Raw genomic sequence first — 286,137 nt, 5'->3', positions numbered from 1 at the left:
TTTAGGCTGGGCGCGGTGACTTACACCTGTAATCCCAGCACTTTGGAAGGCTGAGACAGGCAGATCACCTGAGGTCAGAAGTTCGAGACCAGCCTGCCCAACATGGTGAAACCCCATCTCTTCTAAAAATACAAAAATTAGCTGGGCGTGGTGGCACACACCCGTAATCCCAGCTACTCAGGAGGCTGAGGCAGGAGAATCTCTTGAACCCAGGAAGCGGAGGTTGTGGTGAGCTGAGATTGCTCCACTGCACTCCAGCCTGGGCCACAGAGTGAGACTCCATCTCAAAAAAACAAAACAAAACAAAAACCAAAAAAAACCATATATATATAATTTTTTAAATATAAAAGATAAAAATTAACATAATGAAAATAAAATAAAATAACCAAAAAAAGATGGGATAAATCAAAATTTCCATTTGCTAAAAAAAAAAAAAAAAAAAAAGCCAGGCATGCTGGCTCACGCCTATAATCCCAGCACTTTGGGAGGCCAAGGCAGGTGGATCATGAGGTCGGGAGTTCAAGACCAGCCTGACCAATATGATGAAACCCCATCTCTACTAAAAGTACAAAAATTAGCTGGGTGTGGTGGTGCGTGCCTGTAATCCCAGCTACTCAGTAGGCTGAGGCAGGAGAATTGCTTGGACCCTGGAGGCAGAGGTTGCAGTGAGCTGAGATCGTGCCATTGCACTCCAGCCTGGGCAACAGAGTGAGAGCAAGACTCCGTCTCAAAAAAAAAAAGAAAATATATTTGGTCTTTGTTTCTGCTTCCTGGCACAGAGCTCCTGAAACTCTTGTGATGGGGGATTGGAGTGTCTTTTGTTGTTCACAATGAGCTTCTTTCAACCATACCTGAGTTTATACTAACGAGATGCCTCTTGCTGGTGGGAGGTGGTGTTGATAGCTTCACCGTGGAAGCTAGTTGCCAACCCTTGATTACAGGGTTTCGCCCTCACCTCCCACCTCCAACCTCCAGGGAGGGGAGAAGGCCTGGAGATCTAATTCCCAACCACCAACGGCCAACGATTTAATCAACCATGCCCATGTAATGAAACCTCCATAAAACCCCTAAACGACAGGGCTCAGAGAACTTTTGGGTTGGTGAACACATTGAAGTGCTGGGCGGATGGTGCCCTGGAGAGGGCAGGGAAGCTCCACCCTCATGAATATGGGTTTCTGCTTGGAATGGTCAAATGTTTAGGAATTAAATAGTGGCGGTGATTGCATGACTTTGTGAACACACTAAAAACCACTGAACTGTACACTTAAAAAAATTTTTTTAAAGGCAAGGGGAAAGAGTATGACACAGTTCTATATGAAAGATTATCCCCCCACTCTCCACATAGAGCAATCTCTTGTGAAGAAGGCACTGTACTGACAGACAGTAGAAATTATAGCTTCCAGTTTACTGACAGTGACTTCCAAGTAAGAGTGGCTATTTTCAGGCTATTGCCTTTGCTTAGCGCAACACAAAAATCAAGTATTTCTGTCTTAATCACATAGCAAATCCTTTCCAATTCCCAACGGCCACTTTCCTCTTCGTCTTACATCACTGGTTGCAGGAAATCATTTGTTATTTTAGACTTAAAAATATATATATATAAGAGATGGCTGGGCATGATAGCTCACACCTGTAATCCTAACATTTTGGGAGGCCAAGGTGGGCAGATTGCTTCAACCCAGATGTTCAAGATGAGCCTGGCCAACATGGTGAAACCCCATCTCTACGAAAAATACAAAAACTAGCCAGGTTGGCCGGGTGCGGTGGCTCACGCCTGTAATCCCAGCACTTTGGGAGGCCAAGGTGGGCAGATCACAAGGTCAGGAGATCGAGACCATCCTGGCTAACACAGTGAAACCCCGTCTCTACTAAAAATACAAAAATTAGCCGGGTGTGGTGGCGTGCGCCCGTAGTCCCAGCTGCTGGGGGGCCTGAGGCGGGAGAATGGTATGAACCTGGGAGGCAGAGCTTGCAGTGAGCTGAGATCACACCACTGCGCTCCAGCCTGGGTGACAGAGCAAGACTCCATCTCAAAAAAAACACAACTAGCCAGGCGTAGTGGCATGAGCCTGTAGTCCCAGCTACTTGGGAGGCTGAGGCAGGAGGATTGCATGAACCTGGGAGGTCAAGGCTGCAGTGAGCCAAGATGGTGTGGGGAGGGGGAGGAAGAGAGTGATCTCATGGAACTGGGAAGAATGAAACAGGAAAGGAGGAAAAGTCATCATAAAGGCATCTTCTCAAATTGTTCACTGTGGGCAACTGGCACTCTATGTCTCTGGGGCCTTCTGGGGAGCCATGCAGAATGAGCTCAGAATGATCCACCTGAGGTAAGGAAGGACTGGTTCCTGCCCCCACTGGTCAAGGTTTGCCCCACGGACCTGCTTGCATGGGTGAGTGGTGGGTTTCACAGGCATTCCCCAACTCAGTCTTCAAGTTCTGGGACAGAACGCAAGAATGATGCTCAAGAAATGTCCATCAACGATAGACTGGATTAAGAAAATGTGGCACATATACACCATGGAATACTATGCAGCCATAAAAAAGGATGAGTTCATGTCCTTTGTAGGGACATGGATGAAGCTGGAAACCATCATTCTCAGCAAACTATCGCAAGGACAAAAAACCAAACACCGCATGTTCTCACTCATAGGTGGGAATTGAACAATGAGAACACATGGACACAGGAAGAGGAACATCACACACCGGGGCCTGTTGTGGGGTGGGGGGAGGGGGGAGGGATAGCATTAGGAGACATACCTAATGTAAATGATGAGTTAATGGGTGCAGCACACCAACATGGCACATGTATACATATGTAACAAACCTGCACATTGTGCACATGTACCCTAGAACTTAAATAAAAAAAAAAAAAAAAAAGAAAGAAAAGTTGGTGGCCAGCCAGGTGCAGTGGCTCATGCCTGTAATCCCAGCACTTTGGGAGGCCGAGGCGGGTGGATCACCTGAGGTCAGGAGTTCGAGACCAGCCTGACCAACATGGTGCAACTGTGTCTACTAAAAATACAAAACTTAGCCTGGCATGGTGGCGGGCGCCTGTAGTCCCAGCTACTCAGGAGGCTGAGGCAGGAGAATTGCTTGAACCTGGGAGGCAGAGGTTGCAATGAGCCAAGATTGAGCCACTGCACTCCAACCTGGGCAACAGAGAGAGACTCCGTCTCAAAAAAAAAAAAAAAAAAAAGAAAAGTCAGTTGCCTCAACAATGGCTGGAGTGAAAGGTTAATTTTAATAACTTTGATGGTTTAAAAATTTTTAATAATTTAAGAAACATTATAGACAATGAATGCTAAGAGATGAATGAAAGAAGGAATCACTCTAGGCTGAGGAGGTAGGGCATCATAAATGAGGTGAAACTTAGATTTGCAATATTAACCTAGCTCTATGTAGTAGTTGCCCAGTTTAATTCTCATATTTATTTAAATATATGTTGCTTATGCACTGCTTACAATTTTTGTAATTACCACTTTTCCTTCCATAACAAGGAAACTAAAAACATGTAAATATAAAAGAAATTAACCCAGGAAAGGACAGTCTCTTCAACAAATGGTGCTGGGGAAACTGGATACCTACAAGAAGAGAATGAAGTTGAACTCTTACCTTACTGCATTTACAAAAATTAGCTCAAAATAGATCAAAGACCTAAAACTGTAAAGGTAAGCACTGCACTACAACTCTTAGAAACTCTTGGAAGAATTAGCGTAACATTTTTATGACATTGGGTTTGGTAATGATTTCTTGCATATGACACCAAAAGCACAGGAAAGAAAACAAAAAGCAGGGCCGGGCGTGGTGGCTCACGCCTGTAATTCCAGCACTTTGGGAGGCCGAGGAGGGTGGATCACGAGGTCAGGAGTTCGAGACCAGCCTGGCCAACATAGTGAAACCCCATCTCTACTAAAAATACAAAAAAATTAGCCAGGCATGGTGGTGGGTGCCTGTAATCCCAGCTACTCGGGAGGCTGAGGCAGAAGAATCGCTTGAACCTGGGAGGTGGAGGTTGCAGTGAGCCGAGATGGTGGCACTGCACTCCAGCCGGGTGACAGTGCGAGACTCCATCTCAAAAAAAAAAAAAAAAAGACAAATTGGACTTCATCAAAATTGGAAACTTTATGCATCAAAGTATGCTATCAACAGAGTGGAAAGGCAACCCATAGAATGGGGGAAAATATTTGCAAGCCATATACCTGATAAGGGAATAATGGAAATAATATCCAGAATATGTAAAGAACTCCTACAACTTAACAGCAAAAAAAAAAAAAAAAAAAAAAACCCACACACAGAAAACAAAAAACCTCGTTCAAAAATGAGCAATGAACAGCTATTTCTACATAAAAATGTCTATCATAAAGAAAATATACAGCTGGCTAATAAACACATAAAAGATGCTCAACATCACTAGTCAATAGAGAAATGCAAATTTAAAACACAATGAAATACCACTTTATAATCATTAGGATGGCTATTTTTTTTAAAAAAACACAACACAAAATCAAAAGCTGGTAAAGATGTATAGAAACTAGAACACTTGTGCATTGCTGGTAAGAATGTAAAATGGTGCAGCTGCTATGGAAAGCTGTTTGGCAGTTCCTTAAAAGATTAAACATAGAATTACTATTTCATCCAGCAGTTTTACTACTAGGTATATACCCCCAAAGAATCGAAAACAGGGACTGAAACAGATACCTATACACCATGTTCATAGCAGCATTTCATCCACAATGTATAGCAGCAGTCAAAAGTTAAAAACAACCCAAATGTCCATCAATAGGTGAATGGATAAACAAAATGTGATAAACATTTATAATAGAATATGATTCAGCCTTAAAAAGGAATGAAGCTTTGATACATGCTACATGAATAAACCTTGAAAACATTATGCTAAGCGAAATAAGCCAGCAATATATTTCACAAAGGACAAATATCGCATGGTTCCACTTATCTGAGGTAGAATAGGCAAATTCATAGAGAGGGAAAGGAAATGAGAGGTTACCAGGGCTGGGGGTTACTCTTTAATGGGTACAGAGTTTCTATTGAGGGTCATGATAAAGTTTTGGACGGAGATATTGGTAATGGCTGCATAACACTGTGAATGTACTTAGTGCCACTAACTTGTATACTTAAAAATGGTTAAAACGGGCCAGGTGTGGTGGCTCATGCCTGTAATCCCAGCACTTTGGGAGGCCGAAGTGGGCATATCACTTGAGGCCAGGAGTTCGAGACCAGCCTGGCCAAAATGATAAAACCCCATCTCTGCCAGAAAATACAAAAATTAGCCAGGCATGATGGCGCATGCCTCTGGAATCCTAGCTACTTTGGTGACTGAGGCAGGAGAATCACTTGAACCCAGGAGGCGGAGGTTGCAGTGTGTTGAGATCCTGCTACTGCACTCCAGCCTGGGCAACAGAACGAGACTCTGTCTCAAAAAACAAAAAACAAAACAAAATAAAAATGGTTAAAATATCCAGGCATTATGGTATACATCTGTAATCCCAGCTACTCAGTAGGCTGAGGCAGGAGGATTGGTTGAGCCCAGGAGTTTGAGTTCAGCCTGGGCAACATAGTAAGACCCTATCTGTAATAAAAAACAAAAACAAAAATAAAACCTTTTTTTAAAGGTAAATGTTGATATGTATGTTTTGCTACAATAAGGAAGGAAGGAGGGAAGGAAGGACAGAAGGAGGAGAGGGAAGAAAGAAAGGGAGGAAAGAAGAAAGGAAGGAACGAAAGAAGGAGGGAGAGAGGGAAGAAAAGGAAAGAAGGAAGGAGGGAGAGAGGGAGGGAAGGAAAAAAGGAGGTAAGGAAGGAAAACAGTACTTAAAATACTCCAAAAGGACCTCTTCAGCAGCATCCAGGGCAGCCTGTATCATCTTAATTGTATTAAGGCAATGTTTAAGGGCCTTTGGAAAAGGAAACAAGGTGGATTTATGAGCGGGACAGGTAATTGTGATGTGTGCATTACATAGGGCATTTCTAGCTTGGGCACCTGGTAGTCACAATGCCTTGAGAAAGTGGTTTCAGGTTGACAGTTGGCTGGGGTTACTCTGAAATCAAACCCCTACAAGGTTTAGCTTTCCTCTTGGTTTGTCTGTTTGGCTCCTCTTTCACTGTTGTGAGCCAAGGCCGAGGCCAGATCACCATCTGGCAGCCAAGGATGCAAGAGGGACTTGGATCATGATCACAGCATCTCTTCAGCTCCTGTCCCAGGCTACTAGAGTCCACACACTGATCCATGCCTGTTGTCATCTTTGCTTTCTTGTTTTTGTTGTTGTTTTTGAGAGGGAGTCTCTCTCTGTCTCCCAGGCTGGAGTACAGTGGCATGATCTCAGCTCACTGCAACCTCCACCCACCAGGTTCAAGCGATTCTCCTCCCTCAGCCTTCCAAGTAGCTGGGATTACAGGCATGCACCACCACGCCTGGCTAATTTTTTTATATTTTTAGTAGAGACGGGGTTTCACCATGTTGGCCAGGCTGGTCTTGAACTCCTGACCTCAAATGATTCATCCACCTCGGCCTCCCAAAGTGCTGGGATTTCAGGTGTGAGCCACCGTGCCCGGCCCGTGTTTGCTTTCCAAACTCTAGTCTTGGAGCACTTTGAGGCATTTTTCTCCAGAGGCGCTGAATGGGGTTTCAAGAATTGTTTTCTGGGTTCTTCCTGTTTAGCACCTGCTATTGTGATTACACTCACAACAAAGTCACAACAAATGGTTTTTCCTTCCAGTTTATTTTGGCTGTGGCATGCAACTACCTTCAGTTAGTTCGCAGCCCTGAGTGAACCCAAGGGCTTGCTCCATGCTGTTCCTCATTCTTCCTCACTCAGAGCACCCCTGCAGGACCCAAGAAGTGCCTGTCCCCTCAGACACCACATATCAACGCTTGTCGCTTATGGCAGGCACGCCTGCACTTGGCACTATTTCCCCTGAGAACTTCCTGCTTGTTCTTTTTCTTCTTTTTCATGGTTCTTCAAGGCTGTGTCTTTCTCTGGTTGCATACTTTGGGGAAAAATTGCCATCTCTCTTTCCAAGGCTTACAACTGGGCAAGATCTCAGATTTATTACCATTTTTGGAGAATTATATACCCACAAGCAAGTTTGAGAAAGGCTCTCTTAAAAATGTCCCCTTGCCAAAATTTAATTTTGAAGTCTGTCCTCATGAAGCGTTTTTAAAAATTGAGATGAAAAAACACATAACATTTACCATCTTAACCATTTTTAAGTGGCTCATGCCTGTAATCCCAGCACTTTAGGAGGCCGAGGCGGGCGAATCACCTGAGGTCAGGATTTCGAGACCAGCCTGGCCAACATGGTGAAACCCCATCGCTACTAAAAATACAACAATTAGCCGGGTGTGGTGGCAATCCCAGCTACTCGGGAGACTGAGGCAGGAGAATCGCTTGAACCAGTGAGCCGAGATCATGCCATTGCACTCCAGCCTTAGGGACAGGAGCGAGACTTCGTCTCAAAAAACAAAAAACAAACAAACAAAAAAAGAATCTTAGTGGTAGCAAAATTGAGAATTGCTTGGGATTCCCACTCCCTCTTCCTCTTTGCAGCCATCACATTCCATTTCACCTTCCTCCTACGCATTTTTCCAGCTCCAGCCTCCTACTGACCAATTGCTAGGAACTGTCCAAGTAGGCACATTTCAAATGCAAATACAGTGCATTCTCTGAACATAACACAGGAATGCAAACCTGTAAACCTCATGGTGAGAAAATAGTCCCTCCCATCCCCTTTACATGAAGCCATCACGTGTCCCAGAGGAAGGAAACTGTACCTGCAGGAGTGTAACAGAATCGTCAAGAGCACATGGAATCGGTCTTGATTCTGTAACAGAGTGAATGAAGACTGTGATGACATATATAAAAATCACACATTTTCCAAGCTAGAACTTAAAAACAAAAAGGTTAGAGCATCCTCGTATACTTAACTGACAATCATCTTTAATTACTGTGACTAAATGAGAGTCCTGCCACTATCCCATCTGTGTGAGCTGAACCTCTTCCCAGACGTGTTAGTCCTGCTACGCTTACGCTGTGGGCTGGAGGATTCCGAAGAGTTTACCCCACCCAAACCTGTGAGGATGGCGTTCTCTCTATCAAATAGGTATGGTCTGAGTTCCAGGCCATTTATTTGTATTCTTCTTCTTATTATTATTATTTTAGAGACCTGGTCTCATTCTATTGCCCAGGCTGGAGGGCAAAGGCATGATTATACCTCACTTGCAGCCTTGATCTCCTGGGCTCCAGTGATCCTCCTGCCTCAGCCTCCCATGTAGCTGGGACTACAGGCATGCACCACCACACCTGGCTAATTTATTTTATTTTTTGTAGAGAAAGGGGGTCTCACTATGTCACTCAGGCTGGTTTTGAACTCTTGGCCTCAAGCGATCCTCCCACCTCGGCCTCTCAAAGCGCTGGGATTACAGGATGTGCCACCATGCCCGACTATTTGCATTCTTAGTGTGTGCATGGTTCAAGGTTGTATTGGATACTAGATTCCTCCCCTGGCTTCCCAGCATAACAGTATATCTTTGAAAAGTGGCCGTGCTTCTGAGAATACTCAGAATGCAAGGAGAGGAGCGGGAACTGATCCCCAAGTTCAGAGCCCCATCTTTAGTTGCTGTGCCAACAATGGAAGTATTATTCTCATCCCTCCCTTAGCAGGACCCATTGTTCTCTGGTTACAACAGAAGTGAGATAAACAGCAGCTGCAAGGACCAGGCCCTTCCTCCCTCCAGGCCCAGGCACTGAACGTGAGAAGCCTGGCATTATTCGCACAGAGGCTTCTGACAGTTCTTGAAGGACAGAGTTGATGAGGATGGGGGCATGAGATTCACTTTTTACAGACAAAATGTCGTCTGTAAGGATAACAGGAGAAGGCGGAGATGTTGCAACAACTCTTTTCCCTAATCATTTCCTGTATTCCGGCATATCAAATAACTAGAGAAACAACATGATATGTGACATAGTGAGACCCCATTCTGTAAAAAAATAAAATAAAAATTTTATATTATATATATGTGTTTGCATTTGCCAAGTCTTTGAGTCAATTTTCAGGTTTTTTCCATTTTTTTCTTGTCTTGATTTTTGTGGTTCTTCCATGTGCCTTGAGCCTTCAGATTCCCTACGATATACAGCCGATTCTCATTTTCCATAAGGTTACTGTGAATACTGAAACATTGCTCCTAGGGGCAACACAGGGTGAGGTTCCTGTGAGCCTCTGATCACATTTTTCTTTTTTTTCCTTTATTTTTTGAGACGGAGTCTCGCTCTGTCGCCCAGGCTGGAGTGCAGTGGCGTGATCTCGGCTCACTGCAAGCTCTGCCTCCTGGGTTCATGCCATTCTCCTGCCTCAGCCTCCCGAGTAGCTGGGACTACAGGCGCCCGCCACCGCGCCCGGCTAATTTTTGTATTTTTAGTAGAGACGGGGTTTCACCGCATTAGCCAGGATGGTCTCAATCTCCTGACCTCGTGATCTGCCTGCCTCAGCCTCCCAAAGTGCTGGGATTACAGGCATGAGCCACCGTGCCCGGCCTCTGATCATATTTTTCATCAACCAATCAATTATGTGTGTTTGTGTTTAAAGATACTTATTATATATTGTTGATTCATTAACATTAGATCTATGGCCAACAGCACTGTCACTCACGCCTGAATGAAGCTCATTTAACACACATATTTTCTCCGTAAGGCATATTACAGCTTTCTTGCACTTAGGAACAGTAGACAGCACTTCAGCACTATGCTTGGGGACTATTTTTTAAAGAGCAAAATCACCAAAAAAAGCACAAAAATGTCAAAACATAACATTACATGTACTGCAAATAGGAAGGACACTGCATTACCGTGGAGAGCTAAAACAAGAAGGCAGGGCCTGGCTTTGTTTGATTGCGGCAGGAATGTGCATCACCGTGGTTTGAGTGACTCAAACTTTTCACTTCTCTACACATGTCTGTGAACGACTGAAGGTACTGCAAGGATGGATTTGGGGGTTCCAAATAAATTTCAGAGAGTAGCAAATTCCCAATATGAAATCCAGGAATAACGAGGATTGATTGTAACCATGCACATTCAAGAATGAAAATATTTTGTGGGTGAAATCTTGCAGTGGAATCAGAAGTCAAGAACACATGGTTCTGTCAACTCTCAGAACATGGGGAACTCTATTCTAAGGGCACTTGGGGATGTGTTGGCCTTCCCATACGAGAGTGACACTGTCACGTTCCCTGACTCCACTGCCAGTAGAACATGAACTGGGAAGTGCGTTTTCCATTCCTGGAGACTATTAGCTCTAAGGTAGTTAATCTCAAGGTGTGGTTCTGGATGGACTGACACCTTCTTAGAAATGTAAAGTGTCTGGTTCCACTCCGGACCTACAGGACCAGAAACTCAGAGGTGGGGTCTTCTGTGTTTTAAAAGGCCAGGAGATTCTGCTGCGTGCTCAAGTTAGAGAACAGTGCTCTAAGCCACCCAACTCATCCGGCCCCTCTAGTGGCTAACGGCCTGTAGGATGCCTGATTGATTTTCCTTTGGTGTGGAAAGAGCCAGGCCTTGATAGATGAATCCCACTTCTGCCTTTTATAATGGAGAGAACTTGTTACTTAAATACTCTGACCCTCCAGTTTCCTTATGTATAAAAATGTGGAGATTAAAAGAAACCATGAAGGAGAAAGTGTCTAGTTCACAAAAGGACCTCAGTAAATGTCAGCATTCTTTGTCTTCCTCTCTTTTATTATTCCTTCCTGAATAAGACATGAAGGGTGAAGAAAAAAATCCTAGAGAGAGAGTTTTCTTTCCTTAGCAGAGAGCTCAGGTTTTTATCTCAGAGGAAACAATCATCATTTCTCATTTTCATCATTGTCTCTCTCTCCCCCTTCTCACTCCCTTTCTCTCTCTGCAAGGAAAGCTGGTACTCTGGTCTCAATGTAGCTACAGGAGGAAAAGCACACTAAAGTCATTCAAAAAGAATGCAGAATATTTGAGAGTTCTTACACTTTAATATACAATTAAAAGCAAGTCCTCTGAACTCATTACCTTCTGCCTATTTTCCTTCTACCTTCACATAGCAACTTTTTTTTTTTTTTTTTTTTTTGAGACGGAGTCTCACTGTGTCACCCAGGCTGGAGCGCAGTAGCGTGATCTCGGCTCACTGCAACCTCTGCCTCCTGGATTCAAGTGATTCTTCTGCCTCAGCCTCCTGAGCAGCTGGGATTACAGGCGCCCACCTCCATGCCCAGCTAATTTTTATATTTTTAGTAGAGACGGAGTTTCACCATGTTGGTCAGGCTGGTCTTGAAATCCTGACCTCAGGTGATCCACCCACCTTGGCCTCCCAAAGTGCTAGGATTACAGGTGTGAGCCACCACTCCCAGCCCACATAGCAACATTTTTAAAAAAAATCATTGTTTAAATTATCGAAATGGGGCCTCACTCTGTCACCCAGGCTGGAGTGCAGTCCCATAACCAGAGCTCACTGCAGCCTCAAATTCCTGGGCTCCAGCAGTCTTCCCGCCTGAGCCTCCCACGTAGCTAGGACTACAGACATGTGTCACCACACCTGGCTTATTTATTTATTTATTTATTTATTTGAGACAGGGTCTTGCTCTGTCACCCAGGCTGAAGTGCAGTGGTACAATCATAGCTCACTGTAGCCTCGAACTCCTAGGCTCAAGCAATCCTGCCTTCTCAGCCTCCCAAGTATCTGGGACTACAGACATGGGCCACCATGCCTGGCTAACTTTTTTATTTTTTGTAGAGACAGTCTCACCAGCCCAGGCTGGTCTGAAACTCCTGGCCTCAAGTGATCCTCCCTCCTTAGCCTCCCAAAGTGCTGGGATTATAGGCGTGAGGCACTAGGTGCCCATCCCACATAGCAACTTCTGTGCTCTTTTAGCCTGAGGAACTAAGAATTCCTTTCAGTTGGCTTACTAGGGCCTTAAAGACTTAATTTGAAAAATGGGTGAGTACAGTATACTACCACCCATTCCTCCAGCTCTCCCTGGTTGTTGCTGAGGGAGAATTCAGGTCTCAATTTACCAGCCCTTTATCTTGAGCCATGCAGTCAATTAAAATCAAAATTGAGGCCAGGGAGTTGTGTTCAGAGATTGTAATTCTGCGTACTGGAAGGATCTTTTCCTTGACATGGACTATTCCGGCTCCTCCCTATGTTTGTAGTTCTTTGGCTGCATGCACTAACTGTCTTCCTGACTTTCTCTGCTGGAGTCAACCTTGCAGACCTGCTATTACTACCAGTGTGTAAAGTTGTGTTAGAAATGCTTGTTCCCTGGTGCTGTAAAGAAATAGCACTTAACATAAATTTAATTTTCTCAGCAAGGCCATTTTCACTTTCTGCAGAAAGGGTACACTCGCCAGCAGTTTTGCCACGAGAGTACACTGAACAAAGGAGACAGGGTCATTTATAACCTGATGCGTCCACCCTACTGCTGTGTCGGTTTCCATTGGCTGGAACAGGACCTCACATTCTGTATTTGTCCCAATTGGCTAGCAACTTAGAACTTTTTAAGAGAGGCAAAGGCAGAAGAGAACAAAGGAAGGAGGAAGTAACTTGTGGAATGCTGAGAAAGGTAAAAACACCTTCAAATAAGGAAGAAGAACAGGCTATGACCTAATGCCTGCTTGGACCAGTAGAAGCATGGCAGGGCAAATATTTAGGCTAAATTGTGGGAGCTAAGAACATAAAGTACATTGATTTCTTTATTATGGCTAGAGATATTTAAGAATATTAACACAGGTCTTTGAATAAATTTTGCTTCTAAGAGAAGTTACTATTTATTCCTAATTAGATGGGGAGGAAAGTCTTTGAAGAGGAACCTCTACTTTGCTTTTTACAATTGTTTCTTCTCATCTCAACTAGTTTCCCCTGAGGATTGGTAATGTCCAGTAGTGGCTAACCAACATTTACAAAGAGGAAGAGAGGGCTGTAACTTTGGAATTTTAATGGTAAAAACCAAAGGGATTTTAATGGTAAAAACCAATTGCCCTGTTCTAAGCCAGGGAAATTCCTTAACACAGGTTTCAAGATACCTCACCAGCTTTCCCCAGCCTTCCTCTCGCTCCAGCCCACCTTAATTTTTTTTATACTTCAGCTTAGACTGCTTCAGCTAGACAAACCTGATTGCCATTTCCTTTCCCATGCAACTTCCTTCTCTGAAAAATAGAGCTGGAGGAAGTTGAGACGCAGAAAAGAGAAACAAGTTACGCACACCACATTTTGGTCCGGGTTTCTTTCTCCAGCATCACACTTCTACTCCTACTTGAAAAAAGAAAAATAGCTCAGAGGGGTCTCTAGTCACCCTCCCCACAACCACCTATATCCCCCAAACCCCACCTCCATGCCCCGGGTGCAATTGTTTAAAGGCATTTTGTTCTTTATTTTCTTCCCTGTAGTTTCCTGACTAGCTGCCTCACCCATCATCTTCATGTTCCTGGGATGTGTGATACAAATAACAATGTATAGCCAATCAATATCTTAGGTTATTTTTATGTAAATTCTTGGTAAATAGTTTAGGAACTGCCTTTTTCTTTTCCTTTAAAAGAAGGAAAAGGCTACTACCACTTGTACCTGTTAGAAGAAATAAAGTTCCAGAAAAAGAAAAGAAAAAAGAAAAACCCACTTGTAGGCAGGTGCAGTGACTCCCACCTGTATTCCCAGCACTTTGGGAGGCTGAGGGGGGGTGGACCACTTGAGCCTAGGAGTTCGAGACCAGCCTGGGCGACATGGTAAAAGCCCCATCTCTATCAAAAATACAAAACTTAGCCAGTCTCATAACCCAGTCAATAAATAAATAACTAGATTAAAAAAAAACACAACTGCTGCTACTGGGAGGATAGATTCAGGGCAACTTGAATCTATGCTTCTGGGTTGCAGTCTTCAAACTTGGCCCAGGTAAACTCTCCACTCAGAATGTATTTTCCTTTAGGTCGATATAGCTGGCGTAAGTCAGCAGGATTCAGAGTGAATCCCCCACAGCAACCACCCATTGTTTTTCTCTGAAGGCAGTGGTTGGTACTAGCACAAACCCATTGCGTTCTCCATCTTCAGAAGTCTCATTGGTGTTGCGGGTGAGTTCTCCTGAATCCAGACTCCCGTTTCTTTGGTGGAGGTCTAGACTTTGAGCGGTTTCTCCTTGACTCTCTCTGAATGAGGGTTCTGTCTCTGACTTTCCTGTTTAAGTCAGGAGATCAGGATATTTTTCTGGCAACTCACAGGTCTGGAGTTAGCAGTTTGCTTTCATTTTCGGCCAAGACATTGTTACATCATGACCTTTCATTTTGGAAATCAAACTTTTATGCATGACCAACCTCTCTTAGATTCCCTTTTTCTAATATATGAGAGTGGATTCTTCACTCCAAAGATAAAAGGCACTCGCTCCCTCCAGCCCGTTAGGGCACCCTAAACAATTAGCGACTTGCTGGGGGTATTGGGACTTTCGTGCCTTAAAAGGTTTCCTCTCTCAGGAGAACATCCATAATCTCTCTCACTCTGCCAACAAGTGCACATAAAGGCTGGCCACTTAGCACTCGTGAGGACTTTGTGACCCTATGGGGATCAACGTTTCTGAGACACATAAAAACGTGGACACAACTCAGTAGTGACACACTAAGGAGTCACACTCACAAGCAGCACATTTTGACCCAAAACACAGCCCAGAACTTGGCTGTGAGTGATTCAGGCCTCTAAATTATGGGTAACAAACCTATTCAAGTCTGAAAACTCTCTAACGACGCAGCCTCCCTTGGAAACATCGGCTGATTTTCTGTATAACACTTACGGAGCTTTGTCTTGCAGACATTTGAACAAATGGGCCCACAGGACTTCAGATGGCCCTAAATTACAATAGCCAAAACGGAGGTCCTTTGATAGATCAGGAAAAAAAAAAAAAAAAGCTGTTTTAGAACCAAACAGAATGGGAGACCTACTTTCTACTTGTCCTGGCTGAAATCTGATAAAAGATTTGAAAAGATTTTTTTAAAGAGCTCTATGGTTAGAAATCAGCTTAATTAAAAGCTGATATTCAGGGCATAATTTTTATTGACAAAAAGGGCCTTTCTGCTTTTTCTCCCTGGGATCCCGTTTCTGGGAATTCTTTTTCAGTCAACTGAAACTCCTTTTGAAAAAAAAAAATGTTTAAACTCTCCGTTTGCTTCCTTTCTTGTTGGCATGATTTTGCTGAGAAAAACGTAAAACTTCATTGGTCTTTCAGAAAATTTAAAATCTTTCCAAATTATCCCCGCTAGGCCTTGTTCTTCCATTTCCTTCCACTTCCGCTCCTCCTTTCTTTGACCATCTTTGATACCACGTGAAGAAATCTAGAGACTTCTAGCGGAGACTTCTGAGACCTCTTGAGGAACACAGGAAAAGGCACCCCCCACACACGCACACACACACGCACACAGGCACGCGCACACATACGCATGCGCAGTCACGTGCACATGCACGCACATGAATATGCGCACACACGCACACACGCACATGCGCACACACACGCACGCGCACACTCACCCGTGCGCACACGCACACAGACACGGACACACACGCAAGCACACACGCACACATGCACGCACACGCACCTGCACACATGCATACATGTGCACACACATGCACACGCACACACACATGCTCTATTTTGTGGTCTTCTCTTTTGTGGAGTCCTGAGAATTGTGGACATACTTTTCTCAGGTCTAAAGCTCTGCTCTCTTTTGCATTGAGTTTCCTGGTCTCTGGCTTTTGGAGTACAAAAGGATTACTTTGTATTGAGAGAGAATTTGACATTTGTGTGTGCAATGGTTGGCAAGTGACTGGCAAAAGCTGCAGTTTTAGAAGTAGCTGACAGCAAATGCAGCGAATGGTTATTACTGCAGGGGGCTACTTGTTTCGTTATGTGTTTAGATAAGAAAGGTGAAGTTCGAATGCTTGGAGGTTATGAAAACATTCTCCAACAAGGGATAAGACCTCCTGTGGGGGATGGGCTGACCACAGAATGGGCTGATGTTGCAAGGAGCACTGTGGAAACATTGTGTGGCCCTGGACCCATGGCATTCTTTCCTCTTTTGGGGACCTGCGATTCAAAGTAAAAGTGGGATTCTTGATTTTTAAAGATCTAGATCACCTTCCCAGCTGTGCCTGCTTTTCACGTGTTTAATTATTAGGCCCTGAGAACCGCAAATACTTTCTTGGCCCTATTTGTTAATGGGCTCCACCCTAAGCTCAGTAATCCAGTTAAGAAATGGAAAACTAAATTTAAAAATCCACCTATCCAACTAGATTAGTCTTCAAAATACAACTTTCTGGCATTTGGCTGGCTACTTTGAAAAGGTTTTGGTTCGGGACAGGCAAGCCCCAAAATCGGGGCTTAGCCCGGGAGGGTTCCCAGCTTTGCCCAGGAAAGAACTCAGCAACTTTTATTGAAGTGGCCGTGTACAGCAGCAGGAGAAGGACTGCTCCTGTGGAGCAGGGCTGCCCCAGAGTAGCCCAGAGTAGCAGAGTAGCAGCTCAGAGGTGGTTCTGCTCTCATCTTTATACCCACTTTTAATTATATGCAAATTAAGGGGTGGTTTATGTAGAACTTTCTAAGATGAGGGGAGTAACTACTGGGTCCTCCGGTTGTTGCCATGAAAGGGGGCAGTAATGGCTGGGTGTTGCCATGGCAATGGTAAACTGACATGGCACACTGGTGGGTGTGTCTTATGGAAAGCTGCTTCCTCCCTGGACCTGTTTGAGCTAGTCTTCAGTTTGGTCTGGTGTCCAAGCCCCACCTCCAGAGTTGAGTCCTGCCTCCTACCTCACTTTCTGAATTTTTTCTAGGCCCATCTATGTATTTCCTTGTAAAACTTTCTAGTGAATTCCTGATTTTGCATTACCTTGACATCTACTTTTAATCTTCCTTTAACACATGTAAACTGCTTCTTGAAAATGCGTACATTCTCTCTCCTTTGAGATGCAATTTGCTTCCCTGTTTTCTCTGAAACTCCATAAGGGCTTGCGAAAACTTTAATCTGTTCCATTTACAGAGACAGAATTTAATCCAACTGTCCTTTTAAACTAGTGAGTTTTACCTGTCTGATGACAAATTTTAAACTCAAAGCTGTAAAAATCTTTTTTTTTTTTTTTTTTTTTTTGTGAGACAGTCTTGCTCTGTCACCCAGGCTGGAGTACAATGGCATGATTTTGGCTCACTGCAACCTCTGCCTCCCAGGCTCAAGTGATTCTTCTGCCTCAGCCTCCTGAGTACCTGGGACTACAGGTGCGCACCACCATGCCAGGCTAATTTTTGTATCTTTAAAAGAGACAGGTTTTTGCCATGTTGGCCACGCTGTCCTCGAACGCCTTACCTCAAGTGATCCACCTACCTTAGCCTCCCAAGGTGTTGGGATTATAGGCGTGAGCCATTGCACACAGCCAAAGCTATAAAAATCTTAATTTGTGTCTGTGTCTATTTTTTTTTTTTTTTTTGAGATGGAGTTTTGCTCTTGTTGCCCAGGCTGGAGTGCAGTGGTGCGACCTCGGCTCATCGCAATCTCCGCCTCCCAGGTTCAAGCGATTCTCCTGCTTCAGCCTCCCAAGTAGCTGGGATTACAGGCCTGTGCCACCATGCTCGGCTAATTTTATATTTTTAATAGAGATGGGGTTTCTCTATGTTGGTCAGGCTGGTCTCAAACTCCCGACCTCAGATGATCTGCCCGTCTCGGCCTCCCAAAGTGCTGGGATTACAGGCGTCAGCCACCATGTCCAGCAGTGTCTATTTTTTATGTGTATCTGCGTACATGCTGTGTTTTTATATTGTCTACATGATACCAAGTTGACTTATAAATAAGTGAGCACTCATAAACTAAGTAAATAAGCCCAAATGCTTTTCAGGTTCACACGATTTTTAGTAACCTTTGGTAAATAAAACTAGTTTTTAAATTGTTGTTAAAATTAAATTAGAAAGTTTGAAGACTAAATATAGTTCAGACATTTTTACGTGGTCTATTGGTCAAACAGATGTATACCGTCTCTGCTAGATGTTTTAAGATTATAAAACTGTTGCCTCAGCTGAGTGTGGTGGCTCACACCTATAACCCCAGCACTTTGGGAGGCAGAGGTGGATGGATTACTTGATTAGCTGGGTGTGGTGTGGTCGCACACACCTGTGATCCCGGCTACTCAGGAGGCTGAGGCACTAGAATTACTTGAACTCAAGAGGCGGAGATTGCAGTAAGCCAAGATCGTGCCACTAGGCTCCAGCCTGGGCAACAGAGTGAGACTCTGTCTCAAAAAGAAACCCCAAAAAACAACAAAAAAACCCCTGTTGCTTCTGTGATATTTTTGATACCTGCTGAATTTGTCTGTGACCTAAAGTGGTGAGGGCTGGTTGCTGGGCTTCCCCCAACCCTTGCACACATTTTACAGTGAGCTAACGTCTTTGGTTTTGAGCCTTTAGGTTCTGGGGTCTAGACAGGTGGCCTTGGTGAGGCCTGAAGACATTGGCATGTCCATAGCACCAAGGACACTAGCTGCAGGGCAGGGCCAAACCCAATATGTCCTCCCTGGCCCAGCCGTGCCTCCTGGGGACATGCTGGGAAGGGTTGGCCTTTTTAGGCATCTTTACATCTTGGTCCTCTGTCCTGAGCTCTATACCTGGTATGTAAATTCAGGACCCAGATGGTCCCTGACCTTTATAGCCATTCTGAGTGCCATATGGGTACTTGGGACCCAGGACAACTGAGGAAGACATTAGGGAGGGTACTTGTATAATAATTTCAAAATTGCTTTCAGGAATTTAAACTCTTAAAATAATGTTATGTTAAGGCCAATTGCTATGATTTACATCTGTAATCTTAGCACTTTGGGAGGCAAGGAGTTCAAGACCAGCCTGGGCAACATAGCAAGACCCATCTCTAAAAAAGAAAAAAACAATTAGCCAGGCATGGTGGCATGTGCCTGTGGTCTCAGCTACTAAGGAGGCAGAGGTGGGAGGATTGCTTGAGCCTGGGAGGGTGAGGCTGCAGTGAGCTATGATTGCACCACTGTACTTCAGCCAGTGCAACAGAGTGAGATCCTGTTTCGAATAATAATTGACCTTATTTGTGTAATTTTTTTTTTTTTTTTTTTTTTTGAGACTGAGTCTTGCTCTGTCATCCAGGCTGGAGTGCAGTGGCGTGATCTCGGCTCACTGCAAGCTCCACATCCCAGGTTCACACCATTCTCCTGCCTCAGCCTCCCGAGTAGCTGAGACTACAGGTGCCCGCCACCACGCCTGGCTAATTTTTTGTATTTTTAGTAGAGACGGGATTTCACCATGTTAGCCAGGATGGTCTCGATCTCCTGACCTCGTGATCCGCCCGCTCAGCCTCCCAAAGTGCTGGGATTCCAGGCGTGAGCCACCATGCCTGGCCGATTGCGTAATATTTTTAATTCTTAAATTGATTATGTCTTATGTTTCTAAATGTCTAAAATGTGAATCAAAAAGTACCTGAGACAAGTCTCAATCAATTTAGAAAGTTTATTTTGCCAAGGTTAAGGACACACCTGTGACACATGTGCCCAAGGTGTTTGGGATATAGGCTGGTTTTATACATTTTAGGGAAATGTGAGACATCAATCAATATATGTAAGATGTACATTGGTTTGGTCTGAAAGTCAGGACAACTCAAAGCAGGCTTCCAGGTCATAGGTAGAGAAGAGACAAACAGTTGCATTCTTTCTTTTATTTTATTTTTATTTTTTTGAGACAGTCTCATTCTGTCTCCCAGGCTGAAATGCAGTGGTGAGATCTCCGCTCACTGCAACCTCTGCCTGCTGAGCTCAAGTGATTCTTTTGCCTCAGCCTCCTGAGTAGCTGGGATTACAGGTGTGTGCCACCACGCCCAGCTAATTTTTGTATTTCTAGTAGAGACAAGGTTTCACCATGTTGGCCAGGCTGGTCTCGAACTCCTAATCTCAGGTGATCCCACCCGCCTTGGCCTCCCAAAGTGTTGAGATCACAGGTGTGAGCCACCGCACCCAGCGGGTTGCATTCTTTTGAGTTTCTGATTAGCCTTTCACTGAATACACATTTTACAGGAATAGTCACCTATGCCTTAGTCTAGCTTAGTGAGACAATAGGACAAAGGAAGTAATTAGATATGCCTGCTTTTGTCTCACGTGAGAAGAGGGATGACTGAGTTCCGGCTGTCCTTTGTCCACAAGGAATTTCCCTTTGGGCAAATTGTGACGGATGTATGTGATTTTTTTTCTCTTTGTAGCTATCTTATTTAGGAATAGAACGGGGGTCATGTTTGCCGGATGCAGTTCGCAGCTTGAGTCTTCCCTTTGAACTAGTGACTTTGGGGTCCTGAGGTTTATTTTCCTTTCACAAAAGCCAACAACAAAAAAAACTAATCATGATAGCTAAATGCTTAGAAATGATTCAGCAGGGATGGGCACGGTGGCTCACACCTGTAATCCCAGCATTTTGGGAGGCCGAGGCGGGCAGATCACCTGAGGTCGGTGAAACCCCGTCTCTGCTAAAAATACAAAAAGCTCACCGGGTGTGGTGGCACTTGTCTGTAATCCCAGCTACTCGGGAGGCTGAGGCAGGAGAATTGATTGAATCCGAGAGGTGGAGGTTGCGGTGAACTGAGATCGCACCATTGCACTCCAGCCTGGGCAACAAGAGTGAAACTCCGTCTCAAATAAATAAATAAATAAATAAATAAATATAAAAAAAAAAATAAAAAGAAAAAAGAAGCAATTCAACATACCGTGGCTCCTTTGTAAGCAGATGACATGACTGAGGTCTGTTGCTTTGTTACCGGACGGAAGGTCTTGACTGTGAGTTGTCCAGGTTCTTGGGGTTTCAAACAAAGAATTAAACAAAACGCACAAACAAAACAACAAAAGAACGGAGTAACAAAGGCACAGATTTATTGAAGAAGCAAAAGTACAACCCACAGAGTAAAAGCAGGTGTGAGCAAGCAGCTAGAGACTCCTCAATTAGGGTTTTTATTAAGCTGAAAGAACTTGGCAACACCCCAGGTGCCCTTTAGAGGCCTCCAATTGGTTACACCCTATGAAGGATTGGCCTCAGACCAATCAGAGGCTGAAGTGGAGGCTTGGCCTGCAGTCAATCAGAAGCTGAAGTGGAAACTTCTGTCTTGTTACCACAGAAGTGAAGATGTGGCCTGCACGCTGCACAATCTTGCCTAGAACTGGCTGCACCTGCTGTTCTCTTGCTTATGAGAACTGGCTGCACCTGCTATTCCTTTGCTTCTGCCCCAACCCTTGGCTACCCTAATTCCCTGTTCTCCTACCTCACCTTTGTGCTGCCTATCAGTTTGGACTTGAGACTTCTCTATGTTCTTGAGCCATAGTACCTGTTTCTTCTTTCCCTTCGATGTGCTTCATGGTGATGTGGGACAGACATCTAAAATGCTGATCATCAATACTTTTTTTTTTTTTTTGAGATGGGGTTTTGCTCTTGTTACCCAGGCTGGACAGCAATGGCACCATCTCTGCTCACTACAACTTCTGCCTCCCGGGTTCAAGCGATTCTCCTGCCTCAGCCTCCCGAGTAGCTGGGATTACAGGCGTGTGCCACCACACCCGGCTACTTTTTTCTATTTTTAGTAGAGACAGGGTTTCGCCATCTTAGCCAGGATCGTCTCGATCTCCCGACTCAGGTGTCCCACCCGCCTCCGCCTCCCAAAGTGCTGGGATTACAGGGCATGAGCCACTGTGCCGGCTGATCATCAATACTCTTAGAAGAGAAAAATTCTGATCGAAAGGGAGAAATGAAAAATAAAAATAGCTAAGAGCAGTCAGAGCTTTGTGAGGTATGCAAAATTTATCTGGCCCAGAGAGAAATGAGTATGGGGCTTCAATCACATGCATGCCCCCACCCATACCCAGGGGCAATTATTTGAAGACATTTTGTTCTTTCTTCTCTTTCTTTCTTTTTTTTTTTTTGAGATGGAGTCTGGCTCTGTCGCCCAGGTTGGAGTGCAGTGGCCCAATCCTGGCTCACTGCAAGCTCCACCTCCCAGATTCACACCATTCTCCTGCCTCAGCCTCCTGAGTAGCTGGGACTACAGGCGCCCGCCACCACATTTGGCTAATTTTTTCTATTTTTTAGTAGAGACAGGGTTTCACCGTGTTAGCCAGGATGGTCTCTATCTCCTGACCTCATGATCCGCCAGCCTCGGCCTCCCAAAGTGCTGGGATTACAGATATAACCACTGCGCCCGGCCTGTTCTTTCTTTTCTTCCCTGTAGTTTTCAGACTAGCTGCTTCACCCATTGTCTTCATGTTCCTGGAATTTTTGATACAAAGAAAAATGTATAGCCAATGAATATTTTATGTCATTTGAATGTAATTTCTTGGTAAACAACTTAGGAACTCGTCTATTCTTTTCCTTTAAAAACTTTCTTGTAACTGCTGCTAATCAGAGCATACATTCAGGGCAACTTGAATCTATGCTTCCAAGTTGCAGTGCTTAAACTTGGCCCAAATTAACTCTCTGCTTACATTTTCAGTTTTTCCCCTTTAGATCAGCATACTCCCAAGCCATTATCTTGGGCCCTCTCTTCTATCCCAGACCTTGCCTTTTCCCTTCCACCAGTAAATCAAAAATAAAATTCTAGGGCCCCCTCCAACCATCTGAATGGATCCCTCCTCTTGGCCAAGTGCATTCTAAAGTTAACCTGAAAAACTAGTTCAGGCCATGATGGGAAGCAGGGGTCTGACATTCCTCATATATGCTCTTCCCTTTTGGAATTCAGGAAAAGCTGACCAGCATTAACATTAACACAGACCTTAAGTCTTGTTAGTCTAAAAAGAAACATTTGTAATCTATTCTCTCTGAAGCCTGCTACTTGGATGATAAAGTCTTGGTCTCCACAACCCCTTATTGTAACCTAGACATTTCTTTCTATTGATAATAACTCTTCAACCAATTGCCAATCAGAAAATGTTAAAATCTACCTATAACCTGGAAGACCCTGTTTTGAGATGTCCCACCCTTCCAGATCAAACCGATGTAAATCATACATGTATTGATTGAGGTCTCATGTCTCCCTAAAATGTATAAAAGCAAGCTGTATCCTAACCACCTGGGGTGAGACTGTGTCATGGGTGCATTCTTAACCTTGGCAAAATATACTTTTTAAATTGAATGAGATTTTCTTTCTTTTTTTTTTTTTGAGACTGAGTCTCACTCTGTTGCCCAGGCTGGAGTGCAGTGGTGCGATCTCGGCTCACTGCAACCTCCGCCTCCTGGGTTCAAGCAGTTTTCCTGCTTCAGCCTCCTGAGTAGCTGGGATTACAGGTGCGCACCACCATGCCCGGCTAATTTTTGTATTTTTAGTATAGTTTCACCATGTTGGTCAGGCTGGTCTCGAACTCCTGACCTCATGATCCACCCACCTCGGCCTCCCAAAGTGCTGGGATTACAGGCCTGAGCCACCGCGACTGGCTTGAATGAGATTTTCTCAGATACTTTTGGGTTTGCACACCAAAGGCTGTCCTCACGCCTTTTGAATCTCTCTTGAAGATTCATCTCCTAAGAAACCAGACCTTGCTAATCCTCATCTGGCTCTAATCATCTCATTTATTCCAAGATCCACTTTATCCTCCAGGCATAGAATTATAGACCGTAGGATCCCAGAAATTTCTGGCTTAGAAAGTCATTTCGATTTTTACAGATATGGACCACAACTAGCCAAGTGATTAGTCTAAGATCACCACGTGAATGATCTTAACTCGCGTAGTTAAGGGACAAAGACAAGTCTAGAACCCAAGTCTTTGAGTCCTTAGCTCAAGATTTTTTTCGCTACATGGAGATCTATTATTTGTGCTCCTTTTCTCTATCTGTATTCTTATGTTTTTTCAGGAGACCCATCCTTCTCAATTCTTTTATTGCTGTTACCATCATCTTTAGCATCATAATCAACATCATCACTTCAGCTGTTCCCAGAGCCCCTCCACATGATGCCAGTGGGTACTCTATAACCATTCCTGATAGCACAGCTTCTTAACCCTTTTTCTCTATGCCAAATGATTACATGTTTATCGCCCTGTAAGTATCAATCATCTTCAAGACTCAAGGTGACCAGAGTTGGTAGAATGAAAGAAGCATTGTTACTGATGCAGGAAACCCAATGCTTTATTTCAAATGTCAAAATACAACTTGCTGTACTGAAAGAGCAGGAAAGCTGGGACTATAGTGGCCACAGTATCAGGGAAGTTGACCCAGCTCTTGCCTATTAGAAATCATAGGAACCATTGAGTGTGAGGATGCTGGATTTCAGAAGGGCCTGTTAATTGCTTACACCGTGACCTACCCTAGCTATAATGCACTGTGCAGCAATGAACTCCTGACTCTAGCTGGGCCAATCTGACTTGCTAATGGCAGCTTTGAATTGAGGCCTGGAAGCACTGGCCCTTGTCCGGTAGGGGCTAGAATTGTGAAGTGATGGCCGGGCAGGGTGGCTCACGCCTGTAATCCCAGAACTTTGGGAGGCCGAGGCGGGCGGATCACAAGGTCAGGAGATCGAGACCATCCTGGCTAACACGGTGAAACCCTGTCTCTACTAAAAATACAAAAATTAGCCAGGTGTGGTGGTGGGTGCCTGTAGTCCCAGCTACTCAGGAGGCTGAGGCAGGAGAATGGCGTGAACCCGGGAGGCGGAGCTTGCAGCGAGCCGAGATCACGCCACTGCACTCCAGCCTGGGCGACAGAGAAAGACTCTGTCTCAAAAAAAAAAAAAAAAAAAAAAAAGAAGTGATGTAAGGCTAGGGCCAGATGGTCATGCCTGGTGAAGCTCAGAAAGAGAGAATGAAGGAGAACCTCAGAGAAGCAGAGATGAGAGACCCCAAAAAACAAAGAGCAGTCATGGGTCCTGACTCCCACTCCAGCTCCCATCTTTTGGTGGTCTGTACAAAACCCAGTATCTACAGAAGCCCTTCTTTCTTTTTTCTGCTTGACTTGAACTAGTTGAATGGGTTGCTTTTGCAACCAAGAAGTCTTAACTAAGACCCTCCCCTTCTCTACAGAGCTGAAAGATGAACCAGGCAGCTGTGCACAGTTGGTCCGGTCAGGGAGAGGGTTGCCAAGAATTTAAAGATATTGTTTCCTTCTCTGTAGGAGATGGTGCTTGTCAGTCTGTGATTTTCTGTGAATCAGATCTCACAATCACAGGCATGCCTCTCTGCCCCCACCTCCCCACCGCAGATAAACATAGCAACCGTTGCCAACCTTCAGCCTTCACTCAACTTCATTTCCTCTCTTGCACTTGAGCCTAGAGGAGTCCGAAACAAGCTCAAAGCCTTGTTAATGTGAATCTGCCAGGCATAGCGGTGCACGCCTGTAATCCCAGCTACTCAGGAGGCTGAGGCAGGAGGATCTCTTGAGCCCAGGAGTTCAAGGCTGCAATGAGCTATGATCACGCCACTGCACTCCAGCCTGGGTGACAGAGTGAGAGTCAAAACAAAACAAAATAAGACAAACAAAAAGCCTGGTTAAGGTGAATCTAACTGGGCTTTGGCTTACCTTCTCTTTTTTGGGAGGTAGAAGTTTCTGGAAGGTAGAAGGATGTATTGCAACGATTCCCCAGCTTCCTTCACTAGCACACCACCTTCATGATTTTTGACGTGTCCACATATCAGTTGTACTATTATTTTCTTAATTAGACTTTCTCATTTTCTTATCTTCACCTATGATATTTTTGAATGGAACCATGGCTTTGCAATACATATGATGTTTTTTCAAATATACATTAAAATGCAAAACTATTAAAATAATTTTTTTTTAACCACCTAAGATTATTTTATGTGTACTACCTTAGGAAACAATGTCATGTAGGCTTTGGAATCAGGCAGGCTTGTTCAGGTAATACCTGTATGTCCTTGGGCAAGCCACACTCTCTAACCTCCAATATTGTCATAATAAGTGTGTCTTCCTTAGGATTTTGGTGAGGGCTAGATGGGTCAGTTTGTGTGTGTGTGTCTGTGTGTGTAGATGTGGGTCTCACTGTGTTGCTCAGGCTGGTCTCAAACTCCTGGGCTCAAATGATCCTCCTGCCTCGGCCTTCCAAGTGCTGGAATCACAGACGTAAGCCACTGCACCCAGTCCTAGACGGGATGATTTAAACACTGTGTTTCAACTGCCTCGCACATGGGTAACACCTAGTAAGTACTCAGTCACTGTTAACCATTGCTGTTCCTGCATTCTCTATTTCTGCACTTTGTCTGCTTCTCTGTATTTCCTTTCTTTCCTTTTTGGTCTGTTTGCAGCAGGAACCAGCATGGAATGGGTTTGCTTACTGGAGTATATGAAATGTATGTAAAGCCCTCAGGGACCAGGACAGAAAGCTAAGTGTGGCGCCTCTGCGGGGTCCGGGTGTGTATAATAGAATCTAATGATGTGACTTGTTATCCCATCGTGCTTCTGTGGTTGAGATAATAACATTGTTTCTATAGAACCTGCTTTAAAGGGTCAAAGCCCTCATGGACATTATCTAGCTCATCTCTCTTAAGTGTGGACAAGTGTTATCGTCCTCGTTTTTCAGGTGGAGAAATCAAGACCCCAGCAGAGGGCTGACCCAGTTACTCAGCAATGCTGCGGCAGAAACACACAAAAGAGTCCGTGGCTTGTGATTCACAGGCTAAGACGTTGCCTTGGCGCAGCACTCCCCGTGTTGACGTGGAAGGTGGTGATGGCAGTGAGCAAAAAAGTGATCCACGCACAGATGCGTTTGTGAACGCCGGATGAAACAAAGTTAAAATAGGTGGGGTTTTTTTCTTCTGTAGGATTTCTCAGTCTTTCATAAGATAACATGCATGATGATTCTCCGAGGGAGATAGAGCATACATAATTTTCCACATGTGAGCATTAAGTATACCTACTTAGGAACTCTAAAGACAGTGTCCCTCAGAGTACTAGTTTGGGAAATAGCGTCTTAGTTGATCATACTGTCTTGAAAGCCTTCTTCTAATTTCTTTATGTTATAAAAGAAAGCTGCTTTTGGAATGCTAAAACAAAAACAAAAACAAATCCCATGTCCGAAATCATTCTACCCCCATATCACCCTAGTCCCACCCTGGGGACTAGGATTTCATTCCTGTATCACTTGTTGCTACACGCCTGGGGAACTGCCTGCCTTTGATCACATACTTACTAATGTGTAATATTTCAACTCTATTTGGTTCTTAAGTTATTTCATTTTATTTTATTTGTGAGATGGAGTTTTGCTCTTGTTGCCCAGGCTGGAGTGCAATGGTGCAATCTTGGCTCATCGCAACCTCCACCTCCCGTGTTCAAGCAATTCTCCTGCCTCAGCCTCCCAAGTAGCTGGGATTACAAGCACACACCACCACATCCAGCTAATTTTGTATTTTTAGTAGAGACGGGTTTTCTCCATGTTGGTCAGGCTGGTCTTGAACTCCTGACCTCAGGTTTTCAGCCCACCTCAGCCTCCCAAAGTGCTGGGATTACAGGCGTGAGCCACTGCCCCCAGCCAAGTTATTTTTTTAATTCAAAATTTTATTTTATTTTTTAATTTTGAGGACTTAATACAAGAAAATAATAACTTCTAATTTTTTAAATGAAAGTGTTGATAGAAAGTTAGCGTTAGGAGAAATGTCATATTATACAGAAAGGACGTGAAGTCCTACAGAGGCCAGGTCACATGGCAGGACAATAGCATACCCACAAATAGAAGAGAAGTATCCTGTCTCTTGGGACAGACTGTTTTTCACTGCTGAAGCGTTCCTTTGCTTTGATTTATAGGTGAGGTGTATTGCTGAGCCATTTGAGCGATCTTGACTCTGTGTTTCTCATTTAGATATTTAATATAAAATACTGTGTGGGAAGAAAAGGAAGTCATGGAAGCATCTGTTTTACAAATACGAAGTAGACACAAAGCTCTCTTTCCACAGAGAGCCCTCCTTTATTATACCAACGTGAGAGGTCAGGACCAATCCCACGTTACAGGCTCACCCTGCTCACACTAGGCTTTTACGTAGCGCAGTGGCCGTGTTAAGGACTGATGAGCAGGTCTCCCCTGCAGCCGAGGTGCCCTTGCTGTAGGAGAAATGAAGCATAGTCAGGGCGGAGGACCTGAAAAGGAGATGACGTGACAGAGGATTCACACTTTATCACTTTTGTTTTCTGAAGAGGTTTGAGATGGCTTAACATGAAGAACATGCATATCAGAATTGGTGTTTTGTTGTTGTTTGTTTTGTTTGTTTTTGTTTTTGTTTGAGACAGAGTCTCACTCTGTTGCCCAGGCTGGAGTGCAGTGGCACCATCTGGGCTCACTGCAACCTCTGCCTCCCGGGTTCAAGCAATTCTCCTGCCTCAGCCTCCCGAGTAGCTGGGATTACAGGCATCTGCCACCACACCTGGCTAATTTTTGTATTTTTAGTAGAGACAGGGTTTCACCACGTTGGCCAGGCTGGTCTCGAACTCCTGACCTCAGGCAATCCACTCACCTCAGCCTCTCAAAGTGCTGGGATTACAGGCATGAGCCACCATGCCCGGCCAATTCCAGGGGACTTTAAAAAAATGTTCACAAAAAACGAAAAAGAATGAGGGTAATATAAGACTCAACACTCTCCATTCAAAATGAACAAATGTTAACACTTAGTCATATGTTCTCTAGACCTTAAAAACAAAAAGAAGGAATGAAACATTACAGATAAAGTTGAAGTCCCTGTATCAATGTGATGGGCTAGCTATGCTACAGTAACAAACATATACTCCCACAGTTTTAGTGGCTTAAGGAAGCAGAGATCCATTTCTCAGTCATGCCTCATGTTCACTGTGGGTCATTTGGAAACTGTCATACACTGTCTTCACTCCAGGACCCAGCGGATGAAGTGGACTGAAACACTGAGTCTGAAACATTGATGATCACTACAGCAAAGGGAAGAGCTCGGTAAATTGTGCATATCGTTCTTAGATCTTCCACCCAAAAGTAACACTTCCACTTACATGTATTGGCCACGGTAAGTCATGTGGTTGTGCCTAACTTCAAAGAATGTAAGGACATACAATCCTACCATGTACTGGAAGAAAATCCAGAAGATTCCTTTTTTTTTTTTTTTTTTTTTTTTTTTTGAGATGGAGCCTTGCTCTGTCTCCAGGGTGGAGTGCAGTGGTGCAACCTCGGCTCACTGCAACCTCCGCCTCCGGGGTTCAAGTGATTCCCCTGCCTCAGCCTCCTGACTAGCTGGGATTACAGGCACACACCGCCACGTCTGGCTAATTTTTTTTTTGTATTTTAGTAGAGACAGGATTTCACCATGTTGGCCAGGATGGTCTCTATCTCCTGACCTTGTGATCCACCCGCCTCGGCCTCCCAAAGTGCTGGGATTACAGGTGTGAGCCACCACGCCTGGCCAGAAAGGCTCTTAAAGAGGCCTAATGACTATCACAGTCCTAGAACTGCTTCCCTCTCTCGCTAGAAGCAGCCACATGAATGTGATGTGTATCTAGACCCTATTTTATATTTTCACTACAAATACACTGTAATATAGATGGTATTCATTTGCATATTTTAGAAAATATTTGTTAATGGGATCATCCTTTTATAATGTACAATTTTTAGTCAATAATTTTCAGGATTTATCAATGCTGAATCATATAGATCTAGTTCATTGATTTAAACTGTTATATAGAATTCCACATTAGAAATATACTGTGATTTATTTATCTATTCTCCTACAAATGAACAAACTATTTACAATTTTTTTTTTTTTTTGAGATGGAGTCTCACCCTGTTGCTCAGGCTGGAGTGCAATGGCGCAATCTTGGCTCACTGCAACCTCCGCCTCCCGGGTTCAAGTGATTCTCCTGCCTCAGCCTCCTGAGTAGCTGGGATTACAGTCACGTGCCACCACGCCTGGCTAATTTTTTTTTTGAGACGGAGTCTAGCTCTGTTGCCCAGGCTGGAGTGCAGTGGCACAATCTCGGCTCACTGCAAGCTCCGCCTCCCGGGTTCACGCCATTCTCCTGCCTCAGCCTCCCAAGTAGATGGGACTACAGACGCCCGCCAACACGCCTGGATAATTTTTTGTATTTTTAGTAGAGATGGGGGTTTCACCAAGTTCGGCAGGAGGGTCTTGAACTCCTGACCTTGTGATCCACTCACCTCGGCCTCCCAAAGTCCTGGGATTACAGGTGTGAGCCACCGCTCCCGGCCGGACTATGGACATTTTCAAGTTTTCTAGATATTGTCAAGTTATTCTCACAAATGACCTTGTCATTTACACTTCTGCCAGATGTGCATGAGAGTTCTCATCTTCATACCTCTTTGCCAACATTTGCTATTGTCAAACATTTTACTTTTGGCCAGTTCCATGGGTGTGAAATTGTATCTTATTGTTGTTTTTAAATTGTATGTCCCTGGTTGCTAGTGAGTGGAGCCTTTTTTCATATTTGGTCATTGAGTTTCTTTTTCTGCTGCATGGTACTGTTCAAATTCTTTGCCCATTTCTCTGCTGGGCTGTTCATGTTTTTCTTTTTTTTTTTGAGACGGAGTTTCACTCTTGTTGCCCAGGCTGGAGTGCAATGGCACGATCTTGGCTCACTGCAACCTCTGCCTCCTGGGTTCAAGTGATTCTCCTGCCTCAGCCTCCCAAGTAGCTGGGACTATCACACCTGGCTAATTTTTGTATTTTTTGTAGAGGTGAGGTTCTGCCATGTTGCCCAGGTTGGTCTTAGACTCCTGAGCTCAGGACTGTGCTTAACCCAACACAACATTGTCCAGATCTAGCCATTCAAACATTTCTTGCAATTTAGGCAAGTACAGAATACATCCTCTGTTCATGGAGGGGGTTACTTAGGGATTGAAGGAATATATAAAATGAGTCTATATTTTTTTTATTTCAAATTTTTTTAATTTAAAAAAGGTTTTTTTGGTTTTGTTTTTTTGTTTTATTTTTTGTAGAGACAGGGTCTTGCTATGTTGCCCAGGCTGGTGACAAAATCCTGGGTTCAAGAGTCTATATATATAGACTCATTTTCTATATTCCTTCTATCCCTAAGTAACAGTTATTGTTAACCAAAGATCAGCCGGTCCAAATGCCCTTCTCGTAGAGGGTTTCTTTGACCTAGAAGGCAATGGAAGTGTTTAAAATAAGCTGACCAGTTCCTTAAATGAAACTGAATTTATGTTACTCTCTAACAGACCAAGGGTGAGCAGTCAATGGTGCCCTGTGCTCATGAATGGACAGTAGTGTCTTGCAAAGGGACCATGAACTGAAAAGACATTCTTAAGTGCAAAAATAGTGTGGTAATTATAGGAGTAAGTGGAGAGTCAATTTCTTCTTAAAACATCATCGTTATTAAAATACACTAAGTGCAGGGGTGTTGGGATTATGACGTTGTTTACGGTATTTTTTCCCTTCTCTATTCTCCAAATATTCTGCAATGAACTTACACTATACTAATAATTCAAAAATCATAATGAGAAGTAAAACCAAAATGTAACCCACTGTGATGATAAGGATTCTCAGTTTCTCAAGTAGATGTTCATCTCAAGCAGTAAAGGGGGCGGGGAAAAATCCAAGGCAGAAAAGCATAAGGGTCTTTCCCACTTGCAAGCTTTTCAAAGTCAAGTCGAAAGTGTTAGAAAACTGAAGCTTTACGTGGAAAACGGGGGAGGACGTGGCCAGATGCTGTGATGGAAAAGCATAAAGAGGAAGAACTGCTGATGGAAGGAGAGGAACAGAATGGACGAGGAAGGAAGAGGGAGGCTTGGCCAAGTTCAAGGGTATCCTGGAATAGGAGGTGTGTATGCCTGGGGGAGCAAGGCAGCAAGGAACAGAGGAAAGCATACAGGGAGAGTCGATGTCCACGACTCACGTGGAAGCCGTGGCTCTGTCCTTTGCTAGTGTGTGGCCATGGGCTCTTGGTGCAGCCTGGTCTGTGAAATAAAGGGGCACGCAGGGTCGTCCTGTGACCCATGTGTGACGACATTATAGGAAAACATTTGGAGAACACAGAGGTTCTGTCCGCAGGTTACTTAGTCTTAACGAGAAAAGGGCTTGACCTCAGCCTGTTGAAGAAGGTACAAAAAGAGAGAGAGAAAAGGGCACCAGACGAGTGCTAGTAAAGAGCAGAAAGAGAAAAAAAACTCCCAGCTGGGGCACAGTGGGAAGAGTGCATGAGAGAACAGCGTCAGAGCCTCCAAACACAGGGGCCCACCCATCGCCATCCCTTCCTCATTCACTGTGAGTGACCTGGGGTTACGTGCCTGCTGGGCCTCAGGAGACAGATTTGGGGGGAACACCGGGCAGGCACTGTATGTATCTAAAGTCTAATCATGTTTTTTTTTAAATTTCTTTTTCTTTCTTTCTTTCTTTTTTTTTTTTTTTGAGATGGAGTCTTGCTCTGTTGCCCAGGCTGGAGTGCAATAGCACGATCTCAGCTCACTGCAACCTCCGCCTCCCAGGTTCATGCTATTCTCCTGCCTCAGCCTCTCCAGTAGCTGGGATTACAGCATGCACCACCACATCTGGCTAATTTTTGTATTCTCAGTAGAGGCGGGGTTTCACCATGTTGGCCAGGCTGGTCTCGAACTCTTGACCTCATGATCCGCCTGCCTCGGCCTCCCAAAGTACTGGGATTACAGGCATGAGCCACCGCACCCGGCCCTCTTTTTCTTTTTCTTTCTTTCTTTTTTTTTTTTGAAACAGAGTTTCACTTTTGTTGCCCAGGCTGGAGTGCAATGGCCTGATCTCAGCTCACCACAACCTCCGCCTCCCGGGTTCCAGTGATTCTCCCATCTCAACCTTCTGAGTAGCTGGAACTACAGGCATGCACCACCACACCTGGCTAATTTTTGTATTTTTAGTAGAGACAGGGTTTCTCCATGTTGGCCAGGCTTGTCTTAAACTCCCAACCTCAGGTGATCTGCCCGCCTCAGCCTCCCAAAGTGCTCCGAAAGTGCTGGGTGCTGTGAACCGCCGTTCCCGGCCTTTTTTTTTTTTTTTTAGAGACAAGGTCTGGCTCTGTCACCCAGGTTGGAGTGCAGTGGCATAATCATAGCTGACTATAATTTACCACCATGCTCAGCTAATTATTTTTATTTGTTTTTTGTAGTGACGGGGTCTTGCTATATTGCCCAGGCTGGTTTCAAACTCCTGGGCTCAAGTGATCCTTTTGCCTTGCTCTCCCAAAATGCTGGGATGACAGGCCTGAGCCACCATGCCCAGCCTGTTATTTCTTATTAAATCTCTTTGCACAACGTTGGGAGAGCTTGCCAGCAAAGGGCAGCAAGTCATCTAGAAAGATGCATTTTGATAGGTGGAAACTTAACACCAAATGAAGAGGGATTTTTTTTCCTGCCCCAGTGGCCCTCACTTTCTGTGGCCTGAAGCTTGTGTCCCTTAGCTGCTTAAATTCCCCAAGACTCAGCTGACTTCAGGAGTAAATCACTACCTTGGTGCTCTCTCCCTCATACACCTTGAAAGCTGAGGATTGTGTTTTGGTTTTTTTCTCTCCCTAAAAGGTAGCTGTACTCTGTCTTCCTTTTAACCACAGTTCCCTAGAAAATAAGAACTGTGACAAACAAAAGGTGATGGGTACAGTAACAGGCCTTACTCCTCTTCTCCCCCAGTTCCTCAGCCCTAGATCCCAGGGACCCTAACCATGGTTGCAGTTTTCGTTGAGGAATTAAGGCCTACAAAGAAAATCTAATTCACAGTAACCTAAGCTTGACTCTTGGCTTAGAAGTCCCAGCTTCAGGAAAAGCCTACCCGTTAGGTTCTTTCCTCATTCTGTTGAGGTAGCTCTTATGAGCTCTATTTTACACACGTGGCTCCTCAGACTTAGAGAGATTAAGTCAGTTTCCCAAAGTCTGCAGTGGTGCATAGTAACATTTTTAATATTACCTTCAGTGCTGGCTCTGTTTTACATGTAACTCAGTGATTGCCAAGGAAGACAGGGCTGCACACCCCCGTAAGGGTATTCGAGCGTGTGTGTGTGTGTGTGTGTGTGTGTGTGTGTAAGGAGGAGGTTGAAACTTATATTCCATATAATATTATTTATGCTTGAAAAAGAACCCATTGCTTTCGTTTTACAATGAAACTTTTACTTTTGTGAAAAGTAAATTGGACAGAAATCTTCTTGACTGTCGGGGATCTGCAAAGGTATCCTCTTTAATGTGGAGGATGTTCAGAGCAGGGAGAGTGAGATGTTTATATTCTATTTATCAGTCGGGGGCTGTGGGTTAAATACAGCAGCCTAGCCTTTGCCAAGTCTCCACTGACCACGTGCTCCTGCTTTGGATCATTGATGTTTTGTATTTAATCTAATCTTGCAATGAAATTCTTCTCAGAGCTTTGTCATTTAGACTTCACTCTTTCTCATAAATAGCCGCAGTTTTTCTCCTCTGTTTAATAACAGAGGAAGAAAAAACAATCGTGATATAAAATGAAAAAAAATGCAATATAAGATTTTATGTATAGTATAATCTCAACTTTATTAATAATTTTTAAATGAATTTATAAAAGTTAATATGAGGGCCGGGCGCAGTGGCTCATGCCTGTAATCCCAGCACTTTGGGAGGCCAAGGCGGGTGGATCACGAGGTCAGGAGATAGAGACCATCCTGGATAACATGGTGAAACCCCGTCTCTACTAAAAATACAAAAAATTAGCTGGGCGTCGTGGCAGGCACCTGTAGTCCCAGCTACTCGGGAGGCTGAGGTAGGAGAATGGCGTGAACCCGGGAGGCGGAGCTTGCAGTGAGTCGAGATCGCGCCACTGCACTCCAGCCTGGGCGACAGAGCGAGACTCCGTCTCAAAAAAAAAAAAAAAAAAAGTTAATATGAGAGGGAATGTGCTGCAATGTTAAAAGCACAGACCTGAAGCCAGAAAGACTCAGGTATGAATATTGTCTCTGCCCTGACTAGCTGTATGAACTTGGGCAAGCTACTTAAACTTTCTGATCCCCAATTGTTTTATCTGCAAAAATGGGGAGGGGGAAGAATTGTATTTGTATCAGAGAAGCTGAATTAAGTTATAACTAATTAAATGAAATACTTGACACACAGAGAACCCTCAATAAATGATCTTATTATTCTGAGTAGGGAATACAAAGAGCCCACTTCATGGGCACGTGACCACGCAGTCAAACGACTCCAGAGTGGGTTCAATGCTCTGCTGTGGCCTTCTTGAAGTTCCTCATAATTTGGGAACAAGGGGCCTAGGTTTTCATTTTGCACTGGACTCCGCAAATTACACACACACGGCACACACACAGAGAAAAGATTAAAAAGCAATAAACCAATTACATCAATTTTTTCTATTTTCTATTTCTTATTTTTATTTTTATTTTTAGAGAGTCTTGCTCTGTCACTGTGGCTGGAGTGCAGTGGCGTGATCTTGGTTCACTGCAACCTCCACTTCCTGGGTTCAAGCGATTCTCCCCTCTCAGCCTCCCGAGTGGCTGGGACTACAGGCGCCTGCCATCACGCCCGGCTAATTTTTGTATTTTTAGTACAGGCAGGGTTTCACCATGTTGGCCAGGCTGGTCTCGAATTCCTGACCTCAAATGATCCACCCACCTCAGCCTCCCAAATTGCTGGGATTGTAGGTGTGAGCCACCACGCCCGGCCTACATCAAATGTTTAATAGAAATAAATAAAAACAAAAAGCAGTAAACCAAAATGTAAACAATGTTTAATCTCTGGATGGTTTTCTTTTTCCTTTTTTGTTTTTCTGGGGCGGGGGTGGGGGGTTCACTCTGTCGCCCAGGCTGTAGTGCAGTGGCCCAAGCTTGGCTCACTGCAACTCTGCCTCCCAAGTAGCTGGGACTAGGCATGTGCCACCACGTCTGGCTAATTTTTATATTTTTTGTAGAGACAGGATTGTGCCATGTTGCCCAGGCTGGTCTGGAACTCCTGGACTCAAGTGATCCACCCACCTCGAACCTCAACTTCCTAAAGTGCTGGGATTACAGGCGCGAACCACTGTGTCTGGCCTCCGGGTGGTTTTAAGTGGGGACTTTTATTTCTCACACATTCTTCTGTATATTCTATATTTTCTACAAGAAATATATATTACTTTTCTAATCAGGAAAAAAAATGAATATATGCATGTGCCTTTACAAAACTGTTCTCATTCTGCAGATGAGTGAAACCAAGGTAACAGATGGGAAGGAAATGACTCACGTAAGATCACACAGCAATCGATGTCACATTATGACAATGTTCAGGAAACTGCATTTCCATTTTTGCACCCCACTCTCTTGGGTCTGTGTTACCCACAGCTTTTCTAACAAGAATCTCGTTGGCATCTGACTTGATCTGGGGACCTAGCACTACACCATGCAGAAGGGGGCCCCCCCTCAGAAGCCCGGTATCCGTTAATATGTGCTTATCTGCAGGGGCTCACTGCTGTGGGAGTTTCAGAAGTAGAAGCCACAGTCCCTGTTCTCAAAGGCTTACAGATGGGTACTCACAGTTGCACATGAAGCAGGGATGTCAGTGCTGTTGTGCAGACTCTGAATGCTGTAAGAATAGCAGGGGAAGGAACTGGTTGTCAGAGGAGAAACCAAGAACCGTTGGCACAAAATCTTTTTACCAGGGTTGTTCACAAAAGAAAAAATGCTGGAAGCTCTGCTCCTTTCAATTTCCCCCAGCTACCCTGTGTAGGCACCGGAAGGTCAACAGTATGAAGGAGAAGGGGATAGAAATGCACAAGATAGTTCTCGTTTTGCATATTCCATAGTTCATAGTATTGAAGGTCTTCTTTGACAAACCCCACTGAAGTTTCCTGATTTCACCTTCACCATGGCTAAAAGCAGCAGCTCGCCCCCACGCTTTGATTTTTCCCTCCTGTACTTTCTCTTCCCCTTCTGTTTCTCTTGGTGAGAGGTCCAAATTGGAAACTTTTTTGTCCCACAGCCCACCATAAGGGTTCATTCTGTGAACCTTTGTCTATTGCATCTCAGCTTACCTAACAGCTCTTTCCCCAAGAACCAAACGTTAAGTTCCTCTCAGCAGCACGGTAAATCTTCAGAGGCTAATACATGGTTTTTTTTTTTTTTCTTGAGACAGAGTTTCGCTCTTGTTGCCCAGGCTGGAGTGCAATGGCACAATCTCGGCTCACTGCAACCTCTGCCTCCTGGGTTCAAGCGATTCTCTCACCTCAGCCTCCTGAGTAGCTGGGATGACAGGCGCCAGCCACCATGCCCAGCTAATTTTTGTATTTTTAGTAGACATGGGGTTTCACCATGTTGGTCAGGCTGGTCTCAAACTCCTGATCTCAGGTGATCCACCCGCCTCGGCCTCCCAAAGTGCTGGGATTACAGGTGTGAGCCACTGTGCCCAGCCCACAGACTAATATCTTTAAGGAACTTCTAGAAATCATCTCTGGCCGAGTCATCCAGGTGCGAACGAGAGGTTCTGGGCTGAGATCAAAGAGAACAAGGGGAAGATTCAGCAGTTACACAGCTGGGCTCATACTGAGGGGATTTGCATGAATATTAACATCAGCTCCATTTACTGGGTTCTTTTACCCTGTGCCAGGCAGGTAATTTGCTTGATATGCATGATCTGATTTAATTTAGTTCTCATAGTGATCTTTCTAAAGTAGGCACTACGATCCCATCTTCACAGGGAGAAAGGAAGCAAAGTAAGTTGCTCAAAAACACAGCTAGTCAACACCCCCAGAATGTGCCATGCCAAGAGTGAACTCTAATGTAAACTGTGGACTTTGGGTGATAATGATGTGTCAATGTAGGTTGAATGATTGCAACAAATGTACCACTCTGGTGTGGGATGTTGACAGTGGGGGAGGCCATGAGTTGGGGTGATAGAGGAGAACTCTCTGTACTTTCTGATTGATTTTGCTGAGAACTTAAAACAGCTCTAAAAAACAAAGTCTATGTAACCACACACACACACACACACACACACACACACACCTCTAGTAAATAGTAGGACCAGGAGTTAAGACTAGGTCTGTCTCCTTAGGTGATGGTGAGTTATTATCAACAACATGTTGAACTCCACTGTACGGGTAGCAATAATGATGTGTGTGTGTGTGTGTGTGTGCGCGCGTGTGTGCACATGTGCTGTGCATGTATTGAGGATTGAGGGGGTCTGTGTCAAAAAAGAAAGAATTGGAAGGAAGAAATCTCAAATTGAGTCCTGGCTCCATCACCAGCTGTGTGATCCTGGACAGGACACTTTGGTTTTAGTTTCCTCATCTGTAAATTGCTACTGGGTCATTGTGAAGATCCAATAAAATAAAATATGTACAAAGTACTCTGAAAGCATAAAGTACTCTGAAAGCAACTATTCCTGTATTAGTTTCTCTCTCTCACACACACACACACACACACACACACTCTCTCTCAAATGTATACATCTGTGTGATTAAAGGGATAGCCAGGAAACTCGTCTCGTAAGTCTCTAGTCCCACCTTGACACTGAACTACTTCTCTCATTTGTAAAATGAAGTGGTAGTTGAACTGGTACCTCCATTGGAGGGTTTGTTGTGGTTTTCTTGAGACTCTAAGCTCTGACTTCCATCCTCTACTCAGAACTCCATTCCTATGTCCCCATCCAGTCTTAAAGACTTGGCTGCTGTCTCTTCTGTCCACTCTCCACTGCCACCTTTGAGCTTGCATCCTCCCCACACCCCGACCGGAGTTCCCTGTGCAATTCAAGACACAGTGCATCAGTGACATTCAGACATCTCTGTCTGAGGAACACTTTGTGGTTTCCCTGCCATTTAGAAAAGCTTTTAGCTGTAGAAATTTTCCAACATACACAAAAACAGAGAGAGTAATATATCTTCATGTGCCCAAAACCCATTTTCAACAATTATCAACACACAAGCAATCTAGTTTCATCTGTATTCCCACTCACCACCCTACCAGTGGATTATTTTGAAGCAAATACTATACATCATATTGTTCCATCTAAAATAATCTTTAAAAACAATGACTCTTTTTATTAACATAACCAAAATGCTGACCAGGCACGGTGGCTCACGCCTGTAATCCCAGCACTTTGGGAGACCAAGACGGGCAGATCATGACGTCAGGAGATCGAGACCATCCTGGCTAACACGGTGAAACCCCGTCTCTACTAAAAATACAAAAAATTAGCCGGGCATGGTGGCGGGCGCCTGTAGTCCCAGCTGCTCGGGAGGCTGAGGCAGGAGAATCGCTGGAACCTGGGAGGTGGAGCTTGCAGCGAGCCAAGATCGCGCCCTGCACTCCAGCCTGGGTGACAGAGCGAGACTCCACCTCAAAAAAAATAAAAATAAAAATAACCAAAATACCATATATCACCTAAAGTTAACAAAATATCCTTAATAATATTAGATATCTAATCAGTATTCAAATGTCCCTGGTTATCCAATATAGGTTTTATTATTCAGTTGGTTTGTTTGCAACATAATCCAAACAAAGTCTGTACGCTGTATTTGGTTGATATGTCTCTTAGGTGTTTTTTTTTTTTTTAGATGAGTCTCCCTCTGTCACCCAGGCTGGAGTGCAGTGGTGTGATCACAGATTACTGCAGCCTTGAATTCCTGGGCTCAAGCAGTCCTCCCAACTCAGCCTCCTGAGTAGCTGGAACTACATACAGCTGCTTGCCACCACACCAGGCTAATTTATTTTTCGAGACAGAGTTTCGCTCTTGTCACCCAGGCCAGAGTGCAATGGCACGATCTTGGCTTACTGCAACCTCCACCTCCTGGGTTCAAGCAATTCTCCTGCCTCAGCATCCCGGATAGCTGGGATTACAGGCATGCACCATATGCCTGGCTAATTTTTGTATTTTTAGTGGAGATGGGGTTTCACCACATTGGCCAGGCTGGTCTCAAACTCCTGACCTCAGATGATCCATCCGCCTCAGCCTCCCAAAGTGCTGGGATTACAGGCTTGAGCCACCATGCCGAGCCCAGGCTAACTTTAAAAAAAAATCATTTGTAGAGAGAGAATCTCCTTATGCTAGTCTTGAACTCCTGGACTTAAGTGATCCACCCGCCTCAGCCTCCCGAAGTGCTGGGATTATAGATGTGAGCGGCTGCACCCGGGCCTGTGTCTTAAGTTTTCATCTATGAGTTCCTTCTTTTCTTTTTTCCTCTAATTTATTTGTTGAAGAAACCAGGTCAGGTTGTTTGCACTGTAGAATTTCCCAGGTTTAATCCATCCCTGAGTGTCTGTAATATGTTCCTGTCCTCCCTGTGTTTCCTATAAACTGGAAATTAGATCTAGAGCATATTCAGTTTCAATATTTTTGGCAAGAATGCTTCATAGGTGGGGTGTCTGAGGAACACTTTGTCAGTTAAAAAGGTCCTGTGGGCCAGCATCCTGTCTGCTGCCTGGATAAGTGGCTATAATTTTGACTGTGCTTTGTAAACCTTCTTTTCCCTTTTCTTTTCTTTTCTTTTTTCTTTCTTTCTTTCTTTCTTTCTTTCTTTCTTTCTTCTTTTCTTTCCTTCTTTCTTTCTTTCTTTTATTTTGACAGAGTTTCACCCTTGTCACCCAGGCTGGAGTGCAGTGGCACAATCTTGGCTCACTGCAACCTCCACCTTCCGGGTTCAAGAGATTCTCCTGCCTCAGCCTCCCAAGTAGCTGGGATTACAGGAGCCTGCCACCACGCCTGGCTAATTTTTTTTTTTTGTATTTTTTTTTTTTTTGTAGTAGAGCGGGGTTTCGTCACGTTGGCCAGGTTTGTCTTGAACTCCCAACCTCAGGTGATCCAACCGCCTTGGCCTCCCAAAGTGCTGGGATTACAGGTGTGAGCCACTGCTCCTGGCCTTTTTTTCCTTTTTTAAATATCACTTCAAGACTTGAAACCTCCACACAATTTTGTGTGACTTGGGGTTGCCCAGCCCCCACACACACCAGCCCTTAGAGGCTTATCACCATGCCTCCTGAGCAGAAGTCCATTGGTTCCCAAGAGGTGCCTTAAGGGGCAGCTCGAGAAATGGAACGGGGCAGTTGCGGGGGGTGGGTGGCGGGACAGATAGGGCAGAAGTGGATGTGACTCTAGCATTCAAACAGCTTCACTTTAATCTGCTTTATGTTAACTTCCACATAAGATTACATTTAAGAAAAGGATTTCTTATCTTTAAAAAGTTTGCAAACCACTGATCTTTGTCTCTCTCCTATCACTAAGAAAAGATCATCTATTCCTCTCCCTTAAGCCACCAAGAGAGTGCCAGGCACCTTTTTTTTTTCTGAGACGGAGTCTTGCTCTGTCGCCCAGGCTGGAGTGCAGTGGTGTGATCTCAGCTCACTGCAACCTCCCCCTCCCGGGTTCAAGCGATTCTCCTGCCTCAGCCTCCCAAGTAGCTGGGACTACAGGCGCGCGCCACCACGCCCAGCTACTTTTTTTGTATTTTTAATAGAGACGGGGTCTCACCATCTTGGCCAGGCTGGTCTTGAACTCCTGACCTCGTGATCCACCCGCCTCAGCCTCCCAAAGTGCTGGGATGACAGGTATGAGCCACCGCGCCCAACCGGAGGCTCTGTTTTTAATCATTCATTGAACAGTGAGTCACAGTTAAAATCCCCCTCCTCTGAATGTGAAAGAGCGAAGGGAAATTTTACTCACCACCACCAAGAGCATCCCCAGGCCTCGTGGGGCATTCCCACGAGAGCTGTGTGCCCTGACTTCCTATTTGTGTGAAGTCAGGCCCCGTGAGCATCTATCAAGGCGTGAGCAGCCAAATAGAAGTGACACATACACAATGACAGGATTCTAAATGTGGAATTTTGGTTGATAGCTCCACTGGCCGAGAAGGTGGCTACTAGCTACTTAAATGTAACCACGTAAATGTGAACTTAGAGGCCGGGTGCAGTGGCTCACGCCTGTAATTCTAGCACTTTGGGAGGTCGAGGTGGGCGGATCACCTGAGGTCAGGAGTTCGAGACCAGCCTGGTCAACATGGTGAAGCCATGTCTCTACTGAAAATACACAGAAAAATTAGCTGGGCGTGGTGGTACACAACTGTAATCCTGGCTACTCAGGAGGCTGAGGCATGAGAATTGCATGAACCTGGGAGGTGGAGGTTGCAGTGAGCTGAGATCACGCCAGCACACTCCAGCCTGTGGGACAGAGTAAGACTCTGTCTCAAAAAAAAAAAAAAAAAAAAGGGGGGGGTGATTTTAGGCCAGGCACAGTAGCTCATGCTTGTAATCCCAGCACTTGGGGAGGCTAAGGTTGTGGATTACTTAAGCCCAGGAGTTCGAGGTTGCAGTGAGCTATGATTGTGCCACTGTACTCCAGCCTGGGTGACAGAGTAAGACCCTGTCTCTAAAATAAATTTAAAAATAAATAAAATCAAAATATGTGAATTTGTTGAAACTAAATCAGATTTAAAATTCAAATTCCTACTCAGCCAACCAAATTTCCTATGCTCAATTGGCTAATGTGGCTAATGGCTACTATATTGAAGAGTGAAGATGGAAATGTTCAATAACATTTACTGCACTACCAGCTCCCTCCATAGGCCCTCAGAAAGCTTCCCTTTGCCATCCCTGTTGGCCCCGGGATTCCTGGAGAAGTGAATTTGAAAGCAGCTGAGTTCATGTGTAAGTGGGCATAAGCGAGTTTGTAAGAATGTTTTGAAGTCAGCTTTTATTCTCACTTCTGTATCTTGTTTGACGTGGGTATGCCCTACTCAGTCTCCATGAGCAGGGGCAACAGACAGTGGTAATTTTCCCTAAAATTTTTCTAATTACATAAATTTTCCATCAGGGAAGGTCTTATTGGTAAAATTAAACTAAAAGCATTAGATTCTTCTTGCTCTGCTTCAATTTTTTAAAAAGCCAATAATTTCTAGCCCTCAACTTTTACACACTGAAATTCAGACCTGTATCTAAGATTTTATATTGTTACACAGGAAGTATTTAATATAAACTTTTTTTTTTTTTTTTTTTTTTTGAGACAGAGTCTCACTCTGTCACCCAGGCTGGAGCGCAGTGGTGTGGTCTCGGCTCATTGCAACCTCCACCTCCTGGGTTCACGCCATTCTTGTGTGCCTCAGCCTCCCAAATAGCTGGGATTACCGGCATGCACCACCAGGCCCAGCTAATTTTTGTATTTTTAGTAGAGAGGGGTTACACCATGTTGGCCAGGCTGGTCTCAAACTCCTGACCTCAGGTGATCTGCCTACCTCGGTGCTGGATTACAGGTGTGAGCCACGACACCTGGCCAAAACACACATTAGAAACAGAATTTAAGAGCTAGAGGGATCTTAGGAATCAACTCTTTTGATAGCTTCACATTCACAAACAAGAATGTAAGCCCCAGAGAAGTTAAGTGACTTGCCTAAAAACACAGTGACTCAGCACACAGAGAGGAATCCAGGCCACCTGGCTTTCACCCTAGAGCTTTTCCCATAATTCAAAATTAAAGGATCTTCTTGCTGCTGCCTTCTTCAGTACCCTACAACAATGCTTTGCTCCTTCTACATAGCAAGATACCTAGGGTCTCATTGTAGACCCCTCATTCCATGAAACTAGACTCAGAGTAGTTTCTGAGTCACTCTGAGTGTCTACTTATCTGTAAGTTCAAGGATATTCTAAAATATGCTTTCCAAGAGACAGTCTCCCTAAAAATGTCCCTCTGGCTTTACACCACAAAAATCACCCTAGCAGTAAAGAACAATAGAAACCATTTCCATCCACAGTGATAACCTCCACGTAGGTGCAGTTTCAGCACCAGCCAAATGGCAGCAACACTCTTCACTACAGCTTCCCTTGCCATCAGGTGTCTCACCAGGGCGTGCATGTGGTGCTTTTATAGCCCCGCAGTGTTTAACCCAATATCCACGTGGTAGAGACTCAGTAGTTGCCTCTCAAGTGGGAATTAGACTTCAAAGACTCTGATTAAATCCTAGAGCGGGGGTCAGCAGACTACAGCCTGTGGAGCCAACTCCGGTCTGTTTTTATGAATATCTGACTCTTTTTGTAAATAAAGTTTTATTGGAACACTCCCACACTCGTTCATTTACATGTTGTGTATGACTGCTTTCACATTATTATAGAAGTGAGTCATCGCAGCAGAAACCATATGACACACAAAGGCTGAAAAATATTGGCTCTCTGGCCCCTTACAGAAAAAGTTTGCTGGCTGGGCATGGTGACTCATGCCTGTAATTCCAGCACTTTGAGAGATCGAGGTGAGCGGATCGCTTGAGCTCAGGAGTTTGAGGCCAGCCTGGGCAACATGGCGAAACCCCCGTCTCTACAAAAAATACAGAAATTAGCCAGGCATGGTGGCACGCGCCTGTAATCCCAGCTACTGGGCTGGGGGTTGGGGCCTGAGGTGGGAGGATCACTTAAGCCCAGGAGGCAGAGGTTGCAGTGAGCAGAGATTGTGCCACTGCACACCAGCCTGGGTGACAGAGTGAGACCCCGTCTCAAAAAATTAAAATTAAAATTAAAAAAGCTTCATATAGCAATTTGAATTTCATAAAAGGGAAAAATGAAAAAGAAAAACTTTGCTGACCCCTGGTCCAGGGTTACAGCGTGATATGGTAGATAAACCATTTTCCAAAGCCTTTTTTCTGTTTACTTCCAAATGATGCCTATGAGATGGGGAAAGGTCCAAATCCAGAAAGATCTTGCCAAACCAAAACCATTATTATAACCAATTACAGCTGTTTCCTTTTCAAACCAATGTGCTTATTAATAGGAAATTTTTTGAAATATATTCAAGTACTTTTCTCTTTTGCATTTTTTTGTTCCTGTTTCCCTCTATTCAGCCAGATGTATCCATATTATTTAAAAGATAATGAGGATTTTCACAACAGGAGTGCAAAGAGAAATAAATAGTTAATATTTTGCTTCTGGCATCCGAAATAAGGTTTTCCAGAAAGTTGTTTTTTTTTTTTTTTTTTTTTTTTTTAGACATGGTCTTGCTTTGTCAACTCAGGCTGGAGTACAGTGTCATGATCATAGCTCACTGCAGCCTTCAGCTCCCAGGCTCGAGCAATCCTCCCACCTCAGCCTCCCAAGTACCTGGGACTACAGGTGCTGCAAGCTGCCACATCTAGCTAAATTAAAAAAAAAATTTTTTTTTTGTAGAGACAGGATCTCACTGTGTTTTCCAGGCTGGTCTTGAACCCCTGGGCTCAAGTGACCTCCTGCCTCTACTTCCCACAATGCTGGGATTACAGGTGTGAGCCACCATGTCCAGCCAAAAAGTTCTTCTACAGATGGGATCTCACTATGTTGCTCAAGCTGGTCTTGAACTCCTGGGCTCAAGAGATCCTCCTGCTTTGGCCTCCCGAAGTGCTGGGATCACAGGTATGAGCCACGCTGCCCAGCCAAGACAATATTTTTGACAACCAGGTTTTCTTGAGAGAGAGGATTTTCTAAATTTCTTCATTTCCCTTTGAATTGTTGTCATAGAGTTCTACATCAGATACATCCCAGCCAAACAGGAAAAAAAAAAAAAAAAAAAAGAAGACAAAGCGTACATTTTCTGATTCTAGATTAAGGGGACTATGGGAAGAAGTAATCTGAGCTACTCGGGAGGCTGAGGCAGGAGAATCGTTTGAACCCAGGAGGCAGAGGTTGCAGTGAGCCGAGATGGCGCCACTGCACTCCAGCTTGTGCAACAGAGCGAGACTCCATCTCAAAAAAAAAAAAGTGCTTAGAATAGTGCTTGATACATAGTGGTATTATTATGAGGGGTGGGGTGATAGATATTACTGGTAGACTTTTTAAGGAGTGCTGAGAAGAGTGGGTTCCAGGTCTCATTTCCATTCAGGAATGTGGAAGGAGATCACCTCGCAGGCTGCCCTGTGTCAGTTGGAGCAGCTACATCAGAGCAAACTCTGCTGGAAGTGGGGCTGAGCTTGCCTTTCCCCTGCCCTTCGTCAGCAGCCCTCAGTCCCCATGTGCCCAAGGGGGCTCAGGAGCACTGGTCAAGCATCTCACAGGAAAATTTCGAGGGGCTTATCTTAGAGATGTGGGCCACTGAGCGGATACAGTGGGATGGGGGCACATACAAGTCAAAGCCAGGTCTCAGGATGGTCCACATTGCCACGAGCCAAGGTAGCGCAGACAGCAAGGGAGAACACTGGATCTCAAAGGCAGAAAGAGAATCACCCATGAGTGACTCTGGCCTAATATCAGACATCAGCCACCAAGGCCAGCAGAAGACCCAGGAGCGGGACCTGTGTCTCCTCAGCAGTCAGCAATTCGGGCGGGCCCGTGGGCCCAGCAGCTCCAGAACAGAAAGGAGCCGAGATGGAGAGGCCACAGGATAGATGCAAGAACCGTCCCCACCCCGCCCTCCTGTGCACCTAGGTGCCATCTTCTGCAAATCCGAAAGACTGAGCATTGTGTCTAAAGTGGACTGTTTACCATTTAAATGATTAAATCCAACTATGCTTCATAGATTAGACTAAAATATGGCCCCCATCCAATCATCCAACCCTCCCTCGCACCACTGTCCAGAGGGATGGGAACTTATAAAGGCGTTTCATAGAACTGAAGAAATCGCCTTTCTTTTTTACATTTGAATGTGGTGAGGGTAAACGTGTTGACTCTGCCTGTCTTCCTCCTGCCCGCACCTCTTCAAGCCCTGAATTGGATTACAGGTTAACACCCTGCCATGCACATCTACAGACATCCCCACACCCACACCTGCACAAGCTTGTGTCTAAACCTTGCTTCGGGAACAAGCCAGAAGAGTTTTGGGCTCTAAGGTAAACAGGAGAGGAAAAAAAAAACTTTCTAAAAAAAGACTCCCTCCTGGTAATTTTATTTTAAAAGTAGGGAGAATACCACTGTTTGCATAAACAAGCTTCGAAGGTACAACTACTCCCTGCTCCCTCTATGGCTAATCAAGGGAGGAGTTGAAAGGAATCAAAGAATCCGTCAGTAAAAACGTATTGTTCACTCACTTTGCAGAACAAAGCCTATGCTTTGGAGCCTATTAGGTAAACTACAATTTTTTTTTAAAACTTTTAGGGATATAGGGAACAAAGCAAAGAACAACGGAAATCCCTCTGCCTCAGTATTGAGACTGTGCTGGAGGTCACTCCACCCGTGGCGACTGGGGACTGGACCCAGCGGTGAAGTCAGATAGCGTTGTCCTCAGGCTGTTTTTCAATTTGCTTGATAAACACGCAGGATTTCTTTGCCAGTCATAAAGCTACTAGCTCAAAGCAGGCTGGGTGACCTCAGATGGCTCTGCTGGGACTGGAAGGTCACCGGAGCCACTGGTGAAAATGATGCTGTCACTACCAACTCAAAAGGTCACCTATCAGTGTGCCATGTGCCACCTCCTGGAGCACACACATGTGCACACACATACACTCACACGTGTGTGCATGTGCACACCTCCCCCAGGGGCTGCAGCCAAGACGGGCATCCCACATCAGAGGGATGAATGGCAGGTCTGTCCCGCCAGCTGTGTGCTCTCTCCCACCCGAAAAAAGCAGCAGAGACTCAGACGGCGGAGCCTGGAGGAGCCCACGCAGTCTGTTCCCGGCACCCGGTGCGGGTGAAGGGACTTGAGGGCAGCGAGATGGAATCAGCAAGAGAAAACATCGACCTTCAAGTAAGTTCTCTCTGGAAGAGAGCAGAGGGGAGACCGGGAGTAGAGGTGAAGCTGGAAGAACAGAGGATTGATACTTTAGTCACTTGATATTCTCCCTCCCCGTTCTCTTTCTTACTCACTCCCTTCTCCAAATGCTCCCTAGGCTTTGTCTCTTTATTTTCTCTTTCTCTCTGTTTCCCTATCTGGTTCTTCACTTGTTTTGAAATATCTGAAAAACAGATTGGTTAAATCCCTTTTGGCCTCTGCTTCCTCTTGTCAGTCAAAGAGCTAATTAGATCCGTATTACCAGAAAATGATTTCACATTCTGAGCAGTGCTTTCCCCAAACCCCAGGACAGTAGAGACTTCTCTTAGAGCTGCCGGGCAGTTCTTTGGAGACAGGAAATATATGAGTTTTGAGGCTAGGAAGAGAGGCAGCTGGCCAACTTTGCATTTTACAGGTTGGAAAAAACTTGAGCCGTTTCTCGGCTGTCTTCACAAAGCTCTACTGTGTAGGACAGAAAGCGTCTCATTTGGACAGTGCAAGGAAAGGAAATCAGTCTAATCTCCTAGGAAGAGGCAGAGATGTGTGTCCCTCTGTAGCTGGGATGGGCTTGGAAGGCATCAGAGGTTCCAGTCCACTGCTGGAGGGGAAAGGGTGGGATGTTTCGGTGAGAGGAGAGCCAGATTGCTGGGAGCTGCACTCTCTGACTCCTTGCCAATGGATAGAATAGAATGAACCCTTCTATGACCACTGCTGAGGTTGTGTAACATTGCAGAGAATCAAACAAAGTGTGGAAAAGGACTTTTGAGATCAAGAATTTCTGATCCCTGAACCTGGTCCTCGAACAAAATCTTAAGCAGCCACCCAATATACACTTCGGATTAAAGAAGAGCTGTTTTGTTGAAGCAGAGTATGTGCACGCGTCTCTCTCTCTCTCGTTCTCTGTGTGTGTTTTGGGCAGGGTGGCGTGAGTCTGGCAGAGTCTCTGTCCTTGGCCCCTCCGCCCTTGAGACACCACCAGGGAACTGTAGGACTGCTTGGTGTGCTGTGTCAAAATGATTCACCTAGTACAACTGCATACCCAGTGCTGTTTTCCTGGATTGGCAGCCAGCCCCGAGAGCGGTCCCACCGCAAGGCTTGCTTGTCCCTCTGTCTGGAACCTTCTTTCCCTGGCTTATCTCCTGGCTGGCCCTTCCTAGTACATTCAGGTCTCAGCTCAAATGTGACTTCCCCCGGGAACCCTCCCCTGGCCAACCTCTTCACAGGATGCCTCCTCTCCAATTCGTCTTTATCATTTGTTTAATTTCTTTCATAGCACTGCTCACCACCTAAAGTTACACTGCTTATTTATTTAGTGTGTATTGCCTGTCACTCTCACTAGGACACAAGATCTCTGAGGGCAGGGCCTCCCCTGTTTTATTCACTGCTGCAGCCCGAGTGCATGAGGCAACTCTTGGTACACGGTCAGTGCTTTAGAAAACATTTGTTAAATGAATGAGTTGAGGAAGCTATGAGTTGGAGAGGCTCTGAGATAGGAATAAGGTCACCTAATTGGCCCAAGACCTCCAGTCCATGTCTTCTGTCCCTAGTGTGTGTTTTCTTCTTACTTCTAGTTCTTGCCTCTATAAGATCCTTGGTTGTTAAGGAAATTGTGTTGCTGCTTATTTTCATTCTCAGAAGAGCAAGTTTCTTATGTGCTGATGGGTTGAACGATCCACAGTTACAGGCTAAGGACTCTGCATCTGAACCAGAGGTTCAGAAGGAAAGAGGTGGTGGGAGGAAGGAGAAGGAAATGACTGGCTAGGCTTGATGAACGTCTCTCTCTAGCAGGTAACTGAGGTGTTAGTGTACCTTTCTCTTCATTTGTCATTCACTCTCTTCTAATATGCTATTTAATTCTTGTATCTTACATTTTCCTTTGCTCAGAAGGTTATCCATTATTTTCTACAATTTATTGTCCACCTTTGGCTGGGCACGGTGGCCTACGCCTGTAATCCTAGCATTTTGGAGGCTGAGGCAGGAGGATCATTTGAGCTCAAGAGCTAGAGACCAGCCTGGGCAACATAGCAAGACCCTATCTCTATTAAAAATTTAAAAGTAATTAGCTAGGCATGGTGGCGTGCACCTGTAGTCCCCACTACTCGGGAGGCTGAGGTGGGAGGATTGTTTGAAGCCAGGAGTTCAAGGTTGCAGTGAGCTACGATCATGCCATTGCACTCCAGCCTGGGCGGCAGAGCCAGACCCTATCTCTAAAAACAAAACAATAACACTCTTTAGTTAAAACAATGTTTCCCCAAAATGTGGTACAATTATCACCAATGGGTGGTAAAGGTACATCAATGGCTGACAACTTTTTATTATAGTGTTTATTTTTACAGTTTTTTTTGAGACGGAGTCTCACTCTGTCGCCTAGGGTGGAGTGTAGTGGCAAAATCTCAGCTCACTGCAACCTCCGCCTCCTGGGTTCAAGTGATTCTCCTGCCTCAGCTTCCCAAGTAGCTGGGATTATAGGCATGTACCACCACACTTGGCTAATTTTCGTATTTTTAGTAGAGACAGGGTTTCATCATATTGGCCAGGCTAGTCTTGCACTCCTGACCTCAAATGATCCACAAGCCTCGGCCTCCCAAAGTGCTGGGATTACAGGTGTGAGCCACCATAGCTGGCCATCTTTATAGTTTCAGTATTCATTAGAAAGAGCATAACAGGGCCGGGCTAGGTGGCTCATGCCTGTAACCCCAGCACTTTGGGAGTCTGAGGTGGGCGGATCACGAGGTCAGGGGTTGCAGACCATCCTGGCCAACATAGTGAAACCCTGTCTCTACTAAAAATACAAAAATTAGCTAGGCGTGGTGGTGTACGCCTGTAGTCCCAGCTACTCAGGAGGCTGAGGCAGGAGAGTTGCTTGAACCTGGGAGGCAGAGGTTGTGGTGAGCTGATATCGTGCCACTGCACTCCAGGCTGGGTAACAGAGCAAGACTCTGTCTCAAAAAAAAAAAAAAAGAAAAGAAAAAGAAAGGAAAAAAGAAACAAAGCATAACAACTTATCAGACCTGTGATTCCTTTTTTTTTTTTTTTTTAACAGACAGGATCTTGCTATGTCACACAGGCAGGAGTGCAGTGGTGCAATCTTGGCTCACTGCAGCCTTAACCTCCTGGGCCCAAGTTATCCTCCTGCCTCAGCCTCCTAAATAGCTGGGACCACACATGTGCACTACCATGCCCAGCTAATTTTTTTTTTCTTTTTTTAGTGATTGGGGTCTCACTGTATTGCCCAGGCTGGTCTCTAACTGCTGGTCTCAAGTGATCTTCCTGTCTTGGCCTCCCAAAGTGTTGGGATTATAGGCATGAGCCACATGTCCAGGCAATTCCAACATTTTTATTGCTTCGGATGAGCCTCAAGTAAGTGGCAGAAAGTTTTTTGACACCTTTATACAGTCCTTGCACATGACCTGGGCATACTCTCAATGTCTCAGTAACTGTTTCTGTCTGACCTGTTCAGAAGTACGGCAGCCCTGGGTGACATGGATCACAGGTGTGTGTGCCTGCACCTACTACTGCACTGAGACATTGAAACCCTGAACATGGCACAACTGAAGTTTGGGAAACTCTAATCTAAAATAACATTAACTTGAGCCTCTATAATCAATGTTGCAAATGCGTCTCCAGGTCAAGACCTGTGAGACTGGGATGGGTAGCAGCAGCACAGCTGGCTGTGAAGAGTGGCGCACAGCACTCAGGGCAGGTGGCCTCCACCAGCTGGATGCCTGGAGCTGCTCCTTCTCTTCTACAGCCTGTGGCTGTGGCCTCCAAGCCTCTGCCCTTCTCCCTGCCTTCACTGGTAGCCCTGCCAGGGAGCTAAGCCTGCGCATCTCCCAGAGTCTGGATGTATGAAAGGTTGAGGATAATCCCTTTCTTCCCCTTCAAGCCAGTGTTGCAACCCTACCCCCAAGTACAGAGTTTAAGCCCCTAGCCTGGCTCCTTCCCAAAATGCAGCTCCTCTTGGGCTTCCAGATTCCCCAGGCAGATCCAGTTATTGGCCCCTTTTTTTCCACCTGTGCTGCATGTTGATGGAAATGTGAAGATGATCTGCCAAAAGAGGAACTAAGACTTGTCCAAACCGAATGCAAATTCAGTATAGCTCAGGTTAAGTAGAGCAAGATACAGATAGAATGAGATGGGAGTGGAGGTAAAAATACTTATGAATAGAAGAAGGTCTATAGACAAAGTACTCTGGGAGTATTTTTGTTTGTTTGTTTTATTGCTTTTAAAGACATATATATATAAGCAGTTATATATTATATATATAATATATTATATATAATATATAATAGCAGTTATATATAGAGAGAATAGCAACTGTATATATAATAGCAGTTTTAGATTCATGGCAAAATGCAGAAGGAAGGCCAGAGATCTCCCAAATAGCCCCTCGCCCCACATGCATAGACTCCCCATTATCAACTTCCTCCACCAAAATGGTACATTTTTTTTTTACAACTGATGAGCCTTACATTGACACATCATTATGACCCAAAATCTACAGTTTACATGAGGGTTCACTCTTGGTGTTAAACATTCTATGCGTAATAACATGTTTCCACCGCTATAGCATAGCATAGTATAGTATAGTATAGTATAGCATAGCATAGCATAGCATAGCATAGCATAGCATAGCATATTATAGTATAGTATAGTATAGTATAGCATAGCATAGCATAGCATAGCATATTATAGTATAGTATAGTATAGTATAGTATAGTATAGTATAGTATAGTATAGTATAGTATAGCATAGCATAATAGAGAAGTTTCACTGCCCTAAAAATCCTCTGCATTCTGCCTCTTCATTGCTCCTTCCCCTCTGAACCCCTAGCAATGACTGCCTTTTTGTTTTGCCTTTTCCAGAGTGTCACATAGTTGGAATCATACAATATGTAGCCTTTTCAGATTGGCTTCTCTCACTCAGTAATGGCACTGAAGTTTCCTCCATCTCTTTTCATGGCTTGATAGCTCATTTCTTTTTAGAACTGAATAATATTCCAGTGTCTGGATGTACTACTGTTTATTTTATTCACCTACTGAAGGACATCTTGGTTGCTTCCAAGTTTTGGCATTACGTATCATTCTGTATAAAGCCACTCGGCTGGGCGCAGTGGCTCACACCTGTAATCCCAGCACTTTGGGAGGCCGAGGTGAGTGGATCACTTGAGGTCAGGAGTTCGAGACCAGCCTGGCTATCGCTAACATGGTGAAACCCCACTTCTACTAAAAATACAAAAATTAGCCGGGCATGGTGGCAGGTGCTTGTAATCCCAGCTACTCGGGAGGCTAAGGCAGGAGAATCGCTTGAACCCGGGAGGTGGAGGTTGCAGCCAGCTGAGATCGCACCACTGCACTCCAGCCTGAGTGACAGAGTGAGACTCTGCCTCAAAAAAAAAAAAAAAAAAAAAAGCCCGTGTAGGTTTTTGTGTAAACACAAATTCTGAATTCATTTGGGAAGACACCAAGGATTGCAATTGCTGGATCATATGGTAAGAGTGTGTTGAGTTTTCGAAGGAACTGCCAAACTGTCTTCCAAAATGGCTATACTGTTTTGCATGTCCACCAGCAATGAATGGGTGTTCCACATTCTCATCAGCATTTGGTATTGTCAGTGTTCTGGATGTTGGCCATTCTAGTAGCTGTGCAGTGATATCCCATTTTTGTTTTAATTTGCATTTCCCTAGTAACATAAGATGTGGAGAATCTTCTCATATGCTTATCTGCTACCTTTGCATCTTCTTTAGTGAGGTGGCTGTTCAGGTTTTTTGCCCATATTTAGTGGGGTTATTTATTTATTTATTTATTTATTTTTTGAGAAGGAGTCTCGCTCTGTCTTCCAGGCTGGAGTGCAGTGGCCCGATCTCGGCTCACCGCAACCTCCGCTTCCCGGGTTCAAGCGATCCTCCTGCCTCAGCCTCCTGAGTAGCTGGGACTACAGGCATGCGCCACCATGCTCGGCTAATTTTTGTATTTTTAATAGAGGCGGGGTTTCACTATGTTGGCCAGGCTGGTCTCAAACTCCTGACCTTGTGATCCACCCGCCTCAGCCTCCCAAAGTGCTGGGATTACAGGTGTGAGCCACTGCGCCCGGCCTTATTTTCTTGCTGTTGAATTTTAAGATTCTTTGTCTGTTTTGGATAACAACTCCTTATTAGATGCATCTTTTGCAGATATTTTCTCCCAGTCTGTGGCTTGTCTTATTCTGTTGACATTGCCTTTCACAGAGTAGAAGTTTTCAATGTTAATAAAATCCAGTTTATTATTTCTTTCATGGATTGTACCCTTTGGTATTGTATACAAAAAGTCATAAGCATATTCAAGGTCATCTAGATTTTCTCCTATATTATCATTTATGAGTTTTATAGTTTCACATTTTACATTTAGGTTTATAGTCCACTTTGAATTAATTCTTGTAGAGGGTGGAAGGTCTGTGCTTAGATTCATATTTTTACACGTGGATGCCCGGTTATTCTGGCACCATTCGTTGAAAAGACTATCTCTGCTACATCGTATTGTCTTTGTTCCTTTATCAAAGATCAGTTGGGTCTATTTCTGGGTTCACTATTCTGTTCCATTGATCTATTTGTCTATTATTTGTCCAAAACACATTGTCTTAATTATTGTAGCTTTACAGTAATTTTTTTTTTTTTTTTTGAGACAGAGTCTTGCTCTGTCACCCAGGCTAGAGTGCAGTGGTGCAATCTCAGCTCACTGCAACCTCCACCTCCCAAGTTCAAGTGATTCTCCTGCCTCAGCCTCCCGAGTAGCTGGGATTACAGGGGCCCGCCACCACATCCGGCTAATTTTTGTATTTTTAGTAGAGATGGGGTTTCACCATCTTGGCCAGGCTGGTCTCGAACTCCTGACCTTGTGATCCACCAGCCTCCACCTCCCAAAGTGCTGGGATTACAGGTGTGAGCCACCATGCCTGGCCGCTTTACAGTAATTCTTCAAGTCGGGTAGTGTCAGTCCTCTGACTTTGTTCTTTTCCTTCAGTATTTTGTCACCTATTTTGGGTTTATTTTATTTTATTTTATTTTATTTTTAGACAGAGTCTCACTCTGTCTCCAGGCTGGAGTGCAGTGACGTAATCTTGACTCACTGCAACCTCCGCCTCCTGGGTTCAAGTGATTCTCCTGCCTCAGCTTCCCAAGTAGCTGGGACAACAGGTGCCCACCACCACGCCCAGCTAATTTTTTGTATTTTTAGTAGAGATGGGGTTTCACCATGTTGGCCAGGATGGTCTCGATCTCTTGACCTCGTGATCCACCCATCTCAGCCTCCCGAAGTGCTGGGATTACAGGCGCGAGCCACCACGCCCTGCGGGTCTTTTGCTTCTCTATATAAACTAACTATACAATTAGTTTGTTGATATTCACAACTGATTTTGATTGGGATTGTTTGAATCTATAGTGAGTCCTCTTATCCATAAACATGGAATATCTATCTCTCTATCTATTTATTTATATTTATTTATAAATTTATTTATTTATTAAGATGGAGTCTTGCTCTGTCACCCAGGCTGGAGTACAGTGGCACAATCTCAGCTCACTGCAAACTCCGCTTCCCAGGTTGAAGCAATTCTCCTGCCTCACCCTCCTGAGTAGCTGGGATTACAGGTGCGTGCCACCATGCCCAGCTAATTTTTGTATTTTTAGTAGTGACAGGGTTTCGCCATGTTGACCAGGCTGGTCTTGAACTCCTGACCTCAAGTGATCCACCCGCCTCAGCCTCCCAAAGTGCTGAGATTACAGACGTGAGCCACCGCGCTTGTCCCCTTCATTTATTTAGTTCTTTGATTTATTTAATCAGTTTTGTAGTTTTCCTCATAATAGATATTGTACATATTTTGTTAGATTTATACATAGGCATTTCACTTTTTTAGGTGCTAATGTAAATGGTAGTGTTTTAAGTTTCAGATTCTACTTGTTCAGTGCTGTTTCATAGGAAAGTGATTGCATTTTATGTATTAACCTTGTATCCTGCAACCTTGCTATAATTGCTTATTAGTTCCAGCAGATTTTTGGTCAGTTCATTTAGATTTTCTACATAGACAATCATGTCATCTGCAAACAGAGACAGTTTTATTTCTTCACTCCCAATCTGTAGTCCCTTCATTTCCTTTTTCTGAAGGAACTACATTGCATTTACTAGGACTTCCTAGCAAAGACTGGGAAACTGCTAAGACTTGTTCATACTGAATGCAAATTCAATGTATGAAGCAGTGGTGACAGGAGACATCCTTGCCTGTTTCTAATCTTAGTGGGAGTGCTTCTACTTTCTTATCATTAAGTATGATGTTAGTTATAGGCTTTTTGTAGATATTCTTTATCAAATTGAGGAAATTCTCTAGTGTACTGAGAGTTTTTATCATGAATGGGTGTTGAATTTTGCCAAATACTTTTTCTACATCTATTAATATGATCATGTGATTTTTCTTTTTTAGTCAGTTGATGTGATTAATTACATTAATTGATTTTCTTTTGTTTTTCTTTTCTTTTCTTTTCTTTTCTTTTCTTTTTTTTTTTGAAATGGAGTTTGGATCTTGTTGCCCAGGCTGGAGTGCAATAGTGCAATCTCAGTTCACTGCAACCTCCACCTCCCAGGTTCAAGTGATTCCCCTGCCTCAGCCTCCCGAGCAGCTGAGATTACAGGCGGGTGTCACCACGCCCGGCTAATTTTGTATTTTTAGTAGAGACAGGTTTCTCCATGTTGGTCAGGCTTGTCTTGAACTCCCAACCTCAGGTGATCCGCCCACCTCGGCCTCCCAAAGTGCTAGGGTTAAAGGCATGAGCCACTGCACCTAGCATTAATTGATTTTCAAATGTTGAACCAGTCCTGCATACCTGGACTAAACCCCAGTTGGTGTGGTGTATAATTCTTTATTTTATTTTATTTTTTTTGAGATGGAGTTTCACTCTTGTTGCCTAAGCTGGAGTGCAATGGCATGATCTCGGCTTACCGCAACCTCTGCCTCCTGGGTTCAAGCAATTATCCTGCCTCAGGGTCCCGAGTAGCTGGGGTTATACGCATGTGCCACCATGCCGGGCTAATTTTTATATTTTTAGTAGAGACGGGGTTTCTCCATGTTGGTCAGGCTGGTCTCGAACTCCTGACAGGTGATCTGCCCACCTCGGCCTCCCAAAGTGTGGGATTACAGGTGTGAGCCACTGTGCCCGGCCCCATCCATTTACTTTTAATCCATATGTGTCTTTTTTTTTTTGATACAAGGTCTTACTCTATCACCCATCACCCAGGCTGGAGTGCAGTGGCACCATCTTGGCTCACTGCAGCCTGAAATGCCTTGGCACAAGCAATCCTCCCACTTCAGCCTCCCAAGCAGCTAGGACTACAGGCACACACCACCACACCCAGCTATTTTCTTATTCTTTGTAGAGATGGGGTCTCACCATATTGCCCAGGCTAGTCTTACTCCCGGCTTCCAATGATTCTCCCATTTCAGCCTCCCAAAGTGCTGGGTTACAGCGGTGAGATACCACACTCAGCTGATCTATATGTATCTTTATGGTTAATGTGAGTTTCTTGTAGACAACATACAGTTGGATCTTCTTTTTGTGTCCATCCTGACAATTTCTGCCTTTCAATTATGCACTTAGACCATTGACATTCAAAGTGATTACTGATATAGTTGGATCTACCACATTTGTTACTGTTTTTCTATTTGTTGCCCTCATTCTTTGCTCCTATTTTTGTCTTCCACTTTTTTTTTTTTGCCTTTGGTGGTTTTAACTGAGCATTTTATATGTTCCTGTTTTATCTCCATTCATAGTGTATCAGTTGTACTTTTTTTTAACTTTTTTTAGTTATTGCCCTAGAGTTTGCAGTTTACAAGTACAACAAATCCAAGTGCACTTTCAAATAACACTATACCATTTCATGGATCGTGTGAGTACCTTATGATAACAAAACAATCCTAATTCCTCCATCCTGTTCCACGTATCATTGCTGGCATTCATTTTACGCACATATATGTATACATATATATGTGTATACATCATAAAACATATACATAAGTATACATAATCAAATATATTGTTGATATTTTGATTTGTTCATTTTGAACAAACTGTTAGATCAATTAAGTATAAGAAACAAAATATGGCTCACGCCTGTAATCCCAGCACTTTGGGAGGCAGAGGCGGGCAGATCACGGGTCAAGAGATCGAGACCATCCTGGCTAACAAGGTGAAACTCGTCTCTACTAAAAATACAAAACATTAGCCAGGCATGGTGGCAGGCGCCTGTAGTCCCAGCTACTCGGGAGGCTGAGGCAGGAGAATGGTGTGAACCTGGGATGTGGAGCTTGCGGTGAGCCAAGATCGCACCACTGCACTCCAGCCTGGGTGACAGAGCAAGACTCCATCTCAAAAAAAAAAAAAAAAAAAAAAAGAAACAAAATGTTACTTTGTATATCACAAATATATGAATTTTTTTCTTTTTCTTTTCTTTTTTTTTTTTTGAGACAGAGTTTTGCTCTTGTTGCCCAGGCTGCAGTGCAATGGCGTGATCTCGGCTCACTGCAACCTTCGCTTCCCGGGTTCAAGCGATTCTCCTGCCTCAGCCTCCCAAGTAGCTGGGTTACAGGCGCCTGCCACCACGCCCAGCTAATTTTTGTATTTTTAGTAGACGTGGGGTTTCACTATATTGGCCAGGCTGGTCTTGAACTTGTGACCTCAAGTGATCTGCCCACCTCAGCCTCCCAAAGTGCTGGGATTACAGACATGAGCCACCATGCCCAGCTTCATTTTCCTTCTTTCTAAAGAACTTCTTTCAATATTTCTTGCAAGACAGAGCTACTAGCAATAAATCCTCTTAGTTTTGTTTGTCTGAGAAAGTCTTTATTTCTCCTTCCCTTTAGAGGGATAATTTTGCAAGACAGAGAATTCCAGGTTGGTGGATTTTTTTCCTTCAATGCTTTGAAGATTTCACTCCACTTTCTTCTCCGCATGTGTCTGAGGAGAAATCAGACGTAATTCTTATCTTTGTTCTTCAATAGGTAAGATTTTTTTTTCTTGGTGTATTCTTTCAGGATTTTTTCTTTGTCTTCGATTTTTTTGTAGCTCTTTAGGTATTTATCCTGCTTGATTTTTTCCTGAGTTTCCTGTATCTATAATTTGGCATCTAGCATTAATTTGAGAGAAATGCTCAGTCATTATTGTTTCAAATATTTTTTCTGTTCCTTTCTGCCTCCTCCTTCATTTATTTCCATTACACATATATGATACCTGTTGTAGTTATCCCACAGTTCTTGAATAGTCTGTTCTATTTTTCTCAGCCTTTGTCTCTTTGCTTTTCCATGTAGGGGCCTTCTATGAGATATGCGTAAGCTCAGAGATTCTTTCCTTAGCCATGTCCCGTCTACTAATGAGCCCATCAATGGCATTCTTCATTTCTGTCAGTGTTTTGACCTCTGGCGTTTCTTTTTGGTTCTCTCTTAGGGTGTCCATCTCTCCACTTATGTTGCCCATCTCTTCTTGCGTGCCATCTGCTTTATTCGTTAGCACCCCTAGCATATTCATCATAGTTGTTTTAAATCCTTGGTCTGATAAAGTCCAATATCCCTGCCATGTCTAGTTCTAATGCTTGCTCTTCTCTTCCAATTGTGGTTTTTGCCTTTTAGTATGCCTTGTAACTTTTTCTTGATAGGTATGTATAAGGCAAAAGGAACTGCCGTAAATAGGCCTTAGTATGTGGTGGTAAAATGTGAGGGGAGGGGAAGTGTTCCACAGCTCTATGGTTGGGTGTCAGTCTTTCAGCGAGCCCATGCCTCTGGACTGAACATCACAAATGCTTCTAGTACCCACACCTTAGGTGGGTCAGGACAGCTAGAGTGCGCTGCAATCGGATCTTCCCCTTCCCCCAGGTCACCTGGGCTCTAATAAAACCCCAGCAAAGTTTGGCTCTGGTTAAATAGTTCTCCTGAGGTCAGGCCTTGTTAAGAAGAACCAACAGAATGCTCTGGCCTATTTTGAAATGTTTCCTTCTCCCCTCCCCCTGCCAGAAGCATGAGGAGATTTTTCTCTGACATTTACTATAGAACTTGGGCAGCTCCTAGAGGTAAAACTCACAAAAGCATTTCCTCCAATGCCCACCCCCATGACTGGGTCACCCTGGAGTTTTTAACTCTCAGACTTGTCCATTCTGAGCCTCCAAGCAGTTTGTCGACTACAGTTCAGGTTTTCCTAGCTGGCACTAACTCCCGAGGAGAATTGCCCTTGTGAGTCTGCCCCAGTAAGCCATGACTCCCTGTATGCACCTGTCTGTCTCACTGATGTTAGGGGCAGTGGTTTGCCCTATGTCTTTCCCACTCTTTTGGATCCAAGAAGAGTTGTTGATTTTTCCATTTCTTCAGCTTTTTACTCGTTAGGATAGAGTGGCTAATTCCAAGTGCCTTACATGCAGAATCAGAAACCAGAAGTCTCCAGAAGTATTTTCAAATGGAAGTTCCAGAAAACAATTTGATAGTATAATATGTGTCAAGATATCCATATATAGACTGAGTCTCACTGTGTTGCCCAGGCTGGAGTGCAGTGGCGCGAACTCGGCTCACCACAACCTCCGCCTCCCGGGTTCAAGCAATTCTCCTGCCTCAGCCTCCTGATTAGCTGGGACTACAGGCACCCGCCACCACGCCCGGCTAATTTTTGTAATTTTTGGAAGAGACAGGGTTTCACTATGTTGGCCAGGCTGGTCTCGGACTCCTGACCTCGTGATCCGCTAGCCTTGGCTTCCCAAAGTGATGGGATTACAGGCGTGAGCCACCGCGCCTGGCCAAGAGATTTTAAAATGACTTGCCAGGAGCAGTGGCTTACACCTATAATCCTAGCACTCTGGTACATCACCTGAGCTCACTTTGAGGCCAGCCTGGGAAATATAGTGAAACCCCGTCTCTACTAAAAATATAAAAATTAGCCAGGTGTGGTGGTGAGCGCCTGTAATCCCAGCTACTCAGGAGGCTGAGGCATGAGAATCGCTTGAACCTGGGAGGCAGAGGTTGCAGTGAGCTGAGATCACACCACTGCACTCCAGCCTGGGCAACAAAGTGAGACTCTATCCCTCGCCTCCAAAAAAAAAAAAATCTACTAATCTCACTTCTAGAATCAGCCTAAGAAAATGATCGAAGTTGTGTTTAGATATGCAAAGATGTTCATTGAAATATTATTCATAACAAAAAATGGGGAGTCCAATAATGAAGAAATGGTTAAAGTTTGATACATCTGTAAATAAATATGGAACAATTTTTTATGTTTTGGAAGAATACTTAAGGGAATATCAAAACGCTAATCATAGGTTAAAGAAGTAAGATACACAAGCTCATAAACACTTCATCTCAATTTCCTTTAAAAATAATATAGAATAAACATGTGTAGGAAAACTATTGGAAAAAATAAACCAAAAGGTTAATACTAGTTATTTCTGGATTATGGGTTTATGAATGATTTATTTTCATCTGTTACTTTTCTTTTCACTTTTTATTTCCTTTGCACATTTTCTACTAACCCATATATTATATTTAGAATAGAAAAAAACTTGTAGTTTAGAAAAGAAAATTAGAGAAGCAGGTGTGCCTATATGCAAATGAGTAGATTTCATGGGCTACTATACACACACACACACACACATTTATTCACTGTTTCTGATTACCATAAAAAACAAACAGTTTATACATGACTATTGTGTATAAGTAGGCATCTCCTTTTAAGTGGCTGTTCCACTTTTTAATAGTTTTACATAGGACAACTCTTATTTTTTGTATCTGAATATGCTCCAAGACTAGAAATGTGACATCCCAGCTGGGCGTGGTGGCTCATATCTGTAATCCCAACACTTTGGGAGGCCAAGGTGGGCGGATCACCTGAGGTCAGGAGTTTGAGACCAGTCTGGCCAACATGGCAAAACCCCGTCTCTACTAAAAATACAAAAATTAGCCGAGTGTGGTGGCGCATGCCTGTAATCCCAGCTACTCTGGAGGCTGAGGCAGGAGAATCACTTGAACCCGGGAGGCGGAGGTTGCAGTGAGCCGAGATCACGCCACTGCAGTCCAGCCTGGGCGACAGAGACTCCGTCTCGAAAAAAAAAAAGAAAAAGATAAAATCACTTGAGATAGATAGATAGATAGATAGATAGATAGGTGGATGACTTATTTGAAAATATAGTCATTGAATGAGCTGCAAAGGATGAAGAGGACTTTGACTAGTGCAAGAGTATTCTAGTGCCGAAAACAGTGTGAACAAAAAGCTGGAGGCAGGAAAACACAGGGCATATCTGGGGAAGGATGAGTAGATAGATTTGTTTAGACTCTAAGGTGAAAGGAAGAGAAAAGTGAGAAATAGGATTGTAATGGTAGGTTGGAATCAGATCATGATGGACCCTGAAGGCCAAATTTGGTTTATTAGACTAATAGGCCTTCCAGGTCCTGTGCAGAGTCCAACTCTGATGGGAGTATGGGGTGCTTAGATTTGCAGGTGACAGCCAAATGTTTTATTCCTTGTCCAGGCCTTTCCTGGACCTCTATCTGAGAGCCCAGGTGCCTCTGCAGAGCAAAGACCATTCATTCGGTCAGTTCATCCCTGATGAACGGGTCTAGCCCTTGTTTTAAAGAGGAAAAAATCAAGGTCCAGAGACGTGTGATGTTTAACTGGGCCTTAGAATCTTCATGGCATTGGGCAGGGTATCTAATGAACAACAGACAGACTACTCAATAAATATGTATTTGTTAGGCCGGGCGCAGTGGCTCACGCCTGTAATCCCCACACTTTGGGAGGCCAAGGCAGGCGGATCATCTGAGGTCAGGAGTTTGTGACCAGCTTGGCCAACATGGTGAAACCCTGTCTCTACTAAAAATACAAACAAAAATTAGCCAGGTGTGGTGGCGGGTGCCTATAGTCCCAGCTACTTGGGAGGCTGAGGCTGGAGAATCGCTTGAACTCAGGAGGCGGAGGTTGCAGTGAGCCGAGGATCACACCATTGCACTCCAGCCTGGGTGACAAGAGTGAAATTCCATCCAAAAAAAAATGTATTTGTTGACTAATTGATGTATCCAATTTGCCATGCACAGTGAAAGGGTCTTTCAAACACATGATGCAAATGAATCCTCCCAACTACCCAGTGGTCATTACTACACCATTAATGGATGCAGAAGTGAAGCTCAGGAAGGTCAAAGACAAGACCACAGAGCCTGGAAGCGGCAGGGCAGGACTGAAACCTAGGTTTTCTTTTTGCTATACTCGAACTCAGTGGTTTTCAAATGTGGTCCCTGGAACAGCAGCACCCCATCACTTGTTAGAAATGCAAATACTTAGACCCACCAAATCAGAAACCCTGGAGATGAGGGTTTCTGCAATCTGTATTTTCACAAGTCCCCTGGTGATCCCGATGCATACTAAGGTCTTACTTAAATCCATAAGTGACTGATGTATGGGAGAAATGGAGACTTCAAGACTGGCTCCTTTCTCCCAGGTAGTCCTGTAGCACCTGCACTAGACCTGGAGTAAGCAACGCACCCAGAGTCACGCAGAGATGTCAGCAGATCAAGGGGCCCAGGTTGGAGCAGGTGCCAGGGAGGAGGAGCTGCCAGTCACTTTCTAAGAAGACAAAGGTTCTAAGCCTCTCAAGTCCAAACTTCTTGTTTCAGTGTGGGGCACCACCACACTGTCAGTGCTACTATGTGCATGCCACATACTTGTGGGATTTACAGCCACTATGATGAGAGGTGCTTTGGGATTACTCCAACCTAGGAAAGAGACGTGTTTGACAGGCCCACCCCCACTAGAAAGATTAAGCATAATGAAGGGCTCGGGTGAAGATGAACGTCTGTCTCCTGTCACCCAGCCTTGCGTCTCAGGAGAGGGAAGAGAGCTACTGAAGGCAAGAGTGGGCTTTCCCACGGGGCACCTGGGCACAGACACCTGAGGGATGGGGGAATATGCCTTCTACAGGGGTGGAAGAGAAGGAACAGAGGGGCCTGGCACCCCTGAACAGTTTGAGGGCCTTGGGAACAGGGGTAGGGAGGGCAGGGGGCAATGTGGAAGTCAGGTGGGAGAGAGTGCCAGCCCAAAGTCTGCAGCATCACCTCCAAGCTTCTGTGAAAGAGCTCCCAGTATCCTGGAACAGTGAGTCTCTGAGCTAGAAGTTGACCAGGCTCCACGCCAGGAGAATGGAAAACCCCTGCCCCTCTCCAGAGGTGAACTCCCTGTTTCCACAACCCTCGTCCAGGGAAGCAGGTTTGTTTACCCTCAGGTTTGAGGGGTCAGGCTTTGGTCATTTTGTTTTGTGTGCTTGTCTTGTGCCTCGGGTGTGGAGTCCAGAGACCGATTGTCTGCCCGGATACACATTTTCAGTCCTAATCTGTATACAGCCTCACTCACACAACTAGGACCTTTCCTCTTCAGCTGCAGTTTCCTAGAAATGTGACCGCCCAGTGTTATGATTCAAACAGGGCTCCGTCCCAAGGGATAGTGGGGCAGGGTGGGGTTGGTAGCATTGGATCTTTAATGCCGCACCCTTCCTCTGTCCCTCTTTTTCCCTGGTTTTCACGGTGATCTATGTAATTTAATGCTCACCCACATTCCTTGTTGTGAACTGCCTTCACTAGGGTTGGGAAGGGGAGCAGGAATCTTGCAAAGCCCATGACCTAACCCGGTTGCTGCAAAGGAGTCTATGTAAATGGGATCCTGGGCTGCTCCAGGCACTCACAGGCAGTGCCCTCCTGCCCCACAGAGCTTCCCTGCAGAGCTCTGTGCTTTCAGGCCCTCAAGGGGCAGTCCACGAGGTGGACGCTCCTGTAAAAGCTGAGATTTCGCTTCACCGCGTAGGAGAAAAAAATATCCTGGGGGCTATGGAGTAGCCTGAAGAGGAGGCAGGTAGGATGGAGGGGAGCACAGGGTAGACAAGGCTTATCCTCAAGTTGCCACTAGTGCCCTCAAGGTCCAAGAAATCAGTACTGCCTGTGCTGTTTCCAGAATGCTAGTCACAGTAGTAGTGGCCGGCAGCGGGCTGTCCCTGTGAGATTGTGTGAGAGAATTAGGAAAAGAGAGAAACCCTGTTATTTTGTTTTCTATTCTCCATGTGACCTGCAGTATTTTTCCTCCTCCCATAAGAAGTCAGCTTCCTCCCTCGCCATCCCGATGTGACCTACTTATCTGCTCCCTTGAAAGGGAGGTACTCTGGAAGACATCCCAGTCTGGGGCGGTGCTGAGTCTCAGAAACAAGCTCTTGAATAAGGAAAATCCAGAAGCTATAAAACTGGGGGGCAAGGTATGAGGGAGGCTGGAAAACGTTGGAGAAGAAGGTAGATGGAGGCTAGTGGCGCCACAGCAGAGTATTTGGTGGTGTGCCATCAGCCCTCACGGCTGACTCATGCCATGACTAAGGGAAACTGGTCGTGGAGCCATCAGAGAGGGCAAATGTCAACTGCTGGAGAGAGTGCATGGACAGAAGTGCAAGCAAAATAAAGTCCAGCTCTTCCAGGTTGACCACTTTGTGCCCCTACTTCACAGAACGGTGATCTAATCTCTGAGCCCTTTTCCTTATCTGCAAAATGAGGATAATAATTTTTATCTCAGAAGATTGATGAAAATACTAAATAATTTATTCTACCCTCTGTTACTTCCTAGAGAAAACTTAAGCAGATTTCAGAACAAAGGCACATAAATGATAACAGCTACCATTTATTTCTAAGTACCCACTCCATAAGAAGTCCTATATACATAGTTTTCTCACTTAATTCTGTGAGGAATCGATTATGCTCGTGTTACCAGTAAGGAATCCAAGGCCCAGAGAAGTTAAATCACTTGTGCAAAGTCACATAGCTAGCAAGCAGCAGAACTGAGGCCCGTACCCATGTCTGTCTGGCTCAAGGCATATACTGATTGTCTGTAACATCATTTGCCTTCAAGGATTTGCCAAAAACCCTTGTCCCCAGATCTTAAGTAAATTTAGAATGCTGAGTCAGATTGGGGCCGCAGGAATCAAAGAATAATTGGCTTATATAATGCTATGATTTTATGCTAATCTTGGCACTAAAGAGAGATTGTCTCGCAGTCTGGAAGACTGTAACTGCCTATCTGGTCTCTAGCCACTGGGCCTCCAGTCTGGCCTCCCTCCAATCCATTCTCCTCACTGTAGCCACAGAGAACATTCTCCTGCTTCTCTCAGTGGTTCCCAGCTGCCCTCAGGATTATATCCAAACCCACTGCGGCCAGGGCTTGGCCTGTTCTTAGTAGGCCCTACCCCGTTTTTAAAATCAAATGCATTAAAATATACCCATATCACTTACTAAATATGAATTCTATCATGTAAAATTTTTGAAACAATTCGTGATTTGAATTTTGGAATTATTAATTTAAATGTTCACTTTTCCTATGTAGGTGTCAATAAATTTTTTTCAGGTCTCAAATACTTGGGACCTTCAGGAAGCCCACAGCCCCAAGTACTGTGCATATAACGTCTAACGGTGAAACAGCCCCGTGTACAGGCCCCGTCCCCCTGCCCTGTATGCCAGGCTTTCTGTAAATCCTTTTTCCTCTGCCTAGAACTTTGTTTCTGCACTGTACACCGCCCACACTATTCTCCCCTCCCTCCTTGCCCTGCAGTCTATTTATTTTGATGTAAGTTCATATATGCTTAACCTCTGTTTCCTCATCTGTAAAATGGGAATAGCAGTAGTATTTCATAGGATTATTAAGAAGATCGAGTAAGTTAATACACCAAAGCCTTTCTATACAAAGTATCCTGGGAGCTTGTTGGAAATGCAGAATCTCAGGCCCCGCCCCAGAGGTACTGAATGAGAAACTGCATTTTACCAAGATCCGCTGCGATTCAGACCCACATTTAGGTTTGAGGAACACTGCACTCACACACTGAGAACAATGTCTGTTATATAATAAGCACTCGATAAATGATGGCCAGTATTAAGGTGACGAAAGGTCAGGTTTTTACAGTTGTTTCTGGTTTTCCTTCTTGCCTTACTTTAACTTGCAGACTCTAGTTCAGTGGTAGTCAATGGTGTTCCTGGGAAACTCTGGCCCCCTGGGAGCCGGCCCGTGGCACTTCCGCTAATGCTGAGGCAGCAATGAAGACCATGGTTCCTGCGCTCAGGTGCCTTCACTCCATCTGCAGAGGGAGACAGACAAGGAAATGGGCAATTGCAATAGGTGATATCATAAGGGCTATCAAAACCGGAAGCAGAGGCGCTGGAGCACCCGGTGGGGTCAAGGAAAGTGTAATCTAAGACCTGAGAGATGAGTTGGTAGCTCAAGATTCCCCCCAAAAGTGGCAAAACAGTTTCTACTGGAAGAGTAGACTGACTGCTCCCATGATGTGAGGGGGGAGCAAGTTCCAGAAAAGATGTGACCTCTTGGCTGATGGCAGACTCGTTGCGGTAAGGCGTGGCTCAAACTACTGCCGCTAAGAACAAACGTTGGCTTTGGCTTCGTTGCAAAGCAGCCGCTCGGTGGCCGTACAACGCTTCATCTCTCCGAGCCTCGGTTTCCTCATCTCCAGCCCTAAAATGACGACACGCCCCCACAGGTCTTGTGAGGATTAAGTGAGGGGACATGAGGTACAGTTCCAGGGACAAAGCCGTGTTCCCGAATCGGGTCTTTCTTCCCTTCTCCCCTCCCTAGTTTGTGAGCCGCGTCGCAGCGGAGCGGATGTAGGCCCGAGGGCTGGCGCGACTGCAGCTGCGACCCTTTCGTCCGCGGACTCAGGAACGCCACCCTCCCGTCCCCACCCGGCGCGGGGCTGGGAGGCTGCGAGGCCGCGACGGTGCAGAGTCTCCAGACAGCCGCGCCGCCGGAGGGCAGGGCAGGAGGGTCGCTGAGGGTCACAGCAGGGGCGCTGTGGGCCAGAAGAACGGGCCTGGGGTGCTCCTGGAGCCCTCGGTGGCCCCTGCTGGAGGCTTGGGCAGCTGCAGGGGGACAGAGCGGCGCAGGCAGCAGGGCAGCCGGGTCCCGAGGGGAAGGCGCCTGTCCTCGGGAGGTGAAGGTTCCTGTGCTCCGCAGGCGGCCGTAGCCCGCGGGCCGACTCGGGGGAATGGCAGGAATGCGCGGGCGCCGGGCGGAAGAGGCCGCGGCGGCCGGGCCAGCTGGGGAGGGAGGGAGGGCCGGGCCGGCGGGCGCGGCGTGGGGCGTGGGGGCGGCCGCGGCCCGGGAGCGCGAGGGCGCGGGGCCCGCGGAAACCAGGTCAGCTGACGCGGGCGGGCGAGCCGGGCAGGGGAGCGGGGCCCCGAGCCCACTTCCCGCATCCGGTCTGCGGCGCGCTCGGGGCCCGGCTTTGAGCTCTGTCACGTGGCTTCATCTCTTCCTTCCCCCGCGGGAGGCCCAGGGCCGCCCTCACCTTTTCCCGGCGCGGAACTAGCCCCGCAGCTCCTTCACCTTCGTCTCCCCCGGATCCCCCACTCCCAGCCCGCCCCCTCCGTGGGCAGCGCCGCCAGCTGCGGAGTCCGGGGAGCGCCAGTCTGGGCTATTTCGGTTCCTTTTTCCTCACAAGAGTCCTTGATTTCTGCTGAGTTTTCCCTGGGCTTCCCTTAGTTATTAATAATAATAGCGCCGGGCGCGGTGGCTCACGCCGGTAATCCCAGCACTTTGGCAGGCCGAGGCGGGGGGACCTGAGGTCAGGAGTTCAAGACCAGCCTGGCCAGCATGGCGAAACCCCGTCTCTACTAAAAATACAAAAATTAGCCGGGCGTGGTGGCGGGTGCCTGTAGTCCCACCTACCCTGGAGGCTGAGGCAGGAGGATCGCTTGAACTCGGGAGGCGGAGGGTGCAGTGAGCCGAGATCGCACCATTGCGCTCCAGCCTCAAAAACAAAAACAAACAAACAAAACTACCACTTCTGGGCCCTTTGTATGAAGCAGGCATTTTGCATAGACTTTTTTTTCTCTCTGATTTTTTAGGGCCACAGTGTAAGTATTATTAACCGCGACTCACAGATGAGAAAACTTGAAGTTCAGGAAAGTGAATGTGCTCAAGGTCACAGCTAGTCAATGGCTCAACCGGGATTCACATCTCAGGCTGTCAAACCGAAATACGTGCCCTTTCCCGCCTTCCACGCCCCAAGGGGAGGCCATGCCGGGACCAAGTCGAAAGGTGGTGTTCCGCTAGATTCTACCCTAAAGCGCCATTGTCCTCAAAGACAGGTCTTTTCTGAGCCAGTCTAGGAAATGACCTAGCTCCAGGGCAGTGTTAGAAGAGACTTCCCTTACAGCCTGGTTTTTTTTTTTTTTTTTTTTTTTGAGACGGAGTCTCGCTCTGTCGCCCAGGCTGGAGTGCAGTGGCGCGATCTCGGCTCACTGCACCTCCACCTCCCGGGTTCAAGCAATTCTCCTCCCTCAGCCTCCCGAGTAGATGGGACTACAGGCGCCCGCCACCACGCCCGGCTCATTTTTTGTATTTTTTAGTAGAGATGGGGTTTCACCCTGTTAGCCAGGATGGTCTCTATCTCCTGACCTTGTGATCTGCCCGCCTCGGCCTCCCAGAGTGCTGGGATTACAGGCGTGAGCCACCGCGCCCGGCCCTAGCCTGTTTCTTTAGCACGAGTCTGTTCAGAGCTGGTGATCTGGAATTCTTTCCTGACTTCCAGGAGAAGCATTTTGATTTGGAGCACACTCCTCCCATCCTCATGGCCTCTCCCCACTCCTTTCACCCTGGGGAGAAAAGTAGGCTTTGCTTTTGTCCAGAGACTCTCCAACTGGAACCCACCTGCAGATCAAGGTAGACATCAACCTAGAGAATTTGCAAAGCAGGAGGTGGAGGGGGTTGGGTTGGGGGAGGGAAGGGAGACAGGAGGGGCAACTCAGTGCAGCCACTTTCCCATGCCCCCTTCCAAGTGGGAAGGTAGGGCTGTTCCAGAAGGGAGAAGCGGTAGTTTTGAAAACCAGTGAGCAGTCTGCACACGGAAGGCAGAATTTTTGTTCTGATGAGACATTAATAGGGCAATGGCTGGTTTTCATTATTTGAAAATAGTACAAGCACATTGTCAAATAATTTCACCTCATAAACATGGTTACATAAGAGAACAGCCTGAAAACCGCCTGGAGGACCCATACCTTAAGGACTCTAGACACAGGCAAGGCAAACAATTTATGAAGATCACTTCTAACCGCAGTCTCTTAAGTTGCAGCCTTCCTTCCATTCTTCCGGGACTGAAGTTAGGAGTGGTCTGTAGCATTGGAGCCACAGTGGAGGGGTTGGAGTGGGGTGGTGGAATGGGGGTATGATTCTCCTTTTCTGTATGAGTAAACACAACACAAACAGAACAATTAAAAAAAATGTGGCCTAGCACAATGATTCACACCTGTAATCCCAGCACTTTGGGAGGCCGAGGTGGGTAGATCACTTGAGGCCAGGAGTACAAGACCAGCCTGGACGACATAGTGAAGAGACAGGGTCTCTACTAAAAATACAGATATTAGCCCTACTTGGGATGCTGAGGCACGAGACTCACTTGAACCCTAGAGGCTGAGGTTGCAGTGAGCCCATATCACACCACTACACTCCAGCCTGGGTGACAGGGCAAGACTCAGTCTCAAAAATAAAACAAAATAAAATAAAAACAGGACCATTAAGAAGAAAGGAGGAATAGAAGTCAAGTACCAGGGATGAATTAATGACTGTAGTTGAGACTAAAGGCCCTGCTGTCATTGAAAGGGAGGTCTGAATGAATTGTATTGAAAGAAGTACACTTTAACTTTGCTCAGGCAAGGAGCCCGGAGGCCTACCTTTTTTTTAAAGCTTCAGTTGCCACATTTGTAAAACAAGGACTTTGGATATGATGGTTCTTAAACTGCCTCCAAGTTTGGAAACTTCTGATTCTAAGATGCCAAGATATTTTCATTAAGTGATGCCCAGTTCTTCCATCTCAATACCTTGGTAATCATGTGACTGACTGCTCAGCTTTCCTGCTTTTGTGAGATCATTACTGCCAGTTCCAGTGCATTTGGCTGCCAGAGAGCAAACATTCCGTGTGTGAACTGGGGATACATATTGCTGTGACAGTAGGTCTGGCACATTGGAGGGACGCTGACTTAACCTGAAACAGCACTAAACACCGTGTCATCTCCAATACACTATTCGGGGGCCTGGGCCTGGGCAAGTCCTCCTAATTTGCTTTTAGATGGCATCAATCTTCATTCCTTAGGCCTTTGAAGAGCGAAGAATCAGAATCCTAGGAACCTTATACTTTGTACCTATGTTTCTGTAAAAGTTAGCGGGTCTACCCCTGCCGGTTTCAATCAGGTGGGATTTGTTACACCGGGACCATCATTAGCCAGCTTAATAGCTGGAGCTGTACTTGATATGATCTAGGGTTGGGGCTGGAACCCGTCCTCAGGAGGCACTTGCTGGGGAGATCTGTGTATATCACTTGACTAACACATTCACAGCAAATGGTCATGTTCTCTCAGTAGCAGCCCACACATAGTTTCCAGAAGGCATCAGTAGCTCCTTATAGGTACCTCAAACCTACAAGTCCATAAACGGAGCCATAGGTTAGGGTGGCAATGGGGACTTTTTTTTCTTTTCCGTTCATTCTTACACAGCATTCTGAGTGCCATCACTGAGGCATACACAAAAAGTAGAAAAAAAGAAGAGCACCTTCAACATAGAGGTTAAGGACACAGGCTCCTGAGCTAGACTGTCCAGGCTTGAATCCTGGGTCGGCCACCTCCTTGCTGTGCTGTCTGACCTAGGGCAAGTTACTTCACCTCTCTGTGCCTCAGTGTCTTATAAGACTATTGTGAGGGTTAAATGAGTTAATTCATGTAAAGCACTATGAGCAATGACAGCCCCATATAAGTGTGACTATTATTGTGGCAAGTCCTATGGCAACTGACTTAGACATTTATTTAACATTAACTACAGTTCTTTTTGAAAGGGAAAATACAGGAAATTACTGAGTTCTGCCACACAAGATTGTAACAAATGTCTGCGACTAGGGGTACGTAGGAGGAAGGAAATAAACGGATGGACCAGGCCCTTGTTTCTTTTACTTCCTTCTACATAGAGGGTTTTGTACTGTGCCTGATTGCTTTAATTTTCGGGGGCAAAAGAATATGAATTGGAAATCTCTCCATGTCAGAATATATAGATCCACCTTATTTTTTTAACTGTTGCAGAGTATTACTTACTATGGATATACACTAGGTTATTTACATCCTCCCATATACCGATTGATACTGATGTAATGTTCACTGTGTACTGGATGTGGGAGGGAACATAGGTGCTAAAGCAGGGTGGAGCATGGTTCCCGAGAGGTTTGTAATTTTGTGGGGGAATTCAAGACTTACATAAAATAAGTGGAAACCAGTACAAGAACCTGTGTATAAAATATTAAACTGGATTTAAAACTAAGTGTTGGCCGGGCGCGGTGGCTCACGCCTGTAATCCCAGCACTTTGGGAGGCCGAGGCGGGTGGATCACGAGGTCAGGAGATCAAGACCATCCTGGCTAACATGGTGAAACCCCGTCTCTACTAAAAATACAAAAAATTAGCCAGGCGTGGTGGCGGGCGCCTGTAGTCCCAGCTATTTGGGAGGCTGAAGCAGGAGAATGGCGTGAACCTGGGAGGCGGAGCTTGTAGTGAGCCGAGATCGCGCCACTGCACTCCAGCCTGGGTGACAGAGTGAGACTCTGTCTCAAAACAAACAAACAAAAAACTAAGTGTCAGTGCTAGTGTAATACTCAGTGGTGGGTGAAAAGATCGGATTTAATAGGAAATAACAACACAACGTATGCATATATCGGAGCGATGGGCCTGGCTCCTGGAACCCTGGCTGGAGTACAGAGGAAATTTACCTTCTAGTTCTTCCAGCCTCCCTGAAAAATTACTCAACACAAGAAGGACAAGTCTACACTCCCTTAACAAGCTACAACACAGGAGCACACAGGTGTCTCTGCAGGAAGTGGAATGCAGCAGGCCTAGGTGCTCTCCTGCAACTGGCTCAGCATGTGGGCAGCACCTTCCTCCTAAAGCATAGGGGTGCAGGGGAGAGTTCCCACTCCCACCTTCTGGTAGAGGCCTTTGTTGTTTTCCAGTGTTGTTTTCCCTGAAGCACAAATGGTGCCAGTCCTTCAAGGTACAGTGACTCTGCTGAAGGAGCTGGAATGAGAACTCCCTTTTTTTGAGGTCCTTAATCCTTTGTTTGGCCCTGATTCCTTGGGAAGAACTCACAGGGTTGTGAGAACAGTTGCCCCATAGGGCCAAGGTGGGGACATTCTGTGCCTAGGTATTCATAAGCCAAGGCTGTATTTCTTTTACCCCACCCGTAAGCACTAATCACTAACCTAAACCAGCAACAGCTGGTTGCCACAGGGAATTGGGTTGTGTCAAAGCCCACACTTAGCATTCCTTCTGCAAGGCCCTACCCAATGGCATTTGGGGTACATTAATTGGGGTAAACGTTTTTCTTTTTCTTTTTCTTTTTTTTTTTTTTTTGAGATGGAGTCTCACTCTGTCGCCCAGGCTGGAGTGCAGTGGTACAATCTTGGCTCACTACAACCTCTGCCTCTAGGGTTCAAGCGATTCTCCTGCCTCAGCCTCCCGAGTAGCTGGGATTTCAGGTGCCTGCCACCATGCCCAGCTAATTTTTGTAGTTTTAGTAGAGACGGGGGTTTCACCGTGTTGGCCAGGCTGGTCGCGAACTCCTGACCTCATGATCCGCCTGCCTCGGCCTCCCGAAGTGCTGGGATTACAACCTTGAGCCACCATGCCCAGCCTTCTTCTTTTTTTTTTGAGATGAAGTCTCGATCTGTTGCCCAGGCTGGAGTGCAGTGGCACAATCTTGGCTCACTGCAACCCCCACCTCCCAGGTTCAAGCAATTCTCCTGCCTCAGCCTCCTGAGCAGCTAGGATTACAGGAGTGCACCACCACGCCTGGCTAATTTTTGTATTTTTAGTAGAGACGGGGTTTTACCATGTTGGCCAGGCTGGTCTTGAACTCCTGACCTTGTGATCTGCCAGCCTGGGCCTCCCAAAGTGCTGGGATTACAGGTGTGAGCCACTGTGCCTGGCCAGAATTTCCTTCCTTTCTAGCCTGAATAATATTCCATTGTATGAATATATCGCATTTGGTTATCCATTCATCTGCTGATGGACACTGGCTTGTTTCTTTTCGCCGTTGTGAACATGCTGCCATTAACATTGGTGTATAGGTATCTGAGTCCTTTCTTTCAGTTTTTTGGGGTACACACCTAGGAAAGAAATTGCTAAGTCATATGGTAATTCTCTAACTTTTTGAGGAACTGCCAAGCTGTTTTCCACAGTGGCTGCTGGCTGCATCATTTACGTTCTCACCAGTCATGCATGAGAATTTCAGTTTCTCTGTATCCTTACCAAAACTTGCTTTTTTTTCTTTCTTCTTTCATTTTTTTCAAATAGTCATCCTAACAGGTAAGAAGTTGTATCTCATTTTGTTTTGATTTGTATTTGTCTAATGACTGGTGACATTGAGCCTTTTTTCATGAAGCTTGTTGGCCATTTGTGTGTCTTCTTTGGAGAAATGTCTACCCTAGTTCCTTCTCCTTTTTTGAATTGAGTTGTTTGGTTTTCTCGCTGTTAAGTTGTAGGAGTTCTTTATCTATTCTGGATATTAATTCCTTAACAGAAATATGATTTACAAATATTTTCTCCCATTCTGTAGGTTGTCTTTTCACTCTTTTATTTTTTAATTTTTATTTATTTATTTATTTATTTATTTATTTATTTATTTATTTATTTGAGATGGTGTTTTGCTCTTGTTGCCCAGGCTGGAGTGCAATGGCACGATCTCAGCTCACCACAACCTCTGCCTCCCAGGTTCAAGTGATTCTTCTGCCTCAGCCTCCCGAGTAGCTTGGATTACAGGCACGCGCCACCACGCCTGGCTAATTTTGTATTTTTAGTAGAGACGGGGTTTCTCCATGTTGGTCAGGCTGGCCTCAAACTCCCGACCTAAGGTGATCCACCCGCCTCGGCCTCCCAAAGTGCTAGGATTACAGGCGTGAGCCGCCACGCCTGGCCCATTTATTTATTTATCTTTATACAGAGTCTCGCTCTGTTGCCCGGGCTGGCGTGCGGTGGCACACTCTTGGCTCACTGCAACCTCTGCGTCCCAGGCTCAAGCAATTCTCCTGCCTCAGCCTCCTGAGTAGCTGGGATTACAGGCACCTGCCACCATGCTCGGCTAATTTTTTTGTGTTTTTATTAGAGACAGCGTTTCACCATGTTGTCCAGACTGGTCTCGAACTCCTGACCTCAGATGATCTGCCCGCCTCGGCCTCCCGAAGTGCTGGGATTACAGGCGTGAACAGCCGCACCCGGCCCCTTTTCACTCTTTTAATAGTGTCCTTTGGTGCGCAAGTTCTGTATTTTGATGAAATCTAATTTATCTGTTTTTTTCTTTTGTTGCCTGCGATTTTGCTGTCATATTCTAGAAATCATTGTGAAGTCCAATGTCATGAAGATTTTTCCCTGTGTTTTCTTTTAAGAGTTTTACAGTGTTAACTCTCAAGTTTAGGTCTTTGGTTCATTTTGAGTTAGTTTCTGTATATGGCATAAGGTAAGGGTCCAGTTTCATTCTTTCGTATGTGGGACTATCCAGTTTTTCCAGCACCACTTACTGAAAAGATTATCCTTTCCCCATTGAGTGGTCTTGGAAGCCTTGCTGAAAATCAGTTTACCATATAGGCAAGGGTTTATTTTGGGGCTCTATTCTATTCCACTGGTCTATATGTCTGCTCTATTGCATTTAAAGAAGTATACAGGGGCCAGGCCTGGTGGCTCATGCCTGTAATCCTAGCACTTTAGGAGGCCGAGGCAGGCAGATCACCTGAGGTCAGGAGTTCAAGACCAGCCTGGCCAACATGGCGAAACCCTGTCTCTACTAAAAATACAAAATTTAGGATGTGGTGGCACGTGCCAGTAATCCCAGCTACTCAGGAGGCTGAGGCAGGAGGATCACTTGAACCGGGGAGGTGGAGGTTGCAGTAAGCCAAGATCATGCCATTGCACTCCAGCCTAGGCAACAAGAGCAAAACTCCATCTCAAAAAAAAAAAAAAAGTATATGGGGACTGGGTGTAGTGACTGACACCTGTAATCCCAGCACTTTGGCAGGCCGATGGGGAAGGATTAGCCTGAGACCAAGAATTCTAGACTGGCCTGGGCAACATGACCAGCTCCTGTCTCTCTTTTTTAAAAAAGAAGTGTATGGTTTCTTCCAACCTCTTGTACTTATACCATTCCCTCAAAGAGAAAGAGAATTAAGAGGAAATGTCTTAAACACAAAGGAATTTAATGTTATGGTGCCCTGGGTCTGAATGCTCTGAAGAGGGCAACATTCTGGAGGTGCCAATTTTCAGATGAGCATTTAAAATGTCAGCGTTGGGCAAACATTTTATTTTGTCTTGAACTCATCCCCCCTTAATATCTTGGGTACGACCGTTCTCTACATTTTCTCTCTGTGCTACTAAACTTAGAGGATTGGGAGGAGACTGATTTTGTGTGTGTTTGGCCTTTACTGTAGAAGAAAAAGAACTGCAACTAGGCCGGGCGCGGTGGCTCATGCCTGTAATCCCAGCACTTTAGGAGGCCGAAGCAGGCGGATCACGAGGTCAGAAGTTCAAGACCATTCTGGCCAACATGGTGAAATTCCGTCTCTACTAAAAATACAAAAAATTAGCCGGCTGTGGTGGTGTGCGCCAGTAATCCCAGCTACTAGGGAGACTGAGGCAGGAGAATCGTGTGAACCTGGGAGGCGGAGGTTGCAGTGAGCCGAGATTGTGCCATTGTACTCCAGCCCGGGAGACAGTGCAAAAAAAAAAAAAAAAAAAAAAGAACTGCAACTAATCAACATTTATTTAGTGAGCACAATTTATGTGAGGCACTATAACTTACATAAGTTGTGCTGAACTCATGGTGGCTTATAGTCTATTGGGGGAGGTATATATATCAAGGCGTGACTTGGTAATTACTTGGAGATGGAGAAATGCAAACTGAAGTAGTTGGCCAAATATCCTAAGGTGGGGTCTTTTGGTTTTGTTAAAGAAGAATAAATTCAGATTCAGGAATGAATGTGGAGAAAACTGGGAATGAAACAGGCAGGAATGAGTAAGCTATCTGGGACAGTGCAAAGGCCTTTCTGACCAGATCAGACGGTGTGTGTGGGGGAAAGCACAACTGGATAGGTGGGGTGGGGCCGAATTATGGGGGATTTTTAAATAACCAGGCAAAGGAATGTGTACTCGATTTAGCAGACAGTAGAAAACTCTAAAGTGGTTTTTTTTTTTTTACACAGTCTCACTCTGTTGCCCAGGATAGAGTGCAGTGGGGCAGTCTTGGCTCACTGCAACCTCCATCTCCTGGGTTCAAATGATTCTCCTGCCTCAGCCTCCTGAGTAGCTGGGACTACAGGCATGTGGCACCACGCTCAGCTAATTTTTGTATTTTAGTAGAGACGGGATTTTGCCGTGTTGGCCAGGCTGGTCTTGAACTCCTGGCCTCAAGTGATCTGCCCGCCTCAGCCTCCCAAAGTGCTGGGATTACGGGCATGGGCCACTGGGCCCAGCCTCAGAAGTTTTTAAATGACATGATTTTTTTTTTTTGGAGACAGTCTCTTTCTGTTGCCCAGGCTGGAATGCAGTGGCACCATCTCGGCTCACTGCAGCGTCCACCTCCTGGTGGAACCAGTGATTCGCCTGCCTCAGCAACCCGGGTAGCTGGGATTACAGGCACGTGCCACCATGTCTGGCTAATTTTTGTATTTTTAGTAGAGACAGGGTTTCACCATGTTGGCCAAGTTGGTCTTGAACTGCTGACTTCAGGTGATCCATCCACCTTGGCCTCCCAAAGAGCTAGGATTACAGGTGTGAGCCACCGCGCCCAGCCTTGTTTTTTTTTAATGGAGGAGTGGGGCACAGTTTTAGGGAGGTTGGTTCAGGAAGGGATGCAAGATAGATTAGAGGGCAGGAATTGATTCAGTTCTCAGAGAACTTCCCTGGAAAAGAAAGTCCTAGATCTTTGCCCCAAGCCCAGTGCCAGGCTGAGGTATATTTCACGACCTTTCTGATTGAAATCTACTGACAGAAAATACACTGGATCTAAGATCTTGTGAGATCTTGCCCAAGCTCAACCTGGCCCACTAACCTTTCGTGTTCATGGCATGAAATGCCCACACTTGGTTCTGATTTGGGCTGGCACCCTCCCCGGCTTGCTTCACTGTGGTGCGATGTTTCCAAAGCTTCCACACTCCAGAAAGGGCTATAACTTCAGTTTCCTCATTTTTACAAAAGGTCAAGTTTTCAAAAGCTTAGATCCGCTGGGATTTGTCTATGTTGATGAAGATACATGAAAACTGGGGGACATTGCAGTTGACCTTTAGAACCCTCTCTCCACCCCCACCCCCATCTCCATTACCCCAGAGCTAAGCCTCCTCAGGACCTAGTACTTCTCTTCATTCAGTGTTTTCTCACACTGCTGAAAATTACCTGTGACTCATACAAGTGGTTCAAGCTGCTCAGTCCCAGACAGGAATGTTGAGTCTTGCCAGCTGACATGTTGGGGTCACAAGAAAGAGAGAGCAAGTGTCCTGTGGGCTGGAATCAGGGGAGATGCACAGACACCCTGTGAACATTCCAGGGTGCAGGGCTGAAGAATGGCCTGAATGGAGCCGTTAGGCTGATTTCCCTGTGGTCAGAGGCTAGCTGCAATTTTACCCTCCCTTCCCTGCCCAAACACTCCTGACACTGGAATTTCATCAAACTAGGGCTACCGTGTTTGGTTTTCAACCAGGACAAACAAAGAAAAGAGATTTGTTTTCCTGTCTGCTTTTGCTGAATGGAATCTCTGATTCTACTTACCAGCGTGCCTCAGACACCCTGGGGCTGGTTAGGAGTTTAAGCACACAGGAATCTCAGCTTTACTGAATCTTTTTCCATGTCCTGAGCCCGAGTTCAGACTTCATCCTGTCGGTCCTCCATGTCCCTTCAACGTCTGATTAATTCTCCAGTCAACTCCCTGCTAATAGTCCACCCACAAATTGCTATTTCAGCTGACCTTCCCCAAAACTTGAGCATCCTTACCAAATACCTTGGGCTTCCTCATAACCTGGTTATCTTCTCATCTGCATGCCTTTCTGGAATAATTTTGAAGTATTAAAAAAAACTCCTCTAATTGTCAAGGGCATGCAGGAAGCTCAGCCCCTAAGGAGCATTGCAGAAATCTGGAGTTCTACTCTGTTTATACCTAAATCTAGCCTTCCAGGAGTTTCAGATAGTTTCCTGGAAACATTTTGTGCTTTGTGTTTTTCACCTTTCTCTCTTAATTGAAAATGGGGTGAGGAGCAAGAAAGGGGATTGTGAATTACAATTACAAACAGTACACACATAACACAGGGACAATCTTTGCATTTCTCATTTCTGATCCCAGGGATCAGAGGTAGAGGCAGGCCAGGCGCGGTGGCTCACGCCTGTAATCCCAGCACTTTGGAGGCCGAGGCAGGCGGATCACGAAGTCAAGAGATAGAAACCATCCTGGCCAACATGGTGAAACCCCGTCTGTACTAAAAATATAAAAATTAGCTGGGCGTGGTGGCGCGCGCCTGTACTCCCAGCTACTCGGGAGGCTGAGGCAGGAGAATAGCTTGAGCCCGGGAGGCGGAGGTTGCATTGAGCAGAGATCACGCCACTGCACTCCCGCCTGGTGACAGAGGGAGACTCCGTCTCAAAATAAATAAATAAATAAATAAAAATTAAAAATAAAAAGGTAGAGGCAGCTGTCAGGTGAGTAAATTCGCAGATGCCCACGCATGTCTGGAACATACCCCAGGGGTCATTAGAGACTGCCCAGCAGAGGCGGGAGGATCTTCCGTTTGGTTTTCTTTCAGAACGTTTGTCCGGAGAGCATCCTGTTCTGTTATATGCATATCCACCTCCGTCTCCAAATTACTAGGTTGAGCACAGTGCTCAGTGCCTGGCATTGAGTTAGAAATAGAAAATGAGCTGGCGAGTCCCGGCCCGAGGCTGTGACAGGGGCCATTACTGAGCCCATTCCCCACCAACCTTTCTGCGGTTTAACTGACTCTCCTCCTTCCCCTCCAGATCCCAAGGGCTTGACTCCTACCTCTTCTAAGGCATTTTGAAAAGTTTGCAAATGCACCCTTGATCCTAGCACGTACTTAAGAAGCGGCTCCCCCCTAGAACGTCAGGCTTGAAGCTGACCCCTTCTTCCTCCTCCCGCGCCATTTGGGTCTGTGCGCAGGGCCCGAAGCCTGCTGGGGAGGGGCACGAGGCCGGGCTGGGGCCTCTCCGGAGGGAGCCCGCCGCCCCGCCCAGGGCGCACGCCCCCAGCCTCTGAGGGAGGAAGCTGAATGGGGCCAGAGGCTGGCCCTCTTTGGGGATTTGCATTATACAGGCTATATTTAGAAGCAGCGGCGGGGAGCGGTGGCTCACGCCTGTAATCCCAGCAGTTTGGGAGGCCGAGGCGGGCAGATCACCTGAGGCCAGGAGTTCGAGACCAGCCTGTCAACATGGTGAAACTCCGTCTGTGCTAAAAATACAAAAAAATTAGCCAGGCGTGGTGGCCGGAGCCTGCAGTCCCAGCTACTCGGGAGGCTGAGGCAGGAGAATCGCTTGAACCCGGGAGGTGGAGGTTGCAGTGAGCCGAGATCACACCACTGCACTCCAGCCTGGGCAACTGAGCGAGACTCCGTCTCAAAAAACAAAACAAAACAAAACAAAACAAAAAACCAAGAAAAAGAGAATAAAAAAAAAAGAAGCAGCTTTCTTGCTGATAGAAAGCAATGACCCACTCTGCTATAATTACAACTGAAGAGTCACTTTCTTTCAAAAACTCTATTTTCAGATGTTTACCACTTTCTTTAAAAAGGAAAAAAATTTGCCTCAAAGGCAGGCAGTCCCCAGGGCATTTCTGGTCTCCTGGGGAAGGAACCTAAGAGCGGTTTGGTAAAATTCCATTTTGCTATCTTGGCGTTACCTAAGGGCAAGAACTGAGGTGGGGCTTTGGTGACAGCAGGGGCTGAAGAGTGCTCTTTTTCATCATCCAGGGTGTCCAATTGTTTTGTTTCCCTGGGCCACATTGGAAGAATTGTCTTGCCCCACACATAAAATACAGCAACACTAACAATGGCTGATAAACTTTAAAAAAATCGCAAAAAAACTTCATATATATATATATATATATATATATATATTTTTTTTTTTTTTTTTTTTTTTTTTTTTTTTGAGTTTTGCTCTTGTCGCCCAGGCTGGAGTGCAATGGCACGATCTCGGCTCGCCGCAACCTCTGCCTCCCAGGTTCAAGCGATTCTCCTGCCTCAGTCTCCTGAGTAGCTGGGTAGCTGGGATTACAGGCATGCGCCACCAGGCCTGATTAATTTTGCATTTTTAGTAGAGACGAGGTTTCTCCATGTTGGTCAGGCTGGTCTCAAACTCCTGACCTCAGGTGATCCACCTGCCTTGGCCTCCCAAAGTGCTGGGATTACAGGCGTGAGTCACCATGCCCAACCAAGAACTCATAATGTTTTAAGACAATTTACGAATTTGTTTTGGGCCGCGTTCAAAGCCGTCCTGGGCTGCACGGGGCCCACAGGCTGTGGGTTGGACAAGCTTGCTGGCCTGTCATGAAGTTTTGAGTAGGTTAATTGTGTGGAGAGACCTGGAAGACAGGATCTTGGGTTGTATCGTACTCTCCCCGCCATTGGACCTGTGCTCCCTCCACCCAGGTGGCATCGCAGTGGCCAATGGAGAACAGAGCCAGACTGCCTCGGCGCAAATCCCAGGCTCCTAGTCCTGTGGACCACTTACTCCTTGGGTGAACTTGGGAAGCTCTTCATCCTTCAGGCTTCAGTTTTCCCACATGTAAAATGAAGATAATAATGGGACCTACCTCAGAGGATCATTGTAAGGATTAAATGAATTACCACATGAAAAGGGTATCATTGCCGGAAAGGGGTCCCGATCCAGACCCCAAGAGAGGGTTTTTCGGATCTTGTACAAGAACTCTGGGCTAGTCCATGAAGTAAAGTGAAAGCGAGTTTGCTAGACAAGTAAAGAAACACGAGAATGGCTACTCTATAGGCAAAGCAACCCTGAGGGCTGCTGGTTGGCTATTTTTATGGTTATTTCTTGATCATATGCTAAACAAGGGGTGGGTTATTCATGAGCTTTTTGGGAAGGAGATGGAGATTTTCCCCCTCCCCCAGTTGAGGACTCCTCCTTCTTTTAGACCATATAGGATAATTTCCAGGTGTTGCCATGGCATTTGTAAACTGCCATGGTGCTGGTGGGAGTGTCTCTTAGCATGCTAATGTATAATTGGCATATACTGAGCAGTGAGGACAACCAGCGGTCACTTTCATCGCCGTCTTGGTTTTGGTGGGTTTTGGCCGGCTTCCTTACTGCATCCTGCTTTATCAGCAGGGCCTTTGTGACCTGTGTCTTGTGCTGACCTCCTATCTCATCCTGTGACTAAGAACGCCTAACCTCCTGGGAATGCCACCTAGCAGGTCTCAGCCTCATTTTACCAGCCCCTATTCAAGATGGAGTCATTCTGGTTCGAATGCCTCTGCCATAGACACATATTACATATGCATTACCATGCTTATGTTTTTTGCTTTCCCTGTCTGTAAAATGAGGAAATGCTATTAACTGTTATGTTGGTCACTCTGTACCAGAAAAGCCAGGAAGAGTGTCCACTGTGTGCCAGACCCTTGTAGGTGACGCTGTGAGGAGACGCAGAAGAACGGAAAGACCTGGCTCCTTCCTATGTCCTCTGAGATCTCTATGAGGAGGCTTCCCCCTTCCCCTCTAGGAAGACTCCTCATAGAGATCTCAGAGTACATACGAAGGGGAAACATCCACACCCAGTTTTCCCTGGTGGAAAGGTGTGACACAGAGGCCTGCCAGAGGCTCATAGCCCCTTCTCCACCCAGAGCAGCATCTCAGCTCAACCTGGGGATCCAGTAAAGCGGTGCAGGGATCCTGCAGGCTCTGGCAAACTCAGCCTTGACCTTTGGATCCAGCTCTCTGTCCCCATGGCCAGTCTTTTCACTCCCAGGCCTTCTGTCTGGCACAGGGTGTGAAAGAGGAGCCGGGGGCAGGGCGGGGAGAATGCGGCAGGGACAGGGACAGGACAGGAAGGACTTGGCCTAGCTGATTGAGACTTTTTTTTTCTTTTTGAGACGGAGTCTCGCTCTGTCGCTCAGGCTGGAGTGCAGTGGCCCAATTTCGGCTCACTGCAACCTCCACTTCCTGGGTTCTCCTGCCTCAGGCACGCAAGTAGCTGGGATTACAGGCATGCACCACTGTGCCCAGGGATTACAGGCATGCGCCACTGTGCCCAGCTCCAGTTGAGATTTTGGCAGGGGTCTCTTGAGCAGCTGATGGGCTCCTGTCACTGCGCCCAAAGTCTGTCCCAGGCGAGTCTGGTTCCACTTAAGCCCAGGTCTGGGCACAGAGGTGCCACCCTTAATGTGTGTGCAGTATGCTGCAGCTGTACCCACGAAGTCTGCCCCTGCCTCTCATGAACACCCAACCCATTCGAGGCTCCAATAATTAGAATTTTCCTTGCTTCACTTTATCCATCTAAATCCTATTGAACTTGTCAAGGTCTACGTCAGTCTCACCTCCTCCATGAAGCCTTCTCTGATTGCCCAGCTGACATCAGTCTTACTGTCCTAAGTTTCCTAGTTCTCTATTTCATTCATTTAGAAATTAGAAAGTAGAAATGTACTTAATTATATTCTCAAAAAATATTTGAGCACCTGTTTGATTGCAAGGCAGGGAGGGTGGCTGTTGGGGCATCCATGAAAATACAGGACAGAATCTTCTAACAAGAAGCTTCAATTCTAAAAGGATGATAAAAATTCTAAAGGCATGGCCTAGAAAATTCCTTATTGCCATATATTGCTTTTCAGGTTGGATGCTATGATTTAATTCAAAAATAATAGTTAACAGTTATTAGGTGCTTGCTATGGGCCATTACTGTATTTAGCACTTTACACAAATTATTTTATTGAATTATTTTTTTGAGATGGGGTCTGGCTCTGTCACCCAGGCTGGTGTACAGTGGTACAATCATAGCTCACTGCAACCTTGAACTCCTAGGCTCAGAGAACCTTTCCGTCTCAGCCTTTTGAGTAGCTGTAACTGCAGGCATGTCTTACCACACCTGCGTAATCTTTTAATTTTTGTAGAGACAGGGTCTCACTATGCTGCCCAGGCTGGTCTTGAACTCTTGGGCTCAAGCAGTCCTCCCGCCTCAGCCTTTCAAAGTGCTGGGATTATAGGCGCAAGCTACTGCACCAAGCTAAGTTATTTTATTTAACTCTTAATAGTACCCCATTTGGTAGATACTATTATTATTATTCCTACTTTAGAGATAGGGAAACTAAGGGACAGAAAGTTTGACTGCCTCGTGTCAGCTAGTGAGAAAGCCAGGATTTGAACCAGGCACCCTGACTCCATTGTTTATACCCTTAACCACAGTGCCATATTTCTTCTGTGTTTCACCTTTTATGTTCAGCTAGAGTGAAACTCTTTTAAGTCCTGGAGGGCCCTGTGGCACTTAGTGCATCAATGCCTTTGTAGGTAGCAGGCACTGGTAGGAGGCAGTCAGTATTCAGGGATGCCTTGATGATTAGGCCCTGCGGCAGAAAGAAGAGAGTGTCCAAAATTTCTTAGTTCTGGGCAATAGAATTGGGAAAAGCAACCAGGAGTCCAGCGCCTAAATATTGCTGTATAATAACTCTTAGCTCCCACTACCTCCTCGCTAACGCAGCTCTTTTTTCAGGCCTACACCAAGGTTCCCGTGAATGTAGCCAGCAGATATTAGGAGGGCTTCTTATGAATACCTCGTCACTGGGTGGACACAGGCCCATTAGGAACAGGCCCAGAGGCCTAGTGACTTCAGATTAATGCTTGCCAGGACCAGTGAAGTCAAAACATTACCCAAAACTGGGGCTTGATGTCCTGTCTCAAGGACAAACTCATCCCATCCTATCTGCCAAGTTATAGTGATTGTACTTCTGAGAACAGGGAACACTTCAGGCAAGAAATATGTCAGTCCTCATTCAAAGGGAATGATTCTCCTAAATTTAATGAAACTCTTACAGCCTAATCCCTCACCGATCATGATATCTATTTATTTCATATTCATTGATCATCTACTTGGTACAAGAAGCTGTGGCTTCCTACCCATAAAGGAGGTGATTCCAGTTTTAGACACACGTATCTACAAGATGAGTCATAGGATAATGATTATCCTATCAACCATTTATTAAAAATTGCTTATCCGTTCCCTCTGTGCTAATAAGTGTTTTGATAGAGTCTATCTCATTTAATCTTTAAAATAAATCTGGATATAATTATTCCACATGGTGGACCAAGCTCTGAGAAGGTACTTTATAGTAGACTCTGCCCCTAACAACTATATTGTCTGTCTGTACCGTCCATGAGAGGTCCAGACAGTGAGGACCATAGAGAACAGAGGCCAAGGTCCCTTTTGGCTTAGTTGACCAGAAGTAGCTTGCTGGAAAAGGCTCCTGTAGATGTTCCCTCTTCTAATACCCCTACCCAATGCTTTCTTTTTCTTCAACGTAGCCTCCAGAGAACTCCCAAATTAATTTTTCTAGGATACAGCTATGATCACCACAAACTCTACTCAAAAACCTTCAGTGATTCCCCTGAAATTCCCAAACTACTCTTCAGCCTGAAATGCAAGGTCTCGACTTCACCTTGGCCTTCTGACCTTCTCTCTGTCTACTCCCTCTCCCTATGTTCTTGCCAAATAGAACTATTTGCTAGTCTGCATGTAGGTCCACCTGCTGCTTCCAAGGCTCTTGGCATACCATTCCTACCACCTAGATGCCTTTTCCTCATCTTTGTCTCTCCAACTCTTACCCATCCTTCAGAGTCCAGCTTAAATATCACTTGCTAATGATAGTTACTAAGCTAGGGCAAATATATATATATATCTTTTTTTTTTTTTTTTTTTGAGATGAAGTCTCTCTCTTGTTGCCCAGGCAGGAGTGCAGTGGCACGATCACTGCAACCTCCACCTCCCAGGTTCAAGCAATTCTCATTACTCAGCCTCCCAAGTAGCCGGGATTATAGGCGCTCACGACCATGCCGGGATGATATTTGTATTTTTAGTAAAGACAGGGTTTCACCATGTTGGCCAGGCTGGTCTCGAACTCCTTACCTCAGGTGATCCACCCACCTCGGCCTCCCAAAGTGCTGGGATTACAGCCGTGAGCCACCGCGCCCAGCCATCTTTTTTTTTTTTTTTGAGATGGAGTCTCACTCTGTCTCCCAGGTTGGAGTGCAGTGGCCCAATCTCGGCTCACTGCAACCTCCATCTCCTGGGTTCAAGCAATTCTCCTGCCTCAGCCTCCCAAGTTGCTGAGATTACAGGCACATGCCACCACGCCTGGCTAATTGTTTGTATTTTTAGTAGAGACAGGGTTTCACCATGTTGGCCAGGCTGGTCTTGAACTGCTGACCTCAGGTCATCTACCTGCCTCTGCCTCCCAAAGTGCTGGGATTACAAGTGTGAGCCACTGTGCCCGGCCATATATATTTTTTATACCATGTGTTGTGGCTTATTTGTATGTCATTTCCTCTACTAGACGGCAAGCTCCTTGAAAGTGAATCCAGATCTCATTCATTCATACATTTTCCCATATTCCAGTATCCTGGTATATCTTTGTATTTTTCTGTATCCCCATACACTAGTATCCTAACCCAGTTAGTGCTCCATAAATATCTATTGGATAAATTGATTTTTAAAATCAAAGAATAAAATACATAAGCAGAAGGATTGGCCTTCCCTGCCAATCTTCCTTTGAAGTGCTCATACCTTTACACATAGGTTTGGAGTCCTACAAAGCTCAGATGGAATTGAACCCAGCAGGGTAACATTGTAGAGAACAATGAGTCATTTGCATAGTACGTTGTAGAGTAAGAGGATGGGACGTAGAGTTCAGGGTGAGGGTAGAGGAAGGGCTGTAATAGCAATGAATTTCATTCTTTGTTTTTTGTTTTTGTTTTTGTTTTTGTTTTTGAGACAGAGTCTCGCTCTGTCACCAAGGCTGGAGTGCAGTGGTGTGATCACGGCTCACTGCAGCCTTGACCTCCTGGGCTCAAGCGATCCTCCTACCTCTGCCTTCTGAGCAGCTGGGACTACAGGCGTGTGCACAACCACACCCAGCTACTTTTAAAATTTTTTGTAGAGACAGGGTCTCATTATGTTGCCCAGTCTGGTCTTGAACTCCTGGGCTCAAGCGATCCTTCTGCCTCAGCCTCCCAGAGTACTGGGATTACAGGCATGAGCCACCATGCCCAGCCTCACTCTTTGAAATATTGCCCAACATCCTGGTATTTGAATTCACCTCCCTTGCCTGGTGCAAATTGCGGCACCTCAGCCAAACCTAGCAGCCTGGCCTGTCACTAGTAAACCCCAGATCCCTTCCTAGCCTGTCGCTTCTCACTCATCCCAGAGTACATGCTGGTTGCAAAGTAAGCCCAAGAGTGGATTTGGACGCAAGTTGGTAAATAACAACTGGGCTTTTAGATTCGGAGTTTGGATGATGAGAAAAGTGAAGTTTTGAGTGGGTGGGAAGAAACCTTCCCTGATTTTGGCTGGTACATTCAGAGACTCACAGCACTAACAGACAGGGCGGGCTGCCGGGGTAGGAACCCTGAAGTAAGGTGTGTTCACACAGGGCCTGAGGTGAAGGGAGAGCTGCTCAGGTAGCAGTGGGGGAGGGGGACAGAGGCTGGGAGATCCTTCCTAGAGATGGGAGCAGCTTTCCACTTCAAGGACCACAGGTCTGCAGGCCCACAGCTCCTAGGACAGAAACTTACAAAACTGTCACAGTCAGGAGGGAGCGCTGGCTCTCAGATGGACTCTGTTCCTGAGCCCCTATCTTGCTTCCATTCACCTTGCACCAGCTGCCCAGAGAAGCTAGCCTTGAGCTGATGTCTACCTTTGCAATATTCCACCTGAGTGCATGCTGTCTTTTGCTGACCTGGTCTTCCAAAATCTAAGAAGCCTACAACAGCATTTTGGGATATGGGACATTTAGAGGTCTCATTACAAGTTCCATGGGACTTTTAGAAAAAGCTTAGATCTATGGACAACTAAGAGAAGGCAAATTTAAACTTGTTTGAAGCAACCCACACAAGAGCAGGTTTTCCTAACCTGGGTGGGGGTGTCCATAAATTCCCAAGGGGGTCCATGTGAACTCAGGAGGCGATGACCCTGCTGAAATTATGTGAAAAGTTATTCATGAAAAAAAAAAATTAAAAAAAAAAGAAAAGTTATCCATGTGCGACTGCATTTAGGGTGAGGTAGGGGGTCCATCACCTTTATCAGATTCTGAAAGGGTCTGTGACCTGAAAAGTTAAACAAAACAAAGCAACACATTTTTCTAGAGGATGAAGGTGGGAACTGGGTGTCAAGGGAATTTGGAGGACATTCTAACTCCTCCCACTTCCCATATGCTGCAAACGTGTGCAGTAGGAAACAATGACAAATACTAGGAAGTGGCAAGCATTTCTTAAAAAGGGCCTTTAAACAAATAGAATCCTGAGCATTTCCCAGATTTTCTTATAAAAGTTGTCTTCCTCTCTTTAGGTAGCCCCTTTCTTTCTTTCTTTCGTTCTTTTTTTTTTTTTTTCTGGGGACGGAGTCTCACTCTGTCTCCCAGGCTGGAGTGCAGTGGCGCGATCTCAGCTCACTGCAAACTCCACTTCCCGGGTTCACGCCATTCTCCTGCCTCAGCCTCCTGAGTAGCTGGGACTACAGGCGCCCACCACCGTGCCCGGCTAATTTTTTGTATTTTTTAGTAGAGATCTCCTGACCTCGTGATCCGCCCGCCTCGGCCTCCCAGAGTGCTGGGATTACAGGCATGAGCCACTGCGCCTGGCCTTTCTAAAATTTTTTTTTCCCCGACACAGTCTTGCTCTGTCGCCCAGGATGGAGTACAGTGGCGTGATCTCAGCTCACTGCAGCCTCCGCCTCCCAGGTTCAAGCAGTTCTCTACCTCAGCCTCCCGAGCAGCTGGGATTACAGGCACCTGCCACCATGCCCGGCTAATTTTAGTAGAGACAGTGTTTCGCCATCTTGGCCAGGCTGGTCATGAACTCCTGACCTTGTGTTCCACCCACCTCAGCCTCCCAAAGTGCTGGGATTACGGGTGTGAGCCACAGTGCCTGGCCACACTATTCTTTTTCTCTCTTTTCTTCCTTTTTTTTTTTTTTTTTCTTTCTGAGACAGAGTCTCACTCTGTCGCCAGGCTGGAGTGCAGTGGCGCAATCTTGGCTCACTGCAACCTCTGCCTTCCGGGTTCAAGTGGTTCTCCTGCCTCAGCCTCTCGAGTAGCTGGGACTACAGGCACACGCCACTATGCCCAGCTAATTTTTGTATTTTTAGTAGAGATGGGGTTTCGCCATGTTGGCCAGGATGGTCTTGATCTCTTGATCTCCCATCTCCCATCTTGGCCTCCCAAAGTGCTGGGATTACAGGTGTGAACCACCGTGCCCAGCCTCTCTCTCTTTTCTTTTCTTTTTTTCTTTTCTTTCTTTCTTTTTTTCTTTTTCTTTCTTTTCTTTCTGACAGGGTCTCACCCTGTCACCTAGGGTGGAGTGCAGTGGTGCAATCACAGCTCACTACAGCCTCAAACTCCCAGGATCAAGCAATTCTCCCATTTCAGCCTCCCAAGTAGCTGGGACTACAAGTGTGTGCCATCATGCCTGGCTAATTTTTTTTTTAAATTTTTTATAGAGATGGCATCTCTCTAGGTTGCCCAGGCTGGTCTTGAACTCCTGGGCTCAAGCAATCCTCCTGCCTCAGCCTCCTAAAGTGCGGGGATTACAGGTGTGAATTACCATGCCTGGTTGTACACTACTCTTTCTTACTTGTCTCTCCTTCTAGTTTGTCTTCACTGCCACAGGGGAACCTCTTCTAGTAGCTGCTATTTCTTCAAGAAGGACGTGAGGCTAGAGACTCAGGAGTACTTGTTTGTTAGGTTGGAATTAGGAGCCACATCCAGGAGAGGTTAAGTCCTTCATCTCATCCAGTGGTAGCCAAACTTTTCAAGCCTGAGTACCTCTTTAAGATTTCAAATCCTTGGCCGGGAGCAGTGGTTCATGCCTGTAATCCCAGCACTCTGGGAGGCCGAGGTGGGTGGATCACTTGAGGTCAGGAGTTTAAGACCAGCCTGGCCAACATGGCAAAACCCCGTCTCTACTAAAAATACAAAAATTAGCCAGGCATTGTGGTGCACACCTGTAATCCCAGCTACTCCGGAGGCTGAGGCAGGAGAATTTCTCCAACCCAGGAGGCAGAGGTTGCAGTGAGCCAAGATTGCGCCACTGCACTCCAGCCTGGGTGACAGAGTAAGACTCTGTCTCAAAAACAAATAAACAAACTTCAAAACCACTTTTGGATCCTTCCAAGTAATCATAATTGTACTTTTAGTATCTACAAATGAAGAACTGCATGCTGAGAAAAAGCTACCATGCATTCAATAATACTTTTTACATGTATCTTAAAAATTATAGCAGCACCTCTGTGCATTTGACAAACAGCACAGGCTTTATGTGTGAGACGCATCATCTATTTGTTCTCTAGGCAATGTTTGCTGTGCATCTGGATTCAGGGACCCCATACTGTCTGAGACCCTCTCCCTTTCCCACAAAGCGGGGATCGCTGGTCTAATTTAAGCTGTTTATTTTATAGATGAAGAAACTGTGGTCTAGGAAAACAAAGCTCCTAGTGAAGTAGTTTGGGGCCCATTTCCATCCAGGTCTCTTGACTATGTCCTGGGCCCATGGCAGGATGCCCACGAGCTATAGAATGGACACCCAGCTATGACATCCAGTTTCCCACTCCCACACTGCCTGCACTCTCCCCTCACTAGGTGTCCAAAGGGATGAAAGGACGCTTCAGGGCTTGCCTGATCTGGGAAACAGTCAGACAAGAGAGTGAACCATGAAACACCAGGCCCTGGCAACAAACTGGAGCACAAAGCCATGACACCGCTGCCATGGGCTGAGGATGCCAAGCTGGCAGCTGAGCCCTCCCTCACTTAGTCCTCACTATAACCCTGACCATTAAGGAATATTATCTTCACTTTATAGATGAGGAAACTGAAGCTTAGAGAGGTCAATGACAATGTCACACAGTTACTAAAAGCTGCAGAGATAGGACTCAAAGCCAAGTCTAAATCCAGACCCTGAAATGGAGTCACTGTGCAATACTACTTTATGTAAGGCTGCTGGGCTCAGGATACCTGGGGCTTCTTTAGGACAGTTACTTTGCTACCCCTTTTCCCAAGGAATCATTCTAAACCCAGCCACAGCTTACCAAGAATGTGTAAGCCCCTCTCTTCCGGGAGACTGTCTGCAGCACCAAGCATCTTGGCCACATCCTGCAAGGGCCCAGGAGGACTCCGCAGGCAATATGCCACCCTTGGAGGACACAGCGTTCTTTACATTCTAATTCTAGCTCACAGCCTGTGTACAAAGGAGGTTAGAAAGGGTGAGTTCCTATGCTCATTCCCACCTCTCTCCTCAGTTCACACACTGACTGCAGGGTGTGTGGCTGTATAAAGATTGCCCCACTCCATGAAGCTCTTCAGAACTAGATGAGCCCACACTGATTTTTCTCATTCCTTCTAAAGCATGTTCTCTTTGGCCATTAACATAGCTTCTGCCTTTTCTCTTTTTTGAATCACATATGAAAGTCTTATATCGCCAGCAAGCACCTTGTAAGCAGGGGCCAAGTCCTAAACATACTCTGTATCCCCTACCCCAAGTGCCCAGCTTGGGGCTGGACACACCATCAACTCCTGATAAATACTTGCTGGACTCCATCCAATGGTCCTGACAATAAACTGCCCCCCTCCTGGACCATTTCTTCTAGCCACTGCTCTCCTCAAAAGAAATTGCGGGCACCTCACTCCCCAACTATTTCTCCACAAGACACATGACCTTTTGAAGTTCTGGGATTTAGTTTTGCTGCCCCTGTCAGAAAGAAGCCTGACCTTTCTGATAATCTGTTGTTTGTGGGGACCCATGGAGAAGACATGAGACCAGTTTTTCTGCACCTGAACAGGGCTCTCTGAGAGCTCTGAGAGGCCGTTGGAGGCCTTGGCTCTAAACCATCTGAGTCTAGAGCCAAAGCCAGAGATGGAGGGAGTCAGGTGTTTGCTCTTCTCCACTCTTGCCACCTTCTCAAGGGCTCCTGGTAACCAAGTGTGTTTGCCTTTTGCTACCCTGGGAGGCCAAGAGCCTCCTTTTCCCTGCAGACGGAGACAGAACTTCTGCGATAAGAGGCAATTCGGCTCCTGATCCAAAACTGCAGTCTCCTTGGAGCCCGAGGCTCTGGCGCTGTAACTGAGAGGGCCCCAGGCCACAGTGCTGTCAGACTGACCTTCACTGGGTCAACCCAGATCACTAACCAAAGCCTGCTGGTAGGTTATATGCCTCTCTGAGCCTCAGTTTCTTCCTCTGTAAAATAGACAGATCAGGCACAACTGATTACTAAAGCCCTTCCTGTGGTAAGTTTCCATAGTCCTAAAACGCCTCTGGGCCCTGAGTCCTAAAAAATGCTGTTCTGGGGTTCCAGAGTGGCATACTGCCTTCTCAACACTCCCCCCTCACCCCCACCTCATTACCAACTCCTCACCCCCACCTTATTACCAACTCCTCACCCCCACCTCATTACCAACTCCTCACCCCCACCTCATTACCAACTCCTCACCCCTACCTCATTACCAACTCCTCACCCCACCTCATTACCAACTCCTCACCCCCACCTCATTACCAACTCCTCACCCCCACCTCATTACCAACTCCTCACCCCCACCTCCTCACCAACTCCTCACCCCCACCTCCTCATTACCAACTCCTCACCCCCACCTCCTCATTACCAACTCTCCACGGGACTTTTAACCACACACTGCAGCCGCGCCTTGGCATTGTCCAGCCAGGAGCTCCTACGGGTTCAGATGGTCCTATTGACAGAACAGGGTTGCTGCCACCTAGCACCCTAGAAAACTTTCGAAGGAGAGAGAGGAGGCTTTTATGCAGTCTGACATTAAATCCGTAAATCAGAATCCCCCCTTATCCCTTTCAGACCACCAGAGTACGTTATTCACTGAATAATGTTAAAAACAGCAATAATATCTGAAAATTTTACCTGGGCACCAAGTGCCCAGAGAAAGAGGCACCTGGTGTTGGATGGACTTGAGTGTCAGGGCCCTGGGGTGAGCAAGGGCTTGGAGAACAAGTGACTTCAGACTGACCTGTGAGGGAGAGGCCCCTTCTTAGGAGGCAGGGCCCCGACCTCGCTGCCTAACAGAAGTTGCCCAATCTCTGTGGCTAAACAAAGAGAGCTGAGATGAGGAAACCAGAACGTCCTGGGGAGTGAGCGCAGAGCACAGAAAACACAGCGACGCCAGCGGGGCTGCAGCTGGGAGTGCTCAGCCAGCCGGCCTTCTGCGTAGGAAAGCCCTGGGGGAGCTCAGGGACCTGTGAGAAGAAGCACAGCAGCCTGAGCCTTTTATCCCCAGGAGCTTCAGAGCTGCACAGGCATCCTCTAATGTCAAGGCCGGGAAGAAAGGGGATGTGAACTGCTGCGCTTCGGCCAGGACACTTGCCTCATCAGCTGTTGTGGAGGCAGGTCTGGAGGCAGAAGGAATGCTTCGGCCACGGATATGCAGGGGCAGGATTAGAAAGAAGGATTCTCAGCACGTGGCCAGGGCTTTAGGGAAGGCTTCGTGAGGGGAGGACGTGCTCTGACTGCTGTGGGCTCTTCCCCCAGTGTCTTTCCTCTGTTGTCCTCTTAGTGCATCCCAGGCTTTACTACAACAACTTCGCTTAGATTAGGGACCTAGGGCAAGAACAGGGGGTGAACACACTTTTTTGTTTTTGAGACGGAGTCTTGCTTTGTCACCCAGGCTGGAGTGCAATGGAGTGATCAGCTCACTGCAACCTCCGCCTCCCAGGTTCCAGCGATTCTCCTGCCTCAGCCTCCCGAGTAGCAGGGATTACAGGTCTGTGCCACCACGTCTGGCTAATTTTTGTATTTTTAGTAGAGACGGGGTTTCACCATGTTGGCCAGGCTGGTCTTGAACTCTTGACCTCAGGTGATCCGCCTACCTTGGCCTCCCAAAGTGCTGGGATTACAGGCATGAGCCACTGCGCCTGGCTGAGCACACTTTTTTTTAAAGAACTGGAGGCAATGCTAGCTTTCCAAGTGCCTGAGATGCCAAGGTAAGCTTTTAGGGTCTTTTGATCCTTCATTGGTTCAACTAGGGATTCTTGTCTCCACACTTCGGTCACATCAGATGCTACTGTATAGAAAGGTGTCTCATTTTGGATAAATCTTAAAGGTACAAGAGAGGAGAACACTAGCAGTTTCCTGACACCACTCAGAAATCTTGCTTCTAATTTATAAGTTGGTAGCTAGGCCCATTTTGTAGTCAAGAAGTCCCTTTTCTTGGCATCGTGGCCTCTTTCCTATTTGGAGGGGGAATGGGGTGGGTTTCCTGCAACCTGCAGCACTGTCACCGTCATTACCCTGGGACCAGAGCAGTCCCACTGTTCACTGTAATGAAGCTCACGCACAGATGATCGTCTAGATTCCATCTCCAAACATTTTGTTCTGCCACCACTCAACGACCCAGTCTTATGTACTCCCAAGACCAAACCCCTGGACCTACACACAGTCCTCTCTCTCAGGCAGTCTAGAATATTCAGCAGAATGCAAGAAGTCATGAGGTATAAACCATGGTGGGATTAGTAACTTATAGGACACAACCTGGTTACTCAGTGCAGCTTGACACAGTTTATCCCAATGGTAAGGTCATTACCATGGCCTTTGCTTCCTTCTTTCCTCCTCCAGCCTCTGTTCTTGGAGAAGTCCAAGTCAGCTCCTGGAGTTTTCCTGACTATAGGACTTTGCTTCAAAATCTAGTCCAGGCAACCCGTTGAAATGGCAATGCAGTCCTGGTTTTTTTATACTCAGAAGTTTCCTTGAACCGGTCCTTTACCTTCCTGAGAACTTCCTTTACCGCAACAAATTCTTATCAGCTTTCTCTAACTACTATACCTCTGGCCCATTACAAGTACTGCTTTCTGCAGCCCCTCACCCTAGCTAAAACCCCCTGGAATGATATTCTAGCTCTCCGAGAGTGTGCCTCACTTTTCCTTTCAGCCCTTTCCTCTCAGACACTTCCTACATCAACACAACTGCTCTGCCAATTGTAGGATTTTCCCTTGCTTGTCAGATGACCCTGAAAAGGGCATGTGAAGTCGTGTGAGGCACATTTCCTGTGCTTGGGATGCATGCAGCCCACAGGATGACAGTCCCACACATAGCCCTCTAATAGCCCATGGTACGTGCTGTACTAGTGGAGTGAAGCAAATGCTTTGGGAGAACTGAGAAAGAGGGATAAATTTAGCCGATAGGAGCTGAGGAAGGCTTCCCAAGGGCTGTGGCAGTGGAGCTGGGCTTTGAAGGGTGAGCAGAGTTTCTTTTTTTTTAAGATGGAGTTTCGCTCTTGTCGCCCGGGGCTAGAGTGCAATGGTGTGATCTCGGCTCACTGCAACCTCTGGCTCCCGGGTTCAAGCAATTCTCCTGCCTCAGCCTCCCAAGTAGTTGGGATTACAGGCATGCGCCACTACGCCCGGCTAGTTTTGTATTTTTGGTAGAGACGGGATTTCTCTATGTTGGTCAGGCTGGTCTTGAACTCCTGACCTCAGGTGATCCACCTGCCTCGGCCTCCCAAAGTGCTGGGATTACAGGTGTGAGCCAGAGTTTCTTAGTAGAGAAAAGAATGAGAAGCAGATCTAGCCTTTGGAAAAGCTGTCGGTCATTTAAAAAAATCATGCTCCTCTTGGTAAATATAAGGTGTTCTCATTTAGCACCCTGATTGCTGAGATTTGGATGTAGCTTCCTAATGGGGCGTGCATATCTCCTTTGAGAGTCACTCATTTATCAGAGCTGAAAGATGACTGTAGGTTATTATTTCTATAATCCATAATGAAATCAGAGAGTCCTCCCCTACCTTACACATTCACACAAACCGCTCTCCCGACTCTTCAGAGAGACCATGGGAGTGCAGAATCCTCCTGTGGCTGGTGTCAGGGACGTGGGCTTGTGCGCTAAATGGAAGCAGTTAAGACCTCAAGCCTGCATCTTTTGAGCTCGGGACCACAGCCTCCATGAGCCAGCAGCTTCCTTGTCTTTGCATAACTGCTATTTGTTTTTCATAGAGCGCTGACAATGCACGCTGCCCGACGTGTGAAGACATGGTCCTGCCCCTAGGCCTCTGGGAACCTGAGCTAGACAGACACGCAGCTCTGGGTGCAAACACAGCTCAAAAAACAGGCAGGCTGAGCCCTGAGGTGTCAAGCCTTTGTTCCCTTCTTTGGAGGAAAAAAAAATGAGCTAACTAAGTGACTTCTCTGGATAAGAGGGAAGCAGGAATCCTCTTAGAGCACAGGTACTAAAGAACGTCTAGGCATGGAGGAGGAAGACGTGTACAGAGGCAAGTAGGGAATGCAAGGGGAAGAAGACAGAGGGAGGGAGCCAGGCCCGGCAGGACTGTGAGGGAAGAGTGCCATCTGCTGAGCCCCCCGTGGGCACACAGGCACACCGCCACCCCCACCCCACCATGTCCCCTGGGCATGAAGCTCACGCACAGATGATCATCTAGATTCCATCTCCAAACATTTTGTTCTGCCACCACCCAACGACCCAGACTTATGTTCTCCCAAGACCAAGTCCCTGGACCTACACACAGTCCTCTCCCTCATGCAGTCTAGAATATTCAGCAGAATGCAAGAAGTCATGAGGTATAAACTACAGTGGGATTAGTAACTTCCCAATACCCATGGACCCAAACCAAGCTGAGCAGGTGCCTGTGGAGAAGGCTGGAAAGTCAAGGCAGCAACCATCGCTAAGGATGGTCTTCTTTAGGAGGCAGTAGGACATCGTGTAAGACACCATTCTTACTAGCCACGTGCTATGGACAAGCTACTTGGCCTTTCTCCACCCCACATGCCTGTGGCTTCTGGAAGGGCTTAAATAAATAGCACCTGGAAAGAAAATGCCAGCGTGGGGCCTGGCACATGGTGGAGGTACCATCATTGCTCCTTCCAGAGAAGAAAGGCCATTTTTAATTAATTAATTAATTTATTTATTTTATTTATTATTATTATTTTTTGAGACAAAGTCTCGCTCTGTCGCCCGGGGTGGAGTGCAGTGGCGCGATCTCGGCTCACTGCAAGCTCCATCTCCTGGGTTCACGCCATTCTCCTGCCTCAGCCTCCTGAGTAGCTGGGACTACAGGCGCCCACCACCACGCCCGGCTAATTTTTTGAATTTTTAGTAGAGATGGGGTTTCACCGTATTAGCCAGGATGGTCTCGATCTCCTGACCTCGTGATCTGCCCGCCTCAGCCTCCCAAAGTGCTGGGATTACAGGCGTGGGCCACCGCGCCTGGCCTATTTATTTATTTTTGAGACAGAGTCTCGTTCTGTCTCCTAGGCTGGAGTGTAATGGCGCAATCTTGGCTCACTGCAACCTCTGCCTCCTAAGTTCAAGCAATTCTCCTGCCTCAGCCTCCCAAGTAGCTGGGATTACAGGTGCCTGCCACCATGCCCAGCTAATTTTTTGTACTTTTAGTAGAGATGGGGTTTCACCATATTGGCTAGGCTAGTCTTGAACTCCTGACCTCAGGTGATCCACCTGCCTCAGCCTACAAAAGTGCTGGGATTATAGGCATGAGCCACCGTGCCCAGCCCATTTATTATTTAAAATGCATGATGAGATTTAGAATTATAGAGAAAGACCCAGAAAAAGGAGAAAAGGATACATTTTCATTTTTCTTAGGAGCCGCAGATATGCTTGATTTGACATAGCTGTCACAGGGATTTTGCTCATTAGCATGGGGAAACTATTCCTGGTGTGTCAGAGCACCCCCAGATTGGGCCAGCCAGGGATGGCAGGGGAGGAGGAGTGAACCTGGGAGTGCTGGGCTGGGGTCCAGTTGAAACTCTGCCACTGAATTGCACGCTTTGGACATGTCACGAAGCCTTTCTGGTCACACCTTGCCTGATGCCTTTTGTCCCTTTCACCCTGATTCTGTGATTCCATGAGGCCTGTTTAGCATCCCTTGGAAGACCCATGGATTGATTCACCAATCAGCTGATCAGGCGATCAATCTGTCAATCCACCTAGTTCACCTCAGGACCTTCTATGATTGCAGTGATGGAGAGGACCCGGTGTGCCAAGGGTGTGCTGCAGACACATGGGTCCCCTGGTTTTGAGGATACACAGATCTTTACAAGGATCAGAAGAGACTCAGGTACTTTGGGTTACGGGTGACAGAAAGGAACCTAAAGCATCTGAGACCAAAAGAGGGAGTTTATCATAAAGTGTCAGGATCTCTCCCAAGAACCACACAACAGGGAGATCAGGGAGGTCGTCCAAGTGCCTGGGCCAGAACCTCGAGCCCCACCAACCCAGACAGCTCCTTCCCTCTGCTTCTCTGGGGCTGCCTGGCCTCTCATTTTTGCTTCTCCTGGTGCATCTTGGTTCATGTAGTCCGTGGAGGTTGAATAGCAACAGTGAATCTCAGTTCCAGATTAATGGAAGGGAAAATCTGATTGGCCCTGCTTGGACAGGACTCCTGCCCCTACTCTACCCAGCCTGAGCCAGATATTCCTGGACCGGATATAATGTCACCAGGCTACCTCCTAGGTGTGTGGAATTGGCGGTTTCTCAGAGAACGGGAGATTGCGACTGCCCCAACACCCCACAGAGTGTTGTGTTAGGACGCAGGTTTCACTGACGCAAGACGCCAAATAATAACAGCTTAGACCAAAATGGAAGTTTATTTCTTGCCTGTGTGTAATAGTCTGCGTGCAGACAGTCCAGGGATAATACAGTAGCTCCACGGTGTTTGGGACCCAGGCTCCTTCTAGCTTGTTGCTCTGCTCCTGGGATATGTCCCTTATACACATGATTGAAGATGCTCGCCACAATCTCCACATTCCAGCCTGGGAAAAAGGGAGGGAGGGGACAGAGAAGACAGGTGCCTTCCTTTTAGGGCCACAATTCTTCTTGCTAAGTTCTCATTAGCCAGACCTTGGTCATACAGCCCTGCTGCTGCAAGACGGATTGGGAAATGCTGACTTTAGCTAAGTGGTCATGCATCCCGTCAAATATTCTACTATCCTGCAAGAAGGTCAAATAGATATTGGGGGGCAACCTCCTACAACAAGTAATAATGGCCTCGCTTCCTGGAAACTCATGGAAGTTTTTCTCTCTTCTGACTTCTAGCAGGTTATTTATTGCCAAGAAAGAGGTATGGTGGGCATGGGAAGAATATCTACAGGGAAATGCTTCCAAAGGTGTGACCAGGGGGAGTTTAGACTAAATGATTTCTAAAATCCTTTCTTACTTTTATGCCACTTCAAGAAAGGCCTGGGAGCCGGGCACCGTGGCTCATGCCTATAATCCCAGCACTTTGGGAGGCTGAGACAGGCAGATCACTTGAGGTCAGGAGTTCGAGACCAGCCTGGCCAACATGATGAAACCCTGTCTCTACTAAAAATACAAAAATTAGCTGGGTGTGGTGGTGTGCCCTTGCAATCTGAGCTATGCAGGAGGCTGAAGCAGGAGAATTGCGTAAACCCAGGAGGTGGAGGTTGTAATGAGCCAAGATCGTGCCACTGCACTCCAGCCTGGGTCACAGAGCAAGACAGAAAGAAGGAAGAAAGAAAGAAGGAAAGAAAGAAAAAGAAAGAAAGAAAGAGAGAGAGAGAGAAAGAAAGGAAGGAAGGAAGGAAGAGAAAGAAAGAAAGAGGGAAAGAAAAAGAAAGAAAAGGAGGAAAGAAGAAGGAAAGAAAGAAAGGCAGGCAGGCCTGGGGATGATGTGCCTCTTCCTCTATCGTAACTTAGGGCACAGAAAAGGAAGTTCTTGGGACAGATTGCAGAACTGAATTTGGTAACACAGAGTTCTTTAAAGAATAGATGTCCAGCCTAGGTGCCGTGGCTTATGCCTGTAATCCCAGCATTTTGGGAGGTTGAGGCAAATGGATCACCTGAGGTCAGGAGTTTGAGACCAGCCTGGCCAACATGGTGAAACCCCGTCTCTACTAAAAAGACAAAAAATTAGCCAGGTATGGTGGCGGGTGCCTGTAATCCCAGCTACTTGGGAGGCTGAGGCAGGAGAATCACTGGAACCTGGAGGGCAGAGGTTGCAGTGAACCGAGATTGCACCATTGCACTCCAGCCTGGGCAACAAGAGCAAAATTCCGTCTCAAAAAAAAAAAAAAAAAAAAAAAATAGATTTCCAGTGCTGTGGTTGTCCTTGTCATAGCCCAGTTCTGCTAAACAAGGTTGAGTTGAAGTTGTCTCCTTCAGACTCTAGAGCCACATATTAAGTCCCTGCCTGGTAACCCCCTCCTGCGGCTGGGCTGAACAGAGTCGCTCAGAGCAGCTAACCCACCAGTGAAGCTGTGGTGGGCATCTGCTGCATGCAGGGCCCTGGGCTGGCTGCTGTGGGGACCCACGGGGGCAGAAGGCTGTGCTCGCTGACCCTTTTCCTCTCAGCCACCAGGCTGACCTCATTTTCCGTTGAGACTTCCTGTTCTCCAGTAATTGCTTGGTGGGGCAAGAGGCTTCAGTTCCAAGTCAGCAAATGGGATCTGAGTCATGATGTATATGGTAAGTGTGCCTCTGGCCATGGGATCTTCACCAGCTCAGCACTGGGTGCTGGGCACTGGGGACTGGGCAGGTGAAGAGGGCTGCCAGAGGGGCTGTTTCACTCACGCAAAAGCATTGATTCTGTGTCTGCTGGGTGTCCGGCAATGTGTGTGTGCATGTGCACTTGTTGGGATGGGGAAGGCAGAAGGGTGGAAATGACTCTGCAAAGTTAGAGCTCAAAATGGAGTTTGTAGCTTTTGGCCCCAGTGATGCCAAGATGAATTAGGCTAGTAGGACAGCTGGGAGCGGAAAGAGGCCCAGACTCGGAGTCGACTTGGGATCATGCTCTAGCTACAACAAAAATGTGTGCCCTTCCATGGTCAAACATTATTTCTCTCCTTCGTCTTTTTTTTTTTTTTTTTTTTTAAGACAGGGTCTTGCCACTCTGTCGCCTAGGCTGGAGTGCAGTGGTGCCATCATGACTCACTGCAGCCTAGACCTCCTAGGCTCAAACAATCCTCCTGCCTGAGCCTCCTGAGTAGCTGAGACAAGTACCCTATTGCTGCTGTTGTTGTTGTTTTCCCCTATTTTTTTTTTTTTTTTTTGAGGCAGAGTCTCACTCTGTCACCCAGGCTGGAGTGCAGTGGTGCAATCTCGGCTCACTGCAAGCTCCGCCTCCCGGGTTCACGCCATTCTCCTGCCTCAGCCTCCTGAGTAGCTGGGACTACAGGCACCCGCCACCACGCCCGGCTAATTTTTTTTGTATGTTTAGTAGAGACGGGGTTTCACCATGTTAACCAGGATGGTCTCGATCTCCTGACCTCGTGATCCACCCGCCTCAGCCTCCCAAAGTGCTGGGATTACAGGTGTGAGCCACCACGCCCGGTGTTTCCCCTATTGTTTTAAATAAAAGAATGATAATGCCTTGCTCAGCTCACAAGGACTACAAAATGGAAAAGAGAATTGGGCTGTGAGCCTTGCGAAGGCCCGCTCTGCATTTTACTCATCTTTGCGGCCCCTTCAGCACCTAGCGTGGCGCCGTGCGTGCGTTCAGGACCTAGCGTGTGGCGCCGTGCGTGCGTTCAGGACCTAGCGCGTGGCGCCGTGCGTGTGTTCAGGACCTAGCGTGTGGCGCCGTGCGTGTGCGTTCCGCACCTAGCGTGGCGCCGTGCGTGCGTACAGCCCCTAGCGTGTGGCGCCGTGCGTGCGTTCAGCCCCCAGCGTGGCGCCGTGCGTGCGTTCAGCACCTAGCGCGTGGCGCCGTGTGTGTGCGTTCAGCCCCTAGCGTGTGGCGCCCTGCGTGCGTACAGCCCCTAGCGTGTGGCGCCGTGCGTGCGTTCAGCCCCTAGAGTGGCGCAGTGTGTGTGCATTAATTCTTCTGTGAGCGAGTGTTGCCTAGATTGAATTAAACAACAACAACCCAGAAAGCACCTGGTCCACTTTCCATATTAGAAAACAGAGACCCAGAGAGGGACAGTGACTTGCCTCAGGTCACACAGGCTAGCTGGGAAGATTAAACGTGGACCTGATACGTGCTCTGCATTCAGTCAGCATCAGTGTCCTTCTTTTCCAGGTGGCAGCATCAGGACGTAGAATCCAGATCTTTTCCTCTGACGCCTCAGCTCTTGCACCTCACCACATTGCTGAGTTATTCATATTTAGCTGAAGCCAGCTAGCTAGTGAGGGCTGAGATGGGATTAGCTAGCAGGAGGACTGTGGCTGACCCTTGCCCACCAAGCTGTCCCTGTGTCACGGCTTGGGTACAGCGGCTAAAGGGCAGGAGCTCTGGAGCCTGATTGCCTGGGTTTGACTCCCAGTTCTGCCATTTGCTAGTTGTGTAATCTCGTTTAATGTCTCGTTTACGTCTCAGCTTTCTCATCTGTAAAATGAGGACTGCAATTGTATTTGACCTCATGAAGTTGCTGTGAGAATTAGATGAATTAAAATATGTACTTAGAAAAGTGCCAGGCCAGTAATAAGCACATTATTGTTTGCTATTATTCAAGGGTAACATTCGGCTTTTATTGCTGTAGTGGTGGCTGCAGAGTTGATTACTATGGTCAGCCTTCACAAGGACGGCCGTTGGATGATGGTAGAGTTTGTTGTTGCTGAATAGGATAAGATTCCTAACGATAGTCTAAAGGACTGGGGACTCTAGCATATAAATTCTTGGAGGGCTGGTGTGCTTGGTAAAGACTCTTAAGGGTTGAGTACAGTGCCACGTAATTGGTGGACAATTCGAAAACAATGACCGCTAGCTCCTAGGGAAGATCCAGACCTTGGATACTCATCCTCCATCCATCCACAGCACACCGAGGGCCCAGATGGAACACCAGCTCCTACAAGCGCACATTTCCTTTTAAGCCCCAGCTTCCATTTAAATTGGCTTGCATTGGCAAGTCAACGGAACCCCCAGCACAAAGACGGTGGCTGATGGCCAAAGGACTGGAGCCAGGAAAACTATGTGACAGGCAACTTTGCTCCTGCCAAGAATGAGGATGTGATTTCCTATCTCCACCCCGCAGCAGGCCCCCAGCCTCCTCTCATCCCCATTCCCCTTCCACCCCCAGTCCTGTGGGCCACAGGTTTCTGCCTGAAAAAGCAATTTGGAGCTGCTCACACAGGATATCTCCTCCTGACCTACTTCCTGAGTGCTGGGGCAGAATGCTTGCTCTACTGAGAAAGGTGGCATTAGCTCAGCATTCCCCCAGCCAAGCATCTTACCGGATCTGACTGTCAATCACTCACTCACAGCCAATGGCCACACCTGAGAAGGGTTTTCTTAATGGCTTTCCTATGTCAACACCTGGGCTGAGTAACCCAACAGGCTCCTGGAGTAGAGCTGAACCTGTTTCTTGGGATATTGCGCTTTCTGTCTTTTTGGTTGTGTGCTTGCTTTTGTAATTTGGTGCAAAGCCACCATTTGCCATGGTCCCAGGAACTCTTTCTGAGATCGTAATTCCAAAGTATTTCTACTCCAGTCATCATCCCTTACAGAGTACCTACTATGTAGTCAAATATTTTACCTATTATCCCTAATATGCTCGCCACCCTACCTTGCAAGGTGGATATATCAGGACAGTGCTTCTCAGACTCTGATGTGGCTGTAAGTCACCTGGGAATCCTGCTAAAATGCAGATTCTGGTTGAGTAGATCTGCAGGAGGCCTGAGTTTCTGCATTTCCAGCAAGCTCCCAGGTTCGAATACCTTGAGTAGCAATATATCAGGAGAAATTTTTTGGTTGCAAGTGACTGAAATGCAATGTGAACTAGTGAAATAAGAAGTGGAATTTATTACAAGGGTATCTGGTGTCTCACAAAGCCAAAGGACAGGATTGCAGCTGGGCCTCCGGAAGAGTTGGGGCGGGGGATTCAAATGCCGGGAGGCACCTCTTGGTCTCCCGACTGCTTTCTCCATGCACCCAGTTCAAAGCGTCGTCCTCTCTCCCTCCCTTCCTTTGCTCCACTCTTTCTTCCTTTCCCCTCTGTTCTGCTTAGTGCCAAAGCAACTCGGCCCACGGTCCTGTGGGTTCCTTGTCTTCTTCCTTGATTTTGGTGGCGCACACCTTCCAGTAACTCCCTAAGAAAGTGAGCAAAGGAAGGACAATTTTTGTGGACTAACTTACCTAAACCGTCTTCCCGCAATTGCTAGTGGGTTGAGTATAGAATTGTAGCTTCTAGTGTGGCTGCTGTGACATCCAGTGCCATTTCACTCCTCTGTCCTCTGGAGCTCATGTCTGGAAGTTGTTAGATTCCTTCTGACCTCCAGTTCCAAAAGCTGACAATGATGTGGCTTGGGGTGAGTTGTTCCTCATTCATTATATGGGGCACTTGGTAAGTCCTTTTGACCCCAAAATTGATGTTTTCTGCTCTAGGAAAAAAATCTGAATTGCTTATTTAATAATTTTTGCCTTTCTCTTTTCTTTGTTCAGCTCATCTTGAACTCTCAGTGTTAGGATGTTGGATCTTCTGATGTGATCCTTTAGTTTTGTCTTTTGTATCTAATTTTTTATCTCTATCTTTTTGTTCTACTTTCTATGAGATTTTATAAATATTTCTCTATCAAGTTGAATTTTTAATTTTTATATTTTTAATTTCATATTTTTAGTTTCCAAGAGTTCTCTTTTCTTTGGTCTCCGAATATTCCTTTTTGAAATAGAATATTGGCTGGGCAAGGTGGCTCATGCCTATAATCCCAGCACTTTGGGAGGCTGAGGCAGGCAGATGGCTTGAGGCCAGGAGTTCTAGACAAGCCTGGGCAACATCTCTATTAATAATTTTTAAAAATAATAAATAAACTAAAGTAAGACACAGTTCTTATTACATTGATGGAATAGCTTCTCTTTTTTCTCTGCAGGTGTTATTATTCTTTTCCTTTTTTGCACTTTTCTTCTGCTCCCTACATTCTCTCTGTCTCCTCTCTTATTTCTTTATTTTGGTCTCCATCTTTCATGTAGGCTTTCTGTGTATATTAAACAGTGAGGCACCAAAAAGCTTACTGGAAGGAGAGCTAAGTTGTGAAGGACAAAGTGGACCTTTTCATTGTACCTTTTGAATCTTTTGAGTTCCGAACCATATTAATATAGAACCCATTCGAAAAACAAACCCCAAAACCCCTCATCTTCCAGGTTATGTGAAGCTTTATCTGCATGGGTAGGGCTTGTTTGCTGGGGAGCTTCACTGCAGAAATGTAGGGTGGGTGTTAGCTTCTTTGCTGAGTGGACTCCAGATGTCAGTGTCTTAATGTTGTCTCTCTAGATTATGTCATCTCTTTTATTTTTTATTTTTGTCTTGCTCTGTCTCTCCGGCTGGAGCGCAGTGGTGCAATCACAGCTCACTGCAGCTTCGAACTCCTGGGCTCAAGCGATCCTCCGGCCTCAGCCTCCCGAGTAGCTGGGATTACAGGTGCCCACCACCACGCCTGGCTAATTTTTGTATTTTTAGTAGAGACGGGGTTTCACCATGTTGACCAGGCTGGTCTCGAACTCCTGACCTCAAGTGATCTGCCCGCCTCAGCCTCCCAAAGTGCTGGGATTACAGGCGTGAGCCACCGCACCCGGCCAGGCTGTGGCCTCTATTGCTCGGCCAAGACATTCATTTACTACTCCTCGTTCTACTTATTTCCTCTTCCAGTCTATTTTGTCCTCGCAGCTTATACTTTAAAAAATCCCTTTACTGTTGTTAAGATAGCGATACTCCCCAAATTGGTCTACAGATTTAACGCGGTTCCCATCAAAACCCCAGCAGACTTTGCAGAGCTGATCCTAGAACTGTGCGGAATTTCAAGGAACCCAGAATGGCTCAAATGATCTTGAAAAAGAAGGCTGGAGGACTCACGCGTCCCAACAGGAAAACTTACTACAAAGCTACAGTAATCAAGTCAGTGTGATGCTGGCGTAAGGACAGACATATACACCAATTCTATGACGATTCAGCGGGGGAGAGAATGGTCTTTTTGGCCAGGCGCAGTGACTCATGCCTGTAGTCCCAGCACTTTGGGAGGCTGAGGCAGGCAGATCACTTGAGGTCAGGAGTTTGAAACCAGACTGGCCAAGATGGCAAAACCCCATCTCTATTAAAAATACAAAAATTAGCCAGGTGTGGTGGTGCGTGCCTGTAGTCCCAGCTACTCAGGGGGTTGAGGCAGGAGGATCGCTTGAACCTGGGAGGCAGAGGTTGCACTGAGCCAAGATCGCACCACTACACTCCAGCCTGGGTGACAGAGTGAGACTCCATCTCAAAAAAAAAAAAGAAAAAGAATAGTCTTTTCAACAAATGGTGCTGGGATAACTGGATGTCCACATGGAAAAGAATAAAGTTGGACTCTTACCTCATACCATGTGCAAAAATTAATTCAAAATGGATCATAGACTTAAATGTAAAAGCTAAAATCTAAAATTCTTAGAACAAAATGTAAGTAAACCGTCATGCAGGAAAGCCTTCTTAGATATGACACCAAAAGCACAGTAACAGAGAAAAAATAAATTTGGCTTCATGAGTATTAAAAAAGGTTGCGTTTCAAATGGCACCATCAAGGAAGTGAAAAGAGAATCCAGATAATGGGAGAAATATTTACAAATCATATATCTTATAAGGGACTTGTATACAGTATATAAAAAGCACTCTTACAACTTTATAATAAAAAGACAAATAATCAAATTTTAGGGCAAATGAGCTGAATAAACATTTTTCCAAAGAAAATATACAAATGGCCAATAAGCACATGAAAAGATGTTTAACATCATTAGCCAGCAAGAAAATATAAACTCAAAACCGCAAACAGGCCCAGTGTGGTGGCTCATGCTTAAAATCCTAGCACTTTTGGAGGTGGAAGCAGAAGGATTGCTTGAGCCCAGTAGTTCAAGACCAGCCTGGGCAACATAGTGAGATCTCATCTCTACAAAAAAAAAATTAAAAATTAGCTTGCATGGTGGCCATGTGCCTGTAGCTCTAACTAGTCAAGAGGTTGAGGTGGGAGGATCACTTGAGCCCAGGAGGTCCAGGCTTCAGTGAGCCATGATTGCACCACTGCACTCCAGCCTGGGCAACAGAGTGAGACCCTGTCTCAAAAAATAAAGCAAAAGAAAACCCACAATGAGACAGCACTTTACACTCATTAGGGGACTGTTATTTTCAAAAAAGCAGGTAATAGCAAGTATTGGTAAGGATGAGGAGAAACTGGAATCTCCTACATTACTGGCTGGAATGCAAAATGGTGCAGCCACTTTGGAAAGCAGTCTGGCAGTTCCTCAAAAAGCTAATCACAGAGGTACGGTATGACCCAGCAATTAACTCCACTCCTAGGTATATACATTCACACAATGAACCAATGTGCACAGCAGCATTATTTATAATAGTGAAAAGGTGGAAACAACTCAAATTCCTATCAGCTGAGGAATGTATAAGCAAAATGTATATCCAATGAAATATCTATTCAATGATAAAAAGAAACGAAGTACTGAAACATGCTACAGCATGAATGAACTTTGAAAACATTATGCTAAATGAACAACACAAAGGACCACAGAGTATGTGATCCCACTGACGGGAACTATCCAAAATCGATACAGACAGAAAGTAGATTAGTGGTTGCCTAGGCTGGGGCTGGGGATAAGGAAGGGATGGGCACTGGGTTTCTTTTGGGGATGATGAAAATGTTCTAGAATGGATTGTGATGATGTTTGCACAACTCTGTAAATACTAAAAGCCACTGAACCGTACACTTTAAATAGGTGAATTGTGTGGTGTGTGGATTATGGCTCAGTCTGCAGTTCTCCAGTGTCATCCCCATTGAGTGTGGAAGCCTCCAGCGTACCTTATGCATGGGGTTCCTCAGTCATCACCACACAGGACATTGCGTCTGAATTGACACAGCTGTTCTTAATTGAATGGTTATTTAATTAAGGGATTGCTACTGGCTTCATCTGGAGATGTCAGTACCTTAAAATGGTGTGTATCAAGTCAGACAGATAAATAAACTGGGTCAGACTCTACTCTCTTATTCCCATGGAAATCATTTTATTTTATTTGTTTATTTTTTTGACACAGAGTTGCACTCTATCGCCCAGGCTGATCTTGGCTCACTGCCACCTTGGCGTGATCTTGGTTCACTGCAACCTCCGCCTCCCAGGTTCAAGTGATTCTCCTGCCTCAGCCTCCCGAGTAGCTGGGATTACAGGCACCCGCCACCACACCCAGATAATTTTTTTGTATTTTTAGTAGAGATGGGGTTTTGCCATGTTGGCCAGGCTGGTCTAGAATGAATTCCTGGCCTCAAGTGATCTGCCCACCTCGGCCTCCCAAAGTGCTGGGATTACAGGCATGAGCCACCGCACCTGGCTATTTGTTTTATTTATTTATTTATTTATTTTGAGATGGAGTCTTGCTTCTGTGGCCCAGGCTGGAGTGCAGTGGCCTGATCTCGACTCACTGCAAGCACCGCCTCCCAGGTTCACACCATTCTCCTGCCTCAGCCTCCCGTGTAGCTGGGACTACAGGCGCCCGCCACCACGCCTGGCTAATTTTTTTTGTATATTTAGTAGAGACGGGGTTTCACCGTGTTAGCCAGGATGGTCTCGATCTCCTGACCTCGTGATCCGCCTGCCTCAGCCTCCCAAAGTGCTGGGATTACAGGCGTGAGCCACTGCGCCCGGCCTGTTTTATTTTTTTAAAGTTAATTTTTAAAAAGATATATTTTTAAATTCATAGTAAATAATACAAGAAGCAGCTACCTAGTTACATGCATTCTAAATGAGGATGCAAACCCAGTTCATGCATTTATTCCACAAATTCTGAGCATTCACAATGCTCTGCCAGTTCTGCAAATGCAGGAGAGAGCAAATCACAGGGAGGAGAGAACTAAATAGTAAGTCTTCTGGTCAAGGTGGACCTGTTTTCAAAGGACAGAGATCTCCCTACCAAAGGAATTGGGAGTGTTTTCACTATTGAGAGTTCAGATAGATTTCTACATATCTTGTTTTCACCCTTTGGAAACTCAAGATTGATTTTTTTAAATTACGTAAATACTAGAACAACCCTAACAAATAGAAAAAAAGAAACTTACAACAATTCTGGGCCAGGCATGGTGGCTCATGCTTCTAATCCCAGGACTTTTGGAGGCCGAGGTGGGAGGATTGCCTGAGCTCGGGAGGTCAAGGTTGCAGTGAGCTATGATGACACCATGCACTCCAGCCTGGGCAGCAGAGGGAGACTGTCTCAACACACGCACACACACACACACACACACACACCAAAAAAATTCTGCCACCCGCCTTGCCATCTGTCTAATTTCAAACCGTTTCTCCACTCCACCCTTTTTAATTTTATTTTATTATTTATTTATTTTTGGAGATGGAGTCTCCCTCTGTTGCCCAGGCTGGAGTGCAGTGGCGCGATCTCAGCTCACTGCAACCTCCGCCTCCCGGATTCAAGTGATTCTCCTGCTTCAGCCTCCTGAGTAGCTGGGACTACAGGTGTGCATCACCCATGCCCGGCTATCTTTTTTTGTATTTTAGTAGAGATGGGGTTTCACCATGTTGCCCAGGCTGGTCTCGAACTCCTGAGCCCAGGCATTCTGCCCAACTCGGCCTCCCAAAGTGCTAGGATTACAGGCCTAAGCCACTGCACCTGGCCCCCACCCGTTTTGTAAAGCCTCTAGCTCCATTTCCCTCGTTATCTTGACCACCTTTTCCCCTCATAGCCTTGACCACCTTCATTGTATGTCTCCCAGAAGGACTCAGCTGCAAGGACCTCCCAAGATCGCTGAGAAATTCAGCCCCGAGGAATTGAAGCTTGGAAGTAGCCAAGACCCCCCAGTGGCTCAGGCGTTTGGAAGGAGTAAAGGAGTAAATGTGAATCTCAGCGCCAATTTGCTTCTGGGCACATTCCTCAGACTCAGAAACCAGGCAGGGGAGGGCTGAGTATCGGGGCCCTGGCAGCTGGGCAGAAGGAGGCGGGCTGGGCCAGAGCTGCGCAAACCTTGGCATCAGAGGTATCCTGAGTGCACGGCTACTCCTGTGCCCGAGACGGGCAATGGGACACTGGCACCATGGTGAATCAGTGGCGGCATCTCGGGGAGGAATGTGAGCCCCCCGGGCGTGCTGGGGTGCAGGTCTGACCAAGCTGAGGAGGAGAGGCAGTAGGCCAAGCGCAGTCGTGGGGCTGGGAGGGCCTCCACGCTTCCAGACTTGCTGGGACTGAGTGGTTCTAATCCCCCAACTCTACTGAGGCAAGTCAGGGTTCAAATCCCAATGAAGCCACGAACATGCGGGGCATCCTGATAAGTCTCTTAACCTCTCTGAGTTGTTTTCTCACCAGTAAATGGGGGGATAATACCCCCTTGTAGGATGTTGCAGAGATCATGTTGTGAGGTCTTACACGCTGCTCAACGTGTGATGGCTTGTGCTGTAGCTAGGACACTCACCCTTTTCTTGGGGGCTATGACCCCCCAAATGTCTAAGATTTAGCTTCGTTATTCTCATTTCTTATCACTGACAAATTAACCGGGGCGGGGGGAGGAATACTTTTTTTGAGAGGAAGTCTCTCTCGTAGTGCGACGGCGCCATCTCGCCTCACTGCAAGCTCCGCCTCCCGCGTTCAAGAAATTCTCCTGCCTCAGCCCCCCAAGTAGCTGGGATTACAGGCGCCTGCCACCACACCTGGCTAGTTTTTTGGTATTTTTAGTAGAGACAAGGTTTCTCCATGTTGGCCAAGCTGGTCTCGAACTCCTAACCTCAGGTGATCCACCCGCCTCGGCCTCCCAAAGTGCTGGGATTACAGCCATGATCCACCTCACCTGGCCTGGAATACTTTCTAAATTTGTGCTTTATTTATTTCAATATTTCTCTTTTTTGGCTGGTACAAGAAATACATCCTTGTAACAAAAATACAAGCATTGTAGGCTGGGCGCAGTGACTCACGCCTGTAATCCCAGCACTTTGGGAGGCTGAGGCAGGTGGATCACTTGAGCCCAGGAGTTCGAGACCAGCCTGGCCAACGTGGTGAAACCCCGTCCTTACGAAAAATATGAAAACTAGCCGGGTGTGGTGGTGCACATCTGTGGTCCCGGGTACTTGGGAAGCTGAGATGAGAGGATCGCTAGAGGCCAGGAAGTTGGGGCTCCAGTGAGCCGTGATTGTGCCACTGAACTGCAGCCTGGGTGACAAAGAAAGATCCTGTCTCCAAAAAAAGTTAAAATTAAAATATTGTAGAAAATAATATTAAGCAGGATTAAAATTTTCCTTAATTCTATCGGCCAAAGATAATTGCTATTAACAGTTTGGTGTCTATTAGGTGGACCTCAAATGACTCTAATTAGATTGAATTGATGACTATGTTTTAAATGTCTCCCCCACTTTCTCCTCATTTCTCACAGCCCAAGCTGAGTCACGGGTGAGCTCCTTCGAAAGTGGCCTGTGGCCAGGTCCACAGCACTCACACCTTAGACATAGCCCTGTCTGGTAAGATGGGCAAGCTCGGGCAGCCCTCTCCAGTCCTCTCTGGAATCCACTGCCAGTTTCCTCCCTCTGGGCAGAGGGAGGGCAAGGAGGAGAGTGGGGGCGGAATGGAGCTGTGGACACAGCTACCTGCTAGACGTAGATCCGCACTTACCCCCTCGGTGCCCAGGGGGAAGTCAGTGAAAACACCTGTGAAGCAGCCAAGTATGGAAACATCCTTGCGCATACCAGAAACAGGGTGTTGGCAAAGTGCTGTCTGTACATATCTATACACAGACACACACGCATACACACACATTATACATGATTGTGTGAGTGAGCAGTTCTTCCCTTTCCCACCCGTTAACAAGCTCATTTCCTTACAGGAAACTTATCTGCAGATGCTTGTGTTTATATACGAGAGACCAAGCTTTCCCCGCAGGGGACCTCCTACCTACATAAATTAGCCCAGAGCTACAAAGAAAAATCCTACTGGTGATAATAAATGTTGCTTTAAACCAGAAGGGTCCAGCATTATACTAGAGGGCTTCAACAAGGCAAAGGCCTCTGGGCCCTCTGGCCTGTAATAGCCCAGCATTCCCCAAAAGCCACCATGCCCCAGACCCTCTACACCTTCAGTGCAGAGTTGGCTGCACTGTCGGGGTGCAGCCTCCTGCGACACTTCTTGGTGTTCATTGTTAATGGTAACTCCCACTGATACATTCGCCTCTTCTTCAGCTTCTGAGATTCTATCTCCTCCATGAAATGTTCTTGGCCAATGGCAAGAGAAGTGGAAATTTCACTTGGCCCTACTTTGCCTCAAGACGCAATGTCTTCGAGACTTCTTCAATTCATCATATACAAGGAACAGCTCCTTGGTTTTATGTAACATGAATAATATGTGCTGCCCTTACTCTTTGATTTGTCTGACCTATTTTCACTTGTTTGTTCCTTATAATCTTTAAGTCTGTCCATGTCAGACTATGTTCTCCTGTGTCACCATGTTCTTAGTACAACCCTTAGTATCCTGGGTAAACAGTGGAAATCTCAAAAGCCCATCTGTAAGAAAACGTATAATAATAGCAACACTGAGATTTATTGAGTGCTGCACACTCTTACAAGTACTTTACATGCAGTAACCCATGTAGTGCTCATAGCAACCCTGTCAGGAAGGTGCCATTATCATTTTCATGCTACACATGGGGAGACTGAGGCACAGAAGGGGGAACTGACTTGCACAAGGTCACACAGATGGTGGAACCAGCCATCACCCGGAAACCCACAGCCTACAACTACCAACCACGTAGTGTTTCGCCTTCCATTTTTCCCTTTGTATATTAAGGCATTTTGTTTTATTTTAGAAAACTGGGATCATAATTGTGCTTAATAGGTGTGTTATTTGGTTTAGGGTGTAAATTTGTAATAGTTATGACGTGACTTTTAATTTTAAAAAGTTTTTCATGTGACAGAAGCTTAACTTTTTTATGTTTATTTAATCTTTTCCACTGTGAATTCTGCCTTTTTTTTTTTTTTTTTTTGAGACAGGGTCTCACTCTCATCGTCCAGGCTGGAGTGGGATGGTGCAATAATGGCTCACTGCAACCTCGACTTCCTGGGCTCAAGTGATCCTCCTGTAGCTGGGACTACAGGCACATGCCGCTACGCCCGGCTAATTTTTTGTATTTTTGGTAGAGACAGGATTTTGCCATGTTCCCCAGGCTGGTCTCCAACTCCTGGCATCCAGGGATGCCCCTGCTTCAACCTCCCAAAGTGCTGGGATTATAGGTGTGAGCCACCGCACTCAGCTTGCCACTTTTTTATATTTGGAAAATTCTTCTCCATTGAGTCACTATCTTGTCTTTGGTTTTATTGTTTGTTTGTTTCTTTCTTTTTAAACTTTATTTTTTAGAGTAAAATTCACAGCGAAATTCACAGCGAAATTGGGAGGAAGGTACAGAAACTCCCCATATGCCTCCTGTCCCTACATATGCACAGCCGCCCCCATTATCAACATCCCCCAGCAGAGCGGTCCATTTGTTGCAGCTAATGAAGCTGCGTTGACACATCCTTATCACGCAACATCTATCGTTTACATTAGAGTTCACTCCTGCTGTTGTATGTTCTACAGTTTTGGACAAATGCATAATGACGTATTTCCACCATCATACTCTCATACAGAGTATTTTCATTTTGGTAGCTTCCAAGTTTCGGCAGTTATATATAAAGCTTCCGTAAACATCCATGTGCAGATTTTTGTGTGAACGTAAGTTTTCAGTTCATTTGGGAAAATCCCAAGGAGTGTGGTTGCTGGATCGTATGGAAGAGTATGTTGAATTTTGAAAGAAATTGCCGAACTGTGTTCCAAAGTGGCTGTACCATTTTGCATTCCCACCAGCAATGAACAAGGATGTTGTTCCACATCCTCATCAGCATTTGGTATTGTCAGTGTTCTGGATTTTGGCCATTCTCATCAAATTGTTGTTTTAATATGCACTTTCCTGATGACGTATCATGTGGACATCTTTTTATGTACTTACTTGCCATTTTATGTCTTCATTGATGAGGTGTCTGTGAAGACGTCTTTGGCCTATTTTTTCAAATCAGGTTCATATTCTGATTGTTGAATTTTAAAAGTCTAAGAATTTACATATTTTAGATAACTGTCCTTTATCAAAAGTGTTTTTTTTTTCCCCCTAAGATGGAGTTTAACTCTTGTTGCCCAGGCTGGAGTGCAATGGCATGATCTTGGCTCACCGCAACCTCTGCCTCCCGGGTTCAAGCCATTCTCCTGCCTCAGCCTTCCGAGTAACTGGGATTACAGGCATGCACCAACACGCCCGGCTAATTTTGTATTTTTAGTTGGCCAGACTGGTCTTGAACTTCCAACCTCAGGTGATCCACCCGCCTTGGCCTCCCAAAGTGCTGGGATTACAGTCATGAGCCACCACGCCTGGCCAGTATTTTTTGCAAATATTTACTCCCAGTCTGTGGCTTATCTTCTGATTCTCTTCACATTGTCTTTTACAGAGCAGAGGCGTTTAATTTAATAAAGTCCAGTTTATCAATTATTTCTTTCATGAATTTTGCATTTAGTGTTGTATATAAAGAGTCATATTGTTATGACATAACAATAACCTAGGATGGAAATCCTGTGTCATCCTATCCTATGTTACGTTACATCATCTAGATTTTCTCCTATGCTACTGTCCAGGAGTTTTATAGTTTTGTGTTTTACATGCAGGTCTATGATCCATTTTGAGTTAACTTTTGCGAAGCATGTAGGTCTATGTCTAGATTCTTTTTTTTTCTTTTTGCATGTGGATGTCCAGTTATTACAGCACAATTAGTTGAAAAGAGTATCTTTGCTACATTGTATTATCTGTGCTCCTTTGTCAAAGATCAGTTGACTCTATTTATGTGGGTCTATTTCTGGACTCTATATTCTGTTCCATTGATCTACTTGTCTATCCTTTTGATAATATCACACTGTGTTGATTACTGTAGCTTTGTATTAAATAAGTCTTGAAGTCGGGTGGTGTCAGTCCTCTGACTTTATTTTTTTCCTTTAATATTGAGTTGGCTATTCTGCATCTTTTGCCTCTCTATGTAAACTTTAGAATCGGTTTGTTGATATCTACAAAATAACTTGCTGGGATTTTGATTGGGATTGCATTGAATCTATAGATCAAGTTAGGAAGAACCGATGTCTTGACAATATTGAGTCTTTCTATTCATGAACATGGAATAGCTCTCTATTTATTCAGTTGTTTTCTTTCTTCCTTTTCTTCCTTTTTTTTGTTTTGTTTTTGTTTTTTAAAAAAAATTGAGATGGGATCTTGCTATATTGCCCAGGGTGGCTGTGAACTCCCGGACTCAAGTGATTCACCCACCTTCGCCTCCCAAAGTGTTGGAATTACAGTCATGAGCCACAGCACTTGGCCCAGTTCTTTGGTTTCTTTCATCAGAGTTTTGTAGTTTTCCTCACATAGATCTTGTAATTATTTTGTTAGATTTATATGTAAGTAATTCATTTTTATTGATACATAATATCTGTACATATTTATGGAGTACATGAGTAGTTGATTTTTTGAGGACTAATGTAATGGCATTGTGTATTTAATTTCAGATTCCACTTATTCATTGATGATCTATAGGAAAACAATGGACTTTTGTATATTAACCTTGTATCCTGCAACCTTGTAATACTTGCTTATTAGTTCCAGGGGTTTTCTTTATTATTTTCGATTTTCTTTATTATTTTCAATTTTCTACATAGACAATCTTGTCATCTGTGAACAAAGACAATCTTGTTTCTTTCTTCCCAATCTGTATACATTTTTTTCTCATCTTATTGCATTAGCCTGGAGTTCCAGTATGATGTTGAAAGGGAGTGGTGAGAGGGGATGTCTTGCCTTGTTCCCTGTCTTCGTGGAAAAGCTCTTAGTTTTTTACCATTAAGTGTGATGTTAGCCACAGGTTTTTTGTAGATATTCTTTATCGAGTTGAGGAAGTTTCCCTCTATCATTTCTTTTTTACTTTTATTTAAGCTATTTGTAATTTATTTGATAAATAATTTGCCCCCTTCCCTGATAAGTTGGTGATGCTGCTGCTGTTGCTGCTTCTTCTTCTTCTTTTCTTTCTTCTTCTTATTCTTCCACTTCCTCCTCCTCTTCCTCCTTCTCATCCTCTTCCTCCTCCTCCTTCTGCTCCTCCTCCTCCTTTCTGAGACAGGGTCTCACTCTGTCATCCAGGCTGGAGGCAGTGGCACATTCACGGTTCACTGCAGCCTCAACCTCCTGGGCTCAAGCGCTCCTCCCACCTCAGCCTCTTGAGTAGCTGGAACTACAGGCCTGCACCACCACGACTGGCTAATTTTATTTTTTGTAGAGACAGGGTTTTGCCCTGTTGCCCAGGCTAGTCTCAACCTCCTGGGCTTAAGTGATCCTCCTACCTCAGCATCCCACAGTGCTGGGAAGCTGTGATGAAGATGGGAGCTTCATCTACTGATATCCTTGTAACTCACAAATTTCTGATGAAGCTGGGAGCTTCATCACAGGCATGAGCCACTGCGCCCTGCCTGTGATGCTTCTTTAACAATCGCTAGGTTTTCAGATCTGTTTCAAAGTTGACTGAATAGTAAATGTTGATGTATTGCAGGGAAATTCTTGCCTTCTTATTCTTTTCTTCCCCTAAGAGTTCTTAGTAATTGTGCCTTAATACTTTACCAAATGAACAATGTAGTCATTACACCCAGTTAGTATTGCAGTGAACCTAATAAATTGAGAATGGTTCCTATATTTAACATAGATTTCTGGATTTTTTCCATTAAAAAATCTTCTTTCCTACTATATTTATAACATCTGTATCCACTCTACTTTTGTCTGTTCATTTTTTTTCCCTGTTTTTTTCTTGATTGCCTTTTTAGGGAAAGGATTTATTTTACTTTTCTTTAAAAAAATCCATTCCGTAGTTTCATTTACTCAATCTACTGATATCCTTGTAACTCACAAATTTCTGTAATTATCTTAATTTTGTTCTTCCTTGCTGTTTTCCTAAGGTGTGTTTTATTGTCTTTTCATAACTTTTCTGAGATGAATTTCAGTTGGCTTATTTTCACTAATTTTTATAATGACAGTATTTATCCCTGAACAGAGCTTGGACTTGGACTACATTCCTTAGTATGTTCTGCTTCTTACAACTAACCAAATAATTTGTAATTGATTTTTTTTTTTTTTTTTTTTGAGATGGAGTTTTTCTTTTGGTGCCCAGGCTGGAGGGCAATGGCACAATCTTGGCTCACTGCAACCTCCACCTCCTGGGTTCAAGCAATTCTTCTGCCTCAGCCTCCCAAGTAGCTGGGATTACAGGCATGCGCCACCTCGCCCGGCTAATTTTGTATTTTCAGTAGAGACGGGGTTTCACCACGTTGGCCAGGCTGGTCTTGAACTCCTAACCTCAAGTGATCCACCAGCCTCGACTTCCCAAAGTGCTGGGATTACAGGAGTGAGCCACCGCGCCTGGCCAGAGAAGCTAGTTATTCTGTTTCTTCATAATCTGTGTCTAATATCTTTCTCCATTTGTTCAACACCTTTTTGTTGGATATTCACAAGAATGTACCGTGACGGGTCCACTCTGAATCCCTCCGGCAATGACGATGACTCCCTCATGTTATCTAGCAGACACCGAACTGTTTTATATGTTCAACACCTTTTTGTTGGATATTCACAAGAATGTACCGTGACGGGTCCACTCTGAATCCCTCCGGCAACGATAACTCCCTCATGTTATGCAGCAGACACCGAACTGTTTTATGTGTGCCCTACTGTTGTTGCAGCAGCCCAGTGAGGTAGGGACTATCTTTTACCCCATTTTGCCCTTGGGGACACTATGGCTCAGACACTATGGCTTGTCCAAGGTCACCTAGCAGCAGGCAGTAAAGCCAGACTTGACCCCATTCTGGCTTCAAAGTTCCTATTTTTCATCTGTCACAGATTAATGGTAAGTTCATCGAGAATGCAAACAAGATATGCGTTTGGCTACAGCCTGGCGGCTGGGGCTCCAGGCCTTCAGGCTAAAGGAACAGGTGGAAGGATGAGCAGAGCAGGAGGGGCAAAGGGGGTGACCCGGGAAAAACGCCTGGGGGCCTCTGTTTGCTCAAAATTGACTAGTTAAGTCACACACCATACCTGCCGCCGGCCACGTCACTCTTTCAGAAGGCTTTCCTGTTCCAATGAGGCCCAGAACCTGAGAAATATCTCTGAAGAAACACCCTTGGCCCTTGCAGCCAGCTCCCACAAAGTCTGGCAGCACCCCCAGCCCAGCTGCACGATAAGATAAGACGTGCCCAAGGGACCTGGGGAGAGAAGCCAGACTGGTGACACCGCACTGCTCCCTCCGTGACATCTGTTCACAGCAGACACTGTCCCTCCAGGGACTCGGAGCTCAGCCAAAAGGCCCCTGCTTTTAAGACCAGCTCTATGGAACTCCGCTAGCACTGCCCATCCAGAGAGCTTCTGCAATCAGAGTTGCCCCCAACCCTCTGACCAACGTAGTAGGTGAGTCAGCACTCAGTCCTGGGCAGCAGGTCTTAGTAGTCATGACTAGCAGAAAGGACCTTGCATCAGGAGAGCGCACAGCCCCAGGTTGTTGACGTGTGTGCAGCTGGGCATGAGTGACAGGGCTATTTCTGCCCACCGAAGTGCTCTCAGCAAGCAGGAGGTGAAGGGAGATGCTGCCGGGAATTGTAAGATCTAGGCATGGCACCCGCTGCTTGAACCCTGCTAAGGACTGGGGCCCCAACACCCTGCAGTACCTAAACTGCCCTGATGGTTGGTTCACACAGACCACATGACGGTGAGAGGCCCTCACAGCACTGAATCCAGAAACAGGAGCCAGAGAACCTAGGGACTGTCATACCATTTTGAAAAGAGGCACCAGTCTCGCTGAACTTCTTTTCTCTGCCACCTCCCTATAACCTTGATAGTAAGTGCTAGTGTCCTGGGTTCTGATCAGCTGTAAGCATCAGCCTCCCTATAACCTTGATAGTAAGCGCTAGTGTCCTGGGTTCTGATCAGCTGTAAGCATCAGCCTCCCTATAACCTTGATAGTAAGCGCTAGTGTCCTGGGTTCTGATCAGCTGTAAGCATCAGCCTCCCTATAACCTTGATAGTAAGTGCTAGTGTCCTGGGTTCTGATCAGCTGTAAGCATCAGCCACAAAGGACTATGCCCTTGACAGGCTTCCAGGCGCCCTGGGCAGTGGCTGGGCGGACTGCTGTAATCCCACCAGGCAGCTGCGTCTGTTCTGGTTCTCGCAGGTGCCCCTTTCACGCAAGAGCCACGTTCCTGGAAAGTTGTTCATCAACTGAGTCCTATTGGGGCTGCAACGCTGAGGGTGCGTTTTTAGACTATGAAGGCACAAAGTTGCCCCCCAGCCAGAGGCACAGGGTGTCGTCCTCCACCCCTCCCTTTCCCCACCCTCAGCATCCAATCGCTCACCCAGTCCTGCCAGTTCTGTTTCCTCACCCTCTCTTGGGGCAGTCCCATTTTTATACCCACTGCCAATGCTGTGCTGCAGACCTCCAGCAGGGCTCCCGCACATGGCTCTCCGCTCCAGCCCATCCTTCGAGCCGCTTCCATCATGGTCCTGCTAAAATGCTGCTACAGCACATTGGGAGGCTGAGGCAGGAGGACCACTTGTTTGAGACCAGGATTCCAGACCAGCCTGTGCAATATAGCAAGACACCGTCTCTACAGAAAATAACGAAAATAAAAAATAAGACGCTGCTCTAAGGATGCCACTGGCTGCGGATAACCTTCCTACTGCTCCCTGCTGCCCTCAGGACAAAGCCTAAGTGCCTCATCAGCCCCTCCCTGATCCGCTGCCCCACACCGCTCCACCTCTGCCTTCCACCCGTACCCTAGGACCCCTTGGGTCCTGACAGGGAGACCCCGCCCTCTCTGAGACGGCTGCCACAGCAGCCCATCTGCCTCACCCCACGGAGGAAAACTGAGTCCAGGAGACAATCCCCCCCTAAATGTACCAACTGTTTCCCCCCTTCCAGAAGTTTCTTGAGAGCAGGAGCCATATGGATTCGTCTCTGCATGCCCAGCCTGAGACATCAGTGCCTAGGACTCAGGAGGCATACCCAGCACATGCTTGTAGAAGAAAGAAAGAAACAGGGAAGGTGTTTTTTGCTATTTATCGCATATTTAATTTCATCTTTATTATATTTTTCCTGATTATAACAGGATGATGTCTTAGGTGTGAAAAATTAGAAGTGGAAGTGTTAGAGCTCTTCTAGAATTTGTCTAGCGGGTTCCCTGGTTTTTACTGAAACCAAACTCCCATGAGAAAACAACCTACAATTGGGAAAATACATAACTTAGAAAGAAAGGGAACCTTAGTGTGATAGAAATTCCTCCCATATCTGTTTCCTATGCTTATTCTAATGCACAGAAATATAAAGTAGATCCTCTGAATACTTTGTTTCATTTTTACCTATATAGAATCATATCATGTTCTTACTGACTTGCTCCCCACTGAATACATTTTAGATATCTTCTGTATCTAATCATAGGGATCTACCTCATTCTTTTTGTTTTGTTTCATTTTGTCCATTGTTTTTTACTGATTGAACAAGAACACCTCTCTCTTTTCAAAGACATATGTAGGATTTAATTGTGTGGTTGTAGGCCAGCTTATTTAGCCCACACACCCTTGATTACAATTTGGCTCATTCCCGGTTTTTGACATTATCAATAATGATGCATTGAATAGCTTGTCTTTTTGAGCTTTGGGGAGCATTTTCTGTGGGAGACTTATTCTGTGGGAGACTCCTAGAAGTGGACTTACTAGGTAAGATTATTTTAAATTTTAATAGATAATTGTCAGATTGTCCTCCAAAAAAATGATTGTAACAATTCTGGTACATTCGGTAGTAATTTACATTTCTACCAAGGATGTGAAAGTGCTTGCTTAGCCATGTCTTCACCAACACTGAGTATTATCAGTCTCTTAAGTCTTCGCCAATCATGTAGGCTATCATATCTATTACACACATTTGTGATGTTTCTTCAGGGGCTTGCTTGTTTGTACTCAGTTTTTCTGTTGGCTCATTTTTAAGGCCTCCACAGACTTCAGGATAATCAGTCCTTTGTGCTCTGTGCAGCAGTGTTCCCCCCATTTCTATTTGTCTCCTGATTTTGTGTGGTGTGTGGTGGTTGAGGAAATGGCTGGAGCACACACTCTGAAGGCAGGCTACTTGGTTTTGTCTGTAACTTACTAGCTGAATGACCATAGTTTAGTTACTTAACCTCAGAGTCCCTTAGATAAGGACAGTACTTATCCCAGGGATTGTTATGAGAATGACAGGACTTCAGATATATAAAGTGTTCTGTGCAGGGTTTGACATGAAATGAGCGCTATAAGGGTATATGCTATTATCATTTTGCATTCAAATAATTTAAATTTTATGCAGTCAAATGTATTAATCCTTTATGGCTTCCAGATTTGATGTCATAGTTATAAAGGTTTTCCTCATTCTAAGGTTAGAAAGAGATTCACAAAGGGGACTATTTGAAGGAGTCTGCGGGGAGTCCATTTGCAAGATGTCTCCTCCTCCCTTCCCTCCCTTCCATCCCTTCCGTCCCTTCTGTCCCTTCCTTCCCTCCTGTCCCTTCCCTCCCTTCCGTCCCTTCCGTCCCTTCCTTCCCTCCTGTCCCTTCCGTCCCTTCCTTCCCTTCCGTCCCCTCCGTCCCTTCCGTCCCTTCCGTCCCTTCCGTCCCTTCCGTCCCTTCCCTTCCTTCCGCCATTTTGCTGTCTTGTAAATTGATTTGGCTTTTCACATAGTGGGAATTTTTTTCAAGGGGAAACCTATCTGTGTTTACATAGTGGAAGGATGACACACTGGTCTGGGGACTATGTTGGCTGTCGTTTCATGTCTAAAGTGTAGGCCTGTGTAGGTCGTCCCCTCCCTTCATGGATAAAACAACTACTAGTTGTCAGTAAGTGCCAGCCTCATACTACGGCTCCTACCCTGAAGGAGTTCACCGTCCAGTGAGAGAACGGATAGTGATCAGGTGGGAGGTGTCACCAAGGCCCTGTGGTGGAAATAACCAGCTTAACGGAAGGAAGAGCTTCCAGGGTGGACGGTGAGGAAGGGCCCAGAGGGCATTTCAAACACGGGGGATGGGGTGTTCAATCTGCTCTACAAATCCTGGTGACCTGCCTGTGAGGCACGGGGTCCCTGGCCACCCCCATCCCCCACCTGCACAGAGGCCCCGGGGCAGGGAAGAATGGCTCAGCGCTGGGCAGGATGAGATGGAGAGTGGTCAGAGGCCAGACCACAAGCATCGGGCCAAGACTAGGAAAGCCCAGCTCCCCTCCCAGCTCTAGAACTTCACTGGTCAGAGAGCCTGAAGAGCCCTAAGAAAGGGACTTCAGTCCTCTGGGGCTCCCTTTGCGTGTCCTTACAATGCAGCCTCAGCTTCTGTCCTTAGGCAGCTGTGCAAATTCTGTAAGATGGTGCATGTGCAGACATTCTGTCCTGCACAATAAAAGTGGACACCTTTGGGGCACTTCCTGCCGCTGCTTGACTGGGAGTTGCTCCCGCCATGGGGGCGGTGCTGTGGGTTCAGCCTGTCTGCATTGCCAGGGGTTCCTGGGCCTGCTTCCTGTGGAGGGGCAGCTTCACCCTGGATGCAGACCTCCCCGTTTGCAGCCCGTCCTGATGAGCTGACTCTTGCCTCCCGGTCCCCTAGTCTTTTTGTTGACCGAGATCAGGACTCTAGTCCAATACTATTGAACCCTGGCAGAGATGCTCCACAGGAAGGGCTGAGCCTCCTCCTCCCACAGGTGTTTAGTAGCAAGAAAAGAAACTGCGCTTGGGGAGCCTACGCTTTCCCTTTGGCCTTGTTTATCCCAGATGTTGGTATGAACCCCTCTTGGCACTGGCAGGGGTTCTACCATCTGCTCACACTAAGGGTTAAAGGCCTGCAGAGGGGACAGTGAGCTCTTCCATCCAAACTTCAACTCCGTTCCACAACACCAGAGCCCAGTGAATGGCGTCCCCCGTGGACGACAGTGATTCTCATGCGAGCAGGGCCCCGAAGGTGAAGGTCACTGCAGAGGGATCCCCACACCTGGATCCCTACGATCCAGTCAGAGGGCACAGAAAGGCACCTGGCTGTTGGGGAAAGGACCCTGGTGGGAGTCACAGAAGCCTTTGTCCCAGTTTCAGCACTGCCCAGTTCTGTTGCCTTGGAGAGGTCCCTTGCCCCGATGGTTCTGTGTCCTGATTTATAAGACGGGAAGGTTGGACATAGGGCCGAAACGCATGCCCTGTGGGCGGATGGGAGCTTATGCACTTTGAGGTTGGATGCCTTTGAGTGGGTGTGCACTGCCCAGGGAGAAGCAGCTCCCACCCCTTCCTCCAGTGAAGGCATTGGCCTTTGTATTTTGCGCTGTTCCCTGGTCCTGGCTTTTGAGAAAAGAGCCAGCAGCCTCTGGTCTTGTTGACACCATCATCTGAGAGTGGCAGGCCACCAGAGGGAAGGGCTAAGGACAGAGCCAGATCTGGCTGGGCCATCTCACCTTCTGGAGGCCAAACTTGACCCGGGATGGAAATAATGAAGCAGCCACTGGCTTTCCCAAGGCCTGTGATCCTCCTGGTAACCAGAAATCCCAAATTCTTATCTCCTGCTCTTCCAGGTAGGCTGGGCTATCTCACCTTCTGGAGGCCAAACTTGACCCGGGATGGAAATAATGAAGCAGCCACTGGCTTTCCCAAGGCCTGTGATCCTCCTGGTAACCAGAAATCCCAAATTCTTATCTCCTGCTCTTCCAGGTAGGCTGGGCTAGCTTCCCAGGGCCTGCTCAGGAGGGCCTTGTGTCCTGCATTTGGTCTAATTCTCTGCTTTTGCCATCTTGAAATTCTGAATCTTTTTTTTTCTTTTTTCCTGTTTTAGACTTCATTCCTGAGGGTCACTCTTAATCAATTTGAACGAGGGGCCCCATATGTTCCTTTTTACTGGGCCATGCAAATTACTGTGGGTTACATTAATGCTCATCTGGAAACCTTTTACCAGTCTCCTCTGTTAGGGTACTGGTTCCCAACACAGAGCTTCTGTGATTACCAGAAGAACACTGAAGGAGCCTTCTTGTCTGTCTGGAGCCAGCTGAGATGGCCCTGAGATCCGCAGAGCTTCCTCCACGCCCCTGGATGGAGGCGCTCCTGCTCTTCCACCCTTTGTATCTCTCACTTGGCACCCATTCCCGTAATTAATCACAAACTCCGTCTGAGCTGTTCCTTTCTAAGCCATGCCCTCTGTACTCTGACTTGCCCCAAATAGACAGATGCTCAATAAATATTTGCTGATTGGCTGGAAAGCAAACAGAGCTATCATCTCAGCACAGAGTTCAGGACATTGCACACAGTGGGTGCTTAATCGATGCTGCTGACTCATCCGCAGAGCAGGCCAGGGTGCAACACAGTGTGGCCGTGCTTGTGCTCAGCCTCCCTTCCCTCCAACCATTCCCTTCCCTTCCCTTCAACCATTCCCTTCCCTTCCCTCCAACCATTCCCTTCCTCCAACCGCTGCCTGCCTGATGAGGATAGGACTGACACTGAAATCCTGGGTGGCGCTGTTGAATCGTGGGGCTTCCTGGTGTGGGATTGCCCCCGGCGAACCTACTCTTTCCCTTTGGCCTCGTTTATTCCGGAAGTTGGTATGGAACCTTCTAGGCATGGGCAGTTCTACCATCTGCTCACGCTAAGGGTTAAGAGCTTGCAGCAGGGAAGCCCAGAGCCCCAGAGCCCAGTGAATGGCGGGGAGAGAACCACTGGCGGCAGGTGAAGGTCACTGCAGAGACAGCCTCCATTTCATGGCAGTGGAAATGCAGCCTTAGCGAAAAGAAGGATTTGCTTTTATTTATGTGTTTATTGAGACGGAGTCTCGCTCTGTCTCCCAGGCTGGAGCGCAGTGGCGCGATCTCAGCTCACTTCAACCTCTGCCTCCCCGGTTCAAGTGATTCTCCTGCCTCAGCCTCCTAAGTAGGTGGGACTACAGGGGCCCGCCACCACGCCCAGCTAATTTTCTTTTATTTTTAGTAGGGACGGGGTTTCACCATATTGAACAGGCTGGTCTCGAACTCCTGATCCACCCGCCTCCACCTCCCAAAGTGCTGGGATTACGGGTGTGAGCGCGCCCCTAGCCTGCTTTTATTTTTAATTAAATTTTTGTTTTTGTTTTTGTTTTGAGAGACGTCTCACTCCATCCCCCAGTCTGAAGTGCAGTGGTGCAATCTCGGCTCATTGCAACCTCTGCCTCCCGGGTTCAAGTGATTCTCCTGCCTCAGCCTCCTGAGCAGCTGGGATTACAGGCACCCGCCACTACACCCGGCTAAATTTTGTATTTTTAGTAGATATGGGGTTTCACTATGTTGGCCAGGCTGATCTCAAACTCCTCATCTCAGATGATCCACCTGCCTCCGCCTCCCAAAGTGCTGGGATTACAGGCAGGTGCCACCATGCTCGGCTAATTTTTTAATTTTTAGTAGAGATGGGGTTTCACTATGTTGGCCAGGCTGGTCTCAAACTCCTGACCTCAGGTGATCAACCCAGCTCAGCCTCCCATAGTGCTGGGATTACAGGCGTGAGCCACCGTGTCCGGCCAAAAAAAGTTTTTCATGGAGACAGGGTCTCGTTGTGTTTCCCAGGCTGGCTGGAACTTCTGGGCTCAAGTGATTTGCCCACCTCAGCCTCCCTAAGTGCTGGGATTAAAGGTGTGAGCCACCGCACCTGGCCAGGAAACTATTCTGTCCCCATCCCTGTAGTTCCAAAATGCCCTTGGAGAAAATGATAAGGACCATTTACATTTGCAAAGAACTTTACAGTTTCTAAACCACTTTCATAAACATCATTCTCAAACTGTCCTGTAAGTCAGGACAAATACTTAAGTACTAATTATCTGGTTGTTGCTTTAACATTTTGGGTTTTTTTTTACTCCAAATGTTCATTGAAGAAAAATTAGAAAATACAGATAAAGCAAAAAAAAGAAAATAATATCTGACATCCTATCGCCTTAAGACGATGCTTAATATTTTAGTCTGCACCCTATCAGATTGATCTACGTATATAAATATAGATCTTTAAAAATAGGTTAATGCTATCACTGTTCTGTAATCTTACGATCCCCATTTTTAGTAGGTGACTGAGAGAGCTCCCAAGCCATGCAGCTATGAAGGGGCAGGGCCAGGTCTCGACTCCGCTGTCCTGGTTCTAAGTGTCCACGTCCTCAAGCCAGGCTGCCACTCACACTTCGAGGCTTTGCAGGGCTTGACCGCCTCCATTTCATGGCTGTGGAAATAGAGCCCCAGCAAAAAAGAAGGGTTTGCTTTGACTGGGCTCAGGGTTGGAGACCCCAAGTTGTCCTGGTATCCCACAATTCAGCATGGGCAAGGCTGGGCCAAGCTGGACCTGGCTGCTCAGGAGTCCCCACCTCTGCCAAACTGGACTTTGCCTTACAGTGAAGTCACAGCGATGACAGGGGTCAGCTGTCAGGCGGGAGGCCCAGAGGCGGCAGGTGCCAGGTGGCAGCCTCAGGCTGTGAAGGACTGACCCCAGAGAACAACTGGATATCTGTTTGGTGGCCTTGGAGGTCTCTCGCTCGTTAGTATTTTTAGAAAGAGGGTGAGGGCACAGCAGGGACCTGACACTTGCCTGGTTGCCCTGGGGCATCGCTCTGAGCTGTGGAAAGGGCGCTTCTAGCCTGAATCTGGGCCAGCGCTAAGGGCAGGACTAGCATGCTTGCCTGCCTGCGTCCATTCATTCATTCACTCTAGCATGCCTGCCCGCCTGCGCCCATTCATTCATTCACTCTAGCATGCCTGCCTGCCTGCGCCCATTCATTCATTCACTCTAGCATGCCTGCCCGCCTGCATCCATTCATTCATTCACTCTAGCATGCTTGCCTGCCTGCGTCCATTCATTCATTCACTCTAGCATGCCTGCCCGCCTGCGCCCATTCATTCATTCACTCTAGCATGCCTGCCCGCCTGCGTCCATTCATTCATTCACACTAGCATGCTTGCCTGCCTGCGTCCATTCATTCATTCACTCTAGCATGCCTGCCTGCCTGCGCCCATTCATTCATTCACACTAGCATGCCTGCCTGTCTGCGCCCATTCATTCATTCACTCTAGCATGCCTGCCTGCCTGCGTCCATTCATTCATTCACTCTAGCATGCCTGCCTGCCTGCGCCCATTCATTCACACTAACATGCCTGCCTGCGTCCATTCATTCATTCACTCTAGCATGCCTGCCTGCCTGCGTCCATTCATTCATTCACTCTAGCATGCCTGCCTGCCTGCGTCCATTCATTCATTCACTCTAGCATACCTGCCTGCCTGCGTCCATTCATTCATTCACTCTAGCATGCCTGCCTACGTCCATTCATTCATTCACACTAGCATGCCTGCCTGCCTGCGCCCATTCATTCATTCACTCTAGCATGCCTGCCTGCCTGCGTCCATTCATTCATTCCCTCTAGCATGCCTGCCTGCCTGCGTCCATTCATTCATTCCCTCTAGCATGCCTGCCCGCCTGCGTCCATTCATTCATTCACACTAGCATGCCTGCCCGCCTGCGTCCATTCATTCATTCACTCTAGCATGCCTGCCCGCCTGTGTCCATTCATTCATTCACACTAGCATGCCTGCCCGCCTGCGCCCATTCATTCATTCACTCTAGCATGCCTGCCCGCCTGCGTCCATTCATTCATTCACACTAGCATGCCTGCCCGCCTGCGTCCATTCATTCATTCACTCCTGAGCACACGCTCCCAGCCAAATTCTGTGTTAGGCACTGGAGGAAAGGTTTCCCCAGGGCTCTGGCCTAAGAGCTGCAGGAGGAGGAACACAGTGGTGAGGACAGACCCGGGTTCAAATCTTGCCTCTGATCTCCTAGCCGTGTGACTTTGGGTAAGTTCTGTCCTCTCTGGAGCCTGTTTCCCCTCACAGGGCCTCTGTGAGAAGTGAAGGGGGATGCACAGGGAGCCTGGCCGCACATGGGGTCAGTGCAGGGAACCAGGGAGAGGCTGTGGATTGGAATCCCTCCAGGGCTGGGCTTTTTGCATGTTCAGCGTCCACAGAGAATCTGGTTCTCAGGACACCTTGGGGCTGAGTTAGACATCGCCTGGAACTTACATTGACTTTTGCTGAGGGTTTTGCTGAGTTTGGCAGCAGTTCACCTATTTCACCAGACACTAGCTTCTCACCATGAGGAGGAAGGGGTGTCTCCTCTTTCTACAGACGTGTGAGCTGGGAAGCACCGAAGCTGCATGAGTTGGACGGTCAGCAGCGGGATCACATCCCTGCACCCACTTGCTCGCCCTCCCCTGCTTACCTTCTCCCCAGAGCAGACCCTGGCCCCCTTAAAAGAGCTGCTGCTCAGGTGCAGGTGTCAGGGCTGGGAAAATGTGTGACTGGCCACATTTCGAATCCTGAGGGAGGACAGGAGAGCCCCGGTATGAGGACCCAGGCTGGACCTGCTTTGCTGGCAGGGAAAAGGCATGAGTCCTAGGGCCAGGGCAATCCAGGCAGGCTGGTTCCAGGCCCAGGCCTCCTTGGATTGGCTGAAGCTGGCAGGTGCAGCAGATTCAGGCTGGCCCACCAATCAGGAGGGGCTTTGATCCCCGGACTCAGTGCTCAGGGACTTCTCTATCTTGACCTCCTGGGCCCCCCGAGCTCCCTCCGGATAATGCACCAGTATCCCTGCCTTGTCTGTAGCCTGTCTCATCTATGGGTCTAGGGCCAGGACCCAGGATACTGCTGAGCTCAGGGACAATAGACACACACACGCACACAGAGACAGACACAGACACACATACACACACAGAGACACATGCACACACACACAGAGGCACAGAGACACGCACACACAGACACAGACACACACAGACACATACACAAGACATGAACACACACATTCACACAGACACACGCACAGAGACATGGACACATACACACAAACACACATGAATACACACAGACACACAGGCACACACACACAAACATACAGACACACACACAGACACACAGACACATGCATACACACATTCACACAGACACTCATGCACACACAGACACACACGCATACACACAGACACACACACACAGACACACACACAGAAAACACATTGTGGCTGCCGTGGCATATGGAGGGGAGTCAGCAGCGCAGTCGAGGTGTTCGTATACTATAGCCATTGGCAGGCACCCCCAGAAGGTGCCACAGAAGAAGTTCATGGAGTTCAGCTCACCCTGGTCCTGCCTTTGAAGTCTCTTCTGAATGCAGTGAATGACAAATGGATATATATATATATTTTTTTTTTTGAGACAGGGTCTCTCTCTGTCTTGCAGGCTGGAGTGCAGTGGTGTGATCTTCTCTCCCTGCAACCTTTGCCTCCCAGGTTCAAGTGATTCTCCTGCCTCAGCCTCCCGAGTAGCTGGAATTATAGGCATGCACTACCACATCTGGCTAATTTTTGTATTTTTAGTAGAGATGGGGTTTCACCATTTTGCTCAGGCTCATCTCAAACTCCTGACCTCAAGTGATCCACCCGCCTTGGCCTCCCAAAGTGCTGGGATTACAGGCGTGAGCCACCGCACACTGCTGACAAATGCATCATTCATTCACTCCTTCATTCATTCAGCACTCCAGGTGAGGCGCCCCCTTGTTCCCATGAAGCTTTTCCACTGGGGAGGGATGGATAAGCTCTCTATCTCCTGGCTTCCCCCTTTATACACTTTATACAGGCTCTGGATTCTGTGTCCTTAACTGCTACAGCCCTGAAAGCATAGGCTGTGTAAGTCCCTCAACAATGGGGACCAGTCTAAAATATTTATAGGTAGCATATCTAGATCATTCCAGAGAGGAGTGAATGGATCCAAACCGTCTTTTGAACCAGCAGCCAGAGGCCCCAGCAGCTCCTGTCTTCCCAGCCCAGTGCTTATTCTCTTATTCTCTGCTAAGCTTTGTCATTTTAGGGGATTAGGAGAATAGGATGTAAACCGAAACGTGACTGAGGCAGATCTCCATTGAGGAGAGATTTGTTTTGCCAAGGTTGAGGGTGAACTCAGAGAAAAGAAACACCATAGGATCTGTGACCTATGCTTTTTCCAAAGAGGATTTTGGGAATTTCAGTATTTAAAGGGAAAGAGCAAAGCAAGAGGGGAAGGTTTTTTAAAAGGAGGTTGGGTAGGCACTGAGGCTCGGGGCACATTCTTGTGAGGCTCTGATAGTGCTCGATGAATCTACATTTTACATGTGACAAGAGGGAGTGGGGGCGGATCAATTATGTATTTGTCCTGGACTCAGTGAATCCGCATTTTATGTACGATAAAGTAAGCATGTGAAATGACTGCCGTTTGGGAACACAAGGAAGGCAGTTGTTTTGTTTTGTTTTGTTTGTTTTGTTTTGTTTTTGTTTTGTTTTGTGTGACTCCATGTCCAAGCTTAACTTTCTCTTCGGCATGGTGAATTTGGGGGTCTCAAGAGTCTAGTTTTCTTTCGCAGGGGCTTCGGGAAGGCAGGGATCTTCGTTGTATCCTAGATGCCTAGCTCGTGCTAGGAGCTGGAAACAGGTGTGTTGCATTGAACTCAGTAGGAATCTTGGCAGGCTGTCTGCAGGGCTTGGTGGGGTGGGAAATTCACCACCTTCCCTTTTTCCCATCTCACTGTCAGATCTGATCTACTTCATGAGGTCTCACCTGGACGATAGCCAGAGACTGCAGGCTCAGCTCTCATTGCTTCTTATTCTAATTGCCTGAAATCCCGAGGAAATAACTCTTACCTTTTGGAAATGTATAATCTAGTGGGGACATACAAAACTCATATACACCCTTATGTGGAATGTTGACATTTTGCTTCATGATTAATTGTTCTGAAAGTCCTTTCCACTTACCCCTGTTTAGGTTTCCTGTCTGGATTTAGGCTCCATCACAAAATCTAAGGTTCAGCAAAAACGAGAGGCTCTAAGTGCTTCTGAGTGAGGACATGAGAAGGACCTGGGAATAAAAGCACTAGACCCTTACAGACTCATGAGCAGCAGCAGCTGGCAGCACTGGGCTGGGAAGACAGGAGCTGCTGGGGCCTCTGGCTGCTGGTTCAAAAGACAGTTTGGATCCATTCACTCCTCTCTGGAATGATCTAGATATGCTACCTATAAATATTTTAGACTGGTCCCCATTGTTGAGGGACTTACACAGCCTATGCTTTCAGGGCTGTAGCAGTTAAGGACACAGAATCCAGAGCCTGGCTGGGTTCAAAGGCCGGCTCTAATACTTAAAAAATGGGTGCTCTTGGCCGGGTGTAGTGGTTCATGCTTGTAATCCTAGCACTTTGAGGGTGCAAGATGAGAGGATCCCTTGAGGCCAGGAGTTCAAAACCAGCCTGGGCAACATAGCGAGACCATATTCCTACAAAAAACGTTTTAAAAATGTAGTGTAGTGGTGTGCACTTGTAGTCCCAGCTACCCAGGAGGCCATGGCAAGAGGATCCCTTGAGCCCGGGAGTTTGAAGCTACAGTGAGCCATGATTGCACCACTGCACTCCAGCCTGGGTTGTAGCAGGGCAAGCCGCAGACAACACCCCTCAGACACCGAGTTAAAGAAAGAAGGGCTTTATTCGGCCAGGAGCTTCGGCAAGATTCACATCTCCAACAACCAAGCTCCCCGAGTGAGCAATTCCTGTCCCTTTTAAGGGCTCACAACTTTTAAGGGGGTCCGCATGAGAGGGTCATGATTGATTGAGTAAGCAGGGGGTACGTGACCGGGGGCTGCATGCACCGGTAATTAGAACGGAACAGAACAGGACAGGGATCTTCACAGTGCTTTTCTTATACAAATAACTGATTACGTCAGGGGTCGATCTTTAACTACCAGGCCCAGGGTGTGGGGCCGGGCTGTCTGCTTGTGGATTTCATTTCTGCCTTTTAGTTTTTACTTCTTCTTTCTTTGGAGGCAGAAATTGGGCATAAGACAATGTGAGGGATGGTCTCCTCCCTTAGGGTGACAGAGGGAGACCCTGTCTTAAAAAAAAATAAAAATAAAAGGGTGATCTCGGGGCCTGGTGCAGTGGCTCACGCCTGTAATCCCAACAGTTTGGGAGGCTGAGGTGGGAGAATCGCTTGAACTCGGGAGTTCGAGACTAGCCTGGCCAACATGGTGAGACCCCATCTCTACAAAAATTTAAAAATTTTTCATTTCTAGTGAGTTTTCAGGTGATGTTGCTGCTGCTACTTCAAGGAGCACACATGGAGAACCACTGGCATATAGGAGAAAAACGCAGGCTTAGGATTTAGACACTGGGGCCATCCCTCAGTATCTGGTGACTTTGGGCATTTGACCTCTTTGAGCCTCAACTTCTTCACTTGTAGAATGGGACTACATCCCAGTTACTTGGGAGGCTGAGGCAGGAGAATTGCTTGAATCCAGGAGGTGGAGGTTGCAGTGAGCCAAGATCATGCCAAAATATTTATATATATATGTACCTATATATATGTATATATATATATATGAGACTAGTGTTGCTTCTCAACTTATGATAGAGCTACATTCTGATAAACCCATAGTAAGTTGAAAATATTGTAAGTCAAAATGCATTTAATACACTTAGCCTACTGAACTTCATAGTTTAGCCTAGCTTAACTTCAGCGTGCTCAGCCCACTTACACCAGCCTACTGCTGGGCAACATCATCTAACACAAAGCCTACTTTATAAGAGACTATTGAATATCTTGTGTAATTCATTGAATAATGTACTGAAAGTGAAAAAGAGAGTGGTTGTTTGGCTACTCGAAGGACAGTTTGTAAAGTGTATCACTTACGATGGTGCGAAAGCTGGGGACCATCTGTATTAATACCTGCTTTGTGGAGTCGTGCCTGACATACAGCAATATCATTATTTAATTATTACTGTTTAAATTTTAGCAATTTTGTTAGCCCCTGAGGGATGAGTAGGATTGAAGTCAGCAGAGATCGGCTGGGAGGGCTTTGGGGAATGTCTCTGAGAACCTCACAGCTAAAGTGGGCATAGAGCAAAGAGCAAAAGGCCAGATGGGTCTGGAAGCCCCAGGACAAGGCGCTGATTGGGAAAGTGCTCTTGTTTAGGGTGGATATTGAGAGGGAGCAGATCGATTCTTTGGAAATTTCTGTGTGGTAGGTAAATCCACGATTAACTCTGAACCCCGAGATGACAACAGTCTTTTCTGAAAGCTACTGACAAAACGGCCTCTTGCAGGGGAGGTGGAAAATGCTCCCTAAGAAAGAGCACGGAGGCCGGGGTGGCGGCTCGCGCCTGCAGTCCCGGCACTTTGGGAGACTGAAGCAGGAGGATCGCTTGAGCCCCGAGGTCGAGGCTGCAGTGAGCTATGACGGGGCCACCACCCCGCAGCCTGGGCGACAGAGCAAGGGCCTGCCCCAAGAAAACAGTAATAACTAAAATAAATAAGCAAGCAAGCAGCCCCGAGTTCCGGTTTCAACGCACGTGCTTTCCTGTTCTTCCCTACACACTCCGCTTCCGTTTGTAATTTATAGCCCCCTTTTGTTAGAGAGAAACCCGTCCGTCTCCTCGATCACAAAGGGGTCAAAGCCCGGGTGTGCCCGCGCCGGCGGGTTGAGCTGGGACCGCCCCGCGCTGTTTCCTGGCGCCCCCTGGTGGACACCGGCGGCGCCGCAGGCCTTCCGGGGAGGCCTCGCCCCACGTGGCCTCTCGGTGCTGCAGCTTTAGGCCCCAGCTTGCAGCTCGGGGCAAGGGCTGGAACTCTCAGTGAGACTGTGCCCAGGGCTCAGAGGCGGTTTCTGGACCAGTTACGTATTATTGCTGGAATAACATGCAAAAGAAACCCCACCCCGACGTGGATTAGAGACTGTTGATTTTTAAGGGCGAGATCCCTGCTCTTGGCTGCAGTCAGGAGCCTGCATGGGGCCTGCCCCAGACAGAAGGCCTCAGGGGTCTGGGCTTTTACAGCTTTTGGCCTGAAGACCAGCTGCAGCTTCCAGCCCCAGTCATTCATTCCCTGAGGCTCCCTCAGGACTGCTGAGCAAAGGCAGGATCTAGGGAAAAAAGGGCTCTCCCTGCAGTGGGGGTGTTTAAGAGCAAAGATTCACTCCCCAAACTCCTCTCCCCCACCCAGAAGCCCCTGTGCCTGAAGCCCCACCCTTAAAGAGCCTTACTTTTGCCTTTTTTGAAAAAGCTGTCTCATAAAAATTCAATGCGATCATCATTCATTGTGTACCTCATGTGGGCAAGGTGCTGAGCTAGGCTCCATGGAGACTCAGGCCCGTGGAAGATGGGGTCCGTGTGCTAAAGTGGGCAGCAGAAGGAGCCGTCTCAGGAGGACTCAACAACGCCCAAGGCCAGTACAGGCCAGGGAGCAGGCGACCTTCTTTCAAACAGGGCCTTGGTGGAGTGCACTTGGGGACAGGGTCTAGAAAGGAGGGGAGGCTTTCCCCGGGGGGAGCATGGTGAAGAAAGAAAGGCCTTTAGTCCTGGAGCAGAGCAGGAGCAGCTGGGAAGGGTGGGGTGTGTTCAGGGAACAGTGAGTAATCTGGTGTGGCCCCGCACGTCTGAGCATCACAGAGCCTGGCACAGGGTTCGCTCTTCAGGGGTGGGAGGAGGAGCTGGGGACCAGGCTAGAGAGGTGGGTGGGGGCCCCAGGAGAGAGGACTACCCTTGAGTAACAGTGACCCTGGAGACCCAATGCAGGTGGGCTTGTGTGAGTGTTTCCCTTCCTGCAGGCGGCTCGAAGGCGAGAGCCAGCAGGAGCGAGGAGAGAGGCTGCCCAATGGGTACGGGAGGCATTTCAAACACAATGGAAGTTGTTAGGACCATAAATGGTGCCTACTTCAAAACTGGGGCTGGGACGGGCCCTGAGTCACAACACAGTATTTGAAATGCCTCTAGGCCCACACGTGGGAGTATAATCCTCTGTGGGATAGATTTCCCTCTCATCTCATATTTGTTTAATACTTCACAGTTTTCAAAGCACATTCCCCCACATGATCCTATTGATCTTTCTAACAGCCCTTTGTGCTAGACAGGGCAGATATTATTCCCACTTCAGAGGAGGACCAGCTAGGGTCTGGGTGAGATGAAGTCATAAATTCACTTTTGTTTTAACATGTTTATTTTAACCACTGGCCTTTTGGGGGTATGTCTTGGTCTGTTTTGTGTTGCTATAACAGAATAACTGAGACTGGGTGATTTATAAACAATAGAAGTGTATTTGGCTCATGGTTCTGGAGACTGGCAAGTCCAAGAACATTGCATTGGCATCTGGTGAGGGCCTTCATGCCACATCCTTCCCTGGTAGAAGGTGGCAGGGCCAGAGAGCTTGCAAGCATGAGAGAGGAAGGGAGCCAAGCTCATCTTTTTTTTTTTTTAATCCTGAGATAACCTGACCCACTGCCATGATAATGGCATAAATGAGGGCAGAGCCCTCGTGACCCAATTGCCTCTTAAAGTTCCCACTTCTCAACACTATTACAGCAGAGATTAAGTTTCCAACCCATAAACTTTAGGGGGCACATTCAGACCATAGCAGAGTGCATATTTGCTTTTGTTACCAATTTATTATTATTATTATTATTATTTTTTTTGAGATGGAGTCTCGCTCTGTCACCCAGGCTGGAGTACAGTGGCACAATATCAGCTCACTGCAACCTCCCTCCACGCCTGGCCTATTTATTTATTTATTTTAGAGACAGAGTTTTCCTCTTGTTGCCCAGGCTGGAGGGCAGTGGCACCATCTCGGCTCACTGCAACTTCTGCCTTCCCAGGTTCAAGTGATTCTCCTGCCTCAGCTTCCCAAGTTGCTGGGATTATAAGCATGCACCACCACACCCAACTAATTTTGTATTTTTAGTAGAGACGGGGTTTCATCATGTTGGCCAGGCTGGTCTCGAACTCTTGACCTCATGATCCGCCTCCCAAACTGCTGGGATTACAGGCGTGAGCCACCTTGCCCGGCCAAATTTATTTTTTAAGATGATAGTTCGTTCACATGTTTCAAAATTCAAAAGGTACAGATAACATTCCTTCTCTCAACCCTGTTCTTCCAGTCACCCAGGTCCCTTCTTACCAGTTTGAACCCAAGCCTTTTGCCTTTGGGTCTTTGGGTCTAGTGCCCCTTCTGAGGCAGCAGTGCAGGGGCTCAGGGACACAGCCCCACTGCAGATTCAGGAAAGCCTCAGACAAGTTTCACTCAGGTAGAGGTTATGCCTCCTCTTAGTAAGTGTGCATGTGTACCCTATGGGACTAGTCTTCTTTCATCTTAGGCTGCATATGTTTTTGTTTTTTATCTGTTTTTTTGTTTGTTTGTTTGTTTTTTGTTTTTCTGTTTTTTTCGTTTTAGATGGACTCTTGCTCTGTTGCCCAGGCTGGAGTGCAGTGGTGCAATCTTGTCCCACTGCAACCTCCGCCTCTGAGGTTCAAGCAATTCTCCTGTCTCAGCCTCCTAAATAGCTGGGATGGCAATAGGCTTGCGCCACCACACCCAGCCAGACTGCATGTGTTTATCTTTCGATCTTAAACTCCTTGGAGTAGGGAGTATGTCTTCCACTTCTTGGGCGCAGTAGAGTAAGGGTGAAAATTACAGGCTCTGGGCCTGGTGTGGTGGCTCACGCCTATAATCCCAGTACTTTGGGAGGCTGAGGCAGGTGAATCACCTGAGGTCATGAGTTCGAGACGAGCCTGGGCAACATGGTGAAACCCCGTCTCTACTAAAAATAAGAAAAATTAGCCGGGTGTGGTGGCAGGCGCCTGTAGTCCCAGCTACTCGGGAGGCTGAGGCAGGAGAATGGCATCAACCCGGGAGGCAGAGCTTGCAGTGAGCTGAGATTGCGCCACTGCACTCCAGCCTAGGCGACAGAGCGAGACTCTGTCTCAAAAAAAAAAAAAAAAAAAAATTAGCTGGGTGTGGTGGCACACACCTATAATCCCAGCTACTCGGGAGGCTGAGGCAGGAGAATCGCTTGAACCCTGGAGTGGGAGGTTGCAGTGAGCTGAGATTGTGCCACTGCACTCCAGCCTGGGCAACAAAAGTGAAACTCCATCTCAAAAAAAAAAAAAAAAAAAAAATTACAGGCTCTGGCACATAGAGGATTGGGATTTAAAACTCTGTGCTGTGTGATCTTGGGCAAGTTACTTAGCCTCTCTGAGCCTCCATTTTCTCAACTGTGATGATGATGCCCTCATCTACTTCGCAGAACTGTTGTGAGGACTACATAAGGTGACTCATGTCCTGTGTTTAACCCTGTGGCAGGCACAAGGTATGTCCTCTGTAAGTGGGAACCACCATCGTTCCAGTGTGCTGACAGCCCACTGTGTGTGCACACAGTGGGACAGGCCCAGGCACCCTTCCCAACTGAATTCTGACAAGGGGACTGACACCGAATTAAAAGCTCACCTAAGCCCCTTCCTTTGAACGAATCACTCTTCCCAGGCTGGGACCCACCCTTTCCCTTTGTGAGAAATCAGCTTTCCAAAAGCCTAGGTCGCCACTGTCCCCTTCTCAAGGGAGGCCTGGCTTTCCCGGGCAGTCGGTCATTTTGAGGCCACCAGCAGGGTGACAGGCCCCTGTTCCTCTGGGCCTGCTAGTGTGTAGCCCTGACTGTGCGCTGGCACACAGGAAGCTCCCTGCTAGTGTGTAGCCCTGACTGTGCGCTGGCCCACAGGAAGCTCCCTGCTAGTGTGTAGCCCTGACTGTGCGCTGGCCCACAGGAAGCTCCCTGCTAGTGTGTAGCCCTGACTGTGAGCTGGCCCACAGGAAGCTCCCTGCTAGTGTGTAGCCCTGACTGTGCGCTGGCCCACAGGAAGCTCCCTGCTAGTGTGTAGCCCTGACTGTGCGCTGGCCCACAGGAAGCTCCCTGCTAGTGTGTAGCCCTGACTGTGCGCTGGCCCACAGGAAGCTCCCTGCTAGTGTGTAGCCCTGACTGTGCGCTGGCCCACAGGAAGCTCCCTGCTAGTGTGTAGCCCTGACTGTGCGCTGGCACACAGGAAGCTCCCTGCTAGTGTGTAGCCCTGACTGTGCGCTGGCCCACAGGAAGCTCCCTGCTAGTGTGTAGCCCTGACTGTGCGCTGGCACACAGGAAGCTCCCTGCTAGTGTGTAGCCCTGACTGTGCGCTGGCACACAGGAAGCTCCCTGCTAGTGTGTAGCCCTGACTGTGAGCTGGCACACAGGAAGCTCCCACGTGGGTGTTCTCAGGGCTGGCAGGAACGACTCATGGGAGGGTCACCCATGCCCTGCAGTGGCCTCTCAGCGACGTCCTCAGCCCCCGGGATTCTCTGCTCAGAGCCGGCTTTCCCATCCCTAGATTACTCCGTGCTAGGAAGGACCCAAGGAAGCCTGTGTTCCAGTCCCTTCGACCTCGCAGATAAGAAAAGGCGTCCAGTGCTCCCGGCCCGGATTGCTCACTCATTAAAGCAGGGCTGGAATGTGGTCAAGGTGCCTTTGGTGACGCCCTCCGGGCTGCTACAACTCCCCTCACCAGGCCTACACTTCCCATGGGACACACACTGCCTGCCACAGGCCCCAGGGCCTAAACACACTGATCTGCGGGCTCCATGGCTTTTTGGTAGGGCAGTTACTTACCACTCTGGGGTTTACCCAACCTCCACGGCCCTCTGGGAGAACAGCCCTGTAATCTTGTTTCCAAGAAAGAGCAGAATGATCTGTTGGAGCTTATGGTCCCCACTGACCATAAAGCGGATAAACAATGAAAAACATGTTTACTTTTCTGTTAAAAAAGGCATTCCTTTCCTATCCAACCTAAGTTCTGTAAATAAACAAAAATATAGGCCAACAAGGATTAAGGGATAAAGGGCTGTCTGGCAGAACAATGAAGCAATCCTTGACTTCAAGGGATGGAATCGCACCAGCCTTAGGAGCTGGGACTTGGCAAGAGGCCTAGGTGACAGGGAAGTCTGAGCTGGAACGAGAGAGGAGGGCGCGGAAGAGGGAGGGTAATGACTGTGCCGGGCAGGCCCAGGAATGGGGCAAACCGCTGGGTCTCTGGTGTCCCCCACCCCCCTGCCTCATCCCATGCCAATCACCAAACCCACGTCCTCTTGTTGCCCAGATGCCCAGGGGCGTCCAGATCAAACTCTGGATCTACTCCCACCTTCCCTGCACTGGCCGCGCTCCAGCTTCATGCCGCCCCAAACTCCCCGTCTGTCCAGGTGTCATTGCTTGGCCAGATTTTGATGGGCAGCCTTTCCCACAGGCAACCGCGCCTTGAACAGGGACTCTGGGAGCCCAAAGCAATGAGTCTTGGGTCAGTGTCCTGCCGCCCTTGAGTGGCAGGGGAGGGGCAAGTGGGGCAGGGCAGAATGAGACCTGAGGAAGATACCGAGAGCCAGCCTCATTTAGAGAGGGATCTCAGCCTGGGAAAATGGGAACCGCTTGGATTCTGTCCTTCCTTCTGTGAAGGAGCAAAGTGTCGTTCTGCTGTCCATGGCCTCTGCCCTCCAGAGATGGGATTTTCCTCCAGTTTTATAGATGTGGAAACTAAGCACCAAAGTTCCAAGCCCAGAGGCAGAGCTGGGCCCAGAAACCAGCAGTCCTAGCCCACCGGCCCCCTGCTCCTCGAGGATCAGCAGAAAAGGGGCGGGGAGTGGGCAGAGCCCTGTGCGCTTGTGGCGGGTGGAAGCCGCCAGCCCACCCGGACCAGCTCTGCAGGGAGGGCGCAGAGGCCAGGGCCAGGGCCAGGGCCAGGGCAAGGGGAGGGCGGCAAGCGAGAGCCAGCGGTGAAGAGTCCGGTGAAACAGGAATGACTCATGCTGGGTGGCTCTGCTCCTCAGTCCAGCCCACATTCCCGGGTCTCTGTTCCCGACCCGCCTGGGCCTGGCCTTAAAGGGCCAGCTCCTCTGAGCAGGAGCGGGGCCACCCTGCTGCGCTCCCCACTCCTTTGTCATCCTGACCCTTGTGGAGTTGCTCCCAGTCCCTGGGCTGTGGGCGAAAAGGATGACCCCCTGCAGGATTTAGGGCTTTATCTGATCCTCTCCTCCCACTAGAAGGGAGGGGCCTCAGGTCATTCCATCCATCCCTCTGCCTCTGAGCAGGGCTGCACCTAAACTGGCCCACAAGGATTAGAAAAACCCGTTCCCTGCTTTTAAAGATGCTGCAATGAGAGGACCCCTTTCCAGGCACCTTCGCCCAGGGCCTCACTGACGGCCCTTCTGCCCGCCGTCCCCTGGGCTGCAGGTTGTGCTGGAGGCCCCTCCCTTCTCGGTCTCCCCACCCCACGCTGGCCCCATTTCACCTTCGGTTGATTCTTGAACTCTGGCTTGACGCACGCGTTTGGTGGGTTTTAGTTCGGCCCGTCCAGACTTGTGGGCGAGGCTCCCGTCCTGGGCCTCGGAGGGGTCCAGGTTTCCCATGAATCCCGTCCTGCGCGTGGGTTCCTCGGGGTGGAAACACCACCCGGCAGCCGCGGTGCCCAAGTCACTTCTCTGGACCGCGCGCGCCACCGTGTGGACACTCTGGAAAACCGGCGCCTGCGGAGCAGGAGGGGACACCCTGATCCCGCCCAGCACCCGCAGTGAAAGGCAGGCCTGAGTCGGCCCCGCATTTAGAGAGGAAAGGATGAGGCGCACCCCCTAAGCACACTGCGAGCCTCACGTCCTCTGTGAAGCAATGGCTCTTAGATTAATGTAACAACAAAGGCCAACCAGCTCTGTTAAAACTTACAAATAGCAATACCTTCCATAGAGGTTGGGAAGACCTCTGTGCTGCCCGAGTACTCACCCCTGCCACCCCCTGCCACCCCTTCCCCCACTATTTGGTCAGTGCTCAACACATACCACTAGAGGTTTGGGTGTAAGGTTTTGTCCACTGTTAACAATACATCTGGGGGAAGGGGGTCTGTCTCCCTCTGAGCTAGACCAGGAGGGAGGAGAAAGGGCAAAGCTTGCTGCTACCGGACAAACTGGAGGATGGGAAGAGAGAGGAGGGGTGGCACAGCCATGGGGCAGGGAGGCCAGGGGGCACAGTTGAACCTGGGCAGAGACACTTTGAATTTGGGGGCAGGGGGTGAGACTCTCTTGCCTAATGAGTGCTCTTGGAGACCGAGGACAAACCTTCACCAAATGGGCTAAGACCACAGGTTGCAGCCTTGGGGCCGACAGCGACCATGGGCCTTTGTGAAGTGTTGGCCCTGGGATCCCTGGCCCTAACCAACCAGGCCAGCTGGCCCTAGACAAGCCAGCCTTGCTTGAACTGGATTTCCAAAGGCCCTGAACACCATGTGTGGCCTCCCAAGTCCATGCAGGTCCTCATTCACCCTCCGTCCCTACCTCCTCCAACCTCACTGGCTGCCCCCAGCACCAGCTGAAACCCCGGCCCCAGCAAAATCAAACACGAAGGAAGACGGGAGAGATAGTGAGCACTCCATTCCTTTCGTGCCTATGGCCTTTTTTCTTATTTCTGTGGGCCCTGGGCCCCAGCCTGATTTTGGTGGCTGTCAAAAGGAGTTTGCCAGGGCCTGTTGTGAGCAGCCTGTGGCCCAGTGCTTACCCGGGATCCCAAGGAGGGACAGCAACTATGCCTTGTTTGGCATTGGGGTCCTCACAGCCCCAAGCACCGCCTGGCATGTACAGTCAATCTATTGAAGGAATGCTACCCGCTGGTCTCCATTCTACTCTCCCAGAGAAAGTGTTTAAATTGCTCCACTGGCCAAAGTGCACACTCCTGATTACCCTCTGTGAGTCCTGCCCCGACCAGAAGTTGAGGACACTCGGAATCTCAATAACGAACAACCCAGGTGCAGGGAACTGCCCCGTGTAGAAAGCTGATGGCCTGGAGTGTGGTCAGAGTGAAAGAGCCACTCCTGTATGTTTGATCCTCCAGTGACTGGTCCACAGAGTCAGAGAGGGGCAGCCTGCGGGGCACAGGCTGCCAGGGTGGATTCCATCAGAGCAGGTGCTGTTAGCACCCATGACCACCCTGTGCCTCTTGAATGTGTCTGTGCGTGTGCACCCTCCTGGCAAACAGAGCAAAGGGCCAGGAGCTTGGAAAGGAAGTGAGAAGAGCAGGGTGGAAACGTGGGGCTGAGTTTTGAAGGCAAACGTTAGGAGAAGGACTGGGGAAGAGAGGCTCCCTTCTGTTGGCCTAGGAGAGGATTGGTCCAATCTGTAGCCAGGCATGTGGATTAGAGCTGGATCTCCAAAGACGAGTGCCCAAGACCATATTTTAGGATAAGAAAATTAAACTTCTATTTATATTGAATTTTATGTAATCCTTTCAAATGTTTCTACTTTTGCATATTTTACTATATATATAATTAGTCCAATAAAAATATGTACAGTTGATAATGGAAGAATGTACATATATTGAGGATGCATGGCCAAAACAGTTTTTAATGCTGAGATTACACTATCAAGAAAGTCTGGAGACCACTGCATTTCAGAGTTTTGTTTTTGTTTTTGTTTTTGTTTTGAGACAAGAGTCTTACTCTGCCACCCAGGCTGGAGTGCAATGGTGTGATCTCTGCTCACTGCAACCTCTGCCTCCTGGTTCAAGTGATTCTCCTGCCTCAGCCTCCTGAGTAGCTGGGATTACAGGCGTGTGACACCATACCCAGCTGATTTTTTTGTATTTTTAGTAGAGACGGGATTTTGCCATGTTGGCCAGGCTAGTCTCAAACTCCTGACCTCAAATGATCCCCCTGCCTTGGCCTCTCAAAGTGCTGGAGTTTTACGGGCATGAGCCACCGCACTCAGCCTCATTTCAGGGTATCCTAAGGGCTCATAGAATCCAAAGGTTCTGATAGATAGGTAAATCAGTTAGCCTATGTGTAAATCAACTGTCCTCTGTGTAAATCCCTGAGGTACAGAGAAGTGAAGTGACTTGCTGGGGCTGCACGAAGTACAAGGAACATTCCAGACCCTCTGAGACCTGCCTATCCAATCATCCACACATCCATCCATCCATCCATCCACCCACCAATCTCTCCATCCATCCATCCATCCCTTCACCTTATACTTCAAAACAAAATCAAATGTAAATTATGCTTCAATAAATCCTAGCCAAAAAAATTAAAAACAAATTATGAGTGTTTAACTAGTATGCACCACTGTGCATATATAGGCACGCATCCATCTATCCATCCATCTGTCCCCACTCGGCAGGTATCTGTCCTGTCATGGTGATCTGCTGGGTCATCTTCCCTACCTCCAGGCCGTAGCATCCTTCAATCCATCCGTCTCTCCCCACTCGGCAGGTATCTGTCCTGTCATGGTGATCTGCTGGTCATCTTCCCTACCTCCAGGCCGTAGCATCCTTCAGAGTCCTCCATTCCTTCCTGTCTCACCTTGCTCCACTTCAGTTCCTTTTCACCCTGATCCTAAATCAATACTGTAACTTTTAAATGACTCTCCCTGCTTCTAGCCCTTCCTGGCCCAATCTGTTCCAAGCACCACTGCTAAATCAATCTTCCAAGTACTCTTGAGTGACTGCAGATTGCCCTTGGTCATGGCGCCCAGTCTGAATTTCTTGGCCCAACCCAGAGGCCCACAGCATATGCCCTGTATTGTGATTCTGTCTTTTGGAGTTAGTGGCTTCTGGAGAAGCTTTAGTAAATTATGCTTCAATAAATCCTAGCCAAAAGTAATAATTAAAATGATGTGAGTGTTTAGTATGCATTACTGTGTGTATACACTCATGCATGCATGCATGTGTATGCTGAGAGCCTGTGTCTGACAGCGTGTGTGCCTGAGCAGGGCGGCAGCTCCAGTGCTCCTGAGGGTTGGAAATCCAGCTGATGATCAGCTGCTGAGCTGTGCACCCTGCCTTGGGGGCCATGGCATTATGCGAGAGGAGGTGCCTTTCTCTATTTCACCCAAGCCTCCAAGCTCTTTTTATTGTCTTCTCAGGTGCTTTCCTCTCAGAGGAAAAGAACACAGCCCAAAGCTGAGGCCTGGCCCAGGTAAAATAGTGAATAGGGTGAGGAAGGTGCATTTTACCAGCAGCAGAGAACCCTCCCGGCTTTCTCCAGCCAGATGTGTGAAGGTGTGAGGGAAGGGGTGACTCTCCAGGAAGTATCAACTGCAACAGAAAGTCATTTCAGAGTGCAGAGGTCCTTATGGGTTTTCTCGTCCAACCCTTCATTTTATCAGGCCATGAAACTAAGGGTGTCATTTGCCCTGAGCTTCCCATCTGGTTTGGAAAGAGCTTTAAGACCTCTCTCCTCTCTCCCACCTCTCAACTGCTTCCCTTCCAGAGCTCCCCTTCGTAAGTCTGCGCTTTCTCCCCTACAGCCTGGAAGCTCCGACCCCAGGAGCCAGCCCATCAACCTGAACCATTACGCCACCAAGAAGAGCGTGGCGGAGAGCATGCTGGACGTGGCCCTGTTCATGTCCAACGCCATGCGGCTGAAGGCGGTGCTGGAGCAGGGACCATCCTCTCACTACTACCCCACCCTGGTCACCCTCATCAGCCTCTCTCTGCTCCTGCAGGTGGTCATCGGTGTCCTGCTCGTGGTCATTGGTGAGGAGCCCAGCCTGCAGTCAGGCCTTCTGCCTCGGCACCCGTGGCTGGCAGAAAGGCCCCACGTGTCCCCTGGGCCACCCTGCATTGGCACAGGCAGCTTCACAACCACACGCTGACCTGCAGCGAGCCCTCCGCTAACAGAGGCCCAAAGACCAACTTCCACCCCGCGAGGGCAGGCGCCCTGTCCTGTCTCCTGGTATCCCATGGAGCAGACCCTCCGCAGTACCTGCTGAATGACTGTGCCAGCACCTCGCTAACTGCTAACTCACTCACTCGCTCACCGCTTCTCCATGAGCACTCGTCCCCACGCCTACAGGACCCAGCTTAAGTTCCCAAATCCTGGTGGGATGAAGCACACTAGGGTGCCCCATCTACTGGTTGGCGAGGGCAGAGGCATCTCAGCCCGATGACGACCACCTCCCTTGATTTCTGCCACATGGGTTTCTGAAGGGCCCCTCTCTCCAAACTCTGGTGGGTGTTGTGGGGGCAGCTCCGTGCTGTGGCCCCGTCTCTGACCCTTTCCCCCCACTCCACTTCCCTGCAGCACGGCTGAACCTGAATGAGGTAGAAAAGCAGTGGCGACTCAACCAGCTCAACAACGCAGCCACCATCTTGGTCTTCTTCACTGTGGTCATCAATGTTTTCATTACAGCCTTCGGGGCACATAAGACAGGGTTCCTGGCTGCCAGGGCCTCAAGGAATCCTCTCTGAATGCAGCCTGGGACCCAGGTGAGGGAGGATGGAGGAACCCCAGCTCCAGGGACTCCCCAGGTGGCTCTTCTCTCTCCTCTGGGGCTTTGGGGCAAGAAACAGATCCCTTGCCAAACAAAGGGGGAAGGCCTGTAGCTCTGAGAGCAAGGAGAGGATCTGCAAGAGCCTGGCCTCGGCGAGGCTTGCACGAAGCCCCACTGCTGTGTTAATGGCTCTCTGCTCTCAGGCTCAGGTTTTCCCACGGTCTGGGACAGGGTGGAGGCGATGCCATTAGTGGTTGACTCTGCCCCTCCGGCAAGAGGAAAGGTGGAGATGGGGCATTTCTCCCTGCCACTGTCTAGCAGCTCTTGCTACTGACTGTGGTCCATGGGTCAGCAGCATCCACAAACCACCCAGGAACTTGCTGGAAATGCAGACTCTCAGGCTCTGCTCGAGCATGTGCTACAGGCATGTGCATGAGTAACGTGGCCAGGTGCATCCTGGGCATGCTGAAGGTTGAGGGGCATTGATCTGGCCTGCCATCCTCATTGCCTCTTCTCTGCTTCCCCAACAGGTTCTGGGCCTGGAACTTCTGCCTCCTTCCTCCGTGATCTGCCAGGCTCGTGGGCACTTTCCACAGCCCAGGAGAGCTTCTGAAAGGACAGTATAGCTGCCCTTGCTCCCTACCCACAGCACCTGAGTTAAAAAGTGATTTTTTTGTTATTGGTCTAAGGGACTTCCATCTTGGTCTGGAGTCCTGAGCTCAGACGCAGGTACTGCCAGCCATACCTTCCTGGTAGCATCTGCTGGACCTAAGTAAGGCATGTCTGTCTAAGGCCAAGTCTGCCCGGCTTAAGGATGCTGGTTCTGACTCTACCCCACTGCTTCCTTCTGCTCCAGGCCTCAGTTTTCCCTTCTTGTAAAATGGAATCTATATCTATAAAGGTTTCTTCAAATCCACTCTTGAGTCCACTTACTTGTCTAGTCCTGCAGGCTCAGGCATCCAGGCTGGTCTCCATCTGTGCCTTGGAGAGGCCTCAAGAGAGCAAACCGCAGACCTGGAGGGTGGGAAGGCTTTCAAATTACTTCCTCCTCTGTGGGTTCTGCTTGGAGCCAATGTTCCTGGCCCAGATGCCTTGCGCTTATCGTCATCTGCCCCATGAACTGTAGATTAGTCCATTGCAGATGGATGCACATATGCACAATCTTCTCCACGAACCTGCTGTAAGCTATTCTGGCTTTCAGTCTCAGCTTCCCTTAGGCATGTGTTTAAGGACTGCAAACTCATTTTGATCTTTGCCTGGGCCAAATATAACGAGCAAGGTAAATCTGTAAAGCATTAGCAAAGCATTGCCAACTCAAACAGAAATGATTTTTAGAAGGTCTGCCAGTTTAGAAACAGCCACTCGTTGGCTTCTCTCCACTGCTCACCAAACCGTTCTGGCCCTACATCTAGCCTTCTCCACCCAGCGTATCCATAGCTTTCCTCGGCTAAAACCACCAACCTCCATTAATCTGCTGAACAGAAAATGCCTAGTCTATTACACGGTGAGCTGCTCAGACAGGAACAATGTTGTCTTCTTCCTGAGTAAACTGCAGTGCAGAGAAGGCCATCGCACACACAGCAGGCATCACACTTGTGGTAAGGGTGGAGGGTGGTGTGGGAGGGTCCTTGGCACGCCCACCTGGGCCCCTCAGCCCAATCCTTTACATCCGTGAAGAGCAACAGGAAAAGACAAGCACCTTTTTTTTTTTCTAAGAAGTTGCTGTATTTAATGCTTCCCCTCCCACCACCCCACACCCTCCCCTACCCAAGACATTTCTCTAGGGAGTAGGGGCCTCGCCCGGCCCTTCCTCTTAAGGCAGATGGTGTGGAGGTAACATCAAACGCAAGGCACTGGCCCAGGGCGCAGGGGTGTGGGCAGGGCAGGAGGCTGGGCTGGCTCCTAGTCATTGGAAGTGAAGCAGGTGGGCAGTTTGGGCTGGTTCCAGCCTTCCAGTGCAATGCCCGAGGACGAGAGTGGTCCCAGAAAGAAACTGGCAGCCCCACTGGCCAACTGCAGCCCCAGCCTATGCCCCGCGATCCTTCTCCAGGGGCCAGTCGGCCTCAGCAGGGACCAGAAGAAGCCACAGCCCAGGGAGCAGGTATGGCCTTCCTAAGCCACAATATCAAAAGTCTCTGTCCTTCATGATTCCTTAAAGGGAGGCAGGGATTCTCGCCAAACCCCCAGAAGGTTCTCCACGGGCTCTATTCTCCCATGTGCCAAACTCGTGCTCTCAGGGAATGCAGAGCCCACTAGGCAGACCCTGCAGCTCCAGTGCTGTGGTTCGGACCGTCACAGCCTGGAGCGCGGGCTCAGTGGCCTGGTCTTCTGGGCCCCGCCGCACCTCCCCCAGCCCTGTGCTCACCTCCCTAAACAGACTCTGGAGTTCAAGATCCAGTGTCCAATGCACCATGGGTGAATTCACAGCAGTGGCGGAGGCAGCAGCAGCAATAGAAAAAACCCCCAGCCACAAAAGCACCGGGGTTATTAGTGCAAGAGAAGTACAAGGTCACCAGGTGACAGAAAGGGTGGCGTCGACTAAAAAGGCTAAGGGCTATTTTCCCTGAAACTGCCCCACTCTTCAGTTCCTCCTGTCCCACTCCTCTCCCTGCTTCCAGGGGATATCTCAGGGCAATGTCCTCACCTCCCCAAACCTCTCATCCCACCCCCTTCTTATCCTGCTCCCCGTCCAGGGATTTGCCCCCATACACCCTTTCCTCTTCTTCCACTCAAGGCCAGGTGGGCAGAAGGGCAGGTCTGCAGTGGAGCTGGACTGTGAGGCTCACAGCTTCCACTTCCCTTTTCGTCCCTTTCTGTCCAGCCCCCACCCGCTTCTTGCCTAAGGAAATTGACAGATATGTCCACATCCTCTTTACCTCTTCTCCATGTCCTCTCGGGAGGCCTTACCCACAGGCATGCCGGGAAGGGAAAGGGCTTCTCTCCCCTGCCTTCATCACCCTGCCTGTTCTGCAGGCCTCAATGTCCAGTGCCAGGGAGTGGCAAGCCCCCTGCCCGCCAGCTCCCCACCTCCCAATGCCCAAGCACCAGAAACAGCCCGTTCTGTGCTTCTGGTCTGACGTGAGCCATCCGGAGGAAGTTAATGCCCTAATCAGTGGCCAGCTGTTTGGTGGCTACTGGGAGATGTGTGTCTCTGGAAGGCACGAGCCTGGGGTGGAGCAGAGACCCGCCCCACGTGGGACCAGCCCCGCGGCCAGGGACAACGCCCAAGGGACATAGGAGTGGGCGGGAGGCCTGCACGTGGGGACGGTCCCTCAGTGCACAACCTCACCCCCGCTCTGGACAGCAGTTTCGGTTTTCTGTGTTTAAAATCCCCGCCCCCCAATAAAACACGTCCACTAGAAGAGGGTCTGGTGTCAGCGCTTGGCGTGAGGAGCGCTTGGGGGATGTGGGCGTGCACCTCCGTGGATGAGGATGGTGTCGCTCAGTCAGATCTCTCCTTCCCGACCCGTCCTTCTCAGGAGCTCTTCCCGTGCTCGACTGAGCAAGTGGCCCCTCCTGGCCTCTCTCTCAAAGTCCTCCCTTCTGAAGGCCCAGGAGGCAGAGACAGGAGCCCCGGAACCCGCCTCTGTGAGGGGACAGCTCCAGGTGGAGTGGGCCGTCAGCTTCGAGGCCTCTTGGGGTCCAGCCGTCACCCCACTCCCCATCCCTGAACAGTAGCAGGGCCCTGGGGAGCCGCTGCTAGTCCAGAGCGGGGAGTGCTGGGCCCAGCGGACACCCTCCGGCTACAGCGTCTTCATCTGGCGGCGGCTCCACATGCCTCGCTTGGAATGGAAATGATGGAAGAAATTCCTGAGGGAGAGACGCTCCACGTCCAGGCCCGCTTGGAGTATCCTGGAGGAGGAGCAGCCGGATGAGCCAACAGAAGCACAGAAGGCAGCTGGGGGGCCCCTCCCCATCGACCACAGACCCTCTGTTCGCTCCCCACGGGGCAGGGGAGGCAGGTGCAGTGGACGGCTGTGGGCTTTGAAGCCAGGCAGCCTGGGTTTGGATCCCAGCTGCATGACTGGGTACGTCACGCCTTCTTTCAGAGCCTGTCTGCTCATCTCTAGGAGGACGATTATCACATACGTGTAATGAGAGGATAATGTGTGATATAGAATTCTATCTATCTAATATTAGAGTAGACATACTATATACACATCAGAGGTGGGGAAGACGAGAAGGATGGATGCTGACGGCTCAGCACAGCTCCTGGCACACTCTGAGTGCCCCATAACTGGCGCCCAGCCTCCAGGGCACACGTCATAGATGGAGGAAGGCAGGGCTGCTGCACTGAGACACCTGGCGCCCAGGCCCTCCCCAGGCCTTCTGTGCATGCGCAGCCTGCAGGGTGTTCCTCTCACAGGGAGGCTGCACTTCTGGCAGGGCTGAGAGTGGCCGAACTGGATGCCTGAGCCTCCGAGGAGGCAGGAGGTTCAGGGCTGCACAGGAGCCGTGCATGGCAGCAAAAGCCCAGCACAGAGATCAAGGTGGAGGTGACTGCTGGACCCGGCTTCCCAAATCAAGGCTTCCAGCTGCCCTGGGGGCTCCTTTGATCTCAGACCCTTTTTATGAGCTCCCAGTTATCTAAGTTCCTTTACCTTCCCCCTTTTCACTCGAATTCCCTTACTGTGTCACCTTCCTTTTCTTTCTTCCCTCAACGGGAAAAAACACCAATAGACCTAGTTTTCAAGCCTCTAACACTTAAGTGAGTGAGATTTGGGGCAAGTTATTAACTTCTCTTCAAGACTCAGTCTTCTCATCTGGAAAATGGAGATCATGATGCCGACCTCACTGAGGTCCGGGGAGAAATAAACGAGGTAACGGATGTGGATGGCCGGCCATGTATAGGGACCCAGTGACTGGTGGATGCATTTTGTCCTGCCTCTCGGGAAGAAGTGAGCGTGTCTTCGTGTCGAGGTCCCGCCCCCAGTGCTCCTGACCTTGCCCTGTCCACCTCCTGTGGATGCTGTTACAGCGCTTATGCCCTTCTGCAGGGTACCCTCCCCTCTCCTTTGCTCCCTCACCATAGGCTCAGATCTCAAGGCACCATCCTCTCTCTGCCCCTTCTCTTGGCGGCACATTTCTTGAAAGAGGAGCCTCACACGGAACAGCCTCCACCTCCTCACCACCCATGGCCTGGTGTCCCTGCCCAATCTTGCTCTCCTTGTCCACCTGCCAAGGCAGCAGCTTGTACTGTGTTCTTCTCTGAGGCTTTTCATCTCATTGACCCTTTCCTCCTGCTCCAAACCCCCAGGTCCCTTGGTGTCTCATGACCCGGCACCTCCTGGATGTCCTCTTGCCCTTCAGTGGTCTACACTGTCTCTTCTGCTGGCCCCAAAGTCTTTCCTGACCTTTGCCAGGTCTACTTATCCATTCCCACAACTCTGGGCTCCCCACTCGGCAGCTGACGGGAGGCGCACTACCCTCGGGCTGGGGAGGATGCAGTCTCTCCCACGGTGCCCTGCTTGGTGCTGAGAACATCATGGTTTATGTCTACACAGCTTGGTGTACCTGGTACACGGTGTGCCAGGCATGTTAATTTTCACACCAACCCTGTGACACAGACAGAGGGCGAGTCACACCCCTCTAATAGAGAAACTGAGTCCCAGCGAGGCCGGTGATTTGAGGGCGTCCTCCGAGTCCAGTGCTCTTTACCGTGCTTTGGGACTCTGCGGCCGAGGGGGACAGCTAGGCTGCTGTAGCCTGGCTCCCTGCCTGGAGCGCCATGGAATTCCCAGGCCTCGTGGATGCCCTCCTCTTCCCAGTCACCTGTCCAGCAGCTCCCAGTCTTCCCCGCCCCAGCGGTCTCGGAACTCCTTGGTGTTCATGCCCCCAATCCTGTCCAGGTCAGACTTGTAGATGCCAAGCAGCCCGAACCCATTCACCTCCCAGTAGCCTGTGGACAGACAGGAGCTTCGGGTGAGATGAGCCAGAGGCCAGGAGGAGGAAGGAAGGAGGCTTCCAGGCTGTGTGCCTAGAGGCTCTTCTGAAAGTCAGAGGCTGGGGGTGAGGGAGGCTGAAAACTGTCTTAGCTGAACAAGTACTTTGCCTGTTTTGGAGGAAAGACCCCTAACTAAGGTTCAGGGCTCAGCAGTGCTACCAGGCTGTGCCCACGGGCTGATGACAACCCTACAAATGGATCGGACAGCGGCAGCCACAGAAGACACAGCTGTGTGTCAGTTTACATGTCCGTTTCCCTTTCCACAGGCAGGAGGCTACCTTTCCCATCTTTGAATCCCCACAGGGCAGAGCATCTGGCACACAGCAGTGCTTAGTAAGTGTGTGATGAATGAATCAAGGAGAAGACGGCGCAGGAGGTGTGCACTGCTGCACCTGCTGCTGTGGCTGTCAGCTCAGCCCAAGGGGACCTTGTCTGGTGAGTTTTCCGGGGAGTGAAGGCCACAGGAGGGCAGGGTGGGGCAGGGGAGGAGGATGCTGACGCTCATAGATATGACTGTTCCCAGCTCTGGAGTTAAGAGCCAAGATCAGAGAAGTCTTTCCTCCCTCCCCAGTCTGAGCAGGGCTCACCCTCAGGCCACTGGGGGGTGGCCCCACAATGCAGCCTCATCACCATGGGGGCAAAGGCCATCTTTCCCTCCACACAGTGCTTCCGAATGGCATCGATGACTCCAGCTGGGAAGTGGATGTGGAGGTCACAGAGGAAGATGATGCTGTGCGGGTCCTGGGGACAGATGTGGGCAGGGTCAGCAGACCCTGCAGACCAGAGCTAGGAGGTCAGGTCGCCATCTAGGAGAAGCCTCGGAGTCTTCCCTATTGGAGTGATTCACAAACTCCCACAAAACCAGCTGCTGGGCAGAGTTCCACAGTGCTGAACACTGGAGCACAGGTCTTAACCATCAGAGTGAATTCTGACTCCTCCCCACTCTTTATGGGCTCCAAGGACCCTGGACAACTGGGCAAATGCTCCACTGTGATTTGCTGGTCCCACCCTAGCACTGGCCTGCAGCACAGCAGAGAGGACCTCCTGTGTCCTCATTCCCGTCCTCCCTGAGGGGCTCACCACCTCATTTACCCCAAATGTCTCTCTACCTCTTAACCAGCCTTGAATTCCATCTCGCAGGCCCCATCCAGGCCCTTTACCTTCACGAGGTCTATGCCAGCCTGAAGTCCAGCTGAGCGTTCAAAGTTTCCACTTAGCTTCACGTACTGGTAGCTGCAGGAAGGGGAGAGAGGGCTGAGTATCAGGACTCAGCTGCGGTGGTCCCCTGGAGGAAGTTGGCAGGCATAGAAGAGAGATGATGTGTGCTCCTGGGATGGGATTATGGGCAGGTGAGCCCTCTGGGAAAAGTTGGAGACTAGGAATCAGGAAGGCTGGGCAGGACTCCTGGCTCTACCCTGGACCCAGCAGCCCTAGGACTTTAGGATGGATGTGGCCCATGCCACCCCCTGGCTGGTGGTGCCCCTCACCTCCGCAGCTTGGACCTCTTCAGCGCCATCTCAACATCCATGTCCTCGCTGCTATAGTCAGTGATGACGATGTTGAAGTGTGGGTCACCGGTGACCTGGGACAGGTTTTCCATGTCTTTGATGAATTGCTGTACCCAGCGTGCCTGGTTCTTCACTACCCCAGGGGGTCAGGCAGGAGAAAGAAACACAGACAAGGTGAAGATGAGCGGATGAGCGCCTCCACTCCCAGCTCCCATGTGAGTCAGGAGTGCCCGTCGGACCTCGGCTGAGGGGACAGTGCAACTCTGCAAAACCATTAGCAGTGCAGCACAGAGACGTGAGGCAGAGGGAGTGCTCACCAGTTACGGGGGCCTCCACATCCTGCTCCCCATGTTCCCTCCTCCCAGGCAGGGGACCCACGAGAAGGCCTTGGCTGGGGCTCATTGTCAGTAGCCCGGCCACGCTCTACTAGTGAAACCCTGTTATCTGTCCCTCTTAGTATTGTCGTCCTATCCCCATCATCCTACCTCTGTTGTTACACTTCTGCCTGTTGTGTGTTCCTCCTTCTCATATAAAACCCTGCTCATCACTTCATTAAGTACCCTCCGTCTTACTTCCCCAGACCAATGATCATCCCCAGTGTTAGCAACCCCAGTTATCACACCCAATCCTGAAACCTAGTATGAAAGAAAGAGCACTGGCCGATGAGGCAGTGTTTGTTTTTAGCAGCAACATTTACTAGCCACACAACCTTAAACCAGTGACTTTCCTTTTGTGAGCCTCAGTTTCCTCAACTATAAGGTGGTCTTTCTCAGAAGTGCTTATGGGATCAAATCAGTGCAAGCAGATGTGGGTGCTCCTGACAGTGTTAGGACCCCGCCCCTGAGAATGTCGAGGCTCAGCTTGAGGCTCACCAGGCACGACGAAGTGGACCACGGCTCGGTGACTCCAGGAGAAACCCTGAGGCCAGCACAGCTTGGGCTCTTGGGCCCGGGTATTCAGGACCTGTCTCCTACGGTTGTGTGGGTCCCAGACCAGGCCTTGCAGGTTCCGGGCCTCGGCCTCCTCCCCACCAGCTGGATCGATGCCCTGCCAGCCTCGTGTAGACACATACTCCGAGAGCCGCACCACGCGCTGGCCTTGTTCCAACAGTTCAAGCTCCAGGAGGTAGCGACCCCCACGTAGCTGGTCCTGACGCTTTTCCACGTTCACAATGCGCTGTAGCTGGTACCTCCTATGGCAGAAAGTGTGGGGAGGCTGAGTAGTTCCTTTCCACACTGGGAGGGTGGCACGGTGTGTGAGAAGCCTGCAAGGCTAGTTGTTGGGAGACCCTGGTTTTTGTCCTAGCTTTGCCACTGGCTGGCTGTAGGGCCTCAGGCAAGATTCGCAATCTCTCTAGGGTTCGCTGCCTCCCTCTTTGAAAATGTACCTATTGAGCTGTGATGATCCTGAAGGTCTTTTACAGCTCCAAGATTCTAAGTACATGAGCTGAATAAGAGGGGTCACACTGAAGAGGTTCCCTGAGAAACTGACCCTCAATAAAAACGGTCGAATCAACATTCCCTAAGACAAAATGAGTTATAAGACAGATGTCAATTGGCTGGCTCAAAATCATTAGTCACTAGAGAAATAAAAACCAAAACCACAGTGTGATACCATTTCACACTCACCAGGATGGCTATTTAAAACAAAACACAATGCCAGGCGCAGTGGCTCACACCTGTAATCCCAGCATTTTGGGAGGCCAAGGCGGGTGGATCACACGGTCAGGAGATCAAGACCAGCCTGGCTAATACGGTGAAACCCTGTCTCTACTAAAAATATAAAAAATTAGCCAGGTGTGGTGGTGGGCACCTGTAGTTCCAGCTACTCAGGAGGCTGAGGCAGGAGAATGGCGTGAACCCGGGAGGCGGAGCTTGCATGAGCCGAGATCGCGCCACTGCACTCCAGCCTGGGCGACAGAGCGAGACTCCGTCTCAAGAAAAAAATAAAAATAACAATAAAAATAAATAAAACACAATGAAATGAAAAGTAACAAGTGTTGATAAGGATGTAGAAAAACTGGAATCTTCATACCCTGCTGATGGGAATGTGAAATGATGCAGTTGATTCAAAAAGCAGAGTGGCAGCTCCTCAACATGCTAAAGAGTTACCATAGGACCCGGAAGTTCTACTCCTAGATATATACCCAAGACAACTGAAAGTATGTTCACATAAAAGCTTGTGCGTGAATGTTCATTGCAGCATTTTATTTGTAATAGTCAAAAAGTAGAAACAACCCACATGTCCTTCAATGGGTGAATGGAAAAATGTGGTATATCCACACAATAGAATATTACTCAGCAATATCGAGGAATGAAGTGTTTAATAGATTCTACAACACGAATGAAACTTGTGCTAAGTGAATATTCTGCAAAAAGCCCGATATAAAGGCCACACATTACATGGTTCCATTTGCATAAGATGTCCGGAATAGGAAAATCCACAGAGCTAGAAAGGAAAGTAGTTATTGCCAGACACTACTGGGGGTAGGAGGAGGAATGGGAAGTAACCACTAACACATATGGTTTCTTTTTTTTCTTTCTTTCTTTTTCTTTTTTTTTTGAGACAGAGTCTTGCTCTGTCGCCCAGGCTGGAGTGCAATGGTGTGATCTCTGCTCACTACAACCTCCACCTCCCGGGTTCAAGTGATTCTCCTGCTTCAGCCTCCCAAGTAGCTGGGGATACAGGTGCGTGCCATCAAGCCCTGCTAATTTTTGTATTTTTATTAGAGATGGGGTTTCACTGTGTTGGTCAAGCTGGTCTCAAACTCCTGACCTCAAGTGATCCACCTACCCCGGTCTCCCAAAGTGTTGGGATTAGAGGCGTGAGCCACTGCGTCTGGCCAGTATAATTTGTTTCAAAGATGATGAAAACGTTCTGGAATTTGACAATGGTGATGCTTGCACAACACTGTAAATATACTTTTTTTTTTTTTTTTTTTTGAGACAGAGTCTGGCTCTGTCGCCCAGGATGGAGTGCAGTGGCGCAATCTTGGCTCACTGCAAGCTCCGCCTCCTGGGTTCACGCCATTCTCCTGCCTCAGCCTCCTGAGTAGCTGGGACTACAGGTGCCCGCCACTATGCCCGGCTAATTTTTTGTATTTTTAGTAGAGACGGGGTTTCACCGTGTTAGCCAGGATGGTCTCGATCTCCTGACTTTGTGATCCGCCCACCTCGGCCTCCCAAAGTGCTGGGATTACAGGCGTGAGCCACCGCGCCCAGCCTGTAAATATACTTTTAAAACCACTGAAAGGTACACCCTGAAATGGTGATTTTAATGTTATATAAATTTTATCGTAAAAAATGTTGACTGGTTGAATGAATGGATGAATGAATGAAAAAACAAAGAACTCCAGTCATGCATCATGCCCTAGCCCTTCCAGCCCACATGCAGGGTCTTAATTTGTATTTTTCTAGCCTCTGTTTTGCCTGTTTGCCTATTTACTAGCTCCTTCCTCGGAGGAGGGGACCTCATCTACTGAGTCCTTCCAGTCCTCAACACACGTCCTGGACCAGGCACCCAGGGATTTCAGAACCTTGCCTAATGGCGGGACAAACACCTGCCTGGTCAAGATCCTCTCCAGGGACAGGGGCCCCGGGCACTTGTCCTTCCCAGAAGCCTGAGTTGGGGGCAAAGTTCCAGCTATTTCCGCAGCTGGGGGAACCCGCTACCAGCCCCTAGGCCCCTGCCTTCCAGGCGAGCTGGCTGCCACGTGCCCCAGTCCCTGGCCCCAGGAGAGCCCTTTACCTTACCCCCGGCTCCTCTGGTTGAGCTTCTTCAAGAAGACTCGCGTGACCTCCAGAGCTTCCTGCTCTGGAAGCAGCAGGTTGCCAGATGTGTTACAGCTCAGATCGATCCAGTCAGTCCTCAGGGCTTGGAAGTCGAGATTCCGGGCACTGAAGGTCTGGTCCCAGTTTACTACCGGGTCAAACACAGGTACGTACTCGAACACCTCACTCATATCCTCTTCCTCGTCCTCTTCTTCCCCCTCTTCCTCTCCCTCCACTTGTCCTTCCTCGCCTGCGGCCGCCACCACTTCCTCCTCCCCATGCCAGCCCCTTCCGGGGGCCTGAGGCCGCATCCTGTCACCCCGTCTCTGCTCTGCGATGTACGACTCCACCTGGTTCAGCCACTGAGTCTTCCTGGGGCTGTCACCAGCGGGCCTGGGCCTGGGCCCCCTCATCTGAGGCAGGTTCTTCACAGGGTGCCCAGGAGGCCACTTGTCAGAATGAGGTGAATCTTGGCTGGGCTCAGGGCTGGGTTTTTGCTTCCTCTTCTCTGGCTGCTGCGCTGGAATGTGGCTGGTCCTCCCTGGGAAGGACGCTGTGGAGTTCCGCTTGGAGAAGGGGGCCAGCAGGCCCTCCCGGGGCTGAGCCAGGAGTTTCCGCAGGCTTCGGAGGCGGTAGTCAGTGGCGTCTTGCTCCAGGGTGGAGGCAGGTGTCTGTCTTCCCTCGAGCATCCTGGCATTCTGGTTGTTGGAGGCAGGGGTCTCCTCTGCCACTTCCCCATACTGGGACTCTTCTAGAAGGTTTTCCTCAAAACCTGCTGTTAATAACAACCATTCCTCATGTCAGGAGTTTCCAACCCTTTCCAAACAAGACATACAAGACAGAGGATGATCATATGTGTGACGCACCATGGGGCTCCAGACTGGGGTTGAATCCAGGTTCTATCGCTTACTGTGTGACCCTGGGCAAGGTACTCAACCTCAACTAACCCCAGTTTCTTCATCTGCATAAAGGGAATAATACTGCATCTCCCATGGGTTTGTGAAGACTGAGTGAGATAAACGGCATCACATGCCCGGCAGGTGCACAGCACCTGAGGGACCCAGCAGATGGTCCCAGCCACGCCCTAATCCCCCAAGAAAGGCCCCAGAAGACAGTGCTTCTCTAAACCAGAACCTCCCAAATGGTGCGCCAGGGACAGCGAGCCCCTCCAGCAGTCCAAGTAACCTCCCCCGGGCTCTCACTCTCCTCCAGCTGACCCCAGCATGCTGCTAAAAATAGTGTCATTTTCCACATGTGCCTGGATATGGAAAAGGCAGGAGTCATGCTCTCCACTCCCTTGGGTATGAAGGGAGAGGTCACGTGATCTGGATCTTGAGCTCCTCAGGGGCGGGGCTGGCATGGTCTGAACTTCCCCTGGAAACAGACCATGGTCGCCCCTCTCAGCCTGACCTGGAAGCCTCAGCTGTCACTCTGTACCTGGCTGCTCCGGCCCCTGCTTCTCAGGCTGGTCAATCTTGATGTACTCCTGAAAGCTGAACCTGCAGGAGGAAGGGAGGTGTGCATTGGCACCCAGTGCATGGCGGGCTCAGCCCTGGCTCTGCTGGAAGTCTCAGCAGGAGTCTGACGTTTTGCCCCAGACTAGAGTGGAGGAAGGAGGCTGGTGAGCATGTGTGTGTGTGTGTGTGTGTGTGTGTGTGTGTGTGTGTGTGTGTAGTACTCAGGAAGAGCAAGAGCAAAGACTTTGGGCTGGGGTGCCACCATCACCCTGGTCCAGGCAGCTCTCCTGGCTCCCGCAGAGCCCTCTGCAAGGTCACCTTCCTGCCCCACTCAGTGTCTCTCACCGGTCTTGGTAGTAGGCGTTTTCCTGGTAGAAACATTTATTGTGGGTCTCCATGTGGCTCAGGCGGGTATAGTCATTGGGGTAAACAAAAGACAGATGAACCTGGAAGTGGAAAAATCAGCAGCAGGAGTAAGAGAGTGAGATCTTGGTAAGAAATCAGCCAGCCAGGGTTAAGCCTGCCCCTGGCTGGGATCACATAGGGCTGCTAGGGACCCGCCCTTGGCAGGGAGAGAAGGGTTGCTCTGAGCGCTGAATGAAACGTGGTGATGCAGATGGGGCTCTCATTCCCCTTGTTATGCCAGTGATCCCAGGCGCTATGGACCAAATGCAACCCTGAGTCAAGCCCCTGGTCCACATCTTCCCTCCTGAACCAGCTCCCGTCCCTCAGCTTCAGCCAAAACCACTCCTTCCTCCCTCTGCCGCCTGATCCTCTCCTGAAACCTCTGAACCTTTACCTGCAACCTCCCACAGCCCTAGAACAACCCCTGTTCCTATTTACTTCACCGCTTCCTTTGCCCCCCTCAAACATAGCTCGTGGTCACCACCACCAAAGAACTTCTCAATTACACCCCAGCCATTCTCTGACCTGGTGATGCCTCCTGACCTCTTTCTTCTGCCCTCCAGCTCTTCCTTATCATCATCTCTAGATCTGGATGCACAGGAGAGTGGCCACGCTGCCTGTCTGGCTTCCGCATGGGTTCTGGGTTCTTTAAAGCTACCTCCATAGTTCTTTCTCCCCCAGTGCCTGGTCTCTGGGTTTAGTAAGTCCTGCTGGCTCACTAGCTGGCGGGACTGACCAGGCAGGGTAGGGTTGTGTGGCCCCTGGAGCAGGGAGCTTAAGAAGCCTCAGCCAGGCCACCTGATATCATCACGGGGCTGGGCTGAGTTGGTGTGTGTTGGGGAGGCCCTGAGGCAGAGCAGCCACGTGCAGGCTCTGCTGGACAGTCTATTCAGGGCGGTCCATCTGGGAGTGCAAGTTCTTCCCAGCCCAGGGACCTGTGAGGCCGTCCTGTCTGCTGGGATGCGATGTTGGGAAGGTGGGAAAGTCAGCCTCACCACCTCCCATCCCAGTCAAAGGCAGCAATCCCTCTGCCAGCCCTGCTCTCCATGACCCAGGCCCAAGACTTACAAACCGGAGTCCCTGGTAGCGCTGCAGAGGAAGCCCATCCACCAGATAGCTGGGTTTGTAGGGACAGTCAGGCAGGACGTGGCGGAGATGCGACTTGGGGATCAGAGGCACTGAGGACAGTGGAGGAGGAGGAGTGAGGGTGAAGGTGAGCACGAAACTGGGGCTGAAGTCCTCTGCCCCGAGCAGGGCCCTTTCTGTCTTCGCAAGCGGCAGCTGTGTTCTGCCGACGTCTGTGGCTGAGGCTGCCAGCTGGAGGCTGCCCCACGCACCTGGAGCAGGGCCATTTGAGGAGCATCCTGGCAGCAGAGGACTCAGCACACAGCCCCAGGTACAAGGCACCGTTTGATCTTAGAGTCACTGTGCAGGGATAGCCTCAATAAGGTCTAGAAACTTCTAAGAGGCCAGAAGGTCTCCTCCCTCGTGCAGCTCCGATAACTGGATTTCCTACCATGGGCTGAACATCCCCTTAGCATCAGTTGTCATTTTTTTGAGAGGGGTGAGGAGTAAAGAAACTTTTTTTGTTGTTGTTTGTTTGTTTTTTGACAGGATCTCACTCTGTCGCCCAGGCCGGAGTGCAGTGGTTCAATCACAGCTCACTGCAGCCTCAACCTCCTGGGCTCAAGCGATCCTCCGGCCTCAGCATCCCAAAGTGCCAGGATGACAGGAATGAGCCACCATGCCTGGCCATCTTTGCCATCTTTTAAAATGTAAACACTCCCAAGAGGAATCATGCATTAAGACTCTAACACTGTGGTGTCCACATATGTCTCTCCTTGGATGACGAGAGTTGGAATGCAGTAAGAGGTGGGGACGTGTGAGATTGGGAAGGGATGTGTGGGGGACTTCCGGGTTCTAACTCTATTTCTTCTCGTGGGTGGTGGTTCCACAAACGTTCACTCTATAATGATATGCAGAATTGTAAAATTACACGTAAATATTTTATACTTATTTACATGCTCTCTTTTCTGTATGCATGTTCTATGTTATAAGGAAGATAAAAAGTTCTACGGTGTTTGGAATACTTGACAGGTCTCTCAAGCCTTCTCCACCATCAGCAGTGGACCTGGCAGTGCAGTGTCCCCAGAAAGGACGCCAAGCGCTGGCCGAGGCCTTACCTCGATAGAGGGTGTCCCGGGGGTCAGGCCGAAGCATGTCAGCGGGCGGCTGCTCATCCCTGGGAAGAGCGTTGGAGGAGTCCACGTGGCTGGCTGCTGTCTGTGGGATGTGGCCCACCTCATCCATCTGTAGGAACGTCTCATCTGGGCACAGGGAGGAAAGAAAGCAGGAGGCTATGTGGCCTGGAGCGCAGCAGCCCACTGCCCTTGAAGGGGAGGGAAGAGACGCAGAAGGGGCTCCTGACTCCAGCTGCGACGGTGTAGGACGTGCGCAGCCACACTCCCTCTGGCCCCCGCCACAGCTGTGGCTTCACGATTCATCTGCCTTCGGCCCCCTCTGCCAGCCCCACGGCTGACCCACACGACTGTGTTGCGTACTTGGAGAAAGACACCTCTTTCTCAAAATGTGTTACTGCAGACTGCTAGAAATGTGGCATTAAGTACGCCTAATTTATTGAACGCTTACAGAGCACTTAATAATAAGCCAGGCCCTGCTCTAAGAATATCCCAAATATGAACCCTTCTAATCTCCAAAAGCACCACATGCCTTCTGTACTACGATCATTCCCAGTTTACAGATAAGGAACTTTGGCATAGAGAATCTAAGTCATTTGCCCAACATCATACAACAGACGGGTGGCCAAGCTGAGTTTGAAGCCAGGTGATCTAGTTTCAGCATCCAGGTTAAAGCAGCCACAGAGAAGGGGGGTGGGGGGCTGGCTGCTTCTTTGCTCTCTGTCTCCCGGGTTCACGCATCTGTCTACACCTGCCACGGAGGCCTATGGATGGCATGTTTTTCAATGGGGCCTGAGAATGGGAGTCTCACTGAGGAAATGATATGAAATGGAAAATGCCATTGAAGAAAGAGGTCACTTCCTGTACACTGAAGGCAGGTGAACAGGTTTCCTCTGCCCTGGCCATGGCTTTGCAAGAACCATGGTTACCTTATCTGGAAAATAGGGGATTGGACTCGCTCAGAGGGTTTTTTTGTGTTGTTTTGTTTTGCTTTTGAGGCAGCGTCTTGCTCTGTTGCCCAGGCTGGAGCACAGTGATCCAATCACAGCTCACTGTAGCTTCAGCTTCGAACTCCTGGGCTCAAGCGATCCTTCCCAGTAGCTGTGACTACAGGCATGCGCCACCACACCCAGTTAATTTTTTAATTTTTTGTAGAGATGAGGTGTCGCTATGTGGCCTGGGCTGGTCTTGAACTCCTGGGCTCAAGCAATCCTCCTACCTCGGCCTCCCAAAGTGCTGGGATTACAGGTATGAGCCACCGCACCCAGCCTCAGAGTTTTTAGATCTGGTGTGAGCTCACAGTCTCTGGACTCCCTTGAAGTTGTATTCAAAATGTTGTGTGTGGGTGGGTAGACAAGGGCATTTTTCTGAGGCAAGGGCTCAGAGAGCTTCTAGCAGGTTCTCAAAGGGGTCACTGACCCTGGGGAGTTAAGGACTCCTGGTCATAAGGTCCCACTCTTGTTCTGGACCCCTTCATACCCGTGTCCCAAGCATCTCGAGCTTCCTTCCTCCCCTCCTCCCCTGCCAAATCCCCCAGGGTAGGCTGTCCCCACCTGGCCTCCATCTCCAGGGCAGGGCCAGAGCCTACTCACTTGTGAAGAGGGACAGGGAGAGGGAGTCAATGATGGTGAACTTGGCTCCAGGGTCGTTCCGTCGCCACTGGAAGAGGAGAGAGAGGGTAGATGCAGAAGGTGGGAGGTAGCTGGATTTCCAACAGGGGTCAAGGGACAAGGGGAGATGAGTGCCAGGAACTGAGCTGGGAGAGGCGGGAGCAGCAGGAAACTCACCGCAACTTCCACGTGGTCGGTGCCCTCCTCATTCTGCTTGTGCAGCACCTCGAAGTAGTACCTGTGGGAGGCTGACAGGCTGGCGGGAGAGAGGGCAGGGAAGCGGAGCGCCATCTCCATGGGCCCTGGGGTCGCGGCTCTGTCCCACCCCCTTCCAGCACCTTACACTCCCTCATCCCTTCTCCTTGCTCTTAGAACGCCAGGAGTTAACTGCCTAGGTTCGAGCCCCCACTCTATCACTTGCTAACAGTGTGAGCTGTTTTCTCTTGGTGAGATGGGCATAATCAGAGTACCTACTCCACAGGATGATCGGAAGAACCCAAAGAACAGTAACAGAAGCCGTCAGAGCTCAGAGACTGTGGCAGACACTGTTCTAAATGCTTTCTATATGTGACCTCATGTAATCCTTGTTCGTAGAGGAGAACACAGAGGCACAGAAGGCTTGGGTAGTCTGCCAGAGTGATGAGGGGTGGAGGTGGGATTCCGCCGGCCGACTTGCCCCGGGGACCACGCACTAGCTGCTCTGCGGAGCTGCACATGGAGCACCCACCACGGCAGCTGGCATGCGAGTGCTCTTTGCAAGCAAGATTGTCTCCTTAAAATTTTAAAATTTATTTTTATTGATACGTAACCCTTGTGCATATTTATGGGGTGCACACGGTCTTCTGTTGCATGCGTAGGATGAGTAAGGATCAAGCTAGGGGATTTAGGATCCCTTCACCCACCTCGAGCACTTGGCATTCTGTGTTTTGGGAATATTCCAAATCTTTTTCTCTAGTTGTTTGAAAATACACAATCCATTGTTGCTACTATAGTCACCCTACTGTGCTGTCGAGCATCAGAACGTATTCCTTCCATCTAGCTGTGTCTGCACCCCACCTCTGCTCACCCCCACACCCGTCCTTCCCAGCGTTAGCAACGTCCAGCAACGCCCGCTCTTCCCGCCTGCGTGAGCGCGCGTGGGCCACCAGGGGGCGCTCTGAGGCCGCGCTACGCTCCCTCCCCGCAAGGGAAAGGGACTCGTGTCCCCAGACGACCGAGGGGGACCTCGGCGAGGAGCTCCCTGCGGCCCAGGTCCCGGGTCCAGGCTGTTGTGGGTGTGGAGAAACGGGGGAGGGCAAGGACTGGGAGGAAGGAGACCTATTTTCCAGTCCCGCGTGTCACTAAATAGCTGCGTGACCTGCAGTAAGTCACAGGCTTCTGGGCCTCAGTTTCCCCATCTGTGAAATGAGGACGGATGGGCTCGCGGCTTCTGAGCCAAAGACCCGGTTGCCTGGAATGTGTGGGTGCCGGACACACGGAAGCTCTGGAGTCGGCAGCTGGGCTGGCGGACAGGGGCACAGCCGGGCTCCACCGAGGCCTGGCCTCGGCACCGAGGTGCTCACAGCGTCTGTCCTGACCCTTACTCACCTCACTGGCTTGGAAATTTGGCTCCGAAATTTCCCAAACTCTCCCGGGGCGGTCCACTCCTTTCCAGTCTAGAGGTGTGGAAGAGAGAAGAGGAGGGAGGAGCAGAGAAAACAGGAAGCACGCGAGGCGGTGAGTGCAGAGACCAGGAATGAGAACGAAGGAGAGAAGTGAGAGAAAAAGGGGGGAAGACGGGAGGAATGAAGGTGAGAGAGGCAGGAGAGAAAACAGAAGGGAGTGAAGGAGAGTGAGCGTGGCCCACGCAGGAGGCAGCCCGCCTTGCCAGGAGCCCGGAGCAGCCGGATGACCTGCAGTGCGAGTCAGCACCCGGCCAAGGCCAGAGGGCCCCAGAGATGCTGCGCTGGGTGTCCCAAGCCGAATCGCTGTGGTCCTTCCCCAGCCTCAGACTCGCTCCCCACTCCTCCCTGTCCGCACTCTCTGCCCCACTCCTCCCTGTCCGCACTCTCTGCCCCACTCCTCCCTGTCCGCACTCTCTGCCCCACTCCTCCCTGTCCGCACTCTCTGCCCCACTCCTCCCACCTCCCCACTCCTTACTCCTCTCCCCACCTCCCCACTCCCCCTCCTCCCTACACCCCCTCCTCCTCCCTCCTACCACACCCCCTGCCCACTTCTCACTCCTCCCTCTTTCTCACTTCCCCCTCCTCTTCCCTCTTCCCGACTCCTTCCCACTTTTCCTTCCTTCTCACTCCCCACTTTCCCACAACTCCCCACCCTAACTCCAACTCCTCCCCACTCCTCACCTCCCCACTCTTCACTCCTCCCTACTCACTCCTCCCCATTCCTCGCTCTTCCCCACTCCTCTCACCTCCCCACTCCTCGCGCCTCCCCACTCCTCTCACCTCCCCATTCCTCGCACCTCCCCACTCCTCTCACCTCCCCACTCCTCTCACCTCCCCACTCCTCTCACCTCCCCACTCCTCTCACCTCCCCACTCCTCTCACCTCCCCACTCCTCGCTCCTCCCCACTCCTCACCTCCCCACTCTTCACTCCTCCCTACTCACTCCTCCCCATTCCTCGCTCTTCCCCACTCCTCTCACCTCCCCACTCCTCTCACCTCCCCACTCCTCTCACCTCCCCACTCCTCGCTCCTCCCCACTCCTCGCTCCTCCCCACTCCTCTCACCTCCCCACTCCTCTCACCTCCCCACTCCTCTCATCTCCCCACTCCTCTCACCTCCCCACTCCTCGCTCCTCCCCACTCCTCTCACCTCCCCACTCCTCGCTCCTCCCCACTCCTCTCACCTCCCCACTCCTCTCATCTCCCCACTCCTCTCATCTCCCCACTCCTCGCTCCTCCCCATTCCTCGCACCTCCCCACTCCTCTCACCTCCCCACTCCTCTCACCTCCCCACTCCTTGCTCCTCCCCACTCCTCTCACTTCTCCACTCCTTGTTCCTCCCTACACTTCTCACCTCCCCACTCCTCGCTCCTCCCCACTCCTCTCACTTCTCCACTCCTCGTTCCTCCCTACACTTCTCACCTCCCCACTCCTCGCTCCTCCCCACTCCTCCCCACTCCTCTCACCTCCCCACTCCTCTCACCTCCCCACTCCTCCCCACACCTCGTTCCTCCCCACACCTCACTCCTCCCCACTCCTCACTCCTCCCCATCCTCAGTTTATCCCTTTGTAGAGGGGTAGGGGTGAGGGAGGAGACCGCTTTTCCACCCCTTCTTCCCCGCTGTCACACCAGAGATGCTAACAGTAATGAGCAGCTGCTGGAGGACTCAATGAACAGGCTCCAGGAGCAGATGGGAGGGACCGGGGTTGAGCTGGCCCTACCTTGCCCACACTGGCCAGCAGCTGGAGGCCTGAGACCTGGTCATCGAGGCTCAGCCAGAACTCCGCGTTGTCATCTGCAGCAATGGCAAACTGGATTTTCCCTGGGCAGCGGGGAGAGTTTCCAGATGAGGGCAAGGAGGGCATCAGCATAAAAGCTGGAGGCTTTTGTGAGTGTCTTAGCGATTAAATTCCCTTCAGGGCTTGATGCTGTGGCTTCCCTCTCTGTCAAGTGGGGGTTTCTACATCCTGGGAGACAGTGTGAAGATGGAAAAGACTTATATAGAGAGATGACCTGGTTCCAGGCTGCAAACCAGGGAGCAAAGCAGCAGCCTGTGGGAGTTGGACAAGACCGCAATGTGACTCAATTTCCCCTCTCTTCCGGAGGGTGGACTAACAGGAAGTTAGTCCAGTCTACCTATAACCTTATCTTATGTTCTTTGGGTCCCATGCAGAACTCTAGAGCAGGAAGAAGGATGGGGTTTTGGGGCTGGCCTCACCATCAGTAAAGGGGTGCAGGTAGCCAAAGATGCGGAGGCCATAGTTGGTCCATTTGGGGGACACAGCAAGCTTCCTCAGGGTTGTGCGAATCTATGCCAAGAAAGGGGAAGGAAACAGTTACCCAGAAGAGGGAAAAGGAAACTTCCCGCCAGGGTTGGCGGGAAGACCAGGAGGGGACTATGACAGGAGGGACCAGGGCTGTGGCTTTGTGAGTGGAGTGCAGGCTCAATTTCAGCTCCCATTTGCCTCTTTGTCCAGGAGACCTTGTACAGTGCACAACCAGCACAACTGTACATGGTGGCCCTGGGTACACTATATTGTGAGCCAGAGAGCCTGAAACTGAAATGATGCAGGGGATGAAATTGAAAGAATCCCTAGGAAGGAAACAAGGGAACTATTATGGGCAGACAAAAAGAGAGCTCAAGAGATAAAGGAGAAAATATGGACCAGAAAAGATGCAAGGAAAGATGAGAGACAGAAGTGGGCAGAGGAGGCAGGTGTGGAGGGAGGTGGCCAAGGCAGCCCTCAGGCACTCACATGGGGGTACAGTGGGAAATGCAGGTTCCTCCTGAGCTGCTGGATAGAGCTGCCACACCAGTCTTCAAACACATGCAGGTTAGCGCGGCCCCGGAACTGCAGGGCGGAGACGCCAGTGGTGAGTGAGCATGAGCACCCCACGCCCGCCCCAGATCCTCAGCTCCAGGAGGATGAGCACCCCATGCCCGCCCCAGCTCCTCAGCTCCAGGAGGATGAGCACCCCATGCCCGCCCCAGATCCTCAGCTCCAGGAGGATGAGCACCCCATGCCCATCCCAGCTCCTCAGCTCCGGGAGCGTGAGCACCCCATGCCCATCCCAGATCCTCAGCTCCAGGAGTGTGAGCACCCCATGCCCGCCCCAGCTCCTCAGCTCCAGGAGCATGAGCACCCCATGCCCATCCCAGCTCCTCAGCTCCAGGAGCATGAGCACCCCACGCCCGCCCCAGATCCTCAGCTCCAGGAGGATGAGCACCCCATGACCACCCCAGCTCCTCAGCTCCGGGAGCGTGAGCACCCCATGCCCGCCCCAGCTCCTCAGCTCCGGGAGCGTGAGCACCCCATGACCGCCCCAGCTCCTCAGCTCCAGGAGGATGAGCACCCCATGCCCGCCCCAGATCCTCAGCTCCAGGAGGATGAGCACCCCATGCCCATCCCAGCTCCTCAGCTCCGGGAGCGTGAGCACCCCATGCCCATCCCAGATCCTCAGCTCCAGGAGCATGAGCACCCCATGCCCGCCCCAGCTCCTCAGCTCCGGGAGCGTGAGCACCCCATGCCCGCCCCAGATCCTCAGCTCCAGGAGGATGAGCACCCCATGCCCATCCCAGCTCCTCAGCTCCAGGAGCATGAGCACCCCACGCCCGCCCCAGATCCTCAGCTCCAGGAGGATGAGCACCCCATGCCCGTCCCAGCTCCTCAGCTCCGGGAGCGTGAGCACCCCATGCCCGTCCCAGCTCCTCAGCTCCGGGAGCGTGAGCACCCCATGCCCGTCCCAGCTCCTCAGCTCCGGGAGCGTGAGCACCCCATGCCCGTCCCAGCTCCTCAGCTCCGGGAGCGTGAGCACCCCATGCCCGTCCCAGCTCCTCAGCTCCGGGAGCGTGAGCACCCCATGCCCGCCCCAGCTCCTCAGCTCCGGGAGCGTGAGCACCCCATGCCCGTCCCAGCTCCTCAGCTCCGGGAGCGTGAGCACCCCATGCCCGTCCCAGCTCCTCAGCTCCGGGAGCGTGAGCACCCCATGCCCGCCCCAGCTCCTCAGCTCCGGGAGCGTGAGCACCCCATGCCTGTCCCAGCTCCTCAGCTCCGGGAGGCTGGGCAGAAAGGGGCCTGTGCTCCTCTCACTGTGCGGGTCCGGCCCGCTCTATCCCATTCCCAGCCCAGCACCCAGCACTTCTTTCAGGAACCTGGTGCTGATGTTCACCCCATGGCCTGGCCTTGGGGACAAGGTCTGCTCTGGCCATGCACACACACACACATACTCTCCCTGGACCTCCCATGCAGGAAGGGGGCTGGTGTTCATTCCCCAGGCAAGGGGGGCAACGGTCGTGACAGAATAGCCGAGAGGACAGGGAACTAGGAGGAGCCGGCTGGGGTTTCAGGAAAGACTTGCTCTCCTCCCCTCCCCGTCCCTGATCCTGAGGAGAGGAAAGCGCCACAGCTGTCTGCCGGTGAAACCTTATCTACCCAGTGGTCTCCATGCTTCTGGCTCCCCTTGGGAAGCAGCTGGGAGGCACTGCAGGAGTGAGCTGGGGCCCATCTGGGCTTCCCAGCATCTTGGTCTCCCACAGCTCTCTGAGGCCTCCTAGACTCATTCTGAGCAAGCTGCTCCTGGGACAGCCTCGGGGCAGTGCCAGTTGGGTCGGAACCCCTTTCTCCTCTGCAGGACTGGGCTTGGAGGCCCCGAGCAGAGGACTCCCTTCCCCAGAAAGGGGGAAGGCAGGAGCCAGCACTCTGAGTGGGTGGCAGGGCTGGAAATTTGAGAGGAGAGGGGAAGCGTGGGGACTTTGTGCCAATCATCCTGACAGTGGGCCTCGGATCACCCCATGTCCTCCCCTCCCCCAGGGCTTCTGTCCAGGTTGTGGGAGGTGGGGCCTGATGACTCCCTACCAGCAGCCTGCCCTGGCCTCCCCGCCATGCCCACCAGATAGCAAAATCTGGGCTGCCCTTAGGAGCTCTGAGGGGACACCCAGATAAGAAGTGGCACAAGTTCTGCAAGAGATCTGTAGGAGGGAGGATGGGCAGGCGGGGAGAGGAGGGGGCAGGGAATAACTCCTCAACAGGAGTGCCCGAGGTCCCTGGTGTGGCTGGTGGGGTGGGCGCAGCCTCTGGGGAACACTGCCTCAACGCTGGATCCAGAAAGACACAGGAGAACCTGTCTCTCCCTGCCGTGCAGCAGTGTGGTGCTAATGGGGCATACTGGCCTGGTCAATGCCAGGAATGTGGGCCTTGGGAAGCAGCCGTTACTCACAGAAACAGAAGTGGGAGACTGGAACGGATGGGAGAGGGAATGTGGGCTGGGTAGGTGGGTGGCGGGTTAAGGCTTCAAGGAAGGAAAGAATGGGGACATTGTGCTACTTTGGGGGAAAATCCTCAAGTTCAGTTTATAAGACTCAGCTGTCTCCTCCAAAGGCTTCTTTCTGCCCCCTCCCTAGGAGATACAGATCCCAGGAGGGAGGGCAGTGGGGGAGGGCATGCCACCAGAGAAGCCTGTTGTGTTCAGCCTGGAGGCCAGAGGCCACGGGGGGACTGGGCAGGGAGAGGAGGGGCGAGGGAGGCACTGGCTGGCCGCTCCTGCCTCACCCTCAGGGCCTTTCTTGCCTGAGCAAAGGAATCATCAGATGATGCAGGCAGCCCCAGGCAGAGAGGCTGGGAGTGTGGGAAGAGGAGCTACCTGGCTAAGCCCAGGCCCTTATGCAGCACTAGGCTAGCCCTCAAACCATGCTTCACCCCACTCTCAGGCTGTAGGTGGGGGTCTCTGAGGGGCCAGAGGGTACCCTCTTCCTCCCTGGGCCTGGGATGAGAACCACCCTGTCCCCCAAGGATTTGTGTCCCTCTGAGTCTTGGAGACTTTGTATCTGGCAGGGACGTGGGACTCCAGCACACCAGCCCTGCCCTCTGCCCACTCGCTCCATTGTCCAGCAGTGACTACGGCCCAGGGAGGGGCACTGGTCACTCCAAGCGCCAGAGCATGTCTATGGCCAATGGTGGTTTTGAAACTTCCAAAGTCAGAAGTGCTGGAGAAGATATCTGTTGGAACCCTCTCATTTTAAGGGTGAGGACATTGAAGCTCAGAGAGGTAAAATGACTCCCCAAGGACACACAGCAAGTAACCCTTGGGAGAGGGGAGGGCATCGTGCAGGGGTGTGGGTCACACACGAATATCCACTGGCCCTGCCAGGCCCTCACTGGGCCGCAGCAGAGCCTCCAACTGGATCTCAGCTTCTCCCCCACACGGAGTCCTCACCGCTTCCAGAACTCTCGTTCTAAAGCTCGGATCTGACCAAGTCACTCTGCTGCTTAAAACCTCCGAAGCTGCTGGGCGCGGTGGCTCACGCCTGTAATCCCAGCACTTTGGGAGGCTGAGGCAGGAGGATCACGAGGTCAGGAGATCGAGACCATCCTGGCTAACACGGTGAAACCCCGTCTCTACTAAAAATACAAAAAATTAGCCGGGCGCGGTGGTGGGTGCCTGTAGTCCCAGCTACTCGGGAGGCTGAGGCAGGAGAATGGTGTGAACCCGGAAGGCAGAGGTTGCAGTGAGCCGAGATCCGACCACTGCACTCCAGCCTGGGCGACAGAGCGAGACTCCGTCTCAAAAAAAAGAAAAGAAAAAAAGAAAAAAAAAACCTCTGAAGCTTCCCAGAAGGCTTCAGAACAGAGCCTCACCCAGCACACGGAGTCTGACCTACCTTTTCCAGCCTCACCTCACACCACTCCCGGCCATACACCTTTGCTCCACCCACACCAAACCCCTGTCTTTGCCAAAATCGTCATGCTGTTTCCCTTCTCCATGCTTTCACAAATGCCATTTCCTGATTAGAAGGCCCATTCATTTCTTCCTTACGTGGCAAACTCCTGTTCATCCTTCAAAGCTCTTCTCAAATAGTTCTCTCCGAGGCCTTCTATGACGTCCCCAGGCAGAGGGAACAGCTCCCTCCCCTGTGTTCCCTGCACATCCTAATTATTTAAATGAACAAACGCTTGGAGGAGCTAAGCCCAGAACAGTATCTTCCTCCATTCTATAAGCACTGAGTGTCTGCACTGTACCCCTTAAAGATGAAACAGAGGTTGGTCCTCAAAGGAGGCAGACATGTAAACAAAAGGGTGTCACCTGCGCCAGGGGCTCTGGCAGAGGTACGAGGTTCAGAGGGGCACGAAGGCAGGCACCGTCAGCCTCCTCCAGGAGCACTCGGAAGCCCATCGCAGGACGTGAGTGCTGACTGGGCCTCTGCTTCCGCTATACCCTCTGCTACTCAACCAGAGTCAAACTCGCAAGACCAAGGGTACCTGGCTAGTGGTTCAGTTCTAACTCATGCGGCAGTGGGGCCTCCCCCCGGAGGAACACAGCAGGGTGATCAGGTCACCGGTTCCTACACACCAGGAACTCCTATGTCCTGTTCAGAGTTTCGAGGTACTCGATCTATTTTATTTTATTTTATTTTTAAGGTCAGGGTCTCACTCCGTTGCCCAGGCTGGAGTGCAGTGGCACAATCATGGTTCTCTGCAGCCTCAAACTCCTGGCCTTGAGCAATCCTTTTTCCTTAGCTGCCCACATAGCTGTAACTACAGGTACACGGCACTACAGCTGGCTCATTTTTCTACTTAGTAGAAATGGGGTCTCCCTATGCTGTCCAGGGTGGTCTCAAACTTCTGGCCTCAAGCGATCCTCTCGTCTTGGCCTCCCAAAGTGCTAGCATTACAGGTGTGAGCCACCACACCCAGCCTTGAATGGTACACTTTAAACGAAGTGTATGGGTGAAGTGTATGGTATGTGAATTACAGTTCAATAAAGCTGTTTCTTTTTTTTTTTTTTTTTTAAAAAGGAAAGGCTGAGAACAGGAAGGAGTCTGTGTCACAGCTCTGTCCACAAAAGAGAGACACTGCCTTCTCAAAGCCTGTGTGAACAACCCATGAGAACTCTGATCTCACTTGCTTTGATCTGACTTTGTACTCACCAAATTTCTTTCTTGTAACTATTTTGGGTTTGGGGAGTGGCCTGGCAGGCAGACATAGCATTTTGGTGAATGGAGCAGTGTATTTACCAACACGTGAACAGATTGGCACTGGGGTTTGTTAATGAGTGTCTTGTGATCAGTGTCAGTGTGAACAAGTTTTGAAACAGTCACTCCATGAAGCCCAGGCCCCTAGCCATCCAATCTGATCAGTCAGCCTCTGGTGCACCAAGTAAAACGTCTGAGGCTGCTGAGTCTCCAGAGTGACTTCTGGCCTCAGAGACCCTGGGCTGCCAGCCAAAGCCCGGGGCAGGGAAACAGTGAAAGAGGAGGCCATCTTCATCTTTCTCATCTCCTGCCCTTGCTCACCTTTAGCAGGGCCCTGCACGAACTCTGTGACCCTCAGCTGACCTCTCTGAGCCATTATCTGGAAGAGGGATAACAGAACAACCTGACAGCTCCCAGACAGTAGTAGATGCTCAATAAACGACGTGTATTATTAACCTGGGAACTTCCTGCTGGCCAAGGACAGGCAAGGGGATGGGAACAGAAGTCCCCAGAATGTGGTGAGACCGCAAGGCCGGGCTGGAAGCCAGCTGGCACCATGATGCAGCTGTGTGACTGCTGTGTGGTTTGGCCTCTCCAGGACCTTCCTTCCTTATTCTCCTCATTGATAAAATAAGAGGATTGGATCAGTGAACCCCCGAACATCCATGAAGACTGTAATGAAGATTTTGTAAGCTATTTTTAGTATTTAAAAATGGAAATCAGTCATTTACCACCAAAAGGCCATACACACTTACTAAAATAGCCAATATTTCTTTTTCTTTTTTTTTTTTTTTTTGAGATGGGCTTCTCAACTCTGTCACTCAGGCTGGAGTGCAGTGGCACAATCTCGGCTCACTGAAGCCTTAACTGCCTACACTCAAGCAATCCTCCCACCTCAGCCCTCCGAGTAGCTGGGACCACAGGCGTGCATCACCACGGCTAGCTATTTTTTTTATTATTTGTAGAGACAAGGTCTCATCATGTTGCCCAGGCTGGTCTGGAACTCCTGGGCTCAAGCAATCCTCCCACTTCGGCTTCCCAAAGTTCTAGGATTCCAGGCTTGAGCCACCAAGCCCAGCCCAATTTTGATCACTGTTTACTATTTGTCCACTGTTTTTGTTTCATTATAGGTTTATACATATGGCCTTGATTGGCAAAAACAAGTGGATAAATTAATTATTAATAAATGCAGAATGTTATGGCGCTATAAGCTTTCAAAATAATTGGTTTATTAAGAAAAAGGATCCATGCTATCCTTAAAGGAGAGAAGGCTGGATCACCAGACCAAATGATTGTAAAGCAAGTTCTTTTCAAAGTACTATCTCCAGGTAGGGCGGGGCATAATTACCTGGTGATGTCATCCAGTGCAGGTGTGCCAGCATTGTAATCCATCCTCTCCCAGGGCTTTAAAAGGAGGTAGTTTCACAGTGTGGATAACTAACGTCACATTCAGTACAATACTGCCTCCTTCACTCCTGCCCCAGAGCAAGTGGGTGGATTGCAAATAAAACCACCCAGGCTGAAGAGCTCACTCTATGATAGGTATGGATGAAGACAATGAGCTAGCCAGTACCACCCAGCCAAGAAAAGGAATCTATGTCCGCAGGGCCTCGAGACTAAAGACGCTGGGTTCTAAACAAGTTGTAAAATGGGAAACTCAAATTTAAAATTTTCATCCCCAAAGCACCGTGCTACTCGGAAATCTTGACATAACGATTTATTTACTCAAGGTAATCTTGTGTATGTTAATTAACTTCCTTGAGCCTCAGTTTCTTCACCAAAGGAAAAAGAATCTGGGGCCAAGTATGGTGGTTCATGCCTGTAATCTCAGCACTTCGGGAGGCCAAGGCAGGAGGATCACTTGAGGCCAGGAGTTTGAGGTCAGCCTGGGCAATATAGTGAGACCCTGTCTCTATAAAAATTAATTTTAAAAATTAGCCAGGCAACGGTGGTACACCCCTGTAGTCCTAGCTACTCAGAAGTTAAAGATGCAGTGAACTATGATTGTGTCACTGCACTCCGGCCTGGGAAACAAAGCAAGACCCTGTCTCTAAAAAATAAAAAACCAAAAGATGAAACACAATCTATCAAAGCCTGTAAAAATGAAAGATATTATGATGGTTCTGATAACTTTTATTCACATTTAACTGCTTCCTGTAAGTTTTCTAAAGCAGAGTTTCCCAGTGCATGTTCGTTACAGCATTTCTACGGATCCTCGAGCACTAGTTTCATAGAGTATAATAGGCATTTCATGGAAAACAGCAATTCAGTTTGAGACATGCTGAGCTAAACCAAGTTAAACAGATGGCTGCAGAACTTCTCATACTCTTTCATATGCTAATGTACATTTCCAGGAAGGCAAGGTAGTATATTAAAGTTTTAAAAGCTTATTTAACAATGGACTCTTTTCTTCCTGGAATATTTTATGGGATTTAAGATAGTGGCCCAAGAAAGACAGTTTGGGATGCTTATCTTTAAGACTGGGGATTGGCATGGCCATGCAAGTCTTGTAGCTTTCCTGAGCCTTGTTTTTCCGCCTATAAAATGAGGATAATGATACTATTCTACAGGGTCGCAAAGCTGAGATGACATGATCCACAAAGCCTGCCACACAGTAGGCCTTTGGCAAATGTGATTGTTCGTTCTCTAAAGAGAGAAATTGAATCAACCTGGAACGCTTGGAGTGAAAAATTTTCATGAAATCACTAAACTGGGTGTAGTAATGCCCACCTGTAATCCCAGCTAGTCAGGAGGCTGAAGCTGGAGGATCGCTTGAGCCCAGAAGTTTGAGACTAGCCTGGCCGACATAGTGAGACCCCTTCTCTAAAAACAACAACAAAAAACTAACTGAATAAATAATTTAAAAAAATTTTAAATTCACTAGTAGAAAGTTTTCTGTGATCTCTGGAATTATCCGTAAACATTATTTTTTAGCTCTCTCAAAGAGCAGGTACGGTAGAAAGTCCCTAGTAGAAAGTTTTCTGTGATCTCTGGAATTATCCGTAAACATTATTTTTTAGCTCTCTCAAAGAGCAGGTACGGTAGAAAGTCCCTAGTAGAAAGTTTTCTGTGATCTCTGGAATTATCCGTAAACATTATTTTTTAGCTCTCTCAAAGGGCAGGTACAGTAGAAAGTCCCTCACCTCTGAGAGCCAGGGGACAGGCTTGTTCCACTTCAAGTAGCTGCTGTTACTGCTCACCCCTTGGTCAATGTCATGGTCCTAGGGGAAGAATGAAGAAGGAAGTTGGTAGGAATATTAGGATGAGAAGCTACGGGCAGGACAGGAGGCACAGTGCCTGCTCCCAGGAGGCGTCGGCTCGGAGCACGCTGCCGTCTGTCATTCACACCATGTCCTGGGAATACATCTCCATAGTTTCATCAGCGCCTGCTCCTCGGGTTCCTTCACTTTTCTGAATTTTCTGTCCTCCCCATATGGGAAAGCAGTTTACCCTCTTTAGGTCAGGACCTCTTGAGGGCAGGGACCTCGGCTCCCTCTTCCTCCTTATCCCCCAGCTCTCTAGATTTGGGTTCCAACAAGTGGGAGCCCCTCAGGGACACCCCCAAACCCTCCCTATCGTGCAGGTCCACAGGTTCAGTTTGGCGCTGGTCCAGCTCTGGGATCCATGTCTGTTCTAGGCTCAGCCTTGGGGCTCCTGAATGAATTAGTCCCCAGTTTCTCTAATCTGTCTCCTTAGGGACCATTGGTTCAAGAATGCAGGGAAATGCTCCACCACAAGTCTGTACTCCCAGCTACGGGCAGGGAGGGGTGTCCATCCACCTCGTCACCTCTGATCTCAGCAGCAAGCACAGCACAGCCCAGCCCTCACCCTAGTGAGAGGCACCACATGCCATGGGTGATGGAGGTCACAGGCCTGGAGTGGTTCCGGCATGGGCAAACTGAACTAGGGAACAAGGGCAGACACCAGAAAACCAGGCCCAGTGGCAGCCCCAGTAACAGTTTCCTTTTACTGGCTTTGAGGAGGCTGGATGGACATCTCTAAGGCTCAGCTAGGAGGTCCTGAGGCCAGACTAGGACTCTGGGGGCTGTTTATCCTCTGCCTCTCCTCCCAGAGTAGCAGAGGTTACCCTTAAGGCAACTGGGCAGAGCACCTGCGGACCTTTGTTAAGGCATCAGCAGGGACAATGGACTGGCTGGTCACCTACCTCGAGGCTCAGCCTCTGGGGATGGTAGAACTGGAGGTGTGGATCCACAGCTGGAATGTTCCTGCTGGCCAGAGCTTTGGCCAGTTCTCTCCAGCTGCCGTACCCTGTGGAAGGGGAAGAGAGGAGCCCTCAGGTCAGCGTAACCTGGAAACCTCATACACCTAAAAGATTTGGCAGGTTAATGGAGGGAACCGTCTTCCCTTCTCACCTCTCTTCAGAGGGTGGGTGGGAAGAGGGCTGGGCTGGGGGCAGGAGATAGCTGCAGATTGGCCAAGGCCCACAGGGCAGAGAGAGGAGATGAGCTTACATCCCATCAGCAGTCACTGCCTTCCAGAAACCAGAGAAGGAGCCAGTCCAGGTGAGCATGGACCACGGGCCTCCCACTACCAGCTCGTTCTCCCCCAGCTGCCTCTGGAGGCCAATTTATCCCAAGAGCTGCCGTGGAGAGATGGTCGTGACAGGCGGTACACTCTTGCCTTCCTGCTCAGTTTCTGTGCCCTGAGCCCGGGGAACAGCAGGGGCTTACTAATGGGTGGGGACCCCCTACCGTTGATCACTGGGTTGCTGGATAGAGCCGGAGCTGAGAGAGGCAGGAAAGAATGGGCCTGGGATGTGATGTCTGTCAAACAAAGGTATAAACCACTGGAGATACAAGATCAGAGGCCCTGCTATTACTGGAGTCACCGGGAGGCTGCGTGTGGCTGATGCTGTCTGTACCCTGAAGGCTCTGGACCAGGTTGGCTTACACGCACCTGGGAAGGCAAAAAGCCAAACCATGGAGAGAGGGAGGGAGGGAACAGGAAACTGGGGGGTGCACGCGCATTCACAACAAGTCAGGCGGCAAGGGGCTGCACCAGGGTGAGGGCCGGGGAGAATCAGTCCGGCGGCCGGCCACTGCTGACACTCGCGAGGGCTGGGACTCACATCTCAGAGGAGATTGCTGGGCTTTGGATAAGTGGAATCAAACCACTGTTAGGCACAAACCAGAACCGTAGACCACTGGAAGCGAAAGAGGCTTTTGAGATCACCTCATCCTCCCTTCAAGTGAGGAAAATGGGACCCACACTGGTCAAATGGCTGATCAAGGCTCACTTAGCAAGTAGTGGCAAGGCTAAGACTAGGACCCCAGTGTGCCACGGATTTCCACTGAGCTCCCCTTTCCCTCAACAGCTTCACCACGATGTCCCCAGGATGCTGTGCTGGGCACTGCTTAGAAGGAATTAGCCTGACAGTCCCCAACCCCTGGGAGCCAAGAGTCGACAGTAGGCAGAAGTGTCACAGGAACCCCTACGTGAGCACCAGCAGAGACACAGACAGCCACGCAGACACAGAACACACAGCACCACCCATGAATATGGGCTTCACCGAAGGTGGCCACCCACGCTATGCACGAGTGTTTCTGTAACAGGCCTGGGGAGGGGGTGGGATCAGGGGCTGCACGCTGAAATGCAGGTGTGGGGTGAGAGTGCTTTTCTTACATGACTATGCTTTGTGTGGGCCCTTTCATGCTTACTGAGTGTCTCACAGGCATGATTTCATCCTAACCTTCTACGAATCTCCTGAGAGGCCAGCTCCATGACCCCATTTCACAGATAGGGAAAGAGCGCTCCAAGTCTAAAGTCACAGAGCTGGTTGTTCCGCAGGCAGGATCAGAACAGAGAGCTCCCCTGTCTCACAGGCCCCGGTTTTCTCATTCTGCCCACATTTCTCCTGTAGTCACTTTCTGGCATAGACTTTGAGGAGTGCCGGCGCAGAGGCCTCAGCAGGGGATCTGTCTCTGGGTTTCTGCAGATGTTCACCCTCCACTCGTGTTATGGTTGCAGGGACTTCTGCAGCTTTATCCCTCTGCCATCAAGGTCTCTCCTGTTTCCAGGCTGGCCCAGCTGGCAGGAAGAGGTCTGGTGAGTTCAGGGCAGGGGTTTGTTCTGGGGAAGCAGGATGCTGGGGCCACTGAAGTGATGTGAAAATATGAGGAGTGAGGGAGAAAGAGAAAGAATGCTCCCAGACTATACCCTCCATTTCTGGATGAGCTCAGGGGAAAACTGCTTGTTCATCTGCTAATCCCAACCCAAACACATGATCTAAAGCAAGAGCTCATCCCTTCCCAGCCCCGAGGATCTGCTGGCTAGCAGTTGTGGGTTCAGGCGTGCCTGGGTGACACATGAGTTACACTGTGGGGAGGAGGAGGATGGGCCCTGCCTTGCTCCTGCATCTGAATGACTGGGTCATCTTCATTCTTATGACTAAAAACTTCTTACTCAAGAGAAGCTTGTGGGGAAATACGCACGAAATGCTGCCTGCCCCATCAGTGGGAGTTACAGTGTGTCTCAGGTGCACATTCCTTCTCCAAGACGGTCTTCAGTTCAGCCAAAGTCCTTGACTGTTGGGAGTCACACCAAGGGGAGATGACTAACCCTCACAATGAACTAGCATTGTGGGTCTTCAGCTGCCCTTGTCCTGGCATCTGCTGGGAAGTGACAAGGACTCTCTCCTTGACCAAACCTTAGATGCTCCTCTGAGCACTCTTTTTTACGAGACCTCATCCTTGGGCCCTGTCCTGGGCCTACCTAGTCCAGTTTTCAGCAAGAATTCTTCTAGGTCAGTTTAGTAGAACCCCCCGCCCCCTGACACCTGACCAAGCTTCTCATCTCCCACCCTTGCCTTTAGCAAGAGTCCCATTAGGCCAGTTCAGCAAGAATCCCTCCATTCTTGATGTCTCAGTCGTTTTCCAACCACTGACCCCTCAACTCTGCTGGCTGGCTATAAATCAGCAGTCATTGCTGCTGTATTCAGAGTTGAGCTCAGTCCTGTCCTGAAGCCTCTCTCCCGTGTTGCAGCAGTACTCGATAAAATCCATCTTCACGACCTGTAACTAGTGTGCAGTTCTATTTCTCTTTAACAGAAGGTAAGAGGCAGCTCTCTCAGTGACAAAAGACAAATCCATTTAGGGAGGTGAGTGGATTACAGGTAGGAAATTCAGTGAAGTTAAACCCAGTCAGGTCTTGCCCCTGGGTAACAGGTGAGTCTAGGTGGCTGTGAGATACCTAAAACTTGGGCTAGTCAACAGCCCAACCCTCATGGATTTAAGGAGTAGGAAAATTCCTTTGCAGTCCTCATGATAGAGTAGGAAGACAAGCAAGCCTTCTGAGTCAGAAAGATCTAATTGTGGCCTGGCGTGGTGGCTCATGCCTGGAATCCCAGCACTTTGGGAGGCCAAGGCAGCAGGATCACTTGAGCCCAGGAGTTTGAGACTAGCAACATATGGGCAACATAACAAGACCCCCCCGGCCCACACTTTTTTTTAAAGAAAAATAATAAAAAATAAAGATCTAATTGTATATCTACCACTTATAAACTGTGACTGCTTGAACAATTTAACTTCTTTGGCCTTGGTTTCTTCATGTGAATGGTGGAAATAAAAACACCTGCCCCACAGGGACTGCTGTGAAGATTAAATTATGTGGGCCAGACCTAGCGTGGGGTCTTAGTACCCAATAAATGTTTTCTTCCTAAAAATTTCCAAGTTTGAGGTTTTGGATTTGGGAGTCGGAAGATATGAGTTTCAACTCCTTTAAAAAATACTCAGTATCTCTCTGACTCTTTTCCCTCTATGCTTCTTTTTTTCTTATTTTTCTTTTTTTAAGAGACAGGATCCCCCAGGCTGGAATGCAGTGGTACAATCATAGCTTACTGAAGCCTTGACCTCCTAAGCTCAAGAAATCCTCCCACCTTAGCCTCCTGAGTAGCTAGGACTACAGGTGCATGCCACCATAGTTGGTTAATTAAAAAAAAAAATTTTAGAGATGGGGTCTTTCTATGTTGTCCAGGTTGGTCTTGAACTCCTGGGATCAAGTGATTCTCCCACTTCAGCCTCCCAAAGTGCTGGGATTACAGATGTGAGCCACCGTGCTCAGCCTTCTCCATGTTATTGACCAGAGTAGTAAGCAGTGGGCCAGCAGTGGCAGCAAGGCAATAGGTAACACCCCCTCTTTGTTTCACAGTGTTGCTCTTTGCCCCCCACCCTCCCGCATCCCCCATAAAGATTCACCAAGTGCATCTCAGGTGTCAGGCGCTGTGCTGTGCATTGGGATATTTCCTCTTCCTGTATCCTTGCCTCTGTGTTAATCCTGCCAGTGAATAACCAGGCATTGCTTAGCCCCCCTGGGGGAATGTGGAGCTGAAAAATGTGTTGATTTAACTACTGACATTTGTCGCTTACCCTCTGGTAAGCGAACTCCTCCTGCTCCTAGCCAGACCTCTTCTCCCAGAGCACCAGCTGCCAGGGCCTGTTTCTGCTACAACAGGTGTCACATTTGTGCCAGGAGACAGACACCCCAATCTCAGGTGACAGATAAAGCACCACCGTGGGCCTCATATTCTGCCCTCACAAAGCTGGGCTATCAAATTCACCATCAGCCGGAGCTTTGCCAACATCCCTCCTCTGTGCAATGCAGACTCTTCAAAGGCCTGAAGATTACCATCTTCCTCGTTGGTAAAAATAAGTCATGCATATATCCCCTTGTGCTTTTTTCTAAGACTCTCGCATATGTTATTTCATTAGCTCTTCTCAACCTCCCTGTTAGGTGTTGTCTTCTCCATTTTAGAGATGAAGAAACAGAAACAGAAAGGCAAAGTCATCCGCTCAAGGCCACACAGTGAACAGGATAATCCGTGTCAAGGATTTATTACCCAGAACATAATAAGCCCTTAACACATGGCAGCTTGTTATTTGCATTATTAGTCATGATGCTGCAGATCTGGAACTCACAATTATTTCTCCTGACGCCTGGTGTGATTCATACCTAAGAGAAAGGAAGTCTCTCGCTGCCCAGGCTGGCATTGGTGTTACAGATTCTGTGCTGGGACTGCAGGCCTGAGCCTCCCAACTCCACTCCAGGGCTAAAACCCTTCAAAGCACTTTCAACTTAGCAGGCAAAAAATTCAGACTAAGTTCTCATGTAAGTATAAATCCTAAACCCTGTTAATAAAGGCCCAGGACTAACTAGCTGACCCATCACACGCCAGGGCCATGGCTCACGACAGGAAAATCTTCCCTAAATCAGCCTAAGACATAGCAACGCTCAAACTTCTGCCAATGCCCAACAGGGCATTTTACAAGGTACACGGCAGGATGTATTGCTTTTGCTCCTAAGTAGTTGTAATAATGGCAATATTCATAGCAGCTCACCTTTACCGAGTGCTTATCATATGCAAGGCACTATGCTAGGAGTTTTATTTCACTGAGTAAAATTGCAGATAATGTGCCACGTGCACACACATCACTTCATGGTAAATGGCAAGGGAGCCCAATATATATCTCCAGAATCTGTTCCAATCATCTGCTGATCTACGCTGGGAGTAGCATCATCGGCCCCAAATGAGTTAGATTCACCTCACCCATCACTCCACATCTTACTGCTTGCTCGTGTGGAAACGAACGTTGCCCGCCTACAGATGTAACTGGGTGGAGACTGCTCAACCCAGCAGATGGCGCAAGTCCATCACAAGGGGGTAGACAGGGAGCTAAAGGGTTAACCCCGACCCCAACCAAAAGCAAGCTCCCTCTATCAGTAGGGAGCCTAGAGGCAACTCATGAATGCCCACAGGAGAGGTGGGGCTGAGAGTAAGCCCGAGAAAGAAGTGGAAGCAGTGGGTGTAGGGGTGACACCTGCAGGTGGAGATGCAGAAAGGTCTTTCTGAAGCTCTTTTGGGGCAGGGCTCCATTAGAAAGGGCTTGTCCCTGGGCAAGGGTATGCAAGAGGGGAAGGACGGGCCCTACCAGGGCCCTAGGAAAGCGAGGGAGAAGGAGAGGCCCGGGAGGGCTGGTTCCATGTACACCACCACATGCAAAGGACCTGAGGATCCAGGGTGAACGTACATGATTGGCTAAGAAGCCCCGGGGTCTGTAGACAGAACTGTCACCAGACACTCAAACTGGAATGAGAAAAGGTGATGAAATCCAGAGGAGCTGAACGGAAACAGAGCCCTTCTCCCACTAGAGAGCAGGAGGTTGTCAAGGGAATGAACACGAGGCCATGACATCCAGGGTGCAGTTTCGCAAATGCCAGGAACCAGCACTGAGTCCTGGGATGGAAAAGCAGGGGCTGTGGCTCTGTCCTTGGAGAGCATGTGGGACCAGTCACACGTCCTCAGCAGGACAAAGCTGCTAAGGCTAGAAGCCAGCAGGGCCTGAGCCCCGCCAGAAACCTGAAGTGGCACAGAGAGTCAGGGGTGAAGCAAGGGGCCTGCCACCTGGGAGGGAGTCCCTAAGGCAAACCCAATGCTCCAATGGCAGAGCCAGGCTGTGTGGCTAAACCTATCCTTTCTAGTACACGATGCGCCAGGGAACCTGATGCGAGAAAAATTATTAGTAATGCAACAGTAACGGTTAACACTTACGTGTTAGGCATTTATATACACATACATATGCCTGTTATATGTATATTAAATGAAACATCGGGTGTTTTATTTAATATAATAAACCAGCTGGGTGCAGTGGCTCACACCTGTAATCTCAGCTACTCAGGAGGCTGAGGTGGGAGGATGGCTTGAGCCCAGGGGTTCGGGCTGTAGTGTGTCATGACTGCACCTGTGAATTGCCACTGAACTCCAGCCTGGGCCATATGATGAGACCCTGTCTCTAAAAAACATTTAAAAATTAAAAATTAATAGAATAAACCGGAAAAGAAGGCTTAGAGGTTAAAATTCTTGCCAAAAGTCACATAGGCAGTAGGTGACCGAGCCAGTATTTGAACCCAGGACAAAAACCTGTGTACCAAATTCCACTACTCTACATTGAACGTGCTTGAGAATTTGTGTCTGCCTCCACTATTGCCATCTTATCACCCGGTGTCAGGTACCCACTGAGTCACCAGCTACCCCTGTTCCCCTATCCCCTCTCCAATGACCTCCTACTCACCCACCCACCCACACTTCACACACACACCCCCCCCGCCAGACCATTTCCTTATTCTCTCTCATTTTGACTAACATCTCTCCATGTAAGCCCCCAAAATGCAAGGAAGAGTGTGGAGACCCAACTCTATTGTCCCACAGTCCCAAACAGCTGGAGAATTGGACATGACAGCATTTGAGTGTGAGCCTGCTCCCCTCTTCCTGGCTCCCAAGCTCTTCCTTCTCCACGTAAGCCACCCAGCTGTGTGTCTGCAAGCAGACACTGCCCCTGGCCCCATCTCATGCTCCCTCCCAGCACAGGTGTGCATGGTGGGGGGCAAGTGAGGAGCCGCAGAAAGGTGGAATCCTAAGGCCTCCCGTTCCTCTAGATGAGCAGATGGATATGGGCGGGGCCATGATAAGTCTCTTCCCCGACGCTACCCTGAACCTGCTGATGCTCACGGCCAGGGCAGGCACCTGAAGAACAACCAGCTGTCCTTTCCCCCAGCTTCCTGCCAAGCTAGCACCTGAGCTACTGAAACGGCTGTGGCTGCAGGCAGGCTGAGGTTTGCGAGCTACAGGCACAAGGGACTGTACCTACTGCCCCACTGGGTGCCAACTAAGGGGGCCCGAGAGAGGGCATCTGAGCCCATGCCAGGTGTTTGCCTGGGAATTTCTGCCCTGCTGACAGTGCTTCCTGCTCACCCAAACATCCCTGCTTGGCCCAAACATCCACATTAAAGCATAAAACCAGCTGGGTGTGGTGGCTCACGCCTGTAATCCCAGCACTTTAGCAGGTGGAGGGTGAAGGACTGCTCGAGTTCAAGAGTTCGAGACCAGCCTGGACAACATGGTGAAACCTCGTTTCTTTAAAAAAAAAGAAATAAAACAAAACAAAAAACTAGCTGGGCGTGGTGGTGCGCACCTGTGTTCCCAGCTACTCAGGAGGATTGAACCTAGGAGGTAGAGGCTGCAATGAGCCACAAGTGTACAACTGCACTCCAGCCTGGGTGACAGAGGGAGACTCTATCACAAAAACAAACAAACAAAAAACAAAAACACAAAGTCTAAAACCAAGGGGGCAGATAAGGAGAGGAGGTAGGAAGAGGGGGCAGACGCCCTTTCTATTCTGCTGTCGCTGCTCTGGGAATGTGGAGTCTGCCTGGACCCAGCCCAGCTCAGTAAATATCCATTCTCCAAGCCATGAATTTGATCAGAAGAGGCCACAGAAGGTTTAGCCAGGCCGTGGGGTCACCTCTAAGATATCATCATTATCATCATCATCATTACAAAACAAACAAACAAACACCTACAACATTTAAGGGCCCATTTAGTAGTAAGTGTTGTGACAATTACAGCAACAAACATAGTCCTGTGAAGGGGAATTTTGACTTAAGACCCTGGATACAATGGGGTGATTTAGGAAAATCTAGACGTAATAGGCCCCGGGACCTCTAAGACTGGCCGGAGCCCATGGACCTAGCGAAGGGCCACAGAGGTGCTTCCAAGATCCCTCAGGTCAGTACTGACTTTTCTGAACCCGCTAGGCTTGTCTTTTCCTATCTTCTTTCTGGCCTGGGACAGGATGAGTTTCTGCATGCAGAGGGAAGATGTGGGGCAATCCTTTTCCTCCCTGGAGTCTTTCAAAGAGGAAGTTTAGTGGTGGTCAGGAGTAAGCGATCAGCAGGCTGAGAAAGAATGAGCAAATGAGTCAGTGAACCAACCATCAGCAGGCATTTACTGAGCACCTGTTGTGCGCTGTACTTAGTCCTCTGCTACCCGCTGTGATACATAGAAAAGCACCAATGGAGACATTCAGCTCCACCCTTCCCTAGGTGCAGTTAGAACGGGCGTCCATGGACTTGAGGATGCGCTCTGGCACACATACTCATGCCCACATGCCGGGCACACACAAGCCAGTTCTGCATTATGCAAACGAGCAGACACTCATTAGACATCAGGGCTAACTGGATGCTAATGACATGACATTGCTCAATAAGTTTCCGTTTCTCAGGCCTGCAGGAACCTCAGGCAGAATGTTCTGCACACATTTTCCGGGACTGGAAAACTGGTCTTCAGTGTCCCAAAGAGTCCAGGAAAAGCAACAGAGCTACAGGAAAACCCTGACTCTGTAAGATGGCAATGGAGTCTTTTCAGCAGAAACATCTCCAGAACTCACCTCAATGTTTACTATTGCCCACGGAAGCTCTGAACGGTTTAGGGCCACAGTGGAACAGTAGCCCCGTAGCTGGTCAAAAGCCTGTGCTCTTCCTCCTATTCCTTTCCAGGTGGAAGGAGGGAGCAGGAACTCTTCCCAGCTTGGCGGAAGTGACTCTGCCCTAACTTGAGGAGGGAGGCGGTTTCCATAGTTGGAGAGCCTTCAGGGACACACGCCTTACAGAAACAAAGAGAAGGAACCAGAATGAAAAAACTGAAGATTGGAAAAAGAGTGGGAGAGAAGAATACAGTCAGGAGTGTGGCTTTGGAAAGGAGAAAAGAGAGCATCACCTCGCCAGCAACGGAGACAGGAGGAGAGACATGGGAAATACTTGATGACAATTGTGTTACTGGCCGAGCACAGTGGCTCACGCCTGTCATCCCAGCACTTTGGGAGGTCGAGGCGGGCGGATGACCTGAGGTCAGGAGTTCGAGACCAGCCTGACCAACATGGTGAAACCCCATCTCTGCTAAAAATACAAAAATTAGTGGGGTGTGGTGGCACATACCTGTAATCCCAGCTACTCGGGAGGCTGAGGCAGGAGAACTGCTTGAACCCAGGAGGTGGAGATTGCAGTCAGCCAAGATCATGCCACTGCACTCCAGCCCGGGCGACAGAGCGAGACTCCGTCTCAACAACAATAAATAAATAAATAAGTAAATAAATAAATAAATAAAATTGTGTTATTTATGAAGAGGCTAGACTTGTAGGCTGACTACAGTAAGATGTCAAAAGGGACCTGGGTGGGAAACAACACTGTTTACAAAGCCCTCCTCCGTACATTAACCCACTTAACCCACCAACAAGTTCAACAGAGGATAGTGGCAGGTTTAACACAGCAAGTTTAACCCACCACATGCATTTAACAGAGGACAAACACAACAGCTAACGAGTGTGCGTTTGCGCAGGCCAGTCATCACGCTAAGCACTTGACATAAATGGTCTCATTTAATCTTCCTAACAGTCCTTACGGTAGGTATTATTATTCCCATTTTACAGATGAGAAAACTGAGGTCCTGACTGGTAAGAAGAGTGCATATCTGCCCAAGAACTACAACATCTAGATAATGGAGCTGAGATTTAACTCGTTTGTTTTCTTTTCTTTTTTCTTTTTCTTTTTTTTTTTTTACATGTCTTAACAAGTATCTCACACAGACCCTTTTGTTTGTTGAATGCAAAAGCAATGGAATCCAAGGAAAGCAGAAAGAGGTATGGCCCTGAGGCCAAAAAAGTTTTCCAGGCCCACACAGGGACGGGGTTTGGGACCAGCAGCCAGGAGCCACGGCCACCCTGCCCTCTCCCCACCTGACGGCTCCTTTTGGAAAAACACACTCTTTTAAGGATCTTATTAAGCCCTTTCTCTTTTCTGCAACAGGCTTGAAAACAAATAAGGTACATTATCTGATCTGGAGGGCTGCCAGCTGCTAGATCTGCGAGGTCTGATGATTATAACTTGCCAAAGTCAAACTGAGGTTGTTGTAACCTGTCCTTGGTAGTGATAAATAGGACGGAGAAGGCATGTATGACAGTAACTTTGTTCTTCAAGAAAGGAATATGGGGATCTGCTTTCCTGCTCCCCATGAAACATCATTTTAATGGAACTTCAGGTTAGACCACATCGGGGTGGAGGAATGGGTTGTATGGTTTAGTCAACCATCCCACCACGGATCAGTCTATCTGATGTGTGTTTTTTTGTTTTTGTTTTTGTTTTTGAGATGGAGTCTCTCACCATCGCCTGGGCTAGAGTGCAATGGCATGATCTTGGCTCACTGCAACCTCCACCTCCTGGATTCAAGCAATTCTCCTGCCTCAGTCTCCCGAGTAGCTGGGATTACAGGTGCCTGCCACCACACTCAGCTAATTTTTTGTATTTTTAGTAGAGACGGGGTTTCACTATTTGGCCAGGCTGGTCTTGAACTCCTGACCTCGTGAGCTGCCTGTCTCAGCCTCCCAAAGTGCTGGGATTACAGGCGTGAGCCACTGCACCCAGCCTATATCTGATGTTTTCTATCGGAGCTGATTCATATTCTTAGTTTATTCTTATTTTTATCCCAATGCCAAAAATCATTTCCATTTTGCCGATGGAGACATGGAGACCTGCAGAAAAGTTAATTAATTTGTTCAATGTCAAAGGGAAGCCTGTGCTAAGGACCGGACTAGAGCCTAGGCCTTTGATTCTCGGCCCAAGACTTCGTGCACCACAGCACAGTACTTAGCCATAGCTGCTGGAGTTAAGTGAGCGGCAGGTAGAGTATTCCGGGGAGGACGCCGGCTGAGCCTAATCTAGGAAAGGGCTGAAAATGAGCACAATGCAGGCAGAAACCAGGTCTTGTTTGTTATTAGATTCTCACTGTATAAATGAGTTAAAGTTAGTAGTTTCAACACATCCCCACTTCAGAAAAGGATTACATTGCCTGGGCCTGATTTTATATTCTCACTATAGAAATCAGGCATTTGATGCATGTGGAGTGAATGAATGAATGAAGGAAGGACAATGAGGGTTTAGTGAGAGGCCTGGCATATTTATCATGCTAGAACCGATTAGGCATCTGCGGGTCACGATTCTGGGCTAGGGACTGAATGCAGTGACAGACACTGGCCCTGACATGGATAAATTAACAACCAGCTGAAGACTGCCCCAGCACCCTGTGGACACTCACAATGGCACAGATGTCAAAGGCACAGTCCAAAGGTGCCTTGAAGGAAGTGCTTTCTTTAGGGAATGCTTTCTCTCTTTTTTAAATTTAATTTTTAGGGGGAGTGTGTATTTAGTAAAATACCTATAACATAAAAGTTACCATTTTAACCTTTTTTTTTTTTTTAACAGAGTCTCCCTCTGTCACCCAGCTGGAGTGCAGAGTACAGTGGTGCAATCTCGGCTCGCTGCAGCCTTGACCTCCCAGGTTCAAGCAATCCTCCCACCTCAGCCCCCAGGTAGCTGGGACCACAGGCGTGTGCCACCATGCCTGGCTAATTTTTTTTTTTCTTTTTTGGTACAGGCAGGGGTCTCTCTGTTGCCCAGGCTGGTCTTGAACTCCTAGGCTCAAGTGATCCTCCCTTCGTGGCCTCTCAAACTGCTGAGATGACAGACGTGAGCCACCACGCCTGGCCCATGTCAACCATTTTAAAGTGTACACTTAATGGCATTAAGAACATTCACACTGTTGTTCACCACCATCCACCTCTGGAACCTCCCCATCATGCCGAACTGAAACTCTGTACCCATTAAACACGAACTGCCACTTTCCCTTCCCCCCAGGGCCTGGCAACCACCACTCTACTTTCTGTCTCTATGAATTTGACTACTCACAGAATTTGACCTCACAGAAGTGGAATCATACAATATTTTTCCTTTTGTGTCTGGCTTTTCTCACTTCACGTGTTCTCAAGGTTCACCCATGTTGTGGCATTTGTCAGAATTTCCTTCCTTTTTTAAGGCTGAATATCCTATTGTATGGACAGACCACATTTTGGTTATCCATTCGTCTGTCTTAGACACTTGGGCTGTTTCCACCTCTTGCTACTGTGGAAAATGCTGCTGTGAACAAGAGTGTGCAAATATCTCTCAGAGCCCTTGCTTGCCATGCTCTTGGAAGGCACATTTTTTTAAACTGCACACAAGGAGCAGGTGCTGCAGGCCAAGGGAGGCCAGGCTGCTCTCTTCTTTGGTGGCAAAGCTCATGTTTGATGGAGAAAGCAGAAAGTCTGGGAAGCCTTGGGTGGAAAGAGGAGGGGTGGCAGGTGAGTAGAGTCAGGTTGGGGCAATCCCAGCCAATAAGTTAAAAAAAAAAAAAAAAGAACTTCTGAGCGGGCCTGGAGTAGGGCTCTCCCCAGGGACAGGGAGGTCCTAGTCCACTAGCCTGTGTGGAAAGCAGCAGTTCCAACACATCCCAGCTTCAGAGAGAGGCTAAGTTACCTGCTCCCATGGAAGCTCCAGCTCAGTGCCGACAGAGGTCTGCGAACTGTTGGCTGCCTGTCCTCAGTGAGGCCGGTACGGGAACTTAGAGCGAGCACGTAGAATTAGTGCAATCGGACGTTGCGGCAACATCGACGTGTCAGTGGAATCGTCCCACTGAACGTGGCATTTTGGATGTTCTGAACCCCGTGGTGAGCAAGCCGCATACCGGGATTGTGTGGCAGGACCATGTCACTCAGTGACGGCCCAGGAACTAAAAACAGAGGCGGGTAAGAACGGTCCTTCACTGTAGTTTCTTCCAGTTACCATCATGGCCTGCCTCTCCGCCCTCTCTTCCTTCCTAATTCAGGCCAAGAGTAATTCTGGGAAAGACCACAGAGTAGCTCACAGAATCAAAGACAGAACCACACGACTGGGCCCCGGAAAGGCCAGGAACCACGGCAGTGATTAGATCTCAACAGCCACCCAATGAGCCGGCTCCAGACACCTCAGTGTGTCTCTGCTTAGGATTCAAATTCCCAGGACAGTCTAAGTGACTTAGGGTTTAAATTCCTGGGAAAGAGGGTCTAAGTGACTCCAGGATTCAAATCCTCAGGTGTCCCATGGTGGTGGAGGGGTGGGCTACATCAGGAGGGGTGATGACGAGAGTCCTGCTGGTAGAGGGACCGCACATCCTTCTAACGCCATTAGACTCGGGTGGGGAGAGGGCGATGTTCTGAATCTTCCCTGTGAAAACAGCTTAACTCTGAATAACTGATTGTTCTTCCTGAACCGGGGGTGTGACTTCTCTGAGAGTCATTACGTTTTTAATGTAAAGGCACATAAAAGGAAGCTGAAGGTATCAAAGATACAAACATATGGAGTTAGTTTTACAATACTTAAGAAACTTTACAGGATGGAAGAGCTGACTATTCAGAATATCCCCTGGAAAAGTGAGTTCCCAGGGAAAAGTGAGTTCCCATGCAGGCAGACAATGTGCAAGTATTTCTTGGAAAGTTGAGATAAAACAGTCAGAGCCTTTGAAAGCAACACTCCAATTCATATATATATATATTTGAGACGGAGTCTCTCTCTGTCACCCAGGCTGGAGCGCAGTGGCACGATCTCGGCTCAGTGCAACCTCCGCCTCCCAGGTTCAAGAGATTCTCCTGCCTCAGGAAAATTGTCAAAATACCTACTTTAGTTCAGATACTATTAGTCACAATCCCATAAGATAATTTCTACTGATCTACTCTTACCTTTCAGCAATGCAATGAGACGTCGACCGTTATGATGGCTGATTAAACTACTGAGCAGGGTTTTTACATCCCATACAGCTCTATGTCTACAGGGAAAAGTATAATAATAGAAAAGTGAGAACCTTACTAAATCAACTGGTTATTTGATGTGTTAATGACCATATTTTCTGAACTCAAAATCAGGATATGTGGTCTGGCTATGGCAATAGAATGTCTGAAATAGTTCATCTCTCCTGGAAAACCAGGCCAGTTACATTGTTTGACACTGTTATCAGTTTCAAAGATCTCTATTGTCCTTAGCCTCACACATTTGCTAAAATCACGGGTCAAAGGACCAGATGGAACTGCTCTATACAACTCTATCTAACCCATGTATAGCTGGGTCAACAGAGATGTTGCTAAGACGCATGGATAGCTTTAGAGGATAAAAATTTACTCCAAAACCCTCTATCCCATGTCCTGTCTTGCCCCTAACCCCCAGCAATTTCTCCCACCACTCCCTTTTCCCTGAGCCAGCGTGTCGATCCAGGTCTAACTCCATGCTGGAGGGACATGACAGCTGGCCCGAACCATAAACAGTGGAGTATGAAGTGGAGACAGCAATAGAACCAATGCTAGGTCAATTCCCCTACACAGAGGACATAACAAGAGGGTAGGAAGCTGAGAATATGAAAGGGACTAACCCGGCCAATGAGAGAGTACTTTCCGTGGAAACAACCCAAGGGTTATGGCGAGCGCTGTTGAGGGCTGAGTGAGGAGCTCACCTCTACTCACCTTTTGCTGATGAGACTGCAGTTGCTAAGTTGCTAAGAAACAGCAGTCGCTCAACCTAAATTTGTGTCCCTGATTCGGCTGAAAGAGCCTCAGTGAACCAACACATCAACACGGTCTGGTGGGAATCAAAGAGAAAATCAAGGATATCTCAGAAGATGAGCTGATAAAAACTGCTTGGGATGGGATGGATAACTCTGATCCTTACCGAAAAAAAAAAAAAAAAAAGCAGAAAGGAAAAGAGAGACGCTTTGGGGAAGGAGCCAATGCTAGGAGAAAGCTCCAGGATGAAAGGGGAGGGAGCCTTATTGCCACCGAGCCGCGTTCTGCCAGCGGTGAACATTTGAACCCTTCAGATCTGTGCGACTCTCATTTTACCTGCATGATGCTTAAATGGTTTCTGAAACATTCTCCTAGTTGGGGTATTTGTGAAGACAACTGAGGCACAGAGAAGCTGGATTGTTTTTCTTTTGGCTTCTTGAGCATAAACTTTGATATTTAATGACCTGTGATAGCTGCCGGTATCCTAGTAATACATAAAACCCTTGAGAAGCTATTAACTGTTTAGCCTTCCCAGGTCTTAGGGGAATATATTTTCCATCTTTCAAAGAGCCTGTTGTAGGCAATTTGTAGGGTAAGATGCAAATATTCCCTTGAGTGGGCTGAGGCACTGAGCTAGGTTTCCCTGGAGTTCACCAGCATGTAAAAACAGATACAGGCTTCTCACAAAGACTGCACAGTCTGATATTTATTTTGAATTGGCTTCTTGGATCAGTTTATTAGAATTCTGATGGTTGCACGAAATGGCTTACAGTGGGAAGGAAGCTTTAAAAGAGACTTTAAAGAAGAAGCCACGTGGGCAGACAACAAGCTAGATTTTCTGAGCATCTATTATGTATATCGTCAGTCCTTGGTATACACAGGTCCCGCAGGTTTCATATCCATGGATTCAACCAATAGCGATTGAAAATATTCAGAAAAATAAAAATAAAAAATACGATAATAGAAAATACAAGTTAAAAATACACAGCATGACAACTATTTACAATGCTATGTAACTGCAAATGCTATTGCATTGTATTAAGTATTAGAAGTAATCTAGAGATGATTTAAAGTATATGGGAGGGGCTGGGCACAGTGCCTCATGCCTGTAATTCTAGTACTCTGAGAGGCTGAGGTGGGAGGATAGCTTAGAGCCCAGGAGTTGGAGACTAGGCTGAGCAACATAACAGACCCCATCTTTACAACAACAACAATTAGCCGGGCATGGTGGCACACGCCTGTGGTCCTAGAGGCTGAGGAGGGAGGATTGCTTGAGTCCCTGAGTTGGAGGCTGCAGTGAGCTATGATCACCACTGCACTCCAGCCTGGGGAACAGAGTGAGACCCAGAGTCTTAAAAAAATCATATGGAAGGATGTATGTAGGTTATATGCAAATACTGCACCATATTTTATATAAGGGACCTGAGTATCCTCGGATTTTGGTATCCATGGGGAATTCTGGAATCAATCCCTCGTGGATACCAAGAGACAACTGTGCATAGCTGCCTTGTCTGGCTCTGAGTGGATGATCGAAGATGGGTAAGAACCACTTTCAGAGCAGAAAGATCTGGAATTGAATTCCCGCCCTGCCACTTTTTAGCTTGTGACCTTTGGCAAGTTCCTTAATATCTTAAAGCCCAGTTGTTTCACCCCTCTACCCTCATAATTCAGCTGGAAAGATGAATTAGGTAAATGAATGAATTAATTTCCAATGCACAACTGCCCTGTAAGGTACTATTCTCCCCATTTTCCTAACGATAAAACTGAGGTTTAAAGAGTTTACATGATTTGCCCCAGATCTTAAAAGTAGCTAAACTGGGATTCAAACTAATTCTGTTTGGTTTCAAAGACCTCACTCTTCCCACTACTGCCTGGTTAATTCTCATTCCAATCCTGTGAAGCCAGTATTGTGGAGCCCCACTGGTGAGGAATTGATAAGTCATGGCTGACGGTCCTGCCACGGCCGCTAATGCATGGCTGGGCTGGAGTTCACACCCAGCCTGCCTCTCCTATGCTTTCCCCATGGCACAGCCCTGCTTCACGCAGGAAGAATGGGTTTGATAACATGACAAGTACATAACTGAGCACTGAGCAAAGTCTCCTGGAATCCAGAGAGGAGGATCCTGGTGGTCAGGGAAGACATCATGGTGAAGTAGGTCACGAATAGGCATTTTGGGGAAGGTGGAATTGCTGGGACTGGGAATGTAAATAAATCACTGAAATAAAATAAAACGGAAATAACATCACTGCCCCTAAAGAGACCTAGATTTTACAGGGCCACCTCCAACCCCTTCGCCTCCCACAAGACACCTGTCTTGGGTCCCTGACTGGAACCCAGAAGCTTTGTTTCTAAAATACAAGTAACATATGTTTACCTCCCTCCCCCTAAATCACAGAGTACAGAAGTGTGTCAAGCAGAAGGTTATGATTCCCCTGTAATCCCTGATCTTCTCCCTTGGGCTACTCCTCATCCTTTTGCTAAATGCTCCTCATTTTTCCTTTAACCTTTAAACACTGGATTGCTTACCTTAGGGTCAGTCCCCGATATTTGTCTTTGCCATCAACACTGCTGCCTTGCTGATCTCAGCAGGTTTTTTGGGAAACCATCTGTACATTGATGACTTCCCTAGCCTTAGCCTGACCACTCCCTGAACTCCCCGCTTATACAGTGAATTTTCTTACTCACTCTCTCACTTGGATACCAAAGGCATCTGAAACTTAACCTAACTCTTGATTTTTCCTCCCAAACCTGCACCTCTCCGTCCTGTAAATGACAACTCCAGCCTTCCAACCATCCAGGTCAAAAATCTTCAAACTACTTGATTCCTCTCCCCATATCCAATCCCTCATTGATTCCTCTCCCCATATCCAATCCCTCAGCAAGTCTCATCAGCCATACTTTCAAAAGCCATCCAAAATCTGATGACTTCTCCCTCCTCCGTCTCCACCACTCCAGTCCTAGACATCATCGCTCTTCCAGTCCCCTTGTATCCACCCCTGCACCTATGGTCTAGTAGCCAGAGGAACTCCACCAAAATGTAAGTCAGGCCATGCCAATCCTTGCTTGCAACCTTCCAGTGACTTCCCAAATCACTCAAATACAATCCAAGATCCTTCTGATGGCCAATGAGTAACGTTTATTGGGGAAAGACCCAGTTTACACTAGTTACCCTGACAATTATTAATGGTACCTGCTTTCACTCTCAAAAATATTCCAATTTAAACAATCAATTATATGGTTGCTCAACGAGTAAGACCTTGCAGATTAAATCTCCGACCTTGTCTCCTATCTCTTTACCACCATTTCATTCCAGCTACCCTGGTCTCCTTGCTGTCCTTCCAATATGCCAGGCATGCTGTACCCCGGGCCTTTGCATGTCCTCTACCTAAAACACACTTCCCTGAGAAGGTTTCTTGCCCTTTTTACTCAGATCTCTGCTCAAATATCAGAAGCCTTTCCTGATCATCCTATCTATAATAACACTCTACCTCCAGCCTATCACTCTCTATCTTTCTAACTCTGTATTATTTTTCTCAATAGCATTTATTACCACTTGACATATTATGTGTGCATGTGTATAAAATCTATCTTCTCCCCACACATATACTTTGAATGTATGTTCCATGAAAGCAGGATTTTTTTTTTTTTTTGAGACGGAGTCTCGCTCTGTCACCCAGGTTGGAGTGCAGTGGCACTATCTCGGCTCACTGCAAGCTCTGCCTCCTGGGTTCATGCCATTCTCCTGCCTTAGCCTCCCGAGTAGCTGGGACTACAGGCACCTGCCACCACGCCTGGCTAATTTTTTTTGTGCGTGTGTTTTTAGTAGAGACGGGGTTTCACCACGTTAGCCAGGATGGTCTCGATCTCCTGACCTCGTGATCCACCAGTCTCTGCCTCCCAAAGTGCTGGGATTACAGGCATGAGCCACTGTGCCCGGCTGAAAGCAGGATTTTTGTCTACTTTTTTCATTATGCCCAGCACATAGGTACTTGTTCAACAAACAATGTTACTGATAATAGTATCCCTCTAGGCAGTAGGGGAAGAACTTTAGAGTCAGGTGCTAAGACATCTAGCTTAATCTCTAAGCCTTGGTTTTCATCTCTGTGAAACAGCTATATTAGTAGTATTTCCCAAATGGGGTTATGAGGATCAAATGAGAGTGGCATACGGTAAATGTTCGATAAATACGAGACGATAAAAATAATAAGAGCTAACACATTTAGCATTTACAATATGCCAGGCAGTGTCTTAAACATCTTACAAATTTATCCCTTTTAATTGTCATAAAAACCCTTTGAGGCCGGGCGCGGTGGCTCACGCCTGTAATCCCAGCACTTTGGGAGGCCGAGGCAGGCGGATCACAAGGTCAGGAGATTGAGACCACCCTGGCTAACATGGTGAAACCCCGTCTCTACTAAAATACGAAAAAAAAAAATTAGCTGGGTGTGGTGGTGCCCGCCTGTAGCCCCAGCTACTCAGTACTCGGGAGGCTGAGGCAGGAGAACCGCTTGAACCCAGGGAGGCGGAGGTTGCAGTGAGCCAAGATTGCACCACTGCACTCCAGCCTGGCAACAGAGTGAGACTGTCTCAAAAAACAACAACAACGACAACAAAAAAAAAAGCCCTTTGAGGTAGGTACTATTATTGCCTTCCTTTCACAGATGAGGAAATTGAACTTCAGAGAGGTTAAGTAACTTGCCACATGGCTAGTAAGTTGTGGAGCCAGGAACTCCAGGTCTTTGGTTCCAGAATTTGTGTTCTTTCTTTCTTTTCTTTTTGAGACAGAGCCTTGCTCTGTCACCCAGGCTCAAGTGCAGTGGTGCGATCTCGACTCCACCTCCCAGGTTCAAGCGATTCTCTTGCCTCAGCCTCTCGAGTAGCTGGGATTACAGGCTCCCACCACCAAGCCTGGCTAATTTTTGTATTTTTAGTGGAGACGAGGTTTCACCATGTTGGCCAGGCTGGTCTCGAGCTCCTGACCTCAGGTGATCTGCCCGCCTTGGCCTTCCAAAGTGCTGGGATTACAGGTGTAAGCCACCACGCCCAGCCCAGAATTTGTGTTCTTAACCACTATTCTGATTCAATTCTAAACTCTTCTTATACATGGACCCTTTTTTGTTTCCTAGAAATCCCAAGTATTCACCACAACCAGTGATCAGACATAAATAAGAAAAAAAAGCATCTCTTCTCCTTCTCTGCCTCCCCACCATAACTAATGTTGACAGTGCAACAACCTTCCATGCCTTCCTCCTTGCTCTCATACTAATAGAATTTATTAGTCTTTTATTTAAAAAAAATAGGCTGGGTGTGGTGGCTCATGCCTGTAATCCCAGCACTTTGGGAGGCCGAGGCGGGCGGATCATGAGGTCAGGAGATTGAGACCATCCTGGCTAACACGGTGAAACCCTGCCTCTACTAAAAATACAAAAAATTAGCTGGGCGTGGTGGCGGGCACCTGTAGTCCCAGCTACTTGGGAGGCTGAGGCAGGAGAATGGCGTGAACCCGGGAGGTGGAGCTTGCAGTGAGCCGAGATCGCGCCACTGCACTCCAGCCTGGGGGACAGAGCGAGACTCCGTCTCAAAAAACAAACAAACAAAAAAAAAACCCAGACAATAACAAGTGTTGGCAAGAACATAGAGAAATTGGAACCCTCATACATGGCTGGTGAGAATGTAAAATGGTGTAGCCGATTTGGAAAAATCTGACAGTCCCTCAAAACATGGAGTTACTATTTGACCCAGCAGTTCTATTCCCAGGTATACACCCAACAGAAATGAAAGCCTCAGAGCAGCATTATTCCTAATAGCCAAAAAGCGGAAACAATGCAAATGTCCATCATCAACTATGAATGGAGAAGCAAAATGTGGTCTATCCACACAACAGAATATAACTTAGCAATAAAAAGAAATGGGCTGGGCACAGTGGCTCACGCCTGTAATCCCCATGCTTTGGGAAACTGAGGTCAGAGGACTGCTTGAGGCCAGGAGTTAGGGATCAGCCTGGGCAACATAGGGAGACCGCGTCTATACAAAAATGTTCGAGGCCAAGGCAGCAGTGAGCTATTGTCAGAGGTGCTGGAGCAACTCCACCTTGAATAGGGGCTGGCTAACATAAGGCTAAGACCTGCTGGACTGCATTCCCAGTAAGTTAAGCCATTCTTAATCACAGAATGAGATAGGAGGTATAAGATAGGAGGCATAAGATACAGGTCATAAAGACCTTGCTGATAAAACAGACTGTAGGAAAGAAGCCGGCTAAAACCCACCAAAACCAAGATGGTGATAAAAGTGACCTCTGGTTGTCCTCGCTGCTACGCTCCCGCCAGCACCATGACAGTTTACAAACATCACAGGGACATCAGGAAGTTAACCCTAAATGGCCTAAAAATGAGAGGCACGAATAACCCACACCGTTTAGCATCTAATCAAGAAATAAGCATAAAATGGGCAACCAGCAGCCTTCAGGGCTGCTCTGCTTGTGGAATAGTCATTGTTTTACTCCTTTACTTTTTTAATAAATTTGCTTTCACTTTACTCTACAGATTTGCCCTCAATTCTTTGTTCTTTGTTGGCAAAATCCAAGAACGGTAGTGGAAGGCGGAAGGTGGAAGGTGGAAGGTGGAAGGTCGAAGGTGGAAGAAGGTGGAAGGTGGAAGGTGGAAGGTGGAAGGTGGAAGGTCGAAGGTGGAAGAAGGTGGAAGGTGGAAGGTGGAAGGTGGAAGAAGGTGGAAGGCGGAAGGTGGAAGGTGGAAGGTGGAAGGTCGAAGGTGGAAGAAGGTGGAAGGTGGAAGGTGGAAGGTGGAAGGTGGAAGGTGGAAGGTGGAAGGTGGAAGAAGGTGGAAGGCGGAAGGTGGAAGGTGGAAGGTGGAAGGTGGAAGGTCGAAGGTGGAAGAAGGTGGAAGGTGGAAGGTGGAAGGTGGAAGAAGGTGGAAGGCGGAAGGTGGAAGGTGGAAGGCGGAAGGGGGAAGGTGGAAGGTCAAAGGTGGAAGAAGGTGGAAGGTAGAAGAAGGTGGAAGGTGGAAGGCGGAAGGTGGAAGGTGGAAGGTGGAAGGTGGAAGGTGGAAGGAAGGTGGAAGGTGGAAGGAAGGTGGAAGGCGGAAGGTGGAAGGTGGAAGGTGGAAGAAGGTGGAAGGCGGAAGGTGGAAGGTGGAAGGCGGAAGGTGGAAGAAGGTGGAAGGTGGAAGGTGGAAGGTGGAAGAAGGTGGAAGGTGGAAGGTGGAAGGAAGGTGGAAGGTGGAAGGAAGGTGGAAGGCGGAAGGTGGAAGGTGGAAGGTGGAAGGTGGAAGGTGGAAGGTGGAAGGTGGAAGAAGGTGGAAGGTGGAAGAAGGTGGAAGGTGGAAGGTGGAAGGTGGAAGGTGGAAGAAGGTGGAAGGTGGAAGAAGGTGGAAGGTGGAAGGTGGAAGAAGGTGGAAGGTGGAAGGTGGAAGGTGGAAGAAGGTGGAAGGTGGAAGGTGGAAGGTGGAAGGTGGAAGGTGGAAGAAGGTGGAAGGTGGAAGAAGGTGGAAGGTGGAAGGTGGAAGGTGGAAGAAGGTGGAAGGTGGAAGGTGGAAGAAGGTGGAAGGTGGAAGGTGGAAGAAGGTGGAAGGTGGAAGGTGGAAGGTGGAAGAAGGTGGAAGGTGGAAGGTGGAAGAAGGTGGAAGGTGGAAGAAGGTGGAAGGTGGAAGGTGGAAGGTGGAAGAAGGTGGAAGGTGGAAGGTGGAAGGTGGAAGAAGGTGGAAGGTGGAAGGTGGAAGAAGGTGGAAGGTGGAAGGTGGAAGGTGGAAGAAGGTGGAAGGTGGAAGAAGGTGGAAGGTGGAAGGTGGAAGAAGGTGGAAGGTGGAAGGTGGAAGGTGGAAGGTGGAAGGTGGAAGCAGGTGGAAGGCGGAAGGCGGAAGGCGGAAGGCGGAAGGTGGAAGGTGGAAGGTGGAAGGTGGAAGCAGGTGGAAGGCGGAAGGCGGAAGGCGGAAGGCGGAAGGTGGAAGGTGGAAGGTGGAAGGTGGAAGGTGGAAGAAGGTGGAAGGTGGAAGGTGGAAGGTGGAAGAAGGTGGAAGGTGGAAGGTGGAAGGCGGAAGGCGGAAGGCGGAAGGTGGAAGAAGGTGGAAGGTGGAAGGTGGAAGGTGGAAGGTGGAAGGCGGAAGGCGGAAGGTGGTGGAAGGTGGAAGGTGGAAGGTGGAAGGTGGAAGGCGGAAGGTGGTGGAAGGTGGAAGGTGGAAGGTGGAAGGCGGAAGGTGGAAGAAGGTGGAAGGTGGAAGGTGGAAGGTGGAAGGTGGAAGGTGGAAGGCGGAAGGTGGTGGAAGGTGGAAGGTGGAAGGTGGAAGGTGGAAGGCGGAATGCGGAAGGTGGAAGGTGGAAGGTGGAAGGCGGAAGGCGGAAGGTGGAAGGCGGAAGGCGGAAGGTGGAAGGTGGAAGGTGGAAGGCGGAAGGTGGAAGAAGGTGGAAGGTGGAAGGCGGAATGCGGAAGGTGGAAGGTGGAAGAAGGTGGAAGGTGGAAGGCGGAAGGCAGAAGGCGGAAGCTCGAAGGTGGAAGAAGCTCGAAGGTGGAAGGCGGAAGGCGGAAGGTGGAAGGTGGAAGAAGGTCGAAGGTGGAAGGCGGAAGGTGGAAGGTGGAAGAAGGTTGAAGGTGGAAGGTCGAAGGTGGAAGCAGGTGGAAGGCGGAAGGTGGAAGGTGGAAGAAGGTGGAAGGTGGAAGGTGGAAGAAGGTGGAAGGTGGAAGGCGGAAGGTGGAAGGTGGAAGGTGGAAGGTGGAAGGCGGAAGGTGGAAGGTGGAAGGTGGAAGGCGGAAGGTGGAAGAAGGTGGAAGGTGGAAGGCGGAATGCGGAAGGTGGAAGGTGGAAGGCGGAAGGTGGAAGGTGGAAGGTGGAAGGCGGAAGGTGGAAGAAGGTGGAAGGTGGAAGGCGGAATGCGGAAGGTGGAAGGCGGAAGGCAGAAGGCGGAAGCTCGAAGGTGGAAGAAGCTCGAAGGTGGAAGGCGGAAGGCGGAAGGTGGAAGGTGGAAGAAGGTCGAAGGTGGAAGGTCGAAGGTGGAAGCAGGTGGAAGGCGGAAGGTGGAAGGTGGAAGGTGGAAGAAGGTGGAAGGTGGAAGAAGGTGGAAGGTGGAAGAAGGTGGAAGGTGGAAGAAGGTGGAAGGTGGAAGGCGGAAGGCGGAAGGTGGAAGGTGGAAGAAGGTCGAAGGTGGAAGGTCGAAGGTGGAAGCAGGTGGAAGGTGGAAGGTGGAAGGTGGAAGAAGGTGGAAGGTGGAAGGTGGAAGGTGGAAGGTGGAAGAAGGTGGAAGGTGGAAGGTGGAAGGTGGAAGGTGGAAGGTGGAAGAAGGTGGAAGGTGGAAGAAGGTGGAAGGTGGAAGGTGGAAGGTGGAAGGTGGAAGAAGGTGGAAGGTGGAAGGTGGAAGAAGGTGGAAGGTGGAAGGTGGAAGGTGGAAGGTGGAAGAAGGTGGAAGGTGGAAGGTGGAAGGTGGAAGGTGGAAGAAGGTGGAAGGTGGAAGAAGGTGGAAGGTGGAAGGTGGAAGGTGGAAGAAGGTGGAAGGTGGAAGGTGGAAGAAGGTGGAAGGTGGAAGGTGGAAGGTGGAAGAAGGTGGAAGGTGGAAGGTGGAAGGTGGAAGGTGGAAGGTGGAAGAAGGTGGAAGGTGGAAGAAGGTGGAAGGTGGAAGGTGGAAGGTGGAAGAAGGTGGAAGGTGGAAGGTGGAAGAAGGTGGAAGGTGGAAGGTGGAAGGTGGAAGAAGGTGGAAGGTGGAAGAAGGTGGAAGGTGGAAGGTGGAAGGTGGAAGGTGGAAGGTGGAAGGTGGAAGAAGGTGGAAGGTGGAAGAAGGTGGAAGGTGGAAGGTGGAAGGTGGAAGAAGGTGGAAGGTGGAAGGTGGAAGAAGGTGGAAGGTGGAAGGTGGAAGGTGGAAGAAGGTGGAAGGTGGAAGAAGGTGGAAGGTGGAAGGTGGAAGGTGGAAGGTGGAAGGTGGAAGGTGGAAGAAGGTGGAAGGTGGAAGAAGGTGGAAGGTGGAAGGTGGAAGAAGGTGGAAGGTGGAAGGCGGAAGGCGGAAGGTGGAAGGTGGAAGAAGGTCGAAGGTGGAAGGTCGAAGGTGGAAGCAGGTGGAAGGCGGAAGGTGGAAGGTGGAAGGTGGAAGAAGGTGGAAGGTGGAAGGTGGAAGGTGGAAGGTGGAAGAAGGTGGAAGGTGGAAGGTGGAAGGTGGAAGGTGGAAGGTGGAAGAAGGTGGAAGGTGGAAGGTGGAAGGTGGAAGGTGGAAGAAGGTGGAAGGTGGAAGAAGGTGGAAGGTGGAAGGTGGAAGGTGGAAGAAGGTGGAAGGTGGAAGGTGGAAGAAGGTGGAAGGTGGAAGGTGGAAGGTGGAAGAAGGTGGAAGGTGGAAGAAGGTGGAAGGTGGAAGGTGGAAGGTGGAAGGTGGAAGAAGGTGGAAGGTGGAAGAAAGTGGAAGGTGGAAGGTGGAAGGTGGAAGGTGGAAGAAGGTGGAAGGTGGAAGGTGGAAGGTGGAAGGTGGAAGAAGGTGGAAGGTGGAAGGTGGAAGGCGGAAGGCGGAAGGCGGAAGGCGGAAGGTGGAAGAAGGTGGAAGGTGGAAGGTGGAAGGTGGAAGGCGGAAGGCGGAAGGTGGTGGAAGGTGGAAGGTGGAAGGTGGAAGGCGGAAGGTGGTGGAAGGTGGAAGGTGGAAGGTGGAAGGCGGAAGGTGGAAGAAGGTGGAAGGTGGAAGGTGGAAGGTGGAAGGCGGAAGGTGGTGGAAGGTGGAAGGTGGAAGGTGGAAGGCGGAAGGTGGAAGAAGGTGGAAGGTGGAAGGTGGAAGGTGGAAGGTGGAAGGCGGAATGCGGAAGGTGGAAGGTGGAAGGTGGAAGGTGGAAGGCGGAAGGCGGAAGGTGGAAGGCGGAAGGTGGAAGGTGGAAGGTGGAAGGCGGAAGGTGGAAGAAGGTGGAAGGTGGAAGGCGGAATGCGGAAGGTGGAAGGTGGAAGAAGGTGGAAGGTGGAAGGTGGAAGAAGGTGGAAGGTGGAAGGTGGAAGGTGGAAGAAGGTGGAAGGTGGAAGAAGGTGGAAGGTGGAAGGTGGAAGGTGGAAGGTGGAAGGTGGAAGGTGGAAGAAGGTGGAAGGTGGAAGAAGGTGGAAGGTGGAAGGTGGAAGAAGGTGGAAGGTGGAAGGCGGAAGGCGGAAGGTGGAAGGTGGAAGAAGGTCGAAGGTGGAAGGTCGAAGGTGGAAGCAGGTGGAAGGCGGAAGGTGGAAGGTGGAAGGTGGAAGAAGGTGGAAGGTGGAAGGTGGAAGGTGGAAGAAGGTGGAAGGTGGAAGGTGGAAGGTGGAAGGTGGAAGGTGGAAGAAGGTGGAAGGTGGAAGGTGGAAGGTGGAAGGTGGAAGAAGGTGGAAGGTGGAAGAAGGTGGAAGGTGGAAGGTGGAAGGTGGAAGAAGGTGGAAGGTGGAAGGTGGAAGAAGGTGGAAGGTGGAAGGTGGAAGGTGGAAGAAGGTGGAAGGTGGAAGAAGGTGGAAGGTGGAAGGTGGAAGGTGGAAGGTGGAAGGTGGAAGGTGGAAGGTGGAAGAAGGTGGAAGGTGGAAGAAGGTGGAAGGTGGAAGGTGGAAGGTGGAAGAAGGTGGAAGGTGGAAGGTGGAAGAAGGTGGAAGGTGGAAGGTGGAAGGTGGAAGAAGGTGGAAGGTGGAAGAAGGTGGAAGGTGGAAGGTGGAAGGTGGAAGGTGGAAGAAGGTGGAAGGTGGAAGAAAGTGGAAGGTGGAAGGTGGAAGGTGGAAGGTGGAAGAAGGTGGAAGGTGGAAGGTGGAAGGTGGAAGGTGGAAGAAGGTGGAAGGTGGAAGGTGGAAGGCGGAAGGCGGAAGGCGGAAGGCGGAAGGTGGAAGAAGGTGGAAGGTGGAAGGTGGAAGGTGGAAGGCGGAAGGCGGAAGGTGGTGGAAGGTGGAAGGTGGAAGGTGGAAGGCGGAAGGTGGTGGAAGGTGGAAGGTGGAAGGTGGAAGGCGGAAGGTGGAAGAAGGTGGAAGGTGGAAGGTGGAAGGTGGAAGGCGGAAGGTGGTGGAAGGTGGAAGGTGGAAGGTGGAAGGCGGAAGGTGGAAGAAGGTGGAAGGTGGAAGGTGGAAGGTGGAAGGTGGAAGGCGGAATGCGGAAGGTGGAAGGTGGAAGGTGGAAGGTGGAAGGCGGAAGGCGGAAGGTGGAAGGCGGAAGGTGGAAGGTGGAAGGTGGAAGGCGGAAGGTGGAAGAAGGTGGAAGGTGGAAGGCGGAATGCGGAAGGTGGAAGGTGGAAGAAGGTGGAAGGTGGAAGGCGGAAGGCAGAAGGCGGAAGCTCGAAGGTGGAAGAAGCTCGAAGGTGGAAGGCGGAAGGCGGAAGGTGGAAGGTGGAAGAAGGTCGAAGGTGGAAGGTCGAAGGTGGAAGCAGGTGGAAGGCGGAAGGTGGAAGGTGGAAGAAGGTGGAAGGTGGAAGGTGGAAGAAGGTGGAAGGTGGAAGGTGGAAGAAGGTGGAAGGTGGAAGGTGGAAGGTGGAAGAAGGTGGAAGGTGGAAGAAGGTGGAAGGTGGAAGGTGGAAGGTGGAAGAAGGTGGAAGGTGGAAGAAAGTGGAAGGTGGAAGGTGGAAGGTGGAAGGTGGAAGAAGGTGGAAGGTGGAAGGTGGAAGGTGGAAGGTGGAAGAAGGTGGAAGGTGGAAGGTGGAAGGCGGAAGGCGGAAGGCGGAAGGCGGAAGGTGGAAGAAGGTGGAAGGTGGAAGGTGGAAGGTGGAAGGCGGAAGGCGGAAGGTGGTGGAAGGTGGAAGGTGGAAGGTGGAAGGCGGAAGGTGGTGGAAGGTGGAAGGTGGAAGGTGGAAGGCGGAAGGTGGAAGAAGGTGGAAGGTGGAAGGTGGAAGGTGGAAGGCGGAAGGTGGTGGAAGGTGGAAGGTGGAAGGTGGAAGGCGGAAGGTGGAAGAAGGTGGAAGGTGGAAGGTGGAAGGTGGAAGGTGGAAGGCGGAATGCGGAAGGTGGAAGGTGGAAGGTGGAAGGTGGAAGGCGGAAGGCGGAAGGTGGAAGGCGGAAGGTGGAAGGTGGAAGGTGGAAGGCGGAAGGTGGAAGAAGGTGGAAGGTGGAAGGCGGAATGCGGAAGGTGGAAGGTGGAAGAAGGTGGAAGGTGGAAGGCGGAAGGCAGAAGGCGGAAGCTCGAAGGTGGAAGAAGCTCGAAGGTGGAAGGCGGAAGGCGGAAGGTGGAAGGTGGAAGAAGGTCGAAGGTGGAAGGTCGAAGGTGGAAGCAGGTGGAAGGCGGAAGGTGGAAGGTGGAAGGCGGAAGGTGGAAGAAGGTGGAAGGTGGAAGGTGGAAGGCGGAAGGCGGAAGGCGGAAGGTGGAAGGTGGAAGGCGGAAGGCGGAAGGCGGAAGGCGGAAGGTGGAAGGTGGAAGGTGGAAGGTGGAAGGCGGAAGGCGGAAGGCGGAAGGCGGAAGGCGGAAGGTGGAAGGTGGAAGGTGGAAGGCGGAAGGTGGAAGAAGGTGGAAGGTGGAAGGCGGAATGCGGAAGGTGGAAGGTGGAAGAAGGTGGAAGGTGGAAGGCGGAAGGCAGAAGGCGGAAGCTCGAAGGTGGAAGAAGCTCGAAGGTGGAAGGCGGAAGGTGGAAGGTGGAAGAAGGTCGAAGGTGGAAGGTCGAAGGTGGAAGCAGGTGGAAGGCGGAAGGTGGAAGGCGGAAGATGGAAGGTGGATGGTGGAAGGTACCAAAAAAAAACAAAAAACAAAAATTAGCCGAGCGTGGTGGCACACGCCTGTAGTTCAGCTGCTCGGGAGGCAGAGGTGGGAGAATACTTTGAGCTTGGCAGGCAGAAATTGCAGTGAGCTGCCACTGCACTCCAGCCTGGGCACCAGAGTAAGACCCTGTCTCAAAAAAAAAAAAAAAAAAAAAAAAAAAATAGGCAAATCCATAGAGACCAAAAGGAGAGTCGTGGTTCCAGTGCTGGAGGTGGGGAGAATTGGGAGTGACTGATAATGGGTGAGGTTCCTTTCTAGGGTGAGGAAAATGCTCTGGAATTAGGTAGTGGCGATGGTTGCACAGCCCCAGTGAATCGAATACTCAGATGGGCACTGAGAAGCTGAGGCTGGCCGACTTATAGCCTCTACTCCTCTTTCCACTTCAACATCTGGGGCTCTCCCTTCTCCCTACTTTCCAAAGCATCTCCACTCCCTGTTTAATTGTGACCATCCCTAGAGGGCTGGCAACAGGTTTCTTTCCAAAGCAGCTCTGCAGGGTTTGCCCCGCCCCTCCCTCTCATACCCAACCCCCTCCTCTTTGTACCCAGACCGTTTACTTATTAAACCAATTAAATTAAATGACTCACATTGCACCCTTGGGCATGAGGCAGGTAAACAGCTCACCAGAGTCTGACTTGCTCTTGAAAGGGCCTGTTTCCCTCCCAGCCCAGCCAACTCCCCTGACCAGCCCCCCAGCGTCCAACCCCCCCATGGAGTGTTTCTCAGATCACAGTAGGAAGAGGATCGGGGGAGCTGCTAGCCCTTCCCATTGTGCTTTCTCACCCCAAGGAAGGCCGCACCCCCTCAAAGAGTTGACACAATAGCCTTCTTATTCCACTGCTTACAAAGCCAGCAGGCAGCTAGCTCAGCATGGCAGAAATCATCTGGAGCCCTCTTGCCCACCCCTTGCTGCTACATCTTACCCCTACAGCAGCACCAGCGCCATTTCTCTGGGTGCCCCATCCCTGTCAATGCCTGCTTTGAGCTGGATGCTCTGGAGTGTCATGCAGCTAACTAGGTTAGGCAACCTGGGCCCATCGCTCATCTTGCCTGGAGACGAAAGGGAATGGTTCCGATTATTTCTCCAGGCTCCAAGACCTGTGAGCTTTCAGTTCAATGAATGTGGACTGAACTCACTCGGCCATGGAAGGGAACAAAGGTATGCCAAACAAGGACTCAGGGAGGACACAGCAGGTCTCGTAGGGGCGAGTGGATAATTTTAGTGAAATGCAGCAAGGGATGAAACAGGGTATGTGTGGAATAGAGATGTCCCGGCCTCCTCTCTTTCTTGCTCCCACCACCCACAGCACACTTCTCTGCCTTGCTGAGCATGGCACTGGGTGGGGTCACACATGAACAAGTCTGGCAAGATCTTCCCTGGGCCACGCTTAGAATAACCCAGCTCTGCTCTCAGCACCTCCTTCCAAACACCACCTCGGAGGCATCCCTCCTGACAGTCTGGAATCCAGGAGAGAAGTGTGATTTGAGTCAGATCCTGTCCTGGAGTGGAACCGCATCCTCTTGCCACCCCCCTACCCAGGCATTTCCGGCTTTGTGTATTTATAAGACTCTCTTGAACTAGGTACCAGCAAATAGGAGCAGAGACCTGATTTAGGTCAATGAAATCTGCACTGGGGAGAGTAAAGACACCCTGAGAGCAAGTTGGTATTTTTTCTCCTATTCCGTATCCGGGTTTCAGTATCATTTAAATCCCCTAGAAAGCCTCCCTCTCTTCCCATTCAGTGTTGCTTCCCAAGTTTCTCCTGCCCTGGAAATCTCCTTTCCTCCTGTCCTCTCCACGCGCATGAGTTTCCTAAAGCACAGTGGCCCCAGGCCACCTTCTAATGTCCATTTATGATTAAACAGCTGCATTTTGCAGAGCACTTTTCAGCTGTTAACAAGCCCATCCATCCCCTCCTAGGCGGGATCTGAGCTCTCAAAGGGGGCTGGGGGTGGGGCAAAGGTACAGCAGTAGGTTAGTAGGTGCAGGTGTGCAGGGGTCCTCTGCCCCATCAGCCTCAGACACGTTGTCCATCATCTTTGAAGTGCTGGATGACAGGCAGTGATGGGGAAAGCAGTGTTGTCTGAGTGTGTCTGTCTTAGACACCTGCTGGGTAGGAAAAACCAGTAGAGTGCATCTCCACCTCTCCTAAGTGGGGCACCTCCCCAGCAAGGCTGTTAAAGGCATGCGCCTCTGTCCAGGCATGAGTCACACGCTGTCCTGCCAACCTCACAAGGTGCATGAGAGGAAAAGACCCTGGTTCCCTGCCTCCTTACTGAAAAATGGTGTATGAAAGGCCTCCTGGGGCACTTTGTAGCATGAGACAAAGAGAGTTGTCTAGTTCTCCCTTACTTCGGCTGAAGTGGTAAGTCTGGGAGGGTCAGTCCTCAAAGTAGTATGTTTGTAATCTCTGCTTGGGCAAGAACAGCCTGGAGCTCTGCTGGAAGGGCCTGTGCAAATCAGAGGTCAGAGGGAAAAGGTCATGGGTGAAGTGTTGAACATGGGGTTTGGAATAGTGACAAATATTAAGTGAGAGGAATAAGGCCGATCGGAGGCTGTGCCCAATTCTGGGGGACATCTGCAGAGAACCAAACCTCGGGTGTAATTTAAACATTAAAAAGCTGTTTTATTGCTTGAGACCATGAGTTTGAGACCAGCCTGGGCAACGTAGTAAGACCCTATCTCTATAACAAATTTTTTAAAATTAGCCAGGCATGGTGGCACACACCTGTAGTCCCAGGCACTCAAGAGGCTGAGATGGGAAGATTGCTCAAGCCTGGGAGTTCGAAGCTGCAGTAAGCCATGATTGCATCACTGAACTCCAGCTTGGGTGGCCTGGGTGATGGAGCAAGACCCTGTCTAAAAAAAACAAAAGTAAGTTGTTTCAAAATACGCACTGGCCCTTCTGAGGTAACAGAGACACCTTGAAGGATCTGGAAGCTTTCTCTTCATTAACGAATATGAATTGGATGTCCCCCTAGGGACAGGTCTGGGCTGGCAGGGTCAGCGGAAAAGACAGTAAGAGAAGACATTCTGTCTCCACTGGCTGTGGGACCTTGGGCCGAGTCATTTTTCAGATCTCTTCCAGTTACAATGGATGATCATGAGAAATTTCTTTCACAGGTTAGTATCAACGCTCTACTCAAGCACTCCTGACAGGTGTCCACAAAGCTACTACTGGATTTCCAGGGGCAGGTGTCCACCAAGCTACTACTGGATTTCCAGGGGCAGGCGTCCACCAAGCTACTACTGGATTTCCAGGGGCAGGCGTCCACCAAGCTACTACTGGATTTCCAGGGGCAGGCGTCCACCAAGCTACTACTGGATTTCCAGGGGCAGGTGTCCACCAAGCTACTACTGGATTTCCAGGGGCAGGCGTCCACCAAGCTACTACTGGATTTCCAGGGGCAGGCGTCCACCAAGCTACTACTGGATTTCCAGGGGCAGGTGTCCACCAAGCTACTACTGGATTTCCAGGGGCAGGCGTCCACCAAGCTACTACTGGATTTCCAGGCGCAGGCGTCCACCAAGCTACTACTGGATTTCCAGGGGCAGGCGTCCACCAAGCTACTACTGGATTTCCAGGGGCAGGTGTCCACCAAGCTACTACTGGATTTCCAGGGGCAGGCGTCCACCAAGCTACTACTGGATTTCCAGGGGCAGGCGTCCACCAAGCTACTACTGGATTTCCAGGGGCAGGTGTCCACCAAGCTACTACTGGATTTCCAGGGGCAGGTGTCCACCAAGCTACTACTGGATTTCCAGGGGCAGGAATGTTCCGCATGTCACAGTCACGGGCCCTACAGCTGGATGATTCATGCTGCTACCTAGTGCTTTTCTTTGGTAGGGCCTCCTAGAATAAGCCCTACCCTTTTGTGAGAAAGTGCTTCCACCACAGATGTAAACTCTTGTATGTAAACACAGAGCCACTCGCAGGGTGTAGGGTGTGGGGTGAGGGATGTAGGGTGAAGGGCGTGGGGTGAAGGGTCACCACAACAGCAGTGCCCCAGGCCACGTGGCTCCTTTTCTCTGAGCTCTGTCAGGTCATTTACATCCATGTTCTCTGTTCCCACAGTGTCCAAATTCCAAGACAGCGTAAGCGTCTGTCTAATCCACCAGACAGCACCCAGGCCCAGTGACACTTCCAGACGGGGGCTCTGTGCCAAGGGCAGTGTAAAATGATGGGGTAGAGCCACTCAACAGAACACTGTGGTGAGTTAAAAGGGTGTGGAAGGCCACACACACTAACCCAGAAAGGTGTTCAAAACATATAGTTATGTGAAAAAAGGTTGCCATATATATTACAAAAGTGACGCTATCAAAAAAATGCTTAAATCTGTCATGGCCAGTAGGAACTTAGGGAGACCCAACGACTACAGAGGTCTAGGAACAGAAAAGGGATATCTGAAAGGAATTCAGGATACAGTATGAACTTGAGTTAATAATAACATCCGATATTGGTTCATTAATCATGACAAATGTACCGGGGCTTAATGCAAGATGCTAATAATAGAGGAAACTGGGTGTGAGCTAAGTGAGAGCTCTCCAGACTACCTTTGCAATGCTGGGTAAATGAAAAACTATTCTAAAATGAAAAATTCATTTAAAAATGCACTTGGCCGGGCACGGTGGCTCACGCCTGTAATCCCAGCACTTCGGGAGGCCGAGGCGGGAGGATCACGAGGTCAGGAGATCGAGACCATCCTTGCTAACACGGTGAAACCCCGTCTCTACTAAAGATACAAAAAATTAGCCGGGCGTGGTGGCAGGCGCCTGTAGTCCCAGCTACTCGGGAGGCTGAGGCAGGAGAATGGCGTGAACCCGGGAGGCGGAGCTTGCAGTGAGCCGAGACCGCGCCACTGCACTCCAGCCTGGGCGACAGAGTGAGACTCTGTCTCAAAAAAAATAAATAAAATAAAAAATAAATAAAAATGCACTTGTAAGTATAGGAGCCTCTATGTGTATGTGTACAGGCATCACAGAGGCATAGAAAACACTTAGAAGGCATATTGAATTTTTTATGGCGCTTACTTCTGTGAAAGCACCTTTTAATATTATAGACCTTTGAATTTTAAAAAATAGAAATAAAATGTTTTTAAGTAGAAAAAAGAGATGGAAATGAAAATATAGGAAGATAACAGTTTTAAACTTCTCTGTATTTCATTGTCCCTGTGATTGAAAGAGCCGTGGGCTAGAAGTCAGGAGACCAAGGTTTTGGTCCTTGTTCTTTCACTGGCTTTGTGATCCCAGTGACCTCCTGATCCTTGGTTTTCTTAGTTATAAAATGATGATATTTAAGGACCATTGTAAGTGTTACACTCTATGATTTGATAATAAACACACACAAATGAAGAACAATTTTCCTGTTGCTAGCAGATCCATCATGGATGCCTGAAATAATAAAGCCTGCCTAATGAATTTAAAATAGTTCCTAAAAAAAAAAATCTGAACTGCATAGAATGTTTCAGGGACATACCTATAGGCATACTGTACCTGTGCTGTATTAGAGGGTAAAAAAATGAGACAGACAAATCGGGTTACAATCTGATTTATAAGAACAGTATCAGCTGATGCTTACCTGGCTCAGATCTATGCAAATGAAAGAAGACAAAAATAGATGGATGGAGTTGCAAATGGCAACTCTCCCACTTGTCACTGATCTAGGGCTCTTCATGGGAGAGGGTTTAAAATCCTTGGTGGGTTCCACAGAGCTTGTCTCCAGCTCCTCAGTCTCCTCCCCCAACTCCTATCAACCCCAGAAGCAGGATAATTTGAGAGGCAGACCTATTCAGACCCCTATCTCTCTGCAGACAGCAATCCTGGGCCCCAGCAACATGAAACAAGGGTCTTCAGGACACTCTCCCCCATGACAATGAAGTGTGGCAGGGAGACAATACTTCATGCAGTGGGAACATTCTGAAAATGGACAGGAAAGCATGAGAAAGGCCAGAAAATGCAAAAGCCAAACTCAAGGATGGGGCAAATGTTCCCCCAGGCAAATCTCAGCAAGCGCCAATTCTTGATTTCAGGTTTCTCCAAAGCAATTCTCCAATCCAAGATGGATCAGGGTTCAAATGGCTGGGCAGACGGCCCTTCCTTTCCCCTCTGGGCTTAGGGAGTCCAGGGTTGGAGGCTGCAGTGGGAACAGAGGAAAGGGGGCTGCTGTAAGAGCCGCTGATGCTGCTGTCAGTTCTCTGGGCGAGGTTGGCCTGGTGGTCACTGTCCCTCTGCTCTTTCACCAGCTGTTAGTTAATTCTAGGAGGAGAGGGAAGCCCCAAGTTGTCTCAAAACAGAGCTACCAAATAACTAATTAATTCACTCATTACATAGTATAGAACATCTGTTAAAACCTCTGGTGAGGCCGGGCACGGTGGTTCACGCCTGTACTCCCAGCACGTTGGGAGGCCAAGGCGGGCAGATCACAAGGTCAGGAGACTGAGACCATGTTGGCCAACATGGTGAAACCCTGTCTCTACTAAAAATACAAAAAACATTAGCCAGGCTTGGTGGTGTGCACCTGTAATCCCAGCTACTCTGGAGGCTGAGGCAGGAGGATCGCTTGAACCCAAGAGGCGGAGGTTGCAGTGAGCCGAGATCACGCCACTGCACTCCATCCTGGGCAACAAGAGCAAAACTCCATCTCAAAAAAAAAAAAAACCTGTGGTGAATTCTTTTTAAGACTACATTTTCATACAAGGGTTTTTGTGGGGGAGGGCAGAAGGGTTAAGAGAGAAGATTTGACAACATGGTGATGATAATTAATAACAGTATGTGGGGTTTTTTTGTTTATTTTTTTGGCAGAATCTCACTCTGTTGCTCAGGCTGGCGCGCAGGGGTGCAATTTAAAGCTCACTGCAGACTCAAATTCCCGGGCTAAAAATTAGCCAGCCATGGTAGCCCGTGCTTACAGTCCCAGCTATTTGGGGGCTGAAGTGGAAGGATGGCTTGGGCCCGGGAGGCGGAGGTTGCAGTGAGCTGAGATCACGCCACTGCACTCCAGCCTGGGCAACAGAGTGAGACGCCATCTCAGAAAAAAAGAGGGTGGGGGGGCGGCTGCGGGGTGGAGAGTGGAGGCTGGATTTGAGACACATTTCATGATTGTATAGAGGTGAGAGGACTAGTGGTCTTTATATTTTACTTAAATTCTGGTGTATAGTATTGGATTTCATTTTCTTTTTTTTTTTTTTTGAAAAATTGTGTTTTTGTTTTTGTTTTTTTTTTATAGACAGGGTCTCGCTGTTGCCCAGGCTGGAGTGCAGTAATGCAATCTCAGCTCACTGCAGCCTCGACTTCCCAGGCTGAAGTGATCCTCCTGCCTCAGCCTTCACTTTTCTTTCTTTTTAAGCAATGAGCATGTGTTACTTTTACACTTTTTTTTTTTTTTTTAAATAATTGAGACAGAGTCTCACTCTGTCTCCCAGGCTGGAGTGCCTTGGCATGATCTCGGCTCACTGTAACCTCTGTCTCCGAGGTTCAAGTGATTCTCCTGCCTCAGCTTCCCAAGTAGCTGGGACTACAGGCGCGTGCCACCACACCCGGCTAATTCTTGTATTTTTGGTAGAGACGGGGTTTCACCATGTTGGTCAGGCTGGTCTCGAAATCCTGACCTCAGGCAATCCACCCACCTCAGCCACCCAAAATGCTGGGATTACAGGCGTGAGCCACCATGCCCGGCCACTTTTACACTTTTAAGAAGGCACTAGGTGGTCAACAGTGTCAAATGCTGCCAGGTGAACGGGAGGCAGCTGTTCAGAGATCAGTGGATTGGGGAACTGAGGTCCACCCAGGTTCACAGACCTTAAATGACTTGCTCTGGTCATCACGAGCTTATCTGTATGGCAAACAGTAAGAAAGGAGGGCTTGGCTGTTAGGAGTGCAGGTGGGGGTGGAGGAGCAAAGCTGACTTTGGCATCTTTCATCCAACAAGCAACAAGTTCCTTAAAGACATTAATTCACTGCTCCACACAGCAAGGAGGCATGAGCAGTGAGCCTGAGGTTCATTTTACAGGTCAGAAATCTGAGATGCAGACAGGAAAAATGCTTTATGCAAGAGCCTGCGGAGGATTTGACAGCTGATGGCAGAGAAGTCACAGCTCCCAGGAAACATGGGCTTTGAGGAGGGAGGTGGTTGTCAACAGAGTGAAAAAGAGGCTGTGTGAGTGGCAGCCATGGCTTGGTGGCTGGGGCAGAGTTGAGATCGTGAGGTGTGGTCACTGAGCGGATAGGTGTGTCGGTGAGAGAACAGGTATGCAGGGCTGGGACTGTAAACCAGGGAGGCTGTGGTCATGTGAGTCACTGCACACACGCTCACAATCCCCAGGATTTCCTTGCTGGGAAACAGGGTAGAAATCATCAGCCAGCAGCTGCAAACCCAAAACTTCCTATTATTGCCTCTGTTGAGTCACTGCATCTTGTCTAGCTGCTAGTTCCTACTCAAGAACTTGTTTAGGAGGGCACGGTGGCTCACACCTGTAATCCCACACTTCGGGAAGCCAAGACAGGAGAATAGCTTAAGCCTTGGAGTTCGAGACCAGCCTGGACAACACAACAAGAACCTATCTCTACAAAAAATAAAAATAAAAAAATTAGCCGGGTAGTGGCTCACGCCTGTAGTCCCAGCTACTCTGGAGGCTGAGGTGGTAGGATTGCTTGAGCCCAGGAATTAAGGCTGCAGTGAGCTATGATCACACTACTGCACTCCAGCTTGGGTGGCAGAGCAAGACACCCTCTCAAAAAGACAAAATAAAATAAAAGAACTTGTTTAAACAAAAAGGAAAAAGTGCTCACATGTGTCACTCCTCCTGAAATAATAGCAAGGGTCACTACCCTCTGCAAATCTGTGCTAAGAACACCACTCACTGCCTTCCAGATTTTAACTTCCCTTGCTTCATGTCTTTCTTGGCCTCCCTCTTTCTCAGTCTTTCTCTTAACATTTCATCTTTCACCCCTGTCTGTTTCTCCTTTCTCTTTCCAATCCCTTTGTATCCGTCTCTTAACATGTCTCTCAGCCCTGTGTCCCTACACCTCTTGCCTGTCCTCATCATTTGGAACCAATGCAACACTGGAAGCAGACCCCTAAGGCTGTGATATAATATTTTACCTTCAAGGGAGGCCCCAGAGCGTATAATTAGGAGGCAATGAGCGCAGCTGCCAGGCAGAAGAGGCGCTTAACTACGACAGTTGCTCCAAGTCAGAGCACCTGATGCCGAGGGCTGCAGGACGCTGGGACACAGGAAGCCCTGTCAACAGGTGGTCCACACAAGGTCAGCCAACTGGGTCCATGCCCTGGGGGGATGCAATGGAGAACACCCTCATAAACAAGTTAATCTGCCTAGCTCAGATCTCCACCTCCTGGGAAGGCAACCCAATCCTCATTCTGTGTGTCTGGTTTATCCTGAAGCCCAGCAAGAGGCTCAGGCTTGTTCTCCCCTGTCCTGTGCTTTCAGCCTTAGGAGAGGCCTAGATCCCACCTAGGAGACGGAATGAAGTCTGTGACAGAGGCAGCAATAAAGGGCGAGGGGAAGGCCCTGCCTCAGCTGGCCCAGGCCCACTCATGGATTCACGTGAATCCATCAAGTCATCCCGGTGGACTGAGCACCTGCCGTAAGTACAGTACCGCCTGCACCAGTTCTGTGTGAAGAAACACAGGCAGAGATGACCGACAAGAGAACAGCATGGTTCCCAGATTCAGCTCTTAATCAGGATCATCGCAGGGCACTTGGTAAAAACAATGATTCCTGGACTCTACCCAGACCTCCTGAATTAGAATTTCTCATTCTAAATGTAGAGGCATCTGTATTTAACAACCTCCCTAGTTGAGTGGCCAACTGGGCACCACCGACTTTTGGGACCCAGTGGGTCACGTCACTGTGCAATCCTCAGCCTCTAGTTCTCTGACCCCTATTTCTTTTTCCTTTTTCTTATTTTGAGACAGAGTCTCATTCTATTGCCCAGGCTGGAGTGCAGTGGCGCAAACATAGTTCACTGCAGCCTCGAACTCCTGGGCTCAAGTGATCTTCCCTCCTCAGCCTCCCGAGTAGCTGGGACAACAGGTGTGCGCCACCACACCTGGCTAATCTGATCCCTATGTCTCCAAGCCTTTGTATAAAGATAAGGTACAAAGGATGCTGTTTTCCTGTTTAGAGCATAGAATAATAACAGTAGCCTTATCTCAGTTACACACTTACATTTCACAACAACCCTGCAAATAGATTAGTTTTAGTAGTAGTATTCCTTTTTATGGAGGAAAGACCCTCTTTTATGGAAGAAGGAAATAAGCTGAGAGACATTGATTAAGTAATTTGTCAGTAAATACTTAGCCAAGTAAAAAGTGGGGCCAGCGCAGTGGCTCACACCTATAATCCCAGCACTTTGGGAGGCTGAGGGGGGTGGATCACCTGAGGTCGGGAGTTCGAGACCAGCCTGGCCTATATGGTGAAACCCTGTCTCTACCAAAAGTACAAAAATTAGCCGGGAGTGGCTGGGTGAGCCTGTAATCCCAGCTACGCAGGAGGCTGAGGCTGAGGCAGGAGAATCGCTTGAACCTGGGAGGTGGGGGTTGTAGTGAGCCAAGATCTTGCCACTGCACTCCAGCCTGGGTGACAAAGTGAGACCCTATGTCAAAAAAAAAAAAAAAAAAAAAAAAAAAGCAGTGGAGCCAGGATTCAAATTCAGATTTATCCAGGGGTGAGTTCAAAATGCTTACAGCACCATAATACGGGCATTGACCACTGAGAATGGATGCCAGCCCTGGCCTTGAAGCACGGTCCTAGAGACACACTATAGCCAGGCATGGCCCCATTCATTGCTGGATAGTATGAAGGCTTGGTGGGTCCCGGGTTGGGGCACCCACGGGATTCAGGGCAGTAGCTATTTACCTCCCAATACAGAAATATTTCAGTATTTCAGCACAAGTGGAATGACCGGAAGGTGTGTACCAGCCGAATGTCCATACTAGAAAGCCAAGGTTCTGCCCACTACATCATTCTGCCCAGCTCAGTTATCCTGGCTCCCACCACCTGCCACTGGAGCCTTGTTACATGCAGGACTAGATTCAGCAGAAAGCCATTAGAGAAACCAAGCCACAACCACAATTTAAGGCATCAGAACCTTAGACTTGATCCTCCCATGAACCTCCTATTGAAACTTGCTTTCAGAACCTTTATCCAGCTTGATAAGTGAAAGATAAGATTTTAAAGAGTTGCTTCTGGCTGGGCGTGGCTCATGCCTGTAATCTCAACACTTTGGGAGGCCAAGGCGGGAGGATCGCTGGAGCCCAGGAGTTTGAGGCTGCAGTGAGGTATGATTGCTCCACTGTACTCCAGCCTGGGTGACAGAGCAAGACCCCAACTCTTAAAAAAATTAAACATAAAAAAATAAAAGCTGCTTCTCCTAAAAGTTTGTGCATCTGCTGGAGATGAAAGCCTTAAGTTAGAAGTTGCAAAATCCTAACGTTAGAGGATGCTGTGCTATCGAACAAGAGAGCAACAAGAGAATGGCCAGCAAGCCTCGGCAAGAGCAGCCCAGGGAGGCAGGGCTGGGAAATGCTGGTGCTGAAAACAAGAAAAATAAAACAGCTGCCTCGACTTTAGCTCACTGTATTTTAGAAAAATTTGAGCCAACATTTAAAACTTGGGAAATTTCACATAAAACCCTCAATTTCTTGTTTCTCTTGAAAAGTAGGGCAAATGGGCAAAACAGGGCCTATAACCAAATGGAAAGTAAGGGCTGGAGCCAATAAAGTGACCACTCCTTTATTCATTCACTTAACAAATATTATTTTTTTTGAGTGCCTACCACGGGCTAGTACTGTTCTAGATAGTGAGAGCACGGGCTCCACGGCCTAGTAGATAGTGAGAGCACGGGCACCACGGCCTAGTAGATAGTGAGAGCACGGGCACCACGGCCTAGTAGATAAGATAGTGAGAGCACGGGCTCCACGGGCCAGGACTGTTCTAGATAGTGAGAGCACGGGCTCCATGGGCTAGGACTGTTCTAGATAGTGAGAGCACGGGCTCTCCCCTTGCACCACAGTCCTCATACCTCACACAGAGTATTTGTTCACACTTATATCTGCTTCTTTGACTGAAGCTACCTGCATGGATCTTAAGTTTTTGACTGCCCTAAATTAAATACACAAAGGTAAGAGTGACCACAGCCAGGTAGGCAATTTCCATGATTCCACCTGCTCACCAGCTCAAACTTCCTGAAGGGACAGCACCAATCCCTAAATGCCCCTCTATCCTCCCCCAGAACTCTCATCTCAAATTATACATTATGAAGGGCTCTGGGCCCTGCTCTAGAATACCCCACCAGATTTTGTGTCCTCTCTGTAAGCCAAAGCTCCATTATCCTGTCCCCAGATCCACCAACTTGCCATTCATCATTGGATTTCCCAATTCTACTGTCCAGCTGACACCATCATGAAGATTCTTTCCAGGGTAGGGCAATGGAAACTGTGAGGCCACAGTCTGCTGGCTTTGGACGCTCCCAGCCCTGTACCATGCACGAGAATGGTGCTCTCTGACCCACGGTGAAAGCCCCTGGCTGTCCAGCGTGCTTGAAGGAACCTCTTAAAGACAGACGCGGGAAGATCCAAAAAGACAAAGTTATAAACGCTGCTTTATCAAGGTAAATTCCTCCACCTTCATCTTCCAGGTCTTCCACCAGCTAGCGTCGCCCCACATACTGCTTTTTCTCAGCTTGTCATTCCAATCTGGAACTTTTCTTCCTTCTATGGTGCCTGTTCCTCCTGCCCCAAGACCATTATCTTATACACACAGGGATCCTTGTCCCCTAAAGCTAATAAAAAACTAGCAATGTGGGTGTGGACAAACACACAGGAATCAGAACAAAACAAAAGCAGGAAGTCAACTAGAGATGGGGCCACAGATGGAGTTATTTAAATTAACCGTGGTCCAGAGGGCATCATTCTAGTGCATGGTAGAGGGTTTGGAGCATCCAAAGCCAGCACACAGTGGCCTCTCAGTGAGCTGCTTCTGAAGTGTCTGGGCTCTGGGTGACAACTGGACTTGGGTGGACATGGTGGAGAGGTAGCTGGGGAGGGATAGCATCTCATTCAAAACCACCTCTCAGCGTCAGGAAGAGCCAGTGACAAGGCTGGCTTCATGATACGCAATCAGAAACAGCATCCAATGGAAAGACAGAAAAACAATCTCTCTTCAGGGGCAACTGTGGGGCACTGCCAAGGTACTAGTAATCCCAGGAGACAGCATGAAGAACTTCGCAACCCACAGGGCAGTGAAGGGGTGTGTGTGTATAAAACTGGAGGAGTAGAGGAAGGTTTGTTTATTGTTTAGTCACTGAATGGGAAATCAGGGGTGGGTTTGGAAGTTGCGGGTGGGGAGGCATCAGAAGAGACTGAGAAATCGAGTGTGTGTCACACCCAGGAGGAGACTTTAGGAATCCGGTGGCTGTAAACAGGCTAGGAAGTGGTTAGGGTAAAGAATCAAAACACTTTCTAGAGTGGCTGTGCTACTGAACAGGAGAGCAACAAAAACAGCCCAGGGATGCAGGGCCTGGGAATGCTGGTGCTGAAAACAAGACAAACAAAATGACTACCTCCTGACTTAGACACAAAGAGCGGGAGGTCAAGCATGAGGAAGAGTGACCACCTGGCTCGGTGCTCAACAACAATGAACAAAGCCGGTTCTCCAGAAAGTTAAACAGAGTTACCACGGGACCCAGGAATTCCGCTCCTGGGTCTATACCCAAAAGAAATGAAAACAGATATTCAAACAAATATTTGTACACCAGTGTTTATAGCAGCATTATTCACAATTGCCAAAGGTGAAAGCAACCCAAATGTCCATTGACAGATGAATGGGTGAACAAAACGTGGTATATCCATACAATGGAATATGATTCAGCCTTAAAAATAAATGAAGGGGCCAGGCGCGGTGGCTCACGCCTGTAATCCCAGCACTTTGGGAGGCCGAGGCGGGCGGTTCACCTGAGTGAGAACAGCCTGACCAACATGGAGAAACCCCGTCTCTACTAAAAATACAAAATTAACCAGGCATGGTGGCACATGCCTGTAATCCCAGCTACTCAGGAGGCTGAGGCAGGAGAATCGCTTGAACCTGGGAGGCGGAGGTTGCAGTGAGCCGAGATCGCGGCATTGCACTCCAGCCTGGGCAACAAGAGTGAAACTCCATCTCAAAAAAAAATTTTTTTAAATAATAATAAATGAAAGCCAGGAGCGGTGGCCCATGCCTGTAATCCCAGTACTCTCAGCGGCTGAGGTGGAAGGATCGCTTGAGGCCAGGCGTTTGAGACCAGCCTGAGAAACACAGCAAGAACCCGTCTCTAAAAAAAATTTAAAGTGAGGGAAGCTGAGTGGGAGGATCCCTTGAGCCCAGGAATTGGAGGCTGCAGTGAGCCGTGCTCTGTACTGCACTCCAGCCTGGGCGGCAGAGCAAGACCCTGTCTCTAAATAAATAGAATGAATAAACGAATGAAGTACTAACATGCTACACATGCATGAATTTTGAAAACGTCATGCTAAGTGAAAGAAGCCACACACAAGACTGGGTAAATCCACAGACACAAAAGGCAGAATAGAGGTTGCCAGGGTCTGAGGAAGGGGGAAGGAGTGACTGCTTAATGCGCATGGGCAGAATCTCCTTTGGGGGTGACGGAAATATTTGGGAACTAGACAGAGGTGACGGTGGTACAACATTGTATATGTACTAAATGCCGCTGAATTGTACACTTTATTTTTTAATTTTTTTTGAGATGGAGTCTTGTTCTGTCACCCAGGCTGGAGTGCAGAGTGCAACATTGGCTCACTGCAACCTCCGCCTCCCAGGTTCAAGCAATTCTCCTGCCTCAGCCTGCCAGGTAGCTGGGATCACAGGTGTGTGCCACCATGCCTGGACAATTTTTGTATTTTTAGTAGATACAGGGTTTCACCATGTTGGCCAGGCTGGTCTTGAACTCCTGACCTCAAGTGATCTGCCCGCCTCGGCCTCCCAAAGTGCTGGGACTACATGCATGTGCCACCGCTGAATTGTACCCTTTAAAAGTTAATGTTACATGAAATCCAGCTCAATTTTTTTTTTAAGAGTAAATGAAGACATCCAGGGAGCCCAGGGACCAAGGCTGCTGGATACCAGAAAAGAAACGCGAGAGCTAGAGATGGACAAGGGACTACATTGCTACCATTTGTTCGCAAATTCCACAGCTCTGGATCTTTTTTCTGCCATGATCCTGGACAGGGGACATGGCATGACACATATATGGGCATATTTAGGGTTCTCTGCAACTCTCAAGGAGCTAACAAATTCCAACCTTTTATGTACCCCTCAAGAAAGTGTATTGGAATACAAGGGAGGAGAATGATGTGAATCTGCTTTTATATTTATAGATGTACATATATAAACACAAATATATACTGTCAATAAAGTTTAATACATGTAAACTTTTCAAATGTCTATCATTCATGAACATTGATCTTCTTGTAATTCTTGGTAGCTGAGCACCTGCTGCACTCCTCACACTACCTGCAACACAGCAGAGCTGCAGACCCGGCTTCCATTATTTCATGGGGATACTTTTCTAAATAAAGATAAGAAAGCTACCCAAGGGCCAGACTTACCCCTGAGCCCAGCAGAGTCAGGGCTACCATTAACCCATCCAGTGTCTGTGCCTTCCCCTCAGGCACGCAGTTTGGCAAGTGAAGCTCATGCTAGATTCTGGTCCGCATTCACCCCCTAAGAAGGGAGCATCTTTGCAGTGAACAACCTGCATAGCTGTACACAACAGCCCCAAGCATAGGCCTAGAAACACAGCAGGTACTTCCAAGTGCTGAAAATAGGAGGCAACCTTAGAGGTAATTTTACCTCACCTATTGCATGCCTGAGGTCTAGATGACCCTTTTGTTTCTTACGGTACGTTTGGCGGAGGGTACATTGATCAGCTGAACTAAGGTTTACAAAGAAAGTTAGGGGGACTAAGGGGAAAAAGAACGACCCAAGAATTCAGGAGGAAATGAGAAACCTCAAAGAGAGCAACTGGAAAGCCCTCCCCAGGAAACTGAACCCCTAAAGCAAACCCTTTTAGGGGGCAGACCTGAGGTGACTAGGAGCATGGGTTCTGAAGTCAGATAGACCTGGTTTCAAATCCTGGCTGTTACAGTGTGACTGTGTAACTTGAGACAAGTTATTTAACCTTTCTGAGCTTCTGTTTATTTAATCTGTAAAAGAGAAGGAAGCTCTGAGATTGAAATGAGCTGCCACATACAAAGTGCATCCATTGTGCCAGGAACACAGAAAGTGGTCCACACATTCTTATTATTTAATAGTAAAATGCCGGCACTGTGCTTATGCTATGCAGAGCCAGAACAAGAACTCCAGGCCTCCTTTTTATACCCAGGTTTCCTCACTTGTAGCTAAAGGGGCAGAGGCTTTTCACATTTTCAACTTAACGAGTGAAACCTGAGACTAAATCCGGACAATGCTCTCATTAATGATTCTGTTATCAAAGAATACATAAGAATAAAGACTCCCCCCCGCACACATTAGGCCCCAGTCAGCCTTTCCAGTTTACTCCCCCATCACTGCCTCAGGAGCCTGGTGCTCCAGTTTTTGGTGTGCATTAATTGATAGGGCTGGTGACAAGGGGCCAATCTGTGGGTCTTCTCCTACACTTCTATTCCAATGTCCCAGCGTCCAGTACTACACGGGTCTCTGAGATGGGGAAAACCATATGCTCAGGAAATTCTCCGAAGCCATACAAGTTATACCTGGGTGCTGGCCTCAACACCTTAAGCTATGGTCCCACCCAATCCTGCATGACTACTATGGGATGGTAGAAAATGGAGGAAGAGGGAGGGAGACTCCAGGGCTCATACTCCTGAACTCTTGGCTTCTAAGTTCAGTGTGAGGGCTGGTTAAGCAGAATTTAGTTTAATGTAAGGGGTTGGCTGTTTGGGACCCCAGATGCAATGTGAACGCTGACTGATGAAGCTAAGAGTCTTTACATTTAAGAACGGACAATGAGACCTTTTCCTTTGTTTCTTGCTTTTTTTTTTTTTTTCTTTCAAGGTATTATACAAGGTCTCACTCTGTCTGTTGCCCAGGCTGGAGTACAGTAGCATGATCATGGCTCACGGCAGCCTTGACCTTCCGGGCTCAAGCAATCCTCCCACCTCCCCACCTCAGCCTCCCGAGTAGCTGGGACAACAGGCGCACACCACCACACCCAGCTAATTTTTGTATTTTTTGTAGAGATGGGGTTTCACCATGTTGCCCAGGCTGGTCTCAAACTCCTGGGCTCAAGGGATCCTCCTGCCTCGACCTCCCAAAGTGCTAGGATTACAAGCATGAGCCACTGTGCCTGGCCAACCAGGCCTTTTTCTAATGATGACCTATGTCATTAAAAATGAGAACTTCATTGAGGGAACCTCACGCTGAGTGAACTATGGAGAAGCGTGGACTGCCTTTCCAGCACGGACTCTACTGCTGATTGGGTGATCAATTTCCAGGATATTAATAAAACTCACCCCCCACCTCTATCTATTGTTACTTTTCATTTTTTTTAAACTGCCTCCAAATCTGCACAATTCATGTTTTAATGAAATAAAAACTGTGTCTGAGGCAACATAAAAAGCAAATGAATAAAAGCAGGAACTGCTAAGGAAAGTGGCTGAGATGAGATGCTCTCATTGTTTTCAAAATCTTGCTAGATAAAATGGTGAATTATATCCTTCTCGTGAAAAACCAAAAAAAAAAAAAAAAACCATTATATTTCAACACTGTACAGAAGGTCTTAGTTCCTTACAATAAGGAATAGGTAAGAGTATGTTGAGTTTTGAAAGAAACTGCCAAACTGAATTCCAAAGTGGCTGTACCATTTTGCATTCCCACCAGCAATGAATGAGAGTTCCTGTTGCTCCATGTCCTTGTCAACATTTGAGGTTGTCAATATTTTGGATTTTGGCCATTCTAATAGGTGTGTAGTGATATCTTATTGTTGTTTTAATTTTCATTTCCCTAATGACACATGATCTTAAACAGCTTTCCATGTGTTTACTTGCCATGTTTATATCTTCTTTGGTATTGTCTGTTCAGGTGTTTCACCCATTAATGGGGTTGTTTTCTTATTGTCTTTGTATGTTTTGGATTACAATCCTTTATCAAATATGTCTTTTGCAAATGTTTTCTCCCATTGTGTAGACTGTCTTCTTGTTCTTTTTGACATTGTCTTTTGCAGAACAGATTTTACATTTAAGGAAGTCTAGCTTATCGGTTGTTTCTCATGGATTCTGACTTTGGTGTTGTCTAAAAATCTAAAGTCACTGGCATACCCAAGATCACCTAGGTTTTCTCCTATGTGGTTGTCTAGAAGTTTTACAGTTTCAAATTTTACATATAGGTCTTTGAGTTGATTTTTGTAAAGGGTGTAAGAACTATGTCTAGGTTTTTTTTTTTCTGCATGTGTGCACCACTTGTTGACAAGACTATCTTTACCACATTGCATGTCTTTGCGTTTCTATCAAAGACCAGTTGAATATAATTTATATGGGTCTATTTCTGGACTCTCAATTCCATTCCATTGATCTACTTATCCATTCTTTTGCCAATATAACAGTGTCTTCATTACTGTAGCTCTATACTCTCTTGAATTCAGATAGTGTCAGTCTTCTGACTTTGTTCTTTGCCTCCAACACTGACTTGACTTTCTGGGTCTTTTGCCTCTCCATATAAATTTTAGAATCAGTTTGCCAATATTCACAAAATAACTTGCTGGGGTTTTGATTGGGATTGCATTGAGTCTGTAGATCAAGTTGGGAAGAACAAATGTTTTGACAATATCGATTCTTCCTGTTCATGAACATAGAATATCTCTTTACTTAATTAGTTCTTTGATTTCTTTTGTGAGAGTTTTGTAGTTTTCCTCATCTAGATCTTGTAAATATTTTGTTAGACTTATACCTAAATATTCCATTTTGGGGGGATGCTAATGTGAATATTAATGAGCTTTTAATTTCAAATTCCACTTGTTCATTGCTGGTATATCAGAAAGCAATTGACATCTGTATCCCTGTATCCTGCAACCTTTCTATACTTGCTTATTAGTTCCAGTTTTCTTGTCAGTTCTTTCAGATTTTTTATATAGAATATCATGACATCTGTGAACAGTTTTATTTCTTCCTTCTCAACCTGTATACCTTTTTTCCCTTTTCTTGTCTTATTGCATTAGATAGGACTTCCAGTATAATGTTGAAAAGGAGCAGTGAGAGGTGGCTTTCTTGCCTTGTTCCTTTTTTTTTTTTTTTTTTTTTTAGACAGTCTCGTTCTGGTGCCCAAACTGGAGTGCAGTGCCATGATCTCCACTCACTGCAACCTCCGCCTCCTGGGTTCACACAATTTTCCTGTCTCAGCCTCCCGAGTAGCTGGAACTACAGGCACCCACCACCATACCTGGCTAATTTTTTTTTGTATTTTTAGTAGAGACGAGGTTTCACTATGTTGGCCAGACTGGTCTTGAACTCCTGACCTCGTGATCTGCCCACCTTGGCCTCCCAAAGTGCTGGGATTACAGGCGTAAGCCACCGCGCCCAGCCTATTGCCTTGTTCCTGATTTCAATGGGAAAGCTTTGAGTTTCTTACTATTAAGTATAATGTTAGTTGTAGGTTGTAGATACTGCTTATCAAGTTGAGGAAGTTCCCCTCTATTCCTAGTTTATTAAGAATTTGTATCACAAATCAGGCTGGGTGTGGTGGTTCATGCCTATAATCCCAGCACTTTGGGAGGCCAAGGCAGGCAGATTGCTTGAGCTCAGGAGTTCAAGACTAGCCTGGGCAACATGGCAAAACCCCGTCTCTACAAAAATACAAAAATTAGCTGGGCATGATGGTGCACGCCTGTAATCTCAGCTACTCAGAAGGCTAAAGAGCAAGGATTGTTTGAGCCCAGAAGGTCGAGGCTGCAGTGAGCCAAGATTGCACCACTGCACTCCAGCCTGGGCAACAAAGCAAGACTGTCTTAAAAAAAAAAAAAAGAATTTGTATCATGAATAGGTGTCAGGTTTTGTCAAATATCTTTTCTGCATCTATTGATATGATCATGTAATTTTTCTTTTTTTGCCTATGTGATTAATTACATTAATTGATTTTTAAGTGTTGAACCACCCTTGCACACCTAGAAAAAATGGCCATGATGTATAATCTTTTTACACATGTTGGATTCAATTTGCTAATATTTTGTTGAGGATTTTTGCATCTATGTTCATAAGAGATATTAATCTGTAATTTTCTTTCTTGTAAGGTCTTTGTCTGGGTCTGGTATTAAGGTAATGCTGGCCTCATAGAATTAGTTAGGTAGTATTCCCTCTGCTTCTATCTTCTAGAAGAGATTGTAGAGAAATGGCATAATTTCCTCCTTACATGTTTAGTAGAAATCATCTGCAGACCCATCTGGGCCTGGGGCTTTCTGTTTTGAAAGGTTATTAATTACTTCTTCAAATTCCTTAGTAGATATGACTATTCAGATGGTTTATTTCTTCTTGTGTGAGTTTTGGCAGATTGTGTCTTTCAAAGAATTGGTCCATTTCATCTAGGTTGTCAAATTTTGGGGTGTAGAGTTGTCCGTAATTTTTTTTTTTTTTTGAGACAGTGTCTCGCTCTGTCACCCAGGCTGGAGTGCAGGGCATGATCTCAGCTCACTGCAACCACCACTTCCCAGCTCAAATGATCCTCCAGCCTCAGCCTCCTGAGTAGCTAGGACTATAGGCACAAGCCACTATGCCCAGATAATTTTTGTATTTTTTGCAGAGATGGGGTTTTGCCCAGGCTGGTCTTGAACTACTGAGCTTAAAGTGATCTGCCCACTTCTGCCTCCCAAAGTGCTAGGATTACATACGTGAGTCACCATACCCAGCCCATAATATTCTTTTATTATACTTTTAATGTCCATGAGATCTGTAGTGATGTCTCCTCTTTCACTTGTGACATTAGTAATTTGTTTTTTTTTCTTAGTTAGCATGGCTTAGAGACTTATCAATCTTACTGATCTTTTTAAAGAAACAGCTTTTGGTCTTATTAACTTTCTGTATTGATTTCCTATTTTCAATTTCATTGATTTCTGTTCCAATTTTCATTATTTCTTTTCTTCTGTTTTTGAAATTTAATTCGCTCTTTTTTCCTAGTTTTCTAAGGTAGAAGCTTAGGTCATTGATGTTAGATCTTTCTTCTCTTCTAATATAAGCATTCAGTGTTATAAATTTCCCTCTAAGCACTGCTATCACTGCATCCCACAAATTTTAGGTTATATTTTCATTTAGTTCAAGATTTTTACATTTCTCTTGAGATTTCTTCTTTGACATAAGTGTTATTCGAAAGCACATTTTAAAATATCCATATATTTGAGGACTTTCCAGTTATCTTTCTGTTACTGATTTTTAGTTTAATTCCATCGTGGTCTGAGATCAGACATTGTATAACTCTATTCTTTTGTATTTGTTAAGGTGTGTTTTACCACCCTGAATATGGTCAATCTTGGTAAATGTTCCATGTGAGCTTGCGAAGAATTAGTAATCTGCTATTGCTGGATGAAGCAGTTCATAGATGTCAATTATAGCCAGTTGACGGATGGTGCTGTTAAGTTCAATTATGTCTTTACCAATTTTCTGGCTGCTGCATCTGTCAATTTCTAGAGAGATGTTGAAGTCTTCAACTCTAACAGTGGATTCATCTATTCTTCTGCTTTCTTTTTATTAGTGTTAGCATGGTATATTTTCCTCCATTCCTTTACGTTTAATCTATATGAGTCTTTCTATTTAAAGTGGTTATCTTGTGGAAAATATACAGCTGGGTTTTGTTTTTAGATGCACTCTGACAATCTCCATCTTTTAATTGGTTTATTTTGACCATTCACAGTTAAAATGATTATTGAAATACCTGGGTTAATAATATCTATCATATTTATTACTATTGTCTATGTATTGCCCTTATGCTCTCTTTCTATTTTTGTCTTCCTTTCTTTTTCTGTATTTTGTGGGTTTTTTTTTTTTTTAAGTTCTGGGATACATGTGCAGAACATGCAGATTTGTTCCACAGGTACACATGTGCCATGGTGGTTTGCTTCCCTTATCAACCCATCATCTAGATTTTAAGCCCTGCATACATTAGGTATTTGTCCTAATGCTCTCCCTCCCCTTGCCCCCCGCCCCAACCCCTGACAGGCCCCAGTGTATGATGTTCCCCTCCCTGTGTCCATGTGTTCTCATTGTTCAACTCCCACTTATGAGTGAGAACGTGGTATTTGGTTTTCTGTTCCTGTGTTAGTTTGCTGAAAATGATGGTTTCCAGCTTCATCCATGTCCCTGCAAAGGACATGAACTCATTCTTTTTTATAGCTGCAGTCTTCTGTGGTTTTAAGCGAGCATTTTAATGATTCCATTATTTCTCTCCTTTGTTAGCATATCAGTTATACTTTTTTTTTTCCCAGTGGAGCCCTAGAGTTTACAACATACAAGTAATCCACATCTGCTTTCTTTTTTCTTTTCTTTCTTTTCTTTTCTTTTCTTTTTCACAGGGTTTCACTCTGTTCCCTAGGCAGGAGTGAAGAGGTGCAATCATAGCTCACTGCAACCTTGGGCTCCTGGGCTCAAGCAGTCCTCCCACCTCTGCCTCCCAAGTAGCTGGAGCTACATGCATGTGCCATCATTAAAAAAATTTTAAAAATCTAATTTTTAAATTTTGTTGTAGAGATGGGGTCTTGCTATGTTGCCCAGGCTGGGACATCCACTTTCAAACAACACTATACCACTCCACAGGTAGTGCAAGTACTTTACAATAACAAAATATTCCTAATTCTGCCTATTCATCTCTTGCATTAATGCTGCAATTCATTTCACTTATATATAAGCATACATCAGTATATATGAGCATACATAATTGAATACATTGTTATAATTTTGAATAAACCTATCTGTTAGATCAATGAAGAATTACAATTTTTATTTTACCTTCAGTTATTCATTCTCCAACATTCTTCTTTTCTTTATGTAGATCCAAGTTTCTGACCTATCATTTTCTTTCTCTTTAAAGAACTACTTTTAACATTTCTTGCAAGGCAGGTCTACTGGCAACAAATTCCCTCAATTTTTGTTTGTCTGAGAAAGTATTTCTGCTTCACTTTTGAAGAATCATTTCACAGGGTTCAGAATTCTAGGTTGATGGGGTTTTTTTTTTTGTTTTTTTCTTCTCAGCTGTTTAAATATTTCACTCGACTCACTTCTTGTTTGCATCTCAAAGTGCTAGGATTACATACATGAGTCACCATACTGGCCCATACCCGGTTTCTGAGAAGTCAGATGTTAATTCTTATCTTTGCTTCTTGATAGGTGTTTTCCCCCTATCTGGCTACTTACAAGTTTTGGGTTTTTTGTTTGTTTTGGAGACAGGGCCTTGCTCTGTCGCCCAAGCTGGAGTGCAATGGTGTAACCACAGCTCATTGCAGCCTCAGCCTCCTGGGCTCTAGTGATCCTCCCACCTCAGCCTCCCAAAGTAGCTGGGCGTATGCCACCATGCCTGGCTAATTTAAAAATTTTTTTTTGGTAGAGACAAGGTTTCACTTTGTTTCCCATGCTGCTCTGCTTGGTCTTCTTCTTCTTTTCTTTTTTTTTTTTTTTCAAGATAGAGTCTCGCTCTGTTGCCCAGGCTGGAGTTCAGTGACACGATCTCGGCTCACTGCAACCTCTGCCTCCTAGGTTCAAGTGATTCTCCTGCCTCAGCCTCCCAAGTAGCTGGGACTACAGGCATGCGCCATCACACCGGGCTAGTTTTTGTATTTTTAGTAGAAACCAGGTTTCACCATGTTGGCCAGGCTGGTCTCAAACTCCTGGCCTCAAGTGATCTGCCCGCCTCAGCCTCCCAAAGTGCTAAGATTACAGGTGTAAGCTACCACACACGGCAAGATTTTAAAAAAATCTTTGATTTTCCTTAGTTTGAATATGGTCTGGCTAGGTATTGTGTTTATTGTTTTATTTTGGTGTTTATCCTGCTTGATGACTTCTGAGCTTCTTGGATCTGTGGTTTGGTGTTTATCATTAATTTGGGGGAAAACTGTCAGTCGCTATCATTTCAAATATTGCTTCTGTTTCTCTCTTTTCCTTCTGATATCCCATTATGTATATTTCACCTTTTGTAATTGTCCCACAGTTCTTGGATATTCTGTTATGTTTTTGTCCTTTTTCTCTATGCTTTTCAGTTTTGAAAGTTTATATTGTCATATCCTAAAGCTCAGAGATCCTTTTCTTAGCTGTGTCCCATCTACTAATGAGTCCATCGAAGACATTCTTCATTTCTGTTAGAGGGGTTTTGATCTCTAGGGTTTCTTTTGATTCATTCTTAGAATTCCCATCTTTCTGCTTACATTGGCCATCTGTTCTTGCATGTTGTCTACTTTTTTCATTAAAAATTTTAATATATTAATCATAGTTTAAAAAAATGTCTGGCCTCTCTAACATTTCTTCCATACCTGACTCTGGTTCTAATTGTCCAGTCTCTTCAAAATGTGTTTTTTCCCTTTTAGTATGCCTCGTAACTTTTTGTTGAAAGTGATGTGCTGAGTAAAATAAATTATGAAAAGGGCCTTTAGTGATATGGTGGTTAGGTGTCCAGGAGCAGATGCATTCTCTAGTTTTATCTCAGTCTTTAAATGAGCTTTAAATGCCTCTGGACTGTGATCTACATCAGACTTCTCCCCACTCTAGATGGGACAGGATGACCAGAAGGGGCTGGTGTTGGGTATTTCCCCTCCCCTAGGTAGGTTAGGACAGCAAGTCAGGCTCGTAAAATAGTTTCCCCTGAGGGCAGGCCTTGTTAAGAAAAACAGAATAGGCCGGGCTTGGTGGCTCACACCTGTAATCCCAGCACTTGGGAGGCCGAGGCGGGTGGATCATGAGGTCAGGAGTTCAAGACCAGCCTGGCCAAGATGGTGAAACCCCATCTCTACTAAAAAGACAAAAATTAGCCGGGTGCAGTGGCAGGCACCTGTAATCCCAAGTACTCAGGAGGCTGAGGTGGGAGAATCACTTAAACTTGAGGGGTGGAGGTTGCAGTGAGCCAAGATCACGCCACTGCACTCTAGCCTGGGTGGCAAAGTGAGACTCCGTCTCAAAAAAAAAAAAAAAAAAAAAAAAGAATATTCTGGTGTATTTCAGAATGCTTTCTTTTTCCCTCCCCCTGCTGGAAGTAGAAGGGGATTTTTCTCCAAAACGTACAGGGAGGACTTGGCAGGCTCCTAGAGGTAAAACTCACACAAGCTTGGGACTGAGTCCCCTGGAATTTTTAATTCTCAGACTTGTTCACACTGAGCCTCCAGTAATTCATCAATTACAGTTTAGGTTTTCCTGCCTAGACACTGGTTTCTGCAGAGGTTTCTGCTCATGGATTTCTGCTTTGGTAAGTTGTGATTCTCTGCATCTGCCTACCTGTCTCCCCAGTTTTGGGGACAGCAGTTTTCCTTCTCACCTCCCTTCTCTGAGGAATCTAAGAACTGTCGATTTCCCAGTCTGTTCAGCTCTTTACTTGTGGTTAGGACAGAAGGGCAGAGATTCTGAGCTCCTTACATGGTAGACCAGAAGTTGACTAGGTTTAAAAATCAACTTTTTAAAGTATGATTTATATATAATAAAATGTATCCATTTTACACGAACAGTTCTGTGAGTGTCGATAAATCATATGCTTGTATCGCCTCAGTTGTTTTTTAAGCTTCCTAGGGAATCCCATTCGTAGCCGAGGTTGAGAATCATTGCTGTCATTCTCAGTCGCCAGCCGAAGCCTTGGGTCTACCGACCCTGAGGTCATTCACATATTTCTGGGTCTTGGTTTCTTCACATCTCTTGATCCTAGTGGAACATCTGTAAACACCACCCCACCATGGGGGTCCCAGTTTGCTGGTTCCTAATGTCATAGAATCAGACTCCAAGTAGAGACAGAAAATGTATTTGTGTGGTCAAGTGATTAATCTATCATTCACATATCTGTTGAGTCTGACCCATTTCCCATAGCTGGTTTCTCCCTCCTTTTCTCTCAACTTTGCTGCCCTTGGACTGTAAGTACATCTTTCTTCTCAGTGCCCATGCTTGCTGGGGATGTAGCAGCCTCCTCTCACATCAGGCCAGGCTTGTCCTGTCCCTGGCACATCCGTGCTTGTTTCCTCTGTCTTCATCCTGCCTCATCATCTAAGTCCTCTGCATCATACACCCCAGTTCAAATCCCACCTCCGACACTATGTCTTCCTCCTGTATGCCAGAATTCACTTCTCATGAGGGGGCTTCTGGGTGCTGGGGGGAACATGCCAAAGGGATGTGTTATGTGTGACGTGTATATTTTGTCTATGCGAGAACACCGTAGCTCTTGGAATACCAGTTGGACAGCGTTCACACTTCTTTGTATCTCCTGAAGCCCACATACACCACAGGATGGACCTGAGTTCAGAACACACTGGAATTCACACCATACACACCACTGGAAAGGTCTGGGACCATTATTGGGAGGAATTTAGCATCCTCCAAACCAAAATGAGTTGTTTTTTTTTTTTTAATTTTTCTCCTCTTTCTTGTCGACTTCATTGTCTCCTTCCTTCTCTGTTTCTTTTCTCATTTCCTGACTTGTCCTGCCTAATCCTTGGGCCAGCCTGGGGCCAGGGGGCATCCAGGTCATTGCTTAGCTGTGTTCTCTCATCTCTTCCTGACCCTTTATTTCTCAGCTCAGCTCATCTGGAGAGAAAGTGTACACCTGAGGCTCCCTACCTTGACTGCCCTTCAGAGTCACCTGGAGAATGATGCTGGGCTACTCCTCCTCTCAAATCTAACTGATTGACTTGGGGTGAGGTCTTACATGAATAGTTCTTAAAGCTAGAGTCCTTAAAGCTCCTCGGGTACTCCAGTGTGCAGCCAGGCCGAGAACCACTGTGAAAGCTCAAGGATTTCAAAGCCTCAGCCTTCTCAGCAAAGGGTGATGGCCCCAGAGATAACCGTGGCACGTGCCAACAGGATGGCATTGCTTGCATTAGGGGTGGGGTAAGGACAGGTACTTCGTATCTCTTACATCTCAGCCTCAGAATGACCGTCACTGACAAGTGAAAGCCAGCACCTCGGGGAAGGCAGGGCGGAAAGAGATGTGTAACTGGAGGATGCTAAGAGCAGGGAGGCAGTCTGCCTGTGAAACAGGGATCGTGTGCTCCTGATGGGGTCAAGGAACGATTAGAGAAGGTGACACCTGAAAAGTAGCTGGTACAGGATTAGTTCCTCATAAATGTCAGCTTTTATGCTGATATAGTGCTTTCATATTCAAATTATTTGGACAAGAAGGAGCAGCAAGTAAAGTTAGTTCCACTTTATGAACTGGGAAACAAATTAGAGAGATTTAGTAACTTTCCTGCCTTTTTCTCCCCTATCCCACCCCAAGGCCAGCTCACTGTGCAAGTCAACTCGCCCCTCCACCATTGCAGTGTCATGGCTAAGATGTGAGCACTTGAATCTGACTGCAAAGAAGATTCACCATGAAACTCTGAACAAGGTAAGTACCTCTGAACTTCAATTTTCTCACCTGTAAAATGGAAACAATAGAAAGTGTCCGTTGTGAGGATTAAATGAGATCACATGTGCCAAGTGCACATAACTGGGCTACTGTTTATTGTGGGGGACAGGGTCTCACTATGTTGCCCAGGCTGGAGTGCAGTGGCATGACCTCAGCTCTCTGCAACCTCTGCCTCCCAGGCTCAAACGATCCTCCTACCTCAGCCTCCTGAGTAGCTGGGACCACAGGCACACACCACTACACCCAGTGAATTTTTTGTATTTTTGGTAGAGAGGGGGTTTCACCATGTTGCTCAGGCTGGTGTCAAACTCCTGAGCTCAAATGATTCATCTGCCTTGGCCTCCCAAAGTTATGGGATTACAGGTATGAGCCACTGTGTCCAGCCAAGCTGGGCTGTTACTATAATAGCTTTGCCATGGTTCTTATCACCCTGCCTTGTAACAGCAAAGCTACTTGTCTTTCTCCTTACCTAACTCCACAGGCCACTTTTCTCTAGCTGTCTCACTTTTCTTTCTATATTTATCAATTGCTATTTAAAAGAAATATGCATCTAAAGGAATATATAGGATGGTTTAAAGAATAACACCTACAACCGTGCATCCTGGCTTATGTCCATAATCCCAGCACTTTGGGAGACTGAGGTGGTAGGAGTGCTTGAACCCAGGAGTTCAAGACCAGCCTGGGCAACACGGTAAGACCCTGTCTCTCCAAAGGGAAAAAAAAAATTAGCTGGATGAGGTGACATCCACCTGTAGTGCCAGCTACTCAGGAAGCTGAAGTGGAAGAATCACTTGAACCCAGGGGGTTAAGGCTGCAGTGAGCCATGATCATGCCACTGCACTCCAGCCTGGGTGACAGAGTGAGATCCTGTCTCCAGAAAAAAAGAGAGAAAAGAAGAATAACACCTGTGTACACTTTCTTTCCTTCTGAAATGGGGTCTCACTATGTTGCCCAGGCTGGAATGTGGTTGCAATTCACAGGCTCTATCATACATCACTTCAGCCTCAAACCCCTGGGCTCAAGTGAACCTCTTGCCTTAGCCTCCTGAGTAGCCGGAACTATAGGTGTGTGCCACGGTGCCTGGCTGCATATGCTTAAGAAACAGACACGTTTTGAAGCCCTCTGTGCCTCTCTCCAATCACATCCCCATCTCTCCCACCGGAAATAACGACCTTCCTGAATGGCTTCCTTGGTTTTCTTTTTACCAAATACAGACGAATCCCCACAACTTTTTTCATCATTGTATCCTCCAAATATTGATCTTTATTGGAACTCAATAAATGTTGGATAAGTGAAGGGATGACTGTCCTAACAGAACTTAAAACTGGGATTTTGACTTACTAGCTTTTTAACCTTGGACAAGCCTCTTTCAGCCTCAGTTTCCTCATCTGTAAAAAGAGAGCACAGATTCAATGCTCTCTGGGTTCCCTTCCAGCACAGGTCTATGATTAGCCAAGGAGATGTTTCCTGAAGCTTGGACTTGGCATACTTGGACTGTAGCAAGCCACTGACGGACGATATCAGAGCTTCCCCACTGGTGTGCTGTGGCTGCTGGTAGGCTCCAAATGGTAACGTGTCCCAAAGTATCAGCCCTCAGTGCTTGGAGCAGCAGAATCTGAGGGCTGGCAACATCCAACCACAAACCTCTTTATACCCCTACGTGTGTTACAAGTATCTTTTCCTGTCATTTTCTCTGTGTACTAACAGGAAGGAGGTTGAGAAGCACTCAATTAGATTATTGGCTCGGGGTTGAGTGGGAGGCTGGATTTAGCCTATAAACCCAGAACGATTTGGGGACACCCTTTTCTTCCTGTTGCCCCTACCTGCCCCATTTCAGAGGCCCACTGACCTACCATCTAAGATGCCGTATCAATGTTTTCTGGTCTACAAAGCCACCTAGAAAGAGGAGATGGAGGACAGAAATATCTTGATGCAAGAGGGAGGAAGGAAGCACCCTCTGTGCAGAGGGACGCTCATCCAGGCTTCCCCACAGCTGAGGCTGAGGCAGGAATATGCCCCCAAGAGCAGACCTGGAGCGCTGTGTCCAGGGCTCCCTGCAGGGCGGCTGAGACTCCCCCCAGCCGTCCAGCCCAGCTGCCTGGGCCCAGCCACGGCTGTTGGCAAAGAGTCTCCAGCTCTAAAATTAGCTCCGCTCTCCACCCAGCAGCTCCACCATGCACTCTGGCAGACAGGGGCCCTGCGGTGAGGTAATGACTGGGGCCTGTCTGCCTGGCCTCAGGACAACACAGGGTTAGGAGAAGGCAGCACAGAGCAAAGTCCCACTTTCCCACCGTGGCCAGCCACAGCTGGGCACTGGAGAAACCACGAGAAGCAAGAGTGACTGGGTGTGGGCAGCCGGACTCCTGATTTGCTTCTGGTTTTCCTCCATGTCTGCACCCATGGTGTCTACCCCGTCATATCCTAAGGCACACCAAGGAAAGGAAAGCAAACCTTCACTGAGAGCTTGATGTGCTAGCTTTTCAACCTGCTGCCACGGCACTGTGAGGTCAGGGCCATTATTCCCATTACACAGAACGCCACGGGGATGCTCGTCCCCTTAGTTGACCTAAGCCAGTGACCCTGGGAGGAAGCATCCAGAGTCCCACCCCTCTTCCTTGGAGGGGAAGTCTGCTTCCTCAAGGGGCACCTCTAGTGAAAGCTCCCTCCCTCCCTGAGGCATGGCCATGACTCACTAACTCCCACCTCGCCTCCCCTCAGCGTCTGATGGTCTTTGTGGTGGGAGCCGCCAAAATAAGCAGCCAATTCCATGGCCAATCCCTGGGCAGAAATCCCTCCCACCCCTGGGCTAAGCACACAGCAGTGTTTCTGTGTTGGCTGCCGAGTAGGCAGGGAGAGACAGAGGCAAGGCTGAGAGGGACTGGTCCAGTCCTTCGCCCGGAAGGGCAGAGGAGGAGGCTGTGACAAAGATGACCACGGTCACCAGGGCCTGGGGAAGTGCCCCCAAGTCCCTGCGCCTCTCCCACCAAAGGCTCCCCAGAGATGTCTAAGGACCATCGTCCATGACCCATGCAACTGCACCCCTCCTCACAGCCCCCGCCTATGGAGCCCACCCTTTTATTCTCAGGTGAGAGGAGGGGTGAGGACAGCCGCGGTCAAAGTATCATTGTCCACAACCCACGCAACTGCACCCCTCCTCACAGCCCCACCTATGGAGGCTACCCTTTTATTCTCAGGTGAGAGGAGGAGGGGTGAGGACAGCCGCGGTCCCGGAGATAAGGCTGGGCCTGGGTCCCACTCCCCGTCCTGCTTGAACGAGAAGGCGAGGTCACCAATAGGAACCCAGGCATCTCCCCAGGGCTCCTTATCATAGTCTTTCTCCAGCCACGGCCAACTCAGAATCCCCAGTGCTGAGGCCAATGCATTTTCTTTGGGAATAATGTCAGTCAGGGGGACCTCAAGAACCACGCCGTCAAGCCTTCCGTAATGTCAGTCAGAGGGACCTCAGGAACCACGCCGTCAAGCCTTCCGTAATGTCAGAGTCAGAGGGACCTCAAGAACCATGCCATCAAGCCTTCCGTAATGTCAGAGTCAGAGGGACCTCAAGAACCACACCGTCAAGCCTTCCGTAATGTCAGAGTCAGAGGGACCTCAAGAACCACGCCGTCAAGCCTTCCGTAATGTCAGAGTCAGAGGGACCTCAAGAACCACGCTGTCAAGCCTTCCGTAATGTCAGAGTCAGAGGGACCTCAAGAACCACGCTGTCAAGCCTTCCGTAATGTCAGAGTCAGAGGGACCTCAAGAACCACGCTGTCAAGCCTTCCGTAATGTCAGAGTCAGAGGGACCTCAAGAACCAGGCTGTCAAGTCTTCCATAATGTCAGAGTCAGAGGGACCTCAAGAACCATGCCATCAAGCCTTCCGTAATGTCAGAGTCAGAGGGACCTCAAGAACCATGCCGTCAAGGCTTCCGTAATGTCAGAGTCACAGGGACCTCAGGAACCAGGCCATCAAGCCTTCCGTAATGTCAGAGTCAGAGGGACCTCAGGAACCACGCTGTCAAGCCTTCCGTAATGTCAGAGTCACAGGGACCTCAGGAACCATGCCGTCAAGGCTTCCGTAATGTCAGAGTCACAGGGACCTCAGGAACCATGCCGTCAAGCCTTCCGTAATGTCAGTCAGAGGGACCTCAGGAACCACGCCGTCAGGCCTTCCGTGTTTACGGAAAAGGAAACTGACGTCCGGGGGCAGAGCTGACCTGCTCAAAGTCACAGAGCCAGTTCCCACAGAACCAAGACTGGACCCCACACAGCCTGAATCCCACAAGAGTATTCTTACCCTAACCATATGCTTAAGAGATAAAGGACTTATGTTTTTTCCTTTTTAATTGGTCAGTTCTGAATAGAACTCCCCATCCTGGGCCAGGCGTGGTGGCTCACACCTGTAATCTCAGCACTTTGGGAGGCCGAGGCGGGTGGATCATGAGGTCAGGAGATCGAGACCATCCTGGCTAACGCAGTGAAACCCCGTCTCTACTAAAAATACAAAAAAATTATCCAGGGGGTGGTGGCGGGCGCCTGTAGTCCCAGCTACTCGGGAGGCTGAGGCAGGAGAATGGCGTGAACCCGGGAGGTGGAGCTTGCAGTGAGCTGAGATCGCGCCACTGCACTCCAGCCTGGGCAACAGAGCAAGACTCCATCTCAAAAAAAAAAAAAAAAAAAAAAAAGAACTCCCCATCCTGGTTGGTTTTTTTTTTTAATTGGTCAGTTCTGAATAGAACTCCCCATCCTGGTAACAAACTCCAGGATCCACTGCACTTACATGAGCAAAAACGAGAGACAAATCACCCGACCACTAAAGGCCTCAGTTGGACACGGTGTTCCCCTCCAGCCTAAATACTCTATGATTCTACAACGTGGCTTCTGCCGTCCTCCTGCTGCGGCAGGTCTCAGTTAACACAATTCACCAGTAACTCTCCCTGTTCCTTGGCCAAACGTGCTGGTTTCTTCCCAGGTATCATTCTTCTGGACTTTTTATCTGCACCTGACACAGTTGCTCAACTTCCCCCTTATCAAGAGTCCTTAGAAGTAAGATCCTGTCCCCCATATTTCCCTGACTTCACTTTGTTTCTCCTCTTGGCTGTTAGGTGACCAAAGGTCCCCTAAGTATATCCCCTTTTACTGCTGATGACCAGATTCAAAGTCCCACTGCCCCTACCCAGTTTGGCAGTCCAAGAACAACAGCTCAGGGAAGGGATCTGGGCAGAGTGGGACAGTGACACCATCAAAGCCACAGCCATCACTGAACACGGTGGCACGTGCTTGTAACCCAGCTACTCTGGCGGCTGAGGTCGGATGATGGCTTGAGCCCAGGAGTTTGACACCAACCTGGGCAACATGTTGAGACCCTGCTTCATTTAAATAATAATAAAAAAAAGCCACAGCCATGAAACAAAATACCTTCACCAAGAGTCAGGTCACTGCAGAGAGACTCTAGGCTGTCTCCTGTGGCCTGCTGAGCTTCTGAACTCTGCTACATCCCCTACCTGGAGCTGAGTCAGAAGCCTTGATTCCTTCAGGACTTAATAGGTTTGTCTGTGCCAGCTTCCTCTTGCCTTAGTTTCCCCTCTCTATAAAGGAGGCTGTAACCTCTGTCTTCCCAGTGAACTCCAGGATTCATCACGCTAGGTGGGTGTCATTTTCCACTTCCATTGTCCATAAGGACACCTTCCCAGATGGGTGGAAAAGGACCAAACTTCCTTCAGGGAGAAGAGCAGTAGCAACCTCTGATCCTGAAGGTAACCACAGCTGTGACTTCCCAGGAGAAAGGTTCTATGTAAAAACAAGGTACTGTTGTTTGCCTGCCCTTCCACCCCTTCCTTCCCAAGATTGGTTCATGAAAACCCTGCTGGCTGGAGAAAGTGTTCACCACCCTGGAACTTTCCAAACCTTCTTAGAGATACAAAGGATCAGAAAAAGATAGAAAAACCCTTTCTTAAGGATTCTTTTTCCTGTTGAAAAAGCTGCTAGACGAATCATCACTGAAAATATCATAACAAATTTCTATATCCCAGAAACTGAACTTCCCTATTCTTTTTTGTATTAACAAGTACCTTGGGTAGTTTTTGCCCATTTCTTTTTCTCAAAATGGTGTTGACTTCCAATTTGATAGCTCTTGCTTCAGTCAATAAATACTTCCCTAAAACAGACAGGTGGTATTTCCTAAGCAACCTAATTAAAGCTTTACTACTGGAGAATTTTCTTTATGCAAATATTTTTTCAATTTTCATGCATCAAAGCAAAATTGAATTCTCACTCAACAAGCTAAATCAGGCTTGAATATTTTTTTTTTTTACCTCCTCTAATTTTTTTTTTTTTTTTTAAAGACAGAGTGTCACTTTGCCACCCAGGCTGGAGCGCAATGGTGCGATCACAGCTCACTGCAGCCTTGATCTCCTGGGCTCATGCGATCCTCCCACCTCAGCCTCCCAAGTAGCTGGGACTACAGGGTTAGGCCACCATGCCTGGCTAACTTTTAAATTTTTCGTAGAGATGGGGTCTTGCCATGTTGCCCAGGCTGCTCTAAAACTCCTAGGTGCAAGCAATATGCCTGCAGCAGCCTCTGAAAGTGCCAGGATTGCAGGCATTCTGAACCATTGTGCCCCCTCTATAATCTTCCAAACATGTTCTGAACCTATTTGTTGCTACCTCTATGCCACTTTTCTTTAATCTGTCACCCATTTCACTTTTTACCCTCACACTGCCAGTAGTGGACTTCCATTTGCTAAGCAGAACTAGGATTATGAAAATATCTGCCCTTATCAACTTGTATCTTTCTACACAGAGAGAAGAATAACGGATAAGACAGCAATGTTTTAAATACATCACGAATCTGTCTACCAAAGGGCTTCATCATTCATGTGTTCCAGGATTCTTCTGATTTAAAATCAACTTCATCTATTCATTATTTCCCATCCCTTCTCAATTCAAGAAAGTGAGAGAGGAAATCATGACTCCATTTGCCTTTCATTTAAGAAGCTGTACACTGGAATGGGTTCCGTTTCTCAGGACGGGAGTGTGCAACAAAGGAACCTGCTGGATGAAGAAAGTCGAGCCTTGGCCTTTCTCTTGCAATGTGAAAATTCAGTTCAACATCAACAATAACTTCTTTGCAGGTTACTCTCCAATATCAATGTCAATGCAGGGTGTCAGTATATGGATCACCCCTAAAGGCAGCTGAGTTGGGAACATGCATGATCCACCCCCAACTGAGTGGCAATAACTTCAGCTAGTTCACTGGTAAGAAAAAAATAGATCAACAGACTTGAGGTTGGTCTATATGCAGGCACAATATACTACCAGATTGCTAGGGCAGTTAGAAAAAGAAAGGACCCTCCCTGACCTCGTGAAACTCAGATGTCAAAAGCAGGCGTCCTCAGCAAACAAAAAGGGAATGAGCGAAGGCAGAGGGTGAGTGGCATGGTGTGTTGTAAACAATAGTCTAGGCACCAGGAGTCCTATAAACTGCTATATGGGCAGGTTGATTAAAGCTCTCCAGGCTTTAAATTCTTCACTGGTAAAATCAGGAGGCTGGGTAAATAGATAACCTTTTTAAGGGGCAGCTCAAGTCAATTTGTAGTGACTGCCTGGTGAGAAATGTTGAGAAAATTCTGAGACTGCCGCTGAGCTCGGTAAAAGAATTTCATGTTCTATTGGAGATGTCTGCCATGGGCCTAGAAGAAGAAATGCAGGTATAATCCATTTCAGAATTTAAAATCTCTGGACTTCTGCTTTGCTTTTGGTTTTCTTCCATGTCTGCACCCCTGGGGTCCACCCTGTCCTAGGATTCTTTGATATGTGAAAGTCAGCATGCTAAAACCAATCAAAACAGGGACAGAGGGTATTGAAAAGCTGATTAAGTTATAATAAACAATAGCGCCTAACATCTACTGCATGTATCTTCAAATCAACATTCAATTCTGGGCACATACTAGGCACTCAGATAAGCATTTATTTATTTATGAGGCAGGGCCTTGCTCTGTCACCCAGGCTGGGGTGCAGTGGCGTGATCACAGCTCACTACAGCCTCCAACTCCTATGCTCAAGCGATCCACCTGCCTCAGCCTCCCAAGTATTAATAACTAGCATTACAGGTGCACACCACCACGCCCAGCTAATTTTTCTTTATTTTATTTTATTGTTTGGTAGAGATGGGGGTCTTGCTATGTTGCCCAGGCGGGTCTTAAACTTCCGGCCTCAAGGGATTCTCTTACCTCAGCCTCTAACCTCTAAAAGCACTGCGATTACAGATGTGAGCCACTGTGTCCAGCCATCAGCTAACATTTATCAAACACTATGTATTAGAAACTGTTCTAAGTACTTTATCTGTATTATTTCACTTAATTGTCACAACAAAAACACAATGAGACAGGTACCATTAATAGTCCCATTTTACAGAGAAGAAACTGGGGCATATTGAGGCTCAATAATATGCTCACTGAGGCACAGCTTACTAAGGACAGGAGCCAGGGATCAAAGTCACGTAGTCTGACTTCAAAGCTTCTCACCACTATGCCATGGTAAAGGAAGGAAGAAATGGAGGACCAAAGACAGCAGCAGATGGCCTGGAGGGCACAACAGCAATGCCAGAAGTTAAGGCAGCAAGGATGGCCATGTCCATACAGAGGAAACACGGGCACAGTGAAGCCTGCGCCGACCCGATTCTAAGGGAACTGCCTGCCTCTTCCAAGCATTCCATCAACGCTGTGGGGAGAGTGAAGCAAACTGTCCTAACCAGATACTCTGGAGCCATCTTTGGCTTCTCTAACAACCTAGCTGGGACACGCAAGACCAACCCAGATGAAGTAGGAATGAAAGAAAGTCAGTGCTCAATTGTAAGTTTCAGAAAACTTAGGTGCAACAGAAGTTCCAGAAAGAACGAAGTCAGCTGGTTCTAAAATAACTGAGGAAGGCTTCAGGGAAGAGATGAGAGAGAAGGATAAGCGGAGTTTTGAAAGGCAAGCAGAGGGATGTCATGAGACTGGAAAACAGCAGGCACAGGGCGAAGAGGAGGCGCGGCAGAGCCCAAGGGAAGACCAAGCCCAAGGAGGAGACCCCACCTCCGATTCTCCCGGGACAGGAAGTGAGGGTGAAGCTACTGCTCTCTGGATGGCTGCTTCCAGATGGATGATTTAAACACTCTTCTGCATCTCCCAGCAGCAGGGCTCTTCCTGGCTCTCTTTCTCCCACCTAACATCTGTCCCCTGCAACTAGAGCAAGGAGATTTAATAAGGAGAATATTCCCAAGTCATCAGCCTCCAAGAACATACCAGGCACTGGGTAAAGCTTCAGGTAGAGTTCTTAACTAGGGAACCATGGATAGGGGTCAGGGGACTGTGTACCTCCTCCCAAAATAGTATGCAAAATATACAGGAGATGGGCAAACTTCTGGGGAAAGTGTAACCGTTTCTTCACCAGATTCCTTTTTTCTTTTCTCTCTTCTCTTCTTTTCTTTCTTTTTAGATAGGATCTCACTCTGTCACCCAGGCTGGAGTACAGCGGTGAGATCACAGCTCATTGCAGCCTCAAACTCCTGGGCTCAAGTGATCCTCCCACCTTAGCCTCCTGAGCAGCTGGGACCACAGGCATGCACCACCACACTTGGCTTTTTTTTTTTTTTTTGAGACAAGGTCTCCCTCTGTCACCCAGGCTGGAGTGCAGTGGTGCAATCTTGGCTCACTGCAACCTCTGCCTCCCAGGCTCAAGTGATCTTGAGCCTCCCGAGTAGCTGGGACTATAGTAGTGCCACCACTTCCAGCTAATTCTTGTATTTTTTGTAGACAGGGTTTCACGATGTCGCCCAAGCTGATCTTGAACTCCTGGACTCAAGTGATCCACCCATCTCAGCCTCCCAAAATGCTGAGATTACAGGTGTGTGCCACCATGCTTGGCCTGGGCTAATTTTTAAATTTTATGTAGAGACAGGGTCTCGCTATGTTGCCCATGCTGGTCTCAAACTCCTGGGCTCAAGCCATCCTCCTACCTTAGTCTCCCAAAGTGCTGGATTGCAGGCGTGAGCCACCGTGCCTGGCCTCTTCATCAGATTCTTACGGATGTATGTGATCCACAAAAGGTTAAAAATCTCTCCACAAAGAGGGGGAAATGCCCAGGTCCAGTATCTAGAAATTTACAATCTCATGGGGGAAGACAAACAGACAAAAATAACTCTGATCCAATGCTAAGGTTGATAAGTGCACTAATGGACGTGCGGAAAAAGTGTTGTGAGGGAGGGGACGGGGTTAGTTCCAGTCTGGCTTTCAACGGGACATCCCCCATCCCCCCATACTGGTTTTGGGATCTGGGTTTGTGATGAAGAAGAAACAGCCACGATCATTTTCTGCCCAGCCCAGACAGTCTTTAGCCAGTACCTCTTTCTCAAGCACTCCTGGTAGAAAACTCCAAGTCTGAGGCTGACTCTATTCCTGCCAGTGAGGTGAAGGATGACGTTGTTTTCAGGACAATGGATTAGGAAGGAGACGCTTATCCTGAAAACCAGCAATGACTCCGTTCTACATTTTTTTCCTCTTCTACCCAGCTCCCATTCTCCAAATTCCTGAGGTCTTTGTAATCCTGACACGCTTTTGGTGTCATGTTCTCCAGCCCTGAGTTATCTGTCTTAGGACTGTCACTTCTGGGAGAGCCCCCTCACCCTCCAAGCTAGTCCCTTTGTGCGATTATTGCTTCTTTTTCTTCCCAAATAGCATCACCATCTTAAATCCCGATCTGTTTGTTTACGCGATTATCCTCTGTCTCTTCCTCACCAGAAATGTATGCTCTGTGATGGCAAACTCTTCCAACTTCTTGTTCCCCATGATCTCCCTAACACCCAGAGCATAGCCTGGCATATAACAAGTGCTCAGTAAACACCTGCTGAATGAATGAGTGTCTGCCTCCCCACCCTTTGCATTCTTCTGTAGGACCACCATGGTACTCAAGCTCCAGAGAGGAAAGTACAAGGACAAATGAAGGCATTTTTTTCTCAGGAGACCATTTCTGAGATGCTGGATGCACAAGACAACACTTAATTAAATGATTGTGGCAGAGTACAGCCAGAGACCCATGTATGAAACCCACAACTTTGGTATTCCATCAACTTCTCCATCAACCCTACTGCCAAACTCTGTCACTTCCTGCCTTGACATGTCTCAGCTTTCATCTGCCACTCCTTCTGGCTAGGCACTCACCACCCACCCTCTCGGTCACTGCAGTAACCACCTCACTACATCCTAGCCATCCTGCAAACTTCCAACAGCCTAATCAACCTACAGTCACAAGTTCCTGGGATGTAGAAGGGGTTGGTAAGTATTTAAAGGCAGTGGGGTGGCTCATGCCTGTAATCTCAGCACTTTGGGAGGCTGAGGAAAGAGGATTGCTTGAGCCCAGGTGTTCAAGACCAGTCTGGGCAACATACTGAGGCCCATCTTTACAAAAAGTTTAAAAATTAGCTAGGCATGGTGGTGTATGCCTGTGGTCCTAGCTACTAGGGAGGCCAAGGCAGGAGGATTGCTTAAGCTGAAGAAGTTGAGGCTGCAGTGAACCACTAGACTCCAGCCTGGGTGAAAAAGCAAGATTCTGTATCCAAAAAAAAAGTGTTTGAACAATTAAAGTACAAATCAGTGGATGAAAAAAAGAAAACACTCCCTCCATATCAAACTCCTGCTTTAAACAATTTATGTTGGCTAGACACAGTCACAGTGGCTTGTGCCTGTAATCCCAGCAGTTTTGGAGATAGACGCAAAAATATTGCTTGAGTCCAGGAGTTTGAACCAGCCTACGCAACATAGTGAGACTCTATCTCTACAAAGAAAATTTTAAAATTAGCAGGCATAGGTCGGGCGCGGCGGCTCAAGCCTGCAATCCCAGCACTTTGCAAGGCCGAGGCCAGCGGATCATGAGGTCAGGAGATCAAGACCATCCTGGCTAACACTGTGAAACCCCGCCTCTACTAAAAATACAAAAAATTAGCCAGGCGTGGTGGCGGGCACCTGTAGTTCCAGCTACTCGGGAGGCTGAGGCAGGAGAATGGCGTGAACCCGGGAGGCAGAGCTTGCAGTGAGCCAAGATGCACCAGCCTGGGCGAAAGAGCAAGACTCCGTCTCAAAAAATAAATAAAATAAAATAAAATAAAATAAAATAAAATAAAATAAAATAAAATAAGCAGGCATGGTGGCATGCACCTGCAGTCTTGCCTACTTGGGAGGCTGAGGTGGGGTGATTGTTTGAGTCCAAGAGTTTGAGACTGCAGTGAGCCACGATCATGCCACCAAACTCCAGGCTGGGCAACAGACTGAGACACTGTCTCTAAAAATAAAAAACATCAGTTAATCAATAAAATAAATGTATGTTGCTCCCTACCAAGTCCAAACTCAGCAACCTGGCCCTCAGGAGAGTCCACAATGAGGTTGCAACTACCATTTCATCTTCATCTCCTTCAAGCCTCTGCACTACAGAACTTGTGTTCCCTACAAAAGTTTGTATTCCCCAGACTTTCCACTTAGCTTATGCTATATTCCTCAAATGGAAATATTCACCTTTGCTTAGACACACACACCCGAATAACAACAGCCTGCTGTCGCTGGAGGAGGTATTAGAAATTCAAGCCCGAGGACTTCCTTTTGGAAAATACCCACAGCAAAATATTAAAAATGCTAGAAGTATGACAAACTGCTGTTTTATTTACATAGTAAAGCCCTCCACGAGGTAAGAGAATCTCCAGCAGCCAAATTTGAAGATGTAAAAATCAGCAGATGCTAACATATTGGCAGCCTCTTGCAACCAACAATTTTAGATAATTAAATAAATTTGTTTTAAATTTTTAAATGCAGAAGAAGGATGTAGTTTCTTTATTTATATTTATTTATTTATTTATTTTTTATTATTATTTTGAGACAGAGTCTTGCTCTGTTGCCCAGGCAGTAGTGCAATGGCATAATCTTGGCTCACTGCAACCTCTGCCTCCCAGGTTCAAGCAATTATCCTGCCTGAGCCTCCCAAGTAGCTGAGATTACAGGCATGTAATCTCATGCCCAGCTAATTTTTGTATTTTTAGTAGAGACGGGGTTCCACCATGTTGGCCAGGCTGGTCTTGAACTCATGACCTCAGGTGATCCACCCACCTCGGCCTCCCAAAGTGCCAGGATTTCAGGCATGAGCCACCGTGCCCAGCCTATTTATTTATTTATTTATTTATTGAGACAGTGTCTCACTCTGTCACCCACGTTGGAGTGCAGTGGCACAAAATCAGCTCCCTGAAACCTCCGCCTCCTGGATTCAAGCGATTCTCCAGCCTCAGCCTCCCGAGTAGCTTGGATTACAGGCATGCGCCACCACGTCCAGCTAATTTTTGTATTTTTAGTAGACAGGGTTTTGCCATGTTGGCCTGGCTGATCTCAAACTCCTGACCTCGAACTCTGCCTGCCTCGGCCTCCCAAAGTGCTGTGATTACGGGTGTGAGCCACCGCGCCCAGCCACAATGTAGTGTTTAAAAACCCAACAAATTTGAAATAGAACAAAATAAAACTTACAGATATGAAAAATACAGTCACTACACTGGGCACGGTGGCTCACGCCTGTAATCCCAGCACTTTGGGAGGCTGAGGCGGGCGCATCACCTGAGGTCAGGAGTTCGAGACCAGCCTGACCAACACGGCGAAACCTAAAAATACAAAAATTAGCTGGGCATGGTGACACATGCCTGTAATCCCAGCTACTCGGGAGATTGAGGCAGGAGAATGTCTTGAACCTGGGGGACGTAGGTTACAGTGAGCCGAGATCGTGCCACTGCACTTCAGCCTGGGTGACAGAGCGAGACTCCATCTCAAAACAAAATAAAACAGTCCCTAAAATGAAAAAATGGGGTAGCGGTCTCTCCCTCCATTTTGTTCCCTCATTTCTCTACCCATTTTCTGTGCCTGTGCAACGTCCCCTGCCTTCTGCTATCGGAAGTCATTCACCTGGGACGTGCTGCCCATCTCCACTGCCCTTTCCCAGGCCCTCTACTCAGCTGAAATGGAAAGAAAGGAGACCCGGGACAGAGAGTACGTATTGCGCTGTGTGCCTGATCCATGAGGGAATCCTCCATGTCCTCATCCTCCTGCCCACCTTTGCTAAGAGGTGCTGGTGAGCAGTCGGGACCAGCTGGCTGGTGAGGGAGGTGTGCGTGAGCACACACTGCACACATTCGTTTGAACCTGGGCTTGGCAGGCAGGGTGGAAAGCAGTGGATCAGAGGATTTGTAAGAAGATCTCAGCAGGGAGGCCTTTAATCTTTTAGGCAACTGCTTGTACGGAGACCATGTTGTCAGAGATGACCTTGGAGGCGAAAGCAGTCAGAACTATTGGGAGAGCTGCCACCTCTCGGTTCAGGCGACTGAGCCTTGAAAGACCAGGGCCAGAATGTCAAAGATATTCCCTTCCGACTGTCCCTTTCACCCCTTAGTGACGTGGGCAACTTCCAAATCTACTCCTGCAAGGAAGCATCTCACTCCAAAGATTATGGAACTGAAGCCCTCAAAAGGACAGTAAATTAGTTACAGGTAAACTGATTTCCTGTAAACAGGAAACCAGGCAAATCAGTTACAAAGTAGGATGTACACTGGCCATGCACGGTGTACATTAACTGGCCACGCGCGGTGGCTCATGCCTGTAATCTCAGCACTTTGGAAGGCTGAGGTGGGAGGATCCCTTGAGCCTAAGAGTTCAGGACCAGCCTGAGCAACATAGTGAGACCCCATCTCTAAAAACAAAATTTTTTAAAAATAAATAAATAATGAGATAACTGCCAGGTGTTCCTGCCTTTTAGTCCCAGAACTCCCAGTGTGTACACAGGGGTATGCAGCAGAGTGAGAGGCTATCGCTTCCCAGTTGCTGTGCTTCTGTGTCCTGGTACAGCCCCCCAGACAGCTCTCATTCTCGGCAAAATCCTTGACTCCTAACCTGGCCCCCACCCCTAATATAAATTTTTGCCTGGGATGGAAAGATGCAGGCATTGCTGAACATCATGGAGGAAAAAAGTGATTGAAGAATGTGTATTTGGTGGCAAGTGCTGGATATGGATGGCATAGTAATGCCGGGGTACTGGACACAGCTGTGTCATGGGCTGAGAAGTTTAAGAAGCACTGGAAAAAGGGCCAGTTGAGGAATGTGTCTATTTGCCCCCTCCTGCCCAGCCATTCTCTAATTCCTATCAGACTGAGAGGGAAGAGATGGGAACCAATATTCATTGAGCTCCTAATATGTGCTAGGCTCACTAAATCTCATTTAGTCATAAGGAAAGCTCTACGGGAACAGCATTATAGCTCCACTACCCAGACAAGGCTCCCGAGACTTACAAAGGAATAAGTACCTTCTACAAGGTCTCACGATTGGTGAGTCATGGCACTTGAACTTGAACCTTGCCCTGCCTTCAGACTCCACAGTTTTTCCAGGAATTATCAATGCTTTTCAGTCCACTCAGAGTCTGCCACAAAAAGTAAATGCTCCATAAACATTCTGCTTTAAGTTTAGAATGAATCACTTCTGCAGCCACTCAAGGTTTGCAAAATAAATAAAAATTGCAGAATACACAACATTCAATTTCCTGAGCATTTATACATAAAGTCTTTGGTCGGCCTGGAATGTGGTTTCTCTATTTCCACTCCCACCTCTCTCTATTCTCATCCATTTGTGGGCCCTCTTCCTGGGTCGTGTGGCCACAAAGCAGAATGTGAGCTGTGCAGAGTGAGACACACACATAGCCCCTGCTAGGCACCACAAGAACACAATTTCAAAGAAGAAATGGGTGGAAGAGACACACAAAGTCTATTCCCCGGGCAGGGATTCTCAGCTGCTAATACAGGGGCTAGGTCTCTAAATGAGTTTGTGACTTTATGCATCCAAAAGCCACAGGCTGGCAGCAGCCATAGATCTTCACGTTGAGGTGTCCTTGCTGGTGTGAGAAGCTGGTGTGAGACCTTTGCAGGGATGGGTGCCCACATGACACACCAGGTTTCTGGCCTTCCTGGCCAGTCTCTCAGCTGTTCTCTCAGTAGTGTCAAGGATGCCTCCAATTTTATTGAATTTGCCTTCTATGGTGTCACTGTTTTAAACAAAAGTGGCTCAGTCCCCAATATCTGTCAGTAAATTCTAAGCGTTTGGTAGTCTTCTTATATGGAAAGACGTAATAATTTATTTGTGGATGTGATTCAACTTTTCAGTACCTAAATAAAGACCCCCCAAAAGGTCAGGGCAATACTTTTTTGGCTTTTTAAGTTTTTAAATCCAGACTTTTTGTCTAAGGCATCCTGGAATCCAACATCTGCTTATCATTGCTTATTACACTTCATTTTTTCAACAATGTCTAGGTCAGAGTGGTGACATTTTAGGTGATTGTTCATTTCTTCTTCATATTTGTATGTATACCATAGCACTTTTGTTGATTTATTTTATGCCTTCATTGGGTCCAGGAAAAACTAAAGTAGTTTACAATGACCATATAATATAAGATGACATAAACTGGAAGTAGTTAGTTGTGGGAGTGGGGAGATAAAATAAAGGTACAGTCATAAAATTAGTAGAAAAATACAGATCATAAAATCCTTTACACTTTTCTCCAGGTGAAGAAAAAACTGAATCCTAAAGCTTCCTAGTAACCAACACGACGGGAGAAATCAGAGTGATTATGCAACTTACATGACCAATAGAAATTAAAACAAACCGCTCAAGAGAAGCACAGCTATTTCTAAGATCAAGCCCAGAAGAAACATGTTTAGAGGGTTCTCATACAGGAATGAGCAGAAGTTCTCAATTCCACCCTGGCAGAGTGCTACTGGGGAATTTCAGAGGCTACTATGTATCCTGTAGTCTTGAGGCCCCTGGTCTTCCTTGGCCTTAGGTCTTCCTTGGCCTAAAGGCAAAAAAGTGCTTTCGCAAGGTTAACGTGGTCCAGATACACAGCTGTTGTCTAGTATAATAAGCATGGATTATTTTTATCCCTATTTTATTTTGTTTATTTATTTATTTAAGACACAGTCTTGCTGTCACCCAGGCTGGAGTGCAGTGGCGCCATCTTGGCTCACTGCAGCCTCTGCTTCCCAGGTTCAAGCGATTCTTGTGCCTCAGCCTCCCGAGTAGCTGGGACTACAGGCACACACCACCACACCCAGCTAATTTTTGTAGTTGTAGTAGAGATGGGCTTTCATCATGTTGGCCGGGCTGGTCTCGAACTCCTGACCTCAAGTGATCTGCCCACCTTGGCCTCCCAAAGTGCTGGGATTACAGGTGTGAGCCACCACACCTGGCTGCATTATTTTTATAATCATAAAGAATATCATTTTAAAATGAGGCCGAGCACAGTGGCTCACTCCTGTCACTGAGCCCAGGAGTTCAAGGCTGCATAAGCGAAGATCACACCGCTGCACTCTGGCTTGAGAGACAGAGTAAGACTCAGTCTCAAAAAATACTTTCATTAATTTAATTTAAAAAATTGCTAATAAAAAAAGAACCACAATCTGTATTATTCCATTTATATAAAATATTAAAATATGTTAAACTAATCTATGCTGATGGTAGTGATTCCTAGCACCGCCCCCCCTGGGGTACTGGGGTACTGGTAATACTCTGTGTCTTCATCGTGGTGCTCACAACACAGGTATTTTCAGTCTGTGAAAGCTGCTCATCAAGCTTTCTGTACATATACTTGAAAAAAAAGAGGAACCACAGGGACGATTTGAATGTTTATTTTCTTAAAAGTTGGTCAGTATCAGGCCTTTTGTAGTTATGAAATAAAGAACATATTGAACATAAAAATAAATTATATACTAAAATATTACAAGAATACAAAGAATATTCATTTTTGCTTATCCAATGGATACTTCTAAATTCAAAGTAGCACTTGTTAACTTGAGTCTGCAAAAATTTAAAGATCTGTCACACTTTGCTCAGAATATACAACACATGCAGCCCAGTGCCCTTTAGAGCCACTATCCGACTATTCTCACCTCTTCCACTCGCATTTTTGTATAGTGGTTAACATATAAATCTATTAATTATGTGAATCACAAGGTCAAAGAATTGTCTGAAAACTCCAAATGTCTGGTTGGCCTAGTTGAGACCACATAATCTTTACATATAACGAAAAGTGCTTGTGGAAAATAAAAGCGTAGTTTTTGAGACTGGTGGAACGCTGCAGAGGAGAACTAGACAGCGAGCGGCCAACTCCAAGAACAGCCTCTAGGACCCCTTCCAAAGCAAACTCTGCTATGTCGGCTGCTCTGCTCTGCTCCATAAAGCTCAGCACTAGAGGGCAAGCCCAGGCTCCATGGCCTGGAAAATTACTGCAGCGTACTTACCAGCCTCTCCAGAAGCCAGCACGGAAGCACTTTCAGAAGACCTTGTGCTACAAAGCAGTTATAACCATGCACAGCGTCTGAACAACTCCCAGGACAGGGAGTGGCAGGCAGCCCCAGCACCATCAAGCAGGGGAATGGGACCTCAACTCCCAGGACAGGGAGTGGCAGGCAGCCCCAGCACCATCAAGCAGAGGAATGGGACCTCAACTCCCAGGACAGGGAGTGGCAGGCAGCCCCAGGACCATCAAGCAGGGGAATGGGACCTCAACTCCCAGGACAGGGAGTGGCAGGCAGCCCCAGCACCATCAAGCAGGGGAATGGGACCTCAACTTGAGGGTCCCTGGGTAGCAGTCAGGGTAAAGATGGCAGATGCGTTGCTGAGGTTCGCCGGCCACATCAGCACAGGGACTGAGAGACTAGGGAAAGGAGAGACTCTAAATATGGGTAAGGTCACCTATTGTCAAAAACTGCATTCCTCGTATAGGCAATGCCAAAGAAAATACGCTTATGATAAAAAAAAAACATTGATGTCTTATCGCTTATCTTCTGTATTTGTATTCAAAGGCTATTGTTGTGTATATGTATTATGGTACAGGGAACAAAAATTCCTAAGTTCTATTCTTGGATCAGTCCCTGATAAACACAGTATCTACCAGTGGAAAATATCAGGTGCTTGGAAATTCAGAGCTGACACATTCATAACGAGAAGGTACTTATCTGAGCGCCTAGTATGTGCCCAGAATTGAATGTTGATTAGAAGACACACATAGTAGCCTGGTGACCGGAATATCAGCATAAAGAGCGATAAACCGGACACGTGAAAAGGAGCTACACGAGAGGTAAACAGGACACGTGAAAAGGAGGTTCCCTGGGACAGAGAGGCACACCCGCCAGAGCTGCATGAGACACAGTCCCTGCCCACAGGAGCACACGAGGCGGTTGTGCTTGCTGCTTCACTGGGTTTCAACTCCATGCCACACTATCCCTCCTCTGCCCACATATCTGTCTCATTTGCTTCTCCCTCTCTCCCTGCCTGCGTCTCAGATTACTGCTGTGCCCTGCATTACCTCTGTCACTGGAGGGCTTGTATCGTTTCCAAATCAGAATGGCTGTGGTGGCCGGAGCTGCAGTCACTGCCTCACACCGTGGGTGTGCCTCCCTCAGCCCACTCGAGTCAGCCAGAAGTCACAAAGGCCAACCAGAGAGATGTGGTACAGATAGAGGTAAGGCAGCGAAAGCCAACGGCTTCCTGAGCTTCAGAATACTTTGGGATCCAGCAAGTAATCCTGGCACTTAAATGGGAGATCTAAAAGGAGCCAGCACATGCCATCCTTCCGTCTTGGATTTGCGCCCAAATGTCATCCCTTGGCTCTGAGATATTTCATCTCTAGAAACCATTTTTTTTTTCTTTTAAGTAGAGCCTCGCTCTGTCACTCAGGCTGGAGTGCAGTGGTGCAATCTCAGCTCACTGCAACCTCTGCCTCCTGGGTTAAGCAATTCTCCTGCCTCAGCCTCCCCAGTAGCTGGGATTACAGGTGTGCGCCACCATGCCTGGGTATTTTTTTTATCTTTTTTAGTAGAGATGGGGTTTTGCCATGTTGGCTAGGCTGGTCACGAACTCCTGACCTCAAATGATCCGCCTGCCTCGGCCTCCCAAAGTGCTGGGATTACAGGTGTGAGCCACCACCCCCGGCCTCTAGTCCAGAACTCTGCCTTCAGATAGAATCTTTGCTGATCCAATATGAACAAATGGGTATATAACTTGTGAAAACCTGCCTAATTGGAGAATCTTTAACTTCCAATAACAATTTGTTCCCAGGGCTGCTTTTCAGCCAGTACACACCAGGATAGCCGTACCACTTATTAAAACACTGAAATCCTTAAGCATGTGTTAGTACAGTGGCTGCCCCAGGCCCTCTGAGTGTCCCACTGCCACCCGGACCCCTCCCCAGGACAGCTTCATGACCCAGCAGCTAAAGAGTTAATGTTGGGCTCAACAAGGGGACTCGTCAGGACCCTGTTCCAGAACCACCATGCCACACCAAAAGTATTGTTACCCTTACCCATCCCATTCTACAATGCTGCCGTATTCTAAAACTTTCAACTGCTTTCTGCTAGCTACTGAATAAATGCCGCTCTTTAAGGTCTTTATTCAGCCTTCCACATACAGCATCATCCTCTATTCTTCTTACACCCTCTGTTTCACCAAACTCAGCTGCTCAGTATTCTCAAACATAAACTTTCCCTGACTCTTGGTCTTTGTTGATGTAACTCTTTCTGTCTCGAATAGCCTTTCTGTATCCACCAAAATCTTACCAACTCTTCAAAATGTCCCAAAATGTCACCATTTCCATGAAATATTAGTTGGGAGAGCTGTGCCCCCATTTTGAGAGGTGTCACAGAAACATATGCGTCCTATGTTTGCAAAACTTAATGACTGCTTTATATTACAACCATTTTGATATAGGCACCTTAGCTTTCCTCCTAAATGAAGCTGTGGATGCTAGAAACCACATCCTGGTCATCACACCTACATGGCCTGGCACAATGCCTGGCTCGAGGTATGCGCTAAGTAAATATTTGTGTAAATGAATGCGTGCACAGTCCTAATTCTTTTGTCCATTTTCTATTTGTTAAGGATTTTGGTTGTTTTTCTCTGAAGCCACTCCAGTTGTGGTTGTATCTCCTTCTGCATATGGAACCAAATTGCACATCATCCACATCTTAAACTACTGGGTTATTTCACGAAGATAAAGAAGGAAATATGCTCCCCTGTCATTACTGGTAACCCTGGAGTTTGTGACTGCCATCTCTCCATACTCTTCTTCCAGCACCAGATTCAACACAGGGACAGGCAAATGAAAGGTTCCTGGTAATGGGGGCTGGCCTTCCAGATGACAGGGAGCTGGTGGGTGGTGGAGTGAGTTGGCAGGGATTGCTAGAGAGGGGAGGCAGGGTGGCTTGCTGGAAAGCAGAGCCAACAAGCTGGTTCTGGTTGCTGTGGTTGAGGCCAGAGGTACAGGCCTGGGAGGTGCAGTTTTACTACCCTGGTTCCTGTTGGTATCCAAGAGTGTGGAGGTGGGAATGCTAGCAACCCCCTTCCTACCTCTCCTTTCCTAATGCCTCCTCCCTGGCTGTCCCTCCAGAGGAATAGCTCTGAGCTGAGAATGAAACCTATAGGAAAAGAGGGAACTTTGATGCAAGATGTCTGGGCTTCTTAACAACAAAAAAGGATGGGAGACAAGGAGGCAGAAACCACAGCTCCTGTTTAAATCTCATTCCACAGGGAAATCGAGAGTAGAATATAACGGGACAGCCCAGGACAAAAAGACACCCTGCACAATAGATGAATTTCAGGGTTCTAAGAGAGAGGAAACAAGGTGCATCAGTGTGTGAGCTTAGCCTCCTGTTAAAAACCATGAGTAAGGAAACGAAGTCAATTCTGGCATAGAGGCTGGGAAGAGTTTTCTGGATAATTGGTTTGGAAAAGAAAATAAAAAATAAGGAAACCCAGTCAGAGAGTTAAGATTCTTCTGGGAGGGGAAACCAACAGACTCAAGAATTGATGGCTCGGAATGAGGCGGCCCACGGGAGACAGAGGCAGAGGTCGAGGGCCAGAGTGTCAGATTATGACTGTGGCAAACTAGATCCAGGTTTGAGGAGAAAACACACACCGGAGGTAAAAGAAAAGTGAGGAGAGGGAGAAAGGGAGGTTACTGATTCCAAGGTCACAAAGCAACTGCCTTTCTCTCTGTTTTTAATTTGTGCACAAGATCCCACTGGCTAAACAAAATGATGGCTACACTGGGAAGAGGTGTCGCCTCCCAGGCCCCCACCCACACACACTCCAAAGGAGCTCATCCATTTGGGCCTGAGTGGCCATGGCGGGGGAGAATAGATTCACTCTCTGTCTTTCAGAAGGAAGAACAAGGCCCAGAGGAGGGAAGAATTCACTATGGGCGGCAGATTTTGGGCATCAGAGGAAAGGGCTCTGCTGCATGGAGCCGTGGCCCCGGGGTGGAAGCTATGGCTTCCTGGTGATGTGCTGAGCTCTCTGGCCCTGGAATCAGTCTTCGCATCCGGACTGAAAGACACCTTGGAGATCATTTAGACCAAAGGCCTCATTTTCACCCGAGAAGCTGTCGTTTTTCCTTTGATTCCCCCGCTAGTTAGTGGCAGAGCCCGTCTCCTCTAACTCACAGCCGGAATGATTTCCATCACCACAGAACGGTTAGGCCATAAATATACATTTCCAACCTGAACCAGCTCAGCGACTGTCCCTAGTAATTCTCTCTCTTTGGCCACAAGAGAAGGCACAGCACCACACCCAACTCTGGGTAGAGAAGCTGACACGACGATAGGTCAGAGTCAGAGTATCTTCTCAGCAACTTGCTCAGCCCCTCTGTCCGAGTTTCCCCAAAGCGGGAGGAAAGTGAAGGCATGGGAGGCCACGTGCCAGAACTTTGAACCTCGGCCCCCCGGGCTTGGGTTGGGCACCTGGTAGTAACGGGAGTTTCTCCATTTCTTTTCCCAACTATTACAGGATCTTTTACGGCCCCTGTCACTGTCAGTTTTACTTTGTTAGGCCCATCCACAGTACGTTGAAAACCACCTCGCACAGCCATACCTACTGATGTAAAAAGGCAAAGAGACCACGCTCTCCTGTTCTCCTAGGAGGAAACTGAGGCACGGAAATATTAAGTGGCTTTGGCTAAGTTAAAAACAGAAGTAGGAATCTACCTGCTGCCCGGTCCACTGTGCTGTCCATCATCTCCTTAAACTGGGGAGTTTGGTAGATTGCTCAGGGTTCAGAAAAGTGGCAGAAGGGGCGGCCCGAACAGGAGAGAGAGAGCGCAGCGAGGAGGTGGGAGATTCAAAGAACCGAGGACGGAGGCTGGGAGAGGAGCGACGCATGGGAAGCGGGGAAGAGACGGGACTCTCCGAGGTATGGTAAAAAAGAACCCCCCTAGAAGATGCAGCAGGAGAGGAAACGGAGTGAGCCAAACAGAAGGCGGTGGGCAAAGTTTGGGCTGCGCGGACTGGAGCGCGCGCCTGGGTGTGGACGACCGAGGGCATCCCGCACCCGAATCCCTAGCTCGCGCGTGGACCCCACGGACCTCCTCCCCGGGAACCGCAAGCCCGGAGCGGCTGGAGGGGCCCGGTCTCCGCCAGCGTCTCGGCGGGGCGGGCGGGGAGCCTCTCTCCGGGTCGCTCTCCGAGGGGAGACGCGAGGAGCCCCGAGGATGCCCCGGACCCACATGGCCGGCGGGCAGGCCCGGGCTCGGGAATTCTGCGCTCGGCCCCGCGGCTTCCCCCGCCCGCAGCTCTCCCCGAGTACGCGCGGGGCGGCGCCGGGCACCTGAGGGACAAATGGGTGGGAAATCGGGTCTGAGGATGGGATGAGAGGCGGGTCCCCCCAACGCAGGAGCCGCCGCCGCCGCCCACCTCCGCGCCCTTCGCCTCCCCTGGGTGCTACTTACTCCGGTTCAAGGGGTTCCCGCCGACCTGGGCCGACGCCACCAGTTCCAGATACAGAGTCCAGAGCCCCACAGACACCACGGCGAGCGCCAGCAGCAGCCGGAAGCGCCTCCGCAGCAGCTTCACCGGGCGCAGGAGCAGCGGGAGCCGCGCGGCCCGGGGGCTCCCCATGGCGCTGCGCCGAGGCGGCCGCCGCCAGCGCGGGCTCCAACCCCCCGAGCCGCCGCCCCCTGGCCGGGCCCCGCGCCCAGGGCGCCCCGCGTCCCGGCCCAGCGTCTCAGGGCTGCGCCGAGGCCGTCTCTCCCGGCCGCTCTCCGGCGGGGCTCGGGCTCATGCTCCGGGCGCGAGGGGTCTCCGGGCTGCGCGGGCGCCCAGCAGGTCTCTCCGGGAGCCGAGCCCGGCTCCTCCTCCGCGCGTGTGTTCCGCGCCGGGCTCTCCTCCCCGCGCCTCTCCCGTCGCAGGCTCGCTGCCGCCCTCCCTCCCTGCGCGCCCGCCCTCACTCGCTGCCCAGAAGGAGGCTTCCCCGGCGCCCGCCCGCCTGCCTCCGCCCGCGCCTCCGCCAGCCCCGGACAGGGCTCCCGGCTCTGGGCTCTCCTGCTCGCGGCACCTGGCCCGCCCCAGCCCGGGCCCCGGCCCCGCCCCGGCCCCGCCCCGGGCACAGGTGGGCTCCGCCCCCGAGAAGCCAGGGACACGAAGAGGCCATTCTGGCTTCCCTAGGGGAGCGAGAGGTGGGGCCAGAGAACTGGTGCCTGGTGCCTCCCCCGACTGGGAACGGGTGGGATGAGGAGGGGGCGAGTGATGATGCGGACTCTGGGTGACCGAGGGAAACCGAGTCACCACCCAGGCGCCTAACGGTGTGGTTTTAAGCAGAAGCGAAGTAGAGGCTGGTTTGGGCGACGCCCAAGGCTTTAGCCTCAGAGTCTTTCGTCGCCAACAGCAACGACCCGACTCCCTGCTTGACGAAACCAGTAGGCGTGAAATATCACGGGAGCCACTGGACGCTTAACTCAGACATAGCTTCGTTTTCCAGTTGAGATTTGAAGACCTTTCTTCCCAGCCTGAACCACATCTCCGAGAGGCGCTGGGGAAGTCATACAGCCCCCACGGTGAACCCCAGCAAGCAGTTTTCCCCAGACTGGGCTGGAATGGCTGTTTGAAGAGAGTAGGTGTTTGAGGGTTCCGAAAAAGAATTTTAAAAAGAAAAGAAAGGTATTCACTCTTAGAGTTGAAAAGATCAGCAAGATAAGCCAGGCACAGTGGCTCACGGCTGTCGTCCCAGCACTTTGAGAGGCTGAGGCAAGAGGATCTCTTGATCTCTGGAGGTCAAGGCTGCAGTGAGCCGTGATTGCGTCAGTGCACTCCAGCCTGGGCAACACAGCAAGACCCTGTCTCAAAAAAAAAAAAAATCAGTATTCCAGTCCTCTGCCTTCAGGCAGGTAAAGCATTATTATCTGATTTAAATTAGATAAAGTATCGAGGGGCAGAATAACTGCCCCAGGTCATTCAGCAAGTTATACTGCAGTTTTCTTTTCCATGATCTCTTCTGGGAAAAATGGTCAGGAGACTATGGGAAAAGTGAAGGATCAAAGTGTTCCTGGACATTTTAAAATCAAATGAATGTCACACAAGTACTGTTCCAAGACAGAGCTTCTCACAGAATTGAGAACTATGTTTCCCTTCTCTCTGTTCTCACCTCAGTTGGATATTCAATAGTTTCTACAGGAGTTTTCCTAATTAGCCTCCCCAACTCCAAGCTTCCCATCGCATCCTGTCCACTACCACCAGATGGTCTTCATAAAAAGCCAGGCATGGTGACACGCACCTGTAGTCCTAACTTACTCGGGAGGCTGAGGTGGGAGGAGTGTGAGGTTGTAGTGAGCCACAATCATGCCACTGCACTCCAGCCTGGGTGACAGAGCAAGACCTTGTCTCAAAAAAAAAAAAAAAAAAAAAAAAAAAAAAAAAAAAAAATCCCGTATGTAGTCACACACCTGCTCAAAAATATTTAATGGCTCCCAATGCTTATTGATTAAGATGCACACTGTAAATCCAGAATTCAGGGCCTTCCAGAACCTTTTCCAACTTTATGTGACCACATGAAACCTGCTCCAGCTAAAACGAGTTTATTCACTACCCTCCAACACATTTTCTTTTCTAGCTGGTCAACTTGTACCCTTTATCCAAGGTCCATTTCAGATTCTATAAAGCTTTCTTGGACCAGCCAAGTCCTAAGCAACTCCTTCCTTTTTGGAGCTTTAGTGGAACTTGCCATCTGTCTCACCATCTGATATCTTGGAACTTACTTGGAGTGTGTGAGTCTTGTTTTCCCAACCTCACTGTAAGGCTTCAAAAATGGGAGCTGCATTTCCAGTGGGTGGTACAATGTCCACTTAGCACTTAGGAAGGTTTGAGGATGGGGGTAGCACTTTGAGCAAACATCTTCCAGAACTTTCACTGTAGTTCTTTAGCAAAGGGTGAATCCAAAGGACAATTCTCTAATTGCAGCCCCTGGGAAAGGTCTCTGTGAAGTTCCAAAGCCACAGATTCCTGTACTTCTCATGTTATTCTTTCTTTCCACAAGTCCAAGATAGGAGCAGCCAGTGTGTGCACGGCCTGTGCAAGCTCGGCTGAGTCAAGTGGGAAGTGACCGGGCCCTGTAAATAGACTCCCTCTCTTATTAAGGGCAACCCAACTGGATTTTAGGTTGAGTCACTTTTAACACTTTGTCATGGAAACAGGTGGCAGCCTTGCCACAATTCTCTCCTCAAGACTGAGAAAGCTCATGCAATCACTTCGGTCAACCAAATGCTTGAAGCATCTATTATGTAGGAACTGGGAGAGATCTAAAACAAGAAGCATGCTGTTTAGTTGAGGAAAAAAGATAGTCCACAGGAAAAGAAATCTGACAGTTTAAAGGCCAAATTTATGGTCCAAAGAAATTAAGAAGAAGGAGATCACCCTGTACCTCTTGATTTTTTATCCTCCTCTTATTTCTACTTTGTTTTTATAACTTGAGCAGATCATTACTTTTCCAGCTTACGGTGAGAGGTGCCAGGAGTCGAAGAGAAAAGAGGCCAGGACATTCTTGTGGCTCTCCTCTCTCCCTCTTCTGTTCCCTTCTCTTCTGTGGGTGACGCCTTGGCACTGAGATATCCCTCACATTCAGACCCCGCTTTCTCCACATCCCTTTTTGACTCCTGGTGATGTCACAGCAGGGGAAGATCTGAATTTTGAGACCCAAATTTCCCAAATAGCTGAGCTCCAGAACTAAGTATGTGGATTGAGGTATCATGGTGGCATAATATATTGTCACAAATGTCCATTCATTGTCAGTGTCAATTTACCTGGCTACTCACCAGTTCTTCTGATGGTTTTCACTGTCCTTTCACCCTCCCACTTCAGCTACAGCACCTGACCCAGAATAGCCCAGGGTCACATTGTACAAATTGCACCCAAAAGGAAAACTATTTTCCACCATACACCTGCAATAATGGTAGAAGGGCCCGGTCTTTGCTTGGCCAGAATATCAGAGGCAGGGCAGGTCAAATCATAAAGTTTCTTCTCCCAAATTACAGAGGCATTGTAAGAGAGGTTGACCAAAGTTTTCTAAAATGGGCCAAGGTTAGCACAGGGACCAGAAAATTCTGGATTGTGGAGAATTCAGAAGGGAAGAGTTTAGTGACCTATAGGTATGGTCTGTTGTATGCAGACCAAGTCTTATTCTACTCTATAGGGATGTCAAAATATACTAAGTAACTCCAGTGACCCCTGTGCCACCCATCCTTTTTCCTAAAACCTGACACCTACATTATAAGGTAGCAACTTTGAGCTTAGAGAGCATTTTTACATCTATATTCCAGGTGTTTTGTTTCTCACAACCATATGAGAACAACAGGGGAGGTAGCCTCCTCTATTTACAAATAAGCTTTGCAAGCCTCAGTTTCTTCACATGACCAATAAGTGATAGAATCGGAACCGGAACCAGATCTTTAGCCTGCTGGTCCTCTTTCCATTGTACCCAGAGAATTCTTCCTTCTCCAGTCTGACCTTCCATATCTATATCCATATCTATCTATATCTATATCTATATCTGTATCTATCTTATCCCTGTCTATATATACCTGTATGTTTGTTGGGCAGACTGTGTTCCATTCTTTGAGAGAAAAGAACAGTGCTGGAAATATCCACAAAGACATGCTCTGCAAGTGCCGGGGTCATTTTGGCAAGCATTTATTTGTTTTATCTCTTTCAACTCATGCAAATCACGTATCCTGGAAACTGTCCTTTCACTGATTCCATTTCATAGATAAAGAAATGGGCTCGGAGATGTTAAATAACTTGCTCAAGGTCATCTACATGACCCATCTCTTAGGACTCAAACTCAGGCTTTCTAACTTCAGATCCAGGGCTTTTCTTCCTTTGCACATGTTCCTCCCCTGGAAGTTCCCCTGCAGAAGTATATTCACTCTGGAAACTCTGAGCTCACCTGCAGCACATCCATAACTCACTCAGCCACATGATAATTCTTCTCATCCCCTCCCCCTCCCCCCCACTCCGTCACCAATGCTGCCTGCTGTGCTCTTTACAGAAGAGATCCTTTTTCCTAGCCCTCCTTCCATGAGTCCATCTTTTACAAATCTTTCTGCATGGTTTGCTACTATGGAGGCCAATCCCAGAAAAGGATGGATGCCCCCCACTGAATGCTTCTTATTAGCCACTTCTCTTGCTTTTCCAGAAAGTTGGGCTCTTCTGTTTGGTTGATGGAAAGAATGGTATGAGCTCTGGCAAGATCTCAAGCCTCAGTTTCTCCATCTGTGGTCCTAAGTAATTTTACAAACTAGACTGGGAAACAGATGAATATCCCTATAGAAGCATCCCTATAGAAGAACATGTTCAAGATTGCATGGTAAAGTGTCAAAGGAATCAGATGAAAGGAGTTAAAGAAAAGATGAAGAAAGGGCGTAGACGTTATGCTGAGGGTCAAAACAAAGCTCATCAGCTGGGAAAAATCCCAGGCAATTCACATACTTCATCTCACTCCCAAGCAAGTGAGTTGCTGATATAGTCCTCAGCAGACGGTGAGAGGTGACCCAAACCAGAACTATGTGCTTTGAAGTTCTAAGTTTGGCATCTATTGCTAGGCCTTGCTTCCTCTTCCAATCTGCATTATGAATGCCTCCAAATTATTCCAACGTCTCTTTCTGCCTTCCTCCTTCAGGGAGAAGGATTCCCCAGCAAGTCAAGAGACAATCATCCAGGTCAAAAAAATTATCTTTGACTTGTTCAGGCTTTTCAGCTGAGAAATACCAATTATTTCCTACCACTCAGGTTTTCTTTGTTGCTGGCAAACCCAGAGGGAGATAGTGTGAACAGTGCTCTTGGTTGCTCATTAGTTGGTGCTGAGGCCATCTACACGAGCCTCCCCAAAGCTCTACCTCCTGTCTGTCTGACCACTAAACCCCACTAGAAAGACATTCTCTCACCCTTCTCTAGAAAGGCACTCTTCCGTCTGCACTCTGCAGTCTTCTGCTACAGATGCTAGTGAGAGGATGTGTAGCTGAAGCTAAGGCATAATGACCCACAGCTCTGAGTAGCTTCTTCCCCACTCCCAAGTCATGGCACATGTTTGATGTCTGGAAGCTGTGTGGCTCACCATGGTGCCAGGGTAGTGTCATCCCTCTGAGTGAAGTCTTAGTGCTTCCTTCTCTTCTCCCAAGGACACATCCCACAGGCTTGGTCCCTACAAGTTTGAGCACACACAGATGTGTATTTGAGCATACACAGATGTGTGTCTCAGCATTTTCAGAACAGGGCATAGGTCCCTAGGACTCTGAGTGAAGCTGGATTTCCTACCGCTATTCTCTCTCTTTCATCCTGAAGAAAAAAACTCATATGCACCCTTCACTCCTGACTTCACAGTTTCTCCAACCCCTAATAGGGCTTCTAAACGACCACATCTTTTCTGCATTTGATAATCTGTACTCCTTCTATAGGCTTCAGCCCAGAAGCCATTTAATAAATACTCTGTAGTAATCGAGAATGTCCTTACTCCCCATTCATATGAGGTTCTGTCAACTTGAAAGCCCACTCATTTAAGGAGGCTTCCCCTAAGAAAACAGAAATGGTCATGCCGGGTGCCGTGGCTCACGCCTGTAATCCCAGCACTTTGGGAGGCCGAGGCGGGCGGATCACGAGGTCAGGAGATCGAGACCATCCTGGCTAACACGGTGAAACCCCGTCTCTACTAAAAATACAAAAAATTAGCCGGGGCCTGTAGTCCCAGCTACTCGGGAGGCTGAGGCAGGAGAATGGCGTGAACCCGGGAGGCGGAGCTTGCAGAGAGCCGAGATAGCACCACTGCACTCCAGCCTGGGCGACAGAGCGAGACTCCGTCTCAAAAAGAAAAAGAAAAAACAGAAATGGGGCGTGGATGTTCTTCCCTTGCCTTGAACACGGTTGAATCCACAGCGGGGAGCGCTGCAGGCAGCCCGGCTGAGTGGAGCGCACGGCCGTATTAACCCACCTCACGGCTGGGCTTGGGAAGAACAATGGTCCTCAAGCCCGGTGCGTGTGCAGGATGCCCCAGAACAGCGCAAGTGCTCAAGCCCCAGACAGACTCCCTGAAAAACTTCTTTGTCTCAGTTCCTAGGTCCAGGCCTGTAAACTCTGCCGCGAGAACCCCAGCCCTTCCACTTAACACTCAATCACTGTGGCATCTCCGCAGAGCGTCTCGGTTTCCAGACGGGGATGCTGGCGCTGATGACGGGCAGAGCCGCTGGTTTCAGGTTTCTCAGCCGTGTTATCTAAGGACCGGCTGCTTGGGAGTTGATCAGGGCTGGTTCGAGAGAGAGGCAGACGCCGTCTTTTCCCCAGAACAGACTCCTCTTTGAGCTCTGCCGCCACCCGGACTGGGGATGGAAGAGAGAAAACAAAAATCCCCACTGTATGTGGTTCTCTGGAATTTAACTCGGCCCTGGAGAGGAAAGAGCAACGTCGCTTCTCCACCGCAGCGCCCCCTGCAGGCGGCAAACCCCTCACTCGGCCCTGGAGAGGAAAGGGCAACGTCGCCTCTCCACCGCAGCGCCCCCTGCGGGCGGCAAACCCCCAACTCGGCCCTGGAGAGGAAAGAGCAACGTCGCTTCTCCACCGCAGCGCCCCCTGCAGGTGGCAAACCCCTCACTCGGCCCTGGAGAGGAAAGAGCAACGTCGCCTCTCCACCGCAGCGCCCCCTGCAGGTAGCAAACCCCTCACTCGGCCCGGGAGAGGAAAGGGCAACGTCGCCTCTCCACCGCAGCGCCCCCTGCGGGCGGCAAACCCCCCACTCGGCCCGGGAGAGGAAAGGGCAACGTCGCTTCTCCACCGCAGCGCCCCCTGCGGGCGGCAAACCCCCCACTCGGCCCGGGAGAGGAAAGGGCAACGTCGCCTCTCCACCGCAGCGCCCCCTGCGGGCGGCAAACCCCTCACTCGGCCCTGGAGAGGAAAGGGCAACGTCGCCTCTCCGCCGCAGCGCCCCCTGCGGGCGGCAAACCCCCCACTCGGCCCGGGAGAGGAAAGGGCAACATCGCTTCTCCACCGCAGCGCCCCCTGCGGGCGGCAAACCCCCCACTCGGCCCGGGAGAGGAAAGAGCAACGTCGCTTCTCCACCGCAGCGCCCCCTGCAGGCGGCAAACCCCTCACTCGGCCCTGGAGAGGAAAGGGCAACGTCGCCTCTCCGCCGCAGCGCCCCCTGCAGGCGGCAAACCCCTCACTCGGCCCTGGAGAGGAAAGGGCAACGTCGCCTCTCCGCCGCAGCGCCCCCTGCAGGCGGCAAACCCCTCACTCGGCCCTGGAGTGGAAAGGGCAACGTCGCCTCCCCACCGCAGCGCCCCCTGCGGGCGGCAAACCCCCTACTCGGCCCTGGAGAGGAAAGAGCAACGTCGCTTCTCCACCGCAGCGCCCCCTGCAGGTAGCAAACCCCTCACTCGGCCCTGGAGAGGAAAGGGCAACGTCGCTTCTCCGCCACAGCGCCCCCTGCGGGCGGCAAACCCCTCACTCGGCCCTGGAGAGGAAAGGGCAACGTCGCCTCTCCGCCGCAGCGCCCCCTGCGGGCGGCAAACCCCTTTAACGCTGAGCTGGGGCAAGACTGGGAAGGGGTTAGGGTGAGAACAAAAATGACTTCTGACCCTCTCAGCAGTAGTGGAGGCTCCCATCTCATTCCTAGGTAAAAACTCCGAGTGAAGGAGTGTGATTTAAAGTCAGTTTGGTGGCCGGGCACGGTGCCTCACGCCTGTAATCCCAGCACTTTGGGAGGCTGACCCCAGGAGTTTCAGACCAGCCTGGGCAACATAGCAAGACCCCATTTCTACAGAAAATAAAAAATAAAATAAAGTCAGTTTGCAAGAACTGATTGAAACAGAACATCCTCACTGGTTAAGCTATAAAGAAAGAAGATGAACCCAGGTTAGTGATTTGGGACAAGGACAGTTGGTGAAACTGCATAGTCATGAGGTGAGGTTTTCTGGGTTTTTTTTTCCTATTCTCTCATATATTTGCCACCTACACGGTGTGTGGGTGGTAGAGGGTGGTCAAGACATGTGTTTTTGTTTTGTTTTGTTATGTGTTTTTTTAATCTGTCATCCAGGCTGGAGTGCAGTGGCACAATCTATGGCTCATTCCTGCCTCAGCCTCTTGAGTGGCTGGCACTGCAAGCATGTACCACCATGCCTGGCTTTTTTTTTTTTTTCTTTTTTTTTCGAGACAGGTCCTGCTCTGTCACCCAGGCTGGAGTGCAGTGGCGCAATCTTGGCTCACTGCAACCTCTGCCTTCCGGGTTCAAGCAATTCTCGTGCCTCAGCCTCCCGAGTAGCTGGGACTACAGGTGTGCATCACCACACCTGGCTAATTTTTGTATTTTTAGTAGAAACGGGGTTTCGCCATGTTGGCCAGGTTGGTCTCAAACTTCTGGCCTCAAGTGATCTGCCCACCTCCCAAAGTGCTGGAATTATAGATGTGAGACACCGTGCCCAGCCCTTGGCTAAATTTTTTAACTTTAATTTTTTGTTGAGATGGGCTATGTTGCCCAAGCTGGTTTCAAACTCCTGGGCTCAAGCAATTCTCCCACATCAGCTTCCCAAAGTGCTAGGATTACAGGTATGAGCCACTGCACCCCACCAAGGCAGAAGAATCTTTTAGAAGCTCCAGGGCACTGAGCTTATGCCTGTAATCCTAACACTTTAGGAGGCTGAGATGGGATGACTGCTTGAGCCCAGAAGGTGGAGTCTGCAATGAGCAGTGATCTGCACTGCATTCTAGCCTGGGTGACGGAGTGAGACCCTATATCTAAAACTAAATACATAACAAATATTCTTCTGCCTTTATGAGGATTCTGCTCTTCAGCCAGGCATCTTACCCTCAAAAGGGGGCTGTCAGAGCAGGCCAGTGGGAGATGTGCATGGTAAAGCCTTGCATTGTGTTATCCCATGTGTTATCCAGGTGTTTATAGGAGACATTTCACACTCTGAATTTTCCTTCAGTGAATTTACAAAGTGACCTCAGAGACTTCACATCAGTCTCTGAATTTTTTTTTAAATCTAGGTCAGATGTCCTTTGCTCCACATTTTCAGATCCCCGTGTTATCTCAGCTTTCTAGGCTGAATACATTGCTTTCAGGAAGGTTTTTCCTTAAATGCCATACTATTCTCGAGGGAGATTTCTGCAGCCTTTAAAGACCTGTAGAAAAGGAAACCCCCAGCATTCTCACCATAGGGGAGAGTCATAGGTGGCATCACAGAGAGGAATGCCAACACCTCAGGAGAGGATGTGGGTGTCTTGTGAAGAGAGCCCGAGTCAGAACTCCTGGAAACACTAACACTGGTGGGACAAGCAGAAGCAGAATCAGTGACCAGGAGCAGGCAAGTGCACCAGGTGCAGAAGTCAGACTAGGACAGAGACCTAGGAAGCAGGGAGAGCCAGAGGCAGTGCCAGTGCATGCGTGGGCAGGCAGCAGGCTCATGATCAGCGCTTAGGAGGCAAGGGCAGGAGACTGGGTGGGAAGCACCCCGATAGGAGAGGGGTGAGGGGAGTTAGAGGGCGGCTTAGTCCGACTGACTCAAGGTGAAATATAGAATCTAGCCTGGTGCCATGCCTCACACCTGTAATCCTGGCACTTTGGGAGGTTGAAGCAGGAAAATCACTTGAGGCCAAGAGTTTGAGACCAGCCTGGTCAGTATAGTGAGACTCCATCTCTATGTAAAATTTTAAAATAAATAAAGAAATAAAAGTGGGGGGGGGGAGAAATACTGAATCTCAAAGATGAGGACAAAGTAGTCAGGCTTCAGGAAATGAGCAGAGAGTACGTAGAGAAAGAAGAGTTTCCTAAGGTCATTTTTTGGGGGGAAGGAGTTCATTGCTTTGACAGAAACAAGCAAGAGAACCTGTTTGCACACAGAGAACACAGCTATTTTCCACAGAAGCTTATCAGGTGCTGGCCCAGCCTAGGGAGTGACACAAGAGATAAGGCTAGGGTAAGGAACCGCCTCTCTAAGTAAAAAGAAAAACCCAGGCACACCAGTTCAATCTGCACTGATTACTGAGCTTTGGGCCAAATGAAATCTCACCAAAATGTGCATGACAATACTACTTAGGCTCATTCCTGTTCGGGATCCCTCTACTTAATATTTAATTATCCTTCCCAAATGCCAAGGCAAGCTTGCCAATTAAGAGGCTCTGGAAGAGTCAACACAAGCAATATTGAAATTGTTCATTTAAAATCGCACTGCTGTTGTTAAATGCTGTTGTGAGCCAAAAGGGAAGGAAAATGTCACAAGTCAACACAAGGCTAATCACAAACATTGTGGTCCAATCTAGAATTACCAGGACTCACTAGCTGCAGACTAGTCAAAAAGCAGTGAGTCAATGATTGGAGATAAACTGGGCAAAATGTGCATAAAATCACTGTATTATTTCTTAGAACTGCATGCGAATCTACAATTATCTAAAACATAGAAAGATGAGCTGAATCATCGAGGAGAATAAATATTTGTCCAAACTGAAAAAAAACCATATTTGGCAGCAACTCAAGATGCATCTATTATGACATACCTATATGACATATATGTAGATATGAGTCTATTCTGTTCATGTGTCAACACAACACAATTTATTTAATTATTATTTGTATATTTTATTTTTTATTTTTTTAGAGATGGGGTTTCACTCTGTAGCCCTGGCTAGAGTGCAGGAGCCTGATCATAGCTCACTTTAACCTCGACCTCCTGGGCTCAAGCGATCCCCCAGCCTCAGCCTCCCAAGTAGCTGGGGCTATAGGCGTGCACCACCACACCCAGCTAATTTTTTCTATGTTTTGTAGAGATGGAGTCCCACTATGTTCCTAGGCTGGTCTCAAACTCCTGGCCTCAAATGATCCTCCTGCCGTGACCTCCCAAAATGCTGGAATTACAGGCGTGAGCCACTGTGCCAGCCTTAATTTTTTAAAAAAACAGACTGGCTGGCTCAGTTTGAAAAAAACAGGTCATGCAGCTGAAGACTCAAAGAGAAAGAGAGCTAATATCTGCAAACAAAAGCAATCATAGCTGCCACTTGGAGGTTGAGCTCCCAGAAGGCTGTTCTGGCAAGGATGGTGGTTTCTCAGTGACAATCTGATCCACAGTCTCCCACACAGGCACCTGCACTCACTTACGATGTGAATATTCTCATCTAGTAGTTTCCCCCCAGAAGGGCATCATCTCCAAAACGAGGGATTCCCTACACACAAGAACACGGGTGCACTGTGATGTCATCATAAATGTGAGGCAATTAAGTAATTAATCTCCAGAAGTCTAGGTTGTGTTCACAGTTGCTTTTTGTATGGCTAACTTGAAAATAAGCTACCAACTAGTCCAGGAGTGGAATATTTCACAGCTTAAGCCCATAAAGCAATGTTTTCAGGTAGAGATTTAAAGCCCCCTTTCAAAATGTTTTCTTTGCAAGGCCTCCCTTCACTTTGCAGCCAAACCCTCCTTCCAGCTCTCTCTCTTCACCTGCCTTTTTTTCTGCTGATCTGCCTATTCTAGATCTTCTTTGGCTCTGTGCCCTTACCTACTTAGGAAGTTAGAAGGCAGATGAAGCAGACTATGACTTGCTGCGATTCTAGGCATTTTCTCCCTGGCAGGCAGTTCAACTCAATAAATCGTCCATCAAGAGCTACTCCTAACGAGTCTATCACTTGTCTCTTGTCAGCTCCCTCCAATCTTTCCAACATTCACTTTCTCCTCAAGCTCCCCATCACATCTATACCCTATCTCACTTTCAGTGGAGGGTTTAACTTTATTTCCTCTGTGAAAACAGGGTAGTTGCCCCTTTAGAGTGATTATACCAACTCATCTGCTTTTACTGCACCCGTCAGTACCAGCGCTCATTCCCCCAGCATCTTACTTAGAAACACCTCTCACTCTTCCGTCTTCAGTTCCTTCCTCTGGCCTTTCCCTTTCAGTCTGTGAATATGGTTAAGTCTTCCCCAGCCTAAAACTATCGAAACTCCTCTCCTTGGCTGTATCAACTTTGAAGCTATTTCCCATTTTCCTTCTGGCCTCATCCCTCAACCTAATATAAGCCAACTTCCATCTCTATTTCACTGAAGTTGCTTTAAACTCACCTGCTGCTAAATCCCCAAACCTCAATTCTAATTTACATGGTTCTTCTAGAGCATTTGACAATGCTCCCAACCACTGGCTTCTTGAAGTTCTCATTCCCTGAGTTTCCAGAACACTATGTTCTTGTTATTCAGACCATTCCTTTCTTACTGGCTACCCCTTCTCTTACTGTTAAGGTTTCCCCTCTTTGGCCGGGCGTGGTGGCTCATGCCTGTAATCCCAGCACTTTGGGAGGCTGAGGCGGGTGGATCACAAGGTCAGGAGATCGAGACCAGCCTGGTTAACATGGTGAAACCCTGCCTCTACTAAAAATACAACAAAATTAGCTGGGCATGGTGGCGGGCGCCTGTAGTCCCAGCTACTCGAGAGGCTGAGGCAGAAGAATGGCGTGAACCCAGGAGGTGGAGCTTGCAGTGAGCCGAGATCACGCCACTGCACTCCAGCCCGGGCGACAGAGCGAGATCCGTCTCAAAAACAAACAAACAAACAAAAAGGTTTCCCCTCTTTGACCCTCTTCTCTTCTTTTTCTGTATGCTTTTCATCTCGGATCTCATCCACATCCAATTACCTTTTATATGTTAATAATTCCAAGTCTTTAATACTAACTTATCTTCCAGATCTCTATTCCCAAGTTTACTAGAAACAGGCTGCTTCTCCTATACATTGAAGCTCACTTAACGGTATCACTGGACACGTGGTACCTCAAGCCAGAAACTTTGAAGTTAGAGAATTATCCTTTTTTTTTCCTTTGAGATACGGTCTCACCCTGTTGCCCAGGCTGAAGTACAGTGGCACTGTCATAACTCACTGCAGCCTCAAAGTCCTGGACTCAAGCAATCTTGCCTCCTTAGCCTCCTGAGTAGCTAGGACTACAGGTGCGAGCCACTGTGCCTGCCTAATTTTGTTGTTGTTGAGACGGGGTCTCACTATGTTAGCCAGGTTGGTCTCAAACTCCTGGGCTCAAGCGATCTCCCCACCTCCTTAACTCTTCCCTAGCTCTCACATCTCATCCATCACAAAGATAGGGTGACCATTCTACTCCTAAATGATTCTCAAATCCGTCCCTTCCTCTTTATTCTCAATGTCTCCCTTTAGCTTAGGCCCTGAGCTTCTCTTCTGGATGAGGACAGCAGCCATCTTCTTCCTTCTGTTCCTAGATGCAGTGAGTGATGATAGTGCAATCTGCTGTGTTGCAAATATTACAGTAAGTCTTAGTAGCCCAACTAACATGGCGTGGGTGGAGAGGCAGCGAGAGTCGTAAGACTGGACCAAAAATAACATAGACAGAGGCTATTTTATTTTGTGAAAAATCACATAAGTTTCATGGATAAAAAGGTGATTTATTACCAAGTTACTCATATATATGGTTAAAAGAAAGTTTAAAATGCAAAGGAAATGACAATGATGGCGCTTTTCAAAGATCTTTGGCACTATGCTTTGATTTGTTCCTGCAGATACTGCAATAAATCCTAGTATTAAGTGATTGTGCCTTAGCTTGATCTCAAGTACAAAGATTTACCAGGAAATAAATATTTCATATATTTATTATTTCATGGTAGTTTTTACTCCCCCCCCCCCCCCACCACACACACACTTTTTTTTGAGACAGGGTCTTGCTTTGTAGCACAGGTGCAAACACGGCTCACTGCAGCCTCAACCTCCCAGGTTTGAGTGATCCTCCTGCCTCAGCCTCCCAAGTAGCTGGGTTTTTGCCATGTTGCCCAGGCTGGTGTGGAACTCCTGGGCTCTAGCAAGCCTCGGCCTCCCAAAGTGCTGAGATTACTAGATTACTGGTGTCAGCCACTACACCTGGCCCCCTTGCCCCTAATTTTTAAGAAATGAGTTTGCATTTCAAATTATTTTTCATGCATGACTTCATAACACAAAATATTTGTTTTTCTCCAGTTTTAAGTAAACCCAAACATTTTCAATTGATTCAAAGGGTCTTGGAATATTTAACAGGTTTGCATAATTGTATTAAATGAAATTTCATGCCATTTATGTTGTGTATTACATAACTCTGTCTCCTGTACTTGCATTTCCCCAAATATTGTGTTCTTCCTTGCCTTCATACATGTTGTCCCTCTGTCTACAAGGTCTCGCTTCTTGTCTGTCTCCAAATTCACTTTTGAGGATCAGTTCACATGTCTATCCTGTACACCCATAGAACTGCACTTCATTACTGAGTTTTTTCTATGTTTATCTTCCCCACCAGCCTTTGGAGCACAAGTGTTTTAGTGTTCTCTGTAAACTTAAGATCTAGCATAATTTCTAGAACATAAAAAGCACTTAAGGAGGCCGGCGCAGTGGCTCACGCCTGTAATCCCAGCACTTTGGGAGGCTGAGGCGGGCAGATCACGAGGTCAGGAGATCGAGACCATCCTGGCTAACACAGTGAAACCCTGTCTCTACTAAAAATACAAAAAAAAAAAAAAAAAAAAATTAGCCGGGCATGGTGGTGGGTGCCTGTAGTTCCAGCTACTTGGGAGGCTGAGGCAGGAGAATGGCATGAACCTGGGAGGTGGAGCTTGCAGTGAGCCGAGATCACGCCACTGTACTCCAGCCTGGGTGATAGGGCGAGACTCCGCCTCAAAAAAAAAAAAAAAAAAAAAAAAGCACTTAAGGGGCCAGGTGCAGTGGGATGCTTGTAATCCCAGTGTTTTGGTAGGATGAGGCAGGAGGATTGCTTGAGGCTAGAAGCTCGACACCAGCCTTGGAACATAGTGAGACTCTATCTGTACAATTTTTTTTTTTAATTAACTGGGTGTAGCGGCATGCCCCTGTAGTCCTAGCTACTTGGGAAGCTGAAGGGGGAGAATTGCTTGAGCCCAGGAGTTCAAAGTGGCAGTGGGTTTTGATTGCACCACTGACTTCTAGCCTGAGCAACAGAGCGAGAGACTCGTTTCTTAAAAAACAAAACAAAACAAATAGCAAAAGAAATAAATTGCTGCATGAAGAAATGAATGGTATTAAATACATCATGGAATCTGATTGGCAATGGTGAGCAATTGGTAAGTCAATTGAAGCCAAAATACAGATAACAGCTCATTGTAACTGAATGCCTACCATATGCTAGGCACCAGACTAAGTCATTTCATGGAGGTTTTTTTTTTTTTTTAATTGATATAGGCTGGGTGCAGTGGCTCGCGCCTGTAATCCCAGCACTTTGGGAGGCCGGGGCAGGAGGATTGCTTGAGCCTTGGAGTTCAAGACCAGCTTGGGCAACATGGCAAATCCCTGTCTTTACAAAAAAATACAAAAGTTAGCTGTGCATGGTGGCACATGCCTGTAGTCCCAGCTACTCAGGGGGCTGAGGTTGGAGGATCGCTTAAGCCTGGGAGGTTGAGGCTGCAGTAAGCCAAGGTTGCGCCACTGCACTCCAGACTGGGTGACAGTGAGACCATGTCTCAAAAAAAAAAAAAAAAAAAAAATTGATATATAACCCACATACCATAAAATTCACCTTTTTAAAGCATTCAATTCAGTGGTTTTTAAAGTACATTCACAGTTTGGCAAAAGAAACCTTGTACCCATTAGCAGTCACTCCTTATTCCCCCCTTCTCAGCCCTTGGCAACCAGTAATCTACTTTCCATATGGATTTGCCTATTCTGGACGTTTCATGTGTATGGGAATCGTACAATATGTGGCCTTCTGTTTCTGCCTTCTTAGCAAAACGTTGCAAGGTTCCCCCTTGCAGTAGCATGCATCACTACATCATTCCTTTCCATGGCTGCTAATGTTCCATCATATGGATATACCGTATCCTGTCTATCCATTCACCAGCTCACGGACATTTGGATGGTTTCCACTTTTGGTCTATTATTAATAATACTGCTATGAACATCTATGCAGAAGATTTTGTGGGGGTGTATATTTTTATTTATCTTGGGTATATACTTATGGAGTGGAATTGCTGGGTGATATGGTAACTCTAAACTTTTCGAGGAACTGCCAGACTGTTTTTTGAAGGGGAAGCACCGTTTGACATTCTCGTCAGCAATCTATGAGGCCTCTAGTTTCTCCACATCCTTATCCACAGTTGTTGCTGACTTTTTGACGACAGCCATCCTAGTGAGCGTGAAGCGGTATCGCATTAGTTTCCATTTCCTTAATGATGCTGAGCATCTTTCCACGTACTTATTGGCCATTTGCGCGACTTTTTTGGAGAGATGTCTATGCAGATCCCTGGCCCATTTTTGAATTGGGTGTGTGTTTTTTTAATTTAGTTGTAAGAGCTCTTTATATACTCTGGATACTAGATTTTCTCTTTCTTAATCCTCACAGTCACTCTGCTGAAACAGGTAGCTTTTTGTCTCTTTTACAAGCGAAGAGACTAGAGCCTGGAGAATTTTAGTAAGAGGTGTGATTGAATCCAGATCTGTGATTCTCCAAAGCCTGTACCCTTTCCACTATTTTATGCTGCTTCTTGGTGACAGAATTTTAACCGATTGTGAGGTTTAAAGAGTGGCCACACCAGTGGGTGGTTAATATAAAGATGAATGTTATTGGAATTGAGACCAGGATGTTAGAAACATTATCAACTGATTGCTGAAGTCAATGGTAGTAGGTCTCAGAGTCATTTGTAAGTAAGTTGGATTATATGATATTTAAGGTTGCTTCTTACTCCAAAATTCTCTAATTTAATAAGCCTTTTTGTTTTGCCAGCAACAACAAAAGTAATAGTCAGGAAAAGCCAATTCCCTAAGTATTAGGACAGAAGGAAGAATCATCCACTTCTGTAAATCTCTCTGAGACCTGGGAGCAGGGCACTCTAAGAATTTTTGTCCCAACTGATCAATGAAAAAAACTGATCTGCTATCACAGGCTTTTTCTTTTTTTTTGAGACGGAGTCTCACTCCATCACCAGGCTGGAGTGCAGTGGCGCGATCTCGGCTCACTGCAACCTCCGCTTCCCAGGTTCAAGCAATTCTCCTGCCTCAGCCTCCCGAGTAGCTGGGATTACAGGTGCATGCCACCACGCCCAGCTAATTTTTCTATTTCTAGTAGAGATGGGGTTTCACCATGTTGGTCAGGCTGGTCTCAATCTCGTGACCTCGTGATCCACCCACCTCGGCCTCCCAAAGTGCTGGGATTACAGGCATGAGCCACCATGCCTGGCTGATCACAGACTTTCTCAAGAAAGGTAACAGCTTCTGCGTGCAGTACAATCACCACCTTCCTTTACACATTGTTAACCATTTTAAATATGAAAACCTGGGTTCTCTCCTTTGTCCTGGGTAAATCAGAATGATGCTATCTTAAGCAAAGACCAACTTACTATCAAGAGGCTTTCTGGGTATGGAAACAACTATTTTGTCCCAAATGCAATTTGCCTAAAAACGGATGAAGTTTTAGTGTCATCCCCTTCGTACTAGCTTTGTTATCTCCAACACTAGATGATTTCAAAGGAGTAATTTAAAAAAACTTGTGGGCTGGGTGTGGTGGCTCACACCTGTTATCCCAGCACTCTGGGAGGCCGAGGCGGGTGGATCACCTGAGGTCAGGAGTTCAAGACCAGCCTGGCCAACATGGTGAAACCCTGACTCTACTAAAATAAAATAAAATAAAATAAATACAAAAATTAGCCGAGCATGGTGGTGAGCGCCTGTAATTCCAGCTACTTGGGAGGCTGAGGCAGGAGAATCACTTCAACCCGGGAGGCGGAGGCTGCAGTGGACCGAGATCACGCCACTGCACTCCAGCCTGGGTGACGAGAGTGAAACTGTCTCAAAAACCCCCCAAAAAACCTTGTACACTTGCACAAAACTGCAGAGGCCATGGAACAAGAACGTAAACTGAGCTGCGTGAGTCATTAACGAAGCATAAATATAGTATTGAGAAGAAGTTACAGAAAACTCAAAGAAAATCTTTTGAATGAAATATTTTATTGAAAATAGTTAATTTAAAATATATACATCATTTTTCAGAAGCCATGTTACTGATAAAAATATCAAACTTTCCATACAAGCATCATCTCAGTTTCATCCCCTTGGCAAAGTGTCTCCTTAATCTTTCCAGATGGACATTTCGTTTGAGTCTCTAGCGCCCTCTGGTGAAACACCATGAAATTGCCCAAAAACGTAATTCAGGCTCTGCTCATGACGGAAGGTGAAACAGCAGAATGAGCGCCTATTTCAATGTGACAGGTTGTGATGTGCTGCCTTCTCCCCGAGCTCAGGAGAAAGGCAGCCTCTGTGAGTGCTTCTCTCTCTTTAGGGAAAGTATTCTTCCCATGGACACTCAGCCAAGCTTAATGCAAAATACCTTCTTCCTAAGTTTTCATCATCACTGCCTTCTGAAAAAACAAAAACCGGTCAATACAGACAGGATAAATAATGAAAGCCTCCAAGTCACTCAGGACCAGGCCCCTACTCCTCGCAAATGTTAAAAGGACAGCAAAAATGATAAAGTAAGCTGAGTATGCAAGAAAAGCTTTCCTAGTGGTCCCCGATTCTTCAAGCTGTCTTTACAATAATGAATACCACCACTCTAGTCAACTCAGGTTTACATTTTCTGGCAGCAGATGACCTTGTCCTCAGGTTTCAAGAAGCACATCTCTTCTAAATGGGGGCCATTTCCAAAAGTAGACATCAACAGAGTCTAAGTTCATTCTCCAGACCAAACACTTTCGACTTAAGATTCTTCAGTTCTCCTTGTATCTTATGTGCCCGTCTATTGCTGTCACGGACCTCACACAGAAGGGCAAGATCCTGGTTTGCCCGGGCATTAACTGTTGCCTAGGGGTTTGAAAAAAAAAAAAAAGAAATGATGATGGCATATGCCAGGGGAGCGATATCAGTCAAAAAGACACAGCTATGCTAGCTCCTTTTTGTGAGATTTTGAGTACATAGGATAAATTCCATCCTTTGTTCAGTGGCTAACTAAAGAAGGAAAATGTAGAATTAAGGCAGAAATCTCATGAAAATCCTTCCCATGCAATAAAGGAGGCTTGAGGTAGAGATCAATGAACCATGAAAGAGGAGTAAGAGAGGCCAGGATAAGCGACACTACTGGTAAGTTTGTCACAGAATGAAAGCAGGCATCTCCTCTTTTCTGCAACTAACCTTGTCTGGAACACAGGCTAACTGGCTAAATCTCATTAAGAAGACTCTTGAGGCGACTTGTATTCTAAAGAACTGTGTCTGCTGGAAAAAAGTACTCTATCACTCAATTACTCACCTTCCCCAACTGTAAGACAGACACGATTCTTTAATCTACTTCTTGAATTAGGAGGGATGACAATCTGTTTAGCTTACATCGAAGTATGAATGATGCAGTCGTTCAATGATTTCAGGGTCTTTTTATTTTCCCTCTAGCATGTTCTTGAACTAATTTTCAGGGAGGCTTGAAGATGGTGATCTGTTAGTGTTTACCAGCAGGGAAACAGCACATCCTTCTTTTCAGGGGCCCTCGTGACCATGTTCCCTCACTTACACCTCTTCTCTCCCTCGTGGCAATTCAGGACCAGCAATTACCTTATACAACATTTGCTCCAAGTCTTTCAGTTTCTGTCGGAGAACTTTAATATCTGTCTTAAAGCCTTCTACTTCCAGGATACGTCGACGCTCCAATGTCTCATAGCGTTTTGTCATTATCTGTAAACGCTTCCCCATCTTGTTAGTGCGATCCTAAATATGGGGAATGGGAAGGCATTTACGAAGGTGACGGAAGCATCTTCCCCAGCCATCTGCACTTCCTACTCCATTACAAGTGGCAGATAATTTCGTACCTTGAAGATCTCTCTCCTCATTCCCTCTTCCTCACGAATTCGGGCAAGTTCTTCTTCTAAGGAAATGCACTGCTCTTGGTACATATTGGACAGCTTTTTCTCTTGTACTAACTTATCTTTTAGGGACTACAAGTCAAAGGGACAAAAAACATTAACACTCAGTTCTACAATTCAGGTAATTCAAGTAGCTTTTAGGCAAAGAAAGAAAGAAAAGAAGGGATTTCCAGAGGTACAAAATGAGTTAAGGAACCACATGACAAGGAAATTTGAGGAACATCTGAAAATCTACTTCTAGACCAGTCTCTTAAGCCCTTTTTCTAAAGTGTACACAGTAAAAATTAAAACAAATATTTTTGGCTCTGGGAAGAGTCAGATAACGGAGCTCAGAAGCTGTCCCAAGGAAGACATTACAATATATGTTTTGGGCTACATTTCTAAAGTTCTTCTTTAAAAAGGAAGAAATATTAACAACAACGCTTATTATACATGCCCTATTGAGCAGTTAAAATGATCTTTTAAAAACCCAAATCAGATCATGTTACTTATTTCAAATACATAACACTATTGAGAGCTAAGTTCACACTCTGTACCATGATGCACAAGGCCCTCCACAACTGGCTGCTGCCAATGCTGGCTTCTTAAAGAGCGTACCACTTCCTCCTTATCTATTCCTCTACAACCATGATGACAGCCTTCCATTTCCTTGAACATACTCCAGGGCCTATAAACTTGCTCTTCCCTCTGCCAGGAATGTTCTCCCTCAAGGTCTGTATGGCAAGCTTAGTCCCATTTTTCAGGTCTCAGCAAAAACACTAGATATAAGAGAGTGTCCCTGTGCATTCCTTCTATTAATACAATGGACTTCCAGCAACTACATATAATTTTCATGTAATTCTTTTATTCCCTTAATACCGCATTTTATAATCTATAATTTTTTCTTTTTTTTTTTTTTCTGAGACGGAGTCCTTGCTCTGTCACTGGGCTGGAGTGCAGTGGCGCAATCTCGGCTCACTGCAACCTCTGCCTCCCAGGTTCAAGCAATTCTCCTGCCTCAGCCTCTCAAGTAGCTGGGATTACAGGTGTCCGCCACCACGCCTGGCTATTTTTTTATATTTTTGGTAGAGACAGGGTTCCACTGTGCTGGCAAGGTTGCTCTCGAACTCCTGACCTCGTGATCCACCCACCTCTGCCTCCCAAAGTCCTTTTTTTTTTTTGAGATGGAGTCCCACTCTGTCGCCCAGGCTGGAGTACAATCGCATGATCTCAGCTCACTGCAACCTCTGCCTCCCGGGTCCAGGTGATTCTCCTGCCTCAGCCTCCCGAGTAACTGGGATTACAGGTGCCCACCACCACACCCCACCAATTTTTGTATTTTTTGTAGAGACGGGGTTTCACCATGTTGGTCAGGCTGGTCTCGAACTCCTGACCTCAGGTGATCCACCCGCCTTGGCCTCCCAAAGTGCTGGGATTACAGGTGTGAGCCATCGCGTCTGGCCTAATCTATAATTTTCTTAGTTATTTGCTAATGTTTCTGTTTTTTCTCACCCATTAAAATGTAAACACCATGAGGGAAGACCTTGTTTAGATTACTGTAACTCTAGGGCCTAACCCATAGTACGAGTGCAATAAATATTTGTGTTTTTTTGGGTTTTTTTGTTTGTTTTGAGACACAGTCTCGCACTGTCATCGGGGCTGGAGTGCAGTGGCACGGTCTCAGCTAACTGCAACTTCTGCCTCCCGGGTTCAAGCAATTCTCCTGCCTCAGCCTCCCAAGTAGCTGGGATTACAGGCACCCACCATTATGCTCAGCTAATTTTTTTTTTATTTTTATTTTTAGTAGAGACGGGGTTTCACCATGTTGGCCAGGCTGGTCTTGAACTCCTGACCTCACGATTTGCCCACCTAGGCCTCCCAAAGTGCTGGGATTACAGGCATGAACCACCGTGCCCGGCCAGGAGTACAATAAATATTTGTTGAATGAATGAATGAATGAATGAATCAACAAGTCTAATATTTTGAATCCCCAAATACTACAACGATCAGCTGCTCTTTGAAACCTAGTTCTTGAGGCAGCTGCCACCAGAGCTTCCTGGACTGAATGGATCTTACATTACAAATTGTAGGTTCTTTGGAATTCCTTCAACTCTCCCAGAAAAATAAACAACTTTGTTAAGACATAAGGACATTACCTTAATATATTCACTTTGAGCATGGTGACTCTCATGCATAACGGGCAACACTTTTCCAATTTTATCTTCTTTCTTCTTACACTGCACCCTATATTGCTTAATCTTTGACATCAAATTATCTTTTTCAAGCATCCATGACTTCTCTTTATTTTGGTTTTCAGATCTGAGTTGCAGAAAATCTTTGGTGCTCTCATAGAGCAGTTCTTGGGTGTGGTGAAGACTAGGAAAGAAAGTATAAATGCAGACATGAGGATGTGCACACAGCACACCTGAAAGCAAGGATTATTCCAAAATGGAAGAGAGTGGTTCTTTTAAAATGGTGTGATATATAAATTTTGTAAAATATTAGCAGGTTTAAAAATCTGATCACTGGCAATCTTACATGTTTTACTGGGCAAAGTATAATGTATCTACCCATGCTCACTGGTTCATAGACTGGTCTTTACAGGTACTTTCCTGAGTGCTAACTTCAGATTATATGATTAGAAGGACTACAGGGATATTTACACATAGCCTGCGTAACTATGGACCATTCCTAGGAATAAGACAAGGCAGAACTAAATCACGGTGTTCTGACAAGTTAATACAAATTCTATAGTATCAAAAACAGCTTTGCTTTTGTGTATGCTGTGCTCCATGTAGAACTGCCTATATCAAAATCTTATCCTTTGTTTATTTTAAAAAGAACTTTTTTTTTTTTTTTTTAAGACAGGGTCTTGCTCTGTCACGTAGGTTGGAGTGCAGAGGCACGATCACAGCTCACAGCAGCCCTGACCTTCTGGGCTCAAGCAATCCTTCTGTCTCAGCCTCCTAAGCAGCTGGGACCACCTCCCAGGGCGTTTGCCAGCTCATTAAAAATTTGTGTGTGTGTGGAGACGGGGTCTTGCTATGTTCCTTAGGCTCGTCTGGTCTGGAACTCCTGGGCTCATACACTCCTCTTGCCCCAGCCTCCCAAAATACTGGGATTACAAGTGTGAACCACTGCACCTGGCCTACTTTTTAAAAAATCAACTTCCCGTATGAAGTCATTTCCAGCAACTTTAGCCTATTTTAATTCCTCCATTCTCTGAAACTCCATCCCAGGTTAATGTTCCCTTGTCTTATAATTCAACACTTGCTCATCTGTCATATTTTAACTGTCAACATGCACTTTTTCCCAGCCTGAGTGAAAGCATATACCTTATTTATTATTTTTGCCCCAATGCCATGAGATTGTCAAGGATAATACTAACTACTGGACATACACAGGCAGTTAACAGATTCATGGTGACTATTTCCTGAAATTTAGGAATAGACAACGTCTCTATCTTTAAAAAACAATATCCCTGGAAGTTAGCAACTCATCGGTTTAACATTACCACCTAGAAAAATGCTATACTGAATGATCTGGCTGCTTGCAAGAGTATTAAATACCATGAAGCAATCACTGTATTTTTCTACCAAACAAATAATGTGAGATCCACTTATTTTCATGAGTAACAGAGTACACAGATAAGAGGAAATGACAGCAGAGTGCCAAGCACACAGTAGAGTAAATGTCACAAGGTGAATATATACAGTCAGGTATGTGTGCATGTGTATATAGAGAGAGATTGATTCAATTACCACAAGGATCTCTCTCACTTTCAATGAGTTATTTTATTCTGTCTTACATTATCTTCTCAATCTCAAACTGGGAAAGTATGGGCTTGTTAAAATACAAGTAGCTTGAAAGTGATACCCAAAGGGCAGTCACTAATGGCCCTGGAGTTCATGCCCTTCTTAGGAAGATCCATCTAATGGAAGGAACCGATCACGTGCTCAGATATGCGGATAATGCTAAACAAGGAAGGTTACTGGTATTCTGGAAAACAGATATAAAATTACAAATTACTATGACAATATTAAAATATCTGTCCCTTAAAAACAAAACCCATTGAAATGTCAAGATGCTATACTTAAGTGCAAAAATACTAAAAATAAAAATGAAGGTGGAGAAATACTGGCCAAATGCAAACACATTATACTATGTTAAGAGAAACACAGCAGACCGGGCGCGATGGCTCACGCCTGTAATCCCAACACTTTGGGAGGCTGAGGTGGGCAGGTTACCTGAGGTCAGGATCGAGACCAGCTTGGCCAACATGGTGAAACCCTGTCTCTACTAAGAAGGAAATCCCAGCACTTTGGGAGGCCGAGGCGGGCAGATCACGAGGTCAGATCGAGACCATCCTGGCTAACACAGTGAAACCTTGTCTCTACTAAAAATACAATTAAAAAAAAAAAATTAGCCGGGTGTGGTGGTGGGCGCCTGTAGTCCCAGCTACTCAGGAGGCTGAGGCAGGAGAATGGCATGAACCCGGGAGGCGGAGCTTGCAGTGAGCCGAGATTGTGCCACTGCACTCCAGCCTGGACGACACAGCGAGACTCTGTCTCAAAAAAAAAAAAAAAAAAAAAAAAGACAAAGGATCAGCAATAGGAACAATTTAAACAAAGGAATAGAGTTTGAATTAATGTACTAAGAATGAGAGTGCAAGGCTGGGCAGTGGCTCATGTCTGTAATCTCAGTGCTTCAGGAGGCTGAGGTGAGAGGATTGCTTGAAACCAGGAGTTTGAGACTAGCCTGGGCAATATAGCAAGACCCCATCTCTACAAAAAATAATAAAAATAAACCAGGTTTGGTGGTATGCACCTGTAATCCTAGCGACTTGGAAGGCTGAGGCAGGAGGATTGCTTGCGCCCAGGAGTTCAAGGCTGCAGTAAGCTATGATCACACCACTGCACTCCAGCCTGGGCAACAGAGTAAGACTCTGTCTTTACTGGAAAAAATGAAACAAAACAATCAGACAGGAGATATTTTCCTGAGTGCTAACTTCAGGTTATATGATTAGGACTACAGGGATATTTACACATAGCCTGCATAAGTATGGACCATTCCTAGGAATAAGACAAGGAAGTACTAAGTCGTGGAGTTCTGACAAGTTAACACAAGTTCTGTAGTATCAAAAACAGCTTTGCTTTTGTGTATGTTGTGCTCCATGTAGAACTGCCTATATCAGAGAGCAGAGAATGGACTTGAGGGGGTTTTTAGGCTTATAATTCATAGGGTTTGGAATTAAGGAATAAGAAAGTTAAGAGTTGAAGATGATCCTGTGGTTTCAAGCTTGGGAAACGGAATACATGTGATACCATGAAACTAGATGAAACACAGAAAGAAGTAGGCTTGAGACGGGGATGGGAGCATTTGGAAACGGAATACATGTGATACCATGAAACTAGATGAAACACAGAAAGAAGTAGGCTTGAGACAGGGATGGGAGCATTTGGAAACGGAATATATGTGATACCATGAAACTAGATGAAACACAGAAAGAAGTAGGCTTGAGACGGGGATGGGAGCATTTGGAAACAGAATACATGTGATACCATGAAACTAGATGAAAAACAGAAAAGTAGGTTTGAGACGGGGATGGGAGCATTTGGAAACGGAATACATGTGATACCATGAAACTAGATGAAAAACAGAAAAGTAGGTTTGAGACGGGGATGGGAGCATTTGGAAACGGAATACATGTGATACCATGAAACTAGATGAAACACAGAAAAGTAGGTTTGAGACGGGGATGGGAGCATTTGGAAACGGAATACATGTGATACCATGAAACTAGATGAAACACAGAAAGAAGTAGGCTTGAGACGGGGATGGGAGCATTTGGAAACGGAATACATGTGATACCATGAAACTAGATGAAAAACAGAAAAGTAGGTTTGAGACGGGGATGGGAGCATTTGTTGGGAGAAACAACAGCGTGGTTTCAGTAATGGTAAATCTGACATGCTCAAACACATTCAACTGAGGATGTCCTTATGGCATAGGTCTGGCCACTGGAACCAGGCAAAAGGGTGAAGGGGTTAGACAGGTAGAAGAACCAAGAAAGACAGGTGCTGCAGAAATCAAGGGAAATGAATTACAAGGAGGGGCTGATCAGTGACGCCAAACATGCAGGAAGATACTAAGTATAATAAGGACTGAACTGAAGAGATGTAACTGGTCTTAGAAGTTAAGAGGTAGGCCAGGCGCGGTGGCTCATGCCTGCAATCCCAGCACTTTGGGAGGCTGAGGCGGGTGGATCACCAGAGATTGGGAGTTCGAGATCAGCCTGGCTAACACGGTGAAACCCCGTCTCTACTAAATATACAAAATTAGCTGGGCGTGGTGGCACACGCCTGTAATCACAGCTACTTGGAAGGCTGAGGCAGGAGAATCGCTTGAACCTGGGAGGCAGCGGTTGCAGGGAGCCGGGATCACGCCACTGCACTCCAGCCTGGGCGACAGAGTGAGACTTAGTCTCCAAAAAAAAAAAAAAAAAAAGAAAGAAAAGTTAAGAGGTCAATGGTGACCCCAGAACCCCAGAAAGGGCATGTTTAGTAAAATGGTGGGGATGAAGTCAGACTGCAGACAGGTAAAGAAAGGTAAGCAGGTTAGGAACAAAAACAATGAGGACAGAGTTTGCCATTTTTTGTTTTTATTTTTTCAGATTTTAAAAATAACCTTTTTTTTAAAAAAAGTATGTGCATTATAGGAAACTAAAACACACAAGAAGCAAAGAACAAAGTCATCCACAATCAGAAGCACTTTACAGTTTGTAAACTGTAAAGTTTACAGGACGTTCTAGGTCCTGCGTGTGTGTAGACACAACATCCCATTTTATGGGCTTGAGATCGTACAGTATGTATCATGCTGTTTCACACATCATAGATATTTACCAATTCAAAATCCCAAAGCTATATGAGTATTTTGATAACCAAGAATACACTACACCAACTCAATCTGTTAGAAAAAAATATAATCCTGCCTTTCTTGGGACAAAAATTTCATAGAAGCCAAAAATGACAACACGTCTCTAGATAAAAGCACCGGCAGAGTTCCGATTAAAATACTGAGTGTGCAGTTTTTTTTAGATATGTAAACTCATGTTTTCCATATTCATGAAGGGGCAAACAAAAGAAAAGGGTCTTACTACATTGAGTCAGATAGTATATCAGTGGATAAAAGAACACTTTTTTTTTTTTTTTTTTTTTTGTGACAGGGTCTCACTCTGTTGCCCAGGCAGGAGCGATTACAGGCGTGAGCCACTGCACCCGGCCTAAGAACACTTCTTAGCCACCAGAAGCAAGCTAAAACACCAAAATGGATTAAAAGGAGCACGTGAAATACTCATCAGCTCTTCAACAGCACGCCTGGAAAAGCGAGGTACTCACCTACATAGAGGCGGGGGTTTCTGAGGAAGACAGTCTTTTCAAGGCTCCCTTTAGTTCTATGACCCGCTGTTGTTCAAGTACAAAATGTTAACTTTTAAGTCACTCAGAAAAATAAAATACCCGTTAGGTACAGCTTTCTCAGAAACTCACTTTTTGGTTAGCTCTTTGATTTTGTTCTGATTTCTCTGGTGCTGAACTTGTATTTCCTCAAGGTGAATCCGTCTGTCCTCGACGAGCCCTTCAATTTGTTCTCGAGAAAGTTTGGTCTGCTCTCCCAGCTGAGCCTGCAGTGCTTCCACCTAGACAGGCCAAAAAGGGGTGAGGAATCCAGCCCTACTTCCACTTACTTCATACCTCTAGGAAAAGTGAGTCTTTCTCCAGAAAAATTAAAAAACAAACACAAACAAAAACATCTCAATCCTAATCCTCTTGTTCATTTCAAGACAAGGTCTTGCTCTGTCCCCCAGGCTGGAGTGCAGTGGGCGTGATCATAGCTCACTGCAGCCTCAAACCCCTGGGCTCAAGCAGTCCTCCCTGCCTCAGCCTCCAGGACTACAGGTGTGTACCACCACAACCAGCTAATTTCATTTTTATTTTTTGTAGAGATGGGGTCTCACTATGTTGTCCAGGCTGCTCTCGAACTTTTGGGCTCCAGCAATCAACTCGCCTTGGCCTCCCAAAGTGCTGGGATTACAGGCATTACTATGCCCAGCCCAGTTCCTCTTAATGTCTTATAAATGGGGTTAGGCTATACAAGAGTAGATTCTTTGTCCAAACGAAACCCAGCATCTACATCACACAAACAAAGCTACAAAATCCAGTTTTCTTACCCTGTGATTTTTGCCTTTTCACTATCTCCCTTGACTGTCTCCCTTTAAGACACCCTTCCTGCACAGAAGCAAAATGACTCTTTTCTTAGTTTTTGGTTTCAAAAAGCAGAGCAAAATGAATATAATGTAATTTCCTTCTCTGTGTCTGGTTGTCATGACTCCACATGGAGATACTGGCCAAAGGCAGAAACTGTCATTTAAATCAACAGAGATTTAACACAGTAAGGACAGAAACTTTAGTGCAACTAGATGAGAAATCATGGTTCCAAATGACACATAACCAGGAGGTAAGAGAACAGTTCATTACTTTCCTAGACTTTGGAACCTAAGCACTAAATAAATGAATATACCATCAAATGTTGATCTGTCAGCATAGACAAGCTTCCCTCTGCAATCTCTGCATATCCCTAGGCCAGTGAATTCTTACCTTGTAATGGTTTTGGTGGATGGGGCTTAGTATATTGAACTGAAGGTTCAGAGTAGCACTTTAAGAATGTTCAAATAGAAAAGGATGGTTTCAAAATATAAGCTCTTAGAAATTAGGAACAATCTCAATTTTCTTAACCACGTGATGCTTAGATGTAACCTGTGTGCAAGGAGATACTTATCACATGACACTGAGGGTATGTTACGTAGAGCTGCACCTGTGGATAAAAGCCATCTTGGTCTGCCAAAATACATTCTTTACCTGTAGGATGAGTGTCTGTATGTCTCTTTGGTAATGCTCAGAACTTTCTTTTCTCTCTCTCGATGGTCTTCTTTTGCTTATTTTAGGATCTAAAATAGAAAACAAAATCCATCAAGAAGATTTTACCCAGCTTTTCTGTGTGCTTTTGAAATATCAGCATTTCCCGCGCAGAGGAGTTCAGATTCATTTACCCGTAAGGGTAATGAAGGGGTTCTCACTAATGAAGGGATTCGGAAGACAAAGGGAAACATCATAATCATAGTGCTTAACTTTTCAAATAGGAATCTCTATAAGGGAACTCTGCAGGATGTCACCTAAATAATCATATTCATCTTCTGGCAGAATCAACCACTAAATTTTCCTTAGAATCAACCACTAAAATAGTTGTGTCTATTTTCTTAGTAAATCCTATTTGATCAGAATAAGGCCAGGTGTTGTGGCTCATGCCTGTAATCTCAGTGCTTTGGGAGGCCAAAGCAGGACAATCACTTGAAGCCAGGAGTTCAAAACCAGCCTGAGTGACATAGTGAGAACCCCTTCCTACACAAAGTAAAATACAATACAATAAATTAGCCAGGTGTGGTGGCATATGCCTGTCGTCCTAGCTACTCAGGAGGTTGAGGTAGGAGAATCGCTTGAATCTGGGAGGCAGAGGCAGCAATGAGCCAAGATCGCGCCATTGCACTCCAGCCTGGGCAACAGGAGCAAAACTCTATCTCAAAAGAAAAAAAAAAAAAAAAAAGAACTGAGCAAAATTTAATTCCTTGGATGATTCAAGAAGCTCATTAAGACATTAAACCACTAAAGGCATCATTATGAACATCAATTATCACTGTACAGTAGGAAAACATTTCCAATTGTGTGCGCTGTTTTTTTTTTTTTTGGAGACAGTCTTGCTCTGTCACGCAATGGCACGATCTCAGCTCACTGCAACCTCCGCCTCCCAGGTTCAAGAAATCCTCCTGCCTCAGCCTCCCAAATAGCTGGGATTACAGG

At 47.8% G+C, this 286,137-nt stretch overlaps 3 protein-coding genes and 1 non-coding gene across 44 annotated transcripts in view; 2 read left to right on the top strand and 2 right to left on the bottom strand.

The window, feature by feature from the left end:
- The first annotated feature begins 47,130 nt into the window (after window positions 1-47,130).
- On the top strand, window positions 47,131-145,941 carry NINJ2 (ninjurin 2). 8 transcript variants are annotated; one of them, XM_063785397.1, is made up of 6 exons: window positions 66,706-66,977; window positions 123,456-123,591; window positions 129,163-129,463; window positions 144,060-144,288; window positions 144,836-145,020; window positions 145,556-145,941. In XM_063785397.1, the coding sequence occupies exons 3-5, from the start codon at window positions 129,263-129,265 to the stop codon at window positions 145,000-145,002; spliced, it is 597 nt and encodes a 198-aa protein (XP_063641467.1). In that variant the 5' UTR covers window positions 66,706-66,977; window positions 123,456-123,591; window positions 129,163-129,262; the 3' UTR covers window positions 145,003-145,020; window positions 145,556-145,941. The 8 variants fall into 8 exon arrangements, 5 of the variants coding, with proteins under 5 accessions (XP_001149633.1, XP_063641469.1, XP_063641467.1 ...); XM_063785399.1 differs by lacking the exons at window positions 66,706-66,977; window positions 129,163-129,463 and adding an exon at window positions 47,463-47,549 and having other exon boundaries at window positions 123,456-123,551; XM_063785398.1 differs by lacking the exon at window positions 129,163-129,463 and having other exon boundaries at window positions 66,706-67,157; window positions 123,456-123,551.
- Window positions 120,029-120,088, top strand: LOC112205122 (U7 small nuclear RNA). Its single transcript, XR_002938977.2, has one exon. It is a non-coding gene; the product is annotated as a U7 small nuclear RNA (small nuclear RNA).
- On the bottom strand, window positions 131,408-256,443 carry B4GALNT3 (beta-1,4-N-acetyl-galactosaminyltransferase 3). Of its 7 annotated transcripts, none has more exons than XR_010147930.1 (20): window positions 255,837-256,378; window positions 175,716-175,819; window positions 174,694-174,771; window positions 166,338-166,433; window positions 165,800-165,890; window positions 165,303-165,403; window positions 163,505-163,572; window positions 162,095-162,173; window positions 161,900-161,966; window positions 160,293-160,436; window positions 159,178-159,287; window positions 158,050-158,150; window positions 157,685-157,746; window positions 156,230-157,022; window positions 153,350-153,669; window positions 152,457-152,610; window positions 152,130-152,327; window positions 151,557-151,710; window positions 150,798-150,924; window positions 131,408-148,877 (listed from the first exon to the last, which is right to left on the bottom strand). XR_010147930.1 is itself a non-coding variant. In XM_016922709.4 (20 exons), exons 1-20 carry the CDS (start codon window positions 256,003-256,005, stop codon window positions 148,769-148,771), a joined length of 2,997 nt encoding a protein of 998 aa, XP_016778198.3. In that variant the 5' UTR covers window positions 256,006-256,443; the 3' UTR covers window positions 131,408-148,768. The 7 variants fall into 7 exon arrangements, 4 of the variants coding, with proteins under 4 accessions (XP_016778198.3, XP_016778197.3, XP_063641465.1 ...); XR_010147931.1 differs by having other exon boundaries at window positions 152,130-152,202; window positions 152,457-152,605; XM_016922709.4 differs by having other exon boundaries at window positions 152,130-152,202; window positions 156,230-157,019; window positions 255,837-256,443.
- A 17,889-nt stretch (window positions 256,444-274,332) lies between these two features.
- CCDC77 (coiled-coil domain containing 77) overlaps window positions 274,333-286,137 on the bottom strand; it is a 78,591-nt gene continuing 66,786 nt past the window's right edge. For 24 of the 28 annotated variants that reach the window (XM_063785390.1, XM_054663929.2, XM_054663936.2 and 21 more), the window contains 6 exons: window positions 285,142-285,230; window positions 283,774-283,922; window positions 278,383-278,602; window positions 276,194-276,319; window positions 275,940-276,092; window positions 274,333-275,201 (listed from right to left, as the gene is read on the bottom strand). In XM_063785390.1, the coding sequence (XP_063641460.1) occupies window positions 275,055-275,201; window positions 275,940-276,092; window positions 276,194-276,319; window positions 278,383-278,602; window positions 283,774-283,922; window positions 285,142-285,230 (884 nt within the window). In that variant the 3' untranslated portion in view covers window positions 274,333-275,054. Of the gene's footprint in view, window positions 275,202-275,643; window positions 276,093-276,193; window positions 276,320-278,382; window positions 278,603-283,773; window positions 283,923-285,141; window positions 285,231-286,137 lie in introns of all 28 variants that reach the window. The other 4 variants (XR_010147929.1, XR_010147926.1, XR_010147927.1 and 1 more) reach the window with 1 other exon arrangement.

This window comes from Pan troglodytes, chromosome 10, assembly GCF_028858775.2.
Source record: "Pan troglodytes isolate AG18354 chromosome 10, NHGRI_mPanTro3-v2.0_pri, whole genome shotgun sequence".
Classification (NCBI taxonomy): Eukaryota; Metazoa; Chordata; class Mammalia; order Primates; family Hominidae; genus Pan; species Pan troglodytes.
This window is presented reverse-complemented; position numbering and strand designations above follow the sequence as displayed.

What these genes read in the sequence shown, in the direction of transcription:
- NINJ2 (XM_063785397.1), top strand. Translation starts at nt 129,263, where the DNA reads ATGCACTACCACATCTGGCTAATTTTTGTATTTTTAGTAGAGATGGGG. An exon ending in TCATTCATTCAGCACTCCAG is followed by an intron (nt 129,464 to 144,059) that starts GTGAGGCGCCCC and finishes TCTCCCCTACAG; the next exon opens with CCTGGAAGCTCCGACCCCAG. An exon ending in TGTCCTGCTCGTGGTCATTG is followed by an intron (nt 144,289 to 144,835) that starts GTGAGGAGCCCA and finishes ACTTCCCTGCAG; the next exon opens with CACGGCTGAACCTGAATGAG.
- B4GALNT3 (XM_016922708.4), bottom strand. Translation starts at nt 256,005, where the DNA reads ATGGGGAGCCCCCGGGCCGCGCGGCTCCCGCTGCTCCTGCGCCCGGTG. An exon ending in GGTCCACTTCGTCGTGCCTG is followed by an intron (nt 152,611 to 153,349) that starts GTGAGCCTCAAG and finishes CCCCTGGGGTAG; the next exon opens with TGAAGAACCAGGCACGCTGG. An exon ending in CACCCCCCAGTGGCCTGAGG is followed by an intron (nt 150,925 to 151,556) that starts GTGAGCCCTGCT and finishes GTCTGTCCACAG; the next exon opens with GCTACTGGGAGGTGAATGGG.